Below are 240,639 nucleotides of genomic sequence, written 5' to 3'. Positions count from 1 at the left end.
GCCGTCTAACATTAATATTCATTTTATGGAGTGTATGAGAGAAGCCATGACTTCTAAATGGCGTAGGTTCTGTTTACTTGAAAGCAACATTCTAGTGAATGTAGTCTCTGCAATCCTTCACAGTAATCCTTAAAAACAAAGTTCTGCTTCTGTAATGTGATTGGAAAACATTACAAGGCCGTGCAGTAGATTGTTGATGCAGCATATAACATTTACCAAGGGTGCGTGCTCTTGTTCACTTGAAAACATTCACAAGGTTAGCTGGAGACGTGTGGGAAAGTTATTTCTTCCTGTCAGATGGTCACATTCTGTCACATTTTGAAGCATGTGTTTGAGCAGCAGCTTTCATCCATAGTGTCTAGACTTGTATATTTTCCCTATTTTCATTGTTTATATGTGTAATATGGATTGCACTTTGTTGTGGAGTAGTTTCCAATAAGCAGTTGCCAAGGTCAGGGCTGGTTTACATTGATTTTTAGCACTCAAGTCATAGTTACCGCCTGTTATTTTTGTTTGCCAGTGTGTCTGCGCATAATAGTGTAATATATAATGCACATCGCCTGAAGCACATCTTGTTATTAGTTTGCTTCATGCATATCTTATGCCGCCTTTTCTGGACAGTGTTGTTGTGCAACTGGGAAGACTAGTCAGGCAGCACATTTGTGTTTTCATGATTTTGGTGTTGCGTTCAGACAGAATTTTTTTGTGCCCGCATCGGCAGCTCGTATGTAGAAATGACGTGAAATGGTCTTTTATTCTCCTTTTATTTTCTCAAGTTCTAGGCGAGCCGTATAGCATATAGAAATATTAAATTAGTTTTTATATTTCATAGACCACTTCATGCAGTTGTAGAATGTCAGATGGAGCAAGCACTTCTAAGATTCATATGCTAGCAAGCAAGGCACATGGCAGATTTGTCTCACTGACGTGGTCACGAAATGGACAATAATAAAAGGGGTATTTATATAGTTGACAAAACTTGCATCACAGAGTTCTCATTTTCGAATGTTGTGTATGGTCAACTAGTGCCAGATATTATGGGCACACACATTTGAGACTACTGATCCTTCACCTCAGCAGCATTCTTTAATTCACGAAGTTGTAATGAGTGAAGCTGTTCATCCATAACCATTTTTGTCAAGTATATGTTTTCAGGTTGCTGCTTTCAGCGCACTTGGCTTTGTGCCATTGCCATTTATGGAGACTGTTTCAGTTAGCTGCTGTTCTTATGCCATTTAGGGGCATGCAGGACATGCAGAATGTATGCTTGTATCGAAGGGTGTTCACATTGTCTAAGTTTAGGGCATTTTTACCATCATTTGTCATCTTAAATCTGGAAAAACTATGATGCAATTTTTTAGTTCCCCTTTTCTGTGGAATTGCTCATTAAAAACATAAACACAGAAATAATATTGTGCAGTGTATATCAAGTTCTGGTATGTAACTTGGCTGCAAGATGGCTGATCGTGTGATGTATGTATATCCTGGAACTAAGTATCCTTGCTGCTGCAATGTCCCCCTTCCCTCCCCTTTTTATTTCGCTTGTCCATGCTTTGTTAATGTATGTCTGGGATGTGGTGCATACTGTCCTTAGGAAATATTTCAGCAGGTATTGAACACTGGTTTCAGCATCACTAATAAAATATGGAGTGTAAGGTCTCTGTGCTTACCAAAGAAGCCAGAGCAGTCACACAAGACTCTCTGCAAAGAGCTAAGAAGCATAGAGATGTTGGGGCTGTACAGCGCTGATTGCAAGGCTTTCTGCCTGTTGATGCTGTACAGAAGTTGATTCAGTGATGATGTTATATAATGTGAGAGCAATACCTTATAGAAAGAAAAAGAAGTGGCAAATCATAGGAACTGTAAGGAGCCCCCTTTTGTTTTTTCATTATTTACTACTGGTCTTGGAATGGAAGCTATGGGACAGCTCTGACATGTGGGATTTGTATGTGTAATGAATGAATGGGCTTAGGAGCATTGGTCTGAAAAACAGTGTTGAGTTTTGTATAGGAGCAACTGTGACATGCTTGGGAGCATATGAGTGCTCTCCCAATTGAGGGACAAGAAGCAGTGCGTCGGGGCAGCCATGTAGCTCAAGTGTTGCATATCATGTGTAGACAAGACTCGTGCTGATGTCTATATTTTAAATTATTATTTGATCCTTCTATCCTTGAGCCTGTTTTCTCTCCAATGCAAACTAGCAACCCTCAAAGCACGAGCGATGTCTGTGTGCAAAGATCTTGTACTACAAGTTGGCTGTTGCGCAGAGACTGTGGGCTGCCCACTATTATGCTTGTGTTCATGTTTGTTGTTTTTGTTTTATTATTGTGGCTGCTTTATTTGTGTTTGGAAATGTGGGCTGCGCTGCACTTCCCATATTGCTGACTCAGGCTTTGTCTAATTTATTTGTGCTTGTTTTGGTACTTATGTTATTTGTTTTGCGCCTCCTTTGCCAAGTCTACAGCAAAAAAGAAAGGGGCTTGTGGGGGGCACAGCTTAGATGAGCGGAGGGGACTTGCAGCTCCTTCTCATTCATATACAATTCCTGTCCACACCGAGCAGCCTGGTTAAATTAGCGACCTACTTGTGAATCAAATGCCGCCATTTATAGGTCCGCATGTGCCATGTAGAAAGCCTCAACTTTATCCTCATTGAATTTGAGCTGCTGTGACAGTTTTAAACAACTCAGGTGTGACTTAATCCTTTGAAGTCACAGTTTGAGAGCAGATCTGAGGAATGCTTGCTGTGTTCATCTGATGACTGAGCATTATCTCTTGGTGAGAAACATGCTGTTAGTGCTAGCTTATAAACTTCTTGGCATTTCATTACGCTAGAGAGATGCATAGTGTTCATAAAAATCACCTCCAGGCCAGCTTTTATGATCATCCAAAATACTGTGTGCACAGGAACTACAAGTTTATTTGTGTTTGTTTTGTTCACGAATACGGGTGAGCTCACAGTCTTCACAGTTTCAAAGGATGTCTTGTTCATTTTTGTGCGACGTGTTGACTTACACATGGCCTGTGTGTTTCAAGTATGTTCCATCATTGTGAGTCACACTGAAAAAAGTCACGTGCCTTCACCAGTGTATCAGTACACCTTGAGACTTAGAGTTGTGCTTTTTGACAATTGAGGGTTTGTTCTCCTCATTATGGTGAAATTATTGATTCTGTCTTTGACCACAGGAATTGGCAACCCCCTGTAGACCTTCTCTTCTTGATCCTAGCCTGATTTGTCACACAAGAACATTGTTTTCAGAGCACAAGCATATGTGTAGTTTTGTGTGCGTGTCGTGTGCATGTTTATAGAACCTCGGACGGATCAGTACTACCCCGTGAAACATAGCTGTAAATACTGGTGTATATTTAATGTTCATGTCAGTGCAAACCATCTACTTTACGCACGTTTGTTTATTTACCCTGCATAGCTGGACTTGCTTTCTTTCTTTAATTATTGTTCTTGCAGCTTTAGCACTCGTTTTCTATTCTGTGGCCATTCACAAGCACTGAGTTAATAACTGCTGCCCCTGGGTGGCAAGTATGTGGTGCAGAGCACCGTGCGAAATCCCAGAAGTGCGCTGTACATTTTTCCAGAAGCTATGTAGTAGGACTGCTGTCACGTACAAAATGAAAAGTATTATACCTATACATGTTGCATTTATGTGCCAGCCAATTCTGTAGGATGCGCATGTCTTCTGTAATGTATAAGCGAGGACCTTGAGTGATGAGTGGCAGCGTTGCGATGTACCAAAGCGCACATGACTGAGCTCCTGTGTGAATATTGAGAGACCTTTTGCTCTCAAGAAGTCATAATTTCTTTTGTAAATAAAATTAACATCCAAGAAAAAGAAATGTGTACTGATCATTATTTGTCATCAATTGCACAAGCATTGATAGTGTATTGCATAGAACAAGACCTCTCAGTTCATATAGTGAGTATGCTGTTGAAGTTAATCTATGCAGAAAAGTGTGTATTCTTGATGGCAGTTGATAATTTCTGTTGTAAAGTTGCGACGGATTAATCTCGATCGATTAATAAATATGATTGCAGTCTGCTGAATTTATGTGCATACAGCAGCTGTGTGCTTTATGCGACGTGAACCGAGATAAAAGTTTTTTTTTTTTTTTTTCTTTTTTTGCTAGCGACTAGTGAATCGCGAAGGGCCAGTATGGCTTCCGCGGAAGCCACGGAAGAGAAATGCCGCAAGATCGATTTCGTTTTTTTTTTTTTTTCCTTTTATTTTTTAGAAGCATGCCTGGCGAGCAAGAGCAGCGCCTCCTCTCTGGTAAGAATGATCGAAGAGGCGGGGAAGAATTCGTCGACGCAATGCGACGTCATACGAGTGCCAGCGTATTCGGGGTCGATAGAGGAAATTTCGAATCTGCCAGCCTTTGACATCGTATGCTGTGCTGATAACGCTTCTGCGTAGGTACAATTTATCTGAATAAAGTAATGTTTCTGACGGCCGTATCCCAGATTTCGTACAGCGGTGATCCCGTTATATTTGCACGCGCCGCAAAATAGTGCGCCTGTAATCATGCATTGAGAAGCAACATGTGAGGCACATAAAATAAGCTTGTGTAGGTAGTCGATTACTAGCACATGATCTATATCCGACTTTCTTCATAAGCTTATTTTTGGGATGCATTAACAGACAGGTTGCATATCTTGATTCCCAGTGGATGTCTCTCTGAGCAGCTTTTGACGTCACACCGTCGGAGGCGCTGCAGTTTTGCGGCCAGTGCGGCGCTCCTCACAGTCGCGGATTGTGTCGTGCCTTGCCTTCACTGTACATTAAGTTCCAATTTAAGTCATGGTTGTCTTGTTTTTTGACAGCTTAGTTGCAGCTGCTTCTTTTTGAAGATGTCACAGTCACAGGGAGGTGAGTGCTACCTTTCAGGAGTTACAGCCGCTTTAATTTACGATCGGACATCCGCAAGCTTCGCGCGCTGCCCCTTCCACCTACTTTGCGGGCCATGGCTTTCGGAATACGCGAATAGCCGATTTTCTTGTGGTCTGTTGTGTCGATGAGCGGTGTTAATGCCTGATACTACGAAAGGGATATCGATCACGTTCGGGAGCGTGGTGACGTTAACGGCAATATGGTCATGTCATAATTATCTGTTAAATGGAAGGAAATGGGCCGGAAGATCGCAGAGCTGCGAGACGCGAGCTGCGCGGAGCGGCGCCGTATTGATTTTTCGGTCGATGGGGGTTGGGCCCGCGCACTGGGTCTTCGAAGGTCGTTTGCCGCAGAGTTTGTCACCGGAGTCCTAAAAAAGCGCAGTGCTTAAGCGGCACTGATGCATCTGAACTGTCTGAACATCATTCGCGGCTGGCACAATGCGCACGGAAGCATCGCACGTCAGGTGATGTGGAAGGGAACACGCTTTGATAACTTCGGACTTTAATGCGCGCATACTCCCGTACGCGCACGAAAGGCACGAAAACTGCGGATGTATACATGTCATGGGTGTGAGTTCTTGTCATTTTTTTAGGCAACTCTTGTTGTTATCAACCGTGTTTCGGTTTCGCTGTGACAAGATCGAGTAGGGGCGATCGTGTACTGCAGTAAAGCGAATCGATGGGCGCGGCCCCTTGCCGGTGCAGCTCTGTTGCGAAGCATAGTATTCTAGGGGTCGGAAACCGGCAGCGTTAGCGCACCATAGAGCCGCCTACGCCTGTTCACGTTTCTTGAACGCCACACAGGCAGGATGCGCGGTAGTATGCGTAGGTTGTGCGTTTGATAGATCTTGTCACGCTCGGTTTCTGACGAGGGAGCGGGGTTCTTTCCTCTTGTTTACGTGTGCATGGATTTCTTCCTACTACTGCTTCTCTTTATGCTTACCGTTTCGTGCGTTTGCTACGCTGTTCGCACGTGGTTTAAGATAATCTTACGCGCTCGCCGCATTTACCAGAGACAGTCACCTTTTTGTTTCGGGGATAGGTTCTTCGTAGCTCGATGCGTGTCTCGACTGATCATATGTCATCCACAGCCTATTTACCCGCCCCAGGTTAATTGTGTTCATCTGATGAGCCGCACAATACTGCATATCGTTGCTCCAGCTCACTGCATGCATGTCACCATGTGCATCTCCGGCAGGAATTAAGTGATTATTTGCACATTTAGATTCGACAACTATTTTGATATTGCCAGGTTGGCCTACAGCGTTTGACACACTAGTATAGTGCACACGCGAGGCGGATAACCATCAATCAGAGTTACCCGTTTACACATATTTAAACACTTTTACCTGGTGTACCAGTTGAACGTACGCACTATATACTTGCTCTTAAAAAAATACATTATATGAGCATGCGTGAAAGCGACACAGTAGACATCATTAAATGCCTCAACACTCGTACAGAGTTTAGAGCTTACGCTTTACAGGCGATCGAATGCAGCAGCTGCCTGAAATGGCAGCCAAATCCTGGAAAAGTGTGTAATGCACCTATTGCAACAGCTGTTTGATGCAGTGCAAGGAAAAATAAAATAGAAAAGGAAATGTCCAATGCACTAGAGATCCGGGTGTGATGTTACGGACCAATCTGAACCTGCGTTTTATTATGCACAGATGCTTCATTCGCAGTGACTGGGTTCCTTTGAGCTGTGTCAAGGTTAACACTATGACCAAGTGGTGATATATCTATCAAAGGATATATATATATTTTTTTTTGTACAGATTATGGCCTCTTCATTTCTACAAATTATGGTTACACGATTTCATATAGATAACATTTATTGCTTGTTTCCCTCTTATGATTATTATTTAATTTGTACACACAGTTGTCACATATGCAGGATACCTTAATTATCCGCACATTCCATGCATCTTATAATTTTTGGTTTTAGCACAAAAACATTACTAACAACACATTCATCACCCTGATTGCAGGAATTACTAGCTTCACAATAATAAAGAAAAAAAAAGTTTTGGACAAGTGTTGCAACTTCAGTACAAATTTAGCATGTAGATATATTGTACTTATAACAAGGAAGGCGCCGACAAAATATAAAGAAAATATTAAGAAAAAGCAAACAAAAATTGTAAAGTGTGTTTATATTTGCATGCAATATCAATGTTCCGATCTCAAAACTTGCTCTGAGCACTTCAATTATATTGTGCTTGAACACTCGCATCAGTGAGCATACATGCTCAATTAAAGAATTAGGAACTAACCTCGGTTTAGATATGTTATTGCTGTCTTTTATTGCCGCTCAAGAACCTTAAAAACACCTTCAATATATATATATATACATAGATAAATATAAAAGTGATAAAGAGGTCATATACATCCAGAAATTAAGCCGGTCTCATGAACAAAAACTGTTCATTGAGCAAATGAGCCTTTCTGTAAGAATGAGTCTACAAAGTAGTTGGGGATATTTTTTTCCATTCACTGAGGCTGCTGTATTGAACCTTCTGATTGTGCTGAGCAACTCTGCACAAGTCAGTTTAGTTCCTTCACTTCCATAACAATTAGGGGGAGAAGGTGACGACATTGTGGGAATTTTTTTACTTATCTAGGTCACAATTCATTGCTACATAAGCACGTTGAAGGCATTTGCCGACATCCTGTAGCAGTGTGAAGTTAAATGGGGAAATTTCCATGGCAATTCAATAGTTTTATGTTTATTTTGCAATGCAAATGCCTAATCAGTCTTTTTTTTTTTTTTCAGAGTGACAGAGTAATATGATACTTAATTACTACAGCATCACTATCAGATGGATGCCTTGAGTGTTTGGTAAAATTCATTATGTCAAGCTTGGTCATCTGTACATGCAATCATATATCTGTACATACATACAGCCACACCTGCGTGTTGTCACAGCATGGAGGTCATAGACCTGGAATCTCCGCATGTTGTTTTGGGCAGAAGGTAGCTTTGTGTGTCTGAAACAGTGTCAAGGAACATAAGTTTTCAAATAAAGTATAAAAAGTTGAAAAAAATTTATCAGCAATGCAGGTGGGATAGAAACATAAATGAGATGGCTTGGTTTAAAAAAAAATTGAAACCCTGCTGACTGCACCAAAACTGTCTAGCATATTGCTGACACCTGATGATATTGGTCAGCCATAATAGGATAGGAGCAGAAAGGCACAAAAGAGGCTGAGTGAAAGGACAGGAAGGGGAAAGAGGATTTGGAAGCTCCAAGTGGCTGAAGCCCATAAAACTTAAAACGAGGACATCTATTTTTTTTAAATGTTTTTTATTTAGCTAGTTCGGGCTATTTCTACAGTGTGTGTCCTATGCAAAACTGAATTTTTTTTTTTATTGTGTAATTATTGCAAATATCCATGTATTTGAGCATGTATGAGCATGTTTGCCCTCTTCTAAATGAGTGCGCTGACATCAGCAATTCGTATGCATTTTATGTCACAGGAAAATAAAATCTATAATTTGTGGGCGCAGCTTCTCAGTGCCACTGATGAAAGTTCATTACTGTTCCTCACACTTGTTTAATTGATTGTATTGTACACTCTATCCAAGACGTAAACATTTGACGAGGCATGGTTGGGTGACATTACTCAGTTCTGTACCACATATACTATAGGTGCAGCTAGTGTCGATGCCTCTCTCTTTTATTTAGGGTGTCAGTAACTTAGGTATTCCCTTACAATTTGAAGGCATAATGAATGATGTGGTAAAGTGATCCATCCCTGATCTTTAATACCGATATCACCTTCTCAACTGTGATATAAGGATATTTTCACATCACATCGTTCAGGCCAGCAAGCTTGATATTTATTTACTGCCATGGGTGCTGGACCCAAGAAAACAAAATCCTTCAGACCATGGTGGCATTCTTAGATTTTTCTCCTCACTCCTAGGCTTACATATAACTTGCTAACTTAGAACTGCAATAAATTCTCATCTAATGAAGGTTCTCTAACACTAGTATGTCTTCACTAAACTAAACTATTTCAACACTTCTGTGCTTTTGCCTTGTACATTTATACACACAACAGCACCGTCAAGTTCTCAAATTATTTTCTAGGTGCCTATGCTCACTTTAAGTGTGCTAACACCATTATTCAATACCTTGAAGTCATCATTTCAAGCATATACAGCTCACGACTGTATCTGTTGTGCAAGCATCTTTAATTCGATTCAACTCTTTTGTTCTTCCACTAAATAACCCATGCATTAACTTTGGCACACAGGGCCCATAGTTACCATATTAATCAAAACAGACAAGAAACTCGGTGTAGAGTGACATACGACAGAAAATTAATGTATACAGTGCATTTGGGGCATCAGTTTTTGCTATTTCATCAAAATGTATTTGCAAGACTGCCCTCGAGGTCACAGCAGGCTGGGGACCCACTGGCTTAGTGATTATGGTTCTGCTGCAGAGAACGAGGTCACAGGCTAGATTCCCAGCTGTGATGGCCGCACAACAGCTGGCGCATACCGGAAAAAACACCCACCTCCTGGGGTTTTTTAAATGCTTATTCAGTAATAGCCCCACGTAGTCAAAATTTTTCCAAAGCCCTTTGCTGCAATGCTTCTTGTAGCCCAGACCTAATAATATTGGGATACACATTAAAACCAGTTAGCCACCAAACTCACGGCTGCATGAAATAGTAGGAACTTTGGCTGACTGGGTTGCCTGAAATGAAAGCAGGGTGTAGATTTTGGCCTATGGGCCAGGATTTAGAGATTACTACTTTTGAAGATGCCAGGTATCCACAATTTAGTGTGCTGCCGTAGTCCCATTTTCGTTTCTCATCATATGCATGCCACACTGTGCTCAGGACAAGTTGTGTTGCTTAGACACAACGCTGTGTTTTAATTTATTTACTTGAAGTGTCCATTTCTCTTTTCCTTTTTCGAAAGCCTAATGGCTCTCGCATACACTAGTTAGTGTATTAATTTTTTTTCTATGTCGTAGTACTGCAAATAGAGAAGTAAGTGGATTATTAAATTGCAGTACATCCTGCTTAAGTGGAGCTAAAAAGAAGGAAAATTTTATTCAGTTTGCTCTCAGTATTGTTGAGGCGAAGCACATAGTAACTGTTATCAAAATGTGAACTACTGTTATTATGAATGCAGCATAATAAAGCAGCAGCTTAAGAGCATTCAATCCTGCATTTGTAAAGATATGTTTTGATGTCTGCACATCTGAATGGCTGGTGAAGAACTTGAAAAAACTCAGCCCACCAGTGCCACTGTGGCAGTCTGAATTTCTCTGATGTGCTGAATTTCTCTTCGTCGGAGACGTTTTACTCCATTAAAACTAACGCCTTGTTAATTTTGGGATGCAACAAGAAACATTCAGCATTAACTTAAGTTGGTGAGTTTTTTCAGATATTGTAGAACACCTTTAGGACAAACACCAAGGGGCCTTGGAAAAGCCAGGTCATCTTTTCAAGGTTCAGCTCAACGAAAGGGCACTCATTGATAGCTCTAAGTAAAGGTAACAGAGTTCGCCTGAGAAGGAATTTTCTGTATATTTGTTTCACAAAAGTTCAGAAGAAGATCATTTGAATTATGCAAAGGATGTTATCTTAGAAGGACTAGGAAACTAACATTTTAGTAGGCAGTGTTCCACTTATCCAAACGTGTTGTATTTCTAACTATTGTTTATCTAGAGCACACTGTATTTATTCTTCTCAGGTTTTGTCTAGGTGCTTTGGACTGGCTCTCTGTTGCTTTGTGTCGTATGTTGGTGAATTGTAGCAGTGTTTTATATTGGTGTGAGAAATAACCTTCCAGCCATATTTAGACCAGCTTATAATGACACTTTACAACGCATATGTGTGCAGAGGCAATAGGCTGTGCTTTCAAAGCTAAACTTTCTTTTATTTAAAACGCTATACAGGCTATACAAATGTGGCCTGCACAGAGGCTTCTAGGCAGGGACACTGTGCCTGAAAAATTATAATCAGAAAGTATTTAATTGGCTAAAAAATAATTTGACTAAAGAAGGCTGCCTAAGTTGGAAATATCCACCTCGCAGTCCAGTCACTCCCTTGCAACCTATTCCTTGCCCCACCCAACCCTTTGACCATGTGGGTATTGATCTCTACAAGCCCCTTTCCCTAACATCTGCTGGTAACTGCTGGTTGATCATCGCTGTTGATCCCCTTACCTGGTATGCCGAAACCACAGAGGTCCCTACCACCACTGCACACAATGTTGCCTCATTCTTGTTACACTGTTTTATTCTCCATCACGGCCCTCCTCGTGACCTCCTCAGCAACGAAGGGTGGGTCTTTTTATGTCAGGTTGTCAAAGCCCTCCTCTCTCAGTACCAAGATATTTATCAAAGAACTATGGCATACCACCCTGAAATCTGTGTGCTCACCGAGCTTTTTAATCGAACCCTGGGCGATATGCTTCCATGTATGTCGCCCCTGATCGCACAAATTGGGAATTGAATTATTTCTGCCATTCGTTACATTTGCCTACAACACCACCAGCCAGTCAACTACAGGACTTTCTCCTTATTTTTTGCTCTATGGCCCCCACCACCCTGCTGCATCAGAGCGTACACCTGTGTTCATAGCTGCACATCATGCCGAAGAATGCCAACAGTTAGCACACCTTTTTACCACCACCGAGCAGCAGCGCTACAAAGAGGTCCGTGACGCCCCCACTGTACCATCTGTCTACTCTCCTGGAGATTTAGTCCGGCTTTGTTTTTAATCACCCTGCTGGCCTCTCTTCAAAACTTATGCCCCGCTTTGATCGCAGACCATATCACATTGTTCAACATACGTCTCTGGTGAACGACATCATTGAACAGCTGACGCCCCCTTCTGATCTTAGGCGCCGTGGACACGACATCATTCATGTCGACCGTATCAAGTTCTACCATGAGCCACTATTTTAGCAGATTAAGTCGGGATGGCTCCTTTTTATACCGGGGGTAATTGTGACAAAGAGAAGTATCAACAGCAGGCAGCGCCAATGGTGCACTGAAGAGGCTGATGAGGAAGTTATAGGACAGCACGCTGCCCGCAGCTATCACTCTACTTTATTTTTCAGTTTACAGTTGACATGTATATTGGACAATCTAAGACACTTGCATCTTAACGCAGGTTCATTCTATTTGAATTTTCTACAAGGCTCGTCTTTGAATGCATTCATCCCCAAAGTTATCACACAGCGAGGTTAATTTTACATTCTGAAGCTACAGTGTTGACGCAAAGGTGCTCCTCGGTGTCTTGTGACTCAGCACATATTGTGCACTAGTCTGAAAGAAGGGCAAAGCTGATAACAGCTGCTCTGTTGCTGTTGCTTGGCAAAAAGCAGAGACAACTTCGCAACACATTGCATCGCTTTAGGGTGCGATTTTCATGTCAAGATTCCTGCATCGAAATGGGAAATTAGCCACACACAGGAACAAATTTTGGGACGCGTAATTTAGAAGATGAGCCTTGTGAGAAAATCTGACAATACGAACTTGCCTTAAGGTACAACTGTACGTTTTCAGTAAACATGTACACCCTAAATGCAATACCTTGAGGTTAATGAACATTATTTATACACATTCTGACTTTTTTTTACTGTTCATGATATGTCCACCAAGGGGCACACATCATTTACATAAACACCATTTGCATAGCTCACATAATGTTTTAAATAAAATTGCTCCGAAGACACTATAATTACCTTTGAAGGCACCGTATAGGGCTAAGGGCATTTAGCAATATTCATTCTTGTTAACTGTATGTCATTGTACTCGTGAAACATTTTTCTGAGCAAGCATTTTTGTTGATTGAACAGCTTCATCTTGGGCATTGAATAGTGAGCCACTGTGAGTATGGCAGTGAACATGGCTAGGTAACAAATCATACTAAAGTTTATGAGCACAGAAGTGTTACCGCAGGAGGTGATACATGCGTCATGTGATTTTGACTTAATAGTTCAGCAGAAACCCGCTAGGTGGAGAGAAGTAATTAAATGGAAAATGAGACATCCACCCAATTGTAGAAATTAATGTGATTTTATGCCCACATATTTTGCAGCTTAGCAAGCTGTCTGCATTTGCTGCAGTGAGTAGTGTCGTAGAACTGTGGGATTCACTGTGTGTTCTCACTTACACTTTATTTATTTCTTTTAATTCTCGTGCAGTGCGAAGGAATGACTAAACCATGGCATCGGTGGGCACAGCACTTCCGGAGGAGACGCGGTGGGCCATCTTTCGAGCAACGGTGTTTATCAGCAATATAATTACCATGGAGCAGCCCACACGCACTGTCTACATCAACAGATAACTACAAATGAACTCTTCTTTTTATGCCCCTCCTTAGTTGTCATTTAGTTCCCTCCTTCCTTTGTTTCCATTTTTAATTCTTGCCCATTGGTGGCTTGGTTTACTCTGCAAACCTTCAGTTCCTTCTCAAACCTGCCTCTGGAGGCCTTGCTTCTTGCACTGTTTGTGTACATATCTCATTCTGCCAAAGTGCTTATATAGGATTCAGTGCTTTAAAGGCGTTTTTTTTTTTTTTTTTTCTTTGTTTAAGCTTGAACACTTTTAAGTACTTGTGTACCGGAGACAAGTTTATTGCTAAAGGACATCAGCATGAAATGTGTGATAGTTGAAGCAACTTGTCCGAGCAAACCTCTTTGACACCAACGCTTTCACATGGGTCAACTTTGTCAACAAAAGAAGGAGGCCTACTGAACACAGCAGAAGTAAATTGAGGAAAACCATTGTGAGCAAAGTAAACATTTTGCCCCTTGTCCTTGGGGATATAGTGTTGTGAAGTGTAGGCTGGGACACAAGTCAGCAAAAAAAGAAGGAAAAGGGGCACACAAAAAGAGAGAGAGGCGTCGCCGATGGCCGACGCCGTGCGCAAGTACTTCTGCCCACGCCTGCTAGACTACATCGTCGTGTCTGGGGTCCGCCAGCCCAACCGGAATCTGCCCGTCCAGCCACCAGAGCTGCTGCGACGGTACCCCACCGAAGATCATGCAGACTTCCCGCTTCCGACAGACGTGGTGTTCTTCTGCCAGCCCGAGGGGTGCCTCCTGGTTGGGCCCAGGCGCACAAGCCTCCGAGAGTCGACGCCCTTTGTCTTTGCACTCACCGAGAAAGACACAAGTCGAGTGCGGTATGGAATTTGTGTCAACTTCTTCCGGCCTTTCGACCGGGCAGCACTGCACACTCAGAGGTCGTCGTCTGTCGAGAGTGGTGACGGAGGTGGCGTGCCTGAGTACCAAGGTGGACGGCCCATCCCAGCGCCCCGGGCCCGGCGACGCAAGCGCCTGTCAAGCCACTCGCTCGTGTCGCTGTGCATCATTAGCCACCACCCGTTCTTCTCGACATTCCGCGAGTGCCTTTTTGCGCTACGCAAGCTGGTCGACTCATCGCATGAGCGCCTGCTGCTTGGCTCAAGGATGGCCAACCGGTTACCCAGCAGGTATGATGGGCTGGTGGGATTTAACGAGCCAGATTTGCAAGCCCGCTCCTATTGGGCTGGTTGCGTTTAAGCTACTGTGTCGGACTTGAAATGGAGCCCCTCGTAAAGATGTGGACGTTGCTTACTTACTCTGGTACATCATTGTGGTTCTTTGCACTAAATGTATCACTGAAGGCAACACAAACACTGGAAAAAAGAAGGGCAAACTATTGCTGTGTGTGCCTTTGTGATAGCATGTTCTTATGGTCTATTTCTTTTTCTGAGTTTATGATGTTATGCTTCCACTCCCATGCTGGACACACTCACTATGTCATGCTACAACTTACATTGAAATAGTTGTTAGCAGCTTCTAGCATCATAGGCCTCTCATTTTACATATTCAACATGATGACTATGTTAGCTTTTCTCTTTGTCATTATAATTGCACGGTTATCTAAGAGCTGTTTAAACACCAGCTGCATGTGAAGTTGCATTCGAACCAATGGCAGACAACTTTTGTTTCACTTACCGCCAGGGCTGAGTTGTTCCTTCTAAGCACAGCTCGCCAAGAGCTTGCACCTTGAAGGGCCCTTCACCAGGTTTGGCCATTTTGAACTGACAAGCGCAGTGCATACAATGCGTGCTAATTATCGTGCTTCCAAAGTATTACACCGCTGCATGCCGCGAAACCAGCTGAAATTTAAAACCAAACACCCTGTGGCCTTCTCCTCACGGGCACCGTGCTCCCAGCCGGAAAGTCGACGACAGTCGCGCAAGTGCTCCTACGTAGTTCAGCGTGCTGTGATGTCACTCACAGTGGCACGTGAGTTTGAGAATTATTCAAGGCAACAGCAGTTATTTGTTTGATCTCTTGCTTCAATAGACGAATTAAAGTTTAGAGAAATAATAAAACCTACAAACCGAATGTCGACGTGTCTTTGCTTTACTTCGTACCGTAGCAAGAGAGATGTACTTCCGTTTCATCTGCTTGTTCCCATGTCGTGCAGTTGCGCGCGCAGAGAGCAAAACTATGTCATTTTCTACCGTGTTCCAGCGTACAATCATGCTCTGTGATCTGCTTGCGGATCATGTAGCACTGACTTATACTGCAAGTCAGGTGTTCTCATGCACAGCGCACAAAATCCTGCACATCGCTAAATGAGACAATCGTAACAGCTTCTGCACAAGACAGTCAGTGGAAGTATGTCGTGCAAACAAGAAAGTGAGAAAAAAGAAAAAAAGAAAAAGAAGGTGGGCCCTCGATCCTCCAACTCCGGTATGGGAGAAGGCAGGGAATGAATTTTGCTTGCGGAGGCTAGACGGGGGCAAGTGGAGGGAGTGTCTATGTTGGCGGTGATGCTTGCCTCCTGAAATCATTGGTTTGCAGCACTGAAATATTTCTATCGCAGCTATTAATAAACCATTCTGAAAAATTCTTGAGGTAGAACACTCTGGTACTAATAAGTTTTGTGAATGAATGAATGAACACTCTCTAGAGGGAATGTAACAACTTCCAGCGTATAACCAAAATTTGCTATGTGGCCTGGTGAAGGGCCCTTTAAAGGGGCCCTGAACCACACTGAAGTGGAGAAATGCATCAGAAGTTAAAATAGGATATTTCAGAAATGCTTTGCTGCAAAAAGTACTTCAATGTGTGCCGCAGAAGCAGGGTTATTGGCAATCAAACACCCCCTTAGCGATGCTTCCGCTCCTGCTTCACTGCCTTGCACTGCGAAGGCTACGGTGGAGCTGGGCATGCCCAATGCTCCGCCTACTGAACGTCACCGTGGCGCGCAGTTCAAATTTGATTTAGGATGTTCACGTAGACACCACTACTTACGATTTTGGTGTCTACGGCTCGCCAAACGTAAGCCAAACGCAGTTGTTCTCAGCAAGCAGTCTTCCCCAGTGTCACACACACAGCATTAAGAACCATGATGATGCACCACAATATAACCTAGTCTATGATTTTGTTGAGTTTTGATGTTCCTGGTACTTAAGACAACCATAATAGGGTGCTTCCATGAAAGTGCATTATGAAGGGTAATATTTTCAGTTGATCGCTTCCAGATATGTCAACATCATTGTGTGCCAATTGGCTGGGCTTGTGGTGATAATGAACAGTGCTTATAAGTGGCCACTTTTCATGTAAGGATTTTCATGTTGCACACTTGTCAAGTGCATTGAAAAAGTGGGCCCCAGGAAAGCATCTTGTTGCTGAATGCCTGTTGCTAAACTGAGTCATTGAACAGGATCATGTCACTAGAAAGTGGAATGATTGCTTGGTGTGTTGATGAATAAAACAACTATGGCATCACTTGAAGAGACAGTGCCATAAGGAATGGGTGCAAAGTATAGTCTTGAGTGTTATATCATTGTACACATCATATGATATATTGTGCATTCATTCTGAGTAGCTGTATCTGTATGTGACCTCTGCCTTTTGGCACTGCAGTTGCCCTACTGTCATGTTAACGATGCAGGCAAGTTTTTGTTTTTGTTGTAGCCTGACAACATCGGCATAGTTCGGCGAATTTTTCTTTGATATTGTTTCTATTTTTTGCAGAGACAGTGTGTGGAATGTCTTCTTAGGCCGTGTCTCTGAAGGGTACTCAAGTGCCGTCCTCCACGAAGTGAGAGAAATTGAAACATGGATGTTGAAGCTGCTGAGTGCACCTGTTCCTGTGCCTGGCAAGACACGTGTGGAGGTCTGTTCTTTGCATTTGCATTTGCCATTTTGAGAGATTGAAACTAAAAAACGGAACATGGCTTTTTATGTTTTGATATTACAAGTTCAGATGACTGAGTGATAGAAATGCTTTCCATGCAACACCTCCCAAAAATCATGAATTGAACCAAGTGAAGGTTTCGTTTGGATCTGTAGCAGTCTTTCAACCCTGATTTTATAAAAGTAGGTTAACATTAGTTCATCTGGACTCGATGAAATGGTGAACACTTTTTCTTTGCAAATGTGGCACTTACTCACAATACATTTGACTCGCAATGGCAGGCTTTCTTGGGCCATGGGGAAGCTCTTTGCTGGAAATAACATGTAAATACTCAGAGTCTTGAAAGCTGATCTCACTGCAAACTGCTTGCCACTGTTGCTAGGTTTGCTTATGTTGCACTAATCTCAGCCTTTAGATCAAAGGTAAGCTGGTGCATATCTCCTAGTAGCAAGGCAGGTGCGTGCAGGAAAAGACTGCTAGTAGGCAGATATCACTGTGCTAAAATATTGCCTGGAGAATGGGCAACAGCACTGTAGCAGCATTGTTTTTTTGAAGTCCAGTGAATCTGACATTAAGTTTTTGCAAATGTTCCAACTTGCAATCCGCCTTTTTCATTTTCCTGTGCTGCCCTCTGCCGCACGCCACCGGAAACGTTTTGGAAGGGTGCCAGGGCTTTCGCCGGTTGATTTGTGAACCTGCGCCCTTGTTGAGTGCGCATCGGTTTTGCATTTCGTCAATCACGAATAATTATTAATGGCTTCTGCGGGGCAGCATGTCGTTCCTGGAAGCTATGTAGCACTCACCAACTATATACATATAGGGTGAGCAGGCGTGTGTGCGCTGTTTTGTTTATAGTGTGGCCGATAAAGGCACGCTGAGTTCCCTCTGCCGGTAGGGCTGCTTTGGTGTTTGTTGTCGCTGACTCCTGCACTTGCACCTCGCTTTTTTTTTTTTTCAATTCTTTTTGCACAAGTCTTTAGACATTTTGCATAAATAAGAAGTTTTCGAGCGCGCAGCCTTGCGCGTCAGATTTAGCAAAGCGGTGCACTTGTTTAGATCGACATCTACAGCCACAGATCGCTGTTAGCGTCAAAAATTGGGGAAAAGGTGCATCGCTGATATGACAAAAAAAAATGTCAAAACGTCGAATAAAACACACATACCTGCTCATATGAGCCGCGTTATTCCACTGTGCGACGAGCCAGTATGAGCGCCTGAGCTACTCAACAGCGACTGTGATCCAGTTGCAATAAATACAGTATCGGGCTGTTAATTTATTACTGATTCTCGCTTTTCTTTAACTTCATCATACTTAGTTTTCGCGTGCCATAAAGCATTATTACAGAAAGTTGTGCTCACATAAGCGCTTATTTAAAGGCTGTGTTGTTCTCCCGCAAAAACGTGGATGCCATCGCCGACACAGTTGGTATATAACTGAGCAAGGCGGCTGTTTATGCTGCTGTACGGAATGTACCGTCTCTTGTTTCGCGTTTGACTCAGAGATAAACAGTACATCTCAGGAATTAAGAAATGTGTCCGCATACCAACACGTACAAACCTACCCATCTACATTGCCAATACGAGTGGCAGCCTACGGGAACGGTGACATACAGATGTTGGCACAGCCGTTCGGCACAGCGCTGTGTCGCCGCTCGCAGCCTATTGTGTACGCGCCGTGCGAAGCGCAGAGTAGTTTATTTCAAATCGCTAAGGCCAGAACTGAACTATAAAAGCAGTTTCCTTCGTCCTAGCTTGCTTACTTTTCAGTACAGGTCCACCGGTAGCGGGTGCACGAACTCAACGGCACCAGGCCTAACCTTCGCTGAACAGGATCAACATTGCCTCAAACTTCATGTGAACGGCTTGAGAGGGTTGAAGCTTGCGGATTTCAACCTTTCAACTTCGTAGGCATGTTTTGACTCGCTTTGAGCGCGATTTATATATACCAATGAAGGCGTTGCGGCTATCGCGTTATCGGTTCAACGGCCTATCGCACGGGGTTCGGTCGAACGATGGTAGGCACGGTGATTTTATCAGTGCCGTCGACAAGAAAGCCCGTCGCAGTGCCAAAGCCAGTCTTACGCTACGCACGCTTTCAGTACCGCATCGCCGTCGAGCTACCAGTGGAGTATCGCGGTACACGGCACGAGTTGGCAATAGCACGCGTCCGAGCATTTTTTTTTTTTTTTTTTTCTTCGGGGGACGTTTCCCCGAGATGGGGCCGCACAGCTCTGCGCGCGACCCTTCCAAAACGTTTCGCGACTAATCCGCCAGGACAGGGCGCATGCGCCGTCAGGCCGTGAAAAAGGTGGATTGGGCCAGTATTCCATTAGCTAGCCCCTTTGGTGCTGGTGTTAGTTTTTGTGTTAGGTCTGACATGCTAATAGCTAGACCTTGTTTTGTAGTGTTGAAATCATTCATGCAAGGCATTCCACTCTATGTATGTTGTATGACCATGTTGTCTTCCTATGTTTTGCCTTTGTGCAGGTTGCCATTTTACCTAGACGCGTGGAGCAGCCTCTGATCTTTGCACTTCCCGACCACACTCGTTTCTCCTTGGTTGATTTTCCGCTACACCTTCCGTTGGAGCTTCTTGGGGTGGACACATGCATAAAAGTGCTCACCTGCATTGTCCTAGAACACAAGGTGTGCATTCTCTCCTTTTGATCCAAGTGTGTTCTGCATGCAGGTCTCCTGTGTCATTCTGTCATATATGAGGTCTGTTCCAAAAGCTCATGCAGTGACTTAGCAGAAAGTGGGAGAGTGTGTAGTAGCACTGCTCTTTCACTCTCTTCACTTTAAAAGGACCCGATTGACCTCTAGTACGAGCCGGACTGCTTTATGACTGGGCAGAATTTTATGCATGCATTTTTTAGTGCAATCCATTTTTAGTTTTTGTCGAACTGTAGATCGATGAGCAGACAGAACAAAGGATCAATATCAAATTTCTTGTGAAATTGAGCAAGAATGGTTCAGCATTTTCGGGAAGGTCATGAAGCCTTCAAGGACAGTGCAAGAACCAGGGCACCCCTCCACTTCGTGTCGAAATGAAAATCTTGACGGTGTGCATTTTCTTGTGCTCAGTGACTGCTGATTAACTGTTAGAATAATATCAGAAGCACATGAATTGGAAATGTTATTCATTCACTGGATCTGACTAGAAATTTGGAAATGAAAAAGGTTTGCGCCAAAAAAGTGCTGAAACGGAATTCCGACTACTGAGGAAAATTAGCGACAGAAGGAATGTTGCATTGGTTCGAAAGCTTCAAAGGACAGCGATGAATTCTTGCAAACGGTTGTAACAAGCTGAAGTTGCAGAGCTAGGAGTGGAAAAAGAAAGATGAGCCAAGGCCAAAAAACAGCAAAGAACAATGCAATAATCAAAGTCATGTTGATTGTGTTTTTTTACTGCCATGGAACTGTGCACCATAAATTTGTACCTGCAGGTCAAACTGTCGATGTCGCTTTCTACATGAAGGTCCTGAAGCGTCTAACAGACGTGTGTGCTGCATGTAACCAAATTTGTCGAAAGAGGGGCACTGGATTGTGCACCATGATAATAACCCTGTGCCCTCTGCATGGATAGTGCGGGAGTTTTTGGCACGTAACTTCATCGCTGTGCTTGGACACCCTTCCTAATACATGGTCAGATTTGTGCCCATGTGACTTTTTTTCCCCCATATGGCAAACTGGTGCTCTGGGCGCAGCATTTTATGGATGTGAGGACAATTCAAAAGGAAACAACATTGTTGCTGAAGCGCTTAACAGAAGGACTTCCAAGGGTGCTTCCGGCAGTAGAAGAGGTGGAACCAGTGTATTGCGTCTAATGGTTGTGTCTTGAAGGTGACCACATTGATTTATCTGAAAGTTCGTGCGATGAAATTTTAAATGTACTGCACAAATTTGGGTACAGACCTTGTATGAGCAATGGAACTGATGTCACCTCATAAACAAATCTGAAGGAGTGGAGATGTGAAGGAATGAAAGGGCACCATTGAGATTTTGTTCAAGCAGAGCTTGTAGCTAGCCATATTTTGCTAACTATTCACACATTCTTTCTTTTCCATTATTTCACACTGCATATCTTACACTGCATGAGTTGTATAATCTCTGACATATGATCTTGTGCTGTCTGTGGAAGCTTTCTCTGAAACACATTACAGTGGAACTGTCACTGTTGCACATGTTAGAGCTACTGGGATAGTTTAATTTGAGGCATTCAGTGAGCATTTACAAATGTAGTGTGATGGACTCTTGAGGGCTGGCAACAAAAGAATATGATGACAAGTTGAACTAAGCATAAAGTAACCATATAGCTGTAGGCCCAAAACACAAACACAATACTTTAGCATGGTGCGATAGGTGTTCTGCTCCAGTGATATGCAGTGATGTGGCACCACTTGCACATGTGCTTGTACACTCTACAAAAGTTTACAGACAACAGGATCTGAAAAAATATATTTCATTTCCAAGCAGTTTGTGACCGCAGCCATTAAAACTGTACAAGCTATGTTGTTTTTTATACGTTTACTAGCCCAGATACCAAATACCAAATACCAGGCTGCATTTCGAGGCTGCAGAAGTTGTGGGGTCTCACACATGCTCTTGGGACAAAGGAACGACAACACAGTAGTGCAAACAATCAAAAGGGCATTTATTGCACCTTTCATACACTAATGCACACTAGCCGAATTACAAGCAATAGAACATTCACATGGGCGCCCGACAAATCAAGTAAGTCCGACTCACCGCGACCCAATAGCGAGCGAATATGTTCGCCCCATGCTATGACACCATCGCCTAGTCGCTCACGTGTACGGTCACGCGAACGGTGGCGCGTTCGAACGATCCGTGTTCGTCCATACCGGTGCCCCGCTCCGAGCCACGCGAGACATCTCGCGATGCGTGGATCGGCGCACGCACGGGACGTCCGCGTCGCTCACCGATCCCAACCCCAAGAGAAAGCGCTTTCGACCTTTTTCTCCCAAGTCACCCTGCCGTTCGGTGGCGTTAGCATCGCGACACTCGCGCCATCTCTCGCAATGTGCCGCAACCACCACGATCGCTGCCGGCACTTAGCCACGCGGTGAAGCCGGATTACAGGAGACGCGCGAGAGTCGCGCATCCCCACAAAGTAAAACAGATTTTTCTCAGATTCCACTGTCTGTAATCTTTTGCGGCTGATTGTACGTCTGTGTTACATCATCATGGTAATGGGTCACTTATCAAGCTATGCTAAAGACTAATAATGTGGCCATAGTGCAGTGCCCTGAGGGACAAGGTGCCTGTGCACTGAGGCAGCTAATTTTATACAGTTACTTAGAAGGGTACCGTGAAGCAGTAAACACGCGAAGCAGAGTTGGAAGTTGGCGCTTGTGCTTGTCTGTTGTCTTGTTTACTGCTTTGTGCTATATGCCGCTGCAACAGATATGATTTATACAGTGAGTCTGTGTGGGTGTGCCCAAGGTGATAAATTGTGCCACTAAAGCACTTTGCACTGTTGTGCCGTAACATGCATGAGAGCCTCTATTTTCCCCGAAAATTTGAGAGGTTGACTTTACTGTAAGAGCACAGCTGTCTGCGGGTTAAGCTTACCACATATATTTTCTTGCAGCTCGTACTTCAGTCACGTGATTACAATGCGCTCTCCATGAGCGTAATGGCCTTTGTCACAATGATCTACCCCTTGGAGTACATGTTTCCTGTGATCCCACTTTTACCTACGTGCATGGCATCTGCAGAACAGGTGAGCAGACTCTCTCACGACAAAGATACTATTGATCACCGCTTACCGAAAAGCACACTTTAACGTTAAGAACAGACCATACATCTGTAGCTCATTTTCTGCTCGAAAGTGGCTAGCATTCGGGCTATAGCTGCATTGGTTCTTCGACTATTTGTCATAGTTATAGGTCCAAAAGCTTTGCTTGTCTTGCATCATATAATTTCAGGAAGCAAAAGAAACTGCCAGTAAATCTTCTGCATTCTGATGGCTCACAGCGCAGATACTAGCCACAAGGTTTTTTTTGCTATCAGAAATTCATAGAATGAGAATGAATATCTGGTCACAATATGAACATATTTGCATGAACACACTGACAAGGAGAAGCTCTGATGACTGAGAAAGTAATTTTAAAGCATTATAAATATGACATGAACTAGAGAAGCATAATGCAGTCATAGCTGGGTGCACAAATAGGATCTGTTGTCTGTTGCAGCGTTCTGTGCCAGTGCGAGACCACTTGTGCGTGCCCCAGTACCTCTGTGTGAGAGCATCATACTAACTTATTGGCCATTGGACATTGCTATGATGTTCTGTCTGGACTTGTGATGCACTTCTCACAGGGGCCAAGTGTGCACTTGCTAGGGCCAATTCAAGTTTAAAAAATGAGACTTTGCCTATGCAAACTAGAATTGTGGGTCAAATCATTGAACCACTTAGTGCCTTCACCTCCTTGCCCTTTCATTGGGCTTTGTTTTTGGTTCAACAAATATGGTCAGCATGTGGAATCTGTTATTATTTTGTCTTATAAGCTGTCTGTCTATGGACATTGCCTGATACTTTAACCATAGAATATATAACATTTGTCTTGAATGCCCAAATTTATGTATACTAAACTGGATACACTTGAAATTTCTGTATGTTTTTCTAGCATCCTTATTTTTTTCTCCGAAATGTCAATAACCACGCGCATTCCTTAAGCTGGTCATTAAGATTGAAACTGTCATTTCAAAATAAGTAACATTTGGTAACAGCTATTGTACAGGGAGAAAGAAAGTAACTTTATTGCCTTAGAGATAAGTCTGGTTTGACAATCTTGCAAAGCACTACAAATGTGTGTCCTTCTTGTGCTGTTGTTGAGAGAACTTATTGCCGTTTTTCTCAATCTCTCCAGCTCTTACTGGCCCCAACACCATTCATTATCGGTGTGCCGGCCACGTTCTTCAAGCTTAAGCGGTCCTTCTGCCTGCCGGATGATGTCTGGCTGGTCGATCTGGATTCCAACAGTGTGCTCAAACCGCCAGGTGTGGAGGATCTTCCCCCGTTGCCCGACCCTGAGGGCAGCCATCTTTCTTACCACCTTAAGCAGGTCTGCATCTCTGTCGATATTTTAAAAAACTTTTATTGCAAGGGGCTATGAAGACAAAAATTGATGATGAAAGTTTCCATTTTTTTTATGCAGCTTGCCTTGTGGCATAGATGTGAATTTAAATAAAAGCATGGAGGCCACTCTCATGTAGAAGTTTCAATAGCAAATTACACTGCCATAAAATTCCGAGCAAGCGCCCCCACCCATGCAAGAACCCCTCCTAACTTCACTGCTAATTTCAAATTTCTGTGCCGTTCCAATAGTAATAGAATAGCATTATGTAATATAGATTGACTAGCTTCTGTAACGGGGGATTTGACGCCACATTTAATGAATGCACTAAACTGTGACAAGTCATGGTGTGTTATTGCAGTCAGGGCAGTCCAGTAATGTCTTTTGTTGTTTTGATTATTTATAAATGTAAAATGTTGGACAGGAACACATCACGGGTCCCTTGCGAAAGGGAAAAATTTTCATCCACCCTGCAATTTTTTTTTGTTTTTCTCTCTTTTTTGCTTTGGGATTAACTACCATATTTTTCGGTGTATAAGACGCGTTTCTTTCCTGAATTTTTCGTCGGTGCGTCTTATAGAGCGGTGCGACTTATGTACGTTGTTTTCTTTGTTTTTTTTTTTTTTTTTTCCGGAAAAACTTCCGTCAAAATCGGATTCGATGTTATGGCTACGTGAAGCGAGCTCATTGACTTAATTGCTACGCGTGTTCTGTGCGCGCTATCGAGTTGCCAGGTTCTTCTTGAGATTGAGTTCCGGAGCGACGAGCGAGAAAGACGGAGCAGCAATGCAAGCGGCGGCAGGCTGACCGCGAGTCAACCGACCCCGAAGTCGTCGCATCTGTGAATCGCTGTCAAGATACGGCGCGCACCTCTGCGAATACTACGCAGTTGCTACCAGAGCACAAACCGCCCCCCCTCTCCCCCGCGCTGCCTTACCGCTTTCCTCCCTTGTGCGCGATTCAGCTCACCGGCACACGCTTTCACTCGCACAGCATACAGCGCGCAGGGACGATGTTATCACCCTTGGACTTTATACAGAACATCGCGGCAACCACGACGGCAGAAATGCGCCTGGAGGGGAAATATACAGCACCCATTCGCTTGCACGTGACCCGCGTTCACGGAGTGAAATGTCACTGTAATTTTTTTAAATCGCTTACTAAACGAACAGGTGTGTCTTATACACCGGTGCGACTTATATACATTTTTTTTTTTTCGGACAAACTGCCGTTTTCATGGGGTGCGTCTTATACAAAGGTGCGACCTATTAACTGGAAAATACGGTAGTTTGTGGCCTTGTGCACTTGAAGTGCAGGAACACTTAATGCAGTAGAATGTCGGCAAATTGAAATTGCTTAAATTGAAATGCCTGTTAAACAGAACAACAGCCTCTGTATTGGTTGGTTTTGTGTTTGGATAATGCAAAAAAACTCTTGGTATTCGGAACCGAAATTATTGCAACTCTCAGTAAACAGACTAACAGGAGCAAGCTCTAAAGTATTTTCTTTTTTCAGAAAAAGCCAAAGTCTGATATTTATTTTGCGACACCTGTCTCCTACGCAGAAAGCCATCCTTAAAAAGCAGTGGCAAAGGCTTGTCGAGTAAAAAGTAAAGCAAGCAAAAATTTGATATTTAATGTACAGCATACGCAGTCCGGACAGCTTGGCGGCTCCGCCACGCGTCCCCATAGATGGCTGAAATAAGGACTGCAATTTTGAACACATAACAGCGTGCCATTCGATAATTTGGACTTAATCAGCACGACCTCGTGCTAATTCAGTCACCGAGTTGAACAGTAAGAGCGATGTTCTTGCTTTGGTACGTCACCAGTGCCTCCTCTAAATAAAAACTAGCAAAGCCTAGTCAATCCAGAAGTCACCTACTGTGCTCAAACCACAGGAAAAACTGGCTGATACATTTACTTCTTTATTCTTAACATGTCGAACAGTGTTTAAGAGGGTGTATGACACATATTGATACCCTCTGCACGTCTCTCTCAGTAAATGGAACTCCTATTGATTGAATCATGTTTCTCGCTTCCTTGAGGTTCCGTTCTCCAAGATTCTTCTGTATAGCAAGTCAGTTCTGCAGGAATTCGGAGGTGGAGGAAGCTTCAATATGTTGAAGCCAGTCATAGGATGCAAAGTGTATAAGTGACACAAATTCTGGCCTTCACAGGACCTAAAGGGTCAATTCTGCATGCCTTCATTTTTCCTGATGTGAATTGCGACATGTTTGAATGGACTAATTGCAACTTGCCATGTTTTTATGCTATAGTAAAGAATGGAAATTCCAAGTGTATATTCGACCCCACCCCATTTATTTTCTAGGCGCTTGCCTCCATGAGCATCAATCCGCAGCCGATCAAGAATCTCGACCGGGTCCCACCACCGAGGCCTTCAATAGGGGGAGCCCCTGCAGACAAGCCTGATGCACCTGCACCTCTCTCCGGATTCAACCCTTTCATTTATGGCAACGACGTTGACTCTGTGGACGTGGCCACGCGAATAGCCATGGTAAGTAGCTGCTCTACTGATTAACCACAAAGAAACTACGCAGACTTGCTCCTTGTTGCGATCTATTCATTGTTTTGTTGTGGGAGCTCGGCTTCAGTATGCAGTAGAACCTCGCTGATACGTTCCCGCTTAATACGATTTCCCGGCTCCTACGTTCACAATCGCGAAAAATAAACATAACTCCATAGAGGACTGTGTTAATACGTTCCGGTTAATACTGTCACGAGCGGCGATCCTGTGGTCGGTGCTTGGACGATGACGACGACGACGGGTGGTTTTTCTGGTGTGCACGCGCTCCCCTGAACGATTGCTGCAGCGTTGTGCGCCTTACCCTGTAAATATATCCATTCTATATATATTCTCCCCGTAACATCTTTGGTGGAGGTGCGGGGTACGCTCGCTACAACACCGGGAACTGGATCTTCGCAGCGGACGGCGCGTTGCTGCCACCACAATGACCGACCAAGCGACCCAGTGTGACCAAGACCCGTCACCGGTCATTCTCTTGCACCCTCGTGATCCCGGGACATTCAACGGCACCAGCGGCGTCGACGTCGATGCATGGCTGGCAATGTATGAGCGCGTCAGCCGCACTAACAAGTGGGACCCGACCATAATGCTGGCGAATCTCATCTTCTATTTGCGGGGCACTGCGCTACTCTGGTTCGAGACGCATGAGGCAGATCTGACGAGTTGGGACGTCTGTAAGCAGAAATTACGCGATCTATTTGGGAGACCTATCGCACGACAACTAGCGGCCAAGCAGGAGCTCGCAGTTCGTGCTCAGACGTCTACGGAGCCGTACATCTCGTATATTCAGGACGTGTTGTCTCTGTGCAACAAGGTCGACAAGGACATGCCTGAAGTGGACAAAGTGGGCCACGTACTGAAAGGCATAGCCGACGACGCATTCAATCTGCTACTGTGTAAGAACTGCTCAACGGTGGAGTCGGTCATCGCTGAATGTCGTCGTTTTGAGCTGGCCAAAAGTCAACGTATCACTCACCGCTTCGACCGACTTCCTAATACGGCTGCCACGTCCTCCTGCGAAGGTTTAGCCACGCTTCGGCAAGCGCAAGCTCCAGAAAACGTCACCAGGATCGTCCGTCGAGAACTCGAGGCCATGGCACCCGTTACACCTCATGACGGTATGCAAAGCAACAACCTGGCTCCGATTTCGCTAATTCAGGCCGTGGTTCGCCAAGAGGTCGCGAATATGGGCATTTTACCCACCTTTGATAACGGTCATACTGCTACCAACCCGGTCGCCCCTGTCGTCGCTGCTGCAAGACCGAACACGACCTTCAGGCCACGTTATCGAAATCCAGCCGATTGGCGCACACCTGATGACCGGCCCATCTGCTTCACGTGCTCTCGGATTGGACACATCGCCCGCCATTGCCGCAGCCGCTGGCCCACGTCCTATCGCCCAAACACTTACAATCGCCCGGACCATGCACCATATGCCCCGTCGTTCCGTCCTGAGGCCTCAAGTGCTGAACGTCCTCCTAGGGAAAACCCGATCAGCCGCTCACCATCGCCCCAGCGCCGTCAGTCCCGCTCGCCCCAACCTCGCCGCTCTCGGTCTCCCTTTGGCCGCCTCTCGGAAAACTAGCCAGTGCAGCCCCCGGAGGTGACGCTGCATTTACGACCCGGCCTGAAAATCCTCTGATTGTCCCTTATACCCGATGCAACCTTCTTGAAGTTCTGGTTGATGGTGTGGCAGTTACCGCTCTTGTTGATACCGGCGCACAAATTTCTGTAATGAGCTCGAGCCTCCGGCGCCGCCTCCAGAAAGTCCTGACGCCCGCGACTTCACCTACCGTCCGAGTAGCCGACGGGAGTACACCTGCCGTACTTGGAATGTGCACTGCACGCATCACTATTTCTGGTCGCCACACATCTGTTCTTTTTGCTGTTCTAGAACAGTGCCCCCATGACCTCATCTTGGGAATCGACTTTCTGTCCACTCACGCTGCCCTTATCGACTGCTCCGCGGGCCTTCTCCGGCTAGAACTTCCTTCGTGCCCCGACAACGTTGATGCCGGCCCACCCCGGCTACGCTCCGTCGAGTTTCTTCGACTGCCTCCGCAAGCCGCAATATACGTCCAGCTGTCAGCCTTTCCGCCCCTACCCGACGGCGACTACGTTGCCTGCCCTATTCCTGAGGTCGCCCTGACACGCAACGTCGCGCTACCCTATACGGTGGTGACAGTTAGAAACAACGGCACCGCCTTTCCCATCCTCAATTTTGGCTACTCGACGCAAGTTCTTCCTCGCGGTATATCACTCGCTCATCTGACCCCATTGGCCGGCCACACGGTTTCTGCCTTGACCACAGAACCTCCACCGGATTTTTCACCGCCGTCATCGCAGTCAGGTTCGTCCTGCGACCACTTCGCCCGCATGATATCAGGAGACCTCGCTCCGGCACAGTCCGCTGCCCTTCGCCGCGTGCTGGTTTCCTACCAGGATATCTTTGACTTTGGCGACCGTCCTTTGGGCCAGACTTCCGTCGTCACCCACCGCATTCATACCGGCGATGCGAGTCCTATTCACCGACGGCCTTACCGTGTGTCAGCTCCGGAGCGTGCTGTCATCCAACAGGAAGTGGAGAAAATGCTGGGCAAAGGCATAATTGAACCCTCATGCAGTCCTTGGGCCTCTCCCGTCGTACTCGTGAAAAAGAAGGACAATAGCTGGAGATTCTGTGTAGACTACCGCCACCTTAACCAGATTACCAAGAAGGATGTGTATCCTCTCCCGCGTATTGATGACGCGCTGGACTGCTTGCACGGCGCCAGATATTTCTCTTCCATCGACCTGCGCTCAGGATACTGGCAAATCGCTGTGGACGACCAAGACCGCGAGAAGACCGCCTTCGTGACTCCTGATGGCCTCTATCAATTTAAAGTGATGCCTTTTGGCCTATGTAACGCCCCTGCTACTTTCGAGCGCATGATGGACTCTCTTCTTCGAGGCATCAAGTGGTCCATATGCCTTTGCTACCTGGACGATGTTATAGTTTTTTCGACTACGTTTGAGAGCCATCTCTCTCGCCTGTCCACCGTCCTTGATGTTTTTCGCCGCGCTCGTCTTCAGCTTAACTCGTCGAAATGTCGCTTTGGGCACCGTCAAATCTGCGTTCTCGGCCACCTTGTTGACGCTGCAGGCGTGCAGCCAGACCCTGACAAAGTCCGCGCGGTTAGTCAGTTCCCTACTCCACGGTCGGCCAAGGATGTCCGTAGTTTTCTTGGCCTGTGTTCATACTTCCGTCGTTTTGTCCAGAACTTCGCGGAAGTGGCCCGCCCTCTAACTGGCCTACTCAAGAAGGACGTCGTTTTCACTTGGGGTCGTGACCAAGCGGACGCCTTTTCATCGCTCGTTGCCATCCTAACGAACTCACCTGTTCTAGCACATTTCGACCCGTCAGCCAGCACGAACGTTCGTACCGACGCCAGTGGCCACGGTATAGGCGCCGTCCTTGCACAACAGCAGCACGGCCTCCACCGCGTGGTCGCCTATGCAAGCCGCCTTCTGTCGCCATCGGAGCAAAATTACTCTATCACAGAACGCGAGTGCTTAGCACTCGTCTGGGCCATCGCAAAATTCCGTCCGTACCTGTATGGCAGGCACTTTTCAGTTATTACAGACCACCATGCGCTTTGCTGGCTCTCCTCGCTCAAGGATCCCACTGGTCGCCTTGGCCGTTGGGCACTCCGCTTACAAGAGTACTCATTTTCTGTTTTCTACAAATCTGGACGGCTTCACCAAGACGCTGACTGCTTGTCACGATACCCGGTCGATCCCCCTGATACACTGGAAGATGAATCTGACACCTTTGTTCTGGCCATTACAGACTTCGCCCACATAGCTGACGAACAGCGCCGCGACTCATCTTTGCGGCCTATTATAGACGGTCTCAACTCGCCACACCCTGACCCTTCCCTACGGATGTTTGCGCTCCACAATGACACCTTACACCGCTACAACGCCCGGCCTGACGGCGCTGAGCTCTTGCTTGTTGTCCCCGCGCATCTTCGCTCTACTGTTTTGCGCCAGCTTCACGATGCACCGACGGCCGGACACCTAGGCGTGTCACGCACGTATGATCGCATCCGTAGGCGCTTCTTTTGGCCTGGTCTCTACCGTTCTGTGCGACAGTACGTTGCGGCTTGTGACCACTGCCAGCGACGCAAGACTCCTGCCCTACTGCCTGCTGGCAGCCTTCAGCCCCTCGACATCCCTGATGAACCATTTTTCCGGGTGGGACTCGATCTTCTAGGGCCTTTTCCCATGTCAACCACTGGCAATAGATGGGTTGCAGTTGCTACTGACTACGCAACGCGGTACGCTGTTACACGAGCACTTCCCACCAGCTGTGCTACTGATGTAGCCGATTTCCTTCTTCACGACGTCATCCTGCGCCACGGTGCTCCTCGTCAGTTAATCACGGACCGCGGCCGCTGCTTCCTGTCTAAAGTGGTCGACGACATTCTTCGTTCTTGCAAGACCAATCACAAGTTCACCACTGCGTACCATCCACAGACAATCGGCCTTACTGAACGCCTCAACCGTACTCTCACAGATATGCTTGCTATGTACGTGTCTGAGGACCACCGAGACTGGGACATTAACTTGCCTTTTGTGACCTTCGCCTACAACTCTTCTCGTCACGACACAGCTGGCTATTCACCTTTTTATCTACTGTTTGGCTACAACCCACCATTACCTATGGACACCATACTTCATGCTCACGCAGACACATCCTCTGCCTATGCTCGTGATGCTCTTGCCCGTGCTGACATCGCCCGTCAGGTTGCCCGCGATCGCTTGTCGGCTTCACAGGTCAAACAAAAATGTCTCTATGACAGCCTACACCGGGAGGTGAACTTCCCTCCAGGATCGCTCGTCTTGCTGTGGTTCCCGTCACGTCGCGTTGGCCTATGCGAAAAACTTCTCTCCCGTTATGCTGGCCCTTACCGCGTCGTACGCAAAGTCACTAATGTGACCTATGAAATCGCTCCGCTAAATCCTACGTCGGCCTCTGCAACAATCGCGAGTGACATAGTCCATCTCTCGCGTCTAAAACCGTACCACTCTCAGCCCGGGCCCTAATTGCACCGGGACGGTGCTTCTGCCGCCGGCGGGTAATGTCACGAGCGGCGATCCTGTGGTCGGTGCTTGGACGATGACGACGACGACGCGTGGTTTTTCTGGTGTGCACGCGCTCCCTTGAACGATTGCTGCAGCGTTGTGCGCCTTACCCTGTAAATATATCCATTCTATATATATTCTCCCCGTAACAATACGTTCCCGGAAAATACGATTATTCGGCAGCAACGTTCAGCCTTGGGGCAAACTGTGGTCGTATGATACGTTCTGCAGTGAAAAATTATCATTCAGGTGTGCAAAAAATGTCACAGTTTCGCCCTAAGGGCGAAGCAATGAATGCGATAGCAACACAGCAATGTCATACGAAGTAAGGTGAGCGACTTTGGTAGCAATATGAATTGTAGTAAACATGAGCTGATTAAGTAAGCAGGTGTGCTGCGGCGTAAGTAGACCGACATGACGAGAGACTCGATGACCACGAGAAGGCGCGTGTGAAACGGTGGTGTTGATGAGAAGCGCTTCCCGTGGGCAGCGCGTGCGAAGGGACACATCTGTAGCGCTGCACTGCCGATCCGGGCAGCATTGTATGTGTAGCGTGCGTTGGAAAATGTGGCCCGACTATTACTAACTGAATGAACAAGCGTGGTGTGAGCGCGCACAAACAAACATGAATAGCTCACACTGAATGACTGCAGACAACGACCGTCAAAACTCTGGCAGCAAGCGGATACGCCGCAGCGGCGAACGTACGTGCGGTCTATCGCTTCAACGGAAACTGAGCATATAAAGGTCAGAGCCGTGTGGAGATAAGAGACGGTGCGAGCGAGCGACGATCGCGGTTGTTGGCAGCGTAGAAGTGCGCCCCCCCCCCCCCCCCCCCCCGCTCCCTCCGGCGCTGGCTTACCGCTTCCTTGCTTGCGCGTGGGAGAGATAAGAGACTGTGCGGACGAGCGACGAGCGCGGTTGTTGGCAGAGAAGTGCCCCCCCCCCCCCCCCTGCTTCCTCCGGCGCTGGCTTTCCGCTTCCTTGCTTGCGCGTGGGAGATTGAGTGCGTTCGCTCTCCGTGATAGCGCGCGTCCCCGCACGCTTCCGCTGGGGCATACGGCGCGCGGCGAATATTTTATCTATACGGAACCTCACGGCGACGGCGACGCCGACGGCAGAAATCCGGTTGAAGTGTCCATATAATTGCTATCGCAATAAAAGACCACTCTCGTGTGCTTGTAAAGCGCTAAGCGGCAGACAGCAGCCGCGCGGCTTCTCTGCAGTGCTCAATCCCCCCCCCCCCCCTCCGCGACTTCTCTGCATTGCTCGTTCGCCCGAAGTGACAAAGCTCGGCAGCAGCGGCGAGCGAATTGACCTGTGCGCTGCCTCGCTTCAACGCGAACTACTAAGCGGTGAAAACAAGCGGACGCCGCGCACAGCGCTACGACTCGCCGAGATCGTAGCGGAGGTGGGGGCGGACGGGGCCTGAAGACGGCGGCGAGAACGAAGACTTGCGCCCACCGGCTACCTTCGCCGAAGCCCTTGCTGGCCTGGAAGCCTTACAAAGCTTCTTTCGCACGAAAGACAACGAAAATGCGGACAAGGGTCTGCAATGTGCATAAAGGGAGTTATTCCTGCCCAAGGGTGTGACGCACCAGCAGAAAATACTGTCGAATATCGATAATTCGAACTCGAAGGGGCCCAAAAATTTGTTTGAATTAAAAGGACTTATTTTTGACGTATTTGTGCACCATAGCGCTGCGTACGAATGGTGCGAGTCATGAAATATCGCGGCGCGCAGGCACATAGCGAGCGAGGGCCACGAAACTGCCCACGCCGACCAACGCTCGCATCCCGATAGCGCCTCTTCCTCTTCACAACCACAATCTCTCTCTCTCTCGCATCCTGATAACGGCAGTGAACGAAACTTCAGGGAGCGGGCCGCGCCGGCACAGTGATGCGCGCGCGCGGAGACCATCGAAGGTGAGGGAGGAGGGCGGCAGGGAAGTGCATTTGTCCTCGGCAACCCCATCGCTTCATTGGCTCCCCTCGCCCTCCCTCTGAACTCCCTCGTAGCTCCCTCACCTTCGACTGTCTCCATGCGCCCGCTCCCCAAAGTTTTGTTTTCTGCCGTTGAAGCGAGCGTTGGCCGGATGGGCAGTTTTATTGGCCGGACTGAGCCTCCGCGTTGCGTCTCTCTGCACCGCAGCCACAGCGTTGGCTGAGACGTCAGCACGTACACGCGTGTTCCGGCGCAACGCAGAAACGGGGACCTTGCCATTTGAGAGAGTAAATTTTCACCGCGGTAATTTTTTTTCTTTCTTTTTTATTTCTCCACGCGGCGTTGAGGGGTCTCTCCTAAGCTTTTGCTTTATGGCGGTGTCGGAGCATTGCCAGTCGGAGGCGCCACCACGTGATTTGGCGTGCTGCTGAGAGCATTGTCGGTGCACGGTCATGCTCAAATTAAGCATCGCAAATGCTTTAGCATTCGAATTACCGAGTGTTCTCGCCCATTGGAATACACATAACTTTGACAGGACCACACCGTCAGTTTGAATTAACGAGATTCGACTGTAACTATGTTTTGCAAGAAATAAATGTTTTCTGCCCTTGCACCTCAATATGGGCTTGTCAGCTTCAATTTTTACTGGATTCGGATTGTACGTTTTCCCGGATAGTACGTTTATTTTTTGAAAACGTATCAAAGAGGTTCTACTGTATGGTGCTGGCATTTCTGCACATTAACACTTTGGAAGCTGTGCCTAAATAAAAGGGTGGACATGGCTAAAAGGTGGTGGAAACTTCAGAGATAAGTAAATTGGGAAGCTCACCGAACTGGCACACTTTGTCACACTTACATACAGTGTGGTCCACTGCTTAAGGGAACACATTTTTCTATCTGGAAAGTGTGGAAGCACCCAGATTTCAAGCAGACAACTGGTGGTTGATGGCCCTAGCACCTTTCTTCACTCTTGTACAGTGCATTGACATATCATCAGCTGGCACTTGCAGCTTGTAGTGCCAGCCATGTGAGAGCAGCACATTGGTGTGCCCCTGGAGTGGGCATGGCATATAACCCTTGTGCATAATCGTCTTTAGTTGTTACAATCAGTGGCATTCAGTGTCTTAAACCTGCACTTGTGGGATGTGAGAAATGCTACCATGTATAGATCAAGGTTACTTTATGTGTATGATTATGGCGTGAAACTTTCTTGCGGGATTTTCGTAATTGCACCATATTCAGTGTTGCAGATGTGCCACACTTTTCTTGCTTGACATTTGGATATGAGGGAAGTGTTTGCTGACACTCTGCCTCCTCTTGTACAGGTGCGCTTCTTCAATTCTGTGGGAGTTCTTGCACACTTCATGGAACACACGCGGACGCTACGCCTCTACCCTCGTCCCGTTGTTGCCTTCCAAGTGAACACCTTTTTGCACTCACGTACAAAGCAGTCTCATTTTTTGCGCAAGTTTGTTAGGACGCAGGTGAGTCCTACCTTTGTTTTGACCTCGTGGGTTGCTTTATTCTTTGCACACTTTGAGCTGCCTGCAAGCTCTCTTTGTACGAGCTGCAGTGTCATGAAAGCCTAATTCCATCTGCACTCCAGCATGTGCCATCTGGTGGAATAAATGAGGACTTAACGATGCCTTTTATGTAGCCTTAAATATTTACAGAGGGTGGGTCTGCATTTCGAATGTTGTGCCTCGATCAAAAGTTCCTTGGCCACTCAAGGTTGACGAGAATTGATTTTGGGCTGTTTAGCAGCATGACATGTATTAGACTCCAGTAACCCAGAGTTCTGAAAGTCAAGAATGACAGTCTATTTGATATTCCATGGCTTCACACTGCCAAAAGTATGTAAGGAGTCCTGCCACAGATCGCAAAAGACAGTGTGTTTACACACACAGTGGGCTGGGAACTTTTCACCTAGGCCGTACATTCGTGCTGTGGCGGTACAGAGGTCCTGCTAGGGGCTCAACTGCTCGCGTCCAGCATAATCAGGAACTGCTCTCAGTGCTATGGGAAAATTAACGGGAGTCTGAAAAGGCCGCACTATATCCGGTCGTTACGTTATAAGTGGTCTATAGCTGTAGTAAAAATTCTTGTAGCAACTGTTCTCTCTTCCTTTTCCTGCATGGATCAATAGCAGTGCAATACATGTCTATTCCAACATGTCTGCAAGAGTGGTTAGTGCAAACCAACGCTGTGGCTTTATGCCATTTTTAGTTAACATGTTGTAAGTATGCCTAGAACAGTTTTAAAAAGCCTTGGTAGTTTGGTGGATCCTCTTGTTTGAATCTTGTTGCGCTGTCCAGGGCCAGTATGCAACAACTCTTGCCCTTGCTTTTTTCTTTTTTTTCTTTTAATCTTAAAATGTCAATTCAGTTTTACTCCAACCATGTTACAGCACTGTTTCCAAGTGCATAGTCAGTAAGCATAAAATTTTGCTCTGCTAATGTGCAGCAATAGCTCCATTGTCTGGTGCTTTGGCCATACAAAAATGAAATCATGTGCGCACAGGAAAGGAAATGCTTTATTGCTATAACTTCTTCGTTTTGTTTCAGGCTGTTGAATTTTATGCTGAGTGGTCTCTTTGCCCAACCAATGTGGCTTTCCTTCGTGTACATACAGGTAGGCACATTTTTATTCTTTTTCTTAAGTCCAAAGGGGTAATTGTCACAAAAGAGAAGTTGGAGAAAAATTTTTCCCAGTATATTTGTCTTTACTTTACGATTTGCTTTGTGGAAGCATGGTATGTACTTGTTTACAAAATCACGACATAACTTCCGAAGAAGCAGGCCTTGCAACTTCTATGGTTGTGCAATAACATACCTTATTGTATGGGATGCTGAAATAATTGAATAATAGGAGAACTAACTGTTGGTCTTGTTGGTCTTGCAAAACTGTTGAGGGGAATTAGGGCTAAACAAGATGCACAAATAGAAAGGCGTTGGTACAGGAGTGGTCATGTTTGTTAGCCTTTTCAATGTGTGTGCGCCTTGTCTAGCATTACTAGTCTCCTAGTAATTTTGCTATCATCACAGTCATGGTCTGCTATAGTTGTGCCTGCATTGTTTCTGTGGGTCGTTTATAAGGTAACCTGACTAAAAAAAAACTTGTGCTCTCTGCCACACTTTCCAACACTCTAAGAACAGTTGCACCCTTTGGGGTGCATTTTTGCCACACAACAATAATCGTCATCTGTCTTGCTTGCGTTTCCTATCTTGAAAACTCTGCACTTGCTACTTTCCTGTCGAGAACGCTGTGTCAGGCTGATAACGCTCTTGTCGTTCGTGACCGAGAAGTGCCGGGCGCACAGCGTTAAAGAAAGGAAAGCCATGCAAGTCAGATGACGATTATTGTTCTGTGGCAAAAATACGCCCCAAAGGGTGCAACTGTTTTTAGAGTGAAGCAGGCCACTAACCATGGCAAACAACTTAGTAACACGTGCAAACTTGTCGTAAAAGTAGGGAACCTCGTAAACAGAACATAATGGACTACAAATGAATTTACCTTGTACTGTTAAGTCCCATCTTATGGTGTTCGCTGTTTTTATGTGACAGACCCAAAAGATGTCTCTATTACCAGGTGGCTGCTGATCTAGTCAGTGTCAATTGTTTACAGACTGAGGCATCTAGGAAAACGTATTTCCGAGCAATAACCATAGTTACTAAAACCATCTAATGCTGTGTTGTTTGCATATACAGTTAGACCTTACAACAAAGTAATTTTGGCTCCCCCTTCAACTTTGTTATAGCGAGGATTTACTGTAGTAGTACAAGATAAACATCTGAATATGCCACGCTGCATAAATAGTCAACTTCCTCTCAAATCACGCAGTCTGTAAACTTTTTGATGTGGACTGTACAAACTGTATACACAAGCAAGGTTTTATTGGCATTAATATACTCACACTCTGGCCTTGGAGCATCAATTAATAGTCGCCTTTCTTTACCACACATTCACAGGTGTGTTTGACCCTGCCGTGATAGGGGATAAGGCAAAGTGGTACAGCCACCAGTTAGAACCCATTCAGTTCGAGGTGTGGTCGGAAAATTGCACGCTCAACATCGACATGGCTTCCATAGGTCAAGCCGACGAAGCAAGCACGGGTGAGTGTTTATGTTTTTAAGCACTGTTTTCTTGTGGGATCTGTTATTTCTTGTATATGTTGAATGAGAGGACATGCATATTGATGGTGTGTTGCATGGGTAGCTTAAGTAATGTATTTTCTTTCATTGTATTGGGGATGCTTTAGTGGAATTTGCATGCTTGTGGAATAGAAGTCTGGGCGCAGGAATCCTTGGGGCAACATGCATGATTCAACAATTTTGGTGACGCATTTAATACTGTAGGTGGAATGTCCAGAATTGTGCCTTACAGTATCAGGGGGCATCTTTTAATGGAATTAGTATTCTTTGCCTAATTCAGGCACTTTAAGTATCCATCCATCGACCCATCCATCCATCCATCCGCCCATCCACCCGGCCGTGCATGCGTCCATCCGTCCTCTTAAGCTGACCCAGTGGCCTAAGTTGTCTACCAGCTTGGGCTGCTAGGTAAGTGCGCGTGGTTGCAGTGCTGTCATGGTCATTCCATCATCGTCATTCCAGGTTTGTCATCCGATCCTCGTCATAGCCTCTTTGTCATGCCATCATCATCATGCATTTGTCATGCATTCGTTGTCACACTGCCATCGTGATGTCGTCGTGGTCGTTCAATTGTTGTCATTCCATCTTCATTATCAGACTCTCACAACGCCGTCATCGTCACGCATTCTACTCGCACCAGCGTCCGAAGTTGTGTAATAGCTTGGACCAATAGGCCACACCCTCATAGTCATTCCATTGTCGTAATTTTAACTTCTTCGTCTGACTCTCGTCATGCCATTATCGTCACACAGTCGTCATCACACCACCTTTGACTTTCCATCAATGCCAATCCTTCGTCATTCTATTGTAATCATACTGTCGTCATTCAATTGTGATAATGCCACCTTGTCACGCAGTCACCATTGCGTCGTCGTCAGACATTCGCTATCATGCATCCATTGTCAGACAGTTGTCTTCATGCCATCTTGGTCGTGTCATCGTCATCATTTTAGCTTTGTCATCTTACTCTTCTCATGCTGTCGTTGTTATCCCAGTGTCCTCTTACCATTGTCATGCAATCATTGTCATTTTGTCGTTGTCGCGCTGTCATTATTATACCATCGTTGTCCTTTAAGAATCAACGGCTCATTTTCGTCATGCCATCGTCGTTATATAGTGTTTGTTGTTCCTTCAACGTCATTTCTTCTTTGCCTTTCTATCTTCGTCACTGCGTCAGCGTCATACAGTCGTCGTCATGCCGCCATGCTCATGGACAACCTTGGCAAGCAAGTGCCATAGGCTGTGGGGTCTCACACGTGCTCTTGAGACAAAGGAACGACAACACAGTAGTCCAAACAATCAACAGGGCATTTATTGCACCTTTCATACACTAATGCATGCTAGCCGAATTACTATCCATAGAACATTCACATGGGCGCGCGACAAATCAAGGAAGTCCAACTCACGGCGACTGGATAACGAGCGAATATGTTCGCCCCATGCTATGACACCATCGCTTAGTCGTTCACATGTACAGTCCTGCTCAAGTGTCCTGCTCAAGCCGGACACAGCGGCCACCGAAGTCACTGCGCCGAACTGGCCACAGGCATCTCCATCGCCTGGGGTAGCTCAATTGTAGTTCGGGGCAGCAGCGCAGACGATGTGCAGGTGGCAGCAAACCAGGGGTGACTCCGCTCAAGCTGCGTACACTCAATGCACTCAACAAACACTAAAGTAGTGCAAGGGAGAGGAATTCTGCATGCGCATCATCGCCCATGTGGTACGATGTTCAATTTGGCTAGCAAAATTTCGGGTGCCTATTCAGATGCTAAGTTCACTTCAACAAAGCTCGCTTTCTTGAGTCGAACGAGTAATTTCAATTCGTGCAAGGCGAACTAATAAGGGAATCAATGTGCGACACCTCAACACCACAATCCACCAGGTTGTGTCCCTCAACGTGCGACAGGTGGCTTTGTAAAGCCTTAGAATTAATGCGTCGCTACCCTGACAACAACCGGCATCCAAAAACAACACCTAAAATAGGCACAAGAACACTCAGCCGCGAGGAGATGTTAGCTCTGTGAGGTGGTCCTACCCCGCTCGGTGCACACAGCATCTGCGTTGACAGCGTCCACCGTCCCAGACGGTGTCGGAGCGCCCGGTGCCAGGCCGCAATACCAGTCAGCCCGTAGCGGCACCCGTGGCCCGCGGCCACGCGGCTCCCTGAACCGCAACTTCCGAAGACAAAGAGATAGAAGAAGCTATTTACATAAGAAATTCGAACCACCCACGAGGCTTCCGTACACACTCGCTTTAAGCTTGCCAATGCTCCGCGGGTGCTAGGCCTCGCTTTCCCAGGATGCAGACCACGTGGCTCTCGTACCGATGAGTGTACTTCAAAACACTCGCGAAGAGGCTTAGCATATTGAAAAGTTCAAACACGCTACAGCAACCATCGCTCAAGAAATCACGCCACCTACGCTAGCGATCAAAATCCACGCTAGGACTACACTTCGGTTGAATCAAAGGTTGTCTCGAACCGAGCAAAACTGTCAAAATTATCGTCCGATGCCCCAAGACACCCCACGTTAGGTGCCAGATGTGGGGTCTCACACGTGCTCTTAGGACAAAGAAATGACAACACAGTAGTGCAAACAATCAAAAGGGCATTTATTGCACCTTTCATACACTACTGCATGCTAGCCGAATTACTACCCATAGAACATTCACATGGGCGCGCGAGCAAATCAAAGAAGTCCGACTCACGGCGACCGATAGCGAGTGAATATGTTCGCCCCATGCTATGACACCATCGCCTAGTCGTTCACGTGTACGGTCACGCGAACGGTGGCGCATTCGAACAATCCATGTTCGTTCATACCGGTGTCCTGCTCATAAGCCTTCTCGGGACAGTCCCGCGAAGCGAGCCGGCGCACGCACGAAGAGTCCGTGCGTGCTGCTTGCCGACCCCCAAGCCAAGAGGAAGCGCCTTCATCCTTTTGCGCCCAAGTAATCCTGCCGCTAGGTGGCGCCAGCACGCAACACTAGCGCCATCTCTCGTAATACGCTGCCGCCGTAACGCCACGTGGCGAAGCCGGATTACAGGCGATGTGAGCCATGCGGGGAAAACATAATCAGGGGATGGGTGAGAGTCACGCATCCCCACAAGGCAAAGCAGGATGTTACTGGAGTATGTCGCACATAGTCGAAGCAACGTAAGTCTAGGAATGACCATTACAGATGGTAAATAAAGGTGACTTCAGGAATACAGTGTGTCGCTACATTACTCGAATGCTAATTGCATTACCGTCAACAGACATTGTGAGATGAGTTCTGCCATAATTTTTTTTAGCATGGCACTGTTCATGCTGCCTCCATTACAGTTTAATGGAGAACTAACAATACGTGGTTGAAGGTAGGGCTGACAGGGCGCAAGTCGATGTTAATAGCATGGTAACCTGCACGAAAACAGATATGCAATGCGTGAAGGCTTTATTGGGTTTAATCAGTCTTGCAAGATTTCTTAGCTGAGATGAGAGAAATAGTGCACTGCCTTCTAGGGGATGAAGAAAAAGTTATAAGTGGACTATACTGATGGATTGTGAAATTTTTCACATTGAGGTTAAACTTTGTCTTGTATGCTTTCTCATTTGGCCTTTATTTCCTTTGAAAAGTGTATTGACCAGCTTCTCTACATAGGTGTAGGCTTTAGAAACCTGGTTTCAAAGAAACATTCTCAATCTTCAGGTGAAAGTGGCAGCGAAAGTGATGATGCCAGCAGCACGAGCTCCTCCTACTCTTCCTTAAGCGACTTTGTCTGTGATATGGTGGAATTCAATGGGGATCACTTCGGTGAGTGACGCTTTGGTAATTTTCCTTCCCGTTAACACTAACCATGCTGCCTCATTTTTACGTCAAACTCTCTGACCCTCTGTGAGTGAGTAATACTAATACAAAAAATTTAAGAAAGTAACTGGTGTAAAATTTAGGCTTGTCAATTTTTTTGCAATAAATGAAAGTCCAGACCCTTCAAACCCCTAAAGAAAAGTACTGGCAAGCATCAGAGTGCCCTAGATAATTTGCTACAATACTTGTTTCTGCGAACCAGTTACGGTTTCGGTACCCAGAAGGTTGATTGCTTCACAACGTCGCAATACATTGGCTCACTCTTTTTCCTGCAATTGCTGCGGTTGGCACATGGGAGCGCAGCCAGAAGACACTGCCCGCAGCGCCATTGTCTTAATCTCTTATGAACAACGTCATCGTGCCTAGCCTTACTGCTACACGACATCAGTAGCAAATTTTGCTGTATGTCATAACGCCGTGATAATGTCATTGATGCCGTCACTTTCAGACAAACGTTTGTGTCAAAATCAAATGTCTTATAAGTGTTTCCCAAACTTCACATTTGCCGAGTATGATCCATTTATGTGTGAAAAGCGTGTGGTAGAGCTTGTACAACTTTGAAAATATGTGTCCTTACTCTTTTGAGCCTCAAACTACCAACAGCTTGCGATGCGGTTTTTTATTAGGTGTTGAAAGCAGAAGTATCAGTGTATGGTTTTTTTTTTTTCTTTATAAGTAGAGCTTCTGTATTGAGAATGTGGTGGCCCTGAATAAGCGACTTCATGCAGGATGTATATGATATTCTGACCACTTATTTAACTCTTCAGCAATCCTGAAAGAACTTGCACAAAATAGAATGCAGTCTGAAGGATCGAAAGTTGTGGTGTGAGTTATGTAGAAGGTAATGCTGGTTATATAGTGGTGGCAGTTCAGATGAAAATGCGCCTAAATTATTTAAGGATTTCTTCTTTTTATTGGCTTCTTCATATCTAGCTTGAGACTGAACACCTGCTTTGTGCTGAAAGAAGGGTTACCATTTTGTGAGTTGACTTTGTTGCGCACAGAAAATTCCTTGGATCTTTTACAGTTAAAGGCAGCTCGGGATTAATTATGCAATAATAGGAAGCTACCTAATACACCCAAATAACTTTTTATGGCAATACCTGTATAGAGACTGTCCAGCTGTGTTTGAGGCAATGCCACTTTTGTGCATCCATGATGCTCTGATGGTTGAATAGGCTTGGTAAAGGTGGCTTAGGATATTTTTAATGCGATAGCGTTAAGGGCCCCGTGTTAAAGAAAATCCGGCATCAGCAACCAGCGTCTGCGTGCCATGTCGGTGGGTGGCGGAGAAAATCATCCCCAACCACCCCGACCTGCGCAGGCCCTCCACGTGGTGCAAGGTTTTGGTGAACGAAAATTGAATTTCTCACAGGTGAAATCCGTCAGAAAAATGGTAAAGTACGACTTTACCATTCAGCGTTGGATTCGCCGTTGGATTGTTTACCAATCGGCGTCGGATTATAATTTGAATGTACAAGGAAACCTAATTCTGCTACGAGGAAACTCAAACACAAACCTCTTTTCCAGCATTTCTACCAGACCTATAGCCGTGCGTTCGGGTACTTGCGAAAATTATAACCAGATGGCAGCTAGCATCCTAGGCAGGTCAAATTGTGACTTCGCCTGCTAATTCGTTTTGGACACGTGCGCGCATCGGGGCAATAGAAAACAAGTAATAAAATAATAAAAAAAGGTGCTAGGGCCTTCACATTTTAATATAAGACCACTTATATTACCCCTGGAAAAACATCTTTTCAGCAATATATTTCTGTTTAAAAGTGAAGCTGACTTTAAGGGGATCGGTGTAAGCTTGGCCTTTGTAAGCTGGCTGTCCCACGTTCAATGTTGCAGTGAATGAAGCCTACTTGCATGTATGCGAACGATGCGATGCGAACGGGTCCCGATAACATTATCACGTTCTACTCTTAAAGGTGAAGCTTAAGCGTCCTCCAATTTTTTCTTTGTTTTTAATTCAAATAGTGTATAAAAAATAGAGAAGTGAGAAAATTTTCAAGAAAGAAAATAAAGAGTAGATGTAACAAGGGAGAGCACAGAAAGTCCATGCAGAGTTCACCAATGGGGGACTAAACAAGGTGAGTCACAAAGAAATAGAACACAAAGGTCAATTTCAGGGTTCATTGAGTCAACAAAGGGCGTCCAGCAGCAGCCTGATAGGCATATTAGTGAAGCGAGGAAAGCAATGCAGGCATCCTCGCCACTGCTGCGGGCATTGTCAAGCGCTCCTGGAGGACGAAGTTGTGCTCAAAGACGCCATCGTGCGGAAAGAACCCTTTCTGGCAGTGGAAGAGGATGTCGTGAGCTCCCAGTCACTCCTGCAACCGCCCGCCTAGGCACTTGGAATATAGCTTGGCAGCCGTATTGCCAAGAGCAATAGGCCGCCAGCTGCGAGGGTCGGTCGCGTCTCTGCTCTTGTAGATGATCACCGTCCGGGAAGTTCTCCAGCCATCTGGGGTGCAGTGATGGTGCAGGCAGACTTGAAGAATGCCGAGAGGAACTTCCCCTGTGGGTCTTAGCCCAGAAGGCCAACCCGCGTCAGCCATGTCTACGTTTTCACTGCCCTCTCTTTGTCGGGGTTCCAAGCGCTTGCGTATCTAGTTTCCTTCTGCTCTCCTGTGGTGGTGGTGCCAGTCGAAATGTCACGTGTGTCTAGTTTTCTCCGGCTCCTAGGGGCGAGTGGTCCCGCCAGTTCACAGCGAATGTATATAAAAAAAATTAGCACAGTTTGCACTAAGTTTTGCGAGGCTAGAGAAACAGCGGAGCTGGTGATCACCTAGCTTTTTCCAGTTTCTCTAGGCTCGGCTAAGTTTTGCTACGTTCGGCTAAGTTTTTCTAGGCTCCGGATGGTACTCCGGATGATACTCCAGATGAGCACACAATCGCCGCATTCGTTCTCGGCTGGTGGCACGACGAGCTTCCAGCTGAGCGGCTTCTTCTTCGGGAGTCTTATACTTCTTCAGCCGTCCCATGTTACATTTACTGAGTGCGAACTCTACGAGAGTTGTGTGTGTCGCTGTCGCGGCGACATGAACTTTATAATCAATGTGACGTCATGGCCAAGCTTCACAAAGTGTTGTCATGAATAAGCAAAGCAAGAATTGCGGTGCGAAGCAATTACATGGCTAGGCGAAGCTGGGTAAGTGATTGCTAGGCGACCGCATTGACGGAGCGGGTCTGCTGGAGCGCGGTGTCGGCATTGTAACGTGGTGGAACACGGTGTCAGCATTGGAATGCAGTGTCGGTGTTGCAAACTGCGCTGTGCAACGCGCAGTGACGTCATCGTTCAGCGAAGTTTTTTTGCTCTACTATCAATGACCATTTGCTTCGCGATTACTGTAGATCACTGTAGCTCTTATGTAGTGATTATGTCGACATGCCAGAGATGAATTTTTTGGTAATATATAATGTTGAAAAAAGAGTGTGCTGCAGCCAGCACCAAACCTGGGACTAAATTGAAGCTCCAGCCAACGTCCTGTTGAAGTGTGCAGACCAAGAGCAGCATTGCCTCAAGCGACACTGTTTGCAGTAGAAGCAACAGTGCACAAGACTGTAATAATACAGCACAAAGACGAAAGAAGTTTTAAACAACTGTGTGACAGGAAGTGAAAGAAAGTTGTGCTTCATGTGCCACTGTAATTGATACTGTGTAGAATAGAGCAAGCCTTACTGCCAATGCTAGCTCTTACTGTTGCTTCTTTTGCTGTTGTTGCTGTCATTGAAGCTGTTTGTCCTCTACAGCATATTGTTCACCAAAGTGTGCTACCATAAAGGATACTGTGCAGAACAGAGCACGTCTTACTGCCAATTATAATGTATTATCTGCCACTGCTGCTGCTGTACACTTTGGGCAAAACTGAAACTTTTCTTTAATGTCCTCATTAGTTTACTTTTGCATTTTCCACAGGTGGAGCTCATATGGAAGAGGTATCAGCAGCAATACTCAATCGTGCAGACTACATGGCTGCATTCAACCCCCCCAAGACACTGCAGCTTCCAGGCACAACCCAGCAGAACTTGAGGCGTACTGACTCGGAGAACTCGGTGCATGGCTCTGTATCTTCCTCCTCTCCAAGCTCCTCGCTTTCCAGGTGAGTGCTGCTCTCACGGAGCGCACTCAAGTTCACTGCTTTACAAAATACAACAGTTCTTAGCTGTCAGTTTATCAAAAAATGTGAATTCAATAGTTTAAAATATGTGGCGGTTTCAATGCCAGAGGAGGGTGAACAGGTGCTGAAACAAACTTATGTGTGAGTGTAAAATGCTTTTGTGTTGATGATATTAGCTAAACAGTGACATCAAGACAACTCCCATTGGTTGTCCCCGTCCCTCTCCAAATTGATGCATGCCACGGTTATGCTGTAAAACTGATTAGTAAGCAACACCAGAAAAGTCATGATTTGGGTGCAACATGAATGCCTATTGGATGCATGTGGCTCCATCTTGGCCATGCCATTCAGCCTTAAAAGGATGAGACGTTATTGAAACCTTTAATATTGCAGACACCAGAAACGTGCTTAAAGACTTCTATGGTTCTGTGAGCTCTCATTTGAAAGCTACTGCCAATAAGTAGTACTCTCGAGCCTCATTATAATGAAGTTGAAGGGGGAGCCGAAATTATTTCATTATATTTGTTACTTCATTATTTCCATTATTGCCCTTCATTGCAATATATGCCCAACGAGGTGCAAAATTGTAAACATGGAAAAAAAGATGGCTTTGCGGCCAGTGTAACCGCTTAATGGCCACGTGTGTGATGAAGTTTTAAGAAAACAACAAATAAATCTTCAGCACTGTGCCAATGCGATCTCGTATTACCAGTGCAATCTCAAAGGCCACACCCAGCTGTCAGCCTGCGTGGCATTCTACAAGAGAAAGAGAAGGGATAATCTTTTGCACCGCTGTGCGTAGTCGCACAGCTAGGCAGGGCCTGTGCGTGACCTCTGTGATTGCGCCAGGGAGATCTCGGAGGCAATGCCCAGCTGCACCTGCTTGCGTGGCGCACAAGAGTTTTGAACAGCCACGGTGAACTAGTGCTGAACATCGTGGAAAGCGATGTACTTATTGCACAGCAATCGAGTATCTTTTTTTTTTTTTGAGACAAATCTAGTTTGTTGTATCCATTGGCAGGACAATTTTACTTTGTTAAAACAAGGTTCTAAATACATGGATATCTATGGCGATTTCAAGGAGAAATTAATTTACTTTGCTGTATTCATTATTTTGTTATATTTCATTTTGTTATAACGAGGTTTCAGTGTATATATGTAAGCAGCATTCCGTCATCTCACCAATATGTTGCTTGCTGCGTGAGGATGACATGTGTAATCTTCCTCTATTATTCCTTCAGCCCAACAGGTCAACCTCAAGGAGATCCTGGAGATGCATTTGAGGCACCCAAGGCAAATGCTAAGGTAAGATTACCTTCCTTTCCTTAGTCACATTTTACTCTGCTTTTCTTTTTTCTTTCTTTGCACTTCTTCCCTGTTGGGAAGTAATCAGACAGGCACAGAATTATGCTTTACAGATTGACTGAAAGGTGGGCAAGTCGGTTCAGATTCATGATTATGGCTGGGCAGCAGTGACTTAACATGGACAGCATCGATGTAGAAAAAATACAGGACATGCACTGTAGTACTCACAACTGAATTTTTATTCAGTGGAAACACATATATATGACAGGAAGCTAGCGTACATGAGAAGGCAAATGACATGAAAGGGCAGGGAATTCAACTACCTAAATAAAATGTGTGTAAACTAGAGTGATCTGGCAATATTTTTCTTTTCTTTAATGTTTAACCTTGCTCTTGTGTGTTCTTGGTTTTACACACACTCAGGGGTGCAATGTCGTGGTGCCCTGGGTTTCGTTCTTTAAACGTTAAAATTCAAATATTTTATGCATTGTCCGCTTCTTGAATTAATTATTGTAGTGTAGTTTGGCTAACAACAGCGACATCGAATATACATAAAGTTCTAATAATGCAAAAAAAAGTTATTTGACATGTTGCTAGCCTTAAATATTTTGAATCTACTGTGAACACTTTTCAAAACTTTAACATAATTAGCATAAAACACATGTATATTATCATGTTCTATCATATTTTTATTATTCAAACCAAATCATTAGGCAAGCTTTTGGAAGAATGGCATCCTTAAGTGAACATAGGCCCGTTATAAATATGCGGAGCATGGGCATATGGTGTCTATCACGTTTTCGTACAGACTACGAACTACAAATGCTACAGCAAAATCTTCCTTCAATCTTAAATAAATACAAACAAACACAGTACTTGTCGAAACCTCAATTGCAAGCACTTTTTGTGAAAATGTTGTGATAGTTGTTTGGTGAATGTCGCTTTATTTGTATCTGTTTCTTGTGCTTTGGTTTCATACAGTTCTTGCTTTATTTCATTGTCTTACTGATGCTGACTCTGTTAGCAGCACATTTGCATTACTATATCAGTTTATTTCTGCATCTCCTTCTTGCTTGGTTGCTGTATCTGCCTCATAACGGCTACCTGGGTCCCTGTCAAGCTGTCTATACAGCTTTTAGCCCAGGTAGCCATCCACTGCTATCTGGTGAATAAAGCGAATGAATGAATATGTCTTCTCTGCTATGTTCCATCTTCTTTTTGTTATCATTTGGCTTTGTTAATCTACATTTACAACTTGTCTTCTCATGTACTTCAGCATCTTGTCAGCAAATAAGCATTCCCATTGAATAAAAATTCAGTTATGAGTACAGCACATGTTCTGTCATTTTTCTTCGTCGCTTCCATGCTTATTGAATTGAATGCTTTTTATTTTCTTGAAAGGTCAAGAGGAAGGTGAGGACTAAAGGCATAAGTGCCTAACAGAGGTCCCTGCCCCCCTAAACAATTCGGACAACACATATCATGCTTAATTTATAACATGCTGCTGTTGTATGAAAAAAATGAACGAAGTCATATGAAAAAAAAGGAACAAGTTGTTGTACACACCTCTACAGGTTCAGTGCAAACAGTAAGAAGTAGCGGTGCAACGGTGTTAGAAATGCATATACAGTCAACGTATGATTTTTCAAACTCCCTAGGGGCTGCGAAAACGTCCGAAAAATTGGGCAGTCTGAAAAAACGAATGCATGCCTTTTATTGCCCCCAAGGGCTCAAATCGCCAAAGGCACATCCAAGATAGCTCTGAAGGCTTGCCAGTATACTTATTAGATGTATCGAAGCTCGTGCTGAAATGGGAGACGGCGGATACATGCATGTGTAATTAAGGAATACATGCCGTGTCCCGTCACAAATTGCCCCTTCCCACTCTTGGTATGCTTCACTGCATAACATTGTTGCATTGAGGCGAAGCTGACTTTTGGGAACCGGCATTATGCAAAGTGTCTTGTTTTGTGAGCTTCCAAGACATTGGCGAGGATTACAAAGGCAGAGTTGATGCCCTTACTAACAGTGGCGAATTGTTTCAATGAAAAACACGGCACCGAACAGAAAGGCGCATTGTAGCGAATGTCGAAGTAGCTAGGCCTAGCGTTGCCGTGGTGGTGGCTACGGCTGCCAGCGAATCTGCGTGCAAGAGCACTGGTTCGAGGAGGCAAGCTGGTCAAAATGGTGGGTGGTGGTGGCTATGATTAATGCCGTTTCGGACCTGCGGTCATGGCAAGAAGTTCAGAAAATCGGACGGAAATGTTTTTTTTTTTTTTGCATCCGAAATTTCAGACGTTTTTATACATTGACTCTATGGGGTACACGGCGGTGCTGCGAAGATGTCCAAATTATCGGGCATTTCTGAAAAATCAGCAGTCCAAAAATAGGTCATTGACTGTATATATATATTGCCACGTAGCCTGCATTCAGGTACCACGCAGATCGCATGCGGGGTATGATTTCGAGCCCCACACACCGAAGAGAGCTTAGTCCTGATCCTCGGCGATTGGAATCCGTGGAACTGACGCCAGTGCACCAACGGATGAGCCGTCGTCTTCGAGGGGATTCGCCAGAATTCGGACCTCTTCTCTTCGCGGCAAGGGAGCTATCTGACCGCGCTACCATGACCAGCCAAGTTACTACACCGGCACAGCTCATCGTGAGTCAACCTATCACACCACAGGCCTTCCACGGCGACTCGTTCGAAGACGCCGAGGACTGGTTGGACCATTTCGAGAGAGTGGCAAGGTCTAACAAATGGAGTGAAGAACGCAAGCTGCGCCATGTGTATTTTGCTTTAGAAGACTCGGCGCGAATGTGGTTCGAAAACCATGAGGCTTCTCTGTCGTCTTGGGAAGAGTTTCAGTAGCAGCTGGTGGATACGTATGGTACCAACGATCGCAGGGAGAAGGCAGAAACTGCTCTTCGGGCACGGAATCAGCGCACGAATGAAAGCGTAGCCATGTACATAGAGGACATGTCCCGCCTTTTTAAGCGCGCTGACCCCAACATGAGTGAAGACAAAAAGGTGCGCCATCTTATGCATGGGGTGAAGCAAGAGCTTTTCGCGGGTCTCGTTCGCAATCCGCCACGCACCGTTGCAGAGTTTTTGAAAGCAACAACGATTGAAATGACGCTTCAGCAGCGAGCCCGGCAATACAACCGTGACTTAAGCTGTGCGCCCGCAGATGTCTTTTCTGCGTGCACTGACAATAATCTACACACACTGCGTGAACTCGTCAGGTCTGTAGTCAGGGAAGAGCTGCGCAAGATGCAGTCTCACGAAGTTCCACCGGAACCGTCTATCATCGACATCGTCAGAAGCGAAGTGAGACAAGCTATACGGGAACCACAATGCGAGCCAGTACCAGCACGACCGACGTCAACGTACTCCGAGATGCTCAGGCGACCCGCCGTTCACAGTGCACCCATTGTTCAAATTGCACCGATCGTTCACAGTGCGTCCATCGTTCACAGTGCGCCCATCGCGAGGCCAAGTAACTATGTGCCGATAGCACACAATGCGTCCCGTATGGCTGAGACAAGGCCCAGGAAAAGTGACATGTGGCGTGACGCCGACCGTAGGCCCCTGTGTTTTCACTGCGGAGAGGCTGGTCATCTGTACCGATTTTGCCCGTACCGGCAAGCCGGTCTTAGAGGATTTTCTATGAATGCACCATGCCCCCGAAACGGCGAAAGACCATCTGACATCGAAGAGTACTTATGTACGCGGCAGAGTTTTAGCACACCTCGCCATCGCCAATCTCGGTCGCCATACCCTATGCATTACCGATCGCCAAGCCCGCGTGCCTCTTCAAGCACGACTAGGCATCGTTCGCCTAGCCCAAAGCCGGAAAACTGAAGCGAGCGACCTGTGGAGGCGGGGCCGCTAACAATCGGACATGCAAAGATCCTCACCGCGGTACCAGGGTGACATCGACGATTGGTTCCAGGTAAAGAAGTGCAGCAATGAAAAATAGCTTCGGACTTGCCTTTGCTGATTGATGGGTACGAGCTGAATGCATTAATTGATACCGGGGCAGATAATTCAGTGATAAGTTATGAACTAGCGAAGAAGCTAAAAAAGGTTTTGACGGAGTGGAATGGACCTCAGATACGCACAGCAGGTGGTCACCTTATTATGCCCCTCGGCAGGTGCGCCGCAAGAGTTCAGATACGAGGATTTACATACGTTGGTGAATTCGTAGTACTTTCGAAATGCTTGAGGGATGTTATACTTGGTATAGATTTCCTGAAGACTAACGGTGCCATTATAAACTTACAGAAGTCAAGCATATCATTCTCGACCGAGCAAGCTATAACCTGGGAAGAATCAGGAGAACCTTATATCACTCCACTGCGAGTCGTCGACGACGATGTAACTGTACCGCCACGCAGCAGTGTAATATTTCTCGTCAAAAATGACACATTCAACGTGTGGGAATCCTCGGGTCCCATAACCGCCCCACGGGCAGCGAACGTCGCGTCAAGCGCATGCGTGCCAGGGAGAGTTGGGAGAGGGGAAACTTTCCTTCCGCGGGCGGCAGCGCGGGAATCGCAAGCGCTATCAGCGCCACCGGGTGGGTCACGTGAGATCCCGCTGATATCGCCCGGGGCTTTTTGGTCTCCAGCAAGCGGCGACGGCGGAAGTCTCCGCCGCCGCTCCCGTATTCCCGCACGTGGTTAGTCAACCGCGTTCTTGCCGCGGCAAACGCCGCGGCCCCCCTCGTATTCCCCAGTTGGTAAGTCGGAAACCCTTCTTTACCTAGTGTATTATTCTCTTCGAAGGAACCCTCAGCGATGTCAACTATAGCTAGCTGGCCTGCTCGAAGTGTTAGTTGCAGTCGTAATAAATGCTTTCCGAGTGTACACGTGGTTGTCGTCTATTGTTTCCTCGAGCTTGTACCGGACCGCGGTTGATGCGCAGGCATGCGCCAACCGCTGGGCTCGGTGTGTCGAGGCAGAGGGCCATTGGCATCCCCCCATATCCCGACAAACGAGTGCGAAGGTATAGCGGACAGTAACACGAAACTTTTCTCGAACAGGAGCATGTGTGTGGCACGAGGACTCGTTCACCTCCGTAGGGGATGCGCAGATATCCTACTCACAAATTTTGGGAACGAGTTTCAGCACATCGTGAAGGGAACAACTATCGCCTTCTTGCATGAGTTTTCTGTAACGACAGAATTGGGCAGCCTAGAGCTAGCATCTGCGGATGTGCCAACGACCCGCGACGTCCGCGAAGTAATTGCCATCAATCCGAACCTTTCAGTGCTTCAAAAGCAACAGTTACACAGCCTGATACAGGATTTTGCTGAATGCTTCTCTAGTTCTTCAAAAGTGCGGCGCACGACCATTACAAAGCACAGAATTATAACTGAGGAGACAACCAGACCGGTATGTCAACATCCGTATCGAGTCTCACCAAAGGAAAGAGACATTATCGAGAACCAAGTACGCGAAATGCTTGAAGACGATGTCATTCAGCCTTCCAACAGTCCGTGGGCGTCTCCCGTAGTGCTTGTTAAGAAAAAAGACAACACACTGCGGTTCTGTGTAGACTACCGTAAATTGAACAGTGTGACTAAGCGGGATGTATACCCCCTCCCACGCATCGATGACACGTTAGATCGGCTACAGTGTGCAAAATTTTTCTCCTCCCTCGATCTGAAAAGCAGATATTGGCAAATTGAAGTGGATAAACGAGACCCCGAGAAGACAGCATTTGTAACCCCGGATGGACTCTATGAATTTAAAGCTCTCCCATTTGGTCTCTGTTCTGCGCTGGCAACGTTTCAGCGCATGATGGACACTGTACTTTCCGGCTTAAAATGGCAGTCTTGCCTAGTATACCTAGATGATGTCGTGATCTTTTCCGCAACGTTCGAGCAGCATATCGAGCGACTGTGGTTAGTGTTGGAGGAAATCCGTTCGGCAAACCTAACAATTTAAACCGGAGAAGTGTCAGTTAGCATTTGAAGAACTTTGATTCCTTGGACATGTCATCAGCGCTCAAGGTGTTCGACCAGATCCCGGAAAGACAGCGGCAGTCGCGAAGTTCTCGACGCCGGTAGACAAAAAGTCAGTACGACGCTTTTTGGGTCTATGCGCTTACAATTCGTCAACAATTTTTCAAAAATAGCAGAGCCTCTAACAAAACTTACAAGAGATGATGTACCCTTCGTGTGGCAAAGCGAGCAACAGAGCGCGTTAAATGAGTTGAGAAAACGCCTGCAAGCACCCCCAATCCTTGCTCATTTTAACGAAACAGCTGAGACAGAAATACACACGGACGCCAGTAATGTCGGTGTTGGTGCCATCCTGGTCCAGTGGCAAAATGGCGAAGAAAAGGTTATTGCATACGCTAGACGGACTTTATCGAAAGCAGAGACCAACTATTCAGCAACCGAAAAAGAATGTCTCGCCGTGATCTGGGCCATAAGTAAATTTCGTCCATACCTGTATGGCAGACCATTCAAAGCAATCAGCGATCACCATTCCCTTTGCTGGCTGGCAAACCTCAAGGATCCATCTGGAAAACTAGCAAGATGGAGCCTCCGATTGCAAGAGTATGACATTACGGTCGTATACAGATCTGGAAGAAAGCACACCGATGCCGACTGTTTGTCACGCGCACCAGTAGACGCAGCACCATCAGAGGAAGAGGACTTTCAGTACCTAGGCATTGTCGAAGCAACTCAAATCGCAGAACGTCAACGTGCTGATGAAGAATTACTACCACTCATTAAGCACCTCGAAGGATTCAACATCCAAGTACCACGTATTTTTTCCAGAGGCCTGTTATCATTCTGCCTCAGAGGAAATGTCATATACAAGAGGAACTTTAAGCCAAACCACGAAAAGTTTTTGCTTGTAGTCCCTGCAACTATGTGTCAAGAAATTCTACAAGCATTTCACGATGAACCTTCATCTGGACATTTGGGCGTTATTCGAACGTTCGCTAGGATTAGTTTGAATTATTATTGGCCCAAATTGTTAGCTTCAGTGCAGCAATATGTCAAGACTTGCCGCGAGTGTCAAAGGCGAAAATCGCCGTCTGTGAAACCGGCAGGCCTTTTACAGCCTATAGATCCACCGCAAGCTCCATTTCAACAAGTTGGAATGGACCTTCTTGGACCCTTCCCTACATCTTCACTTGGGAAAAAGTGGATCGTGGTGGCTACAGATTACTTAACCAGGTACGCTGAAACAGACTCCCTACATCGAGGAACGGCGGCTGAAGTTGCCAAATTCTTCGTGAACAACATAGTCCTGCAGCATGGCGCTCCAGCCGTCGTCATTACTGATCGTGGAACAGCCTTCACAGCGGAACTTGTGCAATGCTTGATGAGTATGACCCATACTGACCATAGGAAAACTACCGCCTATCATACTCAAAGCAACGGTCTAACTGAACGCCTGAACAGAACCCTCGCTGACATGCTCTCTATGTATGTAGATGTTGAGCATAAGATGTGGGATGAAATTTTACCCTACGTCACCTTTGCCTATAACACGGCCGTACAAGAGACGAGAGCTACACCATTCCAGCTTGTATACGGTCGTGCAGTTACCACAACATTGGACGCTATGCTACCGATAGGTGATTATGATTACCCCCCGGATTTAGATGACTTCTTACAAAGAGCCGAGGAAGCCCGCCAGTTGGCAGGGTACAGAATACGTCGCCAACAACAGATCGATGCAAGGCACTACAACCGCCGACATCGCGAAACGCGATATGAACCTGGTGACAAAGTGTGGGTATGGACCCCAGTACGACGTCGTGGGCTGTCTGAAAAACTTCTTTCTCGATATTTTGGACCCTATGAAGTAGTTCGCCGCCTTAGTGACCTTACTTATGAAGTCAAATCTGCCGGACACGAGCGTTCAAGGCAACGCAACCCCACGGAGCGCATACATGTTTTGCACATGAAACCTTATTATGACAGATCGATTGAAGGAGCAAACCATGATACAAGTTAGTTTATCTACAACACATACGTATTATGTCGCTTTCTTACGCATCGGGCTGATGCGCACTAGGAGGGGGGATAGTGCCACGTAGCCTGCATTCAGGTACCACGCAGATCGCTTTGAACGCCAACAGCGTCCATCACAACACGCGGAGTGCGCCTGTCTACCGGCCTGCGTGCGCATGAGCTCCAACCTAGAAGCTGCCACCAATGGGAAACGACAGCGTGTGGTTTTCATCGAGGGAGGCCACGAGCGGCGTTCGAAGATGGTGGCACGCGACCGAGAAACTTTTTCGCTGCGCAGGCAACTCAGTGATTCCCTTTAGCTCTGGGCACAAGTTCGCCCTTTAATAATTAAATTGTTTATTTTTTGTAAACCTGTGTTAACTGAAGTCACTACAATATACATACACACACACACAGGTACATGCAACTCACGTAATATATCTGTTCATATGGGCATACAAATAAAGATAACACAATGATGCATAACATAAGATAACAAAGATAACACAAATAAAAGATAACAGAGTAAAGAGATGCCCCTCAACAACGTACAATGTATTTCAAGTTTGCTCAAAATTAATGATCACAGACAAAATGTAATTTTGTCGTGAGCAATAAAGACTTAATTTTCTTTATAAATGTGCACAACGAGAAATTAAAGTTAACATGGCCTTCAGTTTTGTTCATTAAAGGGCCCCTCACCAAGCCACATAGATAAGTTCGCTTAGACGCTGGAAGTTATGTGCCCTCTAGGGGGCGTTCTACGGCAAGAATTTTAAGATTTGGCGCATAAATAGCTGAGATATAAATATTTCAGTGCTGGCAAACCCTTGATTTCAAGAGGCGAGCTTCACCGCCAGCGTAGACACTCTCTCCACTTGCCACGTGTAGCCTCCGCAAGCGAAATTTTTTCTTTGGAGCTGGAGGATCGCGTGACACATGTGTCATGGGCCCCACCTTCTTTTCTTTTTTTTCCTCGCTTTTTTGCTGCGCAGCGCACTTCCGCTGGCGGTGTTGTGTGCGAGCTGTTGCATTTGCCTCGTTTCACGCAGCGCACGATTTTGCACGCTGTGCATGAGTACACTTGACTAGTGGTATAAGTCAGTGCTACACAAACACTGCGGCAGACACAAGCAGATCACAGAGCATGATTGCGTGCTGGAACACGGTAGAAAATGCCATAGTTTCATTGTCGGCACGCGTGACTGCACGACGTGGGAACAAGCAGATGAAACTGAAGTACATCTCTCTTGCTGTGGTACGAAGTAAAACAAAAACACGCAGACATTTGATTTGTGTGTTTTACTATTTCTCTAAACTTTCATTCGTCTGTTGAAGCAACATACTACAGAAATAACAGATGTTGCCTTGAATAATTCTCGAAGTGACGTGTCACTATGAGTGACGTCGCACCACAGACATGTACGTAGGCGCACTTGCGCATATATGTCAACCCCCCGGCTTAAAGCGTGGCGCCCGTGAGGAGAAGGGCAAACGGCGTTTGGTTTGAAATCTCGGCTCTTTCCATGGCATGTTGTGATGTAATACTTAGCAGACACAATCATTAGTGCACATTGTATGGACTTGTCAGCTCAATATGGGCAGGCCTGATGAGGGGCCTTTTAAGTAGATACTCTGGTACAAAATTGGTTATTTTTCATAGTTTGTTCTTGTCTGTGGAGTGTGTAACTATAAATGTCGGAAAGGGTACATGATAGGGTGCCTGTGATTGCTATGATTGTACAGCTTGTTTTCATGTATGTATTGCATTACTTATAAATATTAGATCTGATCCGGACGTAACATAGAAAATGTTGCGAACAGCGGCAGTTTGTAGATCCTATATGCGACCATTTAATTTACATTCAGACGAAGAATTTGCTTCTGTAGTGTTATAATTTGCACATAATTAGATCTGGTGGTCGTTCCCTATACTAACAAAGTATTTTGTAGTATACTAGTACAGTATACAGTATAATAGTTTGATTTGATTCTGACCGAAGGTCCCAGCCGGTATCCATGCATTTCTATGGGCCGAAACTTTTGTTTATTCGATCCTAAAATTGATCTTTACTGGATAATTTGAACTTAACCAGTCAGCATTCACGTGCCTGACCTATATGGTGACCCATATAGCGACCCCTTTAGTGGAAGCGTCAGTCTAGGCGGGAGATGACACTGAATACACATTACCTTCTGTCACCTCTCGCCTATTTTCAGCCTGCCCTAGAAATATTTTCAAGCAATAAATGTAGCTCACAATGAATACAATATTTACCTGATTTTAACATGCGCCTTATTTCTTTCACGAGAAGTGAGCCGAAAATTGCCTGCGCGGTGCAATCGGATACAATACGAAACCGCCTTTCCAGCATTTGTAAGCTTTACCGCATAACAAGCGTGCAATGCAGCAAAGCTGACTTTAAAAAACCAGCTGTAATTTTGCAACACATATTAGACGTTTGCCCATTTTTCTTGTTAAAAAAACAGGTGCATGTTATATTTCTACTTTGTTTAGGAGCTTTAATGTCATTTCTACATTAGTTTTCTACTTTGAACACATAGGAAGTGGACACTCATTTGATTTGGAGGTGTGTTAGAATCGGGCAAATACTGCCAAGTGAATCAGTGGTGTGTTTTGGTGTTTTTCCTGCATTTTGTTCAATTCGACCAGCCAGATAATTCTATCAATTTTGTCAGTCCCGTTAAGGTAGAAATAATGGTAGTTTATTGTGCATACCATTGCACATTTATAATACAGCATGAAGAAGCTGGTATGGTCATATATTACTACTAGAACTTGTGTATGCAAGGTTATGTTGAATCGCATAATATTTCTGCACTTTCGTGCGTCCAGTATACGGCATACTATGTTTTGTTCGTGAGTACAAGTAGTGTGCTGTGGCTGCTATTCGCAGAAATGTGCCACTCACTAGTGTCTCATTCGGTAATAAATAGGTTCAGATATGCGACTCATTCTATGTATAAAACATAATATTTTGTGACATAAAATCATGAGACTTAATGTTACATAGAATTACATCATGCATACGTATATATTTCTTATGTGACACTAATTTTCGTTGCGAATGTGAGCAGTGAGAGAAGTCTGTCTAGCCTTCATAGTGTCACCTGTCATTTGCAAAACAAGAGTATAATTTTATGATGAACTAAAGACAGTGTCATTGTGGTAGCCTGTCTACATTTAAAATCTGAAAGCAGCAGGAAGGTAGCCATTTGTTCAATTTATGAACTGAATTAGTGTGATTTGGTGGGCTAAGTAAGTAAATTGGTTGTGCATTCTTTAGTCAACACCAGTGGTGTGTATAGTATTTACTTGTGTCCCTGTCAGTCCTCTAACCTAACCTAACCTAACATCTCTTATTAATGCATCAGAGTTTATGTTGGCCATTCTCTGATAAAATTAAAGCTACACTGCTTAACCCTTCGAGGGTCAAATGTTTTCGAGAATTGCATCCCGCCAGGGTCACTTTTTTTTTTTATTGCAGATTTGAATTCCTTAGCGCAATTTATTTCGAAAGAAGGCAAACAAATAATTTTTCAGGTGACAATGAAGTGACAAAAATTTGTTGAATGTGTGCAGTTTTATACATGGTTTATTGTTGAATACATATATAAAATAGTATAAATAATTTTTTACAAATGCAATAAAATTCACACAACTTATTTTTATGTTTTAACAAAGTTATACACAACTAGGGCCCGTACTGCTTCGAAATGTTCCATTTCATTTTTCACTTGTATCATAAGTCCCACCAAGGGTGCAATCCCAGTAAAGACGACAGATGTGGCCTCCAAGCCACATCTGAACTAGTGACAAAGGACCAGAGGAATGGATAATGAAGTGGATGATTAGAAAATACGGCTCCAAGAACATACTGTGGAAGCAAGGCATACCACGTGAGCACCTGCAAGCAAACTCTGTGCACCCATCAGATAAATGTAGTGAATGATAAACTTGCAGTAATGAATTGTTAGATCATAAGACAAGATTCTAAGAATTCTCATGCATCTCGCAAAAAGAGATGCATGCGTGGCATTGCCGGTTTGCGAGCACCTGCCTTTAGACAAAGTAATTGGATACCTATGGGAGAGCCATGCATGTGAGCACCTCGCACTAACAATTTGAGTGATAAGAAACGAGATAGAAATAACTTTTCCTGATGCCTGTAACTTGAAGTGACATGTATGATAATGCCAATTATTAAGTGTGCAAGCGTGGTTGTGAGCACACAGCAGTAATCTAGACAAAGTGGGAAAACAGTAGAACTTCGTTGATATGATACTTTTATACAGTAAAAGCTCGATGATACGATCACGGCTAATACGAATTTCCGGATGATACGAATTTTTCTGTGGTCCCGGCCGAGCCCCGTTAGTTTGCAATGTGCTAGGGAACGGTTGTTACGAATCGATTTTCGACCCGCGTTTGTTGATACAAATAAACGCCGCCCCACCGACGGCCACGAAAGAGAACAGCGCGCAGTCACGCGCTTTCTCGCGTCCTCTTTTGGTGCGGAGGCGCGGCGCCGGACAGCGTGGACACCGCGACTGGGCGCGAAGAGTTTGAAGCGGTGGCGCTTTTGGTGCTTTTGTACTTTTCCTCCTTTTCTGCGAGCCGTCAGATGGAGTGGCTGCTGCGCTTCGGGCCGCGATCTTCGTGTTTGCGCCATTTTGCCTAGTCGCAGCGAGCTATGTCTCCCAAGCGGAAAGCACTCTCCTTTAAAGAGAAATTAGACATTCTTCGAAAGGTCGATGAGGATCCCAAGAGGATGCGGACGGAGTTGGCTAAGGAGCTAGGCCTCGCAACGTCAACACTGAGCACAATTGTTGCACAGCGAGACTATCATGAAAAACGTGCTTTCGTTCAACGTCAATTCGAACACGCTTATTTCGAACATACCGCGCACCGACAATGCTCTTAGCAGCGCGCCAAATCACGCGGCGGCGCCTCCGACCGGCATTGCTCCGACACCGCCATAGAGCAAAAACTCAGGAGAGACCCCTCAATGCAGCGCGCGAAGGCACGGAGAAAAAAAAAAAAATAAAAAAGAACTCGCGGCGGAAATTTCACCCTCTCTCAAATTGCAAGGTCGCCGTTTCTGCATCGCGCCGGAACAAGCGTGTACGTGCCGACTAGAGTGTTCTAGACAACCGTATTCTAGCACACACTAGTGCCGACGTCTCAGCCACGCGGATAAAATGGCAGTGAACCCTTCTCCTCTATTTTCTAGTCACATGTTGACCTTGCACGCTGCGGCAGCAGCGCAGAGGGAAGCAGCGGCAGAGGCACAGTCGGGCCAACGAAACTGCCACGCCCACAAACGCTCGCTTCCCGATAACGGCAGAAAACGAAACTTCAGGGGGCGGCTAAAATAAGCTGGCGCCAGCACGGCGGCGGGCGTGCACGGAGATGTGCACACGGAGTCGAAGGTGAGAGAGCTACGAGGGAGTTGAGAGGGAGGGCGAGGGGAGCCACCGAAATCCGCTTCCATGCCGCCCTCCTCCCTCACCTTCGACGGTCTCCGCGCGTACCCGTGTGCCGGCGCCGCCCGCTCGCTCCCTAAAGCTTCGTTTTCTGTCGTTATCGGGAAGCGACCGTTAGCCGGCGTGGGCAGTTTCGTGGCCCGCGTTTGCTATGCGCTTGCGCGCCGCGATATTTCACGACTCGCACCGTTCGTGCATCGTGCTATGGTGCACGAATACTTCAAAAATACGTCCTTTTAATTCGAACAAATTTTCGGGCCCCTTCCAGTTCGAATTATCGAGATTCGACAGTAGTTTTAATTGTGTTTCGATGATACGAATTTCGGCTAATACGAATATTTTTCGTGACCCCGTGAGATTCGTATCATCGAGCTTTTACTGTACATGGTCTCTCAGCATCAACGTCCGAGATCGAGAACACACAAAAATTACCCGATAAAGTTACGCTGCCGATTCATACATTCCCAGAAAGCACTATCTTTCGCCACCAACGTTCAATATTTCCAAACTGCGATCGTATGATAAGTTTTCCAGCCACTAGGTGTCATGTAAAAAAGAAATTGCGCGAGGCGCATTCAGTTGAGAACTACAACTGAATGCCCCACTATGGCAGCTTCACCACAATGCTCGCCTGTCCGTCTTCTGTGAAAACGCCGGCACGCACTCAGTTTGGTATTCTGGTGTAGTGGACAGTGTGCTTCGCGTCCGAAGATGAAGAAAAGCTCGACATCATGGCCGCAACATCAGCTCAGGAAATGCAGGAGTCCTTAGACCTATTGGCTAAAGGATTGGAGAGCCGGTTCACAACGCGTCTTCAAAATTCTGTTCTTACTCCTACATTCTCGGACTACAAAGAGATATCGTATTCGGAACTAGCACAGGTCATGTTACGGTTACCAACTACAGCGCCTGGCCCGGATGGAATAACAAATGCAATGTTAAAAATTTTCTTCCAAGAAGCCCCACGTGAGCTTCTGAGGTTGCTAAATTACTCTATTAGCAATGCATGGATTCCACATGAATGGAAGATCGCCAAAATTATTCCGTTACTTAGAAAGCAAGGGGCAGGGTATACTATCGACAACATCAGACCAATTGCGTTGACATCAAACATAGCAAAACTTATTGAAAGAGTGCTTCACGGGCATATAATGAAGTTTATTGATGAAAATCAATTGTTGAGTCCTTGTCAAATTGGATTTAGATCTGGCTATTCAATATGGCACGCGCATGTAGACCTTGAAAGTCGCATTAACATCGCCAGACAGAAAAAACAATATGCGGCGTTAGTTACTTTAGATATATGTAAAGCCTATGACAGCATTGAACATGCAATTTTAACAAAGCGGTTACAGGGCCATGGCTTTCCAGGATATATTGTAGCATGGGTGCATGAATTTTTGAAAGACAGGGAATTCTTTTGTTTTCGAAGCGGCTATTCATCTGGTAAACACAAGCAAACAAGAGGTGTGCCTCAGGGATCGGTACTTTCACCAATATTATTTAATATTTTACTGAGCGGAATCCCCGTTCACCCAGGTGTCAGTACCTACGTTTATGCTGACGACATCGCCTTTTTTGGTATGGCTAGTGACCTATACTCCCTTTACGAAATTTTGCAGTCCTATCTAAAGAAACTGGAAGGCTGGCTGGATAGCTTACACTTAAACCTGAATGCTAATAAGTGTGCTATCCTTGTTTTTCCCGTTAAAGACCCAGTATACATATCGCTTAACTATCACCTCGAAGATATCCCACAAGTTCAGTCACTGAAGTACCTTGGAGTTATCTATAACGGAAATCTTAACTGGCGGCCGCATATTGAATATATTGCAACAAAAGGAGCTCGTACAATGGGCATCTTGCGCAAGTTAAGCAATCGAAGAACAGGTATGCGAAGAAAATCCCTTTTGATGGTATATAAAATGTACGTTCGTCCAGTATTAGAATTTGGCTGTGTTTTATTCTCAGGTGTTCCGTCATACAAGCTTCGACCGCTAGTTTTATTAGAGCGAGAGGCGCTACGTCTGTGCTTAGGCCTTCCAAAATACGTTGCAAATGCCGTCTTATATCTGGAAGCGAGAATCCCACCTATTATATGCCGATTTCACCTTCTGACCGTTCAGACTTTCTTACGACTATATGAATCACCATTAAGCCGTCCTCAAATAATTTTCATCTCCGATCCACAATTATTTTTTCCCGTTCATTGGCCCAGGTTTCATACACCACAGATTATATTTGTGCAAAAATTACTTGAACCACTAAATGTGCAAATTCGCGATGTGCTTCCTAACAATACTCATTCAAATTACCTGGATATCAGGTTCGACGATATTTTCCCAAACCACGCAAAACTACTACCTTACAGCATCTTAAACGCCATGTTACAAGACCACCTAAGCTCCCTAGGAACAAATATTATCATTGCAACAGATGCATCACAGAGCGAGGATAAGACTGGCATTGGGATATTTTGTCCTGCACTCGACTGGTCTTTTTCTTTAAGATTGCCCGATTTTGTGCCTATTTTTCTGGCCGAGTTTTTAGCAGTAATCCTAGCTTTACGTAAATTAGACCAAACGACTACAACAGCTGCTATCCTTACTGACTCCCTTTCTGTTTGCTCTTCCCTTACCGCCTCTAATGATTCACCTATGCTAAAACTATTTTACTTGCTAGTTCCTGCCCATGTGCAATGTGTTCATTTGATTTGGGTACCTGGTCATAAAGGGTTGTTTTTTAATGAAACTGCCGATTCACTGGCAAAGACCTCTCTTTCCGGCCCTGTTCTTCCCATTCTACCAGTGACTGCACACATCACGGCGGCTAGATTTCGGATGCGATCAATTAGAAAAGCCTTATCAAACCCAGTTCTGACTGCTTCTCCAGATTATAAGCACCTGATATTTCCCTGGCGTAGCGAATCCTGTAACACAAAGATGCTTGAGGTCTCTCTCACCAAATTACGTTGCCGTATACCCTCCCTAAATTTCTACTTACACAGGTCGGGTTTGGTTCCCTCCCCCCTCTGCCCGTTTTGTAATGAGGAAGAGACGATACACCACTTTCTTCTATCTTGTCGCCGCTTTACTGCGGCAAGAAAACGATTGTTGGAAATACCTTTTCGAAGGCTTGGCCTGGACTTAACAGAACCTAATATTCTTTCGTTCGGGGCGTCCACTTTGGGATTCAGCCACAGGGATGCTTGCTTCGCCGTCCAAACGTTCCTTACAGACTCCAAACGAATACCCTGCTAAATTCTATCCTTTTCTTTTTTTTGTACTTTCAAATTTCTGATTACTCATTCGATATGACTTTCTTGATTTACTTTAACATATAACTCTACGCTGTTGAATACTAATTTCATAGATATTCGGAAATGTATCCTCAATATTAATTTGGAATAATCCACCCATTTCTTGGCCAATCCCCCTCCGTGGGTAGGAGCCACAGGCGTGATAGGCTACAACAACAACAACAACAACAACAACATCAGCTTAGTTGCCCGCCGAATAAATGTTTGCTTGTTCCGAGTCTTCTGTTCCCACAAGTTGGTGACCTCGGACGCTTCCCGCATCGCAACTATCCGACCCGCCGCTTCTCTTCGACGCCATGGAATCGAACTCCCAAGACAATGCCACACCTCCCATCGCCACACTCAAGCTTCCCGAGTTCTGACCCGCAGCTCTGGTTTCTCCACATCTAAGTGCAGTTCCGCCATCACCGCATCGCATTGCAGACGGCCAAGTACGACTATGTCATGAGCGCGCCGGGTCATTTTTCACCACATACATTTTTTTGGCCATGTTCACGTCGACATTGTGGGACTGCTACCACCGTCCGCGAACCAACCTTACATACTCACTTGTATAGACAGATTTACCCGCTGGCCGGAAGCAACGCTGCTAAGCAACATCGCTGCAGAATCTGTTGCACAGGCTCTTGTGCACACCTGGATCGCTCGTTATGGCATGCCACACATCATAACGACAGACCGAGGGAGACAATTCGAATCGTCCCTCTTTCGTGCTCTCTCCCACCTTCTAGGCGTAACACACATACAAACTACGGCTTACCACCCCAGTTCCAACGGCATGGTGGAACGCTTCCACCGTCAACTGAAGGCATCACTGCGTACGCAGGACTCAACAATTCCATGAACAGAGCGCCTGCCTCTGGTTCTACTAGGTCTTCGCACCACGGTGAAAGAAAGCACACAGTGTTCATCCACAGAGCTGGTTTTTGGCACAACACTTTGCGTACCCGGCGAGTTCTTTGCCTCAGAACCGACATCAGCTGAGCTACACTCTTATGATGACTGCCTGTGAACTACTATGGCTACTGTCGTACCGCCGCCGCTTCGTCAGGATTGCAAGACCGTTTATGTGAGCCCATCATTACTTCATACCAGCCATGTCTTCATCCGTCACGATGCCACTCGCGCTCCACTACAAGCACCTTACGACGGTCCTTTCAAAGTCCTCAAGCGCAATCCTAAGTACTTCACTCTCCTTGTTAACGGATGCGAAGACACAATATCTATAGACTGTTTGAAGCCAGTTTACATGGACGCTGGCAACGCCATCTTGAGCAGATAAACCGCTCGACGGCAATGCCTTCATCGCTAGGGGGGGAGCCATGTAATGGACAGTGTGCTTCGCGTCCGAAGAAGAAGAAAAGCTCTACATCATGGCCGCAACATCAGCTTAGTTGCCCGCTGAATAAATGTTTGCTTGTTCCGAGTCTTCTGTTCCCACACTGGTATCAGCAAATCTTCTCCCAGGCCATCCCACGCCACATACATAGCTATCTCCTGCCAACCGTATTACGATAAGCATCTATCTTCACCTATCTGGTTTACTGTGTGTGGGGCGCAACGCCGTTGGAAATATACTGCACACTTTTTGTAGGCGATAACTCAAACGCACTGCCATTCCCTGTTGTAGGCGGGCACAATGTGAGCTGAGTGTCACGTTTCACTCCGGTAGCATCCTGCGTCGCATACCAGCTCGACTTTGTTTCAGTTTCCCATCACTGTCTTAAAAGACTATGCAATAGGAAAACAACAAAACGTGTCTCGGGCCACAAAAGTCTCACCAGCTCGACGTGCGTCAGCGTCTCATGCCTCGTGCCAGAACAATTCGCGCAGCGCTTTGCATTAAGTAGGTGTCAACTACTATTGAAAAAGGTGCTTTTTTTTTTTTTTTTTCAAATGTTGCGTTGACGTTGTACATGAATGGTCGTGAGCCGTGACCACTCGGATTTTGTTTTTGCACCGTACGCGCACAGTGGTGACCCTCATTGGGTTAACATAGTTGCATTACTCCTTTTACTGGCTAATGAATATGCTTCATGGAGATTTTACCAAGGGTGCCTTGCAATCAGGTGCCATTAAGTACTTGAATCTGCCCTTTTCCAGATTTGAAACTTTCCCTCCCCTTTGTGGTGGGAGAGTGGAGAGTGGGTATTTCAACGTATATATTCAATAAGCTTACTTCACTTCCATTACTCCTGTTAGGCTCACATCTGCAAGTCTCAACCAGTAAGGGGTAATGCTTCACATTGTTACAATCGTAATTGTCACCAGATCGTAATTGCATTGTTGTGTCTCTAACTAGCTGCGGCTGCTATTAGCGCTGCTGTGCTTTTTTTTTTTTTTTTCAACTCAGCTTGTTTGTTTTATTTGCTGCTTAGCTTGGAGTATTGTCTGTCTGCTGTGATGTTTTAGCAGTGCAGCCAAAAGCAAGCATTTAATACCCTGATGTATTTCTAGAAAATCTCTTGATGAACTTGCCTTTGACGGAATTGGTAGATTTTGACAGATATATTCATTGCCACAAGGATACATGCAACAGCTGAGACAAGGAAACATACAATAATGTGCAGCTGTTTTCTGGGTCATTAGTGTTTCCCTGTTTTTTTGTTTCCATATGATGCATCCTTTTAGAATCAAGGACATGTTCTATTTGAACAGCATTGTAGGTTTTGTTGTGCACAGTAACGCGTGCCTTTAATGCTCATCTTTGTGTGAGCCAACGGTCAGAAAACTTTGCTTACAGTGTTCAACTAGTGTTACAGTGCCCCTGAGCCTCAGCTTGGAAAAAAAAAAAGGAAGTCACTCAATCTCCTACCTTACTATAATAGCAGGAGGTGAGGCCAGAGACCAGCGGAATCGGGAGCACTGCCGGTTTGGGTGGCAGGGACGCCTCCGCTGAGGGGGAGCCCCCGACGCCTTCGACAGTGCGATCTGGACGCAGTCCAGGGGGCAGCCTGAGCAGCGGTCTCAGCACACCGCCTGACACTACCAGTGGTGGAAGTGGCACCCCTCGCAGTGCCCCACCTCTCGGAGGCCTGGGAGGCGTGCTGAACCGGGCAGGCCTGTCTTCCCAGGTAATGATCACAGGGCTTTGCTAGGCGTTGTCAGCATAGGCTTAACTGCAGAGAGGCACAAAAAAATGCAGCAATGTGCTTCTTCGTGCCCACCATTATGGATAGTGACAGAGAAGCTAAGTTGCAAAGCTGAATTACTAGTACTGCACATTTTCATGACTGCTTTCATAGCATTTGCATTACACCTTGTGCTCATGTTATGGTGCCACCACTCGATGATAGATGTTACAAATAGCCTCACACATTTATGTATTGTTTATTCGAGCATAGTGCGATGATAAGCAGAAAGCTGCTGATTCCTTTCTTTCTTTCTTTCTTTATTTTTCTTTTACCTTTGGTTGGTCGCCTCAGTGCAAGTTCTTTGCTCAATTTGGATGCCCAAATTTTTATCCTTACTTTCTTTAGTTTTCTTGAATACATATTGGGTGACATGTTCAGAGGGCTATTTATTTATTAATGAATTTATTTATTTATTTATTTATTTATTTATTTATTTATTAATTTATTTATTTATTTATTTATTTATTTATTGTTCCCATTCGGTACAAATGGAGGAGGCAGAGGTAAAAGCTGTATAAACGCAGCTTGAGCTGGCCCTCAGCCCCCAAGTGACAGCAGCAGCAAGTCACACAACACAGAAACAATGTTACATAATAACAAAACATGACCTAGACACACAGGATACGGTTGATATTAATTTATTAATTCACTGCATTCTGCAGACACTTTCACTTGTGGAGTCTTACACGTGCTGTTCAACACAGTAGTGCAAACAATCAAAAGGGCATTTATTGCACCTTTTCACACACTAATGCCTGCTAGCCGAATTACTGCTCTGATGGGCGCGCGACAAATTGAGGAAGTCCGACTCATTGCGACCGGATAGCGAATGCTAGACACCAACGCCTAGTCGTTCACATGTACGGTCACGTGAACGGTGGCACGTTCGAACAATTTGTGTTCATCCATTTCGGTGCCATGCTCCTAAGCTTCTCGGGACGGTGTGAAGCAGGTTGGTGCATGCGCGAAGCATCCGCACTGCTCGCTGACCCCATGCCTAAGAGCTCCAGCCTTTTCCCTTTAGCGCCTAAGTAACCCTGCCATTAGGTGGCGTTAGCAGTGCAACACCCGCACACAATACGCCGCAACCACACCGACCGCTGTCGCCGTAAAGCCATGCGGCGAAGCCGGATTACAGGAGATGGGAGCCATGCTGGACAAACAACATCAGAGGACACGTGAGAGTCGCGCATCCCCACAAACTAAAAAGGATATTAGAAAGAGCACAGAAAATGCTGGGAAGCTTCAATCAAGCACGTTTTGTGTATTGTTAATAAGGTTCATACTTTTTGTGCACTGATAATCTGCATGGATTAAGGTACCCTTAGTGGCGTGAAAGGCAGAATATTTCATCAGGTAAACTTTGATTGCCACAATGTGATTAGGTACGTAATAAATGTTAAAAAAAAATTGCTGGCTCTCCCGTAATCGAGAGTAGATGTAAGCATGAAATGGCTATCATATGGTGTTTTTTGCTGCCTGTGGCGCCGCCGCCTTCAACTGCGTTTCTTCTTGCAACATTCCATCGCGCTCAGCGTCTGTCGCCACTTTTTCTTCTTGTCGCATCGAAGTGATCGGCTACAAATGTGTGGCCTTAGGCTCCCTGTATCTGCCTTTTGAACGTCGCTATTGGAAATGACAAATAAAGCTTCAGCGTGCTAGAAATTACAGCATAAGTGATATTCTGAAGAAACATTAGGAAGAACTCGGAATCCAGATTTTTTGTAACTTGTTTGGAGAGTAACTAGCATATGTAATGTGGCAGTAGCGCACCCAGGATCTCTGCCAGGGGGGGGTTGACAGTTTGCCAATACCATCTAAACAGCACTAATTTCGATTTCTTCACGGGAAATTGTCAAAAAAATGCGCTTTTTGCGAGTGTGCAAACGATTGCGCGTCTTACATCTTAGTTGCAGTACTCAAATGCGTAAGGAAAGAAAAGGGGTTAAACAAAAGGGGGGGTTAAGTCGGCCTCAGGGGGGGGTTACAACCCCCGAATCACCCCCCGTCGGTGCGCCACTGTAATGTGGACCTGTACAAAGGGTTGGGGGGGCCCGAGACCGCATTATCTTGAGTTTTGATTGGTTGCCCGGATGATCTCGTTTTGTTCTTGCAACTTGCCAGCATGTTCTCATTTTGAGTGCCTGGATAACGGCTCTGGCTTTTCGCTCAAGGTCACTTGGAAGGTCACCAACAATGGGAGCTAAAAGCATTTCATGCTTAAAAACACACCCTTATGTTTCAGAAGAAGCTGTTCTTGGGCAAGTTGGCCTAACGCTGCAATGCAAGTAAACTAGGTGCATAGCATGCATAAGATAAATTATAAATACAGGCTCTCATTTTTGTTGTGTATGTTTATTTTCTGCTTCTTGCATATGAGTGCTTATGAGCTCCGAAACATTTTCATGCTAAGGTGTGGCATCAGATGACATTGCTCTGTCTTTTGCTAGAGTGTGTTTGTGGTTTCCTTACACGATGGTGCACCATGCTTTGCAGGGAAGCCAGAGCTCACTTTTTGAGACTGTGGCGCGCGAGGCCAAGGAAGTGGCGCGCGAGGCCACCAAGGCTGCCGCAGAGGTCAGCCGCACTGCTCTGGAGGCCACCAAACCGGCTCGTGAGGCCGGCCGCAAGACACTCATGAAGGTGAGTGGCCTCAATTGTCAAGCTGAGATGTTTCAAATCTGGTTGTTTTTCCTAGCCTTAGCCATGTAATTGCTAAAGACACATGCAGAATTATCCTGTTACCAGCCGTGGTGGTCCAGTGGCTATGGCGTCATGGGGCTGGTTACGAGGTCGTGGTTTAGATTACTGGCCGCAGTGGTCAAATTATGATGGGAGTGGAATGCAAAAAGCTCATGTACCTTTGGGTGCAAGTTAAAGAGACCCAGGTGACCACAATATATACGGAGCCCCCCCCTACAGTGTTCTTCATAACCCACTGGGCAGTTTTGGGATACTAAAGAAAAAGAAAAAAAAATGCAGCAGATCCAACAAGTTAGAATCTATATGCAGTGAAGCTTTGTGCACACACACAAACGCAAGTGTGGGCACACACGAATTATACTGAGCCTTTTGTTAAGCGGAGTTGCGAGTACAACGAATGCTCTGAACGCATCATGGTTTCAGAGGCAGCATGCGCATACGTACGTAGCACAAATAGAATCCATTCTATCTGCAAGAAGCATTTACTTCCTCATTACCGTGCAGCCGCGGATGCGCGAAGGTGAGCTTTCTGGTTCTTTTCTTAGAGTGTAGCTCTTAGGCGGCCGTTCCTGCATTGATCATCGGTGTGCCTTGGCATAACCAAGTGAATGACCACAGTGAAGGATGAAAGAGTGAACGCGGAGCACTGTAGGGGATGAAAGATGGAAGAAACCGCAAGGAGGAAAGCAGGAGAGGAGGGTGCAATGGAACCATGAGGTGGAAAGCGGAGGAGGAAGGTATGGTTAAAGCGTTTGTAGAAAAGCATAGTGCCATGCAAGATGGGTTCTGCGCCGACGACTGCTACGAAATGGCTCCAGGGTAGTGCGCCATCGTCTGTTCACCAACGGCATGTGGCAAGCGCGTCCACCAATACCATACATGTATATGGAAACAAAGCGCTGCATGAGCGGAGGTCTGTCTGCAGCGGCTGCTGTGAATTGCGCCCATGTGCCATCCACGCGCTGCCTCTCGCGGTCTCCAGATTAGTGAGGCAGTCGTGCTACACTTCGCTCTGATTGCAACGTGCCGCACGAGACAGATTGTTCGCACCAGCCAATATATCGTGAAATGAAAACATGTATAAAGCTGCACTCAGATTTTGCATTAGGGAGTTGTGTAATCATCGGTGAATTTTTTTTTTTCTTTCCCCCGCACGGCCAGCACCACCGCTGGCATGAATGTGGCAAATCCATTCTATCTACAAGAAGCGTTTACTTCCTCAGTACCATACAGCCACGGGTACGCAAAGGCGAGCTTCCTGGTTCTTTTTTTTTTTTCTTTCCCCTGCACAGCCGGCGCGTCCGCGCTGCTGCTGCCGTGGATGCACGGAGGCGAGTGCCATCTATTGGTGGGGCAAGAAACCCAGTGGCGCGCGCAACATGTGTGCTCCACTGTGATTGGCTGGACTATTCGGCAGTAGAACAGACAGGCCGCAGCCATGGTCACGAAACCCGGCGAGGTTTATAAAGAAAAGCTTCACTTTTAAAAAGTACCCGATACCTTTTTTATGCATTTGGTCACTGGGGCACTGGCTTCAAAAGAATAATTGTCAATGTATAATGACAGGTCCCTCGAATATACTCTCCATGCTTGGGACTTTGGCATATTTTCTTGAATGACCTAAGCATCGGGTGGAAGCATATTGCATGGGGATCTTCAAGTTCGTAAAATAAGCATGCAAGTATTCTGTATGGCATATATCTGACAATAGTTCAGGCTTGTATTCCCTACTTGTGCTCATCATTGCTCATGTTCAGCAAGCATACACCAAGTGTGTACCCAACAGATGCTGTGGGCTAACTGGTTTTCCTTTGTGTGGCATCTGGCTCTGCATCACAAATTTTTATGGACAGAGATTGCAAACAGATGAAAAATGTTTGAATATTTTTCTGTTTGGGGAAAATGACGCCCTCCTTTTATACTCCAGCTCACTAACTCCATATGAAGTGCATCAATTGCTAGGACTCATGTCAGCCAATCAGCAACGAGAGCTGGCTGCGTGTTTGAGATGGTAGGGAGGCTTAACGGTTGTGCGCCACTGATCCATTCGTGACACTTCCATTCAATCGGCCCACACAGAGGGCGATTAGAAAAGGATGATGGAGGACTCCTTCTTCTGGTTCTTGTTCTGTTGGGCTGCCACAGCTTGTAGCTTTCACTGCACGCATGAAGTCAGTGAGACGAAATTTAAGGCCTTGCTCTCTCCCTCCCTTGCAGAGTGGCATGTAGGCAAGCACTTCTACGCTGGCAGACCTCTCTGCTTTTAAACGGCTCTCTCTTGTGATAAACAGATAAGAAGGAATAGTCTTACGTATTCAACAGTGCCATGTCTTCTTTCATGCTGGCTGCATGTGAATGCAGGCCTTGAGTGACCGGGACAAAGAGAAGCAGGAGAGTGGGTCTCTTGAGACACCGTGTGAAGGGCAGCACCAGCAGCATCAACATCAGCAGCAGCAGCAACAGCAGCAGCAGCAACAGCAGCAGCAGCAACAGCAGCAGCAACAGCAGCAGCCAGCAATGTTCCCCCGCCGAGACTCGGGGTCCCTCATGTCCACTGTGAGCAGTGAGCTCAACGGCTTCGCTGCGCACACATCCAATGTTATCCAGGGCATCTCGGGACTCTTTGGTAAGAGCACTGGGCTTCTCTGGCCTTGCTGCAGCACAAGCGCTTGCTATTGAAGGTGCCCTGTTCATAACTGCTGACTTGCCTTAACATGTTGACCCCTCATGAGGATCTTTTATAGTCCATCTCTCAGTCTGCTTTGTCCGACAGCAGAAGTGGAAAAGTGGAGGGGGAGTAATTTCGGATCGTACATGCATTGTGACCTTTCTGCCATTTCTAGCAGACTTGTAAGAAAAAGCAGGATTTGCTAGCCATAGGTCATTCACTGTAGAGCTTGCCTTAACGCTTTAGCACTTTAAAGAAGTACAATGTTGCATAATAATCTCGTACAACTGGAAGTCATTCATTGCAAGGAGCCAGCCATTAACAATGCTCGTCTTTCTTGACATGCACCTAGTTTGAATATGTTAATGAGAGAGCCATACATCATCCGCGAATATTGTTCTCAGGTTGATAATGCCACTGCTGCATGCACTGCAGAAACATCACCAGCAACAGCAAACTTATCTGCGGATGAATGAGTTTCTGCCAAGGTGCTACAGTTGAACCCGGATACCTTGAACTTGAACGGTATCGTAAAATAGTTAAATATATCGATAATTCGAAATATAAAATGTGGCGATCTGAAGCTTATCTGAAAACTCCACACATCTTTTACAGTCTCTCAAGAACATGAAAAGCCGGAATTTACCGATCCCATGCTCGGAGCCACATGGTGAAAAGATAGAGTGCCAGCCATTTCTTTAGAGCACATGTATTGTACCGATACGTCTTTCGTATTCTTAAAGCAGCGTGGCGATCCTTCTTCCTATAACAAATAGCTGCAGGTAGTATGCTTCATTGCACAGTGGTTAGTTTTTTTTTTTTTTTTCGTTTTTTTTTTTCTATTGGGTATGCTTCATCGCATTACACATCTGTGATGCAGTGAAGCTTACTAAAGCAAATATGGCACTATGGAGCACAAACAAGACCTTTGCTGCACAAGATCTCTGTATTATGAGACACGCACCTTGATCATTTTTCCTCCATGGCATGTACTGCTCTTCATATTCAGTGTCTTGACGGCATCTACCAGAACAGTGCCGTTTCGTTAACATGAATAATTATTTCCGATGACGCGAGCAGTGATCGGTCTCTTTAGAAGTGCACTCACAGGGGCGCAGCACCACACAGAATTCAATATATACAGTGTGGCGGTTAATAGGAGTTCTATATATGCGTAGTACAATGCTATACTTTTGCATGTGATTTCCAAGGGGATGTTAAAATTGTTTGATATAGACAATAATTATATGTACCCAGGTTCAACTGTATCTCACTTTCAAGGTTCTGTCACTGCTTGATGTCAACTGGAGAAAACAGCAAAAGCTGTATGCAAATTAAAGCTCTGAATATTCATGCTTGCTGATTACTAATACATCACCGTTATTAAATACACAGCTATGAAGCCCTTTATACTGCACTTGTAGAATTGTCCTCAAGGAAACAATATTATGCACTTTGGATGTGGGCTAAACATCGCAGCAATCAGGCTTGTTTGTTTTGACCTGTCCGTTCCAAAATCAGCCCAAACTTTATGCGTATCATGCATATATCACTCCCTGGCCATGTGCTAAACTCCTCTTGTCAGTCTCTTCTCTTTCTTTTTGCGGTTGTAAGCACTAGATGCATTAGTTGCTCCTTGCTGTACTCTGCACTGCATTTCTTAAGCTGCAATTGCCAATCAGACGCTTTGCAACCTTCTCTGCTGCTTGCAGGCAACAGAGTGTCGGCTGCTGTTAAGGGTAGGGAAAGAGCACCTCCATTTGGACCCTTCCCCAAAGGTAAATGGTGCACTGTTTTCTGGCTACACTGATTTTCTGCTGCTCTGTTGTGATCCTCTCTGTTCCACTCACCTTCTCTCCTTTTCATGGCACTTGTGTTAACCATGAAACTTGGCGTACTGACAGTAGACTGCACCACTCTATTTGCATGACACAAACGCATGACTGCAGAGTTATTGCATGGGGTATCATGTTTCTGCATTGTGTTCTTAACTGGAATTAAGTATGACTCAGTGGCTTGAAGGACAACATAACTGAAAGTGATGGAATACCCCCCCCCCCCCTTTTTTTTTTGACATAGAAGTATTGGGGGTAGGTAGTTCAAGAAAAAAAAATTTATCAGGGAGTACAAGAAGACTGGAGAGAGAATGTGCATAGTGTAACTCACTCCTCACTGTAGTGAGGACCAACTAAGTTGTGTAACAAACTATTGAGGCATCAGAAAACGTGTTGATAGACTTCATTGAGGCATAAGTTGCATTTTCCTGTATTGAATTTGTCCTCACTTGCAGTTAACTTCAACATTCTAAGATCGCATTGAAAAGGTTTTCACCGTAGAGGTTATTAACAATATATAAATTAAGTGTAGGTCTTACATGAACAGAAGTTTGTTGTATTTACAGAGTGTCCTCTAACTAGACTTCATAAAAGTCGCATTTATTCCCCTCTCCCGGTGTGTGGTTTTTGTTCTGCTTCACATGTGTTGATGAAGGGATGCTGCTCGTGTGCTTTGTGAACCAACTATGTTTTGCTTGCATGTGTGCCCGGATTCCGGCCGCTTCTTGACTAACAATACTAACCTTACTAACAATGGCATGATGCGTCTCCTGATGCCGCACACGCCAGCTAACATGGGAAGGAGGGGCCCTGTGGAACGGACCCCGCTCATCAAGCATGTTACACCACAGCAGGGCAGAAGGGTCCAGCCCCAGGAACAACCACGCTCTGTGCAGACCTTCGAGGAACAGTCTTCAACACAGAGGTGATTGTGTGTGAAGATTTTACTTTGTTTTCTTTTTGCTGCTCTCTCATTCTCATTGCACTCTGTTTCATACATAGCAGGCAATGCTACGAAGGCTAGAGAGACTTCTCTTACTGCTCTTATTCGTGACCAACAAATAGTGGAACACATACGAAAGAAAGATAAGGCTATGCATCTTGTAATTCGATGTAATATTGTCGCTTACCTTTATGTCACAAAATATGATGTAATTATTATATAGAAGGCATTGCTGATCTGAACCTATTCACCACTGAACATGCAGAGGGGCATTTCTGTGACCAGCGGCCACAGTGCAGCACTTGCACTCATAGCCATAACATATGTTGCACACTAGAAGCACCGTTGGCTAAGTACTATCCTGGTGTGCTTGACTTTTTGGCTGAAATGCATCACTGTGCTATAGGTTAGCATGCACCAGCTGTAGAGCTTAGCACACATGCTCATCCTGTCTTATCTGCTGTCTGTTGTGGTAGTGCTAGGAGGAATTTTCAAGAGACACTACTCACACCTTTGCAAGAGTCTGTAGCATACCTTGCCTGTAAAAAATCCAATAATGATACCTCCTAGTGTTTTGAGGCCCCAAATAGCATGCACACATGCATGGTTCAGGTGGTGTTTGAGGTTTGTGTCAAGCATGCTAGTTTCTGGATATAGCAAATTGTGCCAAATTTCCCTGAAAGTTTTCTGTCAACAAACATGGGCAACAACCATTTAAGTGAAAGCTCTCTTTTGGTTGGATACGCCATACCCAAATTCCTCTTAAGCAATGGATTAGGTTTAACCTATCACCTTTGTTCATTGCACGTAAATCATAGACGTCAACCAATAATCCCAGCTGTCATTGCACTTGATTGTGGGAGTTTATAAGCTTAAAATTATGAGAGTCTCTTTTGTAGTGCTGATAATCGTCTGCTGCTACTAAAGGGAGTGGGAATGAATTTGCTTCTGAAGCCAAATGATGTGGATCAGCTGAAGTTATTTAGTTTTATTAACACTCAATTTATGTGAACAACATTTAGTAATGCAGGCATCGCTAGAGTGATTCGTGCATGGTACACTTCAATGGAAGCATCAAATAATACACGCTGTAACCAGTTGTACTGTGTGCTGTGTCTGTAACCTGGGCCTTGTGACTGCAGTGACAACCAGCAGTTCCTGAAGGATGTGCTCAACTCAGTGGCGAACGGCGAAGGCATCAAGTGGTTCAAGAAGAACCGCATTGCACGCCTCATGGAGGATGAAAGCTACAGGAACGTGGTTGTCCTGCGACTCAATCGCACCCTCGAGAGAAGGGTCGGTCCTGACGGTCACATCAAGGATGTGGTGCGTGTGCCCTAGCCTGCATTTCAGTTTGGAATGCATATGTTAACTAGTTCTGCTTTTAAAATATACAGCAGTGCATTCATAACTACTTTATGAAGTGACTGATTATTGCATGTGGCAGCACTTTAACAGGCTTTGAATGTGCAACTTTTCTATATATTGCCTAAATGCTATACTGACACAGAGGCATTTTGTTTAAACGCTCATGTGATGAATATCCTCGGAAGCAGGCTTACATATGTGAAGTAAGCTGTAGCACCTTCTATTCCTAAAGGTGATGCTGCAATGTACACTTATGCTATTGCTGCTGCAATTGCATGAGTATGGCAGCAATGAAGTCAGCACACTGTGACACCAAACAGGAATTTAAGCCTTAGCTACTGTGACTACTACAGTGGGCACAAGATGTTGTATGTAAAGCCAGGCATAGGGTTTTAAGCAAATGCGAGGCTATGCTGTTTTTTAGATTTTAATTAAGTTGCTCATCTATACCACTTTCATATTTTGAGATTGTAGGCATAATACCAATGCATAACTAAAAAGACAATTAATTTTATAACTGAAGCTAATACAAGAGCATATGTTTGTAAAACCAGAAGAATTTGTGCATGTTTTAACTGTCTAGAGCTGTATTTGTGAAAAATAAGAGCATAGATGCGCAGTTTTTTTTTTTTTTTTTTTTATGATGCGAGTGCCTGAATACTGGTTGTTTGGAAGAAAGAGATTACATTCCTCCCATTCTCGCTTCTCTCTCCATGCTGCCAGATGATCTCCAAAGCAGTGTACAAGGGAACATTGCGGATGCTTCAGTTGGTGATTGGAGGCCTGGAGCACAGCTACCACAACTGTGGGATTGGTGGCATGGCCAGTGCCATGCAGGTCTTGGAGATTGCCCACACGCACTTTTGGACCAAAGAACTCAGTGCTGAGGCTGGCGTGCAGGTACATACTTGACTCTGGATTAATTGTTCCGATACTTGATACGTCAAAAATATGTGTTCCTTCATCAGTATTTTGGTCGTGATGCAGAGTTAAAACTAGCAGCTCGCATTTTAGCTTGGTGGCAAAGTTGGGATGCCCCTGCTGAGGGCTTAGCTTGGCCCACATTAAGGCCGATTGATGTCTGCATGACTGGCGAGTCATTGTAGGAATGAAATCTTTATCTGTGTTCCCAACTTCTATACTTCCCATGACAACTTTTCTTGCCCCTGTCTTCAGTGGTAATCCTCGCCCACATTGTCATTTGCTTCTTAAAGTCTTTTAGAGTGACATTAGCAAGAAACACTTAATGCAGTTTGCTTCATCTGCCTCGTGCTTCAATGTGCCTCCAAAACTCGAGGTTACACAACCTCCAGCACTAAATGAGTAGGAAGACGGCGCCCAAGAAGTCACAGCCATATCAGCTCGCCCAACCTTTGCACCCACTGCAGATAACCTCCAAGAGAGCACGTGTGGATCGCGTGTGTGCTCAGCCACACTGACGGCTATGTGCAGCTATGGCCAGACTAGCACCCATCTACCCTCTACTTCCCTTGCATGTGCTTGACCATGTTACCACGTTACTGCGCGCTTGCCTGTAACCTTTTTAATAGAAAAATCATCAAGGTGTGCTTTTTTTATGACTAAGTTTGACAACCTGTAACTTCACTTCAAAATGGCCTAAAACAACAATTTATAGCTTACAACACACTATCAATATTCAGAATCGATTCCATGTGTTGTATGTTGTCCTGAAAGTTAGCTAATTAGGCCCTAAAGAAAAAGCATTTTGTTTTGGATATCATAAAAAATGTTTATCATAGAAAGAAAATTATTGTATTTTTGAAATGAGCTGGCCAAAGTACATTAACTGTGCAGATTTCATTCAAATTGTTTAAAACATAAGAAAGCTTTTTGAAGTGCCTTGTCCCCCCTTAATGAAGTGCTTTTGACTACACATAGTATTTATAGGCCCTTATGCATTGAAAACCTCGAAACAACAAAAGCGCGCTCAACGTCTCACTCGATTTAGGAAAGTATTGTCGGGAAATGTGAAGAGAAATGAGTATGACACGTTTCTGTTCAGGTGACGGATGTCATTGACCTTAAAGGCCAATGACAGTTTGCCGCTTCCATGAAGAAACACAATGCGCACTCGCTGAGCTCACTGTTTGTGATAAGTACATACGCAAACAAAAAGTTACATACTTTTTTGTTGTTGAATTATGTAATTGTGTCTTTGTTTTAACAAAGTTCTCGATTTAATGAAATCATTCTCAGGTCCCATCGAATTTGTTTAATGGAGGTTTAGCTTTATAACAGTGCATTGCTTATGTGCATGGTACCATATGTGAGGGCTCTCCATAAAAAGGTTCCCCAATGTTGCCGTTATGCTTTGGTGTTCTGCTCATTCTTGGCCATTCTCACCAGGAGAGCGTCAGCAGCAGTGCTCGTGGTTCCATCAGTGCCGCCTTCCGGCCCCAAAGTACAGAGCCCAGCAGCTTTCTTGATCATTCGGCCGCATCCTCACGCAAGAACTCCCTCTGTGCCCAGGATGGAAGGTGCAACAACCGTAGCTCGGTGAGCATTTTTTTACACACAAGTGTATATGGTCCGCTAGTGAAATCGGGGATGGGATCTTTGAAGCCGCGAAGGAAGCGAGTGCCAGAGGAGGAAGGCGTGTGGAGGTGGAAAAGAGAATCGCGTGCTGCATAGCAACACTACCTAGAGGAAAGTCTAGGTGGTGTTGAGTGAAGCAGGGAAGGAGAAAAGAGACGAAGCGTCATGGAGGAGGAGGGCAGGCGGAGGCTCGCTGGTTTGACCTCCTCTGGCAGTTGCAGTGGGGGCTGTACCGGGTTCGTCTCGTGATAACATCGTCCCCGCGCGCCGTATGCTGTATGTACGTGTGAAAACATGCAATGATGAGCCAACTATGGTGGCTCAATCTCACACTTGCAAGGGAGGGAGGGAAACGGGGAGGAACGCACATTCTTCCCACCGGGGGCAGGGGGGGTTCTACTCCGGCGAGACTGCTGCGTATGGCGCAGCCGCGCAAGCCCTATCTTGAAAGCGATCTGCGATGTGGACAGTCTAGGTGCACTGAGGGGCAATAGCTTCATGTGCGCTATAGCACCAATACGCTTGCGTGTCACCCACATTCACGAAGTGAAACGTCACTAACTTTTTTTATTGCGGTAGCAATTATATGGACACTCCAGGTGTATTTTTGCTGTGGCCGTGAGGTTCTGTATAAAGCCCAAGGACAATCAAATCATTGCCGCGCGCCATATTCTGTATGTGCGAGTGAATGCGTGCGAGGGTGAGCTGGCGATGGCAGCCTAATCTCGTGTATGCAAGGGAGGAAGTGGGGAGGAAGCGTGCCGTCTTCCCTTGTACGCAAGGCTGCGGGGGGAGGGGAGGGAGGGGGAACTCGTTCTACTCCAGGCCGCCCTATCTTGAAAGCCATTAGCGATGGAAACGGAGTTCACCGTGCGCTGTGTTTCTACAGCTAAGTTCGCATTGACGTGAGAGGCAGCACGAAGGTCAATTCGCTCACTGCTGCTGCTGCGCTTCCTCCCTCCAGCGTTTTGACAGCAAGTTTCAGTGGTCGTTGAGTGATATATGTTCATGTTTGCTTGACACCATGCTTGTTAATTTAATTAGTATGCTTACGTCTACAAGGTTATATGGCTGATAAAACTACTATCCTTACTTCATATAGCTGTCTTCTAATTTGCTATCGCAATCAATGCTCTGTCTTTCAAGCGAAAGTGCGACTTTTTTTTGTGGCTTCTAACTTCTTTGTGTGTCCTTTTTTTGTTATCGGGCACCATTGATTTGTGTTCGTGAGACTCATGCACTCGTTGAGAAAGTGTATGCCAACTTGTTTGCAATGTTATGTGGGCTAGAAATAGTGAAGTGTGGAATTGCGAGCGCAGCAAACTGTCATATAGTACTCTGCTCAAAACTTCCAAAAGTGTGTGTCACAACAGAAATAAGTATGGTAGTACAGTCAAACTTCGATATAACAAAGTTGTACTTGAAGTGAAAAACTTCATTAAATCATGAATTTTGTTAATTCAAGGTTTTAAAGCGTCAGCAGTAAAAACAATTTCAGAAATTCCCAGAACATTACTGGTGGATGGTATCTTGTCAGTGAGCACTTATTAACAAATCGCAAGGAGGTGGGGCCATAATAGCATGGTTAGGAGTTCCAGCACGTACGGTGCAGATCATGCCAAGAGCAATGCATCAATGTGGCTCACAGCATCCGAGATTTGCATGTGTTGCGTCGCGTGGTGTCGTAAATCTTGGATACCATGACTGACTACACGTAGTGCCCGCAGCCATCATCAGATGGCGTCCACAAATTTAAAAAGTCGCAGTTTCGCCTGAATGGCAAAGCATCAGTTGCGATAACAAATTAGTAGAGAGCTATACGGAGTAAGGATAGTAATTTTATCTGCTGCATAAACTTGGACACATTCGCTTACTAACTGAATTAACAAGCATGGTGTCAGCGCGCACAAGCAAACATGAATAGCTTGCACTCGATGACTGCAGACCGCCGCTGTCAAAACGCTGGTGTGAGCAAGTGCGGCAGCAGCAACGAGCGTAGGTTCATGCGGTCTATCACTGCAATGGAAACTGAGTGGCGAAAGCACAGCGCATACAAAGGTAGGATCCGTGTGCAGATTGCTTTCAAGATATGGTGCGTGCGATCGCCCGCAGCTACGTAAAGCACAAGTATGCAGTTGCTGGCAGAGTAGAAGCCGCACCCCCCCCCCCCCTCCCCCGCTGCCTTCCCGCTTTCCTCCTTTCGCGTGCGAGATTCAGTCACCAGTTCCCCTTGCGCCTGGCGACGCCGAGGGCGGAAATCCACTTGGAGTGTCCATATCCGATATGGACACTCCAAGTTTTATTGCGATATTATCGCAATAAAACAAAATTGTAAAAGGATGTGAGTATTCATCCTGAGCAAAAAAAGAAAAGAAAAAAAAAGTCATAGTTTTGCAAGAAAGGCATTGATGGCGATAGCAAAGAGACAACTACACAACGTAAGGTTCGTAGTTTATCGGTGTGCGTGCTTAGGCAAACATGAACAGATCTCACTCTATAATTACGAACTCACTGTCACAACGCGAGCAAAGGCTTCGCACCGTGTCTCAGAAACTTGAGATTACACCACCACCAACACTAGATGCATGGGAACACAATGCGCATCAAAGCACCAACCATCTCGGCTCAAACTTTGCACTTGCCGCAGATTACCTCCAAGATACGGTGCGTAGCCTGCATGCAAGAAGGAGACAACTGCGCTAGGCGACGGCAGATAGGTGCGCGTTCCTGCACCCCCTAGCATGTGCTTGATCACACCACTGCGCATTCACTCTCTCCCCACGCCCCCTTGCACAGAAGGATTCTTCAGCTCTCGTGTTTCTCAAGTGCTGTGAGCTGCCATGAGACCCGCACCTCCCCAAGTTCTTTACTAACAGGACAAATGACGCAGAGGTGTTTTCTGCCTACCACGTCCCAGTGCGCACACTTTGACGGCTTTCTTGCTGCTCAACATTTTCATGCGGAAGGATGCTTGAAATAACTTTTGCCTCGGCCGTCATCTTCATAGTTTTTTACTAGATTTACCAGCCATACAGGCTCCAAGTACGTGATTGAAATGGCTGAAAACTTCATTGAATTGAAACCATGTCAAAAAATTACTTTGTTAAATCATGAAAGGGAAATACATCGTTTTCAATGCATCTAAGATAGGGAAATGAACATAGTTTGTTACATCATGAATCTTGATAAATCGAGGTTCAAATTATATTGAGGTTTGACCACACCACACTGCAGTGCAGTGCTTATAATTTGCTGGGTCACAATAGTGTAGCATTGGATTGCTGTTCAAGGTCAGTTTCTCTCCCATAAATACTGTGCATTATCCTTTCATTTTGTAGGACACTACACCATTTGGCAGCGGTGAACACTTGAACAGACAGCCAGGAGACTCTTTGAGAACGGATGACATCACGACATCTTCGTCTGGTAAGCATGTCAATTTTACAAGTAATTACATTGTTCTGACAGTGTTTGCTGGACAGGAGAAGCTAGATATTGCAGGTCCAGTTGTTATATTGTTGTCTTGGGATAGGAGAAGCTAGATACCACAGTCATGAGAATATAGTGTTTTTATCAAGTCATCTTGTAATGAAGAGGACCTCCACGCATAGTTGTCATGAAGAATTTTACAGTTGGTGAACTTAATTGCCATATGTCTGCCATTTACCAGACTTCTGCAAGCCCAATTCCAGATGTGCTTGATAAAGGTGGGTTTAGCTTGGGGGTCTTAGGGTCTCACAGAAGTACCGACCACCGTGGGTTCGAGAGTAGCGAGCCACAGGGCTGCATCAGCCGTCGCATCTAACACTGCTGTGCACGAGCTCAGGCCGCAAGGGGCTATCGAGTGACGCACGCAAGAACACAGTATTGCCCTGAGTTAATGGAAACCGTTTATTGTCTCCGGCAGCACCCAACACTTGTGGGGTCTCACACGTGCTCTTGGGACAAAAGAACGACAACACAGTAGGGCAAACAATCACAAGGGCATTTATTGCACCTTTCATACACTGATGCACGCTAGCCGAATTACTACCCGTAGAACATTCACATGGGCGCGTGACAAGTCAAGGAATTCCCACTCAACGCGACCGGATAGCGAGCGAATATGTTCGCCCCATGCTATGACACCATCGCCTAGCCGTTCACATGTACGGTGACACGAACAGTGGCGCGTTCGAATGATCCATGTTCGTCCATACCAGTGCCCTGCTCCTAGCTACAGTATCCTAGCCACGCGAGACGGTCTCGCGAAGCGTGGATCAGCGCACGCACGGGACGTCCGCATCGTTCACCGATCCCAACCCGAAGAGGAAGCGCCTTCGACCTTTTCCTCCCAAGCATCGCGACACTTGCGCCATCTCTCGCAATGCGCCGCATCCGCTACGACCGCCGCCGGCGCTTAGCCACGCGGAGAAGCTGGATTACAGGAGACGCCAGCTATGCGGGGAAAACGACATCAGGTGACGCGTGAGAGTCTCGCATCCCCACACACTGTACAAACGCTCGGTCCTGGCTCGGTCCCGGGGCGGCGGGGAACCAAAGGGGTCCTGCACCAAGGGTGGAAATACAGACAGGGGCGCTTATAGCACATCGTTGCGAGGGCACAGGGTCAAGCTGGGACACGCTGCTAGGAAAAGTCCCGGCGGCTATGCTACTTGCCCTCGCAATAACCAATGGGCCAACTCGCGAGAGCTCGGGCAATCTCCTGCGGCAAGCGCTGCTTGGCGAGGTACGACCTCGTGCGAGCACTAGGCACCACTCTTCAACTTAGCGTCTGGAAAGGATCAGCACAAAGCGCTCTCTGCACGGGGAAAGTCACCATGCTTGAGCTCAATTCCTAGTCACAAAGGTGTCGCCGGCGAGAGGAAAGCATGTACTTACCCTGAGCTTTCCCAGAGATAAGAGAGCCACGCTCAGCAGTCAGCAGCCGGACGCGGCTGCGTCATGACGTCAGCGTCCTGTTCCCACCGCAAGCTGTCGTGAGTGGAGCGCCACAGCTGAAACCGGTTGCGCGTAGGACTGGAAGAAGGCGTAGGGATGGCAGAACAGGTGAAGCCCGTGCAATGGCGCCGGCGTATTCCTCAGTCCCCACAAGCTTCATGATTTGCATTATGTGGCAACGTGGGGTTGACCTGCTGAATACAAACCACATGCATTGTTCCAAAGCTGCACACCCCAACAACGACATGCTTTGCTTTGGCAGCAGATCTGCAACTATGTATGGTAAGGAGCAGTCTCCCGCTGTCATTTACCGATCGTTGTTTTGGATTTACATCAATATATCTGTGTATTTTTAGCTGTCAACTTCTTGTGTTAGCCAAACAAATTAGCAACTGGGTCTATTATGCATGGCTGAAACAGTGCAAAAAGTAAATTCACTTTTTTGCACAGACAGCTGGCGGGACTTTCTCTTTAACGTTTGCACACTGGTCCTGCATGCTAGAATAGAAGTTTACTGTCCCCAATTCCCCACTGTATAAGTACTAGCACTGATAAAGTATGTGCTCCCTGATAAGGAAAAAAAGCAGATCGAAGTATTTTTTGTATCTGGTCATTTCCTGAATATGCTCTTCTTTGTCTTGCAGACATTTATGGAAATAACAGCCCTGTGGACGCTTCTCCACAAAGAGATGACAGAGGCTCTTTCGATCGCGGTTCTCTTGTGGATCATCGTTTCAGTGAGTGTGCATAACCAATCTGCTTTTCTTCACAAAACTTCATTGTGTAAAGAAATGGTAAAGCAGAAACCTGGTGCACCATTTTTTTGTCTGTAACACCAGACTAATATTTATTCTGGGCTAATCAGTAATTTATAACGTAGTGACTACCTCTTGCTTCTCTGGGCGTCAGGTTTTTTAGTGCTATTGGCTCAAGCTTACCACGGCGTCTCTCAAAGTTTAATCAGGGTTAAAATGCAAATTTTTTTGGGGGGAAAGAGGTAGAGTGTGTGTGAAGTGTGGGGCTGAGTAAAAAGGTTTTGGGCGTCCTACCTTTAACCTTTTCTGTTTCCTCTGACGAGCTTATGGTGTGCTGTTGAGAAAACGAAATGGGCTCTGGTTGTTTTCGATTCAGGCCTGACTGACATGTCTCAGCACGCACCACCACCTCACCAACAGCAGCCACCACCGCAGATGAATGTGATCCCTTCCACTGGCAGCATCGACCATTCAAACGAGCCGTCAGACATGTTCCGGGGGCTACTCAATGCCAAGAAGCTCGTCCTCTCAAAATTGACAAGCATCGACTCGGAGGTATGACAAATGAATGCAACCTGCAATGCTTTTCTCTCGCCTTTCTCTGCCATCCTGGCCTTTCATTTTTCCGTATGGTCTGTCTGTTGTGTCCTTTTCCTGCTTCTTGTCAGCCATGGTGAGGTGTGCATGCTTACCTTTAGCACTGAGCTTGGTCTCTGGGACTGAGGTTGAGAGCTGCCAGGCTTCTTCTGAAACAACAAACTTCAAACAGCAAGCTGTGGCTTTTCAGAAATTTGCATCTTCTTTACCTACTGGCTCGTCCTACTGAAGTATTGTGTGTATGGACAGGCAAGAAAGATGGGAAATTGTCGTTCTTTACTCACAATCTATCTGACACTGGCACAAAGAAACTAGAAAGCACATTACCTTAAAGTGGGCCTGAACCAACCCTGGGGCTTTGTGAAAGAACACTGTCCGGGGATGGCATACGCTGCTGTGAACATCTCAGCCAAATTGTGCAGCCATGCATGGCGCACGGAGCTCACAAGCGGAGCGCAAAGTCGCCAAAGTCGCCTTTTTTCTCAAACACTCTCTTTTCAAACGCGGCCTTCTTCTCACCTGTTTCGCAGCTGCTGGTGGCTTACATATGTTGTCATATGCAAGATTCGCGTAGACTACTACTGTTGGCTGATACAGTAAAACCTCGTTAATTCGACCCTTGTTAATTCAGTAAATTAGATAATTCGACATGTCCTTTTGCCCCAGCAGGTGTATGGATTATTTAACGGAATCAAACTCTCGTTAATTTGGACGCGTTTGGCCGCACATCGGTCGATTCAGACAACTCTCGGAGCTGAAAGAGCACGGAGTGCTGCAAATGTGCAACGCAAAAGCGCAAGAACGGTGCTAACGTCCAACCGAAATGAAGCAGCGGAGCCTGCATTGCAATAGTCATCAGCTGAAATAGTATGGGAACAATAGGAACACCGAAACGCTTCGCGCCTATTTGTGTCTTTATAGCTTTTATTCTTGCATTTACTGCCACTCATAACACCGCATCGACCGCATGCCTTCGAAACTGCATAGTTGCCATCCGTGATCGCATAGATAGTGACCACGGTTTTGTCTGCAGTGTTTGCAACAGTTAGTAGTTTTGTTTTGAGTCGGTGCACGCGTCGGCCGTGTGCCTTCTGAATCAACTGTGTGGTCACCATCCATGATTGTGTCAATAACGAACGCAGTTTCGTTTGCAGCGGTTGCAACAAACAGTAGTTTCATTTTGACTCAGTGCGGCAGCTGCACTTGCAATGTCACAAACACGGCGGAAGCTGTCAAGGATGAAAAGCGCCGGCTACATGGCGGTGTACAATCGATCTGTTGGTGATAAGCTCACTGGCGAAAAAATAATCTAGATGTGCGCATGACAGTGAAATTAGTGTCTCGAAAAAAAAAAAACGCACGCACCGGCTGCACTGTGAAGGAAGTCGCAAGGCCTCCACCACTGCGAGCGCTAATCAGACACGAGATGATAATTGCAGCTTTCGCACTGCTTCTGTGAAAAATAGAAACGGGATTTGCCGATTCATTCAGTAAGTAAAAGCCTGTTGCCGTAGTAAGCTTTTTTTATTGTTTTATTGATACCCTCGATAACTCCATATTCGGTTAATTCTCACATTTTTCTTGGTCCCATGAAATTCGAATTAATGAGGTTTTACTGACATCAATCAAGAAGGGTGTCTGAATCATTGGGCTTCTTCTTACAGTTACTGCATATATTTATTGACACAGTTTAATAAACAGGCTGAAGTAAGTGAAAACCTGCGTTTCGAATTTCGTTAAGAATGATGTAACTTCTGAAAGGAGCCAACTATACTCTGCTCATGCTCGGCTGCGGCCACCTGCGTAGAAATTAAATTTTGGCCACACTGCTTATCGGTGTTGTAGCCATTGGGTCTCGCTAATTTCGAATAATTTTGAAAACTCAACTTCGAACTTCACGAAACTTAAGGTCAGACCACACGTACGCTTGCCTAGCGCACGCTCACTCCTGGCCGCTCCTGGCTAGGCGCCTTGGCAGACATCGCTTCATATTGAGCTATTGGCAGTGCTTCAAAATGTGCAGTTTGGATGTGGCTACTATCTGTCGGTCAAGCTGGTGCAGGACAAAGCTGGTGCACACCACACAGCACAGCCAGACTGAAGCGCATGGGTGCAAGTGTGCACTCGGGTCCTGTTGTGCACATAGCAAACATTGCGCACAGTTACATGTAGTTGCGTCTGCTGTGGTGTAGATACTGAGGCCCCCGCAGAGTGCCACGACAAGCCCGTTTGCTGTAGGGCGCTTTTATACCAAGCCCTCGCTGAGGTCGCTGAGGACAGCCGCATGCTCTGAGTGGTCTCTGTGGGTGATGTGACTCCAGGCGCAAAGAACAGGTCGTCCGCTTCCCAAGTGGCACACCTTCAAGCTGTGTTGCCATCATGGTTGAAGCTGGTTACATTAGGAATCCTTTCAATGCGAGTCTGCAGTGTGGCATCCATCGTTTGCCCAATGTAAGCGCAAGAGCTTACGTAAAGGCGACGTTTCATTCGACCCTCAAAAATTGTGTGATTGCTGTAGAGATAAGTGCAAAAGGAAATATGCTGCTTGCCAACCAGTGCGAGAAAACAGAGCCGTGCATAGCTATCTAGTACACTGTAGCACAGCAAATGGATGAGATGCCGTGAACTCAGCTGTAAATTGAGGGATAGCCTCCAAGTTTAATGCGTCGTAGGTGCCGAAATTGGAAGTAGTGGCGTCTGCGTGAACATACAAAATCAAATTTGAACTGTGCACCATGGTGGCATTCAGTAGGCGGAGAGTTGTGGGTACCCCCTGCTCTGCCGTAGCCTTCATTGTCCACGGCATTGAAGAAAGATCAGGAACACTGCGAAGGGAATCAAAGGCTATCTTTGATTGCCAATAACTCCGCTTCTGCTGAACGGATTGAAGTACTTTTTGTGACTAAGTCATTTTTAAATAGTCTATTTTTATGTCAAATGTATTTCTTGACTTCAATAAAAAGTGTTTCAGGACCCTTTAAAGTGTCCCTAGAGCTGTTATTCCTATGACAGCTGCTTGCCTGACCTAATATTTTGCCCAGGAAATATAAAAAATGTTACAGTGACTTGCTGTCCATACTCATAGAAGATGGCAGTGTTGCATTCCAGAAATGATCTGCTGATGTCAAGTTCTGTTGAGGAATGGTCTTACTGATGCTCAGTTCTATTAAGTCCACTATAACATCAACTTTTCTTGATCTCATCTTCATCACCATCAATATAAACAGTGCAGCTACGTGCTGATAGGTCGTCACAAATGCCTTTCCAGATGTCTCGCATCTTCAGTAGACGCAGCTTGTCAGTAGTGTGCCTCCTATAGGGCAGACCGTGCTGACCCCTCAGCACCCTTGAGGATACTTAGGTATAGCACCCTGAGAAACACTGTTGTAGCATAAAGGCTTGTCCTGACTTCGTGTCCAAAATTTAATGTTGGGGAATGATAGACATGATTTTATTTCACTCATTTTACTGTGTGCAGTGTAGCAAGTAGATACTTTGCCAAATCCAGTGAAAGCTTTTTTCTGGCAACATGTTATTGGCACCTTTTGCATGTCTTATTCATTGTCGCAGCTTGTTGTATCTAAGTGGTATTTCCTAACTTGGCACACATGTCTTGTGAGCAAAGCATGCTTATTTCCAGACTTTTTGCTTTCTTTTTTCCCCTCTACACTCTGAGGTGCCTTTTGCACTGTTATCAGTGTGGCTTTTGATGCTGTGAAAAGTTGGTGCAACACCATCTTTGTAACCACCCAGTGATCTCTTTTACACATGATCACACCAAGGCGTACTTTTCTTGCATGGTCTTTGTCTTGTGGCGCCTCATCTTTGTCTCTTCCTTTGTTTCTGACTTGAGAAAGAGGGAGAGAGAGAAAAAAACAACCTTTTGTTATGTCGTGCACACTTTTTGGAAAAAGCACCTCTTTTTCACTGCAGCTTACCTGCACACTGTGTCATAATTTAATAAATTATTGGCACCTCAATTAAGATGCTGACCATTGAATTTATGTGGGGCACTCAAGTAAGCTTTGTTTGACTTATTGTTGTGCTTTCCCATAGTAAACATGTCATAAACTCTGTCCTGAGGATAGCGCCTTTGGAAAATCTTTTGGGTGTCAGATGCATGGAGTACTGGTACAGTTTGGACTGCATTATTTGCTCTGATGGTTAAGTTCTCGTGAATCTGTTTGAAAAATCTAGTTACGTAACATTCACATATGTGGCACACACACACTATTACACTAAAGCATCAATGCGTCCCATTGAACCAATGGTGTGTCACTTCGGTTTTCTTGTACATATAGAATAAGCATTGCTGAGGAACACGAATTACTCAAAAATTCCAACTTTTCAGTTTTGTTGTATGTAGTGACTCTTGATTCTTTTGTTAAGCACAATATGTGTACAGTTAGTCAAACCTTGTTATAACAAAACAGGATATAATAAAATGGTCACATTGTGGTGACAGTATATATATAAAAAATATGTGTGTGCCATTATAATAGATATAATAAACAAAATGAAATTACTCTTCAAATCCCTATAGAAATACATAATTTATCACCTTCCTCACAAAATGATATTAAGGAGCGATTTCTTTCAACGCAAAAAGTAATGTATAAAGTAACATCATTGGAGGCCAATATTTTAGCAGCAGGGAAGCCAGAACAGCATTGCAATGTGTGTTCCAGTACTGCAGTTGTTGCGTTGGGACAGTCACAGTTGCATATTCCTCTACAGAAAACACAGGGGAGACCAGCATTTTTGGGCTGTGGTGTGAACACCTGTACTGTGGGACCACGATGAACCAATCCTTATTGTTTATGCGATGACACTAATTTCGCCAAGATGACACTTATGGGCCAAGAAAACATAACTACAAACAATACATTATAAAAGGATAGGTTGTACTGTGCTAGATCAGTAAAGAGCAGCATCGTACAACATTTTGCAGCTGCCACTGCAAACCTGAGTTTGCGATTGCATCAAGGTCACAGTTGATAATGATGCAAGCAGAGAAAAGAAAGTTGGGTATTGTCCCATGGACAGTTTGGAGCACGGACACATGCTTAGTAAGTCTCCAAAGGACGGACACACTGCTTCAGGCTAAGTGTGTTCTTCAGGCTTGAAGTGTGCTTTTTCTCAAAAGGACTTGCAGAGAGCCTAGTTGGTGCATACTTGACATTATTTAAGAGAACATAAAACAAACACGCCACATTATTTAAGAGAGCATAAAACAAACACGCCACGAAAGAAAAGAGGATGGACATGGAACATGCGCTACTCTCAACTGTTTATTTCACAATATTGTCATATAGTATACATATACATATGTATACATCATACGTGCATGTGCAGATACGTTAATAAGAACAGAAAAAAGGAATAGTTTGACTATGGGATATACATCTTGAGGAATCTGATTTCTTTCATGCACAAAGAAACAGAAGGTTCACTGACGCAGCCCTCTAACCTTTTGAGCCTTCTGTTCCTTTGTACACGAAAGAAGTCAAATTCCTGAAGACGTGTATCATACAGTCAAACTTTTTCTGTTTTCATTCATGCATCTGTATATGTGCATATAATGCATAAATTATTGTTTCATGACGACTTCCTGAAATAAACAGTCAAGAGCATTGCTTTTCTCGTTTCTACCCCCTTTTCTTTTGTGCCACGCTTGTTTTTAAGCTCTTTAAGAATGTCACATGTGCTTTTCCTCAGTGTGTATGCCATGTTGACGCTGCTTTGACTGACTGCATTCACTTCTTGAGTGTGGAGATAAGCTTCTGAGATGCTACTGAGCTGGTCTGCATGGCTTCCTACTTAGCATTTTCTAGCATTTACACTCTTGTAACAAGGCACATGGCTCTTCATTTTCTTCTAAATTGTATAAAGAACAACCAGTGGCATTTGAAGGAGTGTGAATTTTACAGTACTATCAGCAAACTGGGAAAGTTGTCGTCAGCACATGTGTCCTGTCTCCCTTCTTCTCCTTGTCCCTCGTTCTAAGCACCTTTTTAAAGATGATTGAGCACCACATGAAGTGCTTCGGGTTCCCTCTGAAATACATTGAGTCACTGTATTTAGGAGTGCCTCATGTATGGGATAAGCAGATCACTTAGAAATGGCCCATGTGATGCAATCAGCAGCCTTTGAATGCCCAGAAATTTCATGTTGGCATTCTGCGAACTGTAGCTGTCATACCTTACATCACTGAGTGCATGCTAAATGGCCAGCCTCCACTTTTGGATGATTGCACACAGTGTGCAGAGAGCTACAGCTGAAAACTTCACAATCTTCATTTAGTGTATGGCTGTATGCAATGATCTTAAGTCAGCAGTCTGTTGTAATCTAAGTAATAATCAGGTACCACTGAAGACCTCAGTTATCCTGCATTGAGATATTCTTGTATGACATATATCACACTTATTTTGCAGTCTCCTTGTAATCCTAGTAATATCAGGGCCCAACAAATTTTCACATGCCATCATCACGGGAGGTTTGTGCCGCATCTGTAACTGGTCTTTGCAGGTGATGGGGAACACATATGTGATGTTTTCATACATTAACTTCTTCAAGTCCTATAATCAGGGCTCCTCTGTATTTGTGCACCCCTGGCTATGTCTCGGGAGTCAATCTGTAGAGCCTGCTCAGCAGTCTAACTGCTGCGAACTTAACCATCTGATAGCAGGCAGCCACTTCATTTTTATGACTAGGGTTGTGCGAATATCCAAAACTTTCAAATAATAGAATTTTGTCCAGTTCAACCCAGTCTTTGAATCAAATAGTCACTATTTGTACATACAAATAATTTTTTAATAGTTTCTTTTTAATATTTTAAATCAGCTGTACACAATCAAACATAAAATATGAGCGAAAGTGCGATAAATTTCATTCCGGCAACGGTAGTAGACATAAAACAGGAGAAGTTACATAGTGGAGTACACTATACATCTGTCAGGGGCCCAGACTTTTCTGGCTATACCGCTATCATTCGCACTCACCGAAGGGTCCTGTGTATGCAAAACTCCTTATTTGTTTCTAATGCATGCATTATAAAGCACAGAAGCTTGCTAACATTGTGAATATACAAGTCTGTGAACTTAGTTTTATATTATTTGTTAAAACAAGTGTTCATTATACGAAAAGTATTGAATTTGATTCACTCCTGACATTACTCGACTCGTATTCAACTCTGTCTCAAAAATTAATATTCACAGCTTAATGAAACAAGCCATGCGCAAGCATATGGGTGACAAGTTTCTGAAAGCCACTGTCATGGCACTCTTGTTAGCTTGTATCTTTGCTATTTAAATTGTAAGTAGTGATGGCACGGCCATCAGCCATTTCATGCTGGATAAGCCTGTTTTCATCACATCAGTCAAGCTGAGCTGTATTGTGTTTAGTCACTTCTTGGGAAGGAGACTGCCTGGGAACTCCGAGGGCAGATGGCTTCTCTTCCACGGTGGGATAGTTTATTTGTGCACCTTGACTGGAGATTGTCATGATGTTTATGGCAGGATCGAGGGTCCCTTTCCCCTAACCCTCAACCCTCAATGAGCACTATGATATCTTTAATGATAACCTATGTAAGGGACCATTGACTACTTCACATTCCCACCACAGTGCGAATTGATTTTTGGACATAGCAACAAATTCACTGTACAGAAAATTTGATGGGTTGCCTCCGATATGCAAAGGGGGGGGGAGCAGTTTGGTTTCATGTGCACAAATTCCTTGGCTAGCAAAACAAATTTTTATGCTTACTGCATGCAGTGATATATTGTTGTTCAGCATTTCAGTTTTTGGGTGCAGGCACATAATGGTTTAGCCTAAAAAAAAAATCTCTAGTGAAATGTCCCATACAGGAGATCACCTAGGCATGGATATTTTAATTTCAACCCCAGCAAGAATTTTGTCTTTCCAACATAGCAATTAAGAGAACAGCCACAGTTGGACACTTTTTTGAAAATTTGATTCATATTCAATGGTCATGATGATAGAGCATTTGCATTACACTGAGATAAAGCCCTGAATTTCTCACGTTGAACTATCAAAATCTGGCCAAGTGACATGGAAGATACATTGTGGAAGGACATTGTGATTTCTTGTGCTCTGTGTATTTTACCTGATCTCACAGTACGCGGGAGCAAATGCATTCAGCTGGGCTGGTAACTTCTATTGTCTTTGGGCTTCCCTTCTTCTTCATGTTTCCTAGCTGGCACTTGTGTGGGGATGGGTAGAGTGAGCCCTAGTCGTAGCGCATAATGTGAAACAAGCGCCCGCTCCTGTGTCTGGGGTGGCCCTGCATAGGTGTCGGACGCCGGCACAAGCCAGGGCTCGGATTTGACGGTGCCCAGCGGCAATGTCAGCGATACAGGCAGCGTGACCATGAACCCTGCCTTCTTTCGCCAGTCGCGTGGTGGAAGCAACGCCTCCTTTCGTTCGACCGTCTCTGACAGTGAGGTGGAAGCGGGCGGCGTGAGTACCAAGCATCCTCTGCTGCTTCCTCGTAGTGGTAGTTGGCCTAATGGGCATGCGGCTGCCTGGGTATAGACCATTTGTGCATATCTTTCTAAATCACAAGTGTGACCAGATTAAGTACTTGTAGTTGTTGCAATACCTCTTTATTTCATTTTTTCATGTCTTTTAGTTCGAGGGCATCAAAAGATAGCAGCTTTGTGCAAAATCTGTAACATTCTATTTTTTGCTTTATTTATTTTTATCACAACGTAGGCAAGGTGTACAGCTAACTCTTTAATAGGCGATTAAACATTGTAACACATACTCCTAGCGTGCCTTTAGTGTTGCACAACTTTGAAGAATAGAACAAAATTGGCAGAAACTGGTCACCAATCTCTGTCGAACTTGAGCTGATCATCATAAGCTGCTGATTATGTAATTTTTTAATTGCTACATGTCACATTTGTCCACTAGAGAAACGTCTCGCAAACATTGCAACCTTCCTAGAGGGGTGCTAGTTGTGCTTGCATTTGTGAAACTATCGGACCCCTGCAAAGGGTGCAACTATGTTTGCTGCAGTACTTACTAAAGCGTTGAAGGATGAGAATGAGTACTTCAGCCTTATCATTGTTGTTAGTGAATAAATGCTTCTTCTGCACTATGTTGTCTAGTCTGAAGCTACTTTTAAGGATGGAAGCAATGTAACATGAACCCTCTTCTGTCAATGTTCGCTTAGCTTGTACATTGCTTTAAAGGGCCCCTCACCAGCTTCAGGCATTGCTAACAGACATGGGCAACACATACATCCCATAAGTGCCACTCACACTGCCAGCAAGACGACATCATATGCATGGTGCCTGAAGCACACAGATAGCCAGCAGCAGCGCAAACAACTTGGGGATCTCCATGAGATGCTGTGTGTGTACAACTACCTCAGGAAATGTGCCACACAGCAAGAAGGGAGCCAGGAAAAAGCGGTAGGGTGAGGGAGTTTGGACAAAAAAGGAAGGGACCCTCAGTTTTGATATGAAAGAAAGGTGGAGAGGAATGTTTCTTGCACGCTCTAGTCTAGGTAATAGGGAAGTGCTTCTGCTGCGGGGAGGGTAGATTACCTGCCTGCCTGCCTCTTCACAATTAACCCATCATTTCATTTGTTTTTATCTCACCTATCACTGAATCCTTTTTTGAAAATTTTTATGACAGAACGATTCCTCGACGGCACCTTACAAATTCTACTGTATAACCAAAATTTCCGATTGGGTTTAATGAGGGGCCCTTTAAGGTACTGCCAGTTCTGCATGCCAGCCCTTGAGAATTGTCACGGTACGATGCAAAGTAGGATATCGTCCACGACCTTGTAGATAAAGGAGTTGAACGCTTTCGTGGCTTATCCTTCTGTATGAACAGACTCTTCTGATAGGCCATTAAGGGCACTGGATTGATATTTTACCTAGTTGGTGATGGTTCATGTTTGGTTGAAGCAGCAAGCACGCAAGGTAGGAGGAATTACAGCAATATGCCATCATCTTTTTTTTTTTTCTTATTCGTGTGCCGTGCACGCTGCTTCGATCAAAGTTCAATAGGAGAACACTCTAGATGGGGTGGGGTGTAACACAGTGGGAAAGAATGTGACATTGTCTGCCTGTTGATGTAACATGAAAGCACTTAGCGCACTGGTGCCTGGCACTTACGCCTGCACTGTGCAGTGCATCTTTATTTGCTGTTTCAGTGTCTTGTTTGCGGTGTAAGCAATCAAAGTAGCACCATTGATGCTGCGAACAGCTTACATTGTGGTCACAATTCTTTATTGTTCATTACGTGGGTATAAAAAGAATTCCCCTGTTTGGTACCATACAGTTCTGGTAGTGTGTAGTGAGTAGATGGTAGTCCTCTTCATTTTCTTAAAAATAACATAGGCTACAACATGATTGGTGCTTTTTCCAATTATTTGCCCTGCATATTACTGCATGTGTGTGTTGTGTGCTTGTGTATGTGTGTGTGTGTTGCATTAATACAGTGTTTTGTACCGCTGTTACGCAAGGGGAAAGTTTCCTCTCTGAAAGCTTAGGCCCGCTTTTTTGGCATGCAATTTTCGCACTTTGGCTTTGGTCTCATGGCACGGCAAGAATGTGAAAGCACATTACAGGTCCTGGTTAACATGAGAAAGCTAGCAGTGGCAGAAGACATGGCACACATGTAAGTGAAGCACAGTAGCCCAAAGAATGCATTGTTTTCTGGCCTGCAAAAGCAATCAAAGCACAAGCTCATCATAGTTGTTTAGCTCTTTTTAAGCTCAGTAAGATGGCAATGAACACACATGACTTTGCCTCTGAGCTACTCGTGCTGTAATGAATATGAATGCCAACCTTTTATTCGATATGCTCAATAAATATTTCTTCAGCAAGGTTGCCTGCTCAAGGATAATGAAAATAGAACTTACATCAGTGCGCAGGGTTTTATGTGTGAGCAGTTTGTAGTGTTTAATATTGAACAAAAACTGAAAGGGCTATAGGGAGAGGTATTGCTTAAGATGCGAGTTCTTAGGAAAATCCCAAAATGCTATCTGAGAAACACTTGGGCTTCTTGGTATCTCTTTTGAGAATGTTTTATTGTAACCAGGCTACTGCTGCTATCGAGGCAGCCAATTTAATGCTCACACTCATCTTTTTGTGTAAGGTGTACGCTGGTCTTGAGCAGCAAGCGAATGGGTGGTGACAGACGAGTGGTTGCAGAGGACAAACAAGCTTGTTTGACATGGTTTCATTCACCATGACATGTTATTTTCTTGCGTTGACCTGTTTTCTGACTGTCATCATAACTGGTTGTCATGATCATAGATTGACACTGCTAATCGCACTTCTTTGTGAGCTGAGCGCGCAAAAGGCACATCAGGTCATTATTGAAAACGAATCTATGAGGCATTGTTTTCTATCACTGTGATAGGGGCCGAATGATATCCGATGAAAAGGGTTGTCAGTTATTGAGCTGCAGTGAAGGTACTTGTGAGTGCCTCGAGACACGTAAAAACATTGAATGATCCTGGTGTGTGGTATGGGTTCCTCTCCTTCCTTTCTCCCCCCACCTTTGTGCCACAGTTCATGATGTCACGACAGATGCGTGCCTCAAGCATCTGGAGCACCAAGAGCAGCCTTAGTGGGGGCTTTGGGTTCACCAGTGGCAGCAGGAACCCCAGCGGCAGCCAAGCGGGCCAGGGGGCGAGTCCCAGTACGCCCACTCGCTCGTCTCCGCCACCACAGTGCCGCACATACATATATCAGGGATTGATCGGTTAGTGTTCATTGCGAACTAGAAGGCCAGTCGGCATAAGCAGCGAAGAATTGCACTATGTTATGTGGGCACCCTGTTGTAGTGCTTGGGGCAGTTCATTTAGTAAAGGCTGGTATCTGTCCACCTAAAACAAGGTTCGTTTCACTATATATGTACATCTCCTGTTGCATCAGCACCACTCGAAAAATTTCGACAGGGAAAGGGAATTCATGTCCTTATCCTCTTGAGCTTTCTAGAACCATAGGTTTCATATGTAAAATGGAGCTTTAGCTGCACTCATGTCTCTAGTGGCTTTTCTTCCTCTGAAAAAAGCTTTACCTGAATGGCCATCCCTTTTAGTCCTTATGTTGTGTATATGAAAAAATCTATATATAACTTAATAAACATTTTTTTATATAGAAAGCTACAGTGCTCATTTAAAAATAATGCAGTGAATAGAGTGGATATATAAAGTTTTATCCTCATTGCACTGCTGAGCTTGAGATTGTGAGTTCAATCCTGGCTGCGGCAGCTGCATTCTGATGGGGGTGTAATGCAAGAACACTTGTGTACCATGCATTGTGGGTATGTTAAAAGAACCCCAGGTGGTCAAAATTAATTCTGAGCCCCCCCCCCCCCCCCTTCAGAGCCTTACAATTAGGTTGTGGTTCTGGCACATAAAACCCCAGAATTTAATTAATTTAATTAAAACATTATGCTGTCATATTAGTAATTTTGTCAGACCTTCTGTGAAGCTTGCACAACTAGCGTAATGAGGTCTTAACCATCATAATAAGTTCTGACACTTTCCTGCAGGCATTACCCGATAAATTTATGCTGTGATTTTTGCAGAGCTGCACCGTCGTAAACAGGGTAGCTCACAATATTAAAACTTACCATTTGTAAATATTTAAAACTGTATTATAACTCACCAGAATTATAACATTTTGTAATTTTTATTGAGCATTCCATTCTATAGATCAAAATTTTGCTTCCCCTTAGCTGCTGGAATTTGACATTTTGTTTTAAATGTGGCAAATATCATGTGGCTGTTTAATCAGAAAACATTCATGTCTGTACCAGGAAACACAGGAAAACAAGGCAAACTTTTCTTAACCTTGTGACCTGTTTTGTCTTCAGTTGACAGCTAAATATTACTTGTTTGTTCTTATTGGCTTAGGTGACTTAGTTAATGTCCTAGCTGCTTTTTAATACAAATGGGCTGCTATTAGCAACAGTATGTGGTTGCCAACTCTCAAAATTTAAGCATACTTTGTTCAAACCAAAGTTGTGATGATCACTTGCTGACCTTTTTTTAGTGTTGTGCTACTAGTATGGCACATCTAACCTTGCACCTCTGATTTCTTGTTGTTTAGGCAAAGAACGAGCCAGCATATGGAGTGAGCCTCAATTCTGGGAAGATGCCTTCTTCGATGCTGTTGCTCAAGAGCGTGACCTCATAGGAATGGACCAGCAGCCAGGGGTTTTGATGGAAAGGCAAGCATTCCAGCTCTTTACACTTGCGCTTCTTCCGACTTAGGAAGATGCAGCACCGTGTCATTTTTGTAGTGGTTGATGAGCACAACACACGAATAAGACAATCAGAGGTGTTTGAAAAGCAGCATTTTAAACTGATACACAAAAACATTAGAAAACACAATAAAGAAAATAATATTATTACGTATGTCACATGTACAGTAGAACCTCGTGGATATGATCCCATGACATACGATTTGCTGGGGCCAACGTTAGTGATCGAGAACTCAAAAAATTACCCAATAAAGTTACCCTTCTTTTTTACCAGTTCATACGTTTCCTCAAAGCATGATCTTTCGGCACCAACGTTCAATACATTGCCAAACTCTAATTGTATGATACGTTTTCTGGAAACAAAAAAAGTCACGAGGCACACGTGATCAAGAACAATAGCCGCCCGCTGAAGCAGCTTCCCCACAATACTTGTCCGCCCATCTCGCGCGAAAACACCTGCATGCGCGCAATTTCCCATTCCTGTACAAGCAAATGTCATCCCGCGCCTTCACACTCCACATTTGCAGCTATCACTGCCAACCCTATTGCAATAAACATGTTCACCTATCTGTTTCACAGAGCGTGGGGCATAGTACCGTTCGAAGCATACTGCACGCCATAACCGAAACACACATCCCAGGCGGCGCGAAGTGAGCGTCATGTTTCACTTTAGCAGCATCGTAGTTATTCCAGAGTTGCCTAGCAGCTCGATTTCGTTTTGGTTTCCCATTGCGTCTTAAAACACCATGCAATAGGAAAATGACAATGTTGCTTCTCCAGTCGCTATGGCCCCACCAGCTCGACGTGCGTCGGTGCCTCGTGGCCGCAATGATTCATGCCAAGTGGGCATGTCAAAACTTTCTACCAAAATGCCCCACTCGAAGAAGTTGCTGATCCAAGCTGAATTCGAGGAATGCAAATGTAAGCTTGCCGAAGCCACAAAAATTACAATGCGCGTCTCAGGCTGCGTCGGCGTCTCGTGCTGCAACCATTCACGCAACACTTCGCTGTAGTTGGCTGTGGTTGACTCTAGTTGACATCTATTGCATAGATGTCAACTACAGTTGAGTCCGTCAAATTTTTAGTGACAACGGATAATACGTTCTTGCGGTTAGTACTTTTTTTTTTTTTTTCAAAGTTTTTTCCAGAACGAATGAACGAGGTTCTATTGTACTACTATTCTGGAGCTTGGTAAATGAACACCATAATGCCATGTACATGTTTTTAAGCACATCTCCATGAGCAAACACACTGAATTTTCTAAAAAAAGTTGCTGGCTCCTATTACAAAAACTGCTCTTTCGAAGCAATTTGTCATGTACGTAGGCAATTAAATTACTGTGCTAACGTGGCGATGTTCGTAGCACTCACGGGGCACACATGGTAACACTGATGCCATTTCCAAAGTATATGCGGCTCACTTATGGACAGTGGTTGGCATGGAGGGTGATATGGCATCATTGTGGCACTTGGGTGTCTGCTGAAACCTGTGAAGTATAGCCTGTGGTGCATTCACTAATAGCGCAAACTGGAAATGACATCTCAGAATCATGTGGGCACTCACACTTCAGAGTGGAGCTGGCCAATTTGCTGTTCACACGGCATTACATCTCTATCAGCCATGTCACCTCTCGTGCTCTTTGATAGCACTTCTGCACTCATGCACCTGAAATCTTCGTTGTCTCTATTGTCTGCCCTTCGTATCACCTTCGTTCAATGATGCATCTTTATCTTATACATGGCACACAGGCTGATGCACTAGTAGCATGCCAGAGGCCATTTTTGCCTGCATTGGTGCCATTTCTCCTTAACTGCCTATTATCACTGAAATTTTGCCTTAACCTGCTGCGGTGACACAGTGGTCACGCCATTCTGCTGCTGAGCACAAGGTTGTGGGTTCAAGTCCCATCTTCAGCAGCTACATTGCAGTGGGGGCAGAATGCAAGGACACTTGCCGGGTCGAGCTTTGGTTGTGCATTAAAGAACCCAGCTTGGTATCTCTCATAGCTCATGTGTTGTTTTGGGACATTAAACCTAGTCAATCAGTCAGTCATGTTGCACTTCGTGCGGCTTTTTTATTAGTACCAAGTCTCAAAAATTAAGGAAAAGAAATGCTACGCCGAACTTTTCAAATAAGATGGGCGTGTAATAACCTGGCTGTGTACTGACTTGCATGTATTAAACTTTTAAACACAATCACTGCTGCAGCGCACTTTGAAGTCACGATTCCCATACATGATAACCCACCGGTGTGATTCACCAGGGAGTTGTACTCCTTTGAAGCTTCCTCAAGGTGGAGAGAGATGGCACCACAATAAGTCAGATCAGAAAAAACAAGAATCTCTTCTCTCCATTGATTTATAGAGAAGATATCATTGCGCACTTGTGTACTGCAGGAAAGCCCTGCACAGTTGCATAGTGGAAATAACTGCTGTGACCCATTGGTCACCCATGTCGTAGTGAACGTGTTAAAGTCAGGCCATAAGCTGCAGCAGCTTTGTATTGTGGCACATGGTCATACTTTATGTAGTCAAGGCTTTTCGTTGTCACAGTGTGTTATCATCACAACATGCAGTTACAGACTAACACGTGCACAACCTTCACCTTTTGTGGGAAACTATTGACTGTCCATATACAGTAAAAGCTCGATGATACGAATCTCACGGGGTCACGAAAAATATTCGTATTAGCCGAAATTCGTATCATCGAAACACAATTAAAACTACTGTCGAATCTCGATAATTCGAACTCGAAGGGGCCCGAAAATTTGTTCGAATTAAAAGGACGTATTTTTGAAGTATTCGTGCACCATAGCACGATGCACGAACGGTGCGAGTCGTGAAATATCGCGCTGCGCAAGCGCATAGCAAGCGCGGGCCACGAAACTGCCCACGCCGGCTAACGGTCGCTTCCCGATAACGACAGAAAACGAAGCTTCAGGGAGCGAGCGGGCGGCGCCGGCACACGGGTGCACCGGGTGCACGCGGAGACCGTCGAAGGTGAGGGAGGAGGGCGGCAGGGAAGCGGATTTGGCCGCGTCAACTCCGCCGCTTCGGTGGCTCCCCTCGCCCTCCCTCTCAACTCCCTCGTAGCTCTCTCACCTTCGACTCCGTGCGCACATCTCCGTGCGCACCCGCCGCCGTGCTGGCGCCAGCTTATTTTAGCCGCCCCCTGAAGTTTCGTTTTCTGCCGTTATCGGGAAGCGAGCGTTTGCGGGCGTGGCAGTTTCGTTGGCCCTACTGTGCCTCCGCCGCTGCTTCCCTCTGCGCTGCTGCCGCAGCGTGCAAGGTCAGCATGTGACTAGAAAATAGAGGAGAAGGGTTCACTGCCATTTTATCCGCGTGGCTGAGACGTCGGCACTAGTGTGTGCTAGAATATGGTTGTCTAGAACACTCTAGTCGGCACGTACACGCTTGTTCCAGCGCGATGCAGAAACGGCGACCTTGCAATTTGAGAGAGAAGAAATTTCCGCCGCGGGTTCTTTTTTTTTTTTTTTCCCCCGTTCCTTCGCGCGCGGCATTGAGGGGTCTCTCCTGAGCTTTTGCTCTATGGCGGTGTCGGAGCAATGCTGGTCGGAGGCGCCGCCGCGTGATTTGGCGCGCTGCTAAGAGCATTGTCGGTGCGCGGTATGTTCGAATTCGCTTGCTTCGCGTTGATGTTGAACGAAGGCACGTTTTTCATGATAGTCTCGCTGTGCAACAATTCTGCTCAGTGTTGACGTTGCGAGGCCTAGCTCCTTAGCCAACTCCGTCCGCTTCCTCTTGGGATCCTCATCCACCTTTCGAAGAATGTCTAATTTCTCTTTAAAGGAGAGTGCTTTCCACTTGCGAGACATAGCTCACTGCGACTAGGCAAAATGGCGCAAACACGAAGAACGCGGTCCGAAGCGCAGCAGCCACTCCATCTGACGGCTCGCAGAAAAGGAGGAAAAGTACAAAAGCACCAAAAGCGCCACCGCTTCAAACTCTTCACGCCCAGTCGCGGAGTCCGCGCTGTCCGGCGCCGCGCCTCCGCACCAAAAGAGAAGGAGAGAAAGCGCGTGACTGCGCGCTGTTCTCTTTCGTGGCCGTCGGTGGGGCAGCGTTTATTCGTATCAACCGACGCAGGCTGAAAATCGATTCGTAACAACCGTTCTCTAGCACGTTGCAAAGTAATGGGGCTCGGCCGGAACCACAGAAAAATTCGTATCATCCGGAAATTCGTATTAGCCGTGATCGTATCATCGAGCTTTTACTATACATGCGTTTTGTCTTTATAGTATATTCTCCCCTACATTTGTAGTAGTGTGTTAGTTGCTATGGCAGCATTCGAACCATCTTTGCTGATACGCTGCTGATAACGTGAAGTGAAGAGCTTGCTATGGGCACATTGTCACCTGTAAAATAGCAATTTTTTGGGAAAAAAAAGGTCCTCTTTTAGCACTTTCATTTGAACTTATATTCCCTGTTGTAGTCAAATTTTACAGTTGCAGAGCGGAATTTTGGAATTGTGTAAATATTGTGCTGTAGGCGTTGACTCAGTGCTCACTCCTGTTAGAGCTTTGTGCTTCTGCCATGTCCTTCTATCACCAGGTACCGGTCCCTTTCGAGCCCAGAGAAGAAACGTCTGGAGCATGATGAGGACCGGCTGCTGTCAACGCTTTTGTCCAACCTGATCGCCTTCATGCTGATGATGGAGGTGCCTGTAGATGAGATTCGCAGGCGGGCCCGCCGCCTGCTCGGAAAATGTCACATCAGTCTCGTCTACAGTGCGGAGCTCAACACCATGCTGGACGCACTCGACTGTGTGGTATGACCAGCATTGGTTTATTGCTGTTTACTTGGAAGATTTACTGTGTCTGTTTTATGATTGTGATCCCTTCCAAGATGATTTTCTCGCAGCGGTGATTGGCTGAAGGAGCAGCAGCGGTAATGCCAAGTCTAGTAGCAGTTTGAAATATTGATGTTCTGTTTGTCAATAACAGAACTTCAACAATGCATGTGGCAGCAGCTGCTTTGGTGTCTGTTGTATGGCCTCAGTGATCAAATACCTTACATTGATCTTGGCTACCATGCTCCTGCAACAGATTGTGACACCACTTAGTACCTTTGTTGCACAAGACTTGCAGGCATGAAGCATCTCTTAAGATGCTTGTTTTTAGAAGCTGTAGTCATTTGTAGAGCTGATGTGGTTTGTCTAGTTGTAGAGAATGTGTTTTTACTGCAATAGTGTGGTGACTTGCAAAGCTTACTCTGTTTAATGACTTGGCATAGACTTAGTTTAAGCCTAATGCTGGTGCCAATGGCTCTGGCAATTTGTTGCTGAATACATGGTCATGAGTTTATTTCCTGGCCATGGAGACTGCATTATGATATGAGTGGACATTAAAAAACTGATTGTGGTCAAGAGTGAGACTTAACCATCTGCTATAGTGTCCCTCAGAGCCCTGGTGCAGCTATGGTACGTAAAAGCTGTCAGTTATGTAATTATCTATAAAACTTTTCTCACAGCAAATTCTTGTCTTTGAAGCATTAGAGCACGCCTGGTGTGCCTGCACTTCTCACTGAAATGGTCCCAAAATACCTAAACTGCTGCTTCAGACAGTCGGCACAACTGCTGGAGGCTTCAGAATAAGCTTTAGTCCTTGTTGCAGTCTTTATAATGGGACGAGAACAGTGGTTCTCAAAAGAATGAATGTGTTCAGGACTCCGTGCGCAACATTGGAACTGATGGTGAAATCCAGAGACCCTTCTCAAAATTTTCACGGCAGGCTATAGGTGCAACTGAAAATGCCTTTGCTTTTATAAATATCATAAATATACTGACAAAGTTTCTTTTTTGACATCTAGATTTAAAAAATGTGACAGAAGTTGAGGCTATATTGTGAAGTCTTTGTATACATGTACCTCTCTATTTTTGACATTGCTCTAATTATTTTTTCACATTGTAATGATTTATTAGATTGCATAACTTGTCCTTTTTCTTTCATTTCCTTGTTGCAGGATCAGAATGGAACTAGGATCAGGAAGGTGTGTATTGCCTGCAGTCCAGTTTTTTTCCTTAACCGTTTATGAGCTGAACACCCATGCCTACATGAATTGTAGAAGCAACTGTTGTATTCCGCAGACACAGCAGTACGGCACAGTAGAGTGCAAAATTACCGCTAGTATCCTAACAAGCTTCTTGTGGAAAAGCTGACAATAGCAGTTTCCTCCTATTTTTTCTGCAGTCCCCGATCGATAATTCAGACTCAATAGGGACCGCATAAAAGATCGAAATGCAGTCAATCCCACATGTATCAAACTCGCATATATTGAATTATTGTCTATATTGAAAAGTTGTAAAATCCCGTTGAAAACCCCCCGCAAAAGTATAGTGATGTACTACGTGTACATTAAACTCCCGTTTACCACCACATTCTATATGTCGACCGCTGCGCCGTGCCACGCCCTTGCAAGTGCGCTTCTCCTCATGGAGACGTGATTGCTTCTCGAATCGTAGGAAATGTTCAATGCAGACAAATTTGAAATGGCACTGTTTTGGCAGATTCTGTCAAACAAAAGATTGAATCTGAAGGGTAGTACATGCCATGGAGGAAAAATTAGCAGGGTGCTCTCAGTTTTGCTCGCTGCACATATGGATGGCTTGTGCAAACTAGGAGTTTTAGTTATCGCAAACATCATATTAGGATTTTGCGAGCGGCCAAAACGAATCCAACCCCAAACTCTACTTGGACGGATATGTACATTACAGTTTGAATTGCATCCGTACTTCGCGGAAAGCCCCCTTTGCGGCAGTGGCGAGCAAGACGTATTGCTGTGTGATTCACGAGTCCACATTGAAGGTGTTTCATTCGTGTTTGCATGGTTACAAGTTAGTGGGAATGGACTGGGACATTCTGCAAGCTGGAAGCCACTTCCGAAACTACAGTAAAACCTCGATAATTCGAACTCGGTTAATTCGAAATTTCGGTTAATTCGAAGAATTTGAGCGGTCCCGTCATTCTCAATGCAAATTCAACCGGATAATTTGAATGGCCCGCGTGGCTCTATTCGTATAATTCGAAGTTTCCGGCTGGTAGCAATGTGCGTCGGTTAGGTTAGGGCGCTTCGTACAGTCGCCAACCGATTTTCCGAGCTCGTGGGGACTGAAAAATAGTCCGAAAAACTCGTTAGGCAAAGAAAATTATTAGTGCGGCTTAAAAAAAAAAAAACTCTAATAATGCCCTGCCTCATACTACGCTTGGAGGGGATCGACTTCCTTGGATTTGCGCAGCAGTGACGTTGTCTCCGTGTACAGTTGACACGAACGTCACCGCGTTGGCGATCTCCGCCAACGGAGTTTGCCATGGAGATCCAAGAAACAAGCTTCGCTCCGCTTAGCTCTAACGAAGGCACAGGAGGTAGCGCCGATCACTGAGACATGGGTCTCCGAGACACCTGCTCAATGTACACGCCGCGTTCAAAATAGTAACCGAAACTTTAGAGATAAAAAAAAAAAAGAAGCTCGCTGAATTAACAAGCGTTGAGTCAGCGCGCGCGAGCGCGGGCGCGGCAGCAGTGAGCGAAGGTTCGTGTGGTCTATCGCTTCAACGGAAACTGAGCGGCGAAAGCACAGCGCAACAGCGCATAGGTCAGGGCCGTCTGGAGATCGCTTTCAAGATATGGTGCGCGCGAGAACCCGCTCCGGCGCTAAGTACGCAGTTGTTAGAAGAGTAGGGGCGCGATCTTGTACGCGTTCCAAAATGGAACGGAGGCGTTCCGTTCCATCGAGCCGCACACGATTGGTCAATTTCAACCGCGACGTTCAAATTGACCAATCGTGTGCGGCTCAATGGAACGGAACGCCTCCGTTCCATTTTGGAACGCGTACAAGATAGCGCCCTAGAAGTCGCTCGCCCCCCCCCCCCCCCCCCCCCAACGGCTTTTCGCGCCAGGGAGTAAGTAGCGTTTACGCTCCGCCGTGCGTTCACTCTCCATGAAAGCGCGCGTCCCCCGCGCGCTGTCACTCGCACATATGGGGGGCGCGCGGCAATAAAAAAACATCCCACAATAAATGGTTAAAAGGTTAGGGCAGTGCGCATATACTAGAAAGGAAAAAGAAAAAGTGCAGCACTCTGGAGCGTTTTATCAGCCAAGGAAGAGCGGCCATGGCCTCCGAGACGGGAGGATGGCGCGAGCTCTCTATTATAGAGGCTAGAAGGGTTCTTCTAGCCTCTATATCTCTATTGATAGCGCGCGCCTTCCAATGGAGGCTATACAGCGAGCCACTGGAATCCAAGCCAGTGCGAAATCCAACATGGCGGCCTCCAAGTTTGGAAAGTAAGATTGGGTAGTGTGGCTCGGAAACAGTGATTTTTAGTCCGGGAAATCGACCTTTGGGGTCTCAATTCGTCCTGAAAAATTGGGTGCAAAAATGCATGAACTCAACGGGAACCCTGACGGCGCATTTTTGAAGTCCGGTATATCCATCAAGTCCAAATTTTTGAAGTCAAACACCCCCACGCCCGCTTTCGCGGCAGTTATCGATTCCGTGAACATCGTTCGCAACTTTGTTGAGTGCAGTGCCGGTGATATTTGTATGCTACGTGCTGTGAGCCAGCTGGAGAGCATGGCACTAGGGGCGGCGAACTACCGCGCCAAGTAATCCCGCATCAGTGATTACTTCCGAGTAACCTTTCTCGGACATGGAAAATAAAGATGGTTTCTTCTTGCGGCAAGTTCTTGCTTGTTTTCTTTTTTATTCATTTCGGTTAATTCGAAAATCCGCTTAATTCAAAGAATTTTCGTGGTCCGGCGACCTTCGAATTATCGAGGTTTTACTGTAACAGTGTGTGTGTGTAGTGCAGGCAGTCATCGATGCAGAGGTCAAAGGGAAAGGGCCGAGAACGAAGGAACGTACCGGCCGTAATGCGTCGGAGCGCTGAGGGCTAAGCAAAAAGAGGTGCGCAGACTTCTTAGGGTGCTTGAGAAATGAGGACGACTAGTTCCACCAGGAAGTTGGTTCCGAAACCAGACACAACATCCGCCTGTCTAGTTACCCATATATGACGATCAGCCATATAAATGGTGTATTGTTGGTATTGTAATGGGCACGTGGCCGGGCACGTTCACGTGCAGTTCACAGTACAAGTGCACTGATGGTGGCACAGCGCTACGGCATATGACGCTACTCAAGGATACGATTGCTTACGTCACGCTTGCGTCTGAGCGCATGCCGCTGCCGTTCCGGAGGAGATGCGGTAGACGCTTCGCGCGTCTGTCAGGATTACTTCCTCCGACTTCCATCATAAGGCGCCACTGAGAGGGCGCTCTCCCCCACGACCATAAAGCGGGCGTGAACACTAGCTGACGCAGGAGAGCAGGAAAGAGCAATCAGAGAGGGTGGTGAACCATTGGATTGGCTGCATCTGGCTGGCATTGAAAAAATAGAGGAGGCGCTGGCCAGACGCATCGGTGTCTACAAGCGATGGCATTCTTGGTACAGTGCCAAAATGCTGTCGTCCATGTATTTCGCTGGTTCTGGTCACACAAAATGTTGCAAAAGTGAACGTATCTTCGAAAGTTATTGCAAATGCGGCCCAAGTATGTCGACACGCTGCTATACACGCATACACTTGCCTGAGATCTGGTCAGGCGGTATCTTGACCATTGTTGTGCTGTCGTCGCAGGTAGTCGAAAGTACAGTCAAATCTTCATACCCTGGCAACATAACAGAAGTTGACTGCACAGCAATAGTCGAATGATTGTGGGTTTCAATGCAATTAGCATTCTTCGAGAACTGCACCCAGTTTGCGGTATGTCTGTGTTTTTATCTGTCCGTTTGTCTGCGCCTAACAGTTTTACCACCAGTTTGTGTCACTGGAGAAGGACTTGTTGTTTGGCTTGCTGGTGTTTGCTTACCGACATAATGTAGCGCGAAGGCACAAATACAAAGAAGAGACACAGATAGATGTCACGGGTGCTTGGTCTACTGGGTAGTCCGTGGCCTAATGAACAAAACATTGGGCTGCTACGCTGAGGGAACTGGGTTCAAAACCAACTGTCGGACTAACTTGGGTCATTGGGTATGTGCCGCTCTTCAATGAATTTCTTTGATGCGAACTTGGGCCACTGAGGCCACACGCCTCATATATGATGCGCTTTGGAGGTGGCAATACAATGTGTTGCTGCATTGCTTCATTGATAATTGCATTAGTGTCGACATTCATCGTAAGATGGGTTCTGCCGGAATTGTTTTTGCAACAGTCAAGCTCTTCATTTCACTTCATTGGTTGTCTCCCTCAGGCATTCAACGTGAAGTTGGCACTGTGACAGTGTTGCTTTTTAACCTGTGAATGAACAAATGCTGGACCAACATGCGCAGTTCCAACATCAGCAAAACTCGCATGAAAGTTCAGCTTCGCAACTAAGCTTCGCTAGTTTCGATATTGAGGAGGTGCCAGCAGCATGACCAATGACCGTGCCAGTGGTGTGTCAAAGCCAAAATATTGCCATTTCTCCTTGACTCAGTGTACAGATTAACACGCAGTGGTGCAGGCAGAGTCTGAATTATAGAACGGTGCTCTGTAAGGTGTCCAAAATTTGTGTCGTCCTTATACATTGTCTATGGCGTCAGTGGTAATGCCGTGAAGCAGTCCAAATAATTGAGCATGTCTGAATAACCAAGCGCATCCAATTATTGGCGTCTGAATTATCGGTTGGTGACTGTATTCTTCTTCTTCCTTCTTTTATTTTGGTTTCTCCTCTTGCCTCTTCAGTATGGAAACGAAATTGACCTCAAGCCCCTGGGAAGCCGTCAGATGCAGTCACAGTGTTTCACGGTTCACACCACCACAAACACTGATGACGAGGAAGTGAGATTTCTTGAGGTAAGTGAAGTTAGCAATCTTATTCCTCTGTAGAATGTTTTTATTTCTTTCGACAGGGCCAGGATATCTTTAGTTATACTTTATCAACCCCTGTTCATGGCTGGCTGGTCCATAGAAACACATGGGTGTATCGGCCCAGTTTTGCTTTTCACAGGCAAATTTGGGCTTGTTTATTGCCAAGTCGGTTGCTTGAAAACAAGTCACTTACCATGGTTATTTTGGGCTTGTTTGTTTTCGAGCCTTCATAATATAAAAAATAGTAATTTGATGAACGTTCACATGCTTCTTGGTGCCTTTACACGGTCACATTTCTAACTGACATCTACGGGAACTCTTATTTAGACCTGTAAATTTTGTCAGAAATGAAACAAGCAAACCAATAAGCAACCCAGATGCATTCAATGACAACAACCAGTTTCTCGAGGATTCAACGGTATTGCAAAGTGTGTACAAAATACAATGGGCAAAGTTCTTGTTTAATGCAAGTTATCCAGGCTTCTAACAAGATTTGGTTGGGTGAAATTTTCCGCTAGTCATGTTATTTTTAGACTAGCCTTGTCACCTGTTTGTCTTTGCTGTGAGACAGCTGTCCCCATGTTAGCTCATACTTGTGTTATCACCCTGCTCAGAGGTTCATAGACTTCTTTTTATCCGAGAACCGTCCTAGCTTGAAGAAAAGGCAAAGATTCCCCATGTCTCTGCTTCCATCTTCAGTATGGTGCACTGTTAAATGGAACACCTAACCAGTATTAACCCCTTAACTACCATGACAAATTAAAAAGAAATTGTTAAGTGTTAAATAATTTTTAGACCTGCATATTTCGCACAAATTTTTTCTAAAATGTATGATAGCAAGAATGCCTATTGAATTTTTACTGGTCTTGTCGAAAAAAACATAGCAAAAGTCATTGTGTATTATTTATTTGTCAAAATTGCAAGAAACTGCACATAAATATGTGAGCACATGTGCAAAAATTACAGTGAGTTCACGACAAGTTAACTCATCAGCAGCACCAGAGGACGCTCATTGTGATGACGAGTTACCTCATCGTCTGCAATTAAGGAGTTTTAGCCAATATAACTGGAATATTTCTTCATCTTTATTGGAAAGAAGTAGCTGGTTTATCGGACGTTAACAGTGCTCCCACTTCTGCGCCAAATGCGCCAGATTGCGCCATACGACATTTCCTGCGCCATCCTGATAAATATACACAATTTTGCGCCGAAGTACGCCAAAATTAGCGATTGCGCATTACATGTGTGGCCGCAGTGGCCCACAGACGTGCATAGCGCACATGACTAAAGCGGCTTCATAAATCGAACTTCACATTATCTATACATCAGCGATCCGATAATTCGGGCTCGATGGGGACCGCCTAGAAGTCCAAGTAACTGGGAGTCAGAAATATCCAAATTCGCCAGAAAATAACTGCATTTATTCCGCCAGTGGCTAAAAAAGTACCTTATTCTCGGTTGACCACTTTCGGGCATACGTTTACTGTCGCGAGATTTCGCGTCACTAGTGTCAGCGTCTACGAGCAACGGCATTCTTGGTAGTGTGCCAGGAACGCTATCATCCGTCGATGTGTCCAGCGCTAGTAGCGCGAAATGTCACGAAAGTGAAAGTATCCCGGAAAGGGGATTGTCCAAAAATAAAGCCGAAGTTTGTCAACGCGGTCTTGTGCACACGTACGCTTGCCCACGATCTGTTCAGTCCGTATCTCCTACCATCGTTATGCTGTCGCCACAGATAGATGAAAGTACAATTAATGCATGCACCGAATCTTCAACCTTTGGCAAAAGGACCGTGATTTTGTAGCGATGCCTTTCCTGCTGTCGCTCCTTTAACGAATACCTTCGCCTGCATTATCTCATATTTTTTTTTTAGAAATACTGCCAATTCCATAAGGGATTATTGCAGGTAAGGCACAAGGTCAAACAATAAACATAATGAAGTCATAGTAGTAATGTAGAAAAATACAAAATACAAACACAATATCTCAGTATAACAAACGTAGTAAGTAGCAACATCAAACTGAGAAGTATAAAGAGGGGTAATATGTATATCTATACAGTCCAGCAGTATTTTACAAAGGCGTTTACAACCTGACAAAGAAGGTTAGCAATTCACTAGTAACAACAGAGAAGAAGGTGTGCAACAGTTACATTTCATAACTGAGAATCTAGTAAGTAATTTTCAAGAAGTGACAAAAAATGTGTATTTGGCAAGCTATTGGTGATATTGGAAGGTAAACCATTCCACTGCCTTATGGCTAGCGGAAAAAATAGAGTATTTAAAACAGTCAGTTTTAAAACGATATTCCTGTAGGGTGTACGAATGCTTAAGCCTTGTTATTCTAGTGTTTGCGATGGTAACATACTTGGAGCTGTTAACATTTAACTTGTTATGAATTATCTGGTGCAGTAATTTCAATCGAGCGAGTGTCGCTCGGTTTTGGATTATGAGTATTCCGGCAGTTTTTAGCAGAGCACTTGGAGAATGTGTAAGTCGATATTTATTGAAGATGAATCTAATTGCTTTTCTTTGTACTCCCTCTAGCATATTAATTAATTTGTTAGTCGATGAAAACCAAGCTAAGATAGCATATTCTAAGGTTGACCTGATAAGTGCATTATAAGCTAGTAATTTAGTTTCTTGTGGGGCTTGACGTAGACACCGCTTAAGAAAGAAAAGTCGGCTTAGGGCCGTTGAAGTAATATGATTAACATGGGAGATCCATCTAAGGTCAGACGTTAGTGTTACACCGAGATACTTGTGCTCTGTGACTGCTGTTAAGGGGGCGTCGTTTATGGTGTAGGGGAACTCCTTCCTGTACATGGTGTTTTCTTGTTATTCGCAAAAGAACAGATTTTTTAGCATTAAGTGTAATTTGCCACTTTGTACACCACGCATAGACTGATTTTAGAGCATTGTTTAGGATTACATGGTCATCTGGTGAAGTAATTTCGTTATACAGTATACAGTCGTCAGCAAAGAGTCTTATGTTGACCTGAATGTCAGAGGGCAAGTCGTTAATATAAACTGGAAATAATTCAGGTGCTAATACGGTGCCTTGGGGCACACCAGAGGTAACCTGAGTTAGTTTAGAATTTGTATGGTTAATCTGTACGAATTGTGTCCGGTTAGTTAAGTAGTCCTTTATCCAATCGCTAATGGGACCCTTTCCGAAAGTGTGCTCAAATTTTAACATTAGTTTCTGATGTGAAACGCGATCGAATGCTTCTGAAAAATCGAGGAAGATAAGGTCTGTTTGGTTTTGGTTGTCTATGCCCCTGGAGACATCATGTATTAATTCGACTAGTTGAGTGACTGTGGATGAACCCTGACGGAAACCATGCTGAACCGGAGTTAAAATGTGGTTTTGATCGAGGTAAGCGTTTATGTGTTTAAGGATGATGTGCTCAAGCAGTTTACACATGGTACTTGTGAGAGAGATTGGTTGAAAGTTAGAGGGCTCATTTTTATTCCCTGACTTGTGTACAGGGATAATTTTAGCGGTCTTCCAGTCATTTGGTAGAGTGCCTGTGGATAAAGACTTCTCATAGATTAGGGTTAAATAGTGAGATACTAGCTCAGCATACCTTTTAAGAAAAGCATTTGGGATTTTGTCTGGTCCTGGGCTTTTTTTATTGTCTAATTTCAGTAATAGGTTTAGCACGCCAGCCCGTGTTACAATCAGAGGTCCCAGAAATATGTTAGAGGAAGATTGAAGGTGCGGCAGGTTATCATCGTCCACTGTAAAAATTAATTGAAAGTAATCATTTAAGTTGTTAGCTCGCGCTTCATTTTCTTCTCGTGTAACTTCGGGGCTAGGGTTAGACCTTGGCAACAGGTAGTTCTAGAATTTACGTGGAGAGGACTTCAAAAAGTTACCGAGGGTGTTTTGGAAATAATTGTATTTAGCTGCCTTTATTTTAGCTTTCATAGTGTTTATGGCTAGAGTTAGCTTTTGTTTGAAGTTTGCCTGAGCATTATTTTTCGTAGTCTGTCTTAGCCTTTTGACCCTTTGTTTCGCATGGATGATGTCACGTGTAATCCAAGGATTGCATTCGTTTCTTTTCTTTGTTCGTCGGCTATGCCGGCATATCAGCTGGCATAGAACGGTGGATGATAAGGGCGGCATATAGAATCGAGCGGAATGCATCGCTACAAAATCACCGCACAGGAGTCGACCGCGCTATGATAGCCGAATGACGACAGTTTTTTTTTTTTTTTGAAACAGTCACTGTCCTCGTCGACGGAGACATCGAGGGTGTAGTCGGCGCCGCCTAAACAACTTAAGGCACCGCGACCGTGTCGCTAGTTAACACGTCAATGAATAAACGCTGGACGCGTGGAGCCAACCCGAATGCACCGGAGTTCGCTTGCCCGAGGTTTGGGCGCGGTCGGTGCTGGGTCAATTAGGCTTCGCTAGTTTCGGTTTCCAGGAGGTGTCGGCAACATGGCCGACCACTAGGCTGTGGCGATGCCAGCGACGTATCAATGCCAAAATATTGCTATTTCCGCTCAACTCAGCGGTCAAATGAGCATGGAGTCGTGCAGGCAGAGTCCGAATTATATAGAATGGTGTACCTTAAGGTGTCTGAAATCTCGGTCATACGTATACTTTAAATTTATGGGCCAGTGATGGTGCCTCAAAGTAGTCCGAATAATCGAGCTTGTTTGAATTGCTGGTTTCGAAATAATCAGTCGATGCTAGTTGTGAATCGTCTAGTTGCTGAACAGAGGCTTCAGCTTTACGAAGAAAAACAGACCACTGAAAAGTACCTGGTGTCGTCTAAAGCAATAACTGAGCGTTACGAATGACTCATCAAGGCTGGCCTGGCTCAGAAGAGCGTTCATGACATTTGAGTCTGGCCAGGTGTTTCTGACTGATGCTAGAGCCTTGCTGAAAACATAACAAGGTATCAACTGTCAATGGAAAAATCATGCGACGTTAAAGACAACATCTGAGCAGCTTCACTCAACATCAAATAAACTAGTTACAGCACACTGTGTGAACAGGTTTGTTGTTGTCATATAAATTAAAGGGAAACTCATGTATTTAGAGGCAGAGCAACATTGTTTTACACAAAGCAAATACTTGAAAACAATTAAAACGGACACCGACCACGAAAGTTTTTAAATATATATATAATAAGACGTTTCGGCTCCCGCACGGGAACCTGAACAAAGAGTGAACAAGGCTCCCGTGCGAGAGTCAAAACGTCTTATTATATATATTTTTAAAAAACTTTCGTGGTCATTGTCTATTTTAATTGTTGTCATGAATATTCCCGACCAGACGGGTTTCCGTCCAACTCTTGACTTCAAGCAAATACTTTTTGGAATAATGCTTGTCAAATTTAAGTGTTTGAAATAGCTTAGGTCGTGTCCAGCAGCTGGCATTTATTAGCTCCAATGTGCTCCGAGCCTCCGAAATCTGTATCTGGATGCTCCAAATCTGAGTTCGTCAGTGGCACCACTGCGTTAATTTAGACGTTAAAATATTGTGTGATTTGTATTACCGATATTGATGGCCAGCTACCGAACTTACAGCTTCCTTTTAATTGCTTGTGTGTTTTCAAGGTGAGGGACGATGGACTGGTGTTGCGCGGTGCCAATGGTGTCGTGATTGAACGCTGGTGGTATGAGAGGCTGGTGAACATGTCCTACTGCCCCAAAAACAAGGTACTTTGTCTCTGGAGGCGGAGCTCAGGCCAAACGCAACTCCACAAGTACTATACAAAAAAGGTGAGCAGCAGCATGGGACCTAGTTTATGAATTTCATGAGAAAATTATGCAAGTGAAATAAAGAAAGATTGTAGGTGTCTGTCCTAGCAAAATAAGTCGTTATTGAATTCTTGGGATGTGATGTGCATGTCTTGTGGGGGTTTATATCGTGAAGGGTGCAGGCTAACTTATGTATAACAAGTAGGTATATAAATGTTAGCATTATTTCTGCATCTTTAGTTCAAGGGGTGGAATATTATTGTCAGTCTTGGTAAGTTCTAGAAACTTGAGTTGTTAAAGGGGCCTCTCAGACCCCGTCGGAAATTTTGGTTATATACATTAGTAGTTGTAAAGCACCATTCTAGAAAGAACTCTGCCACAATAATTTTTTTTTAAGTGGAGATAAAAGCAAATGGAATGTCATGAGCTGTAGTGCAAGGAGGTGAGCTAGGTACCCTCCCCACAGCAGAGGCTATCTGGCTTCTCCCATATCAGGGCTGAAGGCCCACCTCCTTTTTTGTCACGGGTTTGTTGTGACCTTGGGTTTGTTATGCACCTTTGTCATAAATTTACGGGCTGTTTAGTCGCTACCATATCTCCATTTGAAATTATTGAATAAGGTCGCTTCTCTTCTCAACCTTCAGTCCTGTTATGTACAGCTACATTTGTCTTAAGAGGTACCTTCTTCTTTTTTTCCCTTCGTAGTGTAAAGACATGTACTACTGTATAAAGGAGGCAATGGAGAGGGCTGCTGCCCAAGGAAATGTGCTCAAGTCTGGTGAGTAGCACACACACAGTTGTTGTACCACGAGTTTCCAAACTGGATTTTTGGGGAACTTGCAATTTCTGCAATCATGTTCTGTTGCATGTTCTTAGATGAAATGAATGTGCAAGCCCCCCGCTCCCTGCCCCAACCCCCTCACAGCCTGTTCTTGCACCTCTTAAATTTGACATGGATGTTCTGCTTTCTGCTTCCACTGCATATGCTGGTGAGCAGGCTCTCTCAGCCTCAGCTTGTGCAAAAGTGATGTATCTAGAAGTCATGCAACAAGTACCATAGTTACTGGTTGACTATCTGCTTAAAGGCGCTATGCAATCCCACTCGCCAAGTTGGTGTTACTTGGCTTTCATCCTGCTACCCCTCTCCTTTCATAATTGCTGAAGCATTCATTCATAATTCAGGGCATGGCTAATTGCCAGGAATTGGGCTGCAAGTGCTTTTAGTAGGTGCCAGCTGGTGCTGCAAGTAGGTTTTTTTCTTTTATATAGTCAAAAGATCAACGCAAAAAACCTGTTTGCTGCTCTTAGTTTTCTGCGCATGTGCGGCAGAGTTTTGTTGAATGTATTCGTAATAAACTTCAGTCGAAAGTCCAGCATTGTCCTGTGCATTTCTTTTTCTTGTGCTCGTGTCTGTAATTACTGGAACCCCTTACACTGTCACTGGAAGTAGGGTTTTCCACACTATTGGGTTGCCTCTGCAAGATGGGTGACCTCCCGCTCATGGCACAATTGATCCAAGGGTAAACTTGCAAACAGCAACAATGTAGTAAGGAAGAGATGGTGGCAAGGACAGTGGATCCAGATCATGCACCCCTGCTTTATTTACACTTCCAGGAAGACGTCCACCATCAGGTGCAAGTCAAACGAGACGTGGGGGGAAGGGCACTTGCAGAATTTCGCATATTCCTATTTCATGCCTAAATATGCAGCAAACTCGGCCACTAATTTGTGAAGCTTTGTCGGAAAGCCGACCTATCAGCAGGGGCGAATGGGTCGGGGTGGATCAGTAAATTGGGAGTGCAACTTAGTGCAATGCAGGGTAATAGAAGGGTCCAAGTGCAATAAGAAGCTCATTTTCAGGACTTCTGGTCCTATCTGCAGACGCCATGCATACAGCCTCACTGTTCAAACATGCATGCATCTTTCCCCTTAGTACAATTGCCTCACACTTTTGTTGGAACTCTTTTAGCATGGCACTATGGGCAATGTGCACCCACACAGGCCCCAACACAATTGTGCACTGCAGTAACCTATCAGCTTCCCATCATACCATCAGACCCCTTTCTATGCAGCTAGTACTGCATAATGTATTGTTTGAATTATAATAATCATTCCATTTTTTGATTGAAAGGTCCCCTTTTCGAGAAGAGAGCCCATATTAACAACCAAGCGCCGAGTCGTGGTACATCTTTACCCATTAGAAAAAAAAAATGGTGGGTTTCCGGCGGCACCAGGATTCGAACCTAGTACTTTCAACATAAGAGGCAGACGCTCTATCATTTCACCAGCATAGTCAAACGCCTTTACAATAATGAGGTCCTCGAGACTTCCAAATTCCTTCATTATACAGGTTGCGCACCATACCTTTATAAAAGAGAACCTCTTTAACGGGAATTGAAGAAAGACTTGGTGAAATAAGTCGCTAATTTTGTCGTCCACACTTTATCTGACAGATTGTGTGACAGCAGCCGTCCTTATTGCACCAATGTTCATAGCATTGATATGCGGCGAAATGCAAGAGCTACGCATAGTAAAGCTGCAGATCATCGAATGCCGCTATCGCATCCCTTGCCATCCAGATTCTTGGTTCGTTTAAAAGATGTTCTTCCTTGTTGCCTTCGTTGTCATTCGTGTTCATTCCGCTTTTGATGGTTTGGAAGACGTCATTGGTCGTCAGTTACGATTACGTCATCATGTCACCATCAACTGCAAGATATTCATCAGCCGTCGCACCCATTGATGCGTTACAACAAGCAGCATACTACGATTTCAGCAATTTCTAGAGCAGTGCAGCAGGACTACTACTGATATCTGGACGCCCTTAAAGTGCGCTTCTAGCACTGCCGTTAGTGCTAGCACAGAGCGCACCTTGGTGATGTCTGTGGAGAGCAGTGGCAATATTGCTATGTGGTGTTCGTTGTAAAGCAACAAATCGGCTGTCAGGAACACTTAAATTTTTTTGTTCTACAGGCAAATTCGTTGTCTTTGTTGTAGAGGCATTCACAACACATGTGAAAGATAGGAATTCGGCCTAGATATAATCAACCCTTCGTTGTACACGTAATTTCTCTGTATAGGCGTTTGATCGTACTTGTAATGCAACATTCTTTATTAGTGTATTGCTAGCCCTGGTGCAACTATTTTTGAAAGCATTGGCATCCAAGCATTGTAAGCGTGGCACTAGCATTTTTGCTTCTGCAGGAAATGCGAGAAATGAGCTGTTAAAATTTTCCTCTCTGGTTCAATTTTATTCTTCTCTGTTTTGTAGGCACGGAACTTGGAGGAGAGTTTCCAGTGCTAGACCTGACTACACGTGAAGGTGGCATTTTGCAAGTATGCATGGAAGGCGTGGGCTTGCTTTTTGCCAATAGCAAGGTAAGCAGTCTCAATCCCTGGGTGTGCCTCTGTGAGTCTTTACTGTGGTTTCCTTCATGCTCTTCTACTCTCTTATGCTCCTTTATGTCGCGCAAGCATTTCCCTGCTATCACTTGATGGTAGTAATTGTAGCTGTGTACGTCCCGATTTCAAGTCTTCGAACAATATTGATTTCCTAGCTACATTGCTCAAGCACTCCTTGCACTGAAATTTTTTAGTCAGTGCCAGTGTGCGTATTCAGACTGTGTTCCTATGTGGTTCTTGCAGGAATTGAACTTATTGTAAGGTGTTTATGGTTCTGCTGCAGAGCATTTCATCAGGCTACTTTATGGTGACACTACATTTGCTGACTTTCGTGTATTTATTTTCATATGCTTTGTTCATATATTTTACGGGGTGCAACAACCTGTGAATTTAACATTCGTGACCTGCTAGAGTACAGAAGTGTTTCATGGCATTCACATGCTTCAAGTGTTCCGTAAAGATTGCCATACAATTTTTTATGCTTGTGGGTCTTTTGCCTCTTACCAGAGGGTCCAGCACTACTGTACTCCTGATGCAAACATTTGCTCCCAGCGTATCTATATTTATCCGTGTAGAGCATTTGTCCCACAAAGACTCCTAGTGCCTGAGCTCTATATATATGTGAACAGTTGTTTCACCAGTACAAACAAGTAAGGCTTGGAAGGGAAAAGCCTAGGGACACTGAAATGTGGCTGCAAGTGTGGCTTTGGAACATGTCTAATTTTGTAACGATAGCCTGGTGGTCTCACAGCCTACATTATCAAACTGGGGCTCTCAGTTTTGTTCATGTGCGTTTACTTACATTGCACATAGCCTGACTTCATTCATGCACTCTGTATAAGCCATACTTGAGAGGTCAGCAAATTTGCTGTTGTCCATATGCTTGGAACTTGGAATTTCCAATTTTTTATAATCACAATGTCAGCACCCCTTCCTGCAGGTTTGCCTGCAGCTTATGGAAATGTTTTTATAAAAATGGCGCTGAAAACAATAAGCTCTGCTTCAAATTTCACACAAAACTGGAGTTTATCTCTGCAGATGAAAGAAAAACTAAGCCCAGCACTGACATCAAACTAAATGCTGTTAACAGCCAAATGAGTCATGTCAGCAGCAAAGCACGAATTCGAAAAAAGAGTGGTGCACTGTTCTGTCCTCGATTTTTATTAAGTGCAGTTGCATCCTAAATGTAGAGTCGCATGACAGATCACTGAATCAATCTGCACATGGAGCATGATGCAGCCGCCAGCACCAAAACACAATGTGCAGAGGTGCACTACTATCTAGTGGGTGTGGCATGATCCAGTGCCACTGAGCTACATCATGTTTGGTCTTGAAACTGGATATGCGATTTGGTCTGTCGTGTGATTCAGCATTAAGCCAACTTCAAAAGCAACTTCTCTTGCAGTCATGTTGTAGGGTAAAAGCAGCACGTGTGTGATTCTAAAATACTAATTGTTTTTTGGCTTATGTTGCTGCTGTTCTTGCCCACCTGGTATTAAAAGCCAGGTATAAATTTGCCTTTCAATTTTGGTTTCTTTTTTAGATTTTGTGATAAACGGTACGCCAGTTGACCTGAGTGTTATGATTTGCCGAAGAGAGCCAATCTTAGCATCTAAAAAATAATGCAGTGCGCTAGTTTTCGTAATTTAGCGGTCACTAGTGTGCCCAGTGTTTACTTCCTCATGTTTTTATAATATTTTGTTTTTGGTATTATTGAAAAGGTTGGTACTGGCTTGCACTTTGGGAGTGTTGACTGTAAGAATGCAGTTGTCTTGCCAAGTTTCAGATTGCTGTCTTTCAGTATGAATTATTGGGTCATCGGCTGATTATGAATAGTTAGAGAAATATAGTCGACCCTGGATATATGAAACCCGGATATATTGAATTATTTTCTATATCAGACAGTCGTAACATCCTCTTGAAAATTTCATGCAAAACACATAGCACTGTGCTTTGTGTGTATAGTTTTCCGATATATTCTGTCATCGGAGTACAGGCGCAGCACTATGTATTGGATACTGTGCCACACCGTGCCATTGCAAGTACTCTTCTTCTAACTGTGCCACAATCAGTTCTCCTGTTGTTAAAAATATTCCATGCTAACTAAAATGGCACTGTTTCGGCAGATGCTGTCGAACAAGACATTGAATCTGAATGGCAGTAAATGCCAGGGGGGGAAATGAGCAAAGTGTATGTCACTGCAAGCAGCTGTTCATTAATTTATCAGCAAGGGCAGACCACCACACTGTTTCAAGAATGTGAAAGGCCTCTCGGTCCAATACGCACTCCGCAAGAAAGTGTGGATGACATTCAAGCTTTTCATTGGGTGGCTCCAGACATGAAATGCCGAACTTGAGATGTTCGTGCTGTCGGGCTTAGTAGGCCAGGGAGTTTCCACGAATGGCATTTGAGGGTTCTGTGAGCAGCCAAACCGAATCCATCCCCAACTCCCACCTGGACAGATTTTTACATTACAGTTTTAACAAATCCACCACACGCCACATCTGCACTTCGGTAGCCTTCGCAGAAAGACCATCGTGGCAGCAGTGTGCAAGACTCAAGACTACGCGATTTGCAGGTCTATGCTGAACATGTTTCATTTGTGCTCACAGGGGGCTACACATGGGTGGGAATGAACTTTGATGTGTTGCAAACTGAAAGCCACTTTCTAATCTAACATCTTCTGCCTGAATAGACTTGTTGCCAATGTAGCACATCCTACTAACGTACGACATTTGGTCAGAAAACATACACACAGGGCACATTGATGCGTGATTTGCAGTACAAGTGTGCTGGAGGTGGCACACCCCATATCCATACGGGCTGGCTTCTACACTGTGTCCATTTCTACCTTATACGGAACAGAAATGTATAGCAAGCACTATGACATGCGTGAGGTGCACCGCAGTCACTGCAGTCTCGCAGGTCGGGCAATGTAGGCTTTTGGGTTAGCATTGCAATCAGCATTGCTACACGTAACAATATCAAAGACCATAAAGCAGAACAAGTGATTTGCAGCATTCGTGTGCAAAAAATAAGTAAACTTTGGTACGCTTGACACAGCCGTGGAGAAACAAATCAGTAAATTCCCGTTTTTCACGATCACAGGAATCTGTCCAAGGTGTGCGGAGTTTTCAGATAGGCATATATTACGTTTCAAATTATCTATATATCAAACTATTTCACGAGCCCCTTCGAGTTCGATATATCTAACATTGACTGTATTAGAAAGACTTGTTGCATGTTGTCTGCCATGTTCTCTCAGTATGACAAGATACCATGCAAATAATGCATGCTTATGTATGTACAACAGTGTATAGAACACTTTTAAGCATCTGTCCGGTCATAAGTGTGCTTTGTCAAGCTGAGGCTACAACTAAGTGTCTGAAAGGGAACTCCTGGCAAGGGTACACAGTTCACAGTATTTGTGTAGCAGCATTTTCCTGATGGCGTTGTGTCGTTTCAAAGAAGCTGCATTCAAAGAAGCTGCCTGCGTAGGTGCAGTTTAAATGCTGCTAACAAGCAAACTATACAATTAGCTACCCTACAGCTTTGCCAAGATTGCTTTAGTAGTTTATACTACTAATTTTTATAACAAATTTAGACAAAGTGAAATTTCGTTGCATTTGGCCTTTAACATCCGCTGTAGAAGTTTCAGTGTAGTTGGGTAAGCTAGCCCTAGCACAAATACTATAATAAAATCGAAGACCGAGAAAACTAGCCATTATTTTAATTGGAGGCATAAAAATGGCCAGCTTGATGTCCATCCACTATCCTACAGTGCTGAAAGGAGAGAACCAAGCCATGTGCAAACTGTAGAAGTTCAAGCTTTGTGGTGGCCAATGAAGAAACTGGAAGTAACGTTGCATTCCCACCTGCGCTGTCTGACAGTGTGCACAAGGCTTGAGCTAACATTGCTCTCAGACTGATGTTGTCTCCAAGCAGCTGTTAGACAACTTTTTTTTTCTTAACTTTTTTAATATTCACACTGTTTTGATGTTAGCAGCTTGGCTGTAGCTCAGCGTAGCCGTGTTGCTTCCAAATTCCATTTGAAACATTATTTACACTGTAAGTTGGCTTAGAAACTCAGTTTCTTTATTACGGCCTGACAGATTTAAAAAAACAAAAACTCACCCCAATTTAAAAAAACTGGAAACATAAAATGAGGAAAAACATAGAAAACATAGCTACATATACTTTTGCGGTGTGTTGTTTTGCAGGAATGCCAGTGCCATTTAGCCTAGTTGTTTTCTCTCATTCTGTGGACTCATTTCAGTAATGTTACCTGTGTCTACAGCAAGGTGACCAACGCAAATTTCGAGCTTGTCATGCATAAATTTGCTGTTACCATGAATTGCTTAAATAAAGTGATGTGGTTGCAAGGTACTCAACAGATAGTTTAGTTGTAGCAGAAAGTTGTGCTGTAAGAAACTAAGTGAGGTTAATGTTCTTTTGCGAAAACACCCGTGTACTTAGATTTAGTTGCACGTTTAAGAACCCCAGGTGGTCCAAATTTCCGGAGGCCTCCACTACGGCGTGCCTCATAATGAGATCGTGGTTTTGGCACGTAAAACCCTATAATCTATCTCTCTCTTAATGTTCTTTTGTATGCATGTGTCGTAAACTCTGTGCAGTAAACATCCGTTAATTCGACCCCAGTTAACTCGATTTTACGGTTAATTCGATCTTGACCAAAGGTCCCAGCCAGCGCCCATGCATTTCTATGGGCCCAAACTTTCATTATTTCAATCCTAAAATTGACCTTCGCTGGATAATTCAAACTTCACCAGTTAGCACGCAGTCACCTGACCCCTATGGTTACCCCAATAGCAATCCCTTTAGCGGCAGCGTCTGCCTCAGCGGAGCTTATGGGACAATGAATGCGCTGAACACATGTCGTCTCCCGTCGAAAACACTTATTTTCAGCCTTCCCTAGAAAGAGATTCAAGCAATAACCATAGCTCATAATGTATGACTACGGCATTTGCAGAATTCTAATGCGCCCTCTCCCCCCATTTTTTATTAATTTATTTAGTAAGTGAATGTTTACAGCAGTTTATGCAGCTGATAAAACTACTAACTTTTTTGTGTTAGCTGTCTAATAATTTGCTATCGCAATCAATGCTTCACCTTTCGGGCGAAACTGCGACTTCTTTGTCACCTTTCATCCTGCAATAGCCCATTGCCTTTCAATGGCACCACATTTAAGAGGTGTGATAAAGGTGAAGGTGCGTGAAATCTTTACAGAGATTGGGTGAAACAGTATCTTGATTTTTCAATGCACACTGTGTGTCCTCCAAACACCATTCATTTCTAGGAAGTAGTACTCAGAATTCATTTTGATAGCAGGGTACATGTACTCTCTTACAGCGAGGTTTGAACCTTCAATCCACTTCTATTTTGGATATGTTTTGACTAGCATCAGTATAATCTATAGACAGTAATTAAGGTTTCATTAATGAACATTTGATTTGCAATTGTCATGAAATAAGGGGGAAAAAAAAGCAGTTGGTAGCTTGAAACTTAAAAAAAATATTATGCTAACTGCATGCACGTGTCGGTAAGAATCTGTGTTCGCATCATAATTTTTTTTTTTTTTTTTGCCTATCTAAAGTAGTCACAATTGTGTTATCTTGCAAGCCTGTCTTCTTCAAATCAGGTTCAGTGCAGCGGAATTCGCTTTAGTTAAGTTTCAGTTATCTGAATTCTGCGATGGTACGTTTATGACCCTCTTGTAGCTTTCATATTATAATAAAAACCTCTAAGAGCTATTAGCATTGATCATAAGTAATTGCTTTTTTTTTGCCATTAAGAATTCAAATGGCATAATGACAGCTGATCTCTATTTATCTGTGTACCACATTTGCCCCTTTAATGTTGCATTTCATTGGAGGTAGCACTGTTACAAAATGTAAGGGCCAGGATTCCATCTGTACAACAGCACTTGGAATTTGAAACCTTTGTAAATTTGTATCCCTGGAATGAGCTTACATGTGTGGCTAATTAGAAGTTAGCCTTTACATGTTAGCTGAAAGCACTTATCTGTGGCATGACCCACGCTATGTAAGGAGTTTGACAAAAGGGCAGGGCTGGCTGAACATGTACACCTTTTTGTTTCAACGATCTACAGTGCAGAGTAAAACTACTCTAGTGCGTACTCTGCTTTTGAAGATTTGGTGTGGAGTGTACTAGTTGTCCAGATAGATTTTATTCGTTATCCTTGATTGTTGTAATGCTTGACATTAAGAAAACAAAAGCATTACTGAGATTCTCTAACAGGCACTTGTGCAACAGCAATGAAAGTTGTGACTTAGTATTTTATGGGAAGCAGTATTAACAAATGTCAACTCAGCATAGTGTCATAGTGTGCATTTAATGTTGCCTCTTTTTGTTGTCAATATATACTACCATATGACTATCTGACATTTATTGTTACTTTATGTGTCATCTGTATTGTGTTTTGGATGAAACAGCGTGGTGAAACTAGAAAACAAACTTTAGAACCTGCTAGTTTCAGAATAGTCATGATTTCACTTTTCATGCACTATGTATTATTTAAAAATAAAACTAATAAAAGGGAAGGCAGACAGTATATGAGAAATATGTTTTCTTCTAAGGTTATCCCTGAACCTAATTTCATAATTATGGCCAGGTTAGGACATGCCTCATGTGACTCATCACAACCAGTGTGAGATTTGTTAGGCACTAAAACATGCAAATTGTGGTTGTGTTCCGACTCTCGAGATGACAAAGTTGCATAAGCGCATATAAAAGTCAGTCTAGAATGTACACTCGTGAGTAAAAGTGTATGAACCACAGGGTCACTGAAAAAATTGAATTTGGTAATTAGCATGCATAAACTGAAATTGACGAGTGCATTGGAAAGTTCGCAATGCCAAGTTTGGGACCGCAGTCCTCAGTTTCAAGTTGCATTCACAGGCATAGGGGAAAATCAGCTTTATCTCGCAATCCCTGGTCTATATACTTCTGGTCACTGGTGTACTTCTGACAAACTTGGTACGCAGCCTTGATATATAACTAGCTTGACCTACAATGGATGGTTTCTAGCTTTTCTTTTGTTGTGTCGAGAGGACCTTCTCAAAACTCCTCCTATAGCTTGCTTTGACCATTATTTGCTTACTTTTTTCGTAAAGTGCAGCCGTATGCTTGATGGCCCTGTTGTCTTCAGTTTTCTTTTTCATATTTTTCAGTTTCTGTCCCCTTTTTGAGGTGACTGAGGCTGTATGTCAGAGCTACTTTTGCTCCCTGCTCCTGCCCTATTGTAACTCCCAGAACCGCATTTTGGTAACTCCCAGAACCGCATTTTGGCCCGTGCTGCTCTTAGGGAGCAGTTATTGTCCTCCTCTTTCTTTTTTCCTTGCATTATTTTCATTCATGTGTTGTTTAAATTCTTTTTACTGTTACATTCCCTGATAGGTCCTCACGCAGTTCTGGGGAAATGTGCTGCTTCCCACTAATGCTGATAAATGACCTAATTCTGACCACAAGTTCGTTGTTCATTTTGAATTTCTGTCATCTTTTAATTTCCCCTTTCTTTCTTTTTTGGTGTCACTACATATCAAAGCAGTGAAAGGTCCTCTGTCCTTTTAAAAAAGGGACTTTTATTTATTCTTTCCTTACTTTTTTATAGAACTTTCCACAGAAGCTTTAGCTACTGATGCTCCATTTTGTACTTTGCCCAGACCAATCTTTGGAAGTGTTCATTGCCAGTGCACATTATTTCTTTTGTTTTGTTTTTTTTTTCCTTCAATTTTTGTCATCCTGGATACTATGTACAGTTATGGGGCACACACAGAGAGAAGGAGACTTAATAAGGCGTGGGAAAAACGAATTCTTGTAGTCTCTGCAGCAGTCTCGTGCCTTCTGAAGCCAGTTCTCTTTTTTGCTCTTCTCTAGCGAGGTGAATCTTGGAATGAGGTCTGTGCATGCAATTTTTGAAACATTTTCCCTTCCCTCTCTTTTATTCGCTTTTGATTCCACCATACTACATATTACCCCCTATATATATATATAACCAACTTCTCTTGTATATATGTATACCTCTCTTTTTCTGCCTCTTATATTTCTACACGTACCTACATCTCTCTATCCCACCCCACAAAAACATCTTTTCGTATGTTCGAAAAGAAAGGAGCAAGCGAAGGGACTTTTGAGATGGTCCTATTATTGTGTCTTCTCCACTGCTTTTGCCAACATGCTTGTCTTTTTGCCTCTCACATCCAAAGCAGTTTTACTGCAAGTAAAATGACAGATCCCTCTTATTTCATCAACTGGTTTCTTCTGTTCAGCTTCTCTTCTTTTTGTATGCATGTGCACACTTTTTCTTTCATCCTTATGGTGTGTTCACACCTTTCTTTTACTCTGACCCTCTGCCATGGTTCAACACTGAAGGAACCAAAAACAAGTTCTGAGATATCTTTGATCATTCTCTTCTTGGCACACTGATTAAACATTTTTTTTTTCTATCTTGCTTTCTTTGGTTTCACTTTTATACTATAAGCAAACTACTTCTTGCTTCCTGTAAGTTTCTTTTCTCCCGCTTATTTTCTTTTCTCTTCTTTTTGTGCATCCTGATCTCATGATGGCAGGCTGGTACAGACAGTGAAGAACTTGACATATAAGAAAGCTAGACAAGAAGACAGAGACAGTGTACCGAGATGTGTCAGGTAGCATTGCTGGCCTAAAATGTCAGTGGGTGTTAAAACAATGCTTCAAGCCTTAAACATGGTAGTACTACTTTCTAAGCACATGCGCCGAGGGTGCCTCCTTCTTCTAGGCTTTGTGCCATTTGCAGCAAGACTCTTCTGTAGTCCAGTTGAGCAGCAAGACGGCATACAGTTGTAGCAGTGTTTACGGTCATCATGCCTCTGTGCTCTGTCATATCTGCCAAGCCAGTATTTTGTTTTTCCTATTTATTTACATTTTTACCATTTTCGTGTATGTACTACAGTCTTTCATTCCTGTATATATATATATACATATATATATTTTCCCCTCCCCTTCCCCCTTCCCCTCTCTAACTAACGCCAACCCTGGGGTTCTTTCTTCTATGTCGCTGTGTGTCTCTTGTCCACTCCTCCTACGTGAACGGGGAAAAAGGACTTTGAGGTACAGACCCAACTTTATTTTTTTCCTTGTTGCTACTATTCACAACTAACTTATGTAGAGGGCTTAGAGAGTCAAGCGATAATGCAAGATGCTTCTTGCCTTGTGCCCTAAAAATGCATTCATTTCTCATGAGCTTGTGGCTAACTGTCGAGTAGTGGTGCTCTTGGCTGAGCACGTTTTCATGTATGTGAAAGTTTATCGAGCTGAATAGAAGGGTGGGGGCTGCTTCTACTATGGCTGTCACTACAACCATCGCCACAACCACTACTGCTACAACCACAGTCACCGCTTAGTGCTAGTAATAGTTGCTATACTTAGCTGCACTTGTAGTTGCACGCCATGATACTGTTCTATATACACAATGCAAACACACACGCACACACGTGTACACTCGAACACACCAATCGCTGAGTACACTGCCAGTAGACTTGCCAGTGGGTTGCAAGGTTGATGCAACTTGCAGTTGTGGCAGCCTTGCAGCAGCAGATGACACTTGTACCCATAAGCAGATGCACACGCACAACCTACTTCCTTCTCTTTCTTCTCTTTCTCTTTCTCAACCTTGATTTAAAAAAGAGCATGATGCTGTCTATTATTACTATATACATATATCTATATTGCTTGGTTCCTGTAGAATTGGAGCAACACCAAATGATTTGACTTGACCATCTCCAAAAGTTTCTTCTTTTGCTGCTGCTTTCGGTTTGTGGGTGTCACCCTTTTCCATGCAATTTGGGTTTCTGTGTTTCTTTTTTTTTTCTTTCATACTCTCTGCTTTTGTAGTTTTCCTTCTTGATGGGTTGTGTCCGCTTCTTGCAGATGTTGGCGCCTGCGAAGACTAGTTGCACTCCCCAGCTTCTGCTGCATTTTATTATTGTCTTTTTTTTCTATCTTTTTGCCATCTTGCTTGTGACAGTATTTGCTTCCCTTTGGATACTTCTGTTGGCTTTGAAGCTTTGGAGTGCTGTATACTACCATACCTCTATGCATGTGTTTGCATGTATGTTGTGGCGCATGTGCTTGGATCTAGTGAAAACCTTGTCAGCTGTTAGTGTCCCTCTTGTGCCTCACTTTGCACAATTATTATCTTTTTTTTTTTTTTTGGACTGCTGATTTCGGAATTTTAGAGGGTCTAACTTGGGAAGGTGTTGAAATAAGCATTCTGTACAAACCTGAGGAGTTAAGATTACTTGCCACGACATGGCTTTGAATGAAGGACTACTATTTAATGAAAACCAGAGAAATAAAATGGTTTTGAGTACTTAAAATTGTTAAGTCCAAGCTGCCTAAGCTCCAAGCTGACTCTTGAATGCTGCAAAGGGATTTGGTGCATTCTTTTGAGAAACTGTTGCTGCTGTCGTGTTAGTTGGTTATTGTTGTTAATTAAGATATCCTTCTCTTTGTTCTCTTGCACACAGTTTGTTTAAATATTTGCAGATCACTAGTAAGCACTCAGTAATGTTAACTTGCACTAAATGTTAACCCTTTTTTGATGACAGTAGCAAGAGATACTTGTGTTTTCTTCAAGCATTGCACATTTTTGTAGCTTCTACACAAATAAACATTTAAAAACAGTTCTTGGCATTATATGTTTTAGCAGATTGCAAGTTTATAATAACAATATCTAGCTAGCATAAGTTCCACAGAAATGTCAACTTGAAAACTTTGAAGTTTCCTGCCGGAAACTGTGAGTTTTGTGGTTTTGTGAACTTTTCACTCTGCGAGGAGAGAGTGTTTGTTGCCTTCTGTTATTTTCTTTCGCGTTTCACCTGACCTCTTATTATATGTTTGGTTGGGAATTGGCAGCACATGTAGTGTGTACCACGATGCACCTGGTTGTGTCTTATCACCCGTCCACCTCACTCTGCACTGGCATGACACATCGTTTCTTAACACCAGAAAGAGTAGAGCATGATGTTCTTTGCGACCCTTCCACTGAAATGATCCATGTTTAGATGTAGATATTTGTTTGTTACCCATTTGTTTTTGTTTCTTCTTTTGGTGCATTTTGAACCCTTGGTAACCTGTTTTTATTAGTGTTTTATTCTGTAGAATCCAGCGCACTTACATTGACAGTGCATTAATTTACAGCAAAACCTCACTGAATGAATTGTGTCAGGGGAAAAAAAGTTTTGGGATCCAGGAAACACCTTGTAGACTAGGGGGCTTGCTATTCAAGGCCTCTCCTTTTATTATTTATTTGCACATATAATGCGGCCAGCATTCTGACATTTAATTAGTCTGTGGTATTGAATCTTCAAGTGGCACTTAGTGATTTGCAGTGAAATAAAACATGCGGAAACAGACTGTCCCTTGTAGCCCACCGATTAATTTGTTGCATGTGTACATATTTTCTAGCACTTGCTCAGAGAAGTGTCGGAAGGTGAGCAAATGAATTTGCTCACCTTCATTTGCAGAATTCAGTGTATGGGACGAATATACAAGAAACCTATGCACAGCATGATCCTGGCACTTACAACTGACAGCATTCATTAAAAATGAACAATATATGACATTTACAGGCAAATGTGGAGCCAGCCTGCAAAAGATGCTGAAGCATTCCATATTAAGAAGTAAAAAGTCTAGTGTGTAAAACAACTGTTGGCAATACTTTATGATAAAGAGTTAGCTTTCTCTGAGTGTCTGTCTTACAGATCGTGCTTGTAATTTCAGTAGTCTTAATCAAAATTAAGAAAAATGAGCGAGATTAGGTGTGTAAGTCTCCCTTGCATGCTGGCTCTGTGCTTGTATATATAAACCATGCACTGTTTATTTTTAATAAATGTCGTCAGTTGCAAGTACCAGCTCTTCATGTTGCATCTTCAAGGTCTTCTGTGTATTCATACTATGCGGTGAATTTTTCAAAAATTAGCTCGCTCAGTGGCATCTGTCATACTTAGATGCACTTGCATGTTCACCTTAGCATAGCTCAGACACTTTGGTCTGAAATTACTTGCCTGTAATTAGTATGAGAAAGCTCAAAATGCTTTCTGTAATCACATTCTAGTTTAGTTCATCAACAATTGAAGCGGTAATTTATTCTTGTAATCTACTCAACATTCAAGTTTACTTCAGCAACAATTGAAGTAGTAATTTATTTTTGTAATCTACTCACAGTGCCTTAGTGTGTTGCTAGCCCATTTTGCCCAAGCTTGTTGTCAACTAGAGGTCTATGTCTAGATCTGGTGTTTTTTACTCTGCCATGGTTACTGTGAAAACATACTTAGTAAAATACTAGTAGTAACATGCAACCTTGTACTTAATAATGTGCGAAGTACAAAAATGTCTCATCTGTCTGCGTCTAATAACAACAAAAATGTATACAGATGGTAATAGAAGTAAAAAGTTCATGAAGTGGCTACGCAAACAGTATGTATCCTGCAGTCTGAGGTCTATTGGCTTTAAATATTCCGCATGCCAGCATCTGTTTGCTGCATCAGATGTGAGGTTTTGTTGTATGTTTAGTCTGTCCTCTTTATGTTAGTTATTACACCATTCGGTCCGGCTCTAACAGCATGGGACCATAACACCAAACAGACTTCTTGTTATCAGTAAATACAACACACTTATTCAGGCAATCAAATACACTTTTGTATTACAAATGCACAAAAACACATTAAAATTATTACTAGTATCGAGTTATCATGTCGCAGTGAAATTACTGGGAAATACAGCATATAGCACGTTTTGTTAAAATCTTTCTCTAGGTCTTCAGTAGCTTGCATGAACATTTGTAAATAAAAAGAAAAATAAACAGCCCTTATATTTAATGGGAACATGCTTTTTTAGTCTTCTCTTTGTTAAATACTGTATTCACTAAAAGACAACGTTTTTCTAACGACAAGTATGTCCATCAATTTACAAGTGGTTGTTCTCTAGTACAAAAACGTTAAGTGCTTTTTGCAGGCTTAGCTAGCTGCATGTACTGTATCAATTAAGCGCCCTGAACAAAAAAATATTGTCTACTATATAGTGCAGAAAATATGTAGCTTTTAAACCATAATCATCTAATTCAGGATGTTGCTGAACGTTCTTGCATGGTTACTCGTATTCCTGATGTTGAGAAACTATTCACTTTTTCAGTTCTTTGTAAGGATAGAAAATATCAAGAGATGCTACACTCAGAAGGATATCATCTTTGTACTTGAAGAATACAGTAAGTACACAACAAACATGAAATGGTTTTTGTTCACTTTTGGCAGTTTTCTATGTCATTTTGGTGTGCTTTCCTTGATATTATATAAAAATATTCACGTCAGTGACCTTGTTCTAGGCATGGCAGAATATGAAAAATGAGCATTCTTTTATGGATGATATTTTAGAGCACAGGTACTTTTTTTGCTTTATAGTAATACTTCTTGGTTTTATTTGTCAGAAAATGAGGCTGGCAAATTCTTTTTATGTGCCAGTGCAACTTGAACAAAGGTGCCTACAGTAATGTCATGGTACAGCTTCACTGATATGTGTGTTTATGTGCAAAGCTTGACCCTAACTAAGCCTTTCTTCTCTCCCAGACCCTAAGACTCATCGTATTATTGAGAGGAAGTATGAGTCTAAAATGGTAAGTACATGATGTAGTAACTTGCTTGAACATTGGACATTGACTTCAAATCACTGCTATGACAAACAGTGCGACATTAACTTTGACATGTGAAAAGCCAGTTTGCATTGTTAAATGAGTAGAGACACTACAGTTTTTGCTGCATTCTCCTCCTCTGAATATGATGTATGCAATCGCTGACTAAGGCTATCAGCGCGAGAGGTTGTTGTAAAGGTAAAGTGCATTGATCTTCCCTCACAATTTTGCTTTTTTCTTTCTCTTGATAGCTTATGCTCGAGACACAAAAGCAATATTCCCTTATAATATGAGCTTGTTTGCTAAGTTGGGAGCACTGGTACCACTAAAACACCTAAACAAACAAACAAACAAAATACATTTTGGCTGCTGTAAATAAAAACAAGACAAAGGGGTAAGAAGACGGAGACTTGAATTGATTAACAATGGGCAAACAAAGGAAGCCTCAGTTGCGAGCCAGTGTTTAAACAATGGGACTTGTCTTTGATGAAGACAAGTTTCTTTGTTTGCTATGGGTTGAGGGCTTTTCTTGTCATCACTGTGGCTGCTGTTGTAATAATGCTGACTTTGCAGTCTGATTGCCTGCGCAAGCAGACATAACATTTAAGGGCAGTATACGAGGTCTGTTAGAAAAGTATCCGACCTTGTTTTTTTTTTTTTGCATATACCTGATAGATATGAAACAAGCGCGCTTGCATCAGCCGACCTGGAACCTTCGTGCGCATGCGAGAATTTTTTCTCGCCTACCAATAGCGTCAGTCGCTGGAACATAGCGTTTGAGTGCGCAGTGCTCTCGTCGGTTTTTTTATTGCAAGGAAAATGACGGAGCGACTGGAGCAGCGCTACAGCATCAAATTTTGCCAGAAAATGGGTGACAGCCAAGTGGAAACCACTTAGAAGACTCAGATGGCTTTCAGTGATGATGCTATGAGCAGCACACAGATTAAGGAGTGGTACGACCAGTTTAAAGATGGCCGCACATTGGTGGAGAGCAAGCCACGCTCCGGTCGGCCATGAACATGCCGAAAGATTTGGTCATGAAGAGAGTTGCGCCGAAATTCGTGCCGAAGCTGTTTACGGTGGAGCAAAAGCAACTTCGTGTTGAAGTCTCACAGGACATGCTGGATTCCACAAACAGTGACCCTAACTTCATGAACACCATAATCACTGGTGACGAACGAGACTTGGGTGTATGGGTACGACCCGGAAACCAAATCCCAGTCGTCACAGTGGAAGCATTCCACGTCACAAAGACCAAGTAAGGCCTGCCAAGTGTGCAGCAGCGGTGTAGTACACCATGAGTACGCACCACAGGGTCAAACAATCACCAAAGAGTACTAAAGGGATGTCCTTCGTCGCCTATGTGGTGCTGTGTGGTGCAAGAGACCGGAGTTGTGGTCAACAGGAAATTGGTGCATCCATCACGACAATGCTCCTGCACATTCCTCGCACTTGATTCAGACTTCTTTTTGGCGAAAAACCAGACTCTTGTAGTTCAACAGGCTTCTTACTCTCCTGAAATTGCCCCCTGCGACTTCTGGCTGTTTCCCAAAATCAAGAGGCCATTGAAAGGAGTGCGATTTCAGACAAGAGAGGACATTATGGCTGCAACGACGGCTGAGCTAAACTCCATTCCGAAAGAGGCCTTCTCGTAATGCTTCCAACAATGGCAGCACTGCTGGGAGAAGTGTGTGGATTTCCAAGGAGACTGCTTTGAGGGTGATTAGGTTTCCAACGCTCCAGTTATGCCAGTTTTTTTTTTTCTTTGGCCCAAGGTCAGATACTTTTCTAAGAGACCTCGTATGCAATGGTAAATTATCTTCTAAACTGGTGCTACAGAATTTTTTATAAATGGAAATGGCGTTATTGCTGCCTGATTCAATTCAACAATTGTTGTGAGCGCCCTAAAGAGAATAATAATTTAAATGCTGGACGGTGAAACTTATTTAACTGCCAATTGAGCATTGGCATTTGTCGTGCAAGCTATGTCTGCTTCTTCCACTATTGCACCTCAAAGAGCTGTAATTGCACTATCTGCTACAGGTGAATTTTTTTCTGTGTTTGCAGAAAAAAAAAAGGTGAAGAGGTGTTATGAGTGCACTTGCTAATCACAAGGCCTAATGCAAATTTTCTGAGTGTGTGCCATATTTTATGCTATGAAACTTTTCCAGCCAGGCAGGAAGGCTTTCATATCTGGAAATCAGCCACTAACTGAGATTCCTTAACACCATCCCTTAGCAGCACTTGAGCAGGATAATGGTGGCAGTGCTTACACTTGGGGGAATATAAAAGAAAGCTATGTTTTGCTGCACATTTCTGTCTGCTCTTAAGGTCACTTTGTGCAGTGGAAGAAATGCTACAGTTCACATCATCCTAAAGGAAACAAAAACCAGACAAAGGGCTCATATCCATTATCTGCAGTTATTTCCCTTGTAGTCATTACTGGATGAATGGAAAGACAACGGAAGGATTAGCAGCACTTAATGGACAAGCCACTGTACTTTCAGAAACACTAATTGTCGCAGTTTCTTGTTGGCTGAAACAACCTGTAACTTCCGCCACATTGCACGAAATTGGGGAGTCATAGGTGTACGTACCTCCGGTGCACACCATGGCTGTCACTTTTTATACCTGACGTATATATCATTTGCACACCCACATGAAACTTTTGCTCTTTGGAAGAAGCCCATTTTCACTTTCTTTGAAAAGATTCGCTTAGTGTGTCCACTTACTGTATTTCTGAGTTTATTACCATCATCGAAATTTGAGTAGCCTTAAGTACTATAGAACGACTGTTGGTTGTGCGCCAATTTCATATTCAGCTGGGTGCATTGCACCAATGCTGTGAAGCCATTTCTAAGAACAAATTTCACATGCATGTCATACATTGTTGTCAAGCCACAGCACTCCTTGACAGACAGCAGCAGGGAAAGCAGTAAATACTGAAATATCAAAAAAATTTGTTGAGCTTTACTGAGTTGCCTTTGTAAATATTTGAACACCAGTGTATACATAATTCTAGGGAAGAAAAAAAAAGGCAAAGTGTGGTCATCAACTCTTTCGTTTCTGCACATATAAAAATCAATCAATTTGATAGCCAATTGTTTTTTTTTTTTTTGCTGTTTTACATTTCTTTTGGAATTCTTCTACTAGCAACATCATTCACCCTCTGAAATGACAACTGAATCTTTAGCTATTTGTCAGATTTTGCAATTTTCGGCAGATTGGAAAGTTAGAAAAATAGAACTTCGACTGGAGGTATCGTCGAGGTTAGCCTCCGGTGCTCCAGGCACTTCTTCAACACAGAGACTCAAAATTTTTAAATCTCAGAGACTCACGAGAGACTCAAGATTATTTTTAAATGACAGCAGCAGCGAAGACACAGAAGCTTCTTTCGGGTTGTCATTTTTCCGATCAGATGTATAGGTTGTTTCAGCAATGTCTCAAACAATAGTATATGCTCTTGAGTGAGTGTTATTTTGATAATTGTGTTCGCCTGATATCAAGTGCAACGTTTATTTTAGCCCCTGTGGGTTGCTCTCATTCATCAGTGCTTCGACAGCATATACACAAATTATTATGAGCAATCATTCCCGTTATGTAGAGTTTTCGTCCATACAAGAGCACGCAGTCAATTACAGACCGACCTTCGACCGAAGTTGGCTAGCTGTCTAAGCTCTTACATTTTGAACACCGCCTGTTCAAGCGCCCTTATTCATTACTGTACAATATTGTTGCAACATTCCACATTACTGTACAGCACCGTACAGGAACTTAACAATGCATGTGGAGGCGCCAGCACCAGTTGAATGCACACTAGACCACCTTGCCTGCCCAGAAAAGCTGATCGAATGAAATAATCAATTGTAAGGAGGCTTGCGCATACTTCCGGACCAGACAACTATTGTTTGTGGAGCCTAAAGTATGCAGTATAATACAAAGTGGGTGCTTGCTGCAATGAGTAAAAACAAATGCTTCCTGTACAATAGGAATTTACCCGTTTTCACATATGCGAAGCTACTGCTTTCCCGCATAGCTCGGGCAACACTATGGCTAGTATACACACGAACAAATCTTCATAATAGCTTTTTTGTGATCTGACTTACAGAAATTGGTAACTAGGAACCAGGTGCATATTTTGCATAATTCAATTTTTTTTTTATCTCTGGACCTAAACTACAAATAGCAAATTATTACTTTCATTCATGTTCCTTGAGGTGCTTCTTTGACGTTTCACATAATAATTTTCAATAGTTGTCTGAGCAATTATTACTGCTATACATCCATTCAAAACACCAGTGATCACAATCACAATCTGTAGTGTCACAATCTACGTTGCAACCACTGCATCTTGAAATAAAATAATAAAACGTAATAGCACCGAAAATGAGCACATTTCTCGCAGTAACGAAAGATTTAAAGGGTGGTCTATCTACATCTCCCTAAAACTTTGAATCAAGCACATGTTTTGAGGTTATCAATCATCAGTCTTACTTTTCACTGTTCCTTATCATGTATACGAACATGCTCTGGAAGCAGACCTCATTGTACCGTTGCAGGTATACAGCATCCTGTAATAGTGGCTTACACTTCACGCAAATACTATGAGGTTGATGTCATTCTTGCACTAGCAGCATATGTTACCTACAATGCATGCTGCATCAAATTTCACTCTTTGGCATGTTTAGGAGTCCTTGTTCCTTCTAGTGCTACGCCATACATTGAAGCCACTTAACCCCACAAAGCCCAATGCATCATTGTTGATATGCTGAATTTGGTTCTTAAAAATTTGATTCAAGTGCCGGAAGACCAGTTTAGAGCCGATACTAGCATTTTTAATACACTGGAGGGAGTTTTCAGTTGTGGATAGTTCAGCAAGGCAATCGCTAAATAATTAATTATCATACTAATTAATTTTTAATAAATTGTCATTTCACTGTTCTTTTTTTTCGTATTAATATACTCTCCATGGCCAGAAATATATGTGAACAGTTGCTTAAAATTTCTTTGATGTGAAATGGTGCTTGGGCTTTGTTTAATTGTAGGTATTCTCGTATTTTAAAAATCTTGTTTTTTTCTTTTTCAGGCAAATGATATATGCTATGCAGTTCTCTGTGTTTTTTCATACGTTGTTTCTGGTGATCCCCGGCCTAGTCATCCATGAACTCTACAAAGTTGCAAGAAGCAGAGTTCGCATCGCCGACAACAAGGCGTTTATATTATATATATATATATAATATAAATATATATATATATATGTACTTAGCAAAAGGACACTGTCGCAAGTTACAGATGTGTCATATAATAGTTTCAGGCTTGCCAGAGTCATGAATATGAGTGTTGCATGGTCTGGAGCAGGTTAGCTCCTGACGCTATTGTACTTCAAAATAAAAGCACATTGATGTTACCCGAACTAGCTTTGCCTTTGCTTTGGTACTGCGGACTGTGGGATGCAGTCGCATATTTTACCAAAAAGGTACCGTCTTTTTTTCAGGTAAAATAAACAAACCTTGGTTTCTGATGAGACAATTTTCACCGAGTTCGAAATCCAAAAGGACTGGCGTTGCTCTTATAGCAGACCTTCTGTGTAACTCTTGCTTGTTTAGTGTACTGGTTAACATGGTACCAATTTGAACGTGTTCAAATAGTGAATCTGCGGCCATCGGGTACCAAAGAAACAAAAACACAAAATCTAGACATTAATCGGCATGTGTAGAGGGGAATAAGGCACATACAGTTACCAACTGTACCCTTGTCATCTAGGAAGGTATCAAAGCTCCCTGTCAGTAAAGTGCATTGATGGTATGCTTGTGAACATCGCCCAGCCAGGCTATCCCTGCTTCTTTAGCAATTTCACGAGTAGCTTGATTCACGTTTGTCACCAAAATGACACACTTCTTGGGCAGTGGTCCAGTAGCTGAAATCGCTGCATTAGCAAGTAACTAGACACAGAACTGTAAATGTTAAGCTTACGCTCACAAAATTTTTCATTGAGGCTGTACATTATCTGGCTGATGTATTTTCTGCTACATATTGAGGTAGTAACATAACCCGCACTTTCAGTGCAGTTTGCAAGCATATTCTTACGTTTCACTGCGCACCTTTCCCTACGCTCCATAAAAAAGGATTTACAGTGTGAACTGTGTGAATGGACCCAGTGTCTAGAACCTCAGCATATATATTATACAGTGGAATCTCTTTGATACGATCTTCACGGGAACCGGGAAATAAAGCACATTATCCGAAGATCGTATTATCCAACGTATTATCCAACCAAATCATGTTTTCTAGAAAAGAAAAAGAAATGTATTATGCAGAATCGTATCAACGCGATTCCACTGTATTTAGTCTCACACCCAGTGTAACTCTGACGTAATACTAGTTCAGAGGTAACCCGCTAGGTGGGGAGAAGTAATTAAATAGAAAATGAGACATCCACCCAATCATAGCAATTGCTACAAAAGAAACCCATACGGGTTCCTCGAAAGAGTAGCCTCGCAGTTGAAGAAAAATTCGTCCTGGTTAATTAAATAGAAAATGAGACATCCACCCAATCATAGCAATTGCTACAAAGGAAACCCATATGGGTTCCTCGAAAGAGAAGCCTCGCAGTTGAAGAAAAATTCGTCCTGGTCCCAGACCATTTTCTATTTACCAGTGTAACTCTCAATATATCAACTTGTAATATACCCAGAAGCGAAAAATGGGCGAGTTGGTATGGAAGCATAGCTAATTTAGAGCGTGAACTACTACGAGAAAAGCAAGGGCACGAGAAGGCGTGCTGTGTCTTTCTTGCCTGTTCTTGTGCTTTTGTCCTAGTAGTTTGCACTCTGAATTAGCCATGTAATACTTAGACGTCCTGTTAATTCAACCAAATGCTGAAATTTTGATTGGCTCGCTTTCCAGTGTATCTCAGTGCACTACCACTTTAATTTGTCTTTCAGTTAATCGTAAACTTTTTGGCTTCACAACCAAGGTGTGGCAGATGAGAAGACAAGTGTGGCCATGTTTATTATACATATTATGTAATATGCATAATAGTGAACCTGACGTCATGCTTGTCTTCACATTAGCCATGGCTATGCTCGGCGATGTTGATGTCGGGTGGCTCATGAAACAGTATGTTGTGCCAACAATCTTAGTCGAACAAGGGTGGTGACTAGTACACTCTAGTGGTGACAGTCATGTGCAGTGCTTCGAGGAAATGCATGCAGCAGTACGACAATACCTGCGTTCCTGTTTTTGCTCATGCCACATCAGCCGATTAATTGTGATTAAATCATTAATAAAAAAATGTCGCAGTTTTGCCGAAAGGCGAAGCATCAATTGCGATAGCAAATTAGTAGAGAGCTATTCGGAGTAGGGATAGTATAGTTTTATCGGCTGCATAAACTTGGACACATTCGCTTACTAACGGAATTAACAAGTGTGGTATCAGCGTGCACAAGCAAACATGAATAGATCACACTGAATGACCGCAGACAACGACTGTCAAAACGCTGGCAGCAAGCGCAGCGGGCGAAGTTTCGCGCGGTCTATCGCTTCAACGGAAAATGAGCGGCGAATGTACAGCGCATACAAAGGTCAGAGCCGTGTGGAGATAGACGGTGCGGGCGACAGCCACAGCCGCGGGCAAAGTACGAGCGCAGTTGTTGGCAGAGTAGAAGCTGCGCCCCCCCCCCCCCTCCCTCCCGCGCTGCCTTCCCGCTTTCGCGTGGGAGATTGAGTGGCAAGTTCCCCTTACGCCCGGTTGTAAGATGCGCCTTTGGTGCCGGAGCACAGCGTCGCCCCGCTTCCCTTCCTCCCATCCGCCCACGGCTTTTGCGCGACGGGCGACGGTCGCGTTTGCTTTCCGCCGTGCGTTCGCTCTCCGTGATAGCGCGCGTCCCCCGTGCGCTTTCGCTCGCGCATACGGCGCGCGGCGACGATTTTATCGCCCTTGGACTTTATACGGAACCTCACGGCGACGACGACGGCAGAAATCCGGTTGAAGTGTCCATATAATTGCTATCGCAATAAAAAATTTGACAAGTTTGCACTCGGTCGAGCAAAGCTTAGGCACAGTGAAGCTTACTGTCTGCTACAGCTAGGTATTAACTTGGTTGCTGCTAGGTCTTAACTTGGTTTAACTTAACTACGCATGTAGGAAGGTATTCTCGAGCGATAATTTCCGGAGGTACCTTCCCTTTCGCGACATTTTGTGTGACTAGCGCTGGACGCGTCGGCGCCTACGAGCGACAGCTAGCGCTCCTGGCATGCCACAAACGCAGGTAGGCTAACCAAGTTTGGTACAGTGCCAAGAACGCTGTCGCTTGCTGACGCCGAACGCGTTGGCGAAATGTCGCGTGACTAGCGCTGCACGCGTCGGCACCTACGAGCGACAGCGTTCCTGGCATGCCACAAAACGCAGGCAGGCTAACCAAAGTTGGCACAGTGCCAAGAACGCTGCTGCTTGCCGACGCCGAACGCGTTGGAGGCTAGCCGCTCGATATCAATCGGCCAGCTTCGCTGTGTCTTGAGCTTTGCGTGACCTAGTACAAGCTTTCGCCTTTTTTTTTTTCTCCTGGCTCAGCGCGCCGCGGAGAGGAGAGGCGGGGGTCGGGAAGGCAGAGAGCTGGCGAGGAGGAGTGCGCACGGGGTCTCCTCCTCCTCTCCTGGTTTGCCATGGCTACGGCGCGGAAGTTTCTTGGCACGCACCTCAAATTACGGCTGGCCTAAACAGCTTCACTGTTAAAAATTGGGAGAGTTTAGAATTGCCTTGCACAATATGCACTACTGGTAATAAAATCGCCTCCAGTGCTTGTCGAATGGGTGCCACCGTGCTGCAGTTGACCTGCCGATGGGGGGGGGGGGGGGGGGGGGGGGGCAGGTCAACTGCAGCACGGTGGCACCCATTCACGATGGGCGTTTTTCACTGGTCGATCTGGAGCAGGTTTTTTTGCTCCACGGCGGCGAAGCCAAATTTGACTGGTTGAGCTGGAGCGGGTTCGCGCTTTCCACTGCTCGTTTCGGGATCAACTCGCTCCGCATCTCTGGGCAGGAGCACAGCAGTGCTCCTGACCAGCCCTCGCTATACACAACGGCAGACCCATGACGTCTGCATATATCATTGCCTCGGCCTTCCAGCCAATTCAGTGGAGGACCATCATCCCCAGTTACAGCACTGCAAGCTTTCCTCGTGCACCCCCACTTCACCTGACGATTGCCGGACAATGCATCAACAGAACCCCGGTAGCACGAATCCTGGGCATGCACATACAAGAAAATAACAGCGTAAAGACGGCAATAGACAAACTCAACCACACCGTAAAAAGTATTACAACCCTCATAGCTAGAATAGCAAGAAGTAAAGATGGGATGACAGAAGGCGAGACATTACGCCTCGTACAGGCCTTCGTCCTCACCCGAATCACCTTCGCTCTGCCCTTCCAAGCTACACGCAAGACCGAAATAGAAAACATCGACAAGCTCATAAGAATCGCATACAAAGCTGCACTCCAACTTCCGAATTACACGAGCACAGACAGGCTCATGTCGATAGGCATAAATAACACATATGAAGAACTGGCAGCCGCAACGCTAATCGCACAAAGAGAACGACTCAACACCACACACCAGGGCAGAAAACTACTGCAAAGATTGGGATACCCGCTCACCCCCCAATACTGCGGAGACGACACAGTCATCGTACCGATGCACCTACGGGCTCGCATCATCGTGGAACCGGTCCCCAAAAACATGCATCCGCTGTACAACCAAAAGCGCCGGCAAGCACGAGCACGAAAACTCCTCCTGAGAAGGAACGATCCTGATACCTATTTCACCGACGCTAGCCTTTACTCCACAACACCACAAGGCCCCAGACAACCGGCATACGCAACGGCAGTAGCTAACCAAAAGAAAGTGGTGGCCTGCGCATCTATACGCACCAGATCAAGCGCCACCGCAGAGGCAGCAGCCATAGCCCTCGCAATCAAAGAAGCAGAACGAAGAGGTCGCTCCGCATATATCCTGACGGATTCACAGGCCGCCTGTCGGTTATATATTAGAGGCACACTTCCCAGGTGCGTCACCGATATCCTGGGCCCCACGCTGACTGAGGACCATGGGATCGTCTGGTGCCCAGGGCACACAGGCCTCGAAGGCAACGAGGAGGCCGACTGTGTAGCTCGCGGACTTGCTGGCCGAGCCACAGAAGACCCTTCGAGGCCCCTCACAAACCACCATGAAGATCCCATCACGAGCAGGCAGATTTTGGAGGACCAACGCCTGACCAGACGAAAGTACGCTCCTCCACATCCCAAGTTAAGCAGCCAACAAGCCAGGGACTGGCGCCGCCTTCAAACCAACACTTACCCGCACATATCAAGGTTGCACGCGATGTTTCCAGAGGTATACACAACCAGTGTATGCCCCTGGTGCAACGACCACACAGCCACACTGACACACATTACATACCAGTGTACGGAACGCCCAGCCGAGGCAGTATCCAGGCTGGTGAGCTCATCACAGACACTCACAACGTGGTCTTGGGAGGCACGACTTTCCGAGCTGGCACTGGGAAGCCAACTGGCGACCCTGGACCAGGCCCGGCGAGCCGCCGCGGCCAGTGGGGCTCTACAAGAGGGCTCCACCCGAGAATAACCACACCAACCACTCTTCGTACAATAAAGTTTATTCTCTCTCTCCTCGAGTTTGCTGCTCCGGCTGGACTAGCCACCCTGTCGCCGAAGCCCCGGCCACCTGCTCCTTGCAGTCTCCTGCCATGGCACAATGCTGCAGCTGGCCCTTTCCACACTTTACCTACCTCGTCCCACTCCTTTTTTCTCCCTTCCTCTATCCTCCCCTCTCCCTCTCCCCCAGATGCTGAGCCGTGCTTCCTTACAGGTAGCTGAAAATATAATTTTCTTCCTTCCTCTGAACCAATACTTATAATTCTACGATAAGCTACCAGTTCACAGACAATGGATGGTGTGTGAATCCGCACATGATTTGTTTATGGCGTTTTTCACTGGTCGATCTGGAGCGGGTTTTTTTGCTCCACGGCGGCGAATCCAAATTTCAGTGGTTGAGCTGGAGCGGGTTCGCGCTTTCCACTGCTCGTTTCGGATCAACTCGCTCCGCGCCGGATCGCTCTCACTTGCTCCGCTGCCGAGGCGCGGAATCGGGCGGAAATAGGACGAGAAGCATACGTCACTTCCGCTCGCTGGGGGACGGCGATTTTGGTAGCCATGTAAACACAGAGCGAAAGTCGATTTTTGTGAACGTGTGCGCACAGACTTCCGGTACGATCCAGCGAGGAGCATTTTCGCTCTCCGCTGGCACATTAGAATTCGTGAAATGCGAGCGCTCGCTCCAGGATTTCGGCGGCCGCTCCAGATCGACCAGTGAAGAACACCAAAAAAATAAACAAGTTCGGACTACAGATACACGCGAACCTCGTTATAACGAAACGGCACATAATGAAATAATGGATATAACGAAGTAAATAAAATTCCCCTTGAAATCCATGTTTTAAAAGCTCATTTTAACGAAGTGAAATTGTCCAGCCAATGGATATAACAAACTAAATTCGTATCCGAAGACAAAATATACCCGATCGTTGCGCACCGAGTAGATCGCGCTTTACGCGGTGTTCGGCACTCGTTCACCGCAGCAGTTCACTCCTGGGTCCCCGCGTCGAATACGTCGCCTAGCAATACTGGTCTTTCTCCCCGCTGCGCGTACAATAAAATCCCTATATAAGAAAAGTAACGTCATCCTTTGATCAACGCCGCTTCTCTCTCTCCTGTATCTCCGAATGGACAATGATAGCGCGCGCTTTCACTTCTTTATATTTTGTTTTTGTCTTTTCCGCCTCAAAGCCATGTTGAAAGTCACTCTGCGCAGCCGCAGTCGCCGCCGGTGGCGGCGGCGCGCGCCCGGCCTGAAAGCTTCAACGTGCACTTTCTAGGGGCGCTACCGTTGACTTGCTTTCGCAAGCAAAACGTAAAGAAAAAAACCAAGCGCTTTAGGAGAGGAGACGGCGGAGGAAAGAGTAGATGGCGGTACTTTTTCTATATAGGGATTTTAGCGCACAAGCAGCAGCTTTCTATCGCACTTCTCCAGCGATATATCTCGCTTGCGCGTGCCTGGCTGCGCGACGAGACGGTCATTTCAGTGTAGCCGCACCATGCGGCTGCGCGCTGTGGTGCGGAAGATTAGTGCATTCACTGGATGGATGGATGAATGAGGCTGAACCCTAATCGGGTAGAGTCACTGGACATTTTTTCCAGTGACTCTAAAATCGGGCGTGGCTAGCCGTCACTATTAACATATTGTTACAGGAAGAAAGCAGGCCCACGTACGAGTGTAGAAGAATGTATATTTACAAGCGATGTACATGGCGTTCAGGCAACGGCCAGAGTCTTCGTCTTCCTCTCGTTAGTGTCCCCTTCTTCTTTCTCTTCACCGTAACCATATTTTATACTTTGTGGTGGGTGAAATTTCACCCCTGCCTTGATTTTAGCCACCAATCAGATAACCTCCGTTTGGTTATTTCTACCCGCTTAAAGTCTATTTTGCCTTCACTGTCCCTAAACCCCACCACTTCTTTCTCTACGGCGCTCCGCACAGACGGCCGCGGCTGGGCCTGGCCTCAGAAATCTCCCTTGCTCTGGGCAACGCATTGCTCTGGGGCATGGAGGAAGCAAATACTTCCTCCATGCTCTCGGGTCACGCCCAGCCGTGCACTCTAACTTCACCCTTAGAGCTCGTTGTGGCCTCTGAGATTGCATCAGCAGCGGTGCAATCTTAGAGGCAATCTCGGAGGCCACAATGCGGCCGAGCCAAATACCAAGTATGACTAAAACCACAGTGCTCAAACCGAAACTTAGGACGACTAGCATTTCTGGTACTTTCTTTTTCCCGTTTTTCATCTTATAGTACTCAACTTATAGTCCATGAGCTACGTAGGTGCATGAAAATGGAAAAAAGTGGTAAAAAATAAATTGAAAAGAGTGAAAATTGTTTCGTGCTGCCCTCTATGTTTACCAGTGCAAAAGGTATCGTGCTCTCGTGCTGTCTCGTGCTTGACTGGTGCGACCGCGCCACCATTTAAATTTCGTATGTTGGCTCAACGTCTCAATCACTCAGCTCACTGACGTCGAGCGTATTTGTTGCATCCCGGCGTGGTGCTCCGTGGGACTGCTTGGTCGCAAAACATTTTTTTTTTTTGTATTCTTTATCACCGACCCCTGCTTTAAAGGTGAGATGCAACGAGTCTTTTAATTTGATTGTGTTAGCGGTTTGACGTGCTTTTGTTCTGCAGGGTGTGTGCTCACGTGAAATGTCTACTGCTCCTAGAATAATTCTGGCCGAGTGTACCTTTGATGCTCGAATCTATTAAGTCGCGCAGGGTCGTTTTAAAAATATGAGTGAAAAGTCGAGGATCTGATTTGCGTTTCGTGCTGTCGCCCTTACTTCACAGGCTGAAGTCGGTAGTGCTAAGCGGTGAAATTTCGTGCTCTGGTGTTCTGGGCACGACTGCCGACGTTAGTGGTAAGGAACCGGTAATGGTGGGTTTTCAGTGCGAAAATTATCCGACCAAACTTAATCTAACATGTTGAAATACGATATGGGGTGCCTTGCAGCATTTCAGCGCCCGACTGTCGCGCAGCTATATTCGTTGTCGTACAGTCATTTCAGTTCTTTTATGAGTATATCGTTCGTTATTTTTTTTTTTCCTGGTTATTGTGCTTTTGATTCCTTCTAGCGGCCTGTGCCGCTATATGCTGCTTTGGTTCTCGGTGAGCGCGTACACCTCGCCAAACAAGGCAACACCCCCCTTTAGTGGCGCCTTAGGTGGGTATGAGCCGTAAGTTTATAGGATAACAGCGACATGCCCCTGTGCGTATCGTCACCAAGGGGTTCTTATGCCTTCGTTACTCTGAGGCCTTTATTTAAGAGTATTTTTTGGCATTTGAAGGCGCTTTGCGCTCGCTACGCCAGACTTTTCCTTGTTTTTCGACCAGGTTTCGCGTCCTTGTGCTGAACAACTGGAGATACCCTTGTCAGTTGGAGTACGGTTCACGGACAAATTTACATTAATCTTTCCTACGGATGCTCTAGCAGCGCATTACTTTCTCCATGCTTGAATATGCAGTATGCCTTGTCTTGTTGCTTTGAGAACACTTTTTGGCGTTTAGCCGTGCAACTGAATTCAGGTGAAGTCGAAATTTAATGACTTCACCACAGTCTGTGTTGTGCTGTATGAAGGTCTGCTCAGCACAGGCACCACTGAGAGGGTAGATGGGGTCAACGCAGTATATGAACTGGCTTGATGCCCTTAATGGCTTCAGTAAGTGAATGGAAGTCTTGTACATCATGGTGCGTGCACCTAAGCTGATACTAGGAGCTGCAGATATTTGTGCTTGTTTGCTCCACTTTGCAATGATTGAATTATTCGACTTCCGATTATGTCACATAATATTTGCAAATGTATCGTAGTATCGGGGCTGTACACACACTTCACTTTTCTGCACTTGTTGATACATTGGCACCTTGGTCACAGACTTTTCAAAGCTCCGGAATAAAGCTCTTTTCATTAGAAGAGTGCTTTGATACATGGCGAAAAAGAAGAAACAAAAAGGTGGGGATTCTCTGCGCAGGAGTGGCAGTTTGGGCTTGTTTGTTTTGGACTGAACATTGGAGCGCTAGTGTTAAGCTTCGGATCTGTTTTTTTTCTTCACACTGTTTCAGCAAAGTTCAGTGCTATGTCTGCACTAGAGTAAAGGGTTACTACAGAGGGTGCTAAAGCCAATGTAACCAGCATGCACATTACTGCATGGCTGTTGTACTGTAGCACGCCTCACTTATCCGCAGCTGTTTTAGCAATGTTTTTTTCCTTAAGTTAATTATACTGCATCACTTGCATGACTGTTAACATGCCAACCACATGCCATGCTTTGTTAACTCTTTGAGGTTCCCCGTTTTAGAGCTTATTTTTATTTGTATCTGGTATTTCACGTGAAGCACCATTTCAGTACAGCATGCCAACAAATGGACTTGCACTGATTTGCAATTACAACTTCATTTACAGCAACACCAGCACCATGCCCCTGATGGAAAGGGATGGAAAAGACCTCAACAACAGCCGCGGGCTGACGCGTTCCTGCAAGACGATGGACAACTCTGTCCTGAACACAACAAGCACTTCCATTTTATCCACCTCTGCCCTATTTAACTCCTCATTGCAAAACCTGTCGGCTTGCCAGGCCAACATTTCCATGAGCAAGACGCCCTCGAAAACGCCGAGGAAGACTCCTGGTGAGCTTATTCAGTTTGCTTGAAACTTTTATGCGAGTGTGCCGATAGATTGATCGGTCACTGTCCTATTAGTTTTGCATTTCTGGTTTCGGCCAACTATCCAGTCCTTGCAAAAAAAAGAAAAAAGATAGGTTTGTGTACTGTGCCACAGCATGGCTCTTGCTACAATGTACAACACTAGTGCAGTTGTAGTAGCATCAGAAACTAAATTATGCACAATCCGAAGTTGTGTATTTGACCCACTGTTGGCACATCCCATTCCAGTTTAGCTTTGTAAATCCAGGGCTGTTGCATAACTACAGGCAACTGCATTTGAAGAGCATCATTTAAAGTTTCTGAGAACAGTGGGATCTAATCTTGGACAACTGCATTCCGGCTGCTAACACACCTAAAACTTGCATTTGATCTGTTTTAAACATTTCAGGTACCAGTTCTAGCTGCAACTTTGAAAAAATTATGGTACTTTTGTGATTATTGGCTGTAATTAGATCTAGTGTCATTAAGGCCATTGCATAGGAGGGCTCCATGCACAATGAAAAGTTGCACATCATCCAGCAGACTTGTTTCCTGTGCCATGGCTACACTAATGTTGCCATATAGCTTGTTACGTAGTACAATGCAATATAAATTTGCTGCCAGGAGAAATGTGTGGCGGCACCACAGCCAATGCAGTGGGCTGCCATTTGACATGGCTGATTTTGTTTCGTGCTGCTCAAGCTTTTGAATGTATGCAACTGTACCAATCCTTGCACATGAGATTGCACTGGGGCAAACTTGCAGGCCACGTGTAGCTGCGCTCAACCTGTGCGACACGCCACATTTAGAAAGACAATGTGATGCTTAGCCGTTACTTGCACGTGGCTGTGTGAAAGACCAGCGCATCTACTTCTCTCCAACTGCGGAGTGCCGTGCAGGCTGGTGCAGCTTGGCGTGGCTTTAGAGGTCGCATCAGCGCTGCTTCATGGAGGCCTTTAGTTGGCCAAGCCAGTGCAGCGAGGTTTGTTGGCCTCCTCATTCATGCAATGGAGCCATGTGAGTGGTGAACCAGCCTGGACCAGCCGCCCAGTCGATGCACTATGTTGTGTGCCATGTGCTGCTCGACCAGGAGACTTTTAATAGTGAAGCTGTTTAAGCCAGCCGTAATTTGTGCGTGTGGCACGAAACTGCCGCGCTGTACCCATGGCAACCAGGCGATGCCACACAGACACTGCTCCTTCGAGCTCCCGCCAGCTGCGCACTACTGCGCATGCGCCGCGACATCATCCTGGCGCGTCTTCGCTTGTCGCCCGAGAGAAATAAATAAATAAAACAATATGAACGTTCTTGGGCAAGGCAGGACTCGAGCCTGGGTGCCCACGGTCCGAAGGCGAGCGTCATAACCACTGCGCTATACACCAACGCTTGCAGAACGTGCATTTATGGGAACCATATGGTTGCATTGTACTGACGATTGCAACACAACTTCCTTTGGGAGAGAGAGACAAAGAGAGAAAGAAATAAAGAGGGATAACCTAGCCACAACCAAGAGACACAATCAATCTGCCAACTACGCTGTCTCTTGAGCTTTGAACGTTCTAGTGCAAGCTTTCGCCTTTTTTCGTAATGCTGTTTTGCCAGTTTCAGGACGCTTTAACAGAGCCAAGTGGGAAGCAGAAGCAAAAGACCATCGCATTGGAACGGAAGGCAGCTATCGTAAAGGCAGTCGTGTGATGCACATGGTCGTGTGATGCACATGGTCGTGTGATGCACATGGTCGTGTGATGCACATGGTCGTGTGATGCACATGGTCGTGTGATGCACATGGTCGTGTGATGCACATGGTCGTGTGATGCACATGGTCGTGTGATGCACATGGTCGTGTGATGCACATGGTCGTGTGATGCACATGGTCGTGTGATGCACATGGTCGTGTGATGCACATGGTCGTGTGATGCACATGGTCGTGTGATGCACATGGTCGTGTGATGCACATGGTCGTGTGATGCACATGGTCGTGTGATGCACATGGTCGTGTGATGCACATGCCGAAGATTCTTTTGCTGTTAAAATTTTATCTCTTGCATTGCCATGTAGCAGATCTGTGGGCTGGAAAGTTTCTTCTTTTGTGCATGTTTAAAGTTGGGCACCAGATTGGGCATATATTGCTGTAAAGGGCAATGATATATATATAACGAAGTAATGACTATAACTGATTTTGGCAACCCCTTCATCTTCATTATAACGAGATTTTACTTTAGTTGTTCACAGGCTTAAAATGTGCCATTCATGAAATTGTCATTCTTTTTCTGGAAAGTTCAACAGCAAAGTCGGGTGCTAAATCTGGCTGTACACTTGGTGTAGCATTTTTTAAAGTGACCGGATTTTGTAAGTTGCGAAGCTGAACAAAGGGGAGTTGCTCCAGTGCTGAGTGTGGGGTGTCATAAAAAAAATGACACATTAACCAAGTTTCATGTACACAAGATCCAGCCAGCTCTTGCGATTTACTCTTGGTGTTTAACTTAGTTTTTGTATTAAATTCACATTGCCATTAACTTAATAAAAATGCAGTACTTGTTGCTTCTGCGTTTGTGCTAGGATTTTATTTGCATCTGCTTCAATTTATTTTCGGTGGTGCAGCATGTTCACAAGCGTTTGCATTTCTTTTATTTTTTTTTTTTCAGGCAAACACAACCGCAGCCACAAAAACCCATCAAAGCAGACGACGCCACTGGGCCGAAATGGTGGTGATCGCTTCATACCGAACCGGCACAAAATGCAGTTTGAACTGGCGAACTACGTGGTCAGTAATGCTTGTGAAAACGATATTTAATGGTCGCAGAAAACTGTTCAACCATTTATTATTGCTTGGACAACTGACATGGGGTAGAAACTCGGAGCTTAACAAAGCAGCTTGAGAAGTTAAGGATTGCTTAATGGGGGGGTGAAGGAATCGGGTGGTGTTAGAAATTGGGAAATTTGTAGGCAGAAGATGGGATCAGCTGGCACAAGACAGGGGCAATCGGAGATTGCTGGGAGGGGCCTTCGTCCTGCAGTAGATGGAAATAGGCTGATCACGGTGTAAGAAATGCACTTCAGGTGTTGAAAGTCGCCGCCCGCTGCGGCGGAGAGCGCGGACAGATCGTGTTCGCTGTAGCCACACCCCATCGGCCCCTGAGCCGCAGCGCCCCCCACGCAGATGCGGCCGGCACATGTGCTATAGCCACACCATGGCTATAGCACATGCGTCGGCCGCAGCTGCGTAGGGGGGCGCTGCGGCTCAGGGGCCGATGGGGCGTGGCTACAGCGAACACGATCTGGTTGCGCTGTTGGGCGGAGTGTCAACACCTGAAGTATATTTCTTACACTGGTGGTCCTGCAGTACGTAGATGGAAATAGGCTGATGTTATGACTGCGGGGCAGGGGCCCCTCAAACGTGTGTACTCCTTGAAAGCATCTGATCTGCCCTTTAAATTTCTTCGTAACTCGATACCATGTTTATTTTTGCTCATGCCTTTGTTAGTTGCTAAACACTGGAGATGAAACGCAAACCATGTGCTCCCTAATGTGTGTATGCATGAGTCGCATACAACCTCTATCGAAAGTGATCGCTTGTAGCCGTCTCTGTGTATAGCCTACCTCCTGTTGCATCTGCACTGCTCAAATGCTATGCAGAGGACATGAATTCTCTTCCATGCCCCCACAGCTATTGCTAGAGAATGAGTGCATAAGTGCAAAGCCATGTGATCAGGACTTGGTAACCCTATTGCTTTCAGTGGCTTCATTTGTTCGACACTTTCTGTAAGAGTAGTCCCCCCCCCCACGCACACACACTAAATAGAGGTACTATTATGTTGATGCAGTGGCCATTTGTTAGTTTTGTTTGTTCATAGGGTAATTTTGGCGCCGTTGCTGCTGCTGACAAATTCACATTAACAAGCTTCGATGGTGCATACTTGGCACGTTTATATCCGTGAAGAGAAAATAATGCATTCCAATCGCAGGTCGCACGCATTTGTGCCATGGCAGTTCTATCGCTGTTTCAGCATGCTCTTTCAGCAATGCAGTGGCTGAATCGTGATGCCAGCACAAGCCCTGCACTCTGAAATGGATCATCAGTACTTTGTCCTGCATAACATTGCTTTTCTTTTTGTCAGCAGCACCTTGCATTTCTATTCACTTCATGCTTCGTTCCCCCCCACGCATGCTTTTTTTTTTTTCCCCCAGCTTACAAACCAAGAGAACATCAACGAGAACACTAATAACCCAGAGTATCGGGCTGCCCTGGAAGGTCAGCTCAATACTGACCTTGCCAACTTTCGTATCATGGCCTACAGTGACAAAGCCCCTCCAGCACCTGAAGGTATTTTATTACCACTTTTATGCTTATTTCTTCTAGGTTCCATTGAAATGACCAGAGTAGAAGCCGCATTACTAGGGAGTTGCAGATATTGTGCGCCCAAAGTTAGGGGACGCAGACTGCCGGGTGTTCAAAAGAATCCAAACACATATACCTAAGAATGCAAAAGGAATACAAAATACAAGCAGGGGTGGAATTCTGGGTGTGCTATTTCTAAAACTTCAAGTTTAAAGCATTCGTAGGCAAATGTACATAGGCAGACACCTTTATACCGAAGTGAGTGTGACTCGCAATACTTTTTCTTGTACAGGTCAGTTCATTGCAGTGGTTATTTTTTTTGGAGCACAAAATGGGCTGAAACAAGTTGGAAGCTTTATCCAAACTGTGCCGAGATGTTTACTTTAAACGTCCAGTTTTTTCACACCTACCGCCTCGGAGTGATGGCCGCTGATCTCATATTGTAAAAGGCTACAGCTTTCTCACTTGAAAGCTCTGGCAGCGAGGAAAAGAAGAGCTGCAGGGAATTGTAGCTTTCACAGCTTCATATGGCAAGGCAAAAGAGTCTAGCTTCATCATTCAGGCATTGAAGGACATGCATGTGTATGCAAAGTTGCAACAGCTTTGTTCTGAAAGATGAAAATGTTACCAGAGATTCTTTTATTAAAAAAAAAATGTTGCAAAACTCTGTTACAGTGGTGCTTGCAATGCATGTGCAAGATAATTTAGTCAGGCCGTGTTGTCCTCTTCATACGGCCCACTCCCCTTGTTGGCTCGGTGGCTATGGTGTTGTGTACGAGGTCGAGGGTCTGACCCCGGTCGTGGCAGTAGCATACAGGTGGGGGAGGACACAAATGTTCCGCAAACGTGCATGTTCCATAGGAGGTCAAATTTAATCCAGAGTTTTGCACTATGGCGTCCCTCTTAGCCCACTGTGCAGCTGCAGCTTTGCGAGGTTACACACATTTGAATTTTTCACAACACACATATATATATATATATATATTTCTCTGCAAAGTTTGGGAATTGATATCTCGAAACTGGTGTCATCGCGAGAATTCGTTCCAAGTGGATCCGCATTGCGAACTCCACGGCTACAATTTGTAAATTGCAGTATGGGCCATCAGGTAATTAGTTAAAAACTGAATTAGTGAATTTTTGGTAATTAGTCAATTGTAGATTTCAATTTTTTGTGCAAATAATGTCCGCCTCTTCGAGTAGACCAGCTTATGAACGAGAATAGTGCTATCTGCCAAAGGCAACCTTTAAGAATTTTTGAAAGTGTTCTCTGCAACACCCTGTATATGTATGTATGTATATCTACGTGTGTGTATGTATATGGCTCATTTTGTAGTGAAGGCATTTGTTTTTAACAGCGTTTGGCTGTAGTTTTATCCCTATTAAGCATTGCCCTGGAACACAAATTGTTTGCCACGTAGGAAACATTTCAAAATGGGACTACGCAACTGCTGTGTTCCATGTCTCTATGCACAGTCTGTTACCCAGATACAGTGTAACTTGCATGACTCTCTTGGGGATCTTGCAAATATTTATTAAGCTCGGCAAACAACTCTGAATCTGTGTAATACTGATCTGAAGTCCCAGCAATGTTCAGCGCGAAGAATTCTCTTTAAGAGTTTACTCTAAAGGCAATCCTGCACATTCGCTTTCTGGTTGACTGCTTTCAAGATGATAGGAATAGGACCTAGTTGTTGCTCTCACTACCCTTCGCACTTTTGGTCTCTCATGGCCAGCGATGCCACCGTGCCATTGCAACCATTCTAGTGTAGATGCCAAAGTGATTTCACATTTCCTCCCCTCTGTCACTCCCTTGCAGGCCATGGGGGCAACAAGGTTCTGTACAGTGCGTCAAAACAAATTCCGTCGGCAAAAAAGAATGCAAGATTCATACCGAAGACTGCAGAGCGGATACTGGACTGCCCTGACATCAGGGATGACTTTTGTGAGTCGTGCCTTTCTGTAGTTGGTCCTAGCTATGATTTGATAGCGTAGCTTGTGTTAATAGGTAATGGTGTGTAATGGTCGTCCTATTTTTATTCAGTTGTCTGCCACAACTGCTTCTGATTCATTGTGAAGAGAGCCAAGGGGCCTCATTGACAAGCATAAATTGACAAATGTCATAGCTTGTATATAAGGTTAATTCGGATTTGACGGGGCCGAAAAAAAAAATGGCTGAACCAACTGAATGTTGCATTATCGAGGGTATCAAGAAAACAAGTGCTTGCTACACCAATCTGCCTTTATTAAATTTGCAACCCTTGCTTCTGTTTCGCACAGAATTGATTCAAAAGTGGCAGTTCGGCTAGCAGTTCAGTCAGCGGAAAACGCTGACTCCTGGGGCATGGGACAAAACTGAATATGCTGGACTATATAGCTTCCATCAGCTACAATTGAGATATTGCTGTGCTTAAACAATATTCTTGGCAAGATGCTGCGAGTGCCTGCTGTGTCGGGGAAAACACGCTGACATTGCACTCATGCGACAAAAGCCGCACTGCTCCAATCCTGTGGCAGTATGGTACTGTTTTGGGAGTTGTAATTTTGAGTTTGGTTTGCCCCATTTCTGTAGACCTGAACCTCATGGACTGGTCTTCCACCAACCTTCTGGTGGTGTGCCTGAGGGGGCAGGTGTACACCTGGAATGCCTCCTCCGGCGAGGTGGACCAGTTGCTGGAGCTTTCCTCCCCTTCGGAGTATGTGTGCTCAGCCTCGTGGTGCGCTGATGGGTCGTACCTTGCCCTGGGTACCTCGGACAGCCAGGCATGTGTGGCCATTCCTCTACTGTCGTCCTTTTTGCCTGCATGCACATACCATCGATTCGAGTTTGCCGGGGAATAGTGGATCTACGACTCGGTATTTGATAAAAGACCCTGCAGGCTTTACAAAGTGCTAGTGCACCTTCGTGTCCCTGCTCAACTAAATGTTATTGAAAGTATAATGGGGTAGGTGAACTATGGGTGAACAAACACAATTGTGCGTAATTCCATGCAAGATCGAACAAAGGATGGTTAATCGGCCTTTTAAATTTATTTCAAAATTTTATATATTGTTGCCTGATGAGTGGAAAGAAGAGATCCGCAATTGGTTTTGATGCCAAAAATTTTTTTGAAGCACCGGGAATCAATGACAAAGAGGTGGAGTGCCACGCTTACCTGCTCTGCTGTTTTGGCCAACTTGGGTTCTGAATTACACAAAATATATTAAAGTTAGATAGCTGAAATTTTTCAACTAAATATATGCATGTTCTTGTGTGTGTTCAGTTATTTTTGGTTTTTATGGGTAGTTTAGATGTTTTTATACAAACCTCAAAATCGGCCCAGGAAACTTTTTTGTCTACTTTGCAGGTCTTTATCTTAAAAAAAAGGCATGTGGCAGAGCAGCAACAATTCCGCATTACGTTCTAAGCATACTTATTTATGAAACTGCTAAAGGTTATATTTATATAACTTTTCAATAAAGAGATACGATAGGGCTAACTATCACCGAAGAAAACACCGAACAATGGAAATTTCTGAGGACAATTTCAAAAAAAAAGTTTTGGTATTTCTTAAACTTTGTCCACTTATTCTCCTCCACATCAGCTTTCGCATTGATTAAAAACATGTTGCATAATTTTGTTCCACTAGTAGTTATGGCCCGTCGAATCGGATCCCTACGCAAGGATAGCCAATTGTTGTAGATCCGACTTCTTGCCTGCTAAGTGTATAGAATGCAGGCAGGATTGGATTTCTGCTTCTTAAAAGACCAGCAGTACCGAAAACAGTGGAAAGCATGAACGTAGCGCTCCAGTGGCAAAGCAAGATATGCAACGCCAAAGGAAACAAAAGCAAAACTATTGGTAACCGGATGCGTGCGCCTATTGCAGATGATGGCAGCAGACGGCCTGAACTGGCCGCGCGTTCTATCCGCTGTTCACACTTCATTCGACGTCTATAGTGCTTGCGCTTTGCTCTTGCTCTACTGCTCATGTGCGTCTCATGGCGACAAAGTATAGCTCTGAGCGAGTGTATTATGCAGACTATCCTTCGAAGCACAAGAAGCTTATTGCAAAGAAACTAAATTTTCGGAGTTACTGACCTAGACATCAATGCTTTGAAGCAACTTTTAACATTTGAAAGATCGGTGAGTGTCGGAGAGATGGACTACTTCTGCTACCCATGCTTTTGCTACTTCTGCAATGACATATCTTCATGGAACGCGCAGTTGAGCGATGACATTTTTATGCCACTTGAAGAAGTCGATGTCATCGACCAGATTATTTCAACTACCGGCGTGTCCCCTTTGAAACCTCCAGGCGCAGTGAGAAGTCGGGACAGGCCTGCTTACCGTAAAAACCCGCGTATAATACGAGATTTTTTCTCAATTTTACCATATAAAATTTCTGCCTCGTATTATATGTGGATCCCAAAGTTTTCGGCCTAAAATTTGTATCGGTTTCGTTCTTGCTCAGTGCTATCATCATCAAGACTCGTAGCGGAGAATGTGTCTTCTTGCGGTGGCGTTGGTAGGCTGCTGCTTTCAACGGGCACCATTTTGACCACGCTAAGAATCGGCACGTTCGCTAGTCAATTTCGCACAATGTCGGGATCGTGAAAGCTCATCGGTCGCTCTTTTAAGAAATGTGGCATCTCCAACGCACTTGACGGCACTGCGACTTTCTGTGGGAAGATATCTCCGACAAGGGGCTATCAGGAAACGGTGCTTTAAAAGGAAAGTTATTTTGGCTGCTGAGACCATCGGCAATTGTGCCGCTGGGCGGCGCTTCGTCATCACCGAGGGCAGCGTTCGCGGCTGGGATGACATCCCAGTTGCAACCGCTGGACGTTTGCATTAACAAGCCTTTTATTAAAGACCGGATCAAGGGCTGCTACCAAGAGTGGATGAGGTCGGGAGACCCGGAAGTAACGTCTACCGGACGGCTGGAACTGGCCTCTCCAGCGATGCTTTGTAGCTGCATTGCGAATGCATGGGCCATCGTCCCTGAGGAGCTCGTCAGTTGCTCTTTTAAGAAATGTGGCATCTCCAGCGCACTTGACGGCATCTGTGGGAGGATATCTTGGACAAGGGGCTATCGGGAAATGGTGCCAGTGAAACGGATGAGAGCTGAACGTTAACTACAATGCAAATAAATGCTTTCTGCGAGTTTTCCTCATTCGCATTATATGCGTATGGAAACCTTTTTTTTCGTTATTGCTATCCCCAAATAACACCTCGTATTATATGCGGGTTTTTACAGTACATTAAGAGAAAACAAAGGGAGGTGCAGAAGGTGGCCACTGAAAATGTTTGCTGCAAGATACGCCGGGCGTACAACCGAAGTGATGCATCTTGAAATCCAGCCGAAGAAGAGTACTTCTGCGTGCAGTGGACCAAAAGCTTTCGGCAAGCCTATGCAGCATCGATGACACCCCAGGAGCGTTGTCAACTTCTCTCTCCTGCCATCAACACTAGCTAAAAATGAGATTAAGAAGCTTATTCTTGAAGTATCGATGTATCAAATCAAGTCCAGGAAATTGAAAGAAAATCGTGGTGCGTGGTACCGGCCGGATCCTTTCACCAGGCATAAGGCGAGCCCTGCGCCATCTGCGGCGCGTGAGTACTACACGAAGGACGAGTTGGAATGTTCCAGACGGAGCCCTAACAGAAAGCATGTCCTGTCGGTTGCGATCGATGGAGAGAAAAAAAATATTAGTAACAAAGTGTTTCATGACAAGATCTATTGGAGAGGTATTCCGCATATACAAAGACGACCATCCTGATTCTGGCATTGGCCTATCAAAATTCTACACTTTGCGCCCGCGCTGGGTAAAATGTTATCCCCAGCATGATGTGTGCGTTTGTGCCATTTGTGCCAACTATAAACTTTGCCTTGCCGCTCTTGAGAACATTATTGGCCACAGAATCGATGCTGATGATCTTCACTCGGCATTAATTTGCATTCCGTCGTCAGCACAGTGCCTTTAGCCGAATGCAATCGGTGTCTAAAAGGCAGGTCCCTGACAGTGGAGGAACTTAATATCCCAGAAGACGAAAAAATACTGCTAGGGATGTGGGAGGCAGGTGACCTTGTGAAAAAGGTTTTGGATGCTGACACTTTTTTATTGCGATAGCAATTGTATGGACACTCCAAAGCAGATGAGGGGAGGCGACGTTTAGCTGCGGCACCAAGTGCCTATTTATATCAGAGGCTCCGGCAACAGTCACCAACGCCGCACGCATTTTGTGGGAACGCGGGCAAAATGCTGACGGCGTCGACAACCGTTCTGCGTGTGGCCGGTGCTGCTGCATGGCCAAGTTTATACAGCTGATAAAGCTACTCTCATTACTCCATATAGCTCTCTACAAATTTGCTATCGCAATTGATGCTTCGCCTTTCAGGTGAAACTGCGACAACTTTTTTTTAATCGCCTTCGGGTGTTAGTGGCAAGGTGGATCGTGCACAACCACATCAGGAAGACGCAAGACAAAGCTATCTACGAGGAAAAGCAATGCACACAGCATGGGAGCATTGTAGTATTCAACTTTGTTGCTGAAATCTGGACTGTTGTGCTTCCTGACGAAGTTCTGGGATACCACTGGCAAAAGCAGCAAGTATCCGCGTTTACATGCGTGGTCACAACGAAAAAATCTACAAAGAGTTTCGCTATTGTTAGTGACTATTTGAGCCACGACTCTGGTCATGCCTGCTTGGCTCTAAAGAAAGTGAAAGAATGGGTGGACGATAACTTGCCGTTGTACTCCAAGGTGACATATGCGAGTGATGGAGCTGCGAGTCATTTCAAAAATATATACCAGCTTTTCGAGTTCGGAAAGAGCGATTGTCCCAATACCCAATGGATATTCTCAGCAACTGGACACGGGGAAAAATGCGTACGGCGGAGTTGAAGGACTTTTCAAGCGTCAAGCAATGCTCAACAACTTGCAGTGATCACACTCCTGCGCCAAAGTGCGCCAAATGGGATTTACTGCGCCATCCTGATGCAGTCGACGAAAATTGCGCCTAACTGTGCCAAACAGTCTCGGATTTGACGGCGTCTATCGCTGACAATTGCACCACTGGGGAATTAAATTGTGCAACGTGATGATAGGGCGAGCCTTAGTTGGGAACAGGCGACGAAACGGCACTAGCGCGTGTGTCCCAATTAAGCCACGGCACCGACGCGGTGTCTGCCTTGCAAGACGGCTCGACGGCAAAGTGTGGTTTCTGCTGAGGCTCTTGGCTTCAAAGTCAATTGGCGATTCATCGGCGGACGTTATCTATTTCGGAAACGCAGCTAGTGCAGTAGAAACCCGCTGATACGTTTTTCATGGGACCGGAAAAAAAAACAAAAAAAAAAACATAAGAGCCGGGAAACGCAAGAGCTGAGACGCAGGAAAAATTGAGAAATAAGAGTAGTGTTAAACTGCACACAATAGTTTAATTCTTACTTGTGAAAAAAGTTGTAGTTTCACTCGAAAGCTGAAGCATCGATTGTCCTTGCAAATTCAGATTCCTGACTGCTTCTCGTGCTTCCTGGCAACTGAAGCTTATGTTATTCTAACGTTTACCGGGAAATGCTGGCTGTGAACGTATGCATGAAGGTGATCTTTCTGGTGGAAACACGGCCTCTTGCATGGGCCGATCCCAGAGGAAGCGTACAGCTGCGCCAAAAAAAAAACATTATTTTCAGGTTTCTGTGTGAAGATTTAACATAAAAAGCATGTTTTATTCCATGACATTTGTTTGTGGGCTGTCATTCTAAAAATTACGACGAATAAATTTGTCAAAAATGTAAGACAAGATTGTAAGACAAGATATGGGGAACTTCGGGTACAGAATTGTGTGGTGATATAACCCGCATATACCGCATGTCATTATAGCAAGGAGTGGCATATACACATATCTAAATGTAATTTTCTCTAACGGACAGCGCCGCTGACACTCTATTTTTTTTTCGATATCGGTCCCCTAATGCTGTCCAATTAAAATGTGTAGCCATACCTACATGTTTGTGTTACAGCCTGCTTTCACCAGCGACTGAAACTAAAAAACTGAAAAAGAACCTAAAGTCAAAATTACGGAAATTTAAAATACTTGCATTTGGCAGCAATGCATGTGGGCCTCGCCTGAAAAATTCGCACCCGTAAAAAAAAAAAAAAGCATCCTTTACGCAAGTTTACAATAACTGGCATTTACAATGTTTTGAGTGGAATAGATAAGACTAGGCTTGTCTTTTTGGAAGAAGCTGCATTTACAACTTCAAAGGTCTGATGCTGTGAATGTGTCTTGCGCATAAACTGAAACTAGATGCCAGTGATAAGGCCTGTACTCTACGTGTGCCCTTGCATGGGTAAGTGGTTCTTTGTGGCCTGCCGTGGGCAGCATTAAGCAGCAGCAGCAGTATTTAGGTGCAGAGGAGCACAAGCCACACAGATATCAGTCAGATATGGGTGCATATGACGCCATGTGATTGACTAGACCAATTGGAGGATGCCTCTTGGAGCGTCTCACTGGCAAGCAAAGTTCAATGTGGCGTGGCAAAGACCAGTTTTCCTCTTGCTGGCTTGACTAGGCTTGACCAATCTATAGTAGTAGCTGTATGGATTCTGGTATGTATTGATAGGCAAGGGACACTTCTTGCTGTGTCTTGGCAGTGTGTGTTTATGATGACTGTTTTGAGTGGCTAATCCTGGCAAGAAAAAAAAAAAAAAAGGCAGGGGGCAGCGACAGACTGAACAATTGATCTGGAAAAGAAACATTGTAAAATATTGTCGCAGTTCAACGTGAACAAGAGACAAGAACGGCGGAGCAAGACGGCAGCGGAACAGCCTGTTGAAAAAGACCACCAGAACAACAGAGGTCTTCTTCGTCTTCAAGTTCCCCCTGTCCCACTACACGGAGCATGTTAAAGCACATATCGTCATCGTAGTCCAAATGTCTACATAGAGGACGCGTCAATATAATCGGACAATTGCTTGGTCTGTTGCAAAACATTCTTAACCGACTAAAATTTCACTATTTGTCCAACTGTATTTATAGCCAGTTACATGAGTTTTTTTGGCCTGTCTTGTGAGTCTTCCTTCTGCTGTCAAGCGTGTTTTTCAAAAACCTTTTGCATTGTGCACAGGTCCACCTGTGGGACATTCGTCAACGCAAACGGCTGCGCGTGCTGACGGGGCATGCGTCGCGGGTCTGTTCGCTGGCCTGGAATGGGCACACGCTGTCGAGTGGCGCCCGGTCGGGGTTTGTGCACCACCATGATGTGCGCGTGGCACAGCACCATGTGGGCACGCTGTCGGCACACCAGCAGGAGGTGTGCGGTCTGCGGTGGGCGCCTGACGGCCGCATGCTTGCCTCCGGTGGCAACGACAACCTGCTGCGCGTGTGGCCCAGCACCATGAGCCACGGGGCTGTTGAGCCTTTACACTCTTTTACTGAACATCAGGCCGCCGTCAAGGTCAGCTGAAGGGCACGACATCAATGATGTACTATCTGCATTACGACCAAATATTGCTCTCGGCAATTTAGCAGAAACCCTGTGATGAACTGCATTGATGTTCCAGTTAGCTTATCAGCACTGTGGGAATGCTGAGTGTTCACTTGAACATCGATACATTTTGCCACACATCTCTGGGCATATTTCTCTTAACTGGCGCTAAGCACAGAATTTCTGCTAATTAAATGACTTAATTAGTGATCAGCTTCATTTCTGCAAAAGACAATCATCATAGTTATGTTTGCAGCGTCAATAAAGCTCAAATACCAGCTAGCTAACATCAGCACCATAATTTGTTTTCAGTGTCGGCCTCAAGTAATCCAGTTGATGTGACAGAACGTCGTTGGAGATTTCTTATATGCTTCCACATAAGTAAATAAAAATTTTGCATGTATACATCGTAGCAGGTTGTATTTGTAAGCATTATGGACTACTAGTTCTGTAGTGCAGATTAGTGTTTTTGTTGTTTTTAGATCATGCTGGTATTCAATGCTTTCTTTTTTCTCAACATGGCATTAGATTCTTCAAAGTTTGTTTTGAATGGTTAACATCATTTGCTGGTGACTTGCCAGAGCAATGTTGTGAGACATGTCACGCTAACTTGTCATAATTTGTCACTAACTTGCCCTACATGTAACAGGTATGATGTTCTGGACTGTGGCAGAGCAGAACGCAATACCACTTTTTCAAATGAGCATTCTGCATGTGTCTTGCACGCATTTTTTCTTTCCTTTATTGCAGGCCATTGCCTGGTGTCCGTGGCAGTCTAGTGTGCTGGCCAGTGGAGGTGGAACTGCTGACCGCTGCATTCGGTTTTGGAGCTGCAACATGGGTACACAGCTAAACTCCATTGACACAGGATCACAGGTGAGGTTGTTGCTTACTTGAGTGCAGTCCCCGCAACTGAAAAATTAGGGAAACGTTGAGTCTCTGTGGAGTTTGCTATTTCTTGCAAATACAGTCGCCGACTGATCATTCGGACTTCGATACACGGGCAGGGATCATTCGGACTTCCACGGGCAGGGATCGGGAAACAGTCCGAACTATCAAATGTCTGAAAAAATGAATTCGGCAAGGAAAACACTATTTATTTACTAGTTACAGCATCTGAGGCTGTAAAAAATTGTTCAATGCATTGTTTAACGGTATTCTGCTTGCGCAGAACCAAATCTGCTTGAATTTGGGCAAGCGTCACGTCCTCGCTGAAGCACGACGAAAGCACCGCGAGGGCTTGCGCAAGGTCCCCATTCGATGGCCCCGCAGCACACGGTACGCTTTCCTCAGAGTCAGTCGTCTTCCATGGGCGTGAGTACTTCATTAACGATTTTCTCGTCGTTGAGCTCGGCACAGGACACTGTGGCACTGTCTACATCGGCGAAGTTTCCGAAGTTCACTGTGGCCGGAATCGGCACGCCGCTGCTTCACAGATCTTCTATCAACTCTTCTCCGCTCACGTCTGGCACAGTAACCTGCAGTTTAAGTGCAGGGTACTGCGTTGCAGCGTCCGATTCAATGCCGGCAACAAATCCTGTGTGGCGGAAACAGCGATGGATTGTGCCTGCCATCAGTGCCTTCCAGGCATCAGCAACAATGTGAACGGCTGACAACAAATCCACGCTGTAACATTTGCCACTGTCGATGCACAGCACCATGCGACGTAGCAGGCGTGACCGGTAAAACACCTTTAGGTTCTTGATGATGCCCTGATCCATGGGTTGGAGGACGCTCGTGGTGTTTGATGACAAAAATTCGATTTGAGTTGCCTTCAAATTATTGATCAGGCCATGGGCACCGCAGTTATCAACAAAAAGCAGCACGTTGCGCTTTAGTGCCTCAAATTCGAGCCTGCGCACGTAGCCTTCAAATAACTGTTGCGTAATCCAGGCTTTGGTGTTAGCTTCGTACAACACGGGGAAACTTCTAACGCCTTTAAAGCATCTTGATTTTTTTCGACTTTGTGATAACCAAAAGCGGTAGCTTTTCACTTCCGGACATGTTTGCGCCTAAAAGAACAGTAACCCTTTCCTTACTGTGCTTCCCACCATGGCAAGGATCTCCGGAAACAGCGTCTTCTCTGGCAGAAGCTTATAAAACGGCCCGGTCTCGTCACAGTTAAAGACATCGTCTGGCGGGTATCGGCTGAGCAAGGTCTGCAGCTTGTCACCACTTTCGCCTCGCATTTTCTTGGAGACGAGGTCATATTGCTTCTTGAAGTTGCGGAACCAGCCGTCACTGAACTTTGAAGCCTACGATTCCCATCCATAGCGCGAGGGTAGGCCACCAGATATGGGAATGCACTGCGCAACCATGGTGCCTACCAGTTATTTAGAGCCTCTTCAAGTTTGGGGTATGTGCCTTGACGGAGGTTTTTCTTGTCGGCTGTAGCACATTTCTCGGTTGCTCCAAGAATCTTGGCTTTGTTCTTGACGTAGCCCGAGATAGTCTGCTTCAAAATGCCGTATTCCCGGGCTACCTCAATCTGTGACCGGCCGTTCTGTATGAGCTGTACGACAGCAGCTTTCTGCGCCATTGTCATGTCTTGTACTTGCAGCGGTTTGTCACCGGCGCTAGCTGCGATGGTGGAGTTGGTGCCATGCTCCGCTTCTTGTAGATATGCACGATACTACCTACTGTCGAAATTGATCAGAGTATAGCCTACTGCAGCGACAACGTCGTGGTCAAAACGTAGTTAACACAGGCGTTACTACGCAGATTCCTCTTTGTGTTGGGAGGTGCCCTCAGTCCAGGGCTCCTGCGGCTCTTGCTGTCTCCCGGGCCCGCACCGCCGCACCAGTTGTTGCAGGTCACGAGGGTTCGAGCTAGTTGGCACGGCCTCCCACTGCTCGGGTGTGGGGTTGGGTATATGCGGACCTACCTGTATTTTGGGGCATGCCCATGTGGTGTGATATAGGGAAGCGTAGTCGTTACAAAGGGGGCATTTGTACGAGTACAGTGCAGGGTGTATTGTGTGTAATCTGCCTAAATGGGGGGGGGTATGTGTTGGTTTGTAATTGTCGCCATGCTACTGCATCTTCGCGTGAGAGGGTCTTGTGTGGGGGTGGGTATTGTCGTCTGTTCAATCTGTGGTGTTCTAATATGGCGTTGTATTGTAAAGGTACAGGCTCCATAGATGCAGCCATATCCCTCTCTTGTGGCGCCCGGGTGGCATGAGCTTGGGCTACAGCGTGCGCACGCTGATTTCCACGGAGGGACTCGTGTCCTGAAGTCCATACTATTTCAACGTCGGGTAATTGAGAGGCTTGTTTGAGGAGTCGGGCGGCGATGGAAGATATTCTGCCTCTGGCATAGCTACGGCAAGCTGATTGGGAGTCGGTAATAATTGTAACGTGTTCTTTGGTTTGACTAGAGGTGATGGCTAAGGTTATGGCTGTCTCCTCCGCTTCGAGGGCGTTGGCAGTGCGGACCGTCATCGAGACAACCTCTTCAAGGTTATGGTAGAGAACGCTGACTGCCATGGCTGCTTTTCGGGGGTACTGCGTGGCATCCGTGTATAGTATGGTACCCTATCTTGTTTGAAGAGCCTGCGCGAGCTTTGCGACGACTGGCTTGATGTTCCAGGTGCATGCTTCTGGGGAAGCCGGCTACCTTGATATGCTCCTGGATGTTGGGGACCAGATAGATTTATTTTTCGTGGCCTCAGCCCTGTGTTGGGTAGCCTAGGCGCGCTAGGAGCTTCTTGCCTGTTGGTGTGAGGGCTAGGCGTTCTCGTTGGCTTGTGAGGTGGGCGTCTATGATTTCTCTTACTGTGTTATGGACTCCTAGGGCTTCGAGCTTGAGTGTGGCTGTTCCTAGTGGTAGGCTGAGCGCTTGCTTGTATGCTTTCCGCAGAAGTATGTCTAGGTGATCTTCCTCTTTGGGAGTGAGGGGAAGGTACGGGGCAGCGTAGGCGATGTGGCTGATTATCAGGGCCTGGACGAGCTGGGTCACGTCGTCTTCTTTCAGGCCGTGTTGTTTGGTGGTGATGCGGCTGACCATTCGCATGACTTGGAAAGGGGTCTGCTTGAGACGTTGGATGGTGTATGCGCCTCCGCCGTCCTGTTTTATGTGGAGGCCGAGGATGCGGACGCGATTTACTGTTGGCATTTCTTTGCCGTCGAGGGTGAGTGTAATGTGGGGTATTTCATTGAGTTTTCTATGGGATTTCTGTCGAACGACTTCTCGGGGGAGCATCAGAGACCGCTGCTTCTTGCATAATGCTGGACAACGTCGGTCGCTTGTTGGAGTGCGTCTTGTTTTTCTCCTTCACAACCAGTGGTGGTCCAGATAGTGATATCATTGGCGTATACTGCGTGCCTGATTCCTGGTATTGCATTGAGTTTATCAGGTAGCTTCATCATAGCAATGTTGAAAAGGGTGGGTGATAGAACGGCACCTTGTGGGGTTCCTTTGTTGCGAGTAGGTAACGTCGAGGTTCTGAGTGAGCCAATGCCTACTGTGGCCGTGCGGTTGGTTAGGAAGGCGCATACGTAGTTGCAAGTATTACGACCACAATTGGTAAGACTTAGGTTTGTAAGGGTGGTATTGTGAGCCACATTGTCGAAAGCGCCTTTAAGGTCTAGTGCTAAGATCGCTCGGGTGTTGTGTGGTGAAGTGTGTTCAAAGATTTGTTCCTTCAGCTGAAGGAGAATGTCGTGGGTAGAAAGGTGGGGCCGGAATCCGAACATCGTTTCGGGCAGCAAGTCGCTGGATTCTAGGTAAGGTTGAAGTCGGTTCAGAATGACGTGCACCAGAAGCTTACCTAGCATGAAGTCGGTGATATTGGTCTGATCTTCTAAGCTGGAGGGTTTGCCTGGCTTTGGAATGAGGATGATGTCCGCGTGCTTTCATTCCGTTGGTAGCGTACCCGCCTCTCAATGATGATTAAATAGGTCAGTAAGAGATTGAATGGTGCCGTCATCCGGATTGTGCAGGAGCTTGTTATTTATTTTGTCCTTGCCTGGGGTGGTGCTTCGTGTGTGTGCATGGATTGCTTGCACCTCAGAGATGGTGATTGGCTTGTCCAGGTCGTGGTTGTTGCCTCCGGTGTACGTGGGAGGTTGTCCCTGTGTGGGTTTGAAATCTCCAATGTACCGCACCCTCAACTCTTCCAGGATGTCGTCGTCAGAACCCGGATGGTTGTGGAGGAGATGTTGAATTGTTTGCTGGCTGACTGCTTTGCTTTGCGTGGGGTCAAGAAGATGGCGTAGTAGCGACCATGTTTTGGTCGTGCAAAGAGTGCCCTGCAACTTGTTGCATAGTTGTCGCTAGTTGTGACGGGTGAGGTTCTACTTCACTTCAGTTTGGTGGCAGCACTGGCGTCAGTTGGCAACAGCGACAATAACAAAGTTGGCACAGACCGCGCGGACGGAGTCCTAAATATTGAATGAAGAGCCCTAGGTGGTCCGAAATTTCGGTTGTTATGCATGGCGTCTATGGGGGGGAACGGCGGTGCCGCAAAAAAAAGTACGAATTACCAAGCATGTCCGAATTTTCGGTCGTTGACTGTACACTCAAACTTCATTATGACAACGTTGAAGGCAGAGCAATATTTACTTTGTTATATCAGTCCTTTAATACTTTTTTTTTTTTTTTTTTAGTGGTCATGACACTTCTCAGTCACGCTATGGGCGATTGTCGTATGCTGCCAACTGTGACTGTGTGGCAGCACCACTGGTTCTGAGGGGGCACTTGGCAAGCAGTGCAGCACAGTGTGCTGGTGCTGTTTTTGTCGCGGCTTTATGCGCTCTTTCCGCCTTTTACTGCATGCAGAGATGCTTGAATCGTTCTTGTAAACTTGAACGATGCCGAAGACCTGTTGTGTGCCGCAGTATCATTCTGGCTAATGAGAGATGGATGAAAAAGTCTGCCATCCTTCGTGAGATCAGCCGCTTAGAGAAAACATTGCACCGGCGACACGATTGCCCCAGCACCTGTACTTGTATATAGTAAAGCCTCATTCATTTCCGGTTTCGTGGTACCGGAAAAAATGTCCGAATTAACCAAATGTTTGTTTTCTTGATACCCTCAATTATTCGACCTTTGGTCTTTACCACTTTGCAGCACATCTTGGTTGCTGTGGATTCATTACATATAACTCCTTTCTCAATAGGTATCTTCTATCCTGTGGTCCAACGAGCACAAGGAGATTATATCAGGTCACGGCTTCTCCAAGCATGAACTCAGCATCTGGAAGTACCCATCAATGAGGAAAATGGCAGAGCTCACTGGTGAGTGTTTGGTGGCATGCTAGATTGAGACAAGTTCCCTTGAGGTTCCCTCGCAAGTTCCCTTGCCAGATCTGGCCGTTTTGATCTGACTAGTGCTGGGCATGCAATGTGTGCTAACGATCATGTCTACTAAGTATTGCATCGCTACGCGCCGCGGAAAGAGCTGAAATTTCAAACCAAACGTCATTTGGCCTTCTCCTCATGGGCGCCGCGCTCCAAGCAGGAGGGTTGACGTATAGTATGTGCAAGTGCACCTATGTACTATCCGCGTCAAATGAAACGCGAACATCGGAGTGCCTACCAGAAGGTATAGTGCGCGCCGTCCGGTCGTGACAATTGACAGGAGTGCACATCCGGTTTGACTGCACTGCATGATAATGTTCCCTCCCTATACTGCGATATTTTCGTTTCCGTTCTGGTTGTCTTTAATTTGAAAGTGACAAAAAATGACGGCGGGGCAGTAATGCTGTGCAAACTGTATCACACGCACCGCTGTTTGAGTTGCATTTGACGCCGATAGAACATACGGTTTCGCTGCACTTGGCGATAATACTTGCCTTATGCTGTGATATTTTAGCTTCTGTTTTCTTTGATTTTTCATTTCTCTCTTTGGAATAAAGGAGAGCCAAAAAGAAACGAAAGGGGGGAGCATCATCGCACGGTGCGGTCAAACCGGATGTTCGCACCTGTCAATGGTGACGACAGGACGACGTGCACTATACCTTCCGTTAGGCACTCTGCTGTTCGCATTTCATTTGACGCCGATAGTGCATGTGTCTGTGCTGCGATGTCGCTCATAGTGACACGCGACACTTCGAGAATTATGCGAGGCAACATCTGTTACTTGTGTAATCTGTTGCCTCAATAGACAAATTAAAGTTTAGAACACATAAACCGAATGTGTGCATGTTATTGTTTTACTTCGCACCGGAGCAAGAGAGATGTAGTAGGGAAAACAAAAAAAATCTGAAAATAAAAATTCACCTTTTGGGCTATTGACCCATGCATTAAAGCTGAAGAATGCAGTACTGGAAGCGTTTTTAAAGTGGTCATTATAATTATCATTACAATGCATTGAAGTTTACTTTTTGCCATGTAGGAATAATGTGCCATGAAATACAGTAGATCCCGAATATATCGAACTCGAGAGCGATTGCAACATAGTTCGATAAAATATAAATAGCACTAATTAGCAACATGTATGTTGAATGTACGACATGAATGTACCGTATTCACACGATTGTAAGTCTACGCGAATGCAGGTCGACCCCCCCAAAATTGCATGTCTAAAAAAAAAGGGGGGGGGGGGGGCTGGAGAAAAACCACGCGAGTGCATTCACACAAGGGAAATTTATTGATGGGGTTGCTAAGACTACTCATCGTCACTAGAGTCGACCTCACTGGCACTGCTGCCGTCATAGCTGTGCGGTCCCACAGCACGTCATCAAGTGCGAGTCCACACTTCGCGAATGACTGCACCATGACATCGCGCGGTACAGCCGCCCATGCAGAGAGGACCCACGCGCACACAGTAGCCAGGGAGGCCAAATTTCCTCGTGCTGAAGCCGCCACTGCCGCACCACACGTTCACCGACTCCAAACTTGTGTCCCGCTGCGCAGTTGTTAGTTTCCTCGGCATGGAGGATAGCAGCCCGTTCGAATGCTGAACGACCGCCGAAAGTTCTTGGCACTCATGACAGGCGCGACGATTCAGCACAACAGCAGAAGTGACAGATGCGCGCGGCCGTCGAAAACAATCGTATCTCAAAGAAAAGCTCTTCCGCCAGCTACTAATATCCCCCAAACGGCGGCTCTTCCGCCAACTACCATACCCCCCAAACGGCGGCTCTTCCACGATCGATGCTCCCACAAGAGCCGTGCGCACGTGGTGCGCGCCATCAAAATGTATGCAATACGGTAAATTAATACGCTACGCTTCTACCGTAATCATGGAGACGTAGGTGCAAAGTTGTAACCACGCTGTAGCGCCCCTGATTTCTCGTTTCTCTTGCCGCTACTAGCGGTACACGGTTCGGTTTCGATTCTAAGTCGACCCCCCAACATTGGATTGTCAAACTTGAAAAAATGGGTCGACCTACAATCATGTAAATACGATATAAAATATCTGTGTATGAAGCTTCTCGCATCTCCGTACGTCTCAAACACTTTCCCGACATGGCAAAAAAGCCGGAACTTACTGAATTGCTTCTCCAAGGCCGCGTACAACTCGCAAAAAAATGATTTATTTTGCCAAATAATTTAACAAAACCATCGCACACCACATGCGCAAAGTGCGCATGTAACGTTCGGTGGTTTTGTTAAACTGTAAAGATACATCCAAGTGTAGGGGGGGGGGGGTCGGATTAATTTTGTCAGCTCACTGAATCCTAAAATGTTGTTTACGGAAAGCCTTAATTGTCTACAAGACAATCGCAGCAGTGCAGCATCTTGGAGCCACTCGGACTAAAGATCAGATGTCATCCACGCTTTCAAGCTTGCAAAATGTGTCTGTGCAGCAGGCCTTTTGCATTTTCGAAGCAGTGGCGATCGGCTCCTGCTGCTAACGAATGGCCACAATTTGCAGAAGCCACCCATATGCACAGCTGGGAGCAACCTGATTTCTTCCTCCATGGCAATATACTGCCCATCAGATCTCTTGTTTGACAGCACCTGCCAAGACAATGCCGTTTCAAATTTGTCGCCATTAAATATTTCCGACGACATGAAAAGTGATTACGTTTCTGTCAGAAGCTGACTTGCAGGGGTCTAGCGTGGCAAAGCGTTCAATATATTGAATGTGGCAAAGCGTTCAATATATTGAATGTGGCGGTGAGTGCGATTACATTATTGAAGCTTTAAAATCTGCTTGAAAATCGCACGCAAAAGTATAACACAGACAATTCGATTTATCGGTTTGATATATATGAGATTGACTGTACATCAAAACAATTAAATCTTGAAGCCAGAACTTTCACATCTGCTTGCAGTATACCACTTGGGATGGACATGAGTTTATGGAGTTTGTTATTACTTGACCAAATTATAGAGCCGTAAGGCGAGATAGTTTACAGATTTGTGGCAAGAAAATAGTACAACTTTTTAAAAATGATTTTTGACCTCCGCTGGTCTAACTCTGCAGGAGGGCTTCTTACACCACCAAAAGTGCCTGATGCAATGCTGATGGCAGTGTAACCATGTTTGCATACCTGCCAAGTCTCCCGAATTTTCTGTAAAGTTTATGAACTTGGGCTCGTTCAACGATATTACTAACTTTGCTTCGAGTTTTAAAAAAATATTCTTTCTTGAAACAGCTTTGAAGCTGAAAAAAAAAAAAATGCACGCAAGAAGTTGTAATCGTACCAGTTCTGGACTTTTGTGGCAGCACTGATGCCATATCCCAGAGGGCTACTTTGAGCAAGTTTATTCAGCTAACTTCCTGAAGCGACCAACAGCAAGTCCCAAACATCACTGCAGTCTAAAATGTCTTGCTTGTCAGTCTTTGCTGTTCCAAGTTTGCTGCCCTTGTGTGCTGCGTCTAAAGGTTAATCACTGTTCATAAAGCACATGTGTAGTATCCCATAAAAAGTATGTGCTCGGGGCAAACTTTAATAAATATTTGCTAATATCGCCTCCTCTCCTTATGTCCGTGGTATATTTACAAATGTGAGTTCACTGCTTGGCAGGTATGTTTGCACGGTAGCGGCTGAGGTCTATGGTTGTTCTCGCTCGGCTAAATGCATTGTTTAAAAAAAAATTGTATTACAGAACTTCAGTCAAAGCATTATGAAGTGCAGCACTTTCTATTGAGAGCCACTTGGTGCACATATTTACTGTAATTAGCATTTGTAAGGTCCACTAATGTTGCTTTGCATTCAATGCTTTTGAGTGCATGTAAAAACTGCACCCATAAGCTATGAGGGGGCAGATGGAGTCGGTAGATAGAAATTGTTTCTTGTGCCACGCGTGCATTGTTTTACTTTTTGCCAATTATCTTTTTCGTCGGAATGTCACTGTCATCAAATTTCCACTCGATGCAAAACGTGCCTATTGTATCTGAAGTTTTTTGAATGATGTCAATACTATAGGGTCAGATTGGATTTCGGACGCAATGTGAATACTGTTGTACATTGCCAAATTTGTGCGAGCACAAGCAAGGAGGAATGTGCTGTCAGACATCTAATAAATAAGCAGACAGACTGAATCGTGAGATGAGATTCGGCAACTGTGCTTGCTGCTATTGTAATGATTCGAATGTAGCTTGCCTTGCTGGGCAGAAATTTTGCCCAGTGGAGAGCTAGATTTTTAACTTGCATGTTTGGCATTCTTTCTTCACCATAGCTAAAACATGACAATAGATTTATGGTGATACAATGATGTAATAGTACCTGTGAACTGACACTTGTCCTCGCTGTTTACTTCTGTGCAGCTGCTGTTGTGCTTCAGTTTGGCATTATAAATTTTCAAATAGACACTGGTAAAGCTCTTCTTTTGTCCTCTTGCAGGGCACACAGCTCGTGTTCTCTGCATGTGCCTCAGTCCAGATGGAAGCATGGTGGCATCAGCCGGTGCTGATGAGACACTGCGGATATGGAATTGCTTTGCCGTCGACCCAGCAAAGAAAAAGCAGCAAAAACTGCGCATGGACTCGACTGCATCTACCATATTCCGGCAGAGCATCCGCTGAAACTTTCACAATGTAGCTTTAAGTGCCATCACTGGCATTTCTTGAGCTGGACTGTGAACTTGAAAGCGGCATGTCCATATTGAGAGGGTGTTTTACAGTGCTGAGCATGCTTATCTCTTCCTTCCAGATGAATGGAAGGAAAAAAAACTGGAGTTCATTCGGGCAAAGCTAACTTTTTAAGCAAACAAAATTCCTGGGATGGAGGTCATAGACTGGCCATTTTTACTCCTTTAAGCTTTGCTGTGTTCCTGCCATCACCTTGTGACCTTAATAAAGTCCAAGTACACCTTGTGGATTTTTGTTTTGCTCTGTTCCTCCAGAGTCTTCTCTCATTGCCAGTTCTGATTTTGAGGCTTTTATGCAATTGCATTTCTGAGCATAATGGAGCTATTTGCTCTATTTCTTGAAATTTTGCGGCACAAGTGCTATATATACATGTGCCATTATAGTTTGCATTAGCGTAGAGGTGCTGCTAGTACAGGGCTGTGTGGAACCAAACAGTTATGTACTTTCCAGTAGGAATTTTAACTTGCACGACTTTGTTGTGCCATGAATTTACATGTTGGAAAGAGCTGCAGGATGATATAAGTATACGAGTAATAGTTATTCCCAGCAGTGTTAACAAGTTCATGTTGGTAATGTTGTGGCAACATTGCATTAAGGGGGGACGCGGCTTTCGCATCGCGAAAAATGGCTAAAAAATCGATTTTTTGAAAATCACATTTTCAGTTTCTGTAACTCTTATTCTATCCGATTCCGAAATATCATCACTGAAAACCAAGTAGAAGTGCTCTAAAAAATTGTTATATCAGCCAAGGTGCCGAAAAATTGCCCGGAAATCGCGAAAAAACGGCGTTTTTCAAGTCACGATATCTCCGGAACGGCGCAGCCGAGCGCCGCCATCTTGGTCTCGTTGGAAAGCGCATTTCTCCGTCTTCAAATCTGCCGCTTCAGCTATCTCCTCCATACAGAAACAAGCACACAAAAAGCAAATGATTGAAGGTCGTGCCGGAGCCACCGATTGGCCGCACCCGCCACGTGACTCCAGCGCGGTTCGCCATTGGTCCGGTGCTCGCTCCGTGATAGCGTCGTCTGCTCCGCTTGTTGCGGTCTCCTCGCGAGCTCCGGACAGTTTCCATAATCTCGACGAGTGTTAAAGCGGGCGCTACGCGGACATCGCAGTAGCGTGGCCGATTCCGCTTTTTGTGGACGTCTCAGACCCGCGGCTAAGCATTCCGAGCATCGGTGACGCGGACTTCGCGACCGAGCTTCGGGCACGGAATGCTGGGACACGCGGCTAAGCCTTTCGCGCGTAGGCGTCTCCGACTCGGCGATGAAGCACATCGCGCGCGGACTTCTCGGATCCTTGCCTAAGCATTTCGCGCATCGGCACCTTGGACTGTGTGACTAAGCTAATCGAGCATCGACTCGTCGAGCCCGCGGCTAGGCATTTCGCGCGTCGGCACATCGCTCATCGAGTGTCGACTCCTCGGACCCGCGGCTAGGCACTTCGCGCGTCGGCACCTCGAGCGTCGACTCCTCGAGCCCGCGGCTAGGCAATTCGCGTGTCGGCACATCGCTCATCGAGTGTCGACACCTCGAGCGTCTATTCCTCGGACTCGCGGCTAGGCATTTCGCGCGTCGGCACCTCGGACTGCGCGATTGAGCTTACCGAGCGTTTGGACCCGCGACCAGGCATTTCGCGCATCGGCACCTCGGACTGCGCGACTAAGCTCGTCGAGCGTCTATTCCGCGGACCCGCGACGAGGCATTTCGCACATCGGCACCTCGGACCCGCGACTTGGCACATCGCGCGCCGACTCTATTATCGTAATGCCACGATATCTCGTAACAATACCTATCATACCACCCCTTTAATTCATAAAGAGAACCTCATCATGAGCTCTAGGCCACTAGGCCACTTGGGCTGGCACAGACACCTGGCTGCAGAAGTGAGGCATGATACAAAAGTACAGGCTGGAAAGCACCTAGCAGCTGCATTGCTGCCTATTTATCAGTGGCTCTCCTAACCTCCATAGCCATTGTCAATGGAAGATGATTCAGAAACCTGCTGAGAGCCTTCATTCAGTAACATGGTCGATTCTACCAAAAGAAAACAATGCCTCACTGACTGCACTAGAGGCTGCTATCAATGAGGCAGTCTGCAGATACAACGCTAGAACTACTGTATATTTATGCCCACATAGTTCTGCACCTCACTTGGTTTGAAACCCAGGCACCATGCTCTTTGTAGAGCAGCAGTAAAGAATGCCATACAAACATGAAAAAGGCAGAATGCAGGCTCAGCAGACCAGAGGCCACATGTCCAAGAAGCCCCACGTCACAAAACACATCAAAGATTACAACTTTGGTGCGTTTTAGAGAACTGAAGAGAAGGTGCAACTTTGAGAGCCGTTTTCTCAAAACTGTTTTTTTCGCCTTTCTGCTCAGTTTCTGGAGCTGATTTCTTCATTACCGTTTAGCCTATTTTGATTCTGTTTTTTTTTTGTCACGTTCCTTGGACTACAGTGCAGGTCGAGACAGTCTCGCATTTTTATCTTGACTTTTTATAAATTTATGGCATGGCTATTCGTTCACCCCGAAAGTGTGCTTGGTGCGAAGGTAACTTGAAAAATGACTATCTAAAAAATTTGTGTTGCGAAAAAAAAAAAAAGTAAGACTGTCACGACCTTCAGCACGCATTGAGCTATGCAGTCAATACTCAACGAGCCTTCCATCATGTTTTTTAAGCTCCCTAGGCCCTCCAGAAAGTTCAAGAGAGAAAAATTCTGCTCAATAAAATGTTCTCAAGGTATCACTCTGAAACTTTTATGGAAGTATCAGGGAGACATTCTAAACATTTGTGCCAATTTTCATCAAAATCCATGAAGAAATCAGGAAGTTGATTTTCAAAGCCACGTCCCCCCTTAACTTGCTTCATTACAAATAAATTGGATCTAATTGTGTGCTGCAACTAACGTTTGGCGAGATTGAAGTTTCAAAATTGCTGGTCATCTTGGCTCGTGCAAAGGTGCCATTGCAATGTGTTGCCGGAAATGGTGTGCTTAGGTACAGTACGAGTGAAACTTGGGTGCAAGGCCAAATTAGTGGGCTACTTATTTTGCGTCTACCTTTCTGCTGTTTTATTGAACAAAGCGATTATTGCTAATCTATCCTTGCAATTTGAGATTATGATCTAAGCTGAGAGAGAGAGTAGATTTTTATGAAGAGAAGGGAGGAGAGGTCGGCCTGGAGAGCGTGTCTCTAACCTGCTACTCCTCACTGGGGTAAGGGGAAGTGGGAGAGGTAGGTGACAGGTGATTGATATCGTACAATGAGCTACTATTTACACACGTTGTCCAATACGCGGTTGTGCACTTTTCACACACTACACGCAGGAGTAGTGCTGTCCACACAAAACGTCATCGCACAAACATTTCGTGCACTGCAAAGGTCCTAGAGACGACCATCTAAGCCCGTCTCGCACAAAGTTCAAAAGTGATCTTGTGGTGATCTAAGCTGAAATGAGTGTGCAAGCTTTAGACTAAGTTTGGGGTGTGTACAGTACCTACCTAAGGGATAGCAACAAGAGAAGTCTGTATTGGGTATGCTGTGAAAAGGCAGCAGGTACTTTAATGTGTTGGATTTCCCCACAGAGAAGCAATAGGGAAGTGGTGACAATGCTTGCAAATATAAATGCTGTTACTATGTATGCATCGATCTTGAAAGTCTTGCATGATACAGTCGAACCTCTATATAACAAAGTAAATATAAAATTTGGTAGGTCGTGCTTTATTTAAGGGGAGTATTCTTGTGGTATTGTGAAATCGAAAATGCAGGATCTGATGTTGCATGGTATTGATTAAACGAAGCAAATTTTTCCTATGCGTGTGCCTCAATGTTTTGGTAGCACGTCAAATATGGTCGTCGGCCGATTTTTCAGACCTGCACGAATGCGGCACCGCCATCCGCCCTTAGCAGTGTTCGGAGGCCGCAGTGTTGCGGGCGTGAACCGCGCGTGCGATGCTGCAAACGCTGCCATGAACAAAGTTGCCACCATGTTGACTGGCACGAAACCTAGTTATATGTATATGAGGGTTTTTTTTTAGCCACGTGCCTGCTCTCCTAAGTTAATGTGTTGCGTGATGCCATCGTGCAAAAAAGGATGTTCGACATCCACCCATCATGTCTCTGACAGTTTTTCGTTCCTGTAATGGAATATGAGACAGGAAGCAACGCCGTGGTGGATGCTGCCACGGGGTCTTATTTTCATCTTTGGAATCGTAGCCAGAGAGCATGGGTGCATAGCCAGGTACGGTACTTCGGGAGCGACTACAGGATAGCAGCTTCCCCTGCCCCTCAAGCCTTTGGAAATAGCCTTTCAGCGAAAGGCTGAAGAAAAGTGGTTTGCGGGACGGTTTCAAAAAGATGGGCGGAACGTCATAACCTCACTATAAAAGCAAAAGACCAAAAGAACATCTGTTTAAAAAAGGAAAGCTGGAATGAGGTGGAGTCTTTGCAGTTTTGTCACTTTTCTGGAATATTTTTGTTCGACTGGAAAATTTCCCTATTCAGACACCCCTACTATTTAGCGCGACTTCAATGACAGCTGCACAAATTAACTCAAAGAAGTTGCACCGAAACCTCCATATCACATAATAACTCGTGTAGATCGTACGGATTCGCTCACAGCTGACGTTGGCGTCAGTTGGGTTAAAAATGAGCTGCAACACACTGCCCGTGCTCGAAAGGGCTCGCCCCTCCTCCCTCTTCTAAATAATTAATAAAAAATTTCCCTTTTTGGTTACTTTCTTGCGCGAAAATATTCTTAACTAACCAACCAGTATTAGAATTCTTGGGGTGAGTTAGCGTTATTCGACATGGGGCCACCTACGACTTGCATCAGAGGCTGTGAGGATGCCGGCTTTGCCTCCTCGCTATTCCAGTTCATTGTATCCTCGCTGCACCCACCTACTACTTGCAGCACGGATGGCTCGCCTCCTCGCGCACGCCACTATGAGCCCGTATGTGTTACAGTCGAACCTCGATTTAGCGAAATTCGCGATGTAACGAACTTTTCTTGTCTGTCATGTCGACTTCGTCTCTTCCTGCACGTACGAGTAATTCCGCTCACCGACACTACATTATTTCCCGGTCTTAGTTCCATTGAAAACCGTGTATTCTTTTATCGCGATTTAACGAAGAAATTCCATGACACGGTTTCGCATTAACGAAGTTTTTGGCCATTTCAAGCCTTGGAGCATGTATGGCCGGTAAATCTAGCAAAAAAAAAAAAAAAAAAAAAAAAAACTATCAAAATGTCGACCGAGAAAAACATTATTTGCAAAAATTCTTCCGCATAAAAAGTAGGAGCGGCAAAAACGCCGTCGAAGTGCACGCTTCCGATTCCTTCAGCGCTAGGGTTGATTTTTATTTCTTTTTTTGCTGAGCCAAGTTCGTAATCTTTCTTCATGCTTCAGACAAACGCTCACGTCAGCTAGACTGCATAATGTAATGATAAAAAAAAAATAGGGCAGGTAATATATCTGCAATAATAATTAAAAAAATTCTGAAAAGTTTTTCAGCTTTTTACCGCGGCTACTTTAACGGATTCGCCTCACGTGTGTCTCTTCAATGTGGCGGGAAGAGGAGGAAGAGAGCTTCTTCCGTGTGAGCGAGGTCAGAGGGACGTGAACGAAGAAGAAGATCTCGTGGTGTCGAGCGCCGGCCCATATTGTGTCGGTGAGCTCCTTTCCACGTCAAAAATGCTTCAATAGGCTTTTAATCTTCGCGGTGGTGCTTTAAAAAAGTATAGGTAACGATTTCCTCGCGACGTGGGCGCGAAAGAAAGCAAAAATTTACATCTTTCTCCATTTTAGTAGCTATACCTTCGCTCTCAACATTTTGCCTTTAATGCGGTCGCGTTCTCTATTCCAGAGCAGGAGATGTGCTTCACTAACACACCAGGAACGATCAAGGCACTGGCGGCCTTCTGCTTCGTACGTTCTTTTTTTTTTTCTTTATTATTTCTCGCGAAATGCACGCCTACGCGACAGGTCGCAGACCTCCTCGTTAAAGCGGGCTTTCTTTTGTCGAAGGTATTGAAGACGTGAATTCGGTATACTGGATTGCTGGGGCTGGCTGGTGCGACATTTGTGCAAAGGAGAGCGCTAAAGTGGTACGGAAGGTAAGAAGAGCACATGAGCGTCCTTCCCATTCATGTACTCTTCTTCCCGTCCGTACCACTTTATCGCTCGCCTTTGCACAAGAGATTGCAGTTCTGATATCGATACGTGTGCATCTCCAACCTTGCCAGGGGAGCGGTGACATCGCAGATGTGCCATGGGACGCTGCTCCTCGTACTGGCGGCAGGCTTGATGGTTTCATTTCTCTCGAGACATGGTGGCAGATCTTCATCAGACACACTCAGTTCGAAATGTCTGCGTGGAACGGCTATACCAACATTAACATCTTCAGACACCAGGCCTGTGTCCAGCCCCGTGGACAACAGTTTTCATCATTTTCAAAGTTAAACAAGGAATTATAAGTTAAAATAACCTGGTGAGACATAAAGCTATAGACGCAGGCGACACGATATGCCAAACGCGTAATCATTTAGTTGCCACTGGTTTTTGAGGAAATTGATACCTTGCGTGAGACGTACCGGCTACTGCATCGCCACCGACGAGGAAAAAATGAATGTGCTGTACATTTCAAATGCCACCAGATGCCGCGGCAGTCCAGGATGAAGAGTGAAGGCGAGGAACCGCCATGTAATCTTAAACCTCTAACTACGTGTTCAGGAAAACAAACGACCTTCTTTATCGAAACGATGTGCAGAAACTGACTCTCTATCCACATTATACGGAGGAGCTGACAAAAGCCCGTGCCCGTGCAATCTGCTTAAACAAATAATTTTTCAGAATCGTAACAGACCGGTTGATAATAAGAACTATCTTTAAAAAGAGTTGTGTCATTAGGTTTGGCTGGGTCTAAAGGGGATAAAGGGGCGAGCGAGTGGCAGTATATATTCAGACTGCGATGCGCTGTTCATGGTATATATAGTACATGCTTGTGAGTGAACGATCTAGTAGAAAAAAAAAAAAAAATCCGCCTCCATTCCACCCTGTGGAAGTGGGTGTACAACGAAGATGGTGCGGACGTTGGACAAGTACCATTGTCTAACCATCTAGGAATTCCCACTGACGCTAGACGATGTATACACAAGCCCTACCACTACAAGCGACGTACGCCACGCGGAAGTGCATCATCCATCCTCATTCTTCTAGGCCGTCCGTCAAGCGCAAGTGTCTTTGGAACTAAATTAATGTTTGAAAGTAAATTTCGTCAAAAGATGCGTAAAGCACGACTTACACAAAAGCTGCACACACAAACTGGATACTTGATAGCTTATACGGGAAAACGGGAAAACATAAATCTGTTACGCGGCAACTGAAAGACAAAGCCATTTTCCAGCTGCCGTTCGAGGTCTATCTGAGTGGCCGCGGCCAATAGGTGGCGGTACCGTTAGCACAACATACATCCTCGTCCTTGCAGGACCTCCGCCGAGCGCAAGTGTGTTATTGAAGTAATTGAATTTCTCAAGGTAAAAATGCGCCAGAAAATTCGTAAAGTACGACTTACACGCAACCTGCAGAAATGATAGCATCGGATTGCAATTCGAATATGCCAGAAAACATAATTCTGCTACGCGGAAACTCAAACACAAATCCCTTTTCCAGCTGCCGTTTTTTGGCTGAGCACGCCACGAAAAATCCCCGACCTACTAGAGGCTGACAGCTTCGCTGTAAAACAATTTTCAGAACTACTCATCACAAGGGTGCTTTCCCCCAATTATAGTTATAGCGCGGTGGGGCAAGCTTTACAGGCAACGAGGGACATGGTTTTGAGGGCACATTTCCCGCAGGTCGATTTGACAATTTACCTGGCTGTTTTCGGGTGTCGGTATCGTCAATAGATGATCAGATTCACAATAGATATGCAAGATAAAATAGATTGGCGCCTTTGGTGAGCCGTTGTTTTTAGCTACGTATTTGTGCGATGCACAAATTGCTATGCAAGAATCGCATTCTACTAACAGCTTACCGGCAATGGCAACACAGGTTCAGAAAAGACGCACATTTCTTGCGAATCTCTCATGAAATGCGCGCATTGGACGTAGCACTTTGTCTTGCGCTTCGGTCACGGACACAGCCTCGTCACTGTTCTGATTTTGCGCAGCCTGGTAAAGCACAGTGCTGCCATAAACCACCTCGCTTGTACTGCAGCGACTGGTCCGCAGCGACTGGACGAGAATACGCACGTACCAATTCGAGCGCTCTTGAGACATAGGATTAGTGCCGCCGTTCAGCCTAGCTGTGGCTCAAGGCGATGGATGAAAATGACCCGTTTCGGAATTCCCACCGGCACGTGAAAAAAAAAAAAAAAGAAAGTGCCGTAGCTTTTTTCTTTAAATGAAGGTGGCCAAGTTCCCTCATCGTGTATTGTGGTATTACTGGGCGTAGACTTGGGCTCGCAGAAATTTCCTCTAAAGTAACGTTTTTCTCACTTCATTGGACACACGTTTTATCTGGAGGTGTCTCGTCAGCACTTTGTTGTCTGTCTTCTTGTTCCCCCCCCCCCCCCCCCCCGTGGTTTCGAGCTGTTTAGACTAAGATATGTACCAGTTAACCCGCGTCGGTGCTCTTGGTTCCGTCAAGGTTTTTTATTTTTGTTAACGTGAAGTTTGGTGGTAGAAGCAGGCCAGGATAATGTACGTACTATTCCAATTCTTTTCGGGTTTCGTCGGTGGTTCGCTTACGTTACCACCACGACTGGTCGGACGGGACCAATGTATGACAAGAAACGAATAGAATTGACCAAAAGGAATTGTTACTATATACAGACCCTATAATATATTTAGTCACAGCCTCATATATATACACTGCTTTGTGAAAGCTATTGCGCTACTTCAAGCGTCACAAGTGCGCACCTGTGCCATTGTTGGGCACAGCTAAGGTACAGGTCCAGTTGTATTTGTAGTGTACAGCCGTCGAAGAAATGAGCGAGAGAGAACTAATACAAGTGTGCAATACAAGATTTGAGAAGTGATACAAAGCCAAACGAAGCTGCAGTTCACAAATACATTTACAGCGGGAGCGGCTCCCCTCTATAACATCGGCGTTTTCGTGAACTACAGTACCGCATACTGTAATATCGCCACTCCGGCCTCCGCCAATTTGCGCTATGATTTTCCTCTAACGACTGAACTCTCGCAACTTCGAAGCAGTAGATGGTGATGACGAGATCAATGCTTACTTTTACAAGATTTTGGTGGGAGACAAAACACCGAGCGTCGCTTTTCGGTCGGATGTCTGCGCTGGTCACGTTGTCTGTGAGCCGGGAAATATTTAAAAAACTGTTGAATGGCGTGGACACAGTGTTTATGATGTTTAGGGGGGATGAACCAAAATTTTGTTGCAGTCTTGCTTTATAGCCTCCCATAAAAGCACAGATAAGGGTCGTAGTTGCCCTCTGTGACTACTGTCAATCAGGCAATGTCTTTAATGTCGACACATGAATATGAAAGCCTTAAGAAGATCATACCGTTGTCTCATATTTTACTCGTAATTTTCAGACTAGCAAAAAGCGTTGATTGAAGGTGACCGTGGAAATGACATGCTGTTAGCCGACCGTACGTGTGCTGCCAATATTGGTTCTTTGTACTTAAGAAGAGAGTGTTAGCAACAATATTCCCACACAAGAACTCGAGCGTTAGACAAAATATGCTGCGTCCCGAATCCAGCTGTATTAAAACATTTCAGAAAGCAGTGAACACAAAGTTGAACTGCGCAGAAGCCACGTGTCTGCATTCTCTTGATTCCTCTTTTATGCCCACTTGTGACTTAAAGGGTAGTTTTACCTATTGTCACTCTGTCGTGTCACCGATCCCTACCCTTTGCTTCAGACATGTTGAAATACAACTTCCTTTGTCTGATTAATCTGCAATGCTGGAAATTGAAGTTGGGAGAGAGTGCTAAGCAACACAAAAGTTGAGAATAGTTGGCGCTTCACGGCAGTGAGCCATGTAACCTGAATAGAGATGTGGACGTGACACCAGCCGCAGACCCAAACTTCAGTTTTAGGCCCTCATCGAGTTTCCGACTACGTTTAGATGGCCCCTAAACCACCCCGAGCTCGAAGGCGAGTGAACGGTTTCTCTCTCTCCTTCGCTACACTCGCTACGGCTGATCTCTCTTCCTTACCGCGTACTTCTCTTGAAGGCGCATAGACACTACGTTAGTACAGAAAGTCACGTTGGCGTTGTTGATTAACGTTGCCATCATCTTCCGCTTATCAAAACTCTGCACTTTTCGACTACACGCTGTTGCCAACGCACGCGCAGTGCGAAACGCGCTACACATACGAGGTTTGAAACCAGTTGATTGTGCACGACAGGCAAGCGAGACGACGAGGAAGAGCGCCCGTGAGACTGCATGGCAAAGGGGTGCTAGCAAAGGAATCGGGAGTGGTGTCCCCTTGCATATGGACAACTCTACAGCTTTTGGCTTAATTACGTCGCCTGCGCGACCCTGTTGGTGTCACAACATGTGAGGAAGAGATAGGGAAAGCCCGGGAAAAAACGCGATTGTTTTTTTTTTTTGAAATATCACAAGGGGCTTAGGGGCCCTTAAAAAAAATGCGCGAGCTCCAACTGTTCCAAGCATATAGGGGCTAAGAAAGCGGCGCAACAGACAGGACAAACGATGAGAAGGAAGGACAGAACGCAGGCGCTGACCACTATAAGTGCTATGTCTATGCTGCAGTGCGTCAACATGTTCAACCTCGTGTACCTCTTCATGCGGTACGAAGAATTGCTGCCCGCCCAGGCTCAGCAGCTCAGGAACCAGGTCGAGAGCGTTATGCCTGACGTCAAGAATCTTGACAAATACAGTGAGTACCGGCACTGTGGCGTGCTGTCTTGGCGACCAACCTTCATTTCTTCAATATAACGCGCGTTTCCAGAGTGCATAGAGTCTTTGGGGGCGTCTGTTTTTTCAGAGCGTGGTCACAAACTTAACGAACCTTTAGGTGTAAACCTGAGCACGCCAAGAAACACCCATCCACATAGAGCGTTTGTTCGCCACGATTAACAGCCTTAAAGCTTTTGCAGCATTATGCAGTCGAAGAGAACATAACGGATCGAAGACTGTTAGCATGTGGCACAACAATGAATGACGCTTGTGACACGACGACAGCTTTGAGACTTCGTGCCGTCGTCATTTGTAGCGCTTGCTGTCCCAGAGACGTACCCTTGCGTGCTGGAGGGCACGAACCCCCAGACCACGCTCACAGAGGTTATTTTTTTAAAATGCGAATGTGAATTTATTCCTTGAATTTACAAGAAACTTCAAGAAGTGACAGATACAAAAGGCAATGAATGTCCGACAGAAGTCCCTGCCCCCGCACACTAGCAGCAATACAGCGCGTATAAAAAAGTGCGCATTTCATACAAATAATATTCGTAATTAAACGAAGAATACATAATGTTATAGATTACTGCGCTAATTTATCAGTAAAGACATGGTGATATCGAAGTTATGTGCAATCTCTCAACATACAACACATGCAACACTCAACATAGCTTGCAAAGTGCTAGTAGAATGCTTATGTGGACACAGCCCCAAAATAATAAAATGTAGCCTGCGAGTGACGTTAACGAAGAAATGTGTTCTTAATTCACAGTGGATCGACGAGATGGTGTCATCTTCGTCAGCCTTTTTGCGGCCATCAGCGTTCTGTTCGACTATGTCCTCTACCTGGGAGTAGACAGCGTAAGTGCATGCGCAGAAGGAGTAGCCCGCCATTATCTCCTGAGATAGGCTAAAGCCTGTGTGCTTTGAGACCTGGCGTCACGTGAGAAGGCAGATAGCCCGTACATGTTACTGAGGGACGCTAGCGACGTTTCGCACGGTCATCTTTATACCAATAAAGCAGAGTTTTTCAATGGACTTTGTGTATTTGCGAGTGATGTCACTATTTAAAGCAAGCACACATACTGTCAACTGCAGGAAGTGTTGGTTGACCATACGTATACCTTTTGAAAACGTTGCTCTCGAGACACTTCAAATCGGCTTCTGCCAGCGCTATGTTTTTTACGGTCAACTTGTACGAGCGCAGATTGTTGACCAATCTCCTAGAGCAGACCGAACACTACTACTTTGCACAAAGCTGAAACCATGTTTCACAAATATGACACTCTTTTCCTCTTTTCCATTTGCAAATGTATACTATAGGTGCAATCGCCCCTCTTCCAAAATTTTAAGGTCGCTATCTCGCAAGAGTTTTCTAAGATAATGGCGACGCAGACAGTTTTAAATTCCATTACGAATGAAGCTAAATTGTTTGATGGCGTGGACGAAGTCATCGTGGGTGTTGTGCGCTAGCACGAATAATTCGCACTTCCTTTTAGATTGAACGATGATCTGAGCGAACGTATACCCGCCGCAGTGGCTCAGTCAGCTAAGGCGTTTCGCTGCTGAGCGCGAGATCGCGGGATCGAATCCCGACTGCGGCGGCCGCATTTCGATGGAGGCGAAATGCAAAAACGCCCGTGTGCTTGCGTTGTAGTGCACGGTAAAGAACCCCAGGTGGTCAAAATTAATCAGGAGCCCTCCACTACGGCGTGCCTCATAATCAGAACTGGTTTTGGCACGTAAAACCCCAGAAAGAAGAAGATGAGCGAACATAAGTTGTTCAGAAATGCATGCACTTTGGAAAAAGGCTTGCGATTTGGGAAAGGGTCTTGTTCCTTGGATATGCCAGGAATAGCTCTGGTATAACTTTATTCCTTGCGCAATGGATTGCTACAACCAGCTTCAGCTTAATAATGACAAAGAACCATTGAAACGGGAACATCAACTCTGGTAGTGCGCAAAAAAAAAAAAGAAAAGTGAAAAATTTACTTCAGTTATGGAAGCCGCCTTTGTGATGTACGACGCCCTGTCTACTGCACGTGATATACCAGTGAGCACCAAACAATTTGTTTCGCACTGGCGATCAGCCATTTTAAAGAGTTGCACTGTTGCTAAAGTCAGCTTAGTGACATTTTTTTGAGACGCTTAGCTATAGCCTGCATGCACTTGTTCACACTTGTTCAAGCTTGTGGTGCCTCGTTGCCAGAAACATTTTCGGGTATTCCATTGGTCATGTCCCCTGGAGCTCGAAGAGAAATAGTGCGTGTATTTCGAATATTGTACGCTATCCTATGATTCAACCATTAATTGTTTCGTGCAGTCTGGCCACACATGGCCCTCGCGTCATTAAACTACACTCGTCATCAAACGATAGAGTAGTGAAGTTAACATAATAATTGAACTTGCAGCAGAAGCCTAGGCTGATCTTGTGCGCGTGGACGTGGGGCATAATCGACAGTTCCTTCGACGCCGCCATCGGAATCGCCTCGGGAAACATGAGCTTCATGGATGTGAGTGTGCTTTTCCTGAATTAATTTTTTCCGTTCCTCTTCGCAACTTAGTCTCACGTATATAGGCACGAGAATGCGAGGTGTCGCACTTAGCGCAGGAGAGTTGAGTAGAAACGGGAGTTCTTGAGAACTGTTAGAAATTTCGAAAGGAGCAGCTGACGCTTGTGACGTTCTGCTTGAATGGATTCGATTAACTGCCTCTGGCATAGATGCCTGATTTCCTGTCCTCCGGATGTGAACCTTCTTTCCACTCTTCGTGCTTTTCCTTACTAAACAAAGAAGCGCGCGCGCGCGCACACACACACACACACACACACCACACCACACACACACACACACACACACACACACACACACACACACACACACACACACACACACACACCACACGCACACCACACACACACACACACACACACACACACACACACACACACACACACACACACACACGCACACGCACACGCACACACACACACACGCACGCACGCACACGCACGCACGCACGTTTGATTTAATTTGCTTTCATAAGTACCATAAAATCATTCCCTAACGCGTCCTCGCCCAATAGTAGTTGGAATGGTGACGAAGGCGGCGTGCCCTAACGTAACTTGTAACGTTTGCTATTAGAAAACTTTAGATTAAGGCGACGCAAGCGTTAAGGCCCCCTAGCGCTTGGGGCCACGGTACTGAGCACGCGCAGAGCGGCCGCGCATGCGCAGTAAAGTGGCCCCAAGCGCTAGGGGGCCCCAATGCAACCTAATCTAAAACTCTCTATTAATGTTGGCAAGTAACGTTAGCCCCGAACGCGAATGTTCGCATTCGGCAATTCGTTTACGTTGACAATCATCGTCGATGATTTTTGCACAACTCTTTTTGCATCAAATGAAGGTACTAAACCTTGCACCCCCTCCCCCCCCCCCCCCCCCAAAAAAAAAAAAAAAAAGAAAATATATATACAGGGTGTTTCAGCGAACACTTCCAAAAATTCTTAGAAGTTGCCTGTGGCAGATAGCACAATTCTAGTTCATGAGCTGGTCTACTCGAAGAGGCGGCCATTACTTGCACAAGAAACTAAAATGCATAATCGAATAATTAACAAAAATTCACTAATTAACTTTTAAACTAATTACCTGGTGGCCCATATTGCAATTTACAAATTGTAGCCATATAGTTCGGAAGGCGGATACACTTGGAATAAATTCTCAGGATGCCACCAGTTTCGAGATATTAATTCCCGAACTTTGCGGAGAAATGCATTGGCGTTCCAGTTAGTTTCTTAACAAAACGTTGCTTTATGCATTGAAGCACAAAATTAACTGGAACGCCAATGCATTTCTCCGCAAAGTTCGGGAATTAATATCTCGAAACTGGTGGCATCCTGAGAATTTATTCCAAGTAGATCCGCCTTCCGAACTCCATGGCTACAATTTGTAAATTGCAATATGGGCCATCAGGCAATTAGTTAAAAACTTCATTAGTGAATTTTTGCGAATTAGGCGATTATGCATTTCAATTTTTTGTGCAAATAATGTCCGCCTCTTCGGGTTGTTGTGTCTGGCGGTCCCTCGGGACAAAGGAGGCCGGCGCCGACGCAGACGCGCCAACCTGGCGCCCTTTCTCGCGGCCGAGAATTGTCACCTGGGACTGAGGGATTAGCAGTTGGTCTCAAGGCTACCTCATGCGTCGTAAAACGGCAGCGTCGCCCCTTTGGTGCGGTTCCGTGAATTACCAGCGCCGCCCGAACCACGACGAGGCCTGGCGCCCTTTCGAGACAGCCACCGCCCTCCCTGGTTCCGCGAACTGACTGCTATGGAGAGGCGAATCTTGAAGGTGGCCAGTGTCTGGCAATTCCGGGGGAACGACATCAACGTTCGGTTCCCAAGGTGTCAACCGCTGCCTGTGTTCGGGGGCGACCTAGCAAGATTGGAGGCGGAGCCCGGCGGGAAACGACGAAACATCACGTGCGGGATATGGCCACCTGATCAAAGATTGCCATTGGCTAAAAGAACTACAGTGTATTCCCTCGTCGAGTGAAAGAGGGAAACGAAAGGGATAAAACAGGGGACTTGAGTGTTGTGAGAGAGGCTTGACCATGTAGAGCACCCTTGACGATGTAGAGCACGCTCGACCATGTTGAACGCTCGGAGATGTAAACGCTACTACGTGCAAAGATGTTAGCTCGTAGAGCCCATCTTGTAATATACCATGTACACTGTATATAAAACAGTTTTCTAATCTCCCTGGATATCTCCTCCTCTTGGCACCTGGCACGGCACCATACATGCAACCTTCGTGGCCACTCGGACCTTCGGCATTCGCAACAGGGTAGACCAGCTCATTAACTAGAATTAGGCTATCTGCGACAGGCATCCTTAAATAAATTATGAAAGTGTTCGCTGAAACACCCTGTATATATACTGGTGAGCCTTACAGTGCCCTAAATTAGTAATAGTCGAGCCCACATATAGATTCCACTAGAACAATGTTTCGGCTACTACAACCAGTTTATCGACAACTAAAATGTTTCACAGAGAGTCTATGAGAGAACAGTTCGTTTACAACGGTACAGTGCCCTGCTCAGGTTGGTTATAACGAACGAGTCGATCGAGGATTGCTAACTACAAGTCCAACTACAACGACCTTCTGATATAGCGAATACATTTTGTGCAATGAAGGTGTTCGCGTTGTATCCGGGCTCGGCCGTATAATGTTCTACGATCTAGTTTCGGTTTCGCTTCCCTGCATTCGTATGTGTCATGACGTCATGACACAAAAGGTGGTCACGTGGGAACAGGACATCACGACGTTTTTTGCACTCACTCGGGCTCGCTAGGTTTGTTTGTTATGCTGCTAACTCAGGACGCGTAGTGAATAGAAGCATAGGAGACGACCAAGAGAACCGGAGTGAGTGCCGAAACGTCGCGATGTCTTGTACTATCATGACGTCCAAACAGATGCACTTTCTGGGTAACAAACCCGCGAAACATGTTCGCGGAAAATGTATTATTATAAATCATTCAGGGCGCTCTGAGGCATCCCAGTATTTTTTCTAGGGTATCCAGGTTCAGGACCTTCACTTTAGGCAAAACATGAAAAGTCGGAATCTCATGTGAAGAAAGAAAAAAAATTTTTTTTTTTTTTTGGGGGGGGGGGGGGGGGCTGAACGAACAGTAGATATTACTAGAAAAATGACATACAAAAAAAAAATGTGGCAGCGTTTAAGCGGACGATTTAACGGGTCGTTGCAAAATTTACTTTCAGGGCCTCGCAAGGACGCCCGCGCCCATCGAAGTCACAGTGCTAACAGAGAAGCCAATATTTGTAAGTAAACATGTGGTAGTCTACTATGTTCATCGTATAATACCGCGGGATGCCCCTGTTTCCACTCGTTTACGAGGGCAATATCTAAAGCGTTCTGAATGCCCTAAACTTCTGCTTGGTAGTCATTAACATTTATAGGGGCACTGCGAACTCTTAAAGCTAAACTACACGTACGTTTTCCGGCACGCGAAAGCTCGCGCCCGCGCGCCAGAACCCGATATCTGTCTGGCGCGGATGTTCGTGCTCGTGCCGCGCTTTGACGCGGATGATCTGTACCGCACCATGTGCGCATGCGCTGGCGCGCCGGCAAGCGTGCGCGTAGTTTGCCCTTTATACGTATAAGGCGTTGCACGCTTACTGACAAAGTATGCGCATGCAATACAACGTTTCATGGTATTTAGTGATGTGTGCTCCTACAATACATTAAAGTTGACTAGTAAAGTTCAGCTGTGTTGCGTTACATGGTAAAGTCCTGTACTACCAAGAACAAATGAAACGCAGCACGTCTCTAACGGCAAAATCGCGACGTCTGTTATTCATCAGCGGCCAGGCTGATATCATATACAAGCGCGGACTTCCAACTGTTTTTATATATAAATTTTCAAAGAGTAACATACGTATGCAGACACGTGAGATTTATAATCCCGAAGGAAACGAAAAAAAAAAAAACAAAACAAAAACAAATCCTGCTAAATAGTACGTGACTGTATACGCCGGCCGTGCAAAACCCTAAGCGGGCGCACTGCTTTCCGCGCGTCCCGGAAATAACTCTTTTTGCGATAAAGCTATGGGAGGCTTTCTAACAGCTAGCCCCATCCTCAACGACCGCCGATAGGATAATGATTCTAGTTTGAAACATTCACGTGCCTTCCGATTACTGTGGTGTCTTCAAAGCGTGGGACGCATATGCAATTCAAACAGTGTAGTGCTATGAAACAGTCCCTTCTTTTCTGCATATTTTGTTTGTGTTCTTGAAGACGCACGTTAACGCACGTGCTCGTTTGCCCAATGTATTTTTGACCACATGACAAGGGAGTATCGTATACCACTCCACTGCAACAATGTACTGACTGGTTTATATATGCTTGACATTGTAATTTCTGTCTTTTATTTTTTTCACCGGACATGCCAACATAGAGATCTGCATCAACTTGTTCGGAGCAGAAAAAAACAATGACTTCAATCCCTGCTCTCTTTCCTAGTCTTCTTCAAACCGTGTGATACATTGTGCAAATAGGGAATGCGAGCAAAATTACGGCGCGGAGTCGCTGGTTGTGACCCAGAATCGGTAGATTGTGTGAATTTTCTTAGCAGTGTTCCAGCTACCGAAATGAGCAGCGGCTTCGGGTACCCACCACCTTCTAACCTATAGAAACCTCCGCATCAAAACTTTGCTAAACACAGTGCTTGCAAGACTTGTTTATCGCGTTCCAGGAAGAAGGCGTTTGTTTATAATGGTCCTCTTTTACTAACTTACTGTGCGATGACTTATACTGCCAAATTGGGCTTCTCACCACGCAGCGCATATTGCCAGCACATGTTATTGAAGGAAGGCGTCAACTTAAGACGCAAAAAAAATTGTGTGCTGTAATTCGCAGTAACATGGAACACCAACTATCACGGTCTCAAACCTTGCTGCTGATAGATTAGTAGCAAGAGCTATTATCAAGCATCTGACAAGAGTGCGTCCGCGCGATAACGTAAGACCATTTCAGTTCTATTTAAATTCCACCATTAGCATACCGCGATTGGTCAAAAATTTTCAGGCATGTGAAGTGTGCTTAGCGTTCACCCGACCTGACGACAGTGTGAAAACACGCCACTTCAAAGTGAAGTCTGGCGTTGACTGTTCGGAGCCGCCGGCGAGAACTAATTTTGCCCGGATTTCGCCTAGCGCAAAACTGTGGAATAGGATGAGCTGCTGCTTTCATTTCACCGTCATCTGGTTTTTACCTGACTGTTCTCTGCGTATAATAAAAATGTAGTTTGAAACAGAACATCAAGCAACGAGTAGAGTATATTCTGAGTGAAACAGCGCGCGCTTATTTAACCTATGCCCGCGCGCAACGAAGTTACGTAAAATTGTGTTTGCTCACCTCGTTCTACTCTTTCATGATTTCCCACTTGATTGTAGCTAATGCAATACTCCTCGATCGAAAGTACACCTCGCGGTAGTCGAGACCTCAATTCATTTCGCAGCGCTACAGACAAAAAAAAAAAAAAAAAGTAAAAAGAAAGCGCCTCGTAGAGACGATTAGCTGTTTCCACAGCGGATGCCATCTTGCGGGCGCTGAAAGACGTATAGACTGGATGCGGAGTCGACGCATGTTTAGGTCCGACTTTAAAATAGGAGTACTTGCGTTTATTTCGAAACTTAATCGAACCACTTTTGCGCTGAAACATTATAAAACGATTTTGCTTTCAGTAGCATGCAATTTGTTATTTATTAAGCGTCTATGCCCTAAATAAGTTTGCTATAAGACCCTCAGAAAAAAAATCACGAAGAAACCATCGAAGATAATTAAAATTTAAGTAAACGAATAGCTTTCTTATCCTGCTGAATGGTCCGTGAATGTCCGTGGATCACTGAAAGGGTACGTATGTAAGCAAGAATCTGAAGACACTCTGCTTAAGACTTTAATGATGTTTTGATAATACATGCATGGATTTGTTTCCTAATCTTATTCGGCGATTAAAGGCAAATGCTTTGATGGAGCAATCAATCACGACAATTTATTTCTACCTAGGTTATCGATTGTGGCTGTCTGACAGGCCACCAACAGCCAATCCTCGACGTCGAACACATGAAGTGCCTATCGAAGTATTTGTTAGTAGCAGCAGTCGAAGGTGATTTCTGACGTTCCGCTTCGTAAAGCTGAGCTCTGAACACCTTCATCACGTCTAATCGTTGCTACCGTTTTACACTCGTTCTTGGCAGTATATTGTCGCCAACCTCGCTGCTGTCATATACATGGAAGCGGCAGAATACGAGCGACACAGGGTGTCAGCAATCGGTGTCATAGACCAGGGGATAAATACCGTCGTCACAGCATCCATAAGAACATCCAGCTCAGCAGAAGCGGCTGCCATGGCCCTCGCTGCCATCCACAGCGACACGAACACCATCATAGTCATTGACTCCCAAGCGGCATGCCGTGCATTCAGGGACGGATGCGCTGAGATAATATGCAGCGCATCCGTCCCAGCGCAGCCATCCGCTGAGATAATATGCAGAAATAACACAATACTACCGATTAGGAAGAAGGCTATCTCCACTCCATAGTAAGCTAGCCAGAGTGGAGGCTGGCGTCTGGCGGCGACCACAAACACGTACAGACACTTAAACTTGCTGCACCAGTGGTACCCCGCACAATAAAATAGAGCATGCCATTTTTCCGGTGAATACGCGAAGTTATACCATACTACCTGGGGATGTTAGAAAAATCTCGCGGTTCCCACCATCCCCAACCTCAGCCAGTCCCAATGGGAAGCCGCACTGCTCAGATCTAGCCTGGATGATCAGCGACAGCTAGCGAACCGGGCTCGCTTGACAGCCAAGGCCACATGAGCCCTGGACTAAGGGCCCCTCCCACTGGGACAAGACTCACGTCGGTCGCTTTAAATAAAGTTTATTACTACTACTATCGAGCCTTCTCGGCACATAGACGACGTCGCTATGTCAGCTCTTCGCTGAAGTTCTGTTCTAATGGCACATTTAGCGCTCCGTTGTACACCGCCGCTGTCGTCGGAGACGCTGGTATCACTCTCCTTACCCCTTCATGTATGAAGAAAGTTCATACTTAGTTGGAATCGAACCTAGAAATCTTTAGCTTGGTGTAGAGGTGGCGGTAGTTACAGGCAAGTTTAGCTTGTAGTTAACAGACTAAGCCACCAGGGCGTAGGAGGCAACGTACTCTTAAATGTAACTTGTGCACAGCGTCGAGCACGAGGACTCGGCGATTGGGGTGGCATCTTCTAGAATTTTTACAGCGAAGCTGTTAAGGGCTAGGTTCCAGAAGATCGCGTCCGCGTGTAGAAAAACCACGTGACCTGGCGGGAGAGAAGAGGAAGAGCAACCCTGTGGGAATGCTGTGAGAGGGTGCAGATGAAAAGGAGAATGGGGTGGGAGGTTGACGTAAGTCGCGCCGTCCAATAGTCGCGTTGGAGGGGGAGAGCGTGAGGCGCGCCAACCAATGGCGGTATACGAAAAAAGTAGGTCAGCGGAGGAGTGGGGTGTGAGAGGAGTTCGCGTTAGCGTTGGTTGTAATACGGAGTTTTGTTCAAGGGCTCTTGTCTGGGAACGTCGTAGAAAAAGCGTGAGGAACACGCTAGGAACGCCGTCGCCCGTGGACGCCGAGCCAGTTCTTTCAGAGCCGGGTATTGTATAGCCATCGTCTAAGTGTTAAACAAATAACCCCATTGTGCTGCTCGGAGCCGGCACCGAAGTCTCTTTCCCGAGTACGTAGCGAAGGGGTCGCTTTACGATTTTGTAGCCAAGTTCAACGCAGCAAATCCCCAATATAGCTAAACCCCTACACAGCAAATCCCACCAGAGCGCCAGCTTCGCTGGACTTCCCTCTTCACAGGGTGGAAGGGCTCTGACTTTTGCACTGCCGGAGCGTCTACTCAGGTTGGTGGTGGCACTAAAGTGGAAGGTTAAAGAACCCCAGGTGGTCAAAATTAATCCGGAGACCTCCACTACGGCGTGCCTCATAATCAGAACTGGTTATGCCACGTGAAAACCCAGAAAGAAGAAGATGGCACTTAGGTGGAAATTACGTGGCCTGTTCTGACGCTCCGAACCGTGTTTGAGACTGTCGAAACTGAGCAGGCGTTGCTCTGACACGTCGGGGCACTTGACTTAGGGATGTGAGCGTTCGGATGAGGATGTGAGCTTTCACATTTCCACAATGAACGTGAAAACTCTAGCAGAGTACCAACAAAAATAGCGAACACACGATGAGCAAAAGTGCCGCAGTGGGACCAAGTATTTGTCATCCTGAATTGGCCAAACACTGAGCTGCCACGAGTCCTGTTCAGGAGTGCTGTCTACACTTTAAGGCTAACGTGAGCTGATCTAGTTAGACAGAATGAGGTAAATAAACTAATAGTAAACTTCATATAATCACAACTTTATTAAGTAAATGGAGAAGTTTCAGGCGTAGAGGGCGCTGGATGAAATAGACAGAAAATGGGAAATATAGCGGAGGAAAAAAAATTATGGTTCAAATACTGGCTTAAGCAAAAATTAAAGATGAAAGTGAACGTTGGTTGTCAGAAATAAGAAATACGTGAGAGAAAAAAAGCCGTATCTAGAATATTTTGGAACCACTTTTATTAGGCAGGAAGTCTGTAACCATACGACAACATATCCTAGACGAAGATGGAAACAAACTGGAAGGGGACGTGACATTAAATTACATCTAAAAAATAGCCGAATCATTTCAAGGCAATGGCGAGGTGGTTTCTGAGAAAAATAAGAACATGAACTAGAACCAGATGGAAAAGAAGCTGGTGCTGCGAAATGTCAACATGAAAGAAGCTGAGGAGAAAATTTCTAAAAGCACAGCCACAGGGTTAGACGAGGTTCCCGATAGGCTGATTAATAAACTTGGACCAAAAAGTAAGGAAGCTCTGTTGAAAGCAGTAGAAAAAAAAAAACGAGATAGGCGAATACCAGACACTTGGCGACAAATTAAAATGAATTTAATTTATAAAGGTAAGGGGGAAAAGATAGAATTCAATCGTATAGACCGTTGACCATTACATCGGTAATATACAGGTTAGCAATGAAAGCGATTAAATTAAAACTGCGAGCATGGGCAGAACATAACGACATATTGGGAGAACTTCAGAACTGCTTCAGAATCGGTAAGAATCTCGATGATAACTTATTTGTTCTTACTGAGTTTACTGAAACATCCAGAGAAGAAAGGAGACCGTTATATGGGGCTTTTTTAGACATTACCGAAGCGTATGACAACGTGGACCGCAACATTTTGTGGGATATTCTGGAAGGGGGAGACTTAGGCAATGACCATATGCAGCTTTTGAGGGAGATCTGCCTGTAAAATACCGTTTGCGATGAATGGGAAGATATGAGGAGCGAGGGGAAAGTTGATTTCACCAAGGGACTAAGACAGGGGTGCCCTTTATCCCCGCGGATGTTTGTGATGTACATGATAAGGATGAAAAGGGCGCCATAGAAGGAATTAATTTAGGGTTTACTCTCTCATACAAACAGGTTGGCACAATATTAGAGCAGCAGCTTCCAGGTTCGTTTTATGCGGTCGACATTGTGTTGCTTGATAACAAGCAAAGTGATTGGCAACGTCTGGCTAATATCTGTGGACAGGAAGGTGAGGATTTAGGATTGAAGTTCAGCGTTAAAAATGAGGGTTTATGGTATTCAATGAGAACAGCGAACAGACAGTGTCAATACAGGGCCAGGGAATACCTCGGGTAAAATAATTCAAATACCTTGATGTATTGATAAACGAAGGCAATATATATGTAGAAACACATGAAAAAAACAATAGCAAAAGGGAAGAGAAACACGGTCATAATGAAACACAGAGCGCTATGGGGATACAATAGGTACGAGGTGATCCGGGGTATGCAGAAAGGTGTAATAGTCCCAGGACTTAGATTTATTAGAAATGCGGTTGTCTGCTTAAAGTCATGGGCAAAGTCAGGACTCTATGGCGACCAATGGTCAGTAGACGCGTTGCATTGGGCGCTCACGGGAATAATTCAAACGGAGCTGTGCAGGGTGGTAGGGGCGGGACAAGTTTTGACGTGAGGGAAGCTCAGAGTAAAATTGATTTCGAAGAACGACTGAGGAATATGAAAGAAAGTAAATGGGTTGCGAGAGGTGTTCAGGTATTTGAACAGGAAACACATTGACTCAAAGTGAAGGAAAAGAACTATGAAGCTTACCAGTGAATATGTGACCAGTATAGTAAGCAACATGGCAACAAAGAACGTAAAACACTGGCTGTGTTCGAATACTCGCCGTAGACGGCAAAGTAGAAGGCTAAGCGGACAGCGGCCATCTTAAGTCTCGTTCCAATTCTCACGTAGACGTCAAAGTCGACAGCTTCGCGAAGACAGCATCGAAGTCAAAAACGACGCAGGCTACTTTCCTGTCCAAGAAAGATGGCGGCTGAGCAGGACGCTTGGAAAGCCGACAGGAAGATCGTCTGCGTGCAAAAAAAAAAAAAAAAAAAAGAAAAAAAGAAAACGTAGACACGCTTTCTTACGCCCTTAATGTAAGTCACATCGTGTTTTTCATAGGTTCGCAGGCACAAAGGCTTAAAATACAGAAATATTATGTGCTTTTCTGACCCTTTCTTTTGTCGCCGCGAGATGGCGTCACGTTGCAGAAGCGTCTTCTAGACGGTTCGAAACGCGTTCCATTACATGACATCGAAGCTGTCTCGGCTATCTCCTTAGCTGTCTAAGCAGACTGTCTCGGATGCTGGCCAGAATTGGAACACACCCATATAGTTAGGCGGAGGCAATCTCCTGGGTGGCGGAAATGGAAAAGAAACCTGCTATGGAGTAACTATACCTAATAGGTAAAAACCAAATCAGGAAAGAAATAATGAAATAATTTACGATAACTCAAAGGGAAGCTCTTGACTTTTCGAAGCGAGATGAGGATGCCTTTGAACGCGTAGTACGTTACAAAGCGAGGTACACAAAGGAAGGAGCATGTGCTGGCTACGGTAAAGCTAGGGAAACTATGGAACATATTTTATTAGAATGTGAAGATATCTACTTAGCTGTCGGTTTAGGCTCCTCTGGCCTCCTTGAAGCCCTTGGGCTCAGGGATAGCAGGTTTCAGCGGCTATGTAAAGAAAATGAATATAAAAAAAAGCGACTAGAACAGTATGCATAACTTCTGCAAGAAACGAATCTTCTTACGCTCTTATATCGCAGCGAGTTCATCCATTCCGAGCAATCTCTGGCATTGCCACAGCATCTTGATGCTGCCAGACTGAATCGCCAACAAATTTTCTTCACAGCACCTGCACGGCAAATCTATCCAAAGGCTCGGCGCGGCGCCAGAGGTCCGGTCGCCATTGACGCCAGCGACGCCCGCCGAAAAAGGTCCACCCAACAATGAGACCGTATCCTCCGCGCGAGCTCCGAGAGAGCAGGTGCGTAGAAGGTTTTTTTTTTTCTCTTTGGTAAAAGTATTCGGCTGTGGCAGGTAATGACAGCGAGTACCGTTTTATAGATAAATCGCTATGGCGACACGCGACGTCCAGCGCGGTACTTCAGTGCAGCTACCGGCACCGTGCATGGCCGCTGGCTCAGCCCAACAACGCGCACTGGATGTGATATCCCCGAAAGTTGTCGATCGAGAACGCGGCTCTAGGGACCGCATTAAGCACGTTTATTAGCTCCCGCGCCTACGCGTTGTCTTCTACTAGAAACTGCTTAAAACACAAGCGTGCCCCACGGTTAGTGATATTAAAAAAAGAGTCCACCGATCCAAGAATCTAAATGACGTGAAGCTTGTTAAGAGTTAGTGAGGTATAGTAGCGGTAGTGGATGACACGCGCACGGCCTCGTTGCCTATGGCTGTTAGCTCTCTCTGTCACGAAGCCGAAGCCGGTGTGCGCTACTTGCAGAGGGTCAAATGTTCATGAGAGCTGCTGGTGAGAGAAGTACGACGTATATGCAAACACGTATAGATAAGGCCTCTATAACCGCGTTGTCACAGTGCAGTGTCACGTATATTATGGGAGATTGGCCAAGAGATAGAGTGCGTCTCAGTGTCCCAGTTGCATATACTTAATGACCCAACTTGTTTGCTCGGCAATGCAGCACCCAAAAAAGTGGGATGTAGAGACATAGAAAGCATTGCTAAAAAACATGTGGTTGATCCCTCTTATATAGGAATCGGTATAGAACACAAAAGTGAAACGTGTCTTCACAGAAGTAGTGTAATGTTTATTGCACATTGATATATAATGTCTATTGGTGTTTTGTGGCTAAAGCGCCCTTAGGCGTTGATGCACCCACGCTGACGCCTGGTGGCACGTCTCCTCCATCACGACTACCAACGTCGATGACCATGAGCAACCGTCGTGCATATGGAAGCTGCACTACGCTGCACGTAACTGACGAAGCACGTAACTGACACACTAATACAACGCGCAAGACAAAGCACGTAACTGAATCGTCACCGAGTCAAATCAGCGCGTACAGCGCGTCGTAATTGCAGCCTCCGCGATCAACTTCAGAAACATTTTCAGAGCTAATTGCGGAGGCCACGCTCCGCTGTGCTGAGTACGGTGAACGCCACCTAGGTGGCGTTGGTAGTGCTTCTTGATGCCAGCGTCCCTTCGAATGCTGGCATCGAGGCGTCGTAGTGCTGAGACCACCGAAGCGTTCACTGTCGGTGCGCGTTAGTGTCATAATGCAGTACTTCTCTTTTCTGCTCGTAGGCGGCGGCACCGCCCCGAGCAAGAGCGCGGGTACACGGAGGAGTGTTAGATATATAAGGCGCGTCTGTGTAGCTCTCTGCAAATGCGTTTGTAGCGCAATGGGTTAAACGCTCGGCGATCTATCGTCGCGGACCGAGAGGTCGTGGGTTCGATTTCCAAATTTTGCATGTTTGTGGAACTTTTTCTTCTGGTTTCTTTCTTTGTATTATGTTCGTGTACATTGTAAGCTGACGTATTTCCGTGACGGAAATACGCCAGTGAAGTCTTGGTGGACCCCGGCATGAAACACTTTCGTGTTAAAAAAAAAAAGAAAAACACCGCAGACTGAAGAGAAGGCAACTGCTTGGCAAGGGGTTCCACAAGGTGGCGCAAAAACAGTGGCGAGAGGATATATGGTCTGCTTTATATAGTGCATGCAAATCAATGACACGTTGCATGAAAGCGGTGAAAAACAGAATGGTAGGAACGGCTACTAGCTGGCAGCAGGAGTGTCTGCATGTTGTAAAACATATGAGGAAGCGATGCCCAGACATTCGACTTTCACCAGATGCTTTCCAACTTCGTAACATTCCGTCGAAGCACTGAATGTGCGGTGATACATGCGGCGGTACGGCAATAGTGCATAATCCCAAAGAATAAAAATGATTTATTTGCAATAGAAAAAAAATTACACGAGCGTCAGACTTTTTTCGGAATGTCTTGCCTAAGACTTGTCGCCACGCCGGAGGAGTTACTCAGCAAATCAGTTCTCCGGAAATTGGCAGAATTAATCGACTGTTTTTTTTCCATTTCACGAAACTGTCACTATACTCTGTGGTATTTTCATGCATTCTTGAGGCCTTAAAACGAGAAAAATTAACCTGCCGTGGTGGATCAGTTAGCTAAGGCAAGCTCTGCTGAGAACGATGTCGCGGGATCGAATCCTGGCCGCAGCGGCTGCATTTCGATGCAAGAACGCCCGTGTGCTTGTGTTGTAGTGCACGTTAAAGAGCCTCAGGTGGTCAAAATTTATCCGGAGCCCTCCAGTACGGCGTGCTTCATAATCAGAGCTGGTTTTGGCACGTAACACCCCCGAAAGAAGGAAACGAGAAAAATTTGCAAAATATTACTGGTTCAATTTCTGGTTGCTTTCTAATGCAAAATAATCTTTTCTGTTAATAAACAGCTACCTTCAGTTAATGTTGCCACGACTTCACGGAAAGGTGATGCGAGAATTTAAATGTGCGTCGCCACGCGTTTTCTACTTCTGCGTCGCTTTGGCCATATACGACAAATTCATTCTCGGTTCAGATCATTTACTATACCGGGAAAGTAATCTAGTGGTCGTTTTAAGAAATTTACTGTCTCTATGCAGTTTTGCTCCGATTAGGCGCCTTACTGAACTGAAAGTGGAGGGGAGCATTTGTAAAAAAAACAGAAAAAAAGAAAGACGTGCTTACTCATGTAAGACTACTTCTCACTTTGTTGATGTGACGAATAAATGTGCTTCGGACTTGCTGCGCAGGTCATCGACTACCAGTCGACCATTGTCGACCACGAGGCCTATCGACTTACGGTGAGCAGTCCGGAACAGCTGGGAACCTCTAGAAAATGTTGTTGACTGCCGACTTCACAAATATTCTGCGCATTACTTTATATGCAACGGACACACTTCACAACATGCCTCGTCGCAGAATGCTAGTCCTCGCTTGTCTGCAAAAAAAAAAAAAAATAAAAAAAAAGAAAAGGAGGCCGCGATATTGTGTAAATCTGGAGAGACACAGCGTCTCGCACACTCGTATAGACCGCGGCAGTACTGCTTTATGAGAACTGTAAACGAATTGACAGTTTCATTGATGGTACATTCAAGTGGTCGATATTCAGCTCTCTAAGCTCTCTGGCGGCGCACTTTACGTTCGTGCTCTAGCTCAGATCGCTCTCACCTTCGAACTTGTAGCGCGACAGAGATCCGACAGAATTTCGGTTATGTGCCTCCTCCGATTGCCGTGGGAGCATACGAACGTTGAGCTCTGGCAGGTTTTCTCTGGCTCCGATGTCTAGAAGGCTCCGCATCGTTGCAAACCGTGTTGGAGAGCGGTGAAAATCAACCGAATGAGTCCTAACAGTAAGATTATTAGAGGAGTATCTGATGCTGCAGTCACACCTTTGAACACCCAGATCTTGCCTCGTTAGCTGGCTGGTGTCTCGCACCCTTGAGGACAAGCCGGTCGTGTGCCTGACGCCACACCCCACCTTCCAACCTATATACAAAATGAGGAATCCAGCGTTGACTGCACATATGAAATCCGTGTAAGACACACATGCATCGACGCGCAGGCCACTGTTCACTCTGCATTAGCTTCGACACTACTCACTGCAGTCAATTCCAATGCAAATCCACTCAAGCGACTGGGGCCTGCACCCACATTTTTTGGGCCTCTTCTAGAGAAAGCTTTACTCTCTATCTCTCTCTCTCAAATGCAAATTTCGAGCACTACCTGCGCACACTCTGCTGGATGCCGGAGTTGAATGTCATTGGACAAAGTAGGGCCTTATATTCATCTGCACAATAGTGTCCTGGCATTGGCAGGCATACGATCGTCGCGGCGATGGCGAATTGCAGATGGCGCTTATGCGTCCGAGACGTTCTGTAAATACAGGCCCTGATCTCCCACACGCACTATATAAGTGGGCTTACAAACAGAGTTCCCAAATGAATTCCGGTTAGGCCATTTGCACCAACGAATTTTAAAGCCTCCTTGGGAGCGATTTAAGTTATAATAGCCTATAAATATATAGAACTCTCCAGCTGGCACCCCTTTTTTCTATGCGCTTAGAATGTTTGATAAGTGAATTTTACTTCCAAGTATGACAAGAAAGCTACATACATGGGTTCGACGCATGGGGCACGTTTCTTATATTTGAATACACCAAGAACATGTGCCTATAGTACAATATGGGACAGAATACTTCTTTTTCCTTGGCTAATTTGACTGTCGAAAATGCATGACCGGACATTTTCTGGGCACGTAAACACACTGCTGCCAAAGCGCGAATAAAATGGTCTATGCATGCATGTACCACAGATTTCAGTGCGCGGCTTCAACAAGGTGATAAGTGTCATAAAAAGAACTCTTGGCTATTATAGCGAAGCTTTCTATGTCTCACTGATTCGTCCGTGAGCGCCGAAAAACGCACTGCAGCAATGCCAACTTACACAATGGAAGTATGTACGTATCTGCGCACACGATAGAACAACGGCGCACCACATATGTATTTTAGAACATGTACTACAGTTTACATTCGCAGTTTTACCGATAAGAACAATGGCAACTGCAACGCCACGCTACCCAGACGAACTGTATATATCTGCATTGCATTACGTGCGTCACGCAATGCATTCCCGGCCGTCACCATGGGTAGGCCGCGGGTGCAGCGCACGGAAGAGGCTGCCGTACGCGAACGTATAGCGCGAGCGCTATCGTGCCCGTAAGGTCGATCCCGTGTATCGGCAATGGCAGAGCCTCTGACCGTCTACCACAGCGATCACAATACTGTGCAAGTGTAGAGTCGTCCGTGAAAGTGTGAGTGCGTGCGTGTAATCAACGGCTACATGATCTAAAATAAAGGCTATGCAACTTAGCGAAATGTGTCTTCATTCAACTTTAACGTTAAAAAATACAACCCTAAACAAGAAATCAAATCACATATGCATCGCATCGGGTCGCTCAGAATTTCTTGGGTTCGTTGTGTGGCCGTTGGCTTTGGGCTTTCGACTTTGATTCAGATTGTATGCAAGAAAGCTTCGCGTTCAACCATCTTTCTGCAAGAAAGGGGCTGCGATTTTTTTCTAAAAAAATTCACGTAATATTGGATGCTGTTTTGCTTCTTGCTGTGCTCGATGTGTACGACGAACATTTTATATGTCGGTTCGAAAACTTTAATAGCTGTGGAATCTTATCTTTCTTTCGTCTTCTTTTTTTCAGCAAGAACAAAGCACGGTCCTGCTGCTGTACGTTCTATTTCGACTGATATTTAAGGTTAGTAAACAATTTAGTTGCTTCGCTATAACATTGTTGATGTGAAATCAATGGGAGGGAGCATCCAGTTCAGGGATTTGTCAAACTTGTGATCCCTACTCCCCTGCAGCAATGCAAAATGCCTTTATCTGTGATGAACTTCAAGGGGTGGTGGGAGAGTGCTATCAGTAAATAGTTGTCGCAGTTTCACCTGAAAGGCGAAGCATCAATTGCGATAGCAAATTTGAAGAGAGCTATACGGAGTAATGATAGCAGCTTTATCAGCTGTATAAACTTGGACATGCAGCAGCACCGGCAACACGCAGAACTGTAATCGACGCCGTCGGCGTTTTGCCCGCGTTCGCTCAAAATGCGTGCGGCGTTGGTGACTGTTGCCGGAGCCTCTGATATACATAGGCACTTGGTGCCGCAGCTAAACGTCGCCTCCCTTTCCTCCTCCCCCCCCCCCTCCCCCACGGCCTTTCGCGCGTCGGAAGAAGGTACGTTTACTCTACATATATGGTGATTGTAGAGGAGGAAAGAGACGCCTACTTTTGCAGCCCTTAAGGGAGCACAGCGCAGAACGCGCGTTTGTTCTCCGCCGTGCGTTCACTCCCCGTGAAAGCGCACGTCCCTCACGCCCTTTCACTCGCACATACAGCGTTCGGCGCGCGGCGACGATTTCATCTCCATTGACGTCATACAGGAACCTCACGGCGATGGCGACGACGACGGCGACGGGCAGAAATCTGCTTTTGAGTGTCCATATAATTGCTATCGCAATAAAATCTTGTTCGAGAAAGATAGAGCCGGTATCACTTCAACAACCTATAAAAACACCTTGCTGACTTCTTAATGCTAAAATCTTGTTCGAGAAAGATAGAGCCGGTATCACTTCATTAACCTATAAAAACACCTTGCTGACTTCTTAATGCTTTGTAGCTGTTCCAAAAGTTGTCGCAGTTTCACCTGAAAGGCGAAGCATCAATTGCGATAGCACATTTGAAGACAGCTATACGGAGTAATGATAGCAGCTTTATCAGCTGTATAAACTTGGGCATGCAGCAGCACCGGCAACACGCAGAACTGTTGTCGACGACGTCGGCGTTTTGCCCGCGTTCGCTCAAAATGCGTGCGGCGTTGGTGACTGTTGCCGGAGCCTCTGATATAAAAAATGTCACAGTTTCGCCCTAAGGGCGAAGCAATGAATGCGATAGCAACACAGCAATGTCATACGAAGTAAGGTGAGCGGCTTTGGTAGCAACAACACGCAGAACTGTTGTCGACGCCATCGGCGTTTTGCCCGCGTTAGCTCAAAATGCGTGCTGCGTTGGTGACTGTTGCTGGAGCCTCTGATATAAATAGGCACTTGGTTCCGCAGCTAAACGTCGCCTCCCTTCCCTCCCCCTCCCCCACGGCCTCTCGCACGTCTGAAGAAGGCGCGTTTGCTCTACATATATGGTGATTGTAAAGGAGAAAAGAGACGCCTACTTCTGCAGCCCTTAAGCGAGCATGGCGCAGAACACGCGTTTGTTCTCCGCCGCGCGTTCACTCCCCGTGAAAGACGCGCCCCTCGCGCCCTTTCACTCGCACATGCAGCGTTCGGCGCGCGGCGACAATTTCATCTCCAAATGACGTCATACGGAACCTCACGGCGACGGCGACGGCGACGCCGACGGCAGAAATCTGCTTTTGAGTGTCCATATAATTGCTATCGCAATAATAGGCACTTGGTGCCGCAGCTAAACGTCGCCTCCCTTCCCTCCCCCTCCCTCCCCTCCCCCACGGCCTCTCGCGCGTCGGAAGAATGTACGTTTACTCTACATATATGGTGATTGTAGAGGAGGAAAGAGACGCCTACTTCTGCAGCCCTTAAGGGAGCACAGCGCAGAACGCGCGTTTGTTCTCCGCCGTGCGTTCACTCCCCGTGAAAGCGCGCGTCCCTCGCGCCCTTTCACTCGCACATACAGCGTTCGGCACGCGGCGACGATTTCATCTCCATTGACGTCATACGGAACCTCACGGCGACGGCGACGGCGACGGCAGAAATCTGCTTTTGAGTGTCCATATAATTGCTATCGCAATAATAATTGTTTTACAGCGAAAGCTGTATATGGCTAGGCGAAACGAAAAACCGTTCGCCACATGTTTCGATAAACGTCTCCATTGGCTGCGCCGTCAGTTACGTTGTTCTCTACGTCGCACCCAAGCGCGCGGGCCGTTGGCATCGCCGTTAGTGACGTCGTTAGCGAACGCGTTCCCTCCATTGCCACGCCACGTTGACGGTGCTCTGCCCGCAACGCCGCCTCCTCGGCTCGCCGTTGTCGCATGCGTTTGATATCTCGAGTTAGCTCGGCGTCGTGGTTAGCAGCATCCGCGCGCCATTGGCGCTTGCGTTCCCCTTCGCGACTTTAACGTGGACGTTTCGTCGCAGCCGAAGCCAAAGTGCCGCTCGAGAAATTCTCGCCGAAAGCGGGCGTTGGCTCCGGCGAACGCGTTCCCGCCATTGCCACGTTGACGCTGCTCTGCCCGCAACGCCGCCTCCTCGGCTCGCCGTTGTCGCATGCGTTCGAGATCTCGAGTTAGCATCGGCGTCGTGGTTAGCAGCATCCGCCCGCCATTGGCGCTTGTGTCCCACTAGAAACACAAACATGTAACCAATAATTGAGAAACGCTTCAATACAGCGTCGGGATTAACCCACTGCTAAACACCGGGGCCGCACGTTTCAGCTTATCTGGTTAACCATCTGTACGGAGTGCTTGGGCGGTGATTTTTTCAGTAAAAAATTGCTTGTAATTTTACTCACCTTGCGTATACACATGTGGGCCAGACGCCACCCCGAAACAACACATTTAAAGGTCGGCTTTATAATTCATCAAGTGCTTGTGACAGTCGTTACTCCGCGCTGGGGCTATCGTAGGTGTCCGGCATTGCGGTCTCGCCGCGTGTAAAGTATGAACTTGAAGGGAGCGTCGTCCAGATGTAATACTCCATCACGATAACAAGGTTTACCATTACGCTGAATGCGTCTCAGAAAGATGGTGTGGTAAGGAGTACCCCTACAATGAACTGTGGACCACCTACGACGTCGCGTCTCGATAGTGCTCAAGATGAGAGCAAGGAAAAACCATCGGCATCGGTCAGCGCCCAAATAAATTATTAGATGGTTTTATCTTGACGTTTACTGTGCGCTGCGCTAAGACGAGTGCATGCGCCAAGGTGCACATGTGGTTTGTACACAGCTGCCCAGCGGGCATGCTGATGCGTGTACACGCAGCGCTCATGCCAGCAGCGGAAGCCAGAATGCTGCCATGACTCCGGCAGGGTCGATTGAGCACAGCTTGACGGTGCGTCCACGTCATCGCTTGTGTAGCCAAACGCGTTGTGCGTCACCGAAGACCTTCCAACTCTCCACTCACGGGCAGCAAGTGCGTGTCAATACCGTGACAACACGCCAGTGCCAACGGCGATGGCGTCCGTATAACTGCTATCGCAATAAAACGAAGAAGCGAAGTGGAGGCTCCGCTCGCTCTCCTTAATCGAATCGATGGCGGAGCGAGGACAGCGTTTCAACATTCCGCTGCTGACGTGAGCGTAAACAGTAAACGTTAACCTAACAACGCCGACAGCTTCCCGTCGGTCACATCACCATACTCGCCAAATCCCAAATTGGCCTGCGACGATTCCGCTCCGGCAAGGTCTCACCATGCGCTCTACGTATCTTAGCAAGCTTCAAGACTCCGCTTCCAGAAGCGAAGCTCATCTGGACCCTTGGCCACCAATCGTAGCTGTAAATCGGAAAGCCCATGGCGTAGCCCGAGCCGGGACACACCAGGTGTCACATCAACAGATAACACCAGCATCTCAAAATTAGTTCCACTACCTAACCAATACTCAGAAATCCTCACTCATCAACGAGGTCAGAGATTCAGATTCCCCCCTTCACAAAGGACCCTCATGTGGGAAGAGGCCATGGCATGGCGCCAGCTACAAACCCACGCATATATACTTCTCGCCGTCCTCCGTCAAGTTCTATTCCGCCATATACCATATAGCTAGCTACCCACATTACTCGGGATACCTCTCCCTATACCATGTCACGTGGGCGTGCAAATAGCATCCCCTCCCTCCCTCCCTCTGATTCACCGGAGACCTGGGAAGCTGCTATGCTCAGCTCGCACCCTGACAAGCAATGTCTCGAGATTGGCCACCGCTATAGCCCTGGAATAAGGGCTTCAACCCATCTCCGGATACTTTTTCATTTTCAATAGAGGTTTATATCATCGTCATCTCGTGCGCTTTGGCGCTGAGCCGTGCTCCCTCAAGGGCTGCAGAAGATAGCGCCAACCTTTCCCTTTCCCTCAAGAACCACTTACCCTCTTCTCGTGCGCCATCGAGGTCCTGCAACGCCAGTTTTGGCGCGCCTCATCGCGCCAGCGTTGCGAGACGCCTGGTGTCGCCAGGACACGCACACGCACGCACGCACGCACGCACGCACGCACGCACGCACACGCACACGCACACGCACACGCACACGCACAGACAGACAGACAGACAGACAGACAGACAGAGAGAGAGAGAGAGAGAGAGAGAGAGAGAGAGTTATAGGGCACTTTTAAGTTTAGAGCACGTTTTCTGGCTTTCCTAATTATGAGGCCGTCCTCACTGCCTTTTTGTAAATATATATTTTTCTCTCTTTCTCTCATTTAATTTTGAGGCAGCCATTTTCGCTCAGCTCACTGATATCTTGTCATCGCCCTCTGTTGTCAGGTGGTGGCACTGGCCGGTATCAAGGACTTCGCCAGCCGGGTGGCCATCGAGTGCGAGAAGCGGAACCTGGCGCTGCAGCTCGGCTACGAGGCAGAGACGGTGTCCCTCGAAGAGCCGGCCGTGCCGGGGCCGCCCAAGTCGCGCAAGATCGCCATGCCCGTGCCGCAGGATCTACCAGCACCGAAAGCGTTGCCCCCTCCGGTGGTTCCACACTTTATCCCGGGCATGCCTGGAATTCCGTTTCCTCCTCCGCCCGGGTTTATTGCGCAGCCGCCTCCGGATGGCAAAGAGCCTCCGGATGGCAAAGGGCCTCCACCTCCTCCCGGGATGCTGGCGGCCAGCGACACTCGGTCACCCGCTCCCCCGGGGTTCCTCTTCCCGCCACCCTCGGTGGTTCCCTACCCTACGGTGGACCCCACGTCGTTCGGGAATCGGCCCTATTGAAAAAGGGGGACGACACGCTAACGAACGGCACAGATGAAACTGTTGCATGCGCGGCGTGCCGAGCCTCGCACAGAATCGGCCGTCCGCAAACAGGATTAAAGTTTGGTGGTATTATCACGCGTACATTGTGTTGCTTTTTGACGGTGGATGGATGGAAACAACTAATCCGGCGAAGTTTAACGACCCGTGCTCAGGTCTCCCATGAAGGGACTTCGAGGCCTTGCCTCGCCGCCGCCTCCCGGGCCCGCTGGACTGCTCACTCTTGCGTCTTGAGGTTGGAGCTGCGCAGAGCGGCGGCTCACTTCAAGCTACTGCCATTTTTATTGCGATAGCAATTATATGGACACTCCAAAGCAGATTTCTGCCGTCGGCGTCGTCGTCGCCGTCGCCGTGAGGTTCCGTATGACGTCAATGGAGATGAAATCGTCGCCGCGCGCCGCCGAACGCTGTATGTGCGAGTGAAAGGGCGCGAGGGACGCGCGCTTGCACGAGGAGTGAACCCACGGCGGAGAACAAACGCGCGTTCTGCGCCGTGCTCCCTTAAGGGCTGCAGAAGTAGGCGTCTCTTTCGTCCTTTACAATCACCATATATGTAGAGCAAACGCGCCTTCTTCCGACGCGTGAAAGGCCGTGGGGAGGGATGGGAGGCGACGTTTAGCTGCGGCACCAAGTGCCTATTTATATCAGAGGCTCCGGCAACATTCACCAACGCCGCACGCATTTTGTGCGAACGCGGGCAAAACGCCGACGGCGATGACAACAGCTCTGAATGTTGCCGGTGCTGCTGCATGTCCAAGTTTATACAGCTGATAAAGCTACTATCATTACTCCGTATAGCTCTCTACAAATTTGCTATCGCAATTGATGCTTCGCCTTTCAGGTGAAACTGCATGCGACAACTTTTTGCTGCTATAACAGGACACTCCCACAACATGCGTGAGAGTCTCGCTCTAGTTGCCTGACATAACTTGCAAAGAGCACTCGGGTATTGCGTGGGGAAAATGTGCCGCAATCGCACCGGACTGGGGAAGGTGTGTGTCTGTAGTTGTCGCCAGACGACTGCCTGGCAACGTTTCAGTTTGGGGTGAGGTGGGGTAATATCCTCCTGCCTAACTGGTAGTGCTTGGTGATACCATTATATTTGACTAAGCGTTCTCGCGTGTTTCGCACCAGGAGGTCCGAACTCGAAGAGGGTGTCTCAGACTCTGCGCGGCGGGTCAGTTCTCGCGCAGAGTGGTGTGCCACCTCTTTCAAGTTAGGGGACCCTCGTCGGTGGGGGTGGCGACGTGCGCTGGGAACCACATGATCGGGGTGCTATCGAAGTGCTGTCGACCAGCTTTCCTTAGGATTTGAAGAGCTTCGGTGGAAATGCGCCACCGCGCGTAGTTACGAACTGCGAATTTTGAGTCGCTAAGAACTACCTCGCAGAGGGGGTCGGTAAGCGCAAGCGCAATCGCAACCTCTTCCGCTGTATCTGGATATTCCGTGCTGACACTACACGCGCGAGTCAGTTTTTCACGGGATTGTCACCGAACATTATCGATTTGTCGCTCGGCGTAAGGCGCGCCTGTGCGTATCCGAAAAATCTTGGTGTTTTCGCGGGTTCTGTAGCGAAGGGGCCTTGTCTAATCAGACTTGGGCGCGTGAAGCGAATGCTGTTGTACATTCTCGAATGCGAGCGAACCCGAGCGATCGTTCTGGAATCTACTGTGGTACATGCGGGATGAAATTTCTACGACCGACAACTATGCTCGCCGATATAGTTGTGCTTTGAGTGTTACTTGATTTCCTAGCACAAGTTCACCCAATAGTGAGTCGTGCCTCATAGTTTCGACACACTTTGGTTCTTCATCGTCTTTACAACGTGACGATATATATCAAGCGTCAGTATCTTCGGTTGAGCGCGCCAACAAGAAGTTAAAAAAAAGGAGCTTGAGCCCACATGAAACTGTGGCTAGTGCGCGCGTAGCTGACGCTCTATTCGTGGCTATGAAACACTTGTGAAGATGAATGAAGCCCTTTTCTGTAAATTTGCTGTCTTAAGTATACCGTGCCATTGTGATCTCGCTTACGCGTACTCTCGTTGAAGTGATTAAACTTACAGTTGTAGCGCATTGTTGTTGTAACCAATAAAGCTTTTATTGAACGAGTCAATATTTTGTTTAGTTTTATAAAACACAGCCAATTTGACACTTCTGGGCCGTCTTATCATGACCAAACAATTGTTGCACGCTTCGCGGAGTTTCATGCGAAAATTAGCATATCGTAAAATGAACAAGATGCCTAATATGAAACGCCTAGACGTACGTCAACCTCTCACGGCACGGCATTCATATTTCTGTTGAATCTCGGAATGTTTAAGGGGCCGTCCAGACAAGAGCAAACGCTGTAGCACTTCACGTATTTCTAATAGTGACCGACCGAGCCGTCGAAGAAAAGGACCTGTGATTTTATCCCGTGGACTATGATTTCTGTTTTAATTACTGACAAAAGAGATATAAATAATAGGCAACGAGATCAAGAGACGGAAAGTACAGCTCTATTCAAGTGCGAGTTCTAATTCGGAAAGGCGCGCCTGTACGTATCCGAAAAATCTTGGTGTTCTCGCGGGTTCTGTAGCGAAGGGGCCTTGTCTAATCAGACTTGGGCGCGTGAAGCGAATGCTGTTGTACATTCTCGAATGCGAGCGAATCCGAGCGAGCCTTTGTGCCCGAGCCTTTGTGCACCATTTCCTAAAATTAGTTTCGGCAAAATTGAGTTAGAGAGTGATCAACTATAGACCACATCAGGCACATCGGGAAGGGTTGTCGTCTTGAAGCGCATTCATACGAAGCTCGGACAGACTAAAGCGCCAAGAATACTTTTCTTGCTCCGGATAGGTAACTGCTCTTTGTTGAGCGTTTGGTGGATTTTAGAGCACGAGGCGGTGCTCCATAAATCACTTGCATCAAAGGGGGTCCTGAACAATGATTTGAGTAAAATGGTAATTTCAGAGTGGAGATTCTTCTTGTGCTCCTGGCACTTCTCGTGGTCCCTGGAGGGCTCTGTTGTGCTTCAGGTGCAACCGTACAGGACATATCAGGCGGGAATGTCGCGTACCGCGCTGTGCCCTTTGCCGCCGCTTTGGGCACGATGAGAACCAGTATGTGCGGACGTATGCGAACATCCCAAGCCCTGCGAATACCGATGAGGTCATTCAAGAGCACGTCATGGAGGCCGCTGATGCTGAGGAAGCGGCTGCTGGGTTAGGCGTTGCGCAAATCTCTAAGGCGAAAGTCGTCGCTACGCCAGACGGACCCAGCAGCATATTTCGAGATAGAAAGGACGATAGAGTGCAAGGAGCTGAGGTGGCCGCGGAAACGCCTGCCACGAACGCAGCGACTAAGGTCGCCACAAACGACAGCTGTAAGATAAAGCGACGGCAACAGCACAATAAGCAACCCCTATGGACACCAGTGGCCCAAACGTCAGTGGTGCGGCAGCGAAGAGGAAATCAATGACGGCGAAATAGGGAAAAGCCAGGTAGTTCAAAGCGAGCCACCCTTGAAGAGCACCAATGTTCCGTGGACCGACATTGAAGCCGGCACCGAATGTACCACCCGATAGGAAACCGTCGGCGTCGTCACCGACATACCGTGATGGTGTGTGTTCTGACGTTTTTCTTTTTTTTTTCTGGCGGGGAGGGGGGGGGTGTATGGCGGGGTTTGTTTGGGGACGGTGGGGTAGCGGACGACTGCAACAAGACGCAAGTTGCGCGATGGAAATTTATAGATATGACATCCAACGACGGCAGCCCAGAGGATGGTTCTCGCTGAGCTGTGCCAGTAAACATTAGTGTGCAGCTAGCTGTGTGGAAATAGTGTAAACGTTTCTTTTCTTCTTCATAACACAATGAATTCCACAGATATTGCGTTACGAGTGGGTAGTGGTAATGTAAGGGGTCTTGGATCTCGACGAATACAGTACCAGCTAATCAGGCTGTTTATGGAAACTGATATTGACATTATCGCAGTGCAAGAAATTAAGTCGAATGTCAAGAATGAACGGACCGTATCTTAGAGGTTTTTTTTTTGTTTGGTATTATGTTTGGGTGTGCCACATTCTGTACGTAGGGCTGGTGGGTGCGCCATTTTACAGAGAAGCTGTCTGTGGCTAGGATCCGGGATTTTATGGTGTCCGTGTGGAAAAACTCTCCCCTAATGTGTGAGAATGAAAGAGCCAACATCAAGAGCAAACGCATATCGTCGCTTGCGTCGGAGCTCGGTTTAACGGCCACCTGTGTCCAAAACGATGTCTCTCTGTGAATGTATGACGTAGTGCGTGACATAGTGTGCGCCTGATAAGGCGACCAAGGGTAAAGGGTTGGCGCCCCTCGGCGCAACCGCGAACGCGCTCATGGCACAGCTTCCGCGTTCGTCGTCGTCGTCTTCTTCCACAGCTGGTTCCGTTGCCGCTCATCATTGATTGATTGATTGATTGAATAACTTTTATTTTTTCAGTCCTGCAGAACGCGTATTAGCACGTCGCGGGCCGCTCCCACGTCGGGACCGACAGGCCTAGCCTGCCAGCCGCATCGTGGACCTGCTGGACAGCCCAACGTTGCTCAGCAGGAGTGGGTTGCGGAGGGCTGCCTCCCACCTAGCTGAGCTGAGGTCAGAGCTTGCTATGAAGATACATCCCCAGAGCATGTGTGAAAGTGTTGATCTAGCCCCGCAAGCAGGACACGCGTCATCAGTGTGAATCTCCGGATATATCGCGTGTAACGTGAACAGATTGGGATAGGTCTCTGTCTGCAAAAGTCTGAATGTCAGTGCCTGAGGCCTGGTGAGCTTGGGGTGAGGAGGAGGGTATTGACGCCGTGACGAGATAGAAGTGTCTGCAGCGTAGAATTTCATTTCTGTCGTCGTAGTGGGGAGGCCGCGTTTACGGGGGTATGAGCCATTGCTTAAGAGGGTATGTCCGTTTTACGTGACGGATACATTCAATAATAGAGGTGATACGCGAATGTGCGTGCGTACTTATCGTCACGATGACCACCGATCAGAACAATAAATATGTTCGTACCTTTGTTCAAATTTGTGTCACCTCTGTGTCGTGCTCTAAACAGCTTCGCTGGACATCCACCTTCACAGAGTGGAATGGCTCATGAATTTCTTGTTCGGAGTGCTCTGGACATAGTTACTGAAAGTGTTGTTTGGGATGTCAATGACCTTCAAATAGCGCGCGACATTGTGTTTACGCAATGACAAGGAATGGGAGCGCAAGGTGTTCTTTGAAGGCCTGAAAAGTCAATGGAATTGTGAAACCAACATTTTATTGATGGGGGATTTCAACTGTGTGAGCTACGCTGAGCACAGAGTGCGAAGCCCGCCGGTCCACGACGCAAGTGCGCAATTTTTAGCCACAAGTGTAGGCGAAGGCAATTTGGTAGATGTGTGCATGGGGATGTGACGTATGCGCCAAACCAGGGCGAGATGAGTGGACAGAGCTGGAGACGACCTTTCCCTGGGCTATAGGCGTACCATTTTTTCAGTGAAGAACAATTTTCACGCATGCGTTTATTCATGCAGTTAATCGACGAGAGCTCGTGCATTAGCATGGGGAGTGATGTATGTGCTAAACCAGCGCTTTATAGAGAAGTTAGTGGACCCACCTACTGTTTTATTTTTCCCTTATGAAACAAATTGCACCGGTTCGTGCGCACTCACTGCGATACCCATATAAAGGTCGCAAATACTCGGTGCATTTGCTGAACCAAACTTCTGGCCATGGCCATCACTTGCAAACGTAGAACACTTTGGCAATTAAAAACACGTTGCAAACGGAAGCTCTTGCAAACGTTGAAGTTATCCCCACCCCATTTATCGGTAGTACGCGTTTGTTTTCCTCAGACCAATATTCCTCATCATTTCGGAAATAATTTAGCGGCACCCGAGGTATTCGTATTACAGTACAATTCGGCTGTGCTCCGCCAGTTGCTATGACAAAATCCAAGGCATTTCCGCTAACTGATCGCGTTACCTGTTGCTGTGCAGAACGCCGTAGCTACTTTGACAACTTCATGCACGCTTTTTCATCAGTTAAAAAAAAAAGAAAAAGAAAACATGGCTATGTCGTCCGCATACGCTAAAACCCTAATTTCAGTGCTCAAAAATGTGTAGTCCCGAATACGTGGTGTTGCAAACAAACGTAAACAAAAAGGCTCCAGGTAAATCGCAAAAAGGAGAGGAGACAAAGCACATCCCTGTTTTACACTCGATCACCCAGGAATTGAAACCCTTAATTTTTCGTTAATCACTAATTTGGCTGTACAATCACGATGAGCAATTTTCACAACTTCGGTAATCACAGACCAAACATTTACATGCTCCAGCAGTAAAAACAAAACTACATGTACAACTTTATCGAACGCTTTATGTAAGTCAAGCTGAATCATGGTTACGCGATCACGCATTGCGTCACAACATTCCAGAGTACTTCTAGCGATGTGTATGTTTGTAAAAATTGTTCTATCTTTAGTACCACTTGTTTGATGTGGGCCAACAAGGGACTAAATAACTATTTTGGAGCCGTCTCGTTACCACTTTCATGTATATTCTATAGTATGTATTGGTTCAAACTGATGAGCCGATGTACAGGCAACGCATCAGTTTCAGTGCTCATTCTCTCCCTATTTTTCTCTTTCTATTTCCCCTTTCCCATATCCCTAGTGCAGGGTAGCAAACCGGATGCTTCTTCTGGTTGACCTCCCTGCCTTTCCTCTCCTTGCTCTCTCTCTCTCTCTCTCAAACTGATGAGACGGTAGGACTGGACTGAAAATAACTTTGAAGGGTCATAGGTTTTGGGGATCAGTACTACGCGCGCTTCCTAAAAGAGAGAGGTGCTTGCTTTTTTTCATAGCATTCAGCTATAGACTCGGTATAAAGCCATTACCATTTCTGTCTTAAAAATTTGTATATGGCTGCATCCAGCCCATCCGGCCCCGGTGACTTGCCATTACTTAAATCGTCTGTTGCTGCTTCAATTTTTCTGCCCCGGTAATTTCAGATTACAGTGATTCTCTAACAATGCTTTATAACCTTGGCATAAGGGCCAGAAAGTTAACTCTGAAGCGCTCGGGGTCATCAATTTTTGGCTAGGAAGTTTGGTGTAAAATTCAACAAATGCAAGTTTTACGTCTTCGCGTTCTCGGGTAATTTTGTTGCGATATCGAATTTTATTTATCTCTTTATTTGCTGCATGCTTCTTTTCTTCACTAAACACGAGCTTAGCGGGCGTTTCGCCCAGCCACAGCCTTTCAGTGTGCGCCCTTATCATGGCGCCACGGTACTTATCTTCATCGATCAACTCCAGCTTTGCTTTAACCTCTTTTATTTATTTTTAAACGCTCCAGGCACTTAATTTTCTACGTCAACATATACTCCAGCTCACTGTGTAACTGTTTCTCTTGTTGCCTCTACTTGTGATCTTTGTGACGCAATACACACGCTCTATCAATGGCAGCAATTTTTATATCACATATAAACTGTTCCCACACTGATATGAAGCTGTTGGTTTCGGTATGAAGGGCATATGAAAGGTATTATTTGGCTCTCGTGACAAACACTTCATCTTGCAGCAGTTTTTTATTAAACTTCCAAAGGAACCAATTAAACTTCACAGCCTTTCAATTTTCGCCAATGGTAAACATGACCAAACAATGGTCGCTAAAATTAAGATGTTGTGTTTCAGAAGAGGAGCATAGTGGAACAAACTCCGTTGGTATGTATATACTATCTAGCCTCGCATTGGAATCACCTTGAAAGTGTGTATACTGTGCTTGGCCATGTTGCGTCATTACATAACCAATGTCCTCAAGTTCCCTCTCAATTACTATTGCGCTCAACAGCTCAGCGCTTATATCGCTCACATTAAGGCTCGTCGTTTAACCCTCAGCTCTACAAACGCAATTAAATACCCCTAGAAACACAACATTTAGTTCTGTTTTCAAAAACCCTTCAGCATACCTCAAAGAAAGTTAACGTTCATGCATTTGGTTTGGTGCGTACATGAACACAGCGTGCCACAGTAATCCAGAAAAAATAGAATCACATGCGACCAGTCTCCCACTTTCGCAGGTACAACTGCAATGCTATTGCGAATAAAAATGATGCAGCCTCGTGACCATCCTACACCATGGCAAACACATTATATCTAGAGCGAAAAATTTAAACCATTTGTTCTGTTTGCTCCTCACTTTCAGTTTTTTTTTTCGTGTACAGCCAAAAGGTCAACGTAATTTTCCAAAAGAATGCGAGTGTTCTGGTACTGCCGCCTGTGCGAACACACTCCTCTCAGATTCAGTGTCGCAACGCGCAGGTTAGATTTAAAGTTAGCCGCCATTTCATGGGGAAAGAAAGCAAAAAGAAATATGTAGGGACTTAAGAAAGCGAGAAAATATCTAGGGACTTTACATGGGGGTTGCTTGGCCAGGCGTCCTACTCATATCGCAACACTAGGGTTCTTGTGGTCTTCGTTGAAGGCCTCTGGAACGTCTCCTTCATTGGAGCGGATGCGTTGTAGGGGTCACCCTACGATCAGGCGGCAAATATGGTTTCGGTTTAACCAACGACCGCCGTCCAGTCGATGCCTTCGTTGGAGGTTCGCCGGTGCCTGACGCACTCGCTTTTACTATGTTGTCGGAGCCTTCGTAAGCCTGCTTTGCAGCCACGTTTCCGGCCGTGAGCATCTCGACGGCCGTTGCGTATTGGTCGACTTCTTGCACCACTAACGATGACGTGCTTGCGGCCTTCGCGTCTCCGTCACCTGTCGCAGTCTCTGGCTTCGTTTCTGGCGCTAAAGCCAAGCACTCGCCCCCACCATTCGCTTCCTGGACAACTCCTGAATAAGGTTCAGGGGGAGTTGCAGGAGTCTTCGCAATGTCGTTGTGTTCCCTGCTAGTTTCTTCGGCGTATGTGGCGTCCATCAGATGTTCTGACACTACGCGTCCCTTCGGAGTGGGTCTGTAACGCTGGCATAAGAGCGCACGCACTGGGAATCATCGTGGCCGAAGCGACGCCAGACCCCACATTGTGGAACGCGGCACTCTCGTCGGATGTGTCCGACACCACTGCATCGGAGGCCGAGCGGCGCTCTGCCAGGAACGAAGACGAGCACCATGTCCTCACAACACGCAGCTAGTGTGGGAGGTCCTCCACTGTAACGCCCACCTTTACTTTCAGCGGCACAGAGAGGGTGGTTGATCCTTTGTCGATGCATCCTTTGACCTTCCACTTGTCTGTGCTGATTTCCGTAACTTTTCCAAACGGTGCCGAAGCCACTCGCACGTCGTCGTCCGGCACACCATGAAGCAGGCACTATAGCTTCAGTCGGACACCTTGGTCGCGGGGGTCGATCACTATGCAACGATGGTCTATGCACACGCGCCCACGCATGCACCGCAAGCACGCAAGTGCACGCACACATGCCTAACACGCGCGTACACGCGCACGCATGCACACACACCGCAAATGCTTACATGCATAACTGCCGACTACGGGGGAGCTCTGGTGCCCAAGCCCCCTCCGAAGCTTCTCGGGAGGTGGGGGGACGAGCGCCCTGCCCTCCATGTTCCATGGTTAATAGGTAGAGCATCAGGTTGCGGTGATGAGAAAACCGGGTTTGAGACCAATCGTCGGGCATGTTTTAATGTGATTATTTGGCACCTGATGATGACGACCTTAAAGACATTGGGACATACCCACTCGGATGGCCAATTTTAGATATGTGTTAAGGGAATAAATTTAGAGATCATTCATTTGTGGTATGTATGTTTGTGTCTGTCACAAAAGAGCGCATAATCAAAGCACGCTCCGCGTGTCACGCAAGCCAGTGAAAGAAACACGCCGGGCCCGCGGCAGCTTCAACAGAGGGGGAGAGCGCATACGCTTCAAACGAGCGACGCGACAAACGACGTCTAGACGTCTAGTAGAAGCATAGACGAAGCGATGGTAACCAGAGAGAGAGAGAGAGAAAGAGAGAGCACACGCGCACGCCGAGACACCTTCTCACCCGGCGAGTCGAGAGAGAGGTTACTACAACGTGAGCGTGCGTCAACGGTCATCACGCCCCCCCCCCCCCCCCCCCCTCGACGACGCTCCGACGGCGGCGGTCGAAGGCGCGAGAAAAGACTAGAAGGTTCCCAGGCTTTGGCCATGCTACGGATCACGACTCCGATAGGAAGGTTCGAGAACCCCGACGGAGAGTATAAAACCACCGTGCGAGAATCAGAAGGGAGTTCAGTTCAGTCCGCACCGGTGAAGTGATGTAACGTGAAGACCGAGCGTCTGCGGAAGAAGGGGATTCCCCGGCAAGCTAGTCGACGAGTTCATCGAAATCATGCATCGACTTCATGCATTTCCGGAAGAAGTTCCTTCTTCGAGATTTGCCCCGAGCTGTGCCGAGATCTTCTGACTCGAAGACCAACCCGGGAGAATACGATTGGACACTTAGTGTTCATTTTTATTTTGTATTTTACGTGTTGGACTCTTAGTGCTTGTCGTTAATTATTTTTCTGTGTTTGTTAATACTCACCTGATTAGTATTGTGTTGTGTCTAGCCTAAGCGTGCAAGTGTGTGTGTAACTGCCTTGTGTGAAGAATATATTTTGTGTTTTGACAACTCTGGGCTCTGACTCGGTCTTTGGACAGCAACCGGCGTTCGCTGGCGCACCAGAGGGCCCATTATTAATGGTCCTTGCTTTCGTGGGATTATTTTCGGAAGCTGATAAGGTGGCTTTGGAATTTGGTCCGGCGTTTGCGCCTCGTTCAGGGGGTCTGTGCCAGTGTCTAATATCTTTCACGCCAACATAAGTCATTGGGTATGTGCCACTGGCTATGTGCTACTCTTCAATGACAAAAAAAATAATTTGAAATTTATCCGGTGCTGGGCGGAATCGAACCCGCGTAATGTATATATTCAGACAATCTAGTCTGAATACACATGATGCCATCACCGCGAGCGGACTATGCTGCAGTGCCGCAAGATGGCGCTTCGTGTATAGAGGGAAGCACGAGAGAGGAGCCCGGTTGCAGCACGTGCCTCACACATGACGCGTTTCAGCGGTGGCAATATGGTGTCTCACTACATTGCTTCAATGCTAATCGCATTAACGTCGATAGCTGTTCTGAGATGGTTTCTGCCGGAATATTTTATATACGCAACGTCCTCTACACATTAATCGCCCCACCACCCAGCTCTTTTTTAATTCTACAGCATAAAAAATGAAGAAAAAACAGAAAAAAACTCGCGAGCACGTTGCATCCGCACTGCATTGCAGCCAGTTGCCCGAGATAGGCCGAAAGCCACGCTTTCGTAAATAGCGTACACACAGCTGAGCAGTTCGCCCCATGAAATGTAGATGACACGGATGCGCCCCGTAAGCCTCTATTACAGGAAATATGGGCTACTATGAAACTTTCGCTGCCATGCTAAATGTACCGCGGCAATCTCTGTCTCGTGGCGCGGACACGTGCCCACCATAAAGAAGACGATGAGCGAACCGAGCCCCGATCCTCCGATCGTTCAACACGGCAGCAGCGCATCTCTTCGGCAACTTGTCTTGCGGGCACTGTCTGTGACCGCGGCTTGCTCAGTTTTATTTGTCGTATTGCTCGTGGCCCTGGTGATGGGACCAATGCAATCCTATTACCAATCGTGGTCTCCGCCGTTCTGCTGCCCCGTCGAAGGCAGCCTGCTCGCCTCCGTGGTGAACGGCAAGTTCAAACCGTGCGACAACTTGTACGCCTACGTCTGCACCTCCGTCATCGCCAACGGGACTGAGAAGTCGAACATGCTACTCCGCAGCCTCAAGGACATGATCGCTGAGCGCACTTCCACTCCAACAGTCAATTCCCTCTCCTCCCTTTCCATGCCAAGAAGCAGGGCGGTAGCGTTTCTCCGAAGCCTGTACGCCACGTGTATGGACAGCTTGACCACCGAGGCACAGCGCGACGAAAACGGTCTCGATGTGCCAGCGCGTTATTTACAGATGGCCGCTGCTCTCTGGGACACCGGAAGGGAGTTGTTGTCGCGGCTGGACGAAGTGAATCTGCTGATCTACCTGCTGAAAACTAACATTATATACCAGATCAGTTCGGCGGTGCAAATCCACTACTTCACGTTCGACGCGACGTTTCTTATCGAGCACGATGCCCTGGACTGGGACTCCGAAATGCACCTAATGTGCAGGGAATGCGTTTCGGCGTCTCTGTCGGCCTACCGGCGGCAAGCCACTTCTGAAACGCTCGTCACGATTAACGACGTTGTCACCTTCGCGAAGAAACTTCACAAGCTCTACCCGAAAAGACGCTTCGTAGAACGCTTCGTGATGGCCAACATATCGCAACTCTGGCCGGCCGAACATTTCGCCAAAGCTTTAACGTCTCTTTCCTGGATGGGCTCATCGGATGGCTTCGGCATCGAGGCCTTCGGCATGAAGCAACTCGTCATCCTTCGCCAACAAATCACCGAGCGCAAGAACTGGGCCGTTGGTGCCGTCTACCTTGTCGCGCACTCGGTCGCGAGGGGATACTTGGAAGTTCCTCTTAATATAAGCGACAACGCTGGCTTCCACTGCGAGAGATTTGCCACCCGACTGCTGCACCTCGTAGACACCGCATACTGGGAGCTGTACGGTGACTCGGAGAAGGAGCTTCTCATTTCAGACATCTTCAAGAGTGTTCTCGACGACGTCGCTCTCGAGGTCACTTCTAAGATATTGGTCTCGGCTGTGGATAATGACGTGCACATTCGGCTCCATGCGCTAGTGGCCAATATCACCCTCCTGACACCGGCAGTCGCAAATTACGATCTGGCCGATATAACGGAGGCTGACACATCGGACTTCGTCCGCGCTTTGCTGCTGGGTCGGTCGTTTGAGTTTCAAGCCAGAAAGAAACGCGATGCGCTTGGTATTTCTACGAGTATAAGCGAGGTGAACCCTGTTCTGCACACCGGGCGTCATAGTGTACCTTGAAGTTCCTGCGTCATTCTATAGGTAAGCTTTGTATCGTAGGTGCTTCTACTCTGGAGCTCAATCATCGAATTTTTGGCGTCTTTATTTATTGGGGTTTAATAGGGTTCTCCACTTCAGCATCGTGTTATAGGTTCAATCCCACCGTATTCACGATCAGACAAATTTTATGCGACACAGTTATGTTGTGCCATAACTTATTTGATTAACTACAAAAAAATAGTAACTCGGTTTGGTTTTGCAATTGTGGTGTCGTGGCTTGGCCAGATTCTCGGTTATAGAAAGTTGTTCATCAGAGGCTGTCAGAATTCTGGACGCGTCCGCGACACGACAGTAATGATGCAGCCAAGTAGAACAACGGCTCATGGTACAAGACAAACGGTGTAGAAGCGGACGAAGCAACGTTAAATACGAGGGCCAACCATACAGAGAAAAAAAAAAACACCGCATATCCACGGGGTGAATGATGATGAGTGGGCGAAGCTCCGGAGGGAATCATCGGTAAACCGTGAATCTTCCGCGTAATTCGCCCAGTCTCGCCGCACTAAATCGAACGATTGACTTCCACCAATGACACGCGCCATATGTGACGTCATTCCTATTTTATAACAGCGCCCTTCATTATAATTGCACCATCTCCCGCTTAAGGGGACGCTAGCACAAACGCGTTAGAAACGTGCAGTACTCTCTAGTAAGGGGGAGCGGCCACAGCGTCTTACGCAGCCGTTTACACATGCCGGAACGTGCACCGCGTTTGCCGACGCCGTCAGCGTTTATGAATACGGGGGTAAGGCGGAGAGGCCACATCGTCTTACACCAGCTTCTTACACGGGCCGTAACGAGCTAGCACAAACGCGTTAGAAACGCGCAGTCTTTCGTTAATGTTGGGTATTTATTGTCATCGTGGTGCGTGTGTCCATGTGCGCTTCGTGGCGTAGTGGTTAGCGCCGCGCGTTCGGAAGCGAGGGGTCCCTGGTTTGATTCCGCGCTACGGACACAACTTTCGGAATTTTTTTTTCATAAAAGTAGACGTGGCTACCTACTACGACGACTACTACTACTACTACTACTACATACTACAGAGGAGGGACAGACCCACACCCTAAGGAGCTTCGCCCCTAAAAAAGATCACCGCATATCCACGACGGGAGTGATGATGAGTGGGCGAAGCACCGGGGGATCATTCGGGTAAACCAGAGCTACGGACGAGAGAGAGAGAGAGAGAGAGCGTGTCGGGAACGAACGCCCTTGTGCACCGCAGCGCCCCTAGCTACGGATGAGAGAGAGAGAGCACGCGTCGGGAACGAACGCCCTTGTGCACCGCAGCGCCCCTAGCTACGGACGAGAGAGTGAGAGAGCGCGCGTCGGGAACGAGAGAGAAAGAGAAATACCGCATATCCACGAATGAATGATGATGAGTGGGTGAAGCACCGGAGATCATTCGGGCAGAACGCCGGACGCGTTCTCCGGAAGCTGGCTTCCGGAACCGGAAGTGGAACCGAAAGCAGAACCGGAAGCGGAAGCCGGCTTCCGGTTCCGCTTCTGGAGCTACGGAGTACGGACTACGAGGGACAAGGCTCGGCCCTAAGGTGCTTCGCCCCTAAAGGCGTGATTTCTTTTTGGAGTATAGCTGCACCGATGGTGCACTCACGTATGTGTCATACTTTCTGTCGATGCAAAAGCTTCGTATATACATGTATTTAGCGTACACACCGGTTCCGATAATGCTTTAGTAAAACTTGATAGAGCGATGCATCGCGACCACGCCGGGAGCAATGTCCGCTGCAAGGTAACTGCTACACACTCACTTTGAGTGTTACACCCCCCCGCTCCCCGGTTGTCTTGTATCATCAGGTGTTACTATATTTAGCTATATTTCAAGAATTCGATTTGGCTGAAGGGTTGCCGATGTCTCGAAGACAACGTGGGCTAAAAATAGAGCCCACTAGTCTCGCTCTTTCTGCGGCTGCGCATAAACGGCTCCTATATGCTGCTTCCACGACCTGTTCGCATTGACTATACGTAAGGGATGGGCAGCGTTCGTCTCCAGTCAGTTAATGACCGACAAGAATCAGATGAACCTAGGAGCTCTATGTTTAACATCAACCATATGAGGCCAGCAGACAATGAAGCCAAGGAAAGAACACTGAAAATTGACTGTTGCTTAATCAAACTGTAAACTTAAGGATGAGGGCTAAAGCAGCTGCACTTGCTATAAAGTTAGTTTTCTTAATAAACAAAAATGAAAGTGCATCATGCAGCCTGGGGTGAACCGAACCAACAACCTAAGCATGACTCGGGAATTAAACCAAGTTACAGCAGGTGGTACGCAGCTTTGTTCTCTATCGCCTTAGTCAATATGCCAGATTGGCAGGAACAAAAACAGGGGGCAAGGTGCTGGAGGACTTGAAAATCAGCTGCCCTTACCACACAGCAGCAAGACAAGACATCCCGAAAGAGTGGAGGAGCAAGTTTGCGACACTGCCCCTGCCGAAAAACATGCACCCTGAATATCATCATTTAATCATCAAGCAAGGAGGAGGGCGAGAGCCAAGAAGATGGACGGGATGTATTCTAAAATAGAGGGAGCCTTCTTCGTGGATGCTGCGGGTCCTGTAGGAGGGGTCTCGACAATAGCCGTTGTGCATCAAGGGAAGACGGTCAGTGGACTTTCTGTTCGGCACGGGGAAATTGCAGAATTGGAAGAGGTGGCGATTGCTATGGCAGCTTCGCATCCTAATTCCGAATACATCATTACGGATTCGCAAACTGCATATAGAAATTACATGTGGGGCAGAATTGCGCCGCTAGCTTGCAGGATTCTGAAACAATCTGGGGTCTTCGCTTCGCGCAAAGAGCTGATTTGGGTGCCAGGTCATCAGAGAGTAGAGGGAAATGAGCGTGCACACGCCGCCGCCCGGGCTTTCCTCCCCCGGGGTCCCTCCTCCTCCCTCCCCGTAGAACCGGAACTCCCATTGTCATTAGTAACTTATGCAGATGTATTACAGCACTTGCGCCTATCGCGACGAAAATACCCGGGCCCTGCCAAAGGATTAGATAAATCAGAAGAATGTCTTCTACGGAGATTACAAACCATGTCATTTAGCAATCCAGTAAAGCTACATGCTATCGAGCCACAATCCTTTTCAGCCGAATGTAAATTCTGCGGGCAGAAAGCAGATTTGTACCATATGGTATGGGCCTGTCAGGCTAATAGTGCCTTAGAAACCACACAACAGCCAACGTGGGAAGGATGGGAGGCAGCCCTGTCCAGCTCAACCCTCGAGGACCAGCAAGCCCTCGTGAAAAGAGCCAGGGCGGCGGCCTTGGCCAACGGAATCCCGGAATAAGGATCCGACCACCCTTCCCCTTACTCCCCTCTCCCTTTCCTGTCAATAAAATGTTTTCATCATCATCTATCGCCTTACATATGTGCTCGACTCAAACTTACCAGCAGGGCTGACGAGGAACGGATCGCTACAGAAGTAACGAGTCTTGTCACGCGACTGGATGCATCAAAACGGCTCATATCGGATTCACACCAACAGTGAATGTGTGGCCACAATGTAAATGTCTTTCCAACGCCCTCGACCTTTCATTCACATCTGAGGAAGCAGAGAACTCGGCTTTGGAGCGTCGAAGAATTTACTTACTGAAAAGAATGGTAAACAATTGTTCGCTTGTAAACCGAACCTATCGCTACCTAGTTTCGCGCAATTTGGCGTGTCGTCTTCGTCATTGGCTGTCTCGCCCAGTAGACGCTGTCACTACTCTAGCCATCGTACTTTCACTGTCAGGGATACGTTCACTTTCGCGCGGCTTTGCATGACTCTGGCGCTGTGCCATGCTCGCTAGCTTTGCACAGTGCGATAAACGCTTCCGCCTGTATATATACTTCGACGCATCCAGTGCGGAGTCACGCGATATATTGCGAAGGCACGCATGCACTAGCGCTAAAAATGCGCGCGGCATTCCGCACGCGACAGAACACGCCAGCTTCGGTATGACCTCACTTGCTCGCGTCTTTGCCGCCACGGCAAGCAATTTAGTCGCTATTAGTGGGAATCACTGCGGCTGTGATCAGCGATGCTGAGGGAGTGGGGTATATTTGAACATTTGCTCGGCGGCAGGAAAAAATTGGCTGCGGCTTAACTCAGTTATGCCTGGGTGGGCGTAGCGAGAGGTACGGTTATTGTTATTGTTTAGCTTGGTGTTTCATTCCGTCGTTGATCCGCGGCCCTGGCACGAGATGCCGAACTAGACGACGAACCATCCTCATCTGAATGCACTCGCCTGGCCACTTCGTACTTACGACGCTTCTCGAGGCTTCTTTCGACGGCGCTTCTTTCAGTCTCTCCGACTCACTTTCCATATCTGCCGACGAATCCCACCGAGCCGCCCCTTCTATATATGCGATGCAATGCCGGCTCCTCCGGCGATGCAACGCCGATGCAACGCCGGCGGTTGCTAGGCAACGGCTCAGCTCGCGGTGCGGCCACCGACCACAGCGAAACTGCGAGAATTCGGCCAATGTAGTTGCGTTGCTAAGCCCGAGCTTGCGGGATCGAACCTCGGCCGCGGCTAACCGCATTTCGATGGGGGCGAAATGCAAAAACACCCGTGTGCCGTGCATTGGGTGCACGTTAAAGAACCCCAGGTGGTTAAAATTAGCCCGGAGCCCCCCCCCCCCCCCCCCCCTCCTACTCCTACGGCGTGCTTCATAATAATTTCGTGGTTTTGGCGCTTAAATCACAGAATTTAATTTTATTGCGATAGCAATTATATGGACACTTCAACCGGATTTCAGCCGTCGGCGTCGTCGTCGCCGTCGCCGTGAGGTTCCCTATAGATAAAATCTTCACCGCGCGCCGTATGCCCGAGCGGAAGCGTGCGGGGACGCACGCTATCACGGAGAGCGAACGCACTCAATCACCCACGCGCAAGCACGGAAGCGGGAAGCCAGCGCCGGAGGGAGCGCGGGGGGGGGGGGCACTTCTACTCTGCCAACAACCGCGTTTGTCGCTCGTCCGCACCGTCTCTTATCTCCACACGGCTCCGACCTTTATGCGCCGTGCATTCGCCGCTCAGTTTCCGTTGAAGCGATAGACCGCACGTACCTTCGCCCGCTGCGGCGTATGGGCTCGCTGCCAGCGTTTTGACTGTCGTTGTCTGCAGTCATTCAGTGTTATCTATTCATGTTCGTTTGTGCGCGCTCACACCACGCTTGTTCATTCAGTTAGTAATGGTCGGGCCACATTTTCCAACGCACGCTACACATGCAATGCTGCCCGGATCGGCAGTGTAGCACTACAGGTGTGTCCCTTCGCACGCGCTGCCCACGGGAAGCGCTTCTCATCAACACCACCGTTTCACACGCGCCTTCTTGTGGTCATCGAGTCTCTGTTCATGTCGGTCTACTTACGCCGCAGCACACCTGCTTACTTAATCAGCTCATGTTTACCACAATTCATATTGCTACCAAAGCCGCTCACCTTACTTCGTATGACATTGCTGTGTTACTATCGCATTCATTGCTTCGCCCTTAGGGCGGAATTAACTGTGACATTCTTTATTTCTGCTACCGCCTGTGGCGTGCCGCCCGCGTTTCCCCCGCTAGCGTGGACGTACCTTTACGGGACGCGTCGTCGCCAATATCCGCTGCGCGTCTCTTGTCGTGATGCGCTGTTTTGTCTCGCCGGGTCGTAAGAGCTTCGCTTACACCGATTTCCACAGTGCGTGGGATGTGCGTAAGTTTTTTTTTGCATCCAACCACAGTTACGTCAGCTGTTCGAATTTTGTGCAGCTTCGTGCGCGTTGACAAGGGCTCGAGCCCGCTCAACATGGCCGTGCTGGGCGCTCGGCTGGCGGAGATCCTGTGGCGCGTCGTGCTCCTCGAGGAGTGGGAAGCCGATTCGCGGGCCAACGTCGAGAAGCTGCTGCGTTGTTTCGCCGACGCCTGCAAGTCGCCCGGAGCGGCGGACCAAGACTGGCAGCAGGAAGAGTACGAGGTGACCGTGCGCCAGGCAGCCTCTTCACTGGCGCTGCGCACCGCGGCGCGAGCGATGTCTCACCGCTGGGGCTGGTACAGCGTTCGACAAGTGGGCGACGGCTCGAATCCCGTGCGCTTGTCGCACGCGCAGTTTTTCTTCCTGCAGGAGGCGTACGGCCGCTGTCCTGCCGAGGGTTATCGCTCTGACGAAGACTCCGTCAACATTCCGGCGGATTTCGTCTGCGAGTTTGAACGCGCGTTTCACTGTCCGCGCAGGGCGCGCATGGACCGCCTGAGCGCTTGCGCAGCGTGAACAGCGCTATAGCACGACGTGTTGGTACAAGACTGACGCCGCTCGTGAGTCGTGAGACTCGAAGGGGTCGCCTGGCGGGGCTGGGTTGCATGACGCGACGTGAAATACATCTACAACTAAGTGTTAGCACATTGAACAATGATCAAGTAATGTAATGCAAGTAATGAACAAGTTTGCCCGCTTTAGTTGCGTATTTAGGTTCAGTTTGCAGAATTTTATATCGTATTTTATTGCTGCGTAAGAGTTGTAAGCGTGATACTAGAGCTTATTGAAAATTTTTTAATGTTGAAAAGAAAGAAAAAAAAACTTCTCTAATAAGTTGATGACATAACTATAAAGTACACTGCTTACAGTGCAGTGGTTGCCGGGAGAAACAACTTCTCAGTTCTCATTGCAGATAGGAGCTCCAGAGGTAAAGCTTCCTCTTAAGTATGCGGCAAAATATATTGGCCCACGTCGTCCCTGTGCATTAGCAGAGGAGTGTCCACTGCCCGCAATTATCAGCTGCTGCTGCATGTGTACAATTAAAAAAAAAAAAACTTTGCCTCTATATTTAGTTTCTTCTGTAGATATGTGACTTACGTGTTTGAAACATCTATGGAGGACGCATAATGATTTCTGCTCATGAATTCACAGGCTTCTTTTTCTTCACCTTATGTCAAATCGGCGGGGTGCCGATTATAAAAAAAAAAAAAGAAAAAAAATTGACGCGGAATGCTTACTGATTATTTTTTTTTGCGATACGTGCGTTTATTGAATTCCCAGTTGCTGATGTAGTGCTATTTCCTTATTATTCATTCAGTTGTTTTCAGACAGTTTGACGGTTACCTGAGATGACTTAAAGAGAATCATTTGAAAAGCACTAGGAGGAGGAATAAACTTTTATTGTAGAACCAGCACTTTATTATGGCCGGGCCTAAGCCTCCCATGAGGGGACGTCGAGGGCTTGCCACGCCGCCGCCTCATGGGCGTGCTGGGTCACCCAGGTTTGGTCGTCGAGGGCGGAGCTCCGCAGAGCCTCAGGCAACCTCGACGAGAGGGTCGTGGGGGCACCAATTTTTATCTCTTTAGACCGTGATCCAAGATCGGAAAGGGAGATTGTAGATGCAAAAATTTATTGATTTCGTTTTGCTAGTTAATTGCTCATAAGACACTATTCGGCCAAAGTGATAGTGATCGCTACCTGAATATTACGGACAGTATAACTCGCACAGTTTCGTGCAGCAACAGATGTAGGAAACATCTTCGTCGGTGCTCGAAGATATGTGGCACAATAACTTCCATTTTCTCTTATTCCCCAACTTGTCTTACTTTCGTTAACAACCTATACTTCATATTTGCACTGGTTCGCCAAGGCACTTGTCATGGAACATATCTGTCATATGTGCCACAGAGATGTGTAATCACGCAAACGTTCGAATCCAATAACAATTAGCATCATCATCATCATCAGCCTATATTTATGTCCACTGCAGTTATATTTACTGCTTAAATAATTAAATTAAATTCTGGGTTCTAGCAAGAATGTTGATATAAATGTGAGGCACGCCGTATTGGGGGACTCCGTATTAATAATATTGATCACCTGAGTTTCTTTAACGTGCCCCTAATGCACAACACACGGGAGTTTTTGCATTCCGCACACATCGAAATGTGGCCGCCGCGGCCGAGATGGTCCTGGTTTGTGTCATCTTGTCTGAAGCCTTTTGTTTGTCATATGTAGAATTAAACATTAAATATAAAAGAAGCAAAAAGAAAAGACGCAAAGTGACAAATATGCGAAGATGCGTGCATAAAAATGATGGAGGCCGAAACAACCGTTTATCGCCGAGTGAATGATTTATATAGAGCCATTCTAACGCGGCGCAGCAAACACAAATGCTTTACCAACGCACGTAGTATCTGCGACCTGCTATAGTGGGAGTTCGTACCATTACGAACTTTTAACAGCGGAGCCGAGCGTAACCTGTCTGTCGTAAACAGAAAATGTGGGCCGATCCTGGCGGAAGTGCAGAAAGGGTCCAAGCGCAGTGGACCATACCCCCTGTGAACTAGCGAAGCTGAGCCTGGATAAGTCTAGCTAAGCATGGTTGGGACTAAAGTTCAATCAGTCATCGATAGCCAATCGATAGCCAATCAATAGCTAATTGATAATCGATTAATAATCAATAAATTACGGAGAATGCTGGGGATGACTTGGTAGTGCTTAGCCTAGCCCAAATACGTGGCTAATACATTGCGATAGCCAATCGATAGCTAATCGATAATCGACAAATAATCAATAAATTCCGGGAAATGTTGAGGATGACTTGGTAGTGCTTAGCCTAGCCCAAATACGTGGCCAATACCTTGCGGTAGCCAGTCGATAGCCAATCCTTAGCTAATCGATAATCGATCAAAAATCAATAAATTCTGGGAAATGTTGGGGATGACTTGGTAGTGTTTCATCATCATCATCATCATCCTATATTTATCTCCACTGCAGGACGAAGGCCTCTCCCTGCGATCTCCAAATACCCCTGTCTTGCGCTAGCGTACTCCAACTTGCGCCTGCGAATTTCCTAACTTCATCATCCCACCTGGTTTTCTGCCGTCCTCGACTGCGCTTCCCTTCTCTTGGTATCAACTCTGTAACCCTAATGGTCTACCGGTTATCCATCCTACGCATTACATGGCCTGCCCAGCTCCATTTCTTCCGCTTAATGTCAACTAGAACATCGGCTATTCCCGTTTGTTCTCTGATCCACACCGCTCTCTTCCGGTCTCTTAACGTTACTCCTAAGATTTTTCGTTCCATCGCTCTTTGTGAGGTCCTTAACTTGTTCTCGAGCTTCTTTGTTAACCTCCAAGTTTCTGCCCCATATGTTAGCACCGGTAGAATGCAATGATTGTACACTTTTCTTTTCAACGACAGTGGTAAGCTCCCAGTCAGGATTTGGCAATGCCTGCCGTATGCACTCCAACCCAATTTTATTCTTCTGTAAATTTCTTTCTCGTGATCAGGGTCCCCTGTGAGTAATTGACATAGATAAACGTACTCCTTTACAGACTCTAGAGGCTGACTGGCGATCCTGAATTCTTGATCCCTTGCCAGGCTATGGAACATTATCTTTGTCTTCTACATATTCATCTTCAACCCAATTCTTACACTTTCTGGATTAAGGCCCTCAATCATTTGTTGTAATTCCTCTCCATTGTTGCTGAATAGGACAATGTCATCTGCAAACCGAATGTTGCTGAGATATTCGCCGTTGATTCTCACTCCTAAGTCTTCCCAGTCTAAAAGCTTGAATACTTCTTCTAAGCATGCAGTGAATAACATTGGAGAGATTGTGTCTCCTTGCCTGACCTCTTTCTTGATAGGTAACTTTCTACTTTTTTTGTGGAGAACCAAGGTAGCTGTGGAATCCTTGTAGATATTTGCTAAGATATTCCCGTATGCCTCCTGTACTCCTTGATTACGCAATGCCTCTATGACTGCTGGTATCTATACTGAATCAAATGCCTTTTCATAATCTATGAAAGCCACATAGAGAGGTTGATTGTACTCCGCAGGTTTCTCGATTACCTGATTGATGACATGGATATGATCCATTGTAGAATATCCCTTCCCGAAGCCAGCCTGTTCTCTTGGTTGGCTGAAGTCCAGTGTTGCCCTGATTCTATTGGAATCACACTGCACAGGAGAGAGAATGAGGCACGCGCGCTCCGTAATCTTCATACCGAGGAACTTCCGTGGCGCCCCCAGCGGAGTATGCAGCTGTCGCACCACCTGTCGTGTGCGCTGCTCAGGATTCCTAGAGGAGAGAAAGGGGCAGCATAGGAGAGAAGAGAGAGGGGGAGGGGACGCGCATGCGCTGTGGGGGTGTGGCACGCGGGCGCCGCTCCGTAGAGGATTCCTAGAGGAGAGAAAGGGGGGGGGGGGAGCGTAGGAGATGAGTGAGAGGGGGAGGGGACGCGCATGCGCTGTGGGTGTGTGGGACGCGGGCGCCGCTCCGTACAGGATTCCTAGAGGAGAGAAAGGGGAGGGGACGTGCATACGCTGTTGGGGTGTGGGACGCGGGAGTGACGGACAGAGCCGCCGGCAAGAAATGCTTCGCATTTAAAAAGAAGACAACTTATTGAGCACAACGCACACTTGCTTCAGACGTCGTTTGAGCAGCAATAGTTGGTTCCCTAACCAATACGCGCGCGCAAGAAAAAGAGAGAAATACATGTTTCCTGAGTTTGCATCTGTTGTCGTCAGATTTGTTTGCTCAAGTTTCTTGCAAAAAACGATACGGCACAACGGCAAAAGATAGTGAAAAAAAAGAATGTCGACAAAACAGTGCTCCTGCTGCGCAGCGGACACGAACTTGCTCCATTAGTTCTCGCCCATCCCATGAGCTCAGCGGTGTCATTACGAGCGAAGAAAAAAAAAAAAGAAATTCACTTTTTTTAACAATAACGGCAACCGAGTAGTCCTAACTGACCACTACATTACGCTGGACGTGTTTCTGTATGTTTACACGCATCTGAAGCTTTGTTTACTTTTTCTCTTCAAAGTCGCGCGCAAGGAGTATACACGAGGTTGCAATCGGGGTAAATCACGACGAGAAAAGTAAGAGTAAAAGCAACGACTTAAATGCACCCAAGAAAAGAGTACACATTTTGACCCTGCGTAAAGTGCAGTAACCCTCCGTAACGCTGCCGAGTGCGCTGGTTCTAAGAGTGTCTTCCGAAACTAAATTGAGTTCGCCGTTGATATATGGGCAGCGCGAAAAGGCTCGTTATCAGTTTTTCAATTTATAGCTTCCTTGTCTTTCTTTTTTTGAATTTTTTTTGAATGAAGGAAAGCGTGGTGTCCTTAAGTTGGTGCTTGCTTTATTTTTGCGAGGCTTCTGTGGACATTTTTGCATCACTGAAAAAAAAAAGCGAATTTTCATGGGGCTACTTTGGATGTGGTCGCGCATATTAAGCAACAATGCTTTGTTTTGTGAACCTAGTTCACGAACATTTGTGCTAGATAATTTTTACTGTATAAGAATAAAGCACAGTGAAATGTACATTTGTGCGAGGCTGGAAATACCATTAAATGTTAATTTACCAAAAATGTTAACTCCCAAAAGTCAAGGAAAACAAAAGCGTCCGATAGCGTAGTTTATGTATGCAGCACCTTGTTCCTACATTAGAGGGCGAGAGATATTAATCGAAAATTGGTGAAAATATTGGTGAAAGGAGTATTGGTGAAAAAAAAAAGCAGGGCATAGATTGATATGACTGGATCTGTTACAGACATAGATATCGGTACAAGGTGAATATTAGAGAAAAAAAGATTAAGGAGATGTATACAAAAATGCTAGAAAAAACACTTATTAGCATACCTGAATAAATCAAGCAGGCTAGGTGACTATTTGTCACTGCCCCGTTCAAAGGGGATGCCATTAAATCATCGTCATCATGATGTCAGGGCTGAAGTTCGCAAATGCTGTTCTGTGCCTAAAATTGGATATAATGTAGGGGTTAGAAGTTAATCAAAGAATGGTGGGCCGGTTTGCTTTGGGAGCCCACAGCAAAACCACAATTGAGGCAGTGCATGGATACATGGGTTGGGCCTTGTTTGAAGCTAGAGAAGCGCAGAGGAAAATTAGTTTTGAAGAAAGACTCAGGAACATGGATGAAAAAAAAAATGAGCGGCTAAAGTGCACACACTTTTGTACCTAAAAAGAGGGGACACAGCATAAAGGAAGAGGTCAAGAAAGTTGGCAACCAAGTACACGGTAATTGAAAGCGTAGATAGACAACCAGGAATAATCAAAAAGAAAATGAGAGATACAGAGACAGTGAATTGGATGCAAAGAATGGAAACAAAGAAGACCATGGAGATTTACAAGAATCAGAAACAAGAAGTGAGAACCTGTACGATAACACGAAGGGAAGTGCCTTGCTATTTGAGGCTCGAGCTGGTTGCCTAAGGACAACAACATACCGGAGCAAATATTTGCCATTAGATGAGGCATGTGTATGCTGCAGCAAAAGTCTGTAGACCATTCAGCACATCCTAATGGAATGCTAAGGGATTTACCCAGCGAGACTAGTACGCAACGTACAACTTCGAGAAGCACTCGGTTTTAGAGTATGCGGAAGTATCAACCAGTCATCAGTCGAGTTAAGCAAAAGACGTTTAGAGTATTGGTGGAAAAAAAAAAAAAACAGGGAAGACCGGATCCATTACAAGCATAGGCAGCGGCCCAAGGTAGATAGACAAGATTAAAGAGATGTTTACGAGAATGTTAGAAGGAAAATCACTGATAGCACACCTGAGTAAATTAAGCAGGCTAGGTGACAATTTGCCCCTCTTCGTTTCAAAGGGGATGCCAAGAAATCATAATCATCAGTACAGTAGGTAGATGGGCTGAACTGTACGAGCCTGGAACGCTCGAACGAGCCAGTGAGCTCCCATTTAGTGGATAGATGCTATAACTAGTTTCTATTTGCTTCACTGTCTCATGAAAAAGCTGCCTTTATTTACTATGGGCTGCCTTCTGTTTTTTTATGCAGCGCCACGTCACTAAAGATATGTGTCCTGATTCCGGGCTTTTCGATTTCACCGGCAAAAGCCATAAATGTGTACAGTGAATGCCCACTCAAAACTGCACTGAAGGCCGCCCTTGTTGCAAGAAATGATCCGTACGTTGCCATGACAACTTTTTAATTATACACTTTTGGCGCGGGATGGGCTACCTCCACTTGCCACCCCAACATGTCCTCTGTGACGACAACGACAGGCAGAGTATTAAATAACATACCAAGAAAAGGTGAAATAAAGCACATGTCAGGCGATTTTGTACCCGGAGCCTATCGCTGACGCGTCAAGTGAATGACGAGATAAGTGAAAACTGACGTGCAAGGTGACTACGCCATCAAGGCATCGGAAATATGCGAGCGCTGGGAGAATCTAATGCCTCGCGAGGCATCCTTTGCAGCACGAGGGTACGGTGCATGAGAGATACATAAAGAAGCACCGTTAGAAAGGCGTCCGGCGACGCCAAAGACGCGACAAGAAACAGAACAGAAAAATCAATGGTTGTTCTACAGAGCTGCGGGAAACATAGTGGCGTCGGCGAAAAAGCTCCGCGTGAAAGACATAACCGTGGGGAAGACGCTTGAGTTAGGAGGTCTCATCAGTGCGCAGCTGTTCGCGAGGAAGGCGATCGAGATAAGGTGATATGTCGCGTCAGCTGACAGCGACGCAGGGGTTGCTTTTACCAGTCACGCCTTCGCAATGCTGGCAGGCGTTCTTTAAAGGAAAAATGAGTGTTTGTTATGCTTCAGTGCATAAAACGACGTTTTGTTAAGAAAGTGACTGGAACGCCAATGCATTTCGCTGCAAAGTTTGGGAATTAATATCTCGAAACTGGTGTCACCCTGAGAATTCGTTCCAAGTGTATCCGCCTATAGCGAACTCCACGGCGGGAATTTGCAAATTGATATTTGGGCCATAAGGTATTTAGTTAGAATCTGAATTATTGAAATTTCGTTAATTAGTCGATTATGCATTTCAATTTTTTGTGCAAGTAATGTCCGCCTCTTCGAGTTGAACAGCTCATGCGCTAGAATTGTGCTATCCGCCACAGGCAACCTTTAACAATTTTTGAAAGTGTTCGCTGAAACAAGCGGTATATTATAAGGGGTGTTTTTCTTTAGAATATACCGATTATTTTTTATAAAAAGAAATCTATGAGCCTAGCGAACGTTTAGTTCTTGCAATGAATTACTAGGCGTGGCGAACATACTTTACCGCTAATAACGTGAGTTACTAACAAACATTTGCTCATTAACTTTCTTTTTATAACTTTGGGGGCAGTGTTTACGTGGCAAATTTGGAGCCAGTCACATTTTATTGCACCGCCATTTAAAAAAAGGGGGGTGCAATTATTATTGAAAATCAAACCTAATTTGAGATATCCATGATTGAATTTCAGCACTCAATCAAGGCAACATCGAAATCGAGCGCGCCGTGACCAAAAGCGGGACGAAGTTTGAAACAGAACGTCGCGGCCAGTAGGGGCAGTGACTCATGCGGCAAGTTTTGCATGACTAGCATTTGCCGCGACGTACCATGATTATAACTTCGTCGCAGGGTGTTTCCTTCTGGCCTAGCAACACGGCGCGCTCGCTTTCGATATTGCCTGCAATGAACGTTGACATTAGATTATGAATACCTCGAGTTCGGCGTAATTTTCAAATTTAAATAAAACGATGTGCATTAAAATGTGAGTGCCTCCAAATTTGCCAGAAAAGAACTACACCCGAGACGATAAATTAAAAAAAATTATACTTCTGGCACTTATCTAATTAGTGGCAAATTATGGCCGCCTCGCCTAGATACTTCCATAAAAAAAAAAAAAAAAAAAAAAAACGCCATGTTCGCTACGCTCATATATACAGGGTGTTTCAGCGAACACTTTCAAAAATTCCTAAAGGTTGCCTGTGGCAGATAGCACCATTCTAGTTCGTGAGCTGGTCCACTCGAAGAGGGGGACATTACTTGCACACGAAATTGAAATGCATAATCGAATAATTAACAGAAATTCACTAATTAAGTTTTAACTAATTATCTGATGGTCCATATTGCAATTTACAAATTGTAGCCGTGGAGTTCGCAAGGCGGATCCACTTGGAACGAATTCTCGCGATGGCACCAGTTTCAAGATATTAATTCCCGAACTTTGCGGAGAAATGCACTGGCGTTCCAGTTAAGTTCTTAACAAAACGTCGCTTTCTGCATTGAAGCACAAAATTAACTGGAACGCCAATGCATTTCTCCGCAAACTTCGGGAAATAATATCTCGAAACTGGTGTCATCCTGCGAATTAATTCTAAGTGGATCCGCCTTGCCAACTCCACGGCTACAATTTGTAAATTGCAATATGGGCCATCGACTAATTAGTTAAAAACTTAATTAGTGAATCTTTGTTAATTAGTCGATTATGCATTTCAATCTTTTGTGCAAGTAATGTCCGCCTCTTCGAGTAGACCAGCTCATTAACTAGAATTGGGCTATCTGCCACAGGCAACCTTAAATAAAATTTGAAAGTGTTCGCTGAAACACCCTGTATATATATATATATATATATATATATAGACGATAGATAGAGAGAGAGAGAGAGAGAGAGAGACCGAGAGATAGAGAGAGAGGGAGTCTATTATGAGCCCGTGGGCTGCGCGGTGTCTTCGCCGAGCCTCGGTCCTAATAAAACGCCTGTATGCATTACTGCCCCAATAGACATTGCGGTAGAAATTAATATATGGGGATAATTAACGTGTAAGGATCGGCTTATTTATCTCCACGCGGGAACAGCGCTAAAGACACGAAAAAAGGTGAGTGCCATGGAGCGCTGACTATCAGTGATTTATTATTTCGACATTTAAGTGCGCTAGCACGAGTCGTCGAAGGCTTACAAAATAATGAAAAAAAAACATAGAGATGCAGAGATTGGCCATCCTTACACAATGGCGCATGCGCGCGGTAAATGCGTCTGGTCATAGGTCACTGATAAATATGCTATTTCCTTGTCGATAGCAAAACAAATTGCATTCTGACACCTTTCTCTTTCAATATTGATGTTTGGTGGGCTTCGATTATTTCTCGGGCCAATTGGTTGCTGTTTTTACAGCGAAAGCTGTATATGGCTAGGCGAAACGAAAAACCGTTCGTTCCATGTTTCTCTAAACGTCTCCATTGGCTGCGCCATCAGTTACGTCGTTCTCTACGTCGCACCCAAGCGCGCGCAATTGGCTGCGCCGTTAGTAACGTCGTTAGCGAACGCGTTCCCGCCATTGCCACGTTGACGCTGCTCTGCCCGCAACGCCGCCTCCTCGGCTCGCCGTTGTCGCATGCGTTCGATATCTCGAGTTAGCTCGGCGTCGTGGTTAGCAGCATCCGCCCGCCATTGGCGCTGGCGTTCCACTAGAAACACAAACATGTAACCAATAATTGAGAAACGCTTCAATATAGCGTCGGGATTAACCCACTGCCGAACACCGGGGCCGCACGTTTCAGCTTCACTGGTTACCCATCTGTACGGAGTGCTTCGCCGGTGTCTTTTTTTTCCCTAACACGTCACATTTTGTAGCGTTAGCTACACTGGCCTAGCCAAGCCCGTTTCGCGCGGCACATCAAGAGCCGTGCTGCGCATGCGCAAGGATCAGTGATGTCACACGGCTTGCGCACCGGAGCCACCGGAGCCGGCACCTCTCGCGCACTCCGCCGCCGCCGCGTGCGACTCACCGCCGCCGGTCTGCGCATTCCAGAGGAGTGACGTCGTAGCCGTGGTAGACGCACTGGCGCCGGCGCGCGCTCGCTGTGCAGTCGCCGTCTGACACTGCGCTGGAGCCGCTGCGCTTCTGACTGGCGTTTGCCAGTGTGGTATAGCCATGGAGAAGGAGAGCGCAAATGCTGCTCAACAGCGCAGAAGAACGGAGAAGCTTGACTCATCGGATCCCGAAGTAGTTGCCTGGCAATTAGCGGTTGAGCGTAGGAGACAACCAGGAAAGCTAAGAATAATCAGCTGAACCTTTGCTAACGCTACGTATATCCTGGCATAACCGAGCTAAGCCACTGCAACTTTTTTTCTACTTCAGACCGGCAACCACACTTCTTACAATGTTCACCCAGATGGCCACTGACTGATTTTGCCACATCGTAATGCCACTGGGTATGTGCCGCTGGGCTTTAGTTTGCTTTGAATGAATGAATGAATGAATGAATGAATGAATGAATGAATGAATGAATGAATGAATGAATGAACCTTTATTTGAAACAGTGACTTGGCAGTCGAGGTGGGAGGGTCCCTTACTCCAGGAACCCTCTGGCTTGGATCGCCCTCCGGGCCCGGGCGACGAGTTCGCGCTGGTTGACCAGGTCCGGCTTAGAGATCGCAGCCTCCCACGTCTCAGCGAGGAGGGTTGGGTCTGCGTTTGCTGCTATTGGTTGTGTCGTTGTGATCAATCCTATATTATGCCATTAGAAGCATTCTATCTTACTGATTATAAATATAAACACTGCACCATAGACCCGTTGCCTTCAGAACAGTTACATTATTGAATGCTTCACATTACATAGACGTTAACTACAGTAGAGTCTGCCAAAATGTTTGTGTCTGTCCTTGAACCTGTTCCCGCCCATCCGGCATTTGGCAATACCTCCTGCGCAGGAGAAAGTATGGGGAAGGAGGGTGGGGGGACTCTTCTTAAAAAAGGGTGGGGGGGGGGTGGGATGTCTTGCTCCTCACGGGAGAGGGTGTTAGGGGAGGGGGGTAGGAAGTAAGGGACGCGCCAGTACGAAGTCTCCAGAGAGAGTCGGCCTTCACATTAGTTAGATTGCGTTTATGCTATTACGCCCACTGAATCTGTAAGTAACGTCTCACTGAAAACACGCGAACAGAAAAACTAATTATCTGTTTCACAGGATGTTGCAAGGTCTCGGTGACGTTAAAGTTAAGTTACTAAGTTCAGTTTATGAAATTATGAAGCAGTAATGTGGCGCAGAGAGGCGGAAGGACTTTGCTGCTCAGCAAGCCACTGAACCGGAGAACGGGCTGCAATTGGGCGCTCTGAACTCGTAAGTAACGTCTCGTAAAAAATTCACCGACGATTACGATGCTCCCTAATGCGAAATTTGATGCGTAGCTCTATACGCGTTTTCATTTCGCGATATATTGGCTGGCACGAACGATTGGTCTCCCGCGACACGTTGCAAGCGGAGCGAAGTGTGGCGCGACTGCCTCACTCATCTGGAGATCGCGAGAGCCAGCGCGTGGGGCCAACGTGTGGGTGACGCGTGGGCGCGATTCACAGCAGCCGCCGTCGACAGACCTCCCAGACGACGCCATAGGCGCTTCTGACGCTTTTGAGACTACACTTCTCACGCTTTCGCCAAACCTTCGTCCCCTTTCCGCCTCATGGTTCCGCTGCACCCTCCTTTCCGCTTTGCTCCTCGCGCCTCTTCTCTCTCGCCGCTTATTTCATCTCCCGCATGCGCGCCGCGTTCGCTCTCATCTTTCACTGTGCTCGTTCGCTCGGGACGCTCGCTGCAGAAACGGACGCCTAAGGGCTACGCTCTAAAGCACGAGAGCAGAACATCATATTACAATGTTTAGTTTTTATCAGGCAGTCTCATGTGCAAAAGACATGCAATTCACTTTTAGGTGCATTTCTTAAGCTGCGCCTTACGGACCAACCAAAGAAGCCAATCCACTATTGCCTTGAAGTGTCGCGAGTGCCCTTCAGCACGGATTCATGCCTCGTAACGGCAGATCTTAGTAGTCACGAAGAGGCAAGGTTTCGATGACGTTAAAGTTAAGGTAATAACTTAAGTTGATCAAGTTATGAAGCAGTAATCTTATGTTTCTTTCCCCGCAGTCTTTTTTTTTTTTTGCAGGAAGCATGCATGAAAGAATAAGCACCTTTTTTCCGCTGGGCTTATGTCAAAAGTCAACGACTGTAGAAGACGTTTTTCTCGACTGTTGAAATGATGTTTTCTTAAGAATTTCCAGCGTACCTTGAAGAAAAAAAAACACCGCCCAAGCACTCCGTACAGATGGTTAACCAGAGAAGCTGAAACGTGCGGCCCCGGTGTTTAGCAGTGGGTTAATCCTGACGCTGTATTGAAGCGTTTTATTGCGATAGCAATTATATGGACACTTCAACCGGATTTCTGCCGTCGCCGTCGCCGTCGCCGTGAGGTTCCCTATAGATAACATCTTCGCCGCGCGCCGTATGCCCGAGCGGAAGCGTGCGGGGATGCGCGCTATCACGGAGAGCGAACGCACTCAATCTCCCACGCGCAAGCAAGGAAGCGGGAAGCCAGCGCCGGAGGGAGCGGAGGGGGGGGGGGGGGGCGCACTTCCTCTCTTCCAACAACCGCGCTCGTCGCTCGCTCGCACCGTCGCTTATCTCCACACGGCTCTGACCTTTATGCGCCGTGCATTCGCCGCTCAGTTTCCGTTGAAGCGATAGACCACACGTACCTTCGCCCGTTGGTACGGCGTATGCGCTTGCTGCCAGCGTTTTGACAGTAGTTGTCTGCAGTCATTCAGTGTGATCTATTCATGTTTGTTTGTGCGCGCTCACACCACGCTTGTTCAATCAGTTAGTAATAGTCGGGCCACATTTTCCAACGCACGCTACACATGCAATGCTGCCCGGGTCGGCAGTGCAGCGCTACAGGTGTGTCCCTTCGCACGCGCTGCCCACGGGAAGCGCTTCTCATCAACACCACCGTTTCACACGCGCCTTCTCGTGGTCATCGAGTCTCT

The 240,639-nt window shown here is 45.8% G+C and overlaps 3 protein-coding genes across 7 annotated transcripts; all 3 read left to right on the top strand.

Moving 5' to 3' along the window:
- The first annotated feature begins 4,723 nt into the window (after nucleotides 1-4,723).
- Nucleotides 4,724-137,900, top strand: LOC119450197 (MAP kinase-activating death domain protein-like). 5 transcript variants are annotated; one of them, XM_049665699.1, is made up of 36 exons: nucleotides 4,724-4,882; nucleotides 13,088-14,379; nucleotides 16,925-17,066; nucleotides 19,575-19,733; nucleotides 22,702-22,833; nucleotides 23,984-24,178; nucleotides 26,522-26,707; nucleotides 35,135-35,293; nucleotides 36,374-36,440; nucleotides 37,778-37,921; nucleotides 41,648-41,752; nucleotides 45,732-45,915; nucleotides 47,175-47,238; nucleotides 66,882-67,124; nucleotides 69,681-69,827; nucleotides 72,249-72,513; nucleotides 74,268-74,333; nucleotides 75,180-75,315; nucleotides 76,476-76,659; nucleotides 77,425-77,601; nucleotides 79,069-79,218; nucleotides 82,596-82,683; nucleotides 84,843-84,935; nucleotides 85,330-85,508; nucleotides 93,861-94,028; nucleotides 97,106-97,298; nucleotides 98,654-98,774; nucleotides 103,378-103,594; nucleotides 104,788-104,814; nucleotides 109,545-109,655; nucleotides 115,246-115,410; nucleotides 116,095-116,167; nucleotides 118,658-118,764; nucleotides 132,001-132,073; nucleotides 132,432-132,478; nucleotides 137,580-137,900. In XM_049665699.1, exons 2-36 carry the CDS (start codon nucleotides 13,796-13,798, stop codon nucleotides 137,655-137,657), a joined length of 5,229 nt encoding a protein of 1,742 aa, XP_049521656.1. In that variant the 5' UTR covers nucleotides 4,724-4,882; nucleotides 13,088-13,795; the 3' UTR covers nucleotides 137,658-137,900. The 5 variants fall into 5 exon arrangements, 4 of the variants coding, with proteins under 4 accessions (XP_049521656.1, XP_037569506.1, XP_049521657.1 ...); XM_037713578.2 differs by having other exon boundaries at nucleotides 66,879-67,124; XM_049665700.1 differs by lacking the exon at nucleotides 74,268-74,333 and having other exon boundaries at nucleotides 66,879-67,124.
- Nucleotides 137,901-145,579: 7,679 nt separating this feature from the next.
- Nucleotides 145,580-172,833, top strand: LOC119450196 (cell division cycle protein 20 homolog). Its single transcript, XM_037713574.2, has 10 exons — nucleotides 145,580-145,739; nucleotides 147,573-147,799; nucleotides 150,460-150,578; nucleotides 152,003-152,138; nucleotides 153,970-154,095; nucleotides 154,723-154,913; nucleotides 161,261-161,590; nucleotides 162,371-162,496; nucleotides 167,739-167,856; nucleotides 172,359-172,833. Exons 2-10 carry the CDS (start codon nucleotides 147,586-147,588, stop codon nucleotides 172,538-172,540), a joined length of 1,542 nt encoding a protein of 513 aa, XP_037569502.1. The 5' UTR covers nucleotides 145,580-145,739; nucleotides 147,573-147,585; the 3' UTR covers nucleotides 172,541-172,833.
- A 4,587-nt stretch (nucleotides 172,834-177,420) lies between these two features.
- Nucleotides 177,421-208,123, top strand: LOC119448688 (uncharacterized). Its single transcript, XM_049666460.1, has 10 exons — nucleotides 177,421-177,564; nucleotides 178,483-178,539; nucleotides 183,367-183,493; nucleotides 184,286-184,374; nucleotides 185,925-186,026; nucleotides 189,291-189,350; nucleotides 197,381-197,515; nucleotides 200,316-200,366; nucleotides 202,777-202,830; nucleotides 207,581-208,123. The coding sequence occupies exons 1-10, from the start codon at nucleotides 177,421-177,423 to the stop codon at nucleotides 208,022-208,024; spliced, it is 1,263 nt and encodes a 420-aa protein (XP_049522417.1). The 3' UTR covers nucleotides 208,025-208,123.
- Nucleotides 208,124-240,639: the final 32,516 nt, after the last annotated feature.

Source organism: Dermacentor silvarum, chromosome 4 (genome assembly GCF_013339745.2).
Source record: "Dermacentor silvarum isolate Dsil-2018 chromosome 4, BIME_Dsil_1.4, whole genome shotgun sequence".
Taxonomy (NCBI): domain Eukaryota; kingdom Metazoa; phylum Arthropoda; class Arachnida; order Ixodida; family Ixodidae; genus Dermacentor; species Dermacentor silvarum.
Note: the sequence above shows the minus strand (reverse complement) of the source record. Positions and strands in the feature narration are given on the sequence as shown.

Bases quoted from the DNA above. Each gene is read 5' to 3' on its own strand.
- LOC119450197 (XM_037713578.2), top strand. From the start codon at position 13,796: ATGGCCGACGCCGTGCGCAAGTACTTCTGCCCACGCCTGCTAGACTAC. The intron at 37,922-41,647 runs GTGAGTGTTTAT...CTCAATCTTCAG, and splicing joins AGCCGACGAAGCAAGCACGG to GTGAAAGTGGCAGCGAAAGT. The intron at 76,660-77,424 runs GTGCGTGTGCCC...CCATGCTGCCAG, and splicing joins ACGGTCACATCAAGGATGTG to ATGATCTCCAAAGCAGTGTA.
- LOC119450196 (XM_037713574.2), top strand. From the start codon at position 147,586: ATGCCCCTGATGGAAAGGGATGGAAAAGACCTCAACAACAGCCGCGGG. The intron at 154,914-161,260 runs GCATGTGTGGCC...CATTGTGCACAG, and splicing joins TGGGTACCTCGGACAGCCAG to GTCCACCTGTGGGACATTCG. The intron at 161,591-162,370 runs GTCAGCTGAAGG...CCTTTATTGCAG, and splicing joins AACATCAGGCCGCCGTCAAG to GCCATTGCCTGGTGTCCGTG.
- LOC119448688 (XM_049666460.1), top strand. From the start codon at position 177,421: ATGGGGCCACCTACGACTTGCATCAGAGGCTGTGAGGATGCCGGCTTT. The intron at 189,351-197,380 runs GTAAGTAAACAT...TTTTCTTCACAG, and splicing joins TAACAGAGAAGCCAATATTT to CACCTGCACGGCAAATCTAT. The intron at 197,516-200,315 runs GTGCGTAGAAGG...CTTGCTGCGCAG, and splicing joins CGCGAGCTCCGAGAGAGCAG to GTCATCGACTACCAGTCGAC.